Below are 248304 nucleotides of genomic sequence, written 5' to 3'. Positions count from 1 at the left end.
TTAATCATTGAGTCACATTCCCAGCCCTTTTTTGTATTTTATTAGAGACAAGCTCTTGCTGAGTTGCTAAGGACCTCCCTAAGTTGCTGAAGCTGGCTTTGGACTCATGATCCTCCTGCCTCAGCCTCCCCAGTCATTGGGATTACAGGCATGCACTACCTCACCTGGCTCAGCCCTTGTTTTTAAAATTTCATTAGGAGACAGGGTTTGCTAAGTTGCTCAGGTTGGCCTTAAACTTCAGATGTTCCTGCCTCCCTAGTAGCCAGGATCACAGGCAGGTACCACCATACCAAGATTAGCACAAAATTATTAAAGAATTATTAAAGTATTGAATTTGAATTATAGGGCTTTGGGAAAAAATAAGAATCTTCAACCATACAATAAGCTGATAGATAAAGAAAGAAACAAATAAATAAATGGAGAAGACAGGAAGATTCTTTCAGTATGGGTTGAAAGTTGAGTGGTACATATGGAAAGAGTGCTGGAATTGAAACTCATCATTTGGTAATCATCATAATAAAGATTAGTTAGGAAAGAATCATCAACACCAAATTCTAGATCAGGTGGTGTCGGGATTTTGATGAGAAGCATATTTGTATGGCTTTAAAATGTCTCCCACAGATTGCTCTTTAGTGACTAGGGAAGATGCAGTATCTATGCAGAGGAGAAATTGGCTAACACCTTAACTAAGTTACACAATTCAATACCACAGTGAGGGGCAGAAGGATGTCATGTGCCTGTAGCTGGTCTACATAAGATTACATAGTGGTCTACATAAGATTACAATGGGGATGTAGAACTGGACTCTAACCTGGAGGAAATTTCATCTCAGACACACAAAATGAAAAAAAAAAACAAAACAAAACTATCTTCTTCTAAAAAGTTCAGTGTGATACGTGACATAGAAAGAGTATGGAACTTGCTGAGTGTGGTGGAACATGCCCGTAATCCCAGCAGCTTGGGAGGCTGAGGCAGGAGGATTATGAGTTCAAAGCCAGCCTCAGCAACTTATTGAGACCCTAGGAAACTCAGCAAGACCCTGTTTCAAGATCAAAATTAAAAAGGGCTGGGTATGTGGCTTAGTGGTTAAGTGCTCTGGGGTTTAATCCCTGGTACCAAAAAAGAAAGAAAGATTGACAGACAGACAGACTGTGGTAATGTTCCAGATTGAAGGAGACAAAAGAGACAAAAAAAAAAAAAAAAAAAAATGAATGCAATACCTGGCCCTAGACTGGATCCTGTATTTAAAGAAAAAATGCTATAAAATAAATTATCCAAGCAATTGGGATATGAACACACCAAGTCAGATGTAAGTATTTCCTTGGTGTTACATTAATTGAGGTAGTTAACTGTAGTATGGTTACGTAAGAGAAAATCCTGATTCTTAGAATATAAATTAAGAAGACTATCAACTTGAAACAGGCCAACAGAAAACAAGAGGGCCACTGGTGCAGACCTGTAATCCCAACTACTCTGGAGGCTAAGGCAGGAGGATTGCAAGTTCAAGGCCAGCCTGGGCGACTTCGAGAATCCCTGTTGCAAAATAAAAAATAAAAAGGGCTGGAGTGTAGCTCAGAGGTGGAGTACTTGCCTAGCCTGTATGAGGCCTTGAGTTCAATTTGTAGCACACACACACACACACACACACACACAGGCGCGCGCACACACACATGCATATACACACAAAAGAAGAAGAGGAGGAAAGGGAAGTTCAATGAGAATTTAGGAATCATTTGCCCTGTGCCCCAATTCTTTCTGCATCACTTGCATACCCAGGAACTATTCCTCCCTAATTCTGAGCCCAGAACAGCCTTTATCCCAGGGTCCCTGTCCATCCTTAATAACCTGGGCCCTTTCCTGTATGCATTTATCTGAAACCTCTTGCAAAGGCTTTGACACTCAGGAGTGAGTGAGGTTCTAAACTTAAATGAGCAAAAAAAAGTCCAAATAGATGGTTAAAAATAGCTGGGCATGGTGGTGCACGCCTGTAATACCAGCAGCTCAGAGGCTGAGACAGGAGGATCTCAAGTTCAAAGCCAATATCAGCAAAAGTGAGGCACTAAGCAACTCAGTGAAATCTTGTCTCTAAATAAAATACAAAATAGGGCTAGGGATGTGACTCAGTGGTCAAGTGCCCCTGAGTTTATCCCCAGTACCAAAAAAAAAAAAAAAAAAAAAAAAAAAAACCACAACAACAACAAAAAACATTAAGGAGGCAAACACTTCACCCTAAAAAAGAGATGCTTAATTTTCAGCTCCAAACTCAAACATTTTTTTCTTTTACTCTGCACCACCTGGTAGGCCACAGTGAAACTTGCTCACAATATAAACATTTCAACCTCTCTTTCACTTCCTCTTCCTGTAGATTGCATGCTTCTGGAGAACACTGAACGAAACTGTCTGCTTGCTTGTAGAGCCAGTCTCAGCAAATAACTGTTTAATTAGTCATCTTATCGAACAGGAGGTGTCTAGGATAGGGCTGAGTCTCTCAGGTTTGCCCATCAGTAAAGCTGGGTTTTGTTCCTGTGTGACTGACTCACCAGGTGGCCTAGAGAAATCATGTTATCGTTCTTGCCACCTGTCTGCCCAGGAGAGGGGTGCGATTGAGATTAATTCTGAATGAGGTCATACTGGGAAAGGCAGACATCCCTTTCCCAAGAAGAAGATGGTTTAATCACTAGGTCTGTTCACTTTGAGCCAAATGAGTTTTCTTAGGTCAGGGTGTCATAAGTCATATATCTGAGTCTTTGAAAGTCTCATAGAAGAATTGTAAAGTGTGGGGCCAGAACTGCTGTTTTTCAGCAAAAACTGCCAACTTCAGTATCTATGGAATGGTTCAGCCAACCTCCTGGACCATCATAGGCTTTTCTAGCAGCCCTTAAAATTGATAAGCTTTGAAAAGTAAGAAGGAGGGGCTGGAGTTGTGGCTCAGGGGTAGAGCCCTTGCCTAGGATGTGTGAGGCACTGGGTTTGATCCTCAGAACCACATACAAATAAATAAGTAAATAAAGGTCCACCATCAACTAAAAAAATTTAAAAAAAAAAAGAAAGAAAAGTAAGAAGGACAGAATAGATTTTGTTTTCATTTGAGAGAACCATCCTGACATCATATATTTTTTTAAATGTCCTAGCTATTTCTGTAATGGCACTGTGCCCTGGACAAGTGTTTTCTAAGTACCACATGAAAAACAGTAGATGAAAGGAAATCCTCTCTCTCAGTTCTAAATAATGTATGAGCTTTATATGTATTATCTCGTCTTTTCGGAGAGCATGCGCAGTTCATCTAATGGTCTATTGTTGTTTCATTTGTTTTTTGGGTTTTTGTTTGTTCGTTTTGGCACCAGGGATGGAACACAAGGCCTCGTGCATGCTAGGCAAGTGCTCTACCACTGAGCAGCATCCCCAGCCCTAGTCCAGTTTATGCTACGTTCTATATGAGGAAGCATTTTAAGGAGTCAGGTAGTAGTAAAATAAAACACACAAATAAATATAAAATTGCTACCTGTGATAATGAGTCACATAAAAGAGATACTGTGTGAAATGAGAACTTAGAATAGGGACCTTGGCCTGACAGAGGGATTCCAAGTTTTCTCTTATATCATCTGGAAATAATATATCTAAATGCCAACACTGGGGAATTTTTTTAAAAAGAATAATAAAAGTATAGGAATGCCAAAGTATAATAATGTCAAACTCAGGAGAATTCAGATTCTCCAAACTACTAAAGCCTTCATGTCACAGATTTTTCTTTCTATTACCTAAGCTTAATGGTTCAGATGTTATATCCTTCTTTATTTTAAGGTACTCCTTTTGTCCTGAATATCACAAATGATATTTTTACCATAACTCTACACTCTTTTTATTAGCATTCATCTAGCATGTCTTTATTTACCCTCTTTATCTTTTTTAAAAATTTTTAAGTTGCTGGTGGACACAATACCTTTTTTTTTTTTTTTTTTTTTGCAGTACTGGGGATTGAACTCAGAACCTTATACTTACAAGGCAAGCACTCTACCAACTGAGCTATTTCCCTAGCCCCACAATACCTTTTTTAAAATTTACTTTTATGTGGTGCTAAGGATCAAACCTAGTGCCTCACACATTCTAGGCAAGTGCTTTCCCACTGAGATACTACCCCAGCACCCACCCCACTTTTATCTTGTAAGTCTTTTTGCTCTAAGGGATCTTATATTAAGCCGCTAGTGTGGCTCTATTTTATGACTCAAACTGAGAGCTTTAAAAAAAAAAATAGGAGAGTTTATCTCATTAACATTTATTGGCAGATTTTAATGGTGGCCATAGAAGTTCCTCACTCAGATCTGCTCTCAAGAGAGCTTTCTGTAGAAAGCACAGAACCCAGGTGCCATGGGCATGCCTCAGTAAGTTAAGGCAGGAGGATCATGGGTTGGAGGCCAGCCTGGGCAATTTAGCAAGACCTGTCTCAAAAACAATCTGTAGGGAGCACAGTTGAGTGGTCCCATGGCCTCCAGCTGCTCCACGGCATTAACGTGGAAGCCATGGTTCTCCCAGGCTCACCCAGCAGGGAACTGAGCACTGCAGGGTCACTAGAGCCAGGAATCCCCACATAGGATTCCTCTAACCTGTTACTTAGGCTCAGGGACCTCCCATCAGTCTGGCTGAAGTACACTCAGAACCATGTGCTGGGGTCTGAGGCTCTTTCTGTCCAGTCCTTGCTTTCCTCTCTTCTTTCCCAGCTGCCAGGCTGCAACATGGTGGGAAAGCTCTCTGCCCACTCCAGCACCCTCATCCTTTTTCCTCCAATAGCTCTCCTGCACATCCAATCCCATCTGGGTGTCTGCTTCTCAGAGGACCTGAACAGAGAAGTCAATTTACTACTGTAATGCTTTATTTGCTGGTTTTAACGCCTGCTAGGTTCACTACCATATGCTATAAAGAGTATCCTCTTTTTTTTTTTAAATGATTTTTTACTTGTCATTGAACTTTTTTTTTTTCTTATGCAATGCTGAGAATCGAACCCAGCGCCTCACACTTGTAGGCAAGTGCTCTACCACGGAGCCACAACTCAGCCCAAGAGTGTCCTCTTTGAGGTTTTTTTGTTTTTGTTTTTATTTGTTTTTTTATGTATTCTTTCTCACATTGTGAAGTTTATGCTCTGTTTTAATTCTTCTGGTATTTAATTTATAACTTTATATGAAATATTTAAAATTATATTTCATTAAGAGATATAAATGTATGGGCTATATGTCAGAAGTAACCATATACAGAATTGTTGCAATAGATATGTTTTTATTAAGACTGAATTATCCACCAATGTAATGCCTGGCAATATTTTTGAGTATCTGAAAACTATTTCAGCCAGGTGCAGTGGTACATACCTGTAATCCCAGCCACGCCAGAGGCTGAAGCAGGAGGATTTCAAATTTGAGGCTAGCCTCAGCAATTTAGTGAGACCCTGTCTCAAAATTAAAAACTAAGGGCTAGGGTTGTGGCTCGTCAAAGCGCACTCACCTAGCTTGCGTGAAACCCTGAGTTCGATCCTTGGCACCACCTAAAAATAAAGGTATTGTGCCCACCTACAACTAAAAAATATATATTAAAAAAATTAAAAAGAGAAAAGGGCTGGGGATGTAGCTCAGTGGTACAGCTCCCCTGGGTTCAATCCCCAGGACCAAAGAAACAAAATAATACAAAAAACTGTATTTCAGACTATCTTGGAGCATGTTTTGGCTTCTACCATGTGTTCTGCTGCTGATCTTTGCCAGAACAGTTCTTTCCTTTCTCTGCCCTTGTCCTTGTTGTATGTGGTAACTTGGGGCAGTATCTAGTGATCCTCTGTTATAAATGATGAGGACATTAATACACTTCATACTTCTCCCCACTAATTGAACTGCTATCTCCTGACTTTCATTAGTTATAAAATTATTTGTAATTCATCTGGCGACTCCTTTTGTAGCTTTAAAACAAATATTTAAGCATCTATGTATTGGTGCATCAATCACAGATAATTTCTGTTCTATTTACTGTAGCCGTTCTATCTACTCATTCTCTACCAGGAAACACGACAAAGTTAATACACTATTGCCTCTCATATCCTCCCTGACCTTTCAGAACATACACTTGCACAAACATACACCTCTTCCCCCATTATCAAAGCACAGTCAATCCTCATGATTTGCAGATTCCATATTTGTAAATCTATCTGGAATCCCTAAATCAACACTTGAGGTATTTTTTCAGTCCTTCGTGGACATGTGCATAGTGACAAACAATTTGAGCTACCTACTCGCAGCTGAGGTTGAACAAAGTAACACTCTTCCTTGTTTGCTTCAGATTTCCCATTCTAAATGAGTGTCCTTTACAATCACTTAGTGACGGTCATTAAAAAAACTAACATGTTTTTTTGCTTCCTGAACTACCCACAAATGTGTTAAGTCCTGGCAAGGATTTTCAGGCATCTTGGTTATTTTACTGCTTATAATGGCCCCCAAAGAGCTGAAGGGCCATCTAATTTTTTTTTTTTTTTTTTTTTTAGATAGGGTCTTGCTAAGTTGCTTAGGGCCTCACTAAATTGCTGAGGCTGGCCTTGAATTTTGATCCTCCTGCCTCAGCCTCCCAAGTTGCTGAGATCACAGGCATGTACCATCATGTCCAGCTCTAAATAAACAGTTTTGAAGGAATACATTGAATATATCTTACACTGGACCACATTACAAATTAGTTTAAGCTTCTTGCGGGGCAAGGATTGTGTTGTTTTTTTGTCCAACATTGTCTACCCAGTACCTTACACTAGAACTTGCCTTTTTATTGGACTCCAAATTCTCAGGAAATTTGGAAAACATGAAAGCACTTTATATTTAGTGAAAATAAATTTGTTTAATGGCTTTACCCACATAAATGGAGTTCTTTTCCATTTCAATTTATATTAGGGTTTTTTTGTTTGTTTGTTTTTGTTTTGTTTTTGGTACCAGGAATTGCACTTAGGAGCACTCAACCACTGAGCCAGGTTGCTTAGTACCTCACAAAGTTGCTGAGGCTGGCTTTGAACTCTTGATCCTCACACCTCAGCCTCCTGAGCTGATGGGATTACAGGCGTGGGCCACCACACCCAGTTTATGTTAGTATTTCTAAAATGATCAACTATATTTGTGACTTCCAAATGCAAATCTCTTTGGGGTGATTTTGTTGCTCAGAGGCACTCTTAGCAGAGTAGAACCAAAAGTAACTACAGAACATGTTAAACTGGTTTTTAAAACTTAACCTCTTCTACTAGAGTTTATTTCAAACAGGAAAAATTTTCTTCACCTGTCCTTTTCATACTATGCAATGCAGTTATTCTGAAATGCCATTTCCTTTTGACACCTGGAAGATTACAATTGGATGGGTGATGTCTACAACATCCTTTGATGAGGCATTCAGGTTCTTTGGAGCAGGCCTAATTATCGTTTTTTGCCTTCTCATTCTTAAATTAAAGGAAACATATCTAAGTAAGACATCAGAGCAATCTTCTATAACTTCTTTAGTAACAGCTTATTCGTAGGTTTTGTTGTAATCTAATGCATGATCACCCACAGACCAAAGCTGGCCAGACCCCTTTATATATTCTCCATGGCTGCCTTCCTCCTGTAACTGTGGAATTGAGTGGTTATGACGATTGGCCCATAAAGCTGGAACTATTTACCATCTGGCTCTTTACCAAATAAGTTTGCCAGCATGCATGAGGCCCTGATTTCAATGCCCAGCACCGCACAAAAAAAAAAAAAAAAAAAAAAAGAAGGAAAGAAAAAAGAAAGAAAGAAAAAGTGTGCCAACCCTGGGCCAGCATCTTAAACAAAAATACAACATGATTTTGGAAAGACATGTGTTTTGGAGTAAGACTTAGGTTTGAAGTCCAACTCCATTGCCAAATAACTATGTGAACCCTCATAATTAATTACCTAACATCTCTGGGCCTTAGTTTTCTATTTGTAAAATGATCAGGATAGTGCTAATCTGTCAGGCAATGCCATACAGAGCCACGCTGAACTTGAAGCAAAAGAGAAAACATCACCCCTACATATACTTATCAAAATATCCTCTCAAGGGGACGGGATGGGGCTCCGTGGTACAGCACTTGCCCAGCATGTGTGAAGCCCTCAGTTTGATACCCAGCACCACAAAAAAACAGATCCTCTTGTACTTTAAACCAAGTGGGAAGAGTTCTTAAAAGCTCTATAATAAAAATATATGACTGTACATAGAAAGTCCTGTGTTACTCCGTCTGTTCACACACCTGTGTCAACGCTCATAAACTGCCTAACAAGGAAATGAAGGTGGCCTGGGCCCAGGAACAAAGATGATTGGAAACACTTTTCCCATTGCACAGTAACACAGGGTTATAAAACAAACAAGCAAAAAATACTATTTTAAGCAAAATTTTGAAATTTTGTTCATCATGCATTTATTTGCATTGAATTTGATTTTTTTTTAATATTGTATTGAGCCAGGTGCTATGGTGTACAACTGTAATCCCAGCAGCTTGGGACGCTGAGACAGGAGAATTGAGAATTCAAAGCCAGCCTCAGCAACTCAGTGAGACCCTGTCTCTAAATAAAATCAAAACAGGGCTGAGGATGTGACTCAGTGGTTGAGTGCCCCTGAGTTCAATCCCTGGTACCAAAAAAGAAAAAAAAAAATACACACACACACACACACACACACACATATGCATGTATATAAAAATATGCATGTATATAAATTTATAGATATAAATATATATAAATATTGAAATATCACTTATCTAGATTGCTGAGTTTTGGCACTCTCCTCTCTTTAGAGTTTGTACCTGAGCCAGATGCAGTGGCACATGCCTGTAATCCCAACATCTAAGGAGGCTGAGGCAGGAGAATTCCAAGTATGAGACCCTAAGAATTTAGTGAGGCCCTGTTTCCAAAAAAGGCGAGGTGTCGAGGGCAGGTGGCACTGGGAATGTATCTCAGTGGTTAAGCAACCCTGGGTTAAATCCCCAGTACCAAAAAAAAAAAAAAAAAAAAAAAAAAAAGAAAAGAAAAGAAAAGAAAGAAAAAAGGAAAAAAGAAAGAGTTTGAATGCCTCTCAACTCCCAGCTCTTACCTACCTCACCCTGATCCTGGCCCTGCTGTCTGAATTGTTAAAAGAATTACATCTAATGTCCATGAGGCAGAGTACTAACTGGTACATGGTAGATGCTAAAAAATGAGCAATTGTTGATGATAAATTTCCTGAGAGGTCTCTTAAGAAAACTAAATGAACTCATGTAAGTAAATCTCACTGTACATGGTATTTGATATGTAACAGGTAATCAATAAATACTAATTATTTCCCTTCTGTCATTTTAGCTCTATGGGCCTGTGTACAGATGACAGTGCTTCTGCCTGGCCAGAGCACTAGACTAGGAATTTGAGACCTAGGTTTGGTACTTGCTCATGAACAAGGTTAAAAAGTTACCTAATGTTTCTCATGCTAAAATGAAAGATTGGTTCTTCATTCCCTCAAAATTTAACTAACTTCTAGCATTCCGTTTGGACACAAAATTCTGACTGACCAGCTAGCTGATTTAACGATGCAAGAGGACTCTATTTATTTATTGATTTTTTTTTTTTTTTTTTTTAGGTGCTGGGGAATTGAACCCCAGGCTAGGCAAGCACTTACCAACTGAGCTATATCCCCAGCCTGAGGACTCTATTTATTACTATTTATTAAAAAAAAAAAAAAAAAAAAGGACTTGCGTATGTAGCTCAGTGGTAGAGTACATGTTTGGCATGCATGAGATGCCAACTTTATTCCCAGCACCACCACCACTAATAACAAAAAAATTTCCAGAGTAAGCTTGGAACAGTGGCACACAACTGTAATCCCAGTGACTCAGGAGACTGAGGCAGGAGGATCTTGAGTTCAAAGCCAGCCTCAGCAAAAACAAGGTGCTAGGCAACTCAGTGAGACTCTATCTCTAAATAAAATACAAAATTGGACTGGGGATGTGGCTCAGTGGTCGAGTGCCCCTAAGTTCAATCCCCAGCACCTCCCTCCAAAATAAATAAATAAATAAATATAGCAATAAATTGAAATTTTTTAAAAATTTTAATTGAAAGACCTGAAATAACCATACTTAAATTCTTGTAATTAGAATGCTGATCAGATAAGGGTTGTGTCACCTTTATGCAAGCACTTTTGTTTTTTCTGCTAATTAAATATCCTCAAGTTAATAAACATGGTTCAACATGCTGCAACAAGGTTGAATCTCATTCCTAGCACCAAAAAGAAAACAATCCCCCCCCCAAACAGGATGAATCTTAAAACAATATGAGTGAAAGAAGTCGGTCATAAAAGACCACAGATTATGGGCTGGGATTGTGGCTTAATGGTAGAGCTCTTGCCTAGCATGTGTGAGCGACTGGGTTTGATTCTCAGCATCGCATATAAATAAAGTAAAAGTCCACTGACCACTAAAAAAATTTTTTTAAAAAGACCACATATTATGATTCCATTGCTATGAAACATCCAGAATAAGGAAATCTATAGAGACAGAAAGCAGATTAATGGTTGTTGAGGATTGAAGAGGGGGCTAGATGGGGTATGATAAATAACTAAAGGGCACTGACTGGGTTCCTTTCTGTAATCATGATTTTTTTTTTTTTTTTCCTTTAGTGCTGGACATTGAATCCAGGGCCTCATGCATGCTAGGCAAGTGCTCTACCACTGAGCTAAGTCCCCAGCCAGAACCGTATACTTTAAGTAGGTGAATCATATAGTATAGGAATATACTTCAATAAAGCTGTGAAGGGCTGGGCATATAATTCAGGGATAAAGTGCTTGCCTAGTGTGTATGAGGCCCGGGGTTCAATCCCTGGCATTGATGATGATGATAACAATAGTAATCATCATCATCATCATCATCACAACAAGAAGTTATTTAAAATGGTTTCTGGTCTATAAACATTTTTTAAAAATTAAAAAGGAAATAAAATAAAATAAAAATGGTTTCTGCCAGGTGTGGTGGCTCATGCATATAAACCCATTGACTTGGGAGGCGGAGGCAGGAAGATCACAAGTTCAAGGTCAGCCTTAGCAATTTAGCAAGGCCCTGAGCAACTTAGCAAGACTCTATCTCAAAATGAAAAATAAAAAAGGGCTGGGGATGTGGCTCAGTGGTTAAGTACCTCTGGGTTCAATACCCAGTACCTCCTCCCCCGAATACATACATATGTATGTATTTCCTAAACCTAACATGGTGGCTCAAGCCTGTAGTCCCAGATCCTTGGGAGGCTGAGGCAGCAAGATCACTTTAGCCCAGGAGTTCAAGGTCAGCCTAGGGAACACAGAGATCCCATCTCAAAAAAACAAAAATAGGGCTGGGGAGATAGCTCAGTTGGTAGAGTGCTTGCCTTGCAAGCACAAGGCCCTGGGTTTAATCCCCAGCACCACAAAAAAAAAAAAAAATATTTCCTATAATTTCATAATTTCATGGAAAGACCAAAATGGGTGGAAGTAACCCATTAAATTCTTTTTTCTGTCAAAACAGACCTCAGTTCTCAGTTTTCCAACACAGTTTTTCCCCTGCAGGCTGAGGTTGATAGATCTTCACTCTCTGTAGGTCCAATAAAGTCCCCAGTCTTGGTTGGGTGGATCCTAGTGAGATAGAAAACTGATTCCCTGAAACAGAACTGGTTGCTGACAACCCCTCCCTTTCCATGAAACTCCCAGGGTGTCCTCTGACTGTGCCTTCACAGGGTGCACTGCCCTGGAGCTAGATACAGCCGCCATGAGGCCTCAGCGTCATCACCCTCAGCCCTGGCTGTTTAACTCCTACCTATTTTTGGAAGAACTGATTTCATTCCCCACTTTTTTTTTTTTTTTTTTTGTGGTGCGTGGGTTTGAACCCAGGGCCTTGTGCACGCGAGTGCTACATCCCCAGCCCTCATTCCCCATTTTCAAGGGAGAATTTCTTTAGAGAGGAGAGCTACTTATTTATATCCAAAATAGTTCTGTGAAAAGAGAAGATGGAATTGAGGGAAAAAATAACCTCTTGAGCTGGCTGCCATGAGCAAGGGTAAAAGGAAAGCTCTGTGAGTCTCTGAGAGTCGGTAGGTGGGGTGGGCTCACCTCCAGCCTCTCAACATGGCTGAGTCAGCTTATTATTAAAAACAGAGGTATCGGGCTGGCTGCAGGGGTGCAGTCTGTAATCCTAGCAAATTAGGAGGCTGCGGCAAGAGGATCCTAAGTTCAAGGCCAGCCTCAATAATTTGGTGGGACCCTATCTCAAAATAGAAAATAAAAAGGGCTGTGAATGCAGCTCAGTAGTAGAGCACCCGTGGGAGTCAATCCCCAGTACCAAAAAAACAAAAACAAACAAACAAACAAAAAAGTGTCCCAAGCTAGATTGTGAAGGGTAACAGGGTCAAAGCTTATGGAATATTTTTTATTCCTCTTTTATTCTGGGCAGAGATGGGCAAGAAGCACATGGGCAGGATGCCCTCTTGATTGAAAGGATATCTTTTTTTAATAGCCAGCTGAATTGGGGGGTGGGGGATACAACCCAGAAAACAAACACAATGCCAGATTTTCTCATTCTGATCTCTCTCAGTATCCCACTACACCCGTGGTACTGGGGATTGAACCCAGGGACACTCTACCATTGATCTATATCCCCAACCCTTTGCAAAATTAAAAATTAAAAATTTATTTTGAGACAGGGTCCCACAAAATTGTGAGGCTGCCCTCCAGCTTTCTATCCTCCTACCTCAGCCTCCCAAGTAGCTGGGATTACAAGTTTGTGTCACTGCACCTGGTTCACTCTCATCTCTTAATCTTATGCATAAATGTACACATTCACACCCCCAACCTCACCTTTGCCTCCACGTAAGACAAAGATGAGTCACACACCAACACAGTTACAAGTCATTTGAGATTTCCGATATCTGAGAAAGTAATTCTCACTGTTGGGGGCACTACATGTAGTTTCCCCTTAGGGCTTTCCTGCAATCCCTGTTACTCAGGAGGCTGAGGCAAGGATGACCACAAGTTAGAGGCCAGCCTGAGAAATAGGGAGACTCCATCTCAAAAAGAAAAAAAGAAAAAGAAAAGTAAAAAGTAGTCTCCCCTCTTCCAGTTTCAGTTACCCATATACCATGGTCCCAAAATACAGTACAATATGGTAAGATATTTTGAGAGATTACATTCACAAACTTTTGTTACAGTATATTGTTATAATTGTTCTACTTTACAATGTCCTATTGTGCATAATTTATAAATTAAACTTTATCATAGGGTCGTATGCACAGAAAAAAGTTTAGTACTATCCGTGGCTTCAGGCATTCACTAAATGTTTTCAAACATTATCCTCCAAGGACAGGAGAGAACTATTATAAGCTGCTTTTTCTGGAAAAAAAAAAATATCTACCTAGTTTTACACAGTTACCATAGGCCAAAATATAATAGCAGGATACGTTTAAATATACTTATGACAGTCTTCATAAATTTATTTATTTATTTATTTGTTTATTTATTTATTTATTTATTTATTTATTTATTTATTTATTTATTTATTTATTTATTTATTTATTTTGGGTACCAGGGATTGAACTCAGGGCCATTTGACCACTGAGCCACATCCCCAGCCCTATTTTGTATTTTATTTAGAGACAAGATCTCACTGAGTTGCTTAGTATCTTGCTTTTGCTGAGGCTGGCTTTCAACTCGAGTTCCTCCTGCCTCAGCCTCCCGAGCCACTGGGATTACGAGTGTATGCCACTGTGCCAGGCAACAGCCTTAATTTAGAACAATATTTATCAATATGTGTTCCTTGAACTATCTGCAGCTGAAAACCTTGAGGGTATTTTAAGAATGCAGATTCTGGGGATCTTTCCCAGATCTACTGAGTCTGAACCTTTGGAGGCTGAGTATCTGTCCAGGTGATTCTAGTACACTTTAGAGTTTGCTAGCCATTGCTTTGTTCGCTGGTAAAATTATGGCAAACATTCTTAACGTAACTTCAAAAGAGATTAGAACAACAAAACAAAGATCTCTGAATGTGAATGATTTGTGTCCTTGGAATTTCTGACTCCCAGTTTAATGTTTGCTAGTTTTTCAACTGCAAGACAGAAGGGAGAAATCAAGTTGAAGTATTTGTGTCTAATAATTTCTATTGGATGCATGAATAACACTCTCCTCAAAAATCCAAATTCATGGTTTTAGCTTGAACTGAGAAATCTAGTTTTAGCTTACAGCTATAATTTTTTTTTTAGCTAGTTAATTGTTCTTTATCTTTGCTTAGATTCTATCATGCTGCATGAAAGCGTTTTAGAATCATTTAAGACTGTCTCTCCCTCTGGAGATAGCCCAGATTCTCCCTCTAATGCTTGAGATGGACCCCATTTCCCCTTGAATACTTATCTGCCTTCTTAAAATAAACTGTTGTATATGCCTTTGGAAAAAGAAAAGAAAGAATAATAGAATCATCTGAAACAAGACTTTATTTACTTAAGTAAAAAGATGGATCATAAACCAAGGGAGGTGGTGCAGCCTAATCCCAACATTTGGGAGGCTTAGGCAGGAGGGTCATAGTTCAAGGTCAGCTTTAGCAATTTAAGGAGAAACTGTCTCAAAATAAAAAATAAAAAGGGCTGGGGATATAGCTCAGTGGTAGAGCACCCCTGAGTTCAATCCCCAGTACTACCCAGCCAAAAAAAAAAAAAAAAAAAAAGACAGATTAAAATAATTAAGTTGTCATCATTCCAACTTTGCAACTAGAGATATGAAATAAGAAAGTACCCACAATACCAACACTACCAATTTTTGTGTTAGGATTAGCCTTCTCTCGCATAAGATATCCCCAAATTTGTGTTCAGTTTCTAAATTTAAAAAATGATAATATACACCTCAAAATGCTGACTTCTCAGTTAAAAATATCATCATTAGTATAATTTTAATTTACTAAAAATCTCAAAAGCACATATTAAGAAAAATTTATTTATATGCTGAAGTCCTAATGTATTTTAAATTATCCATTTCCCCTCTAAATAGTATTTACAGACATACCAACAAGTTTTTTTTAAATATTTTTAGTCGTAGATGGACACAATACCTTTATTTTATTTATTTATTTTCATGTGGTGCTGAGGATCGAACTCAGTGCCTCACACGTGCTAGGAAATCACTCTACCACCGAGTCACAACCCCACCCCTACCAGTTTTCAACATAGTTGTAATTATAGTTTACAAACTTGAGTTCTTTTTTCTGCTTTGTATTATTTTTAAAACATGTTTGCACATTTCCGCATAACTCTGGAATTATTTTATAGGTTACTTTTTAAAAATTAAATTGATACTTATGCTTTATCCATTCCTGTAAGTAGGAACATTTCTGTTCTATCTAGTTCCAAGTTACTATAAGTAACATAATTAGAATTATCTCTGTATATGAGGCATTTTTTTTCCCTCCTGGGGTCCAACCCAGGGTCTCCCAAATGCTAGATTAGCAATTTGCCACTGAGCTATATCCCTGTCTGCCTTTTTTTCTTGTAAAAGTTATTAGTTTAAAATAAATACCCAGCAATGGTTTTACAAGTTCAAAAGTCATGAACAGTTTTATGAATCTTAATATATAACACATTTCCCCCTTGTTATTCAAAAAGTATACCTATCTTCATTGCCACAAGCTATATTAAAAAGACTGACAGATATTAGATTTTTTTCATTTCAGCATTTCACTTTATCCTTTACCACATATTTGTGTTTTAATTTTTATTTCTTCATTATGATTAATACTTTTAAAGTCATCAATATGCCAGTTACCATTGTACAGACTTTATGTATATAAAATTATATTTTTAAGCAATTTAAATATTCCCTCAACACATGAAAGCATAAAAGCACATCCTGTACATAGTGGGTACCATAAAACAATTTTTTAAATTTCCAGAAATTAGTGGCTGGGAGTGTAGTTCAGTGGTAAAGTGCTTGCCCAGCATACTTCAAGGCATTGGGTTTTATTCCCAGCTCCTCAAAAACAAATACGTAAATAAATATCCAGATAATAAGAGATCTCATTTCAGAAAGGGAGAAAAGCACAGAAACTTTAGCTATGAAAGAAAAAATATCATCCTATATTTTCAGCATATTTAATGTTTGTATATAAGAAAAAGTTAATTTTAAACGTTTATCATTGAGAAAAAAAAATCGTCAGGATTAGAAAGTTCCTTTAACTTCCTTTGCAGGAAGTATCTTCCTTAAAAATGATCCTGTAGAACTTAAAAAGTTCACAGAAGGAAATGGCATGATAAATGCAAGATGACAATACTACTACTATTTTTTAAATACTTAAGAAAACCATTTGCTAAATGACCTACCTGATCTCACCAAGCACGTCAAACTGATAAGTAAGTATAACCTCAGCATATGGAAACTGCAGAGAGCCTGTGTCACATTCACAGAAGGATGATTTATTTCCAAGAGCCTTGGAGTTTTCACTTCGGGGGTTTTGCTCACGGCGAGCTCGGATATCTAATCCAGAGGTGTGGTGACAACAGGAAGTTCCCAAGGGACGAACTGCAGCCCTGTCTCAGCCCTTTCAGGATCTTTGACTCCTCCTCTTTTCAATAAGAGGTCAGGTACTTGACACAACTTTATGCATATCTTAATATTATAATTTGTATTTGCCGAATGACGAGTTCAAAATAGTTTCATTCTTTGTGGGCGGTTTATTAGCTGTTTGGCTTGGTGTGTTGAAATCAAATGTGTCTTGAAATTTTCCCCTGGCTAACTCCTTGTGAATGAAATGACAAATGCAGTTAGTATTCTGTTGGCCCGTGTGTACAAAACAATTTTTATGTTAATTTATGCACTCATTCCTCATAGGGCAGTCTTTAGAGTTTTATTAAGCGCATTTCATTAGGACCAATTACCTATCTGTATTTGCAAAATATATCTGTTCCAGATTAAAGGCAACTTTTTTAGACTGTATTGTATGTCTTCATTTTCTTTCTTTCTGTCCAGAGTTCCAATCTCTCTAAAGTTCTTCTCTTTTTAAAGGAAAAGTAAATGGAAAAAAAAAAAAAAAAACTTAAATACAGAATTATGCCAGAATCTATCCACATCAGTGTTAGAAGTAACTAACCTTGTTTGGTTCCTAGCACTGAAAACAAACAACAAAAACATAGCTACAAAAGGAATTTAATCTCCTTTCCAGTGAAACTGCTGGCAACACCTAAAAATCATATAGAAAGACAATTTTAGAATACATTTTCATCCAAAGCATCAGCCAAAAGCCACCAATCACTTAGCATTGCCTATCAGAGATACATATTTATGAAGTAATATCTCTCATAAATTGATCTGTTCCCTTTGTGTCTGCACCTCATTTAAATAGCAGGAGATTCCTTTGCAGGAAGTATCTTCTAGCAATGCTTTTCAAGCATTTTCAAGGAGTCAACACAATACAATCATCTAGAGAAATTTTAAAAGTACTATATATAGCTTTCTGTGTCATGCCTCAGACCTAATGAATGCCAGGACCACCTGGTGCTGGTCCACTAATAGGGGTTCAGACCCCATGTGTTTGTGGGGCCCTAAGGAAAACATTTCAGTTCTCCTAGTTTTCTCAAGCATAAAATGGAGATAGTAAGATCATCACAGATTGCACAGGGCTGCTGAGTGGATTAAGTGAGACAGTAGCTGAAGTCCTTAGCACTGTACCTACCATCAAGGTGAGCTTGGCACCACTTGGTAACTCCTGTTACCACTAGCTGGCCACACAACCTGCCCCCTCAGGAGGCAGATGGTACAGTGTGAGCAGAGGGCACCAGGTGGGAAAGTAGAAACGGAGGGCTCCTCAGAGTCATGATACTTCAAGCGGAAGACATCAATCAGCACTTCAGTCTGTTTGGTTTTTGTTTCCTGCTTGGAGAAATGAATTAAGGAAGCATAAGTAGGAAAATCAAATAGATGACCTGCCAGCTTTTCTATTTTTTTCCATTTGCTCTAAGCCTTACTGATTTAAAAACAACTGCCCTCTGGAACAAATGGAGAATTGTTTCCCCTTTCTCTTAGGAACCTGTTATGGAGCACACTTTTCCTTATTGGATCAGTGTACTTGCCTAATAAATATTTGTTGAGTTCTTATCAGTTTTAATTACCATGTCACATGCTTATCCAGACAGAGCCAATGGACTCTTTTTTTGGAAACTAGCCAATTATAGGAATAAGGATCATTCCTGTTGGGACATCTCTGTGTTACCTTTCATGGTTAGGGCACAGAAGTTTCCCTAGCTTCATAGTCCTGTGCTCCTTTCTTCCAACATTCAAAATAGCACATGAATCAAAGGGAGAACCTGTTCCTTCTTTTTTCTGTCAGTGAGAAACATCACATATAAGAAAAAAAAAAATCCCAAAGGCAGGGGAGTGGGGGCAGAGGAGAATGGGAATGACTGTAAAGGGGTAGCTTGAGGATTTTTTTCCCCCCAGTGGTGAGGATGCTAGGCAAGTACTCTCTCTACCACTGAGCTCTTCCCTGACACCTACAGGGACTTATAGTGATGGAATAGTTCTGTGCCTTGACTGTGGTGGTGGTTTCAGGAGTTCTGCACATGCAATAAGACTACATGGAATGACACGCACATACACACATATGCATGTTATGCTGATGAAAATCTAAATGATCTGTAATGTCAAATTTCTGGTTTTGATAATTATAAGATGTTATAATTAGGAGAAACTGAGTGGGGTACACAGGACCTCCTTGTACTATTTTGCAACTTCCTGTGAACAAATAATTATTTCAAAATAGAAGGTGTTTTTAAAATTCCCTCAAACGTGTCCACTCTTATAATCATTGGAAAGAACATTTATTATGGGACTTTTTTTTTTTTTTTTTTGGTGGTGCTGGGGATTTGAACCCAGGGCTTTGTACTTGCAAGGCATGCACTCTACCAACTGAGCTATATCCCCAGCCCCCAGAAAAGACATTTATTTAAAGGTATTCTGAAGAAAACCGTTTCTTTTATCTCTCACCAGCTCATCAAGATTATATCAATCTTATGACCTTGATAAATATCACAATTCCAGAATGCCACAATTTTCCTCATTTCCATCAACATATTTTGTATTGGCTTTTTTCTTCTTATTCTTATTTTTCTGTTTCTTTTTTCTTTCTTTTTAATCTAGAAATCACTTGCCATAGAAAGCAAAACAAAAAGGGGCAGGTAAGCTTCCAAAAGCACGGACAGGAAAAACAGGTATGGAAGTGTAATGGAGCTGAGGAGAGGTGGTTTTATAACTCTCATTGGTTTCAATAGCAAGAAAGGTGACCTATGTCCCCACCCACTCTGGTCTAGGGCTCCAAGGTGATGTATGACTCACTATAAAACCCTTTTGTTTCCCCATCTGCATCAGTGATGTTGCTATCTCTCATTTGTAACTCAAGTTTAGAAAGATAAGTCTGTTTCGTCAATTCATATCCTACAAGGACATTAGGGTAACTTCGCCCAAAACCACACATTTGCTTCATTTCTTTGTTCTTTCATTGATAAAACATCTCTAGAGATGCCATTAAAATACATAAGAAGGAAAAAATAGGATACAGTTCCTTCTGTCAAGGAGGGAAATTAAAAATGGAGGCCTCCTCAGTCATGATACTTCAATAATAATCAATACTTCAATTATTATCAATAATAATAATGTTAATAATAATGCTAATAGAGAGACATGAATATAAATTCTATAGGAGAACAGAGGGGGAAGTAATAAGACCTTGGGAATCCCAGAGACAGGCAGCATTGGAAAAGCTTCACAGAGGAGGGGGTCCTTTGATTTGGGTTCCAAAGACCAGGTAGTCATTTGTGAAATGAAGAAGGTTGGGTAAGAGCATTCCAGGCAGAGGGAATAGTCTTGGAAGATGGAAAAAGTGTGGTTTGAGAGTTTGGTGTGTGAATAGGAAACTGATAGTGATTTAAAGATAGGCTATGAAGAACTTTGTATGCCATGTTTAGGATATTGGATTTTATCTTTAATGTGGTGTTAACAGAAATGGGATCTTTAGGCACAAAAACAATAGAAATGAGATCGAACTGAGTATTGTGAGCATTCACAAGCAAGACTTTAATTGGGGCTTCAGCTGAAGGGAGACAGTCCTGATGGACAGGGGACCAGACTGCTTCCCAAACAAAGGAAGTGGCCAGCTGTTTATGGAGTTACTGGGGTGGGGTAGGGTCTGGTGTTTCTCTTTAATAATGAGGGCAGTGTTTTTTCAACAAATCTTTTCCTTATGAAAGGTATGGATCAGGAGCTATTTACTTTATTCTTGGAGATATCATGGCACCAATATTCTGGCTTTTGTAATATTCCTGCCTTGTGATAAGATTTTTGAAAATATGGGAGAGAAGGAGAAAGAAAAGGAGAAAAAAAAATGCCAGTTTTAAAGAATGGTAGTTTAGGGGCATAATGCTGAGGGTATTTTCCTCATCCTTTCTGCATATTATTATTTTAATGGATGCATATGAGGGGCTAAAATTGGGATGGGGGGCCCTTCAAGGGTGTCTTCCATCCTTGTAGTGGTGCCTGTCTCAGTAGCGGGAACTTGACTTTGTTGTTGTTGTTAACTTATTTATGTCAATATATTGTTGTTATATGATACAAATAAGACTGGGGATGTTAGTTTAGTGGTAAAGTGCTTTCCTAGCATATACAAGGTCCTGGATTCAATCCCTAACACACACACACACACACACACACACACACACACACACACACACACAACACAAACATATAATATAAAAGGATATGTTTATAAATACATAATAGATATAAAGATAATATATTTATATGTTAATATTATTTATTATTATACAAGTAAAAACTTTTTTGGTAATTTATTACAAAACAAAAAGAGATACATCTGCATAATGTGTTTTTGACTTAGTATTTTTCACATCGGGCAGCTCAGTGGTTTGTGCCTGTAATCCTAGCTACTTGGGAGACTAAGACAGGAGGATTGCTTGAACCCAGGAGTTCCTGGCCATTCTAGGCAACATAGCAAGATCCTGTCTCAATTGAAGAAAAAGAAACAGTATTTTTCATGGCATAGGTCTACCTCTTTTTAGAAACCAAGACTTCCTTACAATGTATCAAACAAAATCAATGTAGTTCAGCCCTTTCAGTACCTGTTTGTTTCCAGAGCACAGAAACTTCAAGGACTGTGGGAACAAGTCAAAACAGAGACAATTTGCATTTTCTTATGGAAAGTTCTAAAAACATAGCAGGGCACGTTGGCATGGGCCTGTACTCCCAGAAACTCAGGAAGCTAAGGCAGAAGGATTGCAAGTTCAAGGCCAACCTGGGCAATTTAGCAAGACCCTGTCTCAGAATAAAAATTTAGAAGACTGGAGATGTAATTCAGTGGTAAAGTACCCCTGGGTTCAATCCCCCGTACTGGGGGGAAAAAAAAGTTCTCAAGAAACAAACAACCAAAGGAATCAACAAAAATTTAAGGGGAATAATTGTTCACTGGTAATACATATTTTAGATTTACTTAGATCTTAATATTTGGATCTTAAGTTGTTATTTTAAAACGTTATTAGAGTCAGATTTCTGCTTCAATGTTTACTTAGCTACCATCTCAAGCGTGGGTCATGAGAATCTGGAAATTTAAATTTCATTAGACAATAATTGAATTCCCTGGAGCATGCACAGAGTCAGTGAGAAAAACAATTCTATGGATATGGATAAATTCTATGATTTGGCTTTTTTTTTTTTTTAATATGGTACTGGGGCCCGAACCTAGGCCTCCAAAACCTATAATTTGGAAAGTTAATCCTTAGAACTTCTGGCTTGGCTCCTCATTTGGAACCTCATGAGCCACTGCGGGGTTCACGCCGTCTCAGGGCATTTCCATCATGGCGGCACCTCTCTTCTGCCTGCCCCTCAGTTTTAGCTGCTCCTGGTAATACCTGTCTCTACTTTGCAGGGCTCTCCCCAGAGTCATTCACAGTTAATTTTAGAATTGCCCCAGGGCCTATATTTTAAGTCAGACCACTCTAAACAAGCCTCCCAAGTTTTGGTGAAAATCAATTCAATCATTTTGAGTGATTCAGTAATAGAAAAAGACAGAAACTTTATTTATAAGTTTACCTTTCTTAATAAATAGGAACAATAAGTCTGACATGGTGGTGCAACTCTGTAATCTCGGTGACTCGGGAGGCTGAGGCAGGAGGATTGCAGGTTAGAGGACAGCCTTGTCAATTTAGGGAGACCCTGTCTCAAAATAAAAACTAAAGAGGACTAGGGAGTTAGCTCAGTGGTAAAGCACCCCTGTGTTCAATTCCCAGAATAAAACAAAGAGTATTCTTGCTTTTATAATAAAACTTATAATAAGCTCAAGATTATTATTAGACAATTGATAAAATCAAAGTCTTGGAATTAGGATATGTTCTTCTTTAGTACCAGAAGAGTTCGTTCCAAGAGAGAAATTAATCTTCGGTGGTCAATTATGTTGAATTTTAGATACATTAGACTGTAAAGGATTTTTAAAGTTGTATTAGACCAAAACCAATAAAATCTCACTTATGGGCTGCTATTCCAATATTATTTACTTTCTATTTATATATTTATTTATTTTTATTTATGGTTTGCCCACTCGGGGTTGAACATAGGGCTTTGCCCATGCAAGAAAAGACCTATGTCACTGAGCTATATCCCATCCCTTCCTACACCAATCTTTGAACCTTCTGCGAATGCACCACAAGGAAATTTCCAAGACTAAAGAATGGACTGGAGGGTTGGGTCCTCACTGCTATGTGAAGGGGAAGTAGATTTTGAGGAGGATGAGAGTGAGGCTGTGGAAGGACTTGAAGATCTCAGTGAGGGTTCCCAGGAGGAGAAGGTTTTGGAGAAACTGGAACTTCAGTTTGGGACTTGCTGCAGAAGCTTAAACAATGAGGAAATGGTGATACAAGGTTTCAGGTTAGCCAAGTCAAGGGCAGAAATCTCCATATTCATGTTTCTCTCTGTGTCCTTGGGATGTCCCCTAATCCTTCAATAAAGATCTCCTGGGTCCAGGAATGTGGTGGGTTTGGGGTTAAGGATAAGTTTGCTTCTTGGTCAGTGGACAGGCAGTGGCGGCTGCTGCTCCTAGTGTGGATGGTAGGACATCAAAGGCAACAATTTGAGGACAAATCTCAGGCAGAAGCAATCATAAGAACAACTCTCCTTTTCTTCATTCAAAGGGCAACTAAAGACATGGAGGGCCATGTGGCTAGCAGGTTGGGGGTTTCCACACTTCCTTCCTGAGTTATTTGCTGATGACACTCTGGAATTCTGATTGAGGTCTATAAACCCAAAGCCTTGAAACTTTCATGATGGATAACCAATATTTCAATATTGTATTTATGCAGGTGCTATTAACAAAGCACAAAGAAAGAAAATAGTTTATTTATTTATTTTGCAGTGCTGGGGATTGAACCCAGGGCCTTGTGCTTACAAGGCAAGCACTTTACCAACTGAGCTATCTCCCCAGCCCAAGAAAATAGCTTATGTTGTGATGTTCTACTAGAGTGCTATGTGACCTAAAACTTTGCAGCTTGATCTGGGATAGATTGCTATTCTGATTTTTTTTTTCCTGCAGTGCTGAGGATTGAAGCCAGGGCCTTGTGCTTGTGAGGCAAGCAATCTACCAACTGAGCTATCTCCCCAGCCCTCTGATTTGTTTGAATGAAAACTGCTCTTTTGTTTTAGAGAATCCCCTCTTCTTGGTTTGGCAACAGTAAAACCCAGTTTTCATACTGGGATTAATGGTTAAGATTAAGTAAACTGCTGTGCATAATAATGCCAACAGTTGTCTTCTTTTAAATGGGATCTGGTTCTTCATTAAGTATACGGGGGTCCACCCTAAAAGGGACAAAGATGGAATTGGAGGTAGAGGGGAGTTCCTTTGGGAGACAATGGACAAGGGGTTATAAATGCTGTATATCTAATAGCCACTTTCAAGTCTTCTCAGCTTTGTAATTCTTCTGTTATTCCAAATATTACCCCCAAAATATGCCACCCTGAAACTTATTTCTTTCTCTTTTTTTTGGGGGGGGTTACTGGAGATTGAATCCAGGGGGGGCATAAACCACTAAGACACATCCCCAGTCATTTTTTATATTTTATTTAAAGACAGAGTCTTGCTGAACTGCTGAGGACCTTGATAAATTGCTTAGGCTGACTTTGAACTAGCAATCCTCCTGCCTCAGCCTCCATAATTTAAGAGGGCTTTTTGGAGAAACTGCAGACAGGATTAACTCTGAAAGTTAGCCCTTTTGTAAAAGAAGTTTACAGTGATAAAGGAAATCTACATTGGTGAAGTCAACAGTAAATGGGTATAAACAGGTTTTTCTATTTGGTACATCCTTTTCTGCCCAGGAAAGATATTTTTGTGGCAAGAAGAGATTGAGGAGCTGAGAAAGTAGCTTTCATGGTAGGTCACTTGCCTGGCATTTGTGAAGCTCTGGGTTTGATTCCCAGCAAAACACACGTGTGCGCGCGCGCACACACACACACACACACACACACACACACACCGTGTGCACAGGTATCTGATATATGGCTATTACCTGGGAGACTATCTGCATAACAAAACAACTGAAAGAATGGACATTTTTTTAAGCTATTTTATCTCAACTTCCTAAGGTCTCCCTCCCAGTGATGGGAACAAAGCCCTTAAAGCTGTTCCAGGAAACAGCCCCAAACAGAGTAAAAGAGTAATTGGAGCAAAATAGTATTCAGGCAGTTAAGACACCAGAATCTACGCCCTGTTGTAAAACATTGTGAAACATGTTGTATGTTATCAGCAAACCCAGACCCCCTTTGAAATTTCCCGGCAGCTTTGTTCCCCTTTTCCCTTTCATGTGCGACCCCTCCCGATGTGTGGTCTCTGCCTTTATAAACCTACAAGATTTTTTGCTCGGGACTCGACTCCTCGACTCCTGCGTGAGTCATGAGTTGGGTCCCAGCGTGCTGGAATAAACACCTCTTGCGGTTTGCATCAAGTGACGCCTCCTGTGGTTGATTGAGGTTGCCATGGATCCATGGGACAGAGTTGGGGTTTCCTTTTTGGGGGCCTTACACAACCCTTGCTTTCTGTGCTAGGCTTCCCTCAAACTTCTTTAGCCAGTGGCCACCCACCTCCCTTTCATCTGGACACTAAGCCCCTTTCTTTTCATTTAGCTCTCTTTAAACTTCAATTCTCTATTCCTTCTTGAGTCTCCTATTTTGTGTATGGCTCTCATGTTTTTACATATCAGTTGTTTTCTTTTTTCCTGTTAATCTGTCTATTGGTGGTTTATTACATAGACTAACATTATCAAGGCTTTAGAGGGAAGAGAATAAATTTAAAACTTTCCTTTTCTAACTTTCAGTAATTACTTGGTGTTAGCTATGGATAGGGAAATTACGGGAAGTGTCTGTGCCCACATCAGAATTGGCTTCTACTCTTTAAGACCTACCTTTCACCCCTTAAATTCAATAGTCTGGAAATCTTGTCTTAACTGAATCACAGGCCAAGAAAAAGTAGTCAGTGAAGTATTTGTGGAGCATGAAAACCTTTGAAGATTCCCAGTATTGTTTACAGGAGAACAGTGGATTTTCCTATCATTAAATAGGGTGGAATTTGTTCATAGTTGATAATCAGAAATGTGACCTTTAGATAGGTTTATTTACTTATGTATTTAGCAATAACTGGGATTGAACCCAATGTATCACAGTTATAAAGGAAATCTACATTGGTGAACTCAATAGCAAATAGCAAATTGCAAATGGGTATAAACAGGTTTTTGTATTTGGTAGCCCCTTTTCTGCCTAGTAAAGATACATCCTCAACTCTTTTTTTTTTTTTTTTTTTTTTTTAGACAGGCTCTCCCTAAATTGCTCAGATTGGCCTCTTTGGAAATCTGCTTCAGCCACCAGAGTGGTTGTTGGGATTATAGGCCAGCGCTACCATGCTACCACGCATAGTTTGACCTCTAGATTCTACAGGGAGAATAGTAAGAATTACTCCCTCCCAGCTCAGGGAAGGAGACAAAGTGTATTAAAGGCCACAGGTATCTTTTCATCCTTGTTTCTATGAAGCCTGCTAGGAGTTCCGCCCTTTCCCTCTCTCCCCCAGCATGTGGTTTTCGTTTCTCTAGCTCCACTGCACTTTGCACACGCCTTTATCATAGCAGTCAATTATCTTGCAATTTGTAATTATCTTTGTACAAGTCTCTTCTCAGTGGTGTGACTCCCAGAGTGTGGAACTGGTGCTAAAACTCAGACCCCGGTTCAAATTCCAACATTACTTGTACCAGCTTTGTGATTTGAGGTAAATTATTTAATTTCTGTATGCCTCATTTTCCTTATTTATAAAACGGGCATAAGACTCCCTATCGCAATCGGTTGCTAGGAAGCATGGTGACAATGCACGTAAAAGATGAGGCACAGGTATATGCAAAATAAAGGGCACCTAGTACGGTAAACAACAAGTTGTTCTGATCTACTTTTACTGAGCTCACTCAACATTCATTCACTGGGTTCCAACTGCGCTCACGACTCTTCAAGGTTTCCTCCTGAGCCTGGTCTCGCGGGCGGATTCGGGATTGGCTCCGCCCAAGAGAAAGCCCGCCCACAGCTCCTCCCATCTCGTCAGCGATTGGGCCCGGGCCGTCCCGCAGGCTTTCTTGTTGCTAGGCTCGAGGGTAGAAGGCGGTGCTATCTTGCGCGTGCGTAGAGTGAAGATGAGGCTTTCCGGTCGGGCGGGAGGGGGCGGCGTCAAGAGTCGTAGCGGGTGGGGGCCTCCCTTAGCCCGGAGAACGTTGTATCTATGGGCCCACGGATCGCGTCACAAGCCAGCGACTGATCCTTGGTGGTGGTGGCCAAGGCGGCAGCGGCGGCGACAGCTCTGGGGTTTGCGTCTCGGGGTGTGTCGGCCGCCGCTGCTGCTCAGGCCTGGTATGTACAAATGGCTGGTTAGGATTCTCGGCACCATTTTCCGTTTCTGCGACCGGTCGGTGCCCCCTGCCCGGGCCCTCCTGAAGAGGCGGCGCTCGAACAGGTGAGAAGAGAAGGGGCCGAGTGCCGGCCTGGCTGTTTGCCCTCCCCCACCGCGGCTCCTCGGCCGAGGTACTGTCCATCCAGCCCGGCAGGCCATGTTCCCCCTAAACCGGCCGCTGGGCTGAGGCCCTGGAGCTGCGGGTCGCTGGTATCCTGGTGACGTAGTTGCTCCCGCCACGCTGTGTGGACGCGGCTCCTGATGAGGAAGGAGCTAGTTGTCTTTGGAATGGTCGTTGATGGTAGGATCTTTAATGTTCTCGTCAGAGTCAAAGTTGCTTGCTGACAACAAATGAGGCTTTCTTCTATTTTTACTGCTCTTAGGTTAAACACTAAAAATTAAAGGAATACTGTCTTTATTGTGGCTCCCTGTTTACAAAGCACACTCCCAAGTGTCATCTGTGAACAGTAAGCGCAGTTAAGAGAAGTGAGATTGGTAGCTTGCCCCAAGTCGTTTTGACTGCAAGTACTGTTCTCCTGCACCAAGAAACAGCAGCTGTCTTGTTCTAAAACAGCTGTCAAACACTGTGTGTGTTTGGGGCAGGAAGAGGGAGGGAGGTGTTTATGTCCTTTAGAATTAGTGTACGAGGGGAAAAAAAGTACCGGCCTCCTTTTAAATAAGATCACTAGTGTGAACTCTAAAATTCAGTTAAAAGTGAAACTACAGGTTGTTCTTACTTAATATCTACTCCCTTCTCATTTTATAGTATCTATTGCCTTGCCTAAGAATTAATCTAGAAAATGAAACCAATTCTGTACACCACCTAATTTTGGATGATTGAGTGGTAATTATTTTCCTTTTTTTTTTTTTTTTTTTTTGTTGTTGTTGTTTTTGTTTGTTTTCCTTCTGTGCTGGGGATTGAATTGAACCCAGGGGCAGTTTACCAGCCTTTTAAATTTTTTATTCTGAGGCAGGGTCTTGCTAAATTGCAGAGATCGGCCTCAAACTTAAGATCCTCCTGCCTCAGCCTCCTAGGTAACTGGGATTACAGGCAGGCGCCACCCTGCCTGGCCTAGAGTGTATATACCATTGAGCTATATCCCCAACCCTTTTTGTTTTGAGACAGAGTCTCCCTAAGTTACTGAGGCTGGCCTCCAATTTGAGATCCTCCTGTCTCAGCCTCCCTGGCAGCAGGACTTACAGTGTGGGCACCACCATGCCTACCCTAATTTCACGTTTAAATTAAGCCTAAAAGTCAAGGGAAGTAGACAAAGGGTTGATTTGGGAGGAGCTTGAGAGAGCAAAATGATTGATGCATGAGTTTGGGAATGTAGGTCACTGATAAATTGGTTATTGACTAAATTATAGCATTTCAGATACACATGGTTTCAACTCATTCTTCCTTTCTACCTTCGGGTAGGATTGATGTTAGGATCATTTGATAACACAAGTGCCTAAACAGATGGTCAGCGTATGGAGGGGTTGTATTTGTTTATTCTACTCTGAGGGCCTTGTACAGAGTGGAGCATGGTAAGCATTTGTTACATATTTATTTGATAAGGGTCTGTTAATTCTCTTACCCTTATTCTGTCTTTTTAATGTAAATTCCTGTAAATTAGGGGAACAAGGGTTGGGAGATCAAACCCCTATTCTTTATTACAGTTGAGGTGCTTCTGTCTTTCACCTAAAATGACACTTCTTAGGGGCCTGGGTATAGCTCAGCAAAAGAACACTTTGCCTAGCATTTGTGAGGTCCTGGGCTAGATCCCCAACATGGCAAAAGAAAAACAAACAAACCCTTCTTCATGGAAACCAATTTTCAGTCAAAATGAAAGTTGACTGGGCTGTTTAAGGTTATAATCCCTTCTGAGATCTCATTCAGTTCCTCTCGGTAAATATGATTAAGCTTAAGGATTCAGAAAGATGATTACTATACCATAAGCCTTTAATACTCTTGACATATAGGGCTAGAAACTTCCCTGAATTTCCAAATTATTACCACTGTAATATAATTCCCATTATAAAAATTCTATTAAATGTAATACCTTTTCCTAGCTAAGACCTGTCATTTTTTTCCCCCCTTGTGTTGGGATTGAATGCAGAGGTACAGCTACCACTGCACTATATCTCCAGCCTCTTTTTTATGTCTGTCTGTCTGTCTATTTTTTGAGACAGATTCTCACTAAATTGCTGAGGCTGTCCTCTAACTTATGATCTGCCTGCCTCAGCTTCCCAAGTAACTGGAATTACAGGCTTGTACCACCATACCTGGCTAGGAAATATCTTTTAAGACTGCTTATGTTGTCAACTGAAATAAGTGAATTTCTTTGGGGATCATCTTTCAAAAAGAAATTATTTATTGTTTGAATTTTGGCCAAATTACCCATTATTATGTGATAAAGAATTTTGGGTTTCTCAAATAGTTGAAACCATAATGTTAAACCCTCTTCCTTTAAAACTTCAGTTGGATTTCATCTTGACAAAGTGAATGAAAGGGAGATGTTTGGTATGATATGAACAGTAATATTTTTGTTTTGCTGTTGAGTTTTGTTGTTTTTTTTTTTTTTTTTTCTGTTGAGTTTTGATCCCCAGTGCCTTGTGCATGCTAAACTGCTTTACGACTGAGTTACACCCCAGCCTTGACTAGTTAAGTTTATTTATAGAAATGGATTTTATATATATTTTCTCTTTCCTTTCAGCACTCTGTTTTCTACAGTGGACACTGATGAAATACCTGCTAAAAGACCAAGATTAGGTACTAAACATAATTTTTAAAAATTATTTTTTTAGTGGGAAAACATGCATGGAACAAAATTCAAAAGATAAAAAGTGTATGCAATGAAAAGTAAGTCTCTTTTCTGTCCCTTCCCTACTCAGTTCTTTTCCAGAGGTAACCACTGTTGACTAAATGAAGTGATCTAATTTGTTGTCACAAATCTTATTTCTATATATCTTCAGGGTTAGAAGAGAATAAAACTAGGTTTAAGGGGAAAGGCTCAGTAGAAAACTACATTCTACTCTCTCTCAACATTAATGTGAATTTGGGTCTATTCCAGATGTGATAGTTGAGTGTGGACCTGTCAATGTTAATATTTAGATGTTTGATTCAGTGAATATTTAATGAGAATGTCTTGATGCTAAGCAATGTATTAGGTTCTTTTTTTTCTTTTTTCTTTTTTTTGTACTGGGGATTTTGAACACAGGGCCTCGAGCATGCTAGGCACTCTACCTCTGAGGTACCTCTGAGGGTTCTTCAGCCCTGTGATGCGTTAGGTTCTAAAGGAAATACAAAAATTAGTAAAACAGGTTCTCTATTTTTCAGGGGCCTTACATGATTACATGGTAAGGGGTATAAGATAAAGCAATCAGTAATACTGATGTCAGTGAGGACATGATAAATGACATAAGAAAGACAGCAAAATTGGATCCAATTTTCAACTGGTTGAGTCTCATAATTTTTGAGGAAGGATGTAGAATGTGAGATGGGTAGATAGGATATCAAAGAGATCAATAGGAAGGAAAAACAATCTAGGCATAGGAAACAGCATGGGAAAATTGTACAAATTTAGGAAATAGTTATTAGAGCTCAGGGGAGAAATTGAAAGCAGGTCAAATTACAGGAGATTTTTAATAAAGGAATTTATACATTACATTATGTCCCAAAGCATAGGATAGATACCAATTTAGGAAATGATTTTAGAGGATATAACATTTGTAACATGTTACATTCGAATCATTATTATATAAGAAAGTTGTGTTCTTTTCAGTTATTTTTGATTTCCTAATTATTTCAAAGAAAATCTTGGCTTAGGGCTAGTATGTCTTCAATGCTTATCTAACACATGCTAATCTCCCATTTTTTAACAGGCCCAGCCAGAACTTAATGTTTTCATTTCTTTATAAGACATGATGGTTTTATATTTACATTGGTAGTTTAAAAGTATCAGAAGTACATTTATTTAAGCAAAAAAAGTGAGTCAATTTTAAAGAAAAGCATAAATAAACATTAGTTTGTATTTGAATGTAGTTAAAAAAAACTTTGGTGGTATTACAGAAGGTTCCTGAATTATTTGTGGTAATCATCTATTTTATGACCTTCTGTGTTAAGATCACCCATTCTGTCATCCGTTAAATAAGTATTAGGACTTTCTTTTTTTTTCTTTTTGTACTGAGGATTGAACCTAAGGGTGCTTTACCACTAAGCTACTACATCCCCAGTTCTTTTTATTTTTTTTGAGACAAGTCTTACTTAGTTGCTCAGGCTATTCTTGAACTTGTGATCCTCCTGCCTCAGCCTCCCAAGTCATTATTGTATTATGATTTTCTGAGTGGCAGACTATAAAAGGGAATCTAAGCCAAGGATGAAGTGGTAGTTAACAGAGGCAGTACTTATTAGAGTTATTAAATGTCTCTAAAGTGCTAGGACTTCTATAATGATGGTTCTTGAACACTTGAAATGGCTAATCTGACTCAGTAACTGAATTTTTTTTTCCAGTACTGATGATTGAACCCAGAGCCTTAAACAAACTAGGCAAATGCTCTATCACTGGGCTACATCTCCAGCCCTTTTTCAAATTTTATTTTGAGTCAGAGTCTTGCTAAGTTATCCAGACTGAACTTGACCTTATAATCCTCCTGCCTTATCCTCCCAAGTAGCTGAGATTATAGATGTATGCCACCATATCTGACTAGTAACTGAATTTTTAATTTTAATTAAATTACTAGGTAACACATCTATCTGCCTGCCTGCTACTGTATTGAAGAATACAATTTTTGGTTGCTTTTGAGAGAGAAAAAAAAAAAAAGCAAGGATAAAAGAGAGAATCTCACAATCACTGACTCATGATTTTATAGTTGAAAGGGATTGTCAGAGATGAATTTAGTCTAATCTCAGGAAAACATGGTAGTCTTATTACTATGTTACAGATGAGGCAGGTCTGCCTTCGTTCCTTTTTTTAAAAATCAGTGAAATCTTTTGACATAATCTTGAGTCATACTCAGTTTTTGACAAAATTTGTAGAAAAATATTAAATACTTTTTAGTGGCTACTATTTACTGTTATCAAGGGTACCTCTTATTATCTGGGGTCTGATGATAGTCTGTGTGTTAAGCATCAATCCCTAACATGATTTTTCTCTCACCTACATTCATAGCAGAATATAAGTTGTATTCTTCATCACTATTATAGGAATAACCTTGAATGCCCACAATGAGAAACAACTCATTTGCAAACTTTGGTATTTTTAACTATTTTCATATAACAAATTACTTCAAGTTGGATTCTACTTTCTTGGCCATCACATCCTCCCATTTGCTTAGTTGTTTTATTATCTTTCTTTAAAGTATTTTATATTTACATATCTGGAGCTCTACTTGCTTAAAGCCACCTTTGTAGTCTCTGAAGCAGAAACTGGTGCTTAGAATACCCTTAATTAGGACATAGAAACATACTTGTGTAGGAATTGAGAAAAAGGTAGTATTTTAAAAGGGGAAAGTATTGAAATTTGCCCCCCTTCTTATTTATTTACTTATTAATTTTGTGGTCTTTATTTTTGCAGGAAGAGGTGAGTCAACACATCTTTCAACACATCTAATCCAGAACAGAGAGGGATAGCTTATTTCATCGTAGATGCTTAAAAGTTGTGTATTTTATACTTTTCCTAGCCAAGATAGAATAGGGTGCTTAGTAAGTTATTGTTGAGAACAAATATTGTTACCTGCCTGGGACGTAGAGACAAATCAAGGAATAAATGACAGTGCTCCCTGTAGAATTCTGTCTTACCTAGTGGTTATATGATCCTTGTTTAGTTATACCCTCACCTCTCTGGTAAAAATTCACTTTATATATTCTGGAGAAGTTGCTGCTTAAAAGCTGCCATTTCAGCAACTTTCTTTGTGAATCTGAGATTTGCTGATGTGATGGTTCCATGTTTTGGTAGCATCTTGGATATTTGTTTTAAAAAATTACAATATTGGAATTCCAGTTATCAGTTAGAGAAAAATATTTTTATACATACCTTTTTATTTTAGTGCTTAGAAGAGGGACTTCTAACAAAATTGAGAGAGGTTCTTTCCAAGATATAACTTTTCTTTTTTCTGGTAGTTTATTACTCTGTATTGATAGTTTGTTGACATCTTCTAGATTGCTTTATTCACCAAGTGAAAAACAGTCTCTACAATGCTGCCAGCTTATTTGGATTCCCATTCCAGCTGACCACAAAGCCCATGGTGACTTCTGCTTGTAATGGAACACGGAATGTGGCCCCTTCAGAAGAGGTCAGTGGGAATAGGGCTCCACTGGGGGTACTGATCTTTTTTGTTTTGTTTTGTTTTTTTGGTGTTGGGATTGAACCCTGGTCCTCATCCATGCTAAGGATGTGCTCTACCACTGAGTTACACCCACAACCCCAAGGGCTGCTGATCTTTGTATTTAATCATTAAAGTTTAATTTTAGAAATATTCCTTTTTTTTAAATTAATGTGAATGACATCTTCCCAGAAATGTTCTTGTCTTTATTAGTTGTGATCCAATGATCAAGAAATTAAAGATTAAAAACTTAAACATTTAAAAAATATTTATAAATAATAGAATTGCTTTTGTTTTTCTTAATGTAAGGATGATGAAGAACCTGCTATTGTCATTTTTACATCCTTTTGTATATCTTGACAAATTAAACCTTTGATCTTGGTAATATTGCTTCTTTGAGGCAGCTAAGAAAATAATCACCAATAGTGTGATCTTTTCATATTAGAAACTTACATAAATTGCAAAATTTAGATGCTACAGAGGTGATTCTGTTTGATTTTAAGGTATTTTCGAACTCTTCATCTTGTGAACTGACAGGTTCTGGATCCTGGAACAACATGCTGAAACTGGGTGAGGTGGTCAAAAATATTTTTGCTTCCCTGTACTTCCTTCTGCCCATTTTTCCCTAAATTTTGAGAATATGAAAGGAAAACACCGATTTGGATTGGGATGAGAATAAAGACATATTCTCTCTACCATACTAAAAAGCAAATACAGGTTGAGTAAGTATCTTTATGTGAAATACTTGGGACCAGACATTTTTCAGGTTTTGGAGTTTTTCAGATTTTGGAGTATTTGCATGAACTTAATCAGTTGAGCATCCATGATCCAAAAATCCCAAATCTGAAGCTATAAATTTTTTGAGCATCAGCTCTCAGATTTTTGGATAAGGACTGTTCAACCTGAAACTTTCCTTTGGAATTGTTGTCATTGAATTTACTGTTGTGTTTTCTGTTTGTATTATCAGTATCCTTAGAGTGATTTAGATTAAGAGTTGTTCATTAGAATAAAAATTTCCTGAGAGCTTACTTTGTGCCAGGCATTGTGCTAAGTTATTATCACAAATAATAGAATAATAAAACCTTGTTCTTGCCCTCAAGGAATTCATCCTCTATTTGGTGTGCAGTTTTGTAGTTTTATGGATTAGGGGCTTCCATATCATCATTAAACCCTGAAATAGAATTGTAATTATTTTCTGTACTATACAAAATAATATGGGGAAAAGTGGGAGGAATACAGAGTTCTAAGAAATAGTTGTGATGTCTGCATGCTGGTAAGATTGTAAAGTTTGAGAACAAGGTAAGGAAGTAGGGAAAATGAGCAGTAGAGAAGTTGTGTGTTCAGAAATCAAAAATGGAAGAAGCTGAAATGATAAATACCTTAGCATTGTGCCTCTCAAATTTTTATGGCAAAGTGCCTCTGGTGGCAAAGAAGAGCAAGGGTAAATGGATACTCCTGTGGCTGAGAATCTAGTTCCAAAGGACTTGGAACAAAGATGTTTCTTTTCTTTCATTTTTTTTTTTGAGTTGCTGGAAAGTGAACTTAGGGCCTCAGGCATGGCTAGGCAAGCACTGTATCACTAGATACATCTCTAGCCCAAGTTGTTAATTCTTTGAAATCTTTTATATCATTTAGAAAAGTTAATGTAAATTGATTTTTGGTCTGTTCATAATGTTTGAGTATTAAGTAATTTGTTGTTATTATTTCTTTTGTGATGCTGGGGTGTTATTATTTCTTTTGTGATGCTGGGGGATCAAACCCAGGGCCTCATGCATTGCTAGCCAAAGTGCTCTACCACTGAGCTACATCCCCAGCCTCTCCTATTGATTTGCTTTAACTTTTTACGTTTATGCTGGATTCCTGTGCTGTCTATTAATAGAATTTGGAAAAACAAGTTATTTAGTTAAGTGTAAAGTAACTCACAAATTTCTGTCCTAATGCTATGTTGGTCACAAAGTTTTCTTTTTCTTTCACAATACAAATACGTTCTTCAAATAGGTAATAAATCTCCTAATGGAATAAGTGACTATCCTAAGATCAGAGTGACAGTAACCCGAGATCAACCACGTAGAGTCCTGCCTTCCTTTGGGTAAGTGTTAAATTCTGCCTTTATGCAAATGGAAATTTAACAATTATTAAGTGTTCACTCTTGCAAAGCATTTTCACTTTTGTACTATGTAACATAAAGAAGTATTCTTAGAGTAGTAACTTGCTGAATATCATACAACTAGTAAAGAGACTTGAACTGAGTTGTATTACTTTTCTATCTGTATTATATGCCCATATCCTGATCTGATCTGATTTTTAAAACCTTTTATGTGTGTGTTGGTGGGGTGGGAGTTGCTGGGGGCTTACACAGGTTAGGTAAGTGTCTATTACTGAGGCATATCAGCAACCCTTCTTAAATTACTTACTTACTTATTTATTTATTTTTTTTATTAGTATTGGGGACGGATTGGGGGGGGCTTTACCACTTTTGCCCAGCCCTTTTATTTTTTATTTTGAGACAGGGTCTTGCTAAGTTACTGAGACTAGTATTGAACCTACAATCCTTCTGCCTCAGCCTCTTGAGTTACTGGGATTATAGGTTTATACTACTATGCCTGGCTTTTATTTTTTTATTTTGAGATACGGTCTCTCTAAGTTGCCCAGCCTGTCCTTGAACTTGGGGTTCTCTGACCTTAACTACCCAAGAGGCTGGAATTACAGGCATATGCCACCAAGCTTGACTTGATTTTCTCTTTTCAAAACTGATTTTTTTTTAAAGCTGTCATAGTTTTTAAGTTGAAAGAGTCCTCCTCTCCCTACCCATTTCATGTTTTTTTCCTTTGCCAAGTATCTTGTTTTTATTATAAAGATGTAAAATATCTTTTCTTATCTCAATATTGTTTTAAAATTTCTTGTCGCTGCTTTGTCTTTTTCTTTTGAGTTGCCCTCTCCTTAGTTTATTTTGAGCTTATCTTTCAAGTTAAGAGTCTTTATTCAAATACCTGATAATCCTTGACTATCCACTTATATTTAAGAGTGAGACACTAACTAAAATCCAGGGCCCTTTGGGGATGGATGAATGACTAGGGCCAGGAGGGAAAATACAAAGTGAGACTGGAATATCTTGTGCTGAAAAGAAAGGAGGGCTCCAAAATTATGGTGTAGCTAACCAACCTAAGAGGAAACTTACAGGAAACTTAGCTGGCCAAACTGGGGACAATTTAAACATCAAAATGAATGAAGACAGGAATACAGATATTAGTAAGTAAATCTATATTATGGAGAGAGAAAGATCTTTTTTGTAATAGAATGCCAACTATAAGTGCAGAAAGAATGATAAAATTAAGAAATTCACCATTTTGTGATTATCAGTAATGATTGATATGAATGGGAATCTTAAGCTGAAACTAGTAAGTAAAAGTTTGATGGGGTATGGGATTATTTATATAAACTCAAAATATCTCCTAACAGATTATTTATTAATTATTTATAAAGGGAAACATATTAGAGAAAACTGTCTGATACCTCTTAACCAAAGGATCAAAGTTAAGTCACCAAAAGACCAACTGACACAGCCTCCAGATATATTGCACTGCGAAAGACATCATCATTTAATGTAGTATTTCTGTAAAAACCAATAATCTGAATCTACCTATGAGAAAATGAGTTAATCTGAAATTAAACTTCATTCTACCAACAATAGGTCTATGTATTTAAAAGATGAAGAATTTTCAGATTAAAGGAGAACAAAGATGTGGGACAACAAAATACAACACAAGATCTTGGATTAGATCCTAGAATTCTGTGAAGGATATTTTTAATGACTTCAGAGAAGTTTAAATATGTGTTACATGTTACATTATTGTATATCATTCCTAACATTCCTGAATTTGATGATTGTATTGTTAGGTAAGAAATGTTCTTTTTCTTGGGTGATAGATATTTAGAGGTGAACTTATTTCTCTAAGCATTTTAATGCTGTCATTTTCTCTATAAACACTGCTTTAGCTGCATCTTCCAAATTTTTAAGTGTTGATTTTCATTCTTATTTGGTTTAAAAGATTTTCTAATCTCTGTTTTATTTCTTCTTTGGTCTATGATTATTTAGAAGTATATTGTTTAATTTCCAAATATTTGGGACATTCCAGATATTATAATGTTACTGATTTCTAGTTTAATTCTTTTATGGTCAGAGACTATGTTTTATATAATTTCAATTCTTTTAAATTTGTTGATGTTTGTTTTTTGGTGTAGAGTAAGGTCTATTTGGATGATATTCGATGTGCACTTGAAAACAATATTATATTCTGCTGTCGTTGGATAGGGTGTTCTGTAAATGTCACTTAGGTCAAGTCAGCTGATAAGGTTTTATGGATTTTACTTATTTTTCTGTCTACTGCTTGATGAGTCAAGAGTGACTATTAAAGTTTTCTCCTATAATTTGGATTTGTCAATTTCTCCTTCCATGTATGTCACATATTTTGAAACTATTAGACAAATAACTTTGTCTTTAAATTCAGAGTTCTTGAGTTTGTTTCTTAAGAGTGAGAATTTTGATTTACATAATCATAGGTTATGAAAATCAGAAAATTTAACATTGATATAATGTTATCATATAATCTATATAGGTCATATTTAAATTTCTTCTTTATGGCTTTTCCCCCTACCCTGAACCAAGATCCAGTGCTAGATCATGTCTTGCATTTGTTTTTCATGTCTTTTTGGGGTATTTTAATTTGGAACACTTCCTTTGTGTGTCTTTGTCTTTAGTGGTATTAATATTTTAATTTTAATTTTTAGTACTGGGGATTGAACTCAGGGGTGTTTTACCACTGAGCTATATATCCCTGGTCCTTTTTTTTTTTTTTTTTTCCTTGATGAATTCCTGAGGGTCTTCTTGTAATCCTTCTGCCTCAGCCTCCTGAGTTGCTGGGATTATAGGCATGTGCCATTGCTTCTGCCTAATATTTTGTCTGCTGTTTACTCATGATTTGCTTCAGATTGTGCAATGTTTTTATAGTAATGCTACATACGTGGCTTTGTTTTCTTTTCAAAATATCATATTGAGGGGTATGATAATCAGTTTATTCCATTATTGGTAATGGCAGAAGAAGCAGATATTTGTCACTAGCTGCAATGACTCAAAAGGGGTTCTGTGACTTCAATTTCTTTAGCATTTATTAATTTACTTTTCGTGGGGGTGGGGCACGGACAGGGTGTTGCTTGGGTTGGCCTTGGACTCCTGGACTGAAACAATCCTCCTCCCTTTGCCTCCCAAGTAGCTGGGACTCCCAGTGCACACCATCTGTGCCCAGCCTAGCATTTATTAATTTATCATTCAGGGGCTGGGGATGTAGCTCAGTTGGTAGAGTGTTTGCCTCACATGCACAAGGCCCTGGTTCAATCCCTATCACCACAAAAAAAGAAAATAAAAAATAAAAAAATTTATCATTCAGCAGATGTTACTTGAGTGACTCTTGGCTTAGGTCCTGTACTTAGATATAATGATAAAAAGATAGAATCTCTATTTTTATAGATCTTATGATATAGCATGGTATATAGACTTTAAATAATCACAACAATAATTAATTTTTGTGGTGCCGAGTGACTAAAGGAAAAGTGTAATATGGACATTGTGGGGATGTGTGCAGTAGGGGAGCTAAATCTGGGTTTGGTGTTGGATGATTGGTCATGAGGAAGAGAGCTTTCATGTGATAGCCCTCATGACTGTAAGTACATATTCTCTAGTGGAATTCTGGGGTACCTGTATCTAGGGATAGATCTAACTTATACAAATGGTGGTTGTCTGACAAATAATAAGCCTAAGCTAGGGCAGCATAATCACAGGCTGGAATAGGATCTTGAGTTCTAGCACTTTAAGCAGTCTAGTGATACATTCTTTTTCTTATTTTTTTCTGTCAGTTTTACTCTAAACTCAGAAGGCTATAATAGAAGACCAGGTGGCCGTCGCCATAGCAAAAGCAATCCAGAGAGTTCCTTAACGTGGAAACCTCAGGAACAGGCTGTAACAGAGATGATTTCTGAAGAGGGTGGCAAGGGTCTGAGGCGTCCCCATTGTACTGTGGAGGAGGTAAGCCCTTTTAGCCTTGTTTCTTTAAAAAAAAAATTAATAAATATTTTGGGTAATAAATGATATATGTACTATACTAATGGTACAAAAGTGGGTAGAGTGTATGTTTCCAGTGTGCCTTCCATATCTGGCTTCCACCACCCAGTTTGACTCTTAGCAAGCAATGAATGTTACTGTATATGTTCTTCTAGAGATAATTTGGAATGTACATAATTGAGTCAATTTTCACATGTAGTTTTTCCTTATAAAGAAGGAAAAGGAGTCATATTAGGAAGATTCTGAGTGTCTGAATTATTCTGTTTCTTTTATATGCTGAGAACTGTGACTATGTGAGAGTCAATGATGTGCTTCTCTGCTTTTTCCTCCCCTTTCAGAGCACTTAGCATGATGAAGAGATACTTTCCATTTCATTTCTCTCTTGAGGTCTTTACTCATTCTAGGAAAATTTAGAATTGTTTCTGTATTTGGCATTTCAGGACCATCAGCTATTTTAGTTTTCTAGATGGTTTTCTGAGTGAGTTGTTTAGTTCATCAGAAAAGTATTTATTTAGGTCCAGATACTGTGATAGTTATGAGAAATTCAAACTTGAATAAAATGTGATCTTTGCCCTCTAAGAGTTTTTAGATAAATTGTAATTCAGCAAACTGTTAGGCAGAGAGGAAAAATGAACCACAGTCCCTGAAGGGAATTTTAAGAAGAGATGTTAAAGACTTCAGTCTCTTAGGTGAAAAACCAGAGAAGGATTAGTAAGTAAATGACTGTGGGGTAGACAGAGAAGATATATTCTAGAAAGAGTGGTAGGTAACATTAAAAAGGACTTTTTTTTTTTTTAATTGATTAAGTGTGTTATAATAGAGGGAAGAGCCTGAGTTCCAGATGTCAGTCTTGGGTAAATACGTGCCACTGACCAAGATACCCTATGTGTTTAGGGGGAAGATGATGACTTCAGTTTTGGACATTGTTTAAAGTGCCTGTGCAACACACAAGAAGACCTCTCCTGTAGACTCTTGGATATAGGGGTTGGGAGTTTTGAGAAGAAGGCAGGGTTAGAGACACATTTTGAATTTTCTGCATATTGATGTTACTCAAATCAAGGGAGCTGATGAGATTATTCAGGGAAAGAATGTAGTGTGAGAAGCAATATGTGTAAAACCATCAGCATTTATGGCAGGCAGAAGGAGGAATAACCTTCAGTGGAGACTCAGAAAAAAAGAAGAATCAGAAGAGTTTAATACCCAGGAAGGCAAGGCAAGGTCAGCTGGTGGTGAGATGCTGAGGGGAGAGCTTTATAAAGTAAAGGCTTAAAAAGTACATTGAATGTGACCAGTACAAGGCCACTGGTGATTTTGGAGAGACCAGTTAGATTTTGGAGGCTACAGAGTTTGATTATGCAAATGGATTATTTCCACTGATCTTTTTTTGCAGTTAACCCAATTTTGTTCAACATAATTCGGTCAAAAACTCAGATGTCATTAAGATTTAGCAGATAAGGTAAATGAGTGAAATGGGATGGAGAGCAAATGGCCCATCTAAAGGGGATAGTGCTATGTCCAGATTGTTGGATCTAATTTTTCAAAAGAGGCCATATTTTTGGACTTTAAAAAAAAATTTATAAGGTTGATGGTTAATTTTAAGAAACTTTCAAAACATTGTGCTGGCAAATAAAATACATCCGTGGGCTGCGTTTAACCTCTTAGTCTCTGATTATGATTTACTTTTAAATTTAATGTGTTAGTACTTATCTACCCTGCTTTTATTTATTCAGGGTGTTCAAAAAGAGGAAAGAGAGAAGTACCGAAGGTTATTGGAGCGACTTAAAGAAGGTGGTCATGGAAACTCTGTCCCACCTGTGACTTCACATCATCACAGGTAAAAATGAAATAAAAAGACAAATGCTTTGCTTGACAATTTTTACTTTGTTTTTGGAGAGAGATTGATGGGATGGTCTCATCAGGAAAAAAAAAAAAAAGGTTAACACTGAAAGAATCAACCCTGCAATTTGCCTGGACACTATAGCTAATGATGCGTTGTATCGGGGTGTTTTTTACAAAATTAGTTTTCTGTTAGCTTTAGAATGCTTTGTCTAAGTGAACTCTTACTTGAAATTCTAATGTGGAAAAGTGGATCACTGGTTGAAGTCAGTTTCCAGTGGCAGTTTTCCAACTTTCCCAACACATACACTTTCCATAATCTCTGTCTCTTTCTCCCTCTTTTTTCCCTGCTACTTCTCTCTTGCCCTTCCTTCCATTTCTCTTTTCTTCTTCCTTTCTCCTTCACTTCCTCACCACAGTCTCTTGTTTTTTCTTTTCTTCTTCCCCATCCTCACCCCTATCTGTAACATACACACACACAACACACACACACACTCTCTCCCTCTCTCTTCCTGAGGCATCCCAGTGATTGCTTAGCATTCTTGGAAACCCTCTACTTTAGAGATAAGATTAAAGTCACCCAGATCATAAGAATTTTCCTTATAAGATTGCTTGTTATTGAAATAACTAATAATATGAGTAAATAAATTAGAGTGGCAGGAGATGTCTGGCCTGTGATAAGAGGACAAAAATGTGTGAGCTCAGATTTGAGGTTCACTTGCTAATTCTAACAAGTGATGTGAAAATACAGATTCCACAAATTATGTAACAGCAAATTTAAGGTCAAAGAGTCACAAGACTCTTGAACTTGTTGAAGGCAGAAATAATAAATTCATTAAGAATTTTAACTTTGTGAACTATGTTTTGTTTTATTGTTTTTTAATTCTCTTAAGAATGTTAGTATGTTCTCCATTTGATTAGCTACTGTTGGAAGCAGCAGTATGCTTGATGAACTATTGGCTTTGTTATTTTGGCAAAACCCTCAGAACTGGCTTTTTTAGGTTCCTGCTTTTGACATATTGCTTTAGAGTTCATTTAAATGTGTAGTTTAAATCATTTCATTATTTATTTATTTATTTAGTGGATCTGGGAATTGAAACCAGAGCCTCATGTATGCTATGCTCTACCACTGCACTGCAGCCTACAGCCCTTTTTTTATCTTTTAATCTGAGTTAGCAGATAGATTTTTCTTTCAGTCAAGGTGGCACTAGGAGTAGAGAACATCTAGCAGTTTTTTTGGTGGTGATACTGAATCCAGGGGCACTCTACCATTGAATAACTCCCATCCTTTTCTATTTTTTATTTTGAAACAGGATCTTACTGAGTTGTGAGGCTAGCCTAGAACTTTCAATCTTCCTACCTCAGCCTCCATAGTGGCTGGGATTAAGGTGTGCACCACTGTGCAGAGCAGAGAACATCTAGTTTTACAAATACAGGAAGTAGAGGTTAGATAACTTAGAATCAGGGTTAGATTGCTCTTATCCTAGTCCCAGATGCTACTGTGTTGCTTCTTCATTGTTGTTTGATGTTAAAAGGTAATCAGTAACCCTGTGTGGAGAAGCTTGTCAGATAGAGGTAATTAACATTTAAGGTAGCTTTCCTTTTTGTATCTGATCTTCCTTGTTTTTTGTGTTTCTAAGCTCTCAAAGAAGTCATATAGACACATTAAAGACCAAAGCCTGGGGGGAAGAGCAGAATCATGGAGTCAGAGCAACTCAGTTTGTTCCAAAACAATGTGAGTTCCCAGATCTAACTTCATCTTAATGTATGGACCTTAGTTCATGTAAGAGTGGGCCTATGAGGTTGAAAATTGACATACAAGTGGAAGATGGTGTCCCAAACCTTTAAACACTGGTAAACCTCACAACATTGACTGGTATTTACATAGTACCAGGAATTTCATTTGAAAAAAAAAACTGTTTCAAGATAAAATTGTTTCATAGAATACCTTTTGGTTATTATTCTTAGGTTCTATAGTAGCATATTTTATGACTATAAAATTAATTTACTTATAATTCTTATTTTAACTGCCTATATTTCTCCACCAGTTGTCTACTGAATGATACTAAATTATAATTTATCAAATGAACTTATCACTCAGCCTGTGCTAAAGATATTTGAAGAACAGATTTATGCAATTTTAGGCTACTTAGTTTGTAAGGAAGGCTTGTATCTTTAGAGTTCACTTCAGTGTTTCAGGGTAAATGAATGTTCTGATACTTTAAAAATGGTAAGTTGAAATTCTAGCCTGTGATTGATTAGTAAAGGAAACATTTAATCCTTTCTTTACCATCCTCACAGATAGAGTTGCTGAAACAAGGGGACCTCTATGTCCAATGAGAAGTGAAAAGAGGTACATTGTTCAGTTAATTCTTAAGTTTTGTTATGTATTTTCTCACTTTATAAGTTATGAGCAACTAGTTTTGATGAAATTGTCAAGTATCTTTAACTCTGGTAGCTGGGCAAGCATATATGTACGTGTGTATAAATAGCTTTTGTGTGTGCTTGTGTGTGTGTGTGTGTGATATTGGAGATTGAACCCAGGACTTTGTGATGTTAGGCAAATGCTCCATCACTGAACTAAAACCCCCCAGCCCTTTTTAATTTTTTGGTGGTCAGGGTCTTGCTAAGTTATCAGGTCTGGCCCCAAATGTGCAATCCTCTTGCCTCACCCTCCCAAGTAGCTAGGATTATAGGTAAGCACCACCATGCTCCATAAGTAGCTCTTAAATCATATTCCTTGGGAGTGTGCCCTTAACCTCCTAGGCGTCAGTACTTGGAGAAGTAGCTGCTTCTTAGGAGTGTGGGCAAGGTGGCATCTCTGGGAATGAGTATCTCTAATATAAGACCAGTGAAGGTAGTTCTACATGTTTTAGGATTTTAGATATAGTTTCTTTGTATCAGAGTTTGTGGACTGTGGCCAGTTCTGGCCCACCTATTTTTTTTTTTTTTATAAATAAAGTTTTATTGGAACATGATCATGCTCATTCATTTATATCCTTTCTGTTCCTGTTTTTAAACTCTAATAGTAGAGTTGAGAAGATGTGACTGAGGTATGAAATCTGCCATACCTGAAGTGTTTACTATCTGGTCCTTTTCAGAAAGATTTGCCTACCATTGGTGTAGAGGATTATGTAAACTCCAGACAATTTTTGTTTATAAATTAATCATTTCTAAAAATAGTCTAATATGGATCAGGTTAAAATCATCTGGCACAAGTCTGTAGTCTCTTAATTTTTTTTCCTCAGGTGTTCCAAAGGGAAAATTTCTGATACAGAGAAGATGGTAGGAATCAGACTTGAAAATGAAGGTGTAAGTAGAAACCCTAGTTAAAATTTTTATGTCTGTTCATTCACTGGATTTATGTTTTGATGCCCTTCAAAAATAAGATAGCAGGTGTATATTACTTTGATTTCTAATTCCATTACTTTTTTTCAAAAAGCAATAAGCTTTGAAGATATATAACTTTTTGTGTCCTTGAGTTGCTGATTTTTATATTTTCAGTAGTTACCTTTCTTTATAAGAGACCAGCATGACTCCATACCAACCCTTATTGTATTGTATTCCACCTTTTGGTGAACTTTTTTTTTTTGGTGCTGGGGATTGAACCCAGGGCCTTGCGCTTACAAGGCAAGCACTGTACCGACTGAGCTATCTCCCCAGCCCCAGTGAACTTTTAAAAACATAAGTCTCTAAGAAAGATATGTTCAGGTGTTTGTTTTCAGAGTCAGGGTTTCAGATTTACTTGAAAATATTAGCAATCTAATGCTTAGTTTGATTTTGTATTTCTACATAAGAATAAAAAGTGTTTCAGTGATCTCCATAGCAATACTAGCATTTTTAATAATGGCAAAGTATTTTGATAAACATTCAATGTCCAGAAGAAATACATTCCTAAATTAGATCCAAACTTGAAGTTTTAGGTCATTTCATAATATAGATACATAAAATTATAAAAGCCGAGGTGATTGCTTTGTGTTAACTCACAGTTTGGTCAAATTTGTGTTCCCTAAGAATTAGAATTCAAAAGGCTAAGTCATGGTCTTATGTCATAAATCTTAGAACTTTCCCTTTTCTGAGTTCCCCATTTTCAGTGACTCAGAGTAGAGTCTTTCGTGTTTGTCAATTTACACCTGTTTGTCTTTCTGACAAAAGAAGGAAGAGAGAGAACGGAGTAGAGGTATTTGAAACCTAAGAAATATATCCTTCTTCTATCTTTGCTGAACCAGGGGGAAGGACTAGTATACCTGACAGCTGAAGTGAAGAATACTGGCGAGGGGAGTTAGGACTAGTGGTTCTAATCCAGAGTTCCATTTCTAATAAATTTCCTATTTTAAGAATAGTTCTCCTACTAGATGACTTAAAGGTAATATTAAGGTTTACATAGTGTTGTAATAGGGAAGGGGCTTGTCATTGTTTCTGGGGTACTGGCAGAATTCTTTTTAACTTGAATGGTGGTTATTAATTAAAGTGCTGCATTACTGATTTGTATATTTTTCTCTTTTTTACCCCATGTTTACTCATTTTTAATAGACAACATTACAAAGAATACAGATGAACTACCAGATGAAAGAGATGTGTGGATGTAGAACTTCCACCCTCCAAACTTTTGCATGTGTTTAACCATCCAGAAGCTGCCTGACCCCAATCTTTGGGCTTTTATGGGGGCTTCATTGTATAGGCATGGTTGATTACATTATTGGCCATCGTTGGTCAGCTTAACCTTCCTGTTTTATGCATTTTTCTGTCATATATAATTACTTTTTTAAAAAAATATTTTTTAGTTGTAGATGGACACAATACCTTTATCTATGTGGTGCTGAGGATCGAACTCAGTGCCTCACATGTGCTAGGCAAGCGCTGTTCCACTGAGCTACAACTCCAGCCCCTATAATTACTTTTTAAAAGATGAAATAGAGCAAGTTTACTTAGTATAAGTGTAGCAGTGATGGGATTTTAGGTCACATTTTAAAAACTCTTTAAAAAAACTAAAAAAAAAAAATTATGTTATTTTAACTAGAATATAAAAATCAAAACTACTTTTCTTACTACTTTAAGGGAAAGTGGTGAGTGTTCTCTTTCATGGTTTGTAATTGAAGCGTCTCTGAACCTTAACTCTGGAGCTTCTTTGTTCTGCCTTGCCAGGACAGACACTGTGCTAACTCTACTTTATTCATTTGGGGAATTTGCTAATTCTCTTCTTTTATGATAATGGCAATGTTTTATATTTCATGTGAAATATATGTAATGTGTGCAAATATCAAGCAGAACAATAAAATATAGAAACTTTTTGATCAGCGGAGGGGACACCGGCTGGAGCCTGATCTATCTGAAGAAGTGTCAGCTCGACTCCGCCTGGGCAGTGGAAGCAATGGATTACTCAGGAGGAAAATGTCAATACTTGAGGCAAAGGAAAAGAATTTCTCAGGCAAAGAAAGGGATAGAAGAACAGATGATCTCCTTGAACTTACAGAGGTATTATTCCTTGTGCTGATTAGAATAAGGAACACATTTAAAAAATAACCTCAGTTACTCTAAACTTGAATGAGTATTTTGTTTTAAGGAGTTTTTACAGGCCCTTGAATGTTTGAAAAAATTAGGGTCAGGTTTTCTCACTTTGGCTACCTTGATCATTGATGCTCTGTGAAGTTTGTCTAGTGGATCAATATAATGGATTCTTTGCAGGTTCTTTTTGTACCCTTCAAACATAAATTGTGCCATATAATATGGGGTTAGCATTAAGTATAATCAGAAAAATGAGAGATTACACTTCATTTATGTATGATCTATCAAAATGTATAAATGCATTCTATTGTCATGTACAACTAATTAGAACAACAACAACAAAAAAGAATGAATGCTTTGCTGGGCTTGGTGGCACATGCCCATTATCCCAAACTCTCAGGAATCTGAGGCAGGAGAATTTCAAGTTTCAGGTGAGCCTGGGCAATTTAGTGAGACCCTGTTTCAAAATAAAATTTAAAAAAAAGCCTGGGGCCAGGTGTATTGGCACACTCCTCTAATCCCAGCACCTTGAGAAGAAGCTGAGGCAGGAGGATCCCAAGCTAAAGGCCAGCCTCAGCAACTTAGCAAGACCCTGTCTTAGAGTAAGAAACAAAAAGAGCTGGGCATATGGCTCAGTGGTATAGTGCCCCTGGGTTTAATCCCCAGTACAGCAAAAGAAAAGATTTTTTAAAGTAATGATTATGGTTTACTGAAACATCCCTTTCATTGATTATTATATTTGAAAATAGTAAAGACTTACAGAAAATAAGGAGATGAAAGTAGTTAAAATTCCTATTTTAAAGGTAAACCCATAGTCCCACCCCCCCATGTCATCTTGTTAGGTAGTGTCCTATTCGGTGTATATTCTCAAGCATTAACTATATATATTGGACACGGAGGTGGAAAGAGAGAGAGCTATAAAGTAACCAAATTGTGTGCAATGGGGAGAAGCAACAGAAAAATCATTTGGATGAAAATAACTTTGATCGAATTTACAAATTCCATTTTGTAGCTTAAATATGCATTTGTCTACACAGTCCTTTAAAATAATGAAGCCATCTAGTCAACAAGGATATAACCTTTAGTAAGATTCTAAGTCTGAATTTTTTTTTTCTTTTTTAACATGGACAGCATGGCTTTATTTTATTTGTTTAGTATTGTTTTTCTTTTTTTTTTAATTTCTATGGTGACACCCCCACCCTTTTATTTTATTTTATTTTATTTTTTAATTTATTTTTATTGTAAACAAATGGGATACATATTGTTTCTGTTTGTACATGGAGTAACAGCATACCATTTGCATATTCATAAATTTATATAGAGTAATGATGTTTGATTCATTCCATTATTTTTTTCCTCCCCCCCCACCCCTCCCACCTCTTTTCCCTCTATACAGTCCCTCCTTCCTCCATTCTTGTCCCACTCCCACCCCCCATTAAGTGTCATCATCCGCTTATCAGTGAGATCATTCCTCTTTTGGATTTTTGAGATTGGCTTATCTCACTTAACATGATATTCTCCAATTTCATCCATTTGCCTGCAAATGCCATAATTTTATTATTCTTTATAGCTGAGTAATATTCCATTGTATATATATACCACAGTTTCTTTTTTTTTTTTTTCTCTTTTTTGCGGTGCTGGGGATCAAACCCAGAGCCTTGTGCTTGCAAGGCAAGCACTCTACCGACTGAGCTATCTCTCCAGCCCTACCACAGTTTCTTTATCCGTTCATCAATTGAAGGGCATCTAGGTTGGTTCCATAGTCTGGCTATTGTGAATTGAGCCGCTATGAACATTGATGTGGCTGTATCTCTGTAGTATGCTGACTTTAAGTCCTTTGGATATAGGCCGAGGAATGGGATAACTGGGTCAAATGGTAGGTCCATTCCAAATTTTCTAAGGAATCTCCATACTGCTTTCCAGAGTGGCTGCACTAATTTGCAGCCCCACCAGCAATGTACGAGTGTACCTTTCTCCCCACAGCCTCTCCAACACCTATTGGTGCTTGTGTTCTTGATAATCGCCATTCTAATTGGGGTGAGATGGAATCTTAGTGTAGTTTTGATTTGCATTTCTCTTATTATTAAAGATGTTGAACATTTTTTCATATATCTGTTGATTGCTTGTACATCTTCTGTGAAGTGTCTGTTCATTTCCTTAGCCCGTTTGTTGATTGGGTTATTTGTATTCTTAGTGTAGAGTTTTTTGAGTTCTTTATATATTCTGGAAATTGGTGCTCTATCTGAAGTATGAGAGGCAAAGATATTCTCCCACTCTGTAGGCTCTCTCTTCGCATTGCTGATAGTTTCCTTTGCTGAGAGAAAGCTATTTAGTTTGAATCTATCCCAGTTATTGATTCTTGCTTTTATTTCTTGTGCTATGGGGGTCCTGTTAAGGAAGTCAGATCCTAAGCCAACAAGGTGAAGATTTGGACCTACTTTTTCTTCTATAAGATGCAGGGTCTCTGGTCTGATTTCAAGGTCCTTGATCCATTGTGAGTTGAGTTTTGTGTAGGGTGAGAGATAGGGGTTTAGTTTCATTCTGTTGCATATGGATTTCCAGTTTTCCCAGCACCGTTTGTTGAAGAGGCTATCTTTTCTCCATTGCATATTTTTGGCACCTTTGTCTAGTATGAGAAAATTGTATTTATTTGGGTTTGTGTCCCTGTCCTCTATTCTGTACCATTGATCTACCTGTCTATTTTGGTGCCAATACCATGCTGTTTTTGTTACTATTGCTTTGTAGTATAGTTGAAGTTCTGGTATTTCGATACCCCGTTTCATTCTTCCTGCTAAGGATTGCTTTTGCTATTCTGGGTTTCTTATTCTTCCAGATGAATTTCATGATTGCTTGCTCTATTTCTGTGAGGTACATCATTGGGATTTTAATTGGAATTGCATTGAATCTAAGTCTGAATTTTTTTAAAAAAATTATTTTTGATGTATTGCAAACTGAATCCAGGGCCTCAAGCATGCTAGGCAAGCTACCACTGAGCCATGCCCCCAGCTCAGTTTGAATATTTTCTTTTTTGGGGGGTGGGGCTAGAGATTGAATTTAGAAGCACTCAACCACTGAGCCACATCCCTAGCCCTATTGTGTATTTTATTTAGAGACAGGGTCTGAATTGCTTAGTGTCTCACAGTTGCTGAGGCTGGCTTTGAACTCGTGATCCTTCTTTCTAGCCTCCCGAACCACAGGGATTACAGGCCTGTGCTACCACGCCCAGCTCAGTTTGAATATTTTCCAAGTTTGAATTTTCTAAATCTTTGACAATGTTTTTTCTCAAGTGTCATGTGTTGCTGAGACGAAAGTCTTTTTTAGCCTGACTTTGCCGAATATCTGTTAGTGGTTCTATGCTAAAATAGCAGCCTTTGTACTTCCTAATTTAGGACATGGAAAAGGAAATCAGTAATGCCCTAGGCCACGGCCCACAGGATGAGATCCTAAGTAGCGCTTTCAAATTGCGGATTACTCGAGGAGATATCCAGACCTTAAAGAACTATCACTGGCTCAATGATGAGGTAAGTTCATTCTTTTTTTCTTCCCACTTTGACTATCATCATGTTTAACCATTTGTTATCTATAATCAAAGTGATTTGTACCTAATTATAAGGGGTTGGTAAAACAAGTTTTAGGTTTTTTGTTTTGTTTTTTAAACAAAAACATCCCAAACCTTACAAAGATAGTTACTTTTGCCACAGTATTTCTCTTGTGCATCTGTCCTTATCCACCATGTCATTTATTAGTCTTTAATGACATTTTTATGAATCCTGATTGTCCCTAATAAATGGAAAGTATTTTACTTGTGTGATGTGATGTCTCTTCCTAATGCTATAACTAAACACCTCAGACTACAGAGGTAATCTACCAATGGTAGAAATTTATTGTTTTTAGTTCTTTAGGCTGAAAAGTCCCAGATCAGGGCACCAGCTGATTCATTTCTGGTAAGGGCCTGTTCCCTTGTTTCTAAGATGATGAGAAGAAGGAACATTGAATCCTTACACATGGCAGGGGTCAAAAGGAACTAGGCTGTCTGCATTCAGCCTCTTTTATGAAAGCACTAATCCCACCCACAAGGTTGAAACTGTTATGCCTTAATCACTTCCCCAAAGTCCCACCTCTTATTATCCTATTGGTATGAGTTTTGGAGGGATACACAGATTCAAACCGTTGCAAGTGATAACTCCAAAGAGTTGCCTAATTATTGTCTTGAACACCTATATATTTAGCAAAAGATAGCTCTTAGTTCTTGGCAGGTTTCTAGTTATTCCTTTCCTCTGTCGTTTAGTCCCTGCATTGCTTCCCGTTGCCTTCCTTTCCACTCCCCATGCCTAGTTGCCTATAAACATTCTCCTCTCCTCTCCTTTCGTCTGCTCAGGAACATTCTTCATCTGAGTTACATCCCCAGTCCTTTTACTAACTATGTTTGAGACAAGCTATACCTAAGTTGCCAAGGCTGTCCTGGAACTTGTGATCCTCCTACCTTGGTAAACATTCTGGTAAAACTAGAATGTTTTGTTTTACATTATAAATGTAATGTGTTTTTTTTTTTTCTTATTTTGAAATACAGGAAAAGTAAATTATTTTTCAAATTACTATAGATACTTTGGCAACTCTTTCCAGTTAATATTTTTTAAATTGAGGTATAATTTTTATATTGTAAAATATGCTTGTAGTTAATTTTTCTGCATATCTTGTGTGATAGAGTTGCATTCACCTTTTCATTATTGCCCAGACTTCTTGGTTCTTATAAGTGTTACTCATATGTCTTAAAAAATACAATTTTCTTTTTGGCATTCTGGGGATTGAACCCAGCACCTTGTGCATGTTAGGCAAGTTCTCTACTACTGAGCTACATTCTAGCCCTTCATTCCCTCTTAATCTTTCCCATTTTCAATGATCAGTTTCTTGCTGTCTTCTTCCATAGACAGTCCTTTTATCTCCTTTTATCCCCTTTAGGACCTTCCCTAAGCACCTCACTTTCTAATTCATACTAACGCAAGTAGAAACTTAGTTTCAGGAATATACTTACCTTGTTCCAACTTCTACTTTGTTGGTATTTTGCAGGTCATTAATTTTTACATGAATCTTCTAGTAGAAAGAAATAAAAAGCAAGGCTATCCAGCACTTCATGTATTCAGTACTTTCTTTTATCCTAAATTAAAGTCTGGGGGTTACCAAGCAGTGAAAAGATGGACCAAAGGGGTAAATCTCTTTGAACAAGAACTTGTTCTGGTGCCTATTCATCGGAAGGTACATTGGAGCCTTGTGGTGAGTTAAGAGGGTTAATTGTTGGCATTTAAGGAAACAAACTATTTTCTTAAATGATGAAAGTTATTCTTTGTTCAGTGAAAGACCAATAGTATGTATGAAGGGCATACACTAAAGAATCTTTTCTCAATTATTATTATTTTTTTTCCTGGCAGTACTAGGGACTGAACCCAGGTCCTTGAACCTGATAGGCATACACTTTACCACCAAACCACATCTCCAGCCCTTTTCTATTTTTTATTTTTATTTTGAGACAGGGTCACACTAAGTTGCTGAGGCTGACCCCAAACTTGCAATTCTTCTGGCTTGGTCTTGAGTTGCTGGGGTTATAGGCATGCTCTACTGTGCCCAGCTCCCTACTTATTTCATCCGTTCACTTGTTATTATACTGAAGGCTGAATCCAGGGGCTCTTTACCACTGAGCCACATTCCCAGCCCTTTTTAGTTTTATTTTGAGACAGGGTCTTTCCTAGGTTAAGGCTGGCTTTGAACTTGAGGTTTCCTGCCTCAGCCTCTTGAATTGCTGAAATAGTGGGCATGTACCACTGCACCCAGTTTCCCAATCAGTTCTTAAGTTGGACAACTTAGAAAGCTAGAAGAGTGATTCCTGCACTTGAGGAGCTTTCATTTCTAAGAGAAGAGTTTTGTAATTTTATTTATGTATTTAGTTTCATTAATAAGATTGGTAAGATGGTATAGGTTTATTGAAGAAAGGTGAAGGTAAAGGAGAAACAAACAAAAAAAGCTTCTATTTCTTTATCTAGAAATAGAAATATATAATATTAAACTCATCTGTGCTATTTTGTAACTTTGTAACTTTTTTAAAGCTAAAACTGGGCCTAAATTAATCTGTTTATACATTTGTTGATTTTTTTTAAAGATGCTTTTGTTTAGAGATATATTTTGTGTGTCTGTTAATGTTTAAGATATTTCAGTTTCCCCATGTTGCTGTCCTTCCCATTATAGGTGATGGACCTAAGAAAAAAGTGTCTTAAATACCTGGATTCTATGGGACAAAAGGGCCACAGGATCTGTGAGATTCTCCTGTAAGTAAAGGCTGGAAAACTTCACTGTAGTTTCATTGTGCCCTCTTTGATTATGTCTCTTTTATTTAATTCTAATAAGCAGCTCTGGGTGGCATTCTCTCTTTTCTTTTCCTTTCCTTTCCTTTCTTCTTTCCTTTTCCCTTTTCTTTCCTTTCCCCTTTCCTTTCCTTCTTTTTTCCTTTTTCTCTTTTTGGTAGCAGGGATTGAATCCAGAGGTGCTTAACATTGAACCACATCCTCAGCACCCCACTCCCCTCCTTTTTAAAAAATATCTTATTTAGAGATAGGGTCTCAGTAAGTTGCTTAGGGCCTCACTGAGTTGCTGAGGCTGGCTTTGAAGTTGTAATCCTCCTGCCTCAGCCTCCTGAGGCACTGAGATTACAGGTGTGCACCACCGTGCCCAGCCTGGATGGCAGTCTTTCTTTTCTTTTCTTTTCTTTTTTACAGACTGCATTTTGATTCATTGTACACAAATGTTGTACAACTTTTTGTTTCTATGGTTGTATACAATGTAGATTCACACCATTCATGTAATCATACATGTACATAGGGTAATAATGTCTGTCTCAGTCCACTATCTTTCCTTCCCCCACCCCTGTTTATGTATCATCATCCACTTAGAGAAAATATTTGGCCTTTGGTGTTTTGGGATTGGCTTATTTCACTTAGCATGATATTCTCCAACTCCACTGGATGGCAGTCTTAATGTATAGTTAAGACTGTCTTCCCAGTGGCTCAGGGCTTAATTTGAATCTGTCTTTTTGTTTAAAAATAATCTAATACCTGATTTAACCTGAGAAATCCTATTTAATAGCATCATTGAAAACAAGTTTGCCTTGTGTTATAATGTAAAATATATCTTAATGTAGTCCTGTGATTTAAATTAGATTTTTTGGGATTAATACATTATTCTGAATGTTTAAAGAATTATTAGTTGGAGCCGGGTTTGGTGGCGCACTGCTGTGATCCCAGCGGGGTCTGCGATCCCAGCGGGGTCTGTTCAAAGCCAGCCTCAGCAATTTAGCGAGGCCCTAAGGAACTCAGTGAGACCTTCTCTCTAAGTAAAATACAAAAAAGGGCTGGGATTTGCCTAAGTGATTGAGTGACCCTGAGTTCAATCCCCAGTACCCCCCAAAAAGAAGAATTATTAGTTGGGGAGTATTGGTCCTGTAAATTCTGAAATCCACTTATGTCTCTGTGCTTTCCATGGTAGTTGGGTTCATCTCAGAACCCAAGGGCAGTTTTTAAATTAAAATGTATGGCTTATGGCAACTATTCCAAATACAATAAGTAGTTCCCCCTTTATCTGTTAGTATATATTCTAAGTGGATGCCTGAAAGCACTGACAGTATTGAACCCTACAGATATTATGTTTTTTCCTATGTACCCTGCAGCATTACCACATAGTACCAGAGTTAATCTGTCCTTCCATATTTCTTGTCATGGAGCTTCTTTTGCATCATTATTCTTTCTCTTTGGAACCATTATTAAGTAAAATAGTGTTACTTGAATACAGGCACTGTAATACCAATATAGTCAATCTCATAACCAAAACTGCTGTTAAATGCAGGTGGGTAGTATATACATTATGGATATGCTAAGCGAAGGGAAGATTTATGTAACCAGATGGGCTGGAGGAGATGATGTAAGATGTCTTCATGCTACTTGGAACAGTATACAATTTAAAATTTATGAATTGTTTATTTTTAGAATTTTCTATTTAATACCTTTGGATAATGGATAACTAAAACTGTGGAAAGTAAATCACAGATAAGAGGGTACTCCTGTAGCAATTGCTATAAACCTGCCTTTAAAGCATAATTATTATCTGTGACATGAGTTGGTGACATAGATTTAAAAGTGAAGTAGCATATCAGGAAGATAGGCCCCTCTCCCCATCATACTTTTTTTGTTTTTGTGGTACTGGGGAATAAACCCAGGGGTTCACCCATGCTGCACCTAGCAAGATAAGACCCTTTTGAACCTCCTCTGCTCACTGGAAGCAAATGCGGGCTCCTTTTTTTTTTTTTAAGTTGTAGATGGACACGATACATTTATTTTATTTATTTTTGTGTGGTGCTGAGGAGCAAACCCAGAGCCTCACGTGTGCTAGACAAGTGCTCTACTGCTGAGCTACAGCCCCAGCCTGTAGGCTCCTTCTTTTACCTTTAGTAAGAATGAATGGACATGTTAAATGAATCTTATAAAGAAAAGCTGTGGGTTTTCTAGAATATATTTTTTTTAGTTGTTGATGGACCTTTATTTTATTTATTTTTATGTGGTGCTGAGGATGGAACCCAGTGCCTCACACATGCTAGGCAAGCTTGCTACCTCTTAGCTAAAACCCCAACCCAGAAACGTTGTTCTTAACAATAATTAGTTCATTTATCTCTACCCCACCCCAATTTGTTTTATTGTAAAAGATCTTTTCAACTGGGTGCAGTGTTGCACACCTGTAATTCCAGTGACTTGGGAGATTCAGGTAGAAGGATCACAAGTTTGAGGCTAACCACAACAACTTACTAAGACCCTATTTAAAACTTAAAAAAAAGACTGGGGATGTAGCTCAGTGGTAGAGCACTTGCCTAGCACACATGAGGTCCTGAATTCAATCCCCAGTTTAAAAAAAAAAAAAAACTTATATTTATGGTCGTTTATCTTGAATGAAAAAGAAATTTTTAAAAATCATAAAATATACCAAATTATATATATCCTTCTAGTCTTTCCTATGTAGGATATAAAATGTGTATATGTACTTGTGAATGCATATACACATATATTAATATATCATTGCATGCATAGACACTGCTAATTTCTATTTATTGAACTCATACAGTATGATTTTGTTTGCTGTTTATAATCAGATATCAAAAAAAAAGTACATACTTTTTTACAGTCATACTCATTCTTTCTCTTCCTTTCATTTGAAAGGATCATTTCCTGTGGGCATCCGAGTTTTGTTCTTTTCTGATGCACCTAGTTCAGTTTTTTCTCAACCGTTTTTTCATTATTCTCCCCACTCTAGGAGAAAATTTTAATTTAATTTTTCCATAATAAGAAAAAATACCACTAGTGAGTATGTCTTAGCTAGTTGAGCTTTGGAAATACCTATGATTTTTATCCTCTAAAAACCATATTTTACCCTGTTGGGGACAGTACCACCCCCATTGAAAGTGTATGTCCTGGTCTAATGCATGCTAACCTTATATACACCTTAGAATTAGAACTGATTTCTGGGTTATTGAGTTTGATAACCTGGAGAAGTGGATAAAATTAATCACTCTAGTACTTAAATATATATCTCCTAAGAATAAATAAATTCTCCTCTATAACCACAATGCTATTATCACACTTACAAAAATCAGTAATATGTAATATATGGTCCATATTCTGATACCTCCAGCTATCTTTTATTTTCCCCCACCAGTCCAAGAACCAGTCAGGGTTCAGACATGTTTTTAATGTCTTTTTAGTCTCTCCTTTAATTCAGAACAGTCTTCTTGCCTATTTAATTTTTCAAGAGTTCAGGACATATATCTTATGTCATAGTTATTTTAAATTGAGAAAAAGCAAGTTGTTAAATGAGAGGTTTTTTTTTTTTTTTTTTTTTTTTTTTAATGGTACCTAGGATTGAGCTCTAGAGGTGCTTTACCACTGAGCTACATCCCCAGTCCTTTTTATGTTTTATTTTGAGACAGGGTCCTGCTAAATTGAAGAGAGTCTTGCTAAGTTGCTGAGGCTGGTCTCCCAACTTGATCCTCCTGCCTCAGCCTCCCAAGTTGCTGGAATTATAGGTATTAATTATAGAATAAAATGTATGTTTTAAAATTGTGTGTATAGCCAAGCACAGTGGGGCATCCCTATAATCCCAGTGACTTGGGAGGCTGAGACAAGAGGATCCCAAGTTTAAGTTCACCCTGGGTACCTTATTGCAAGACACTGTTTAAAAAATATAAAGGGCCAGGGATGTAGCTTAGTAGTAGAACACCCCTAGGTCAATCTCCAGTACCAAAATAAGCAAACAAAAAGGTGTGTATGAAGGTGTATTACAACAATTTGGTAATAGTAATTATTTCTGGAGTGGTTATTATAGTGGTTAGTGATCTTTTGTGTGTACAATTTTTGCTAGAAAAAGAGAATTCAAAATGAAATTTAAAAACCAAAAAGCAGTCACATTTTTGAAAAGCTAATGTAACTCGGATTGAGAATAGCATATCTGTTAAACATCACAAATTCCTTTGTCATAATGGTCAATTTCCTAGGGATTCATTGATCTATTCATTCTTTGCTGTTTTTGTTTTCTTTAGTCAGTATTTACAGGATGAAAGTAAGACCAAAAGAAATATTGATCTAAATCTTTTAGAGTGGACCCACTACAGCATGAAGCCACATGTAAGTGATATTCATCTACATTTGAACTACTTTGTTTCATTTACTGACTGTATATTGTTCAGTCTTGGCTTCCTTTCTACCCTCACTTCACTCACTGCTTTAAGCATGCATGGCATGCATTCTCCTAAAGTATATATATATATATATATTTTTTTTTTTTTTTTTTTTTTCTTTTTGGTGCTGGGATTGAACTCAGGGTCTCATGAATACTAAGTGCATACTCTACACTGAGCTACACACCCCCAGTCCTAAAGTAGACATCTTTTTTTTTTTTAATAACTTTATTTTTTCTTTTTATGTGGTGCTGAGGATCGAACCCAGTGCCTCAAACAGACTAGGCAAGCAGTCTACCACTGAGCCACAACCCCAGCCCCTGAAGTAGACATCTTAAGAATGACCTACTTCCAAATCTGCAGCCATTAATTTAACCAGAATAGTTCCTTCTTAGTCTTTAACTTCTTGTTCCAAATCTGTTAATTCTATTAAAGCTGGTTTTTGGAAAGATCCAGTTCCAATATATGAGAACCAGTCCCAACGTGCCATGAGATCCAAGAAAGAGGTAGACAGATCCAGGATTGCAGAGTGCAAGTAATTGGAGACTTAATAAAGTAGTCGGGATTTAGGTGACTTCATTCAAGCCAGGATTATCTGGTTTATCTCAAGTGAATATGAAAGACTTAGACACATTGCTTTCACTTACTTTGCCGGGTCTGGTTGTAAAGCTCCACTTATCACTGTACTGTTTTGTCTATTCGAAATATGCTGGGAGACAGTGAGGAAAACTGATGAGAGTTACTCAGGGGAAGTTCCTGGCACTCATGACCCAAGGTGGCTGCAGTCATGTCAAATTGAAATATATATATGTATACACACACACACACACACACAAGCACATTTCAGAGAATTGAAAAAAAATAATAATAATAAAGTTAAGTCAGTTACTTTTCTTAGTGCTAACGAAAGTTTAAAAGTTCTTGCCCAAAATTTATCTGGGGATTTGTTTATTTAGGTTTTAGGGTCCCATGCCATAGGTTTTCAAGAGTCAAGCATGCTGAATCTCCTCCCAATTCAAGATTTAAAAATGTATCCCTCTTTGAATCCTAATGACTATGCTTTAAAGTTAGCCACATGAATTCCGTTTTAGCTCTAACCTGTATATGATGGCTCCACAATCTTCATGCAAAAACATTTCCATTTCTAAATTCAATCATTTGAAAGTTGAGCCTTGAAATTTACTGAGGAGAGGATAGGTGTAAGAGTCAATTAGGATCAATACTGTGTTCTGGTGTGGAAAATGTAATAAAAAAAACAAATACTCTTCCTTTGTAGATTGGAGTCTGTAGTTCTGTGTCCTCTGAGAGATGCCAGCCCAGGGAGAAAAGTATGAGGCACCTAGCATATGTATGGGTCATGTGCATGTTCTGTCTTTTCTTTTCTACAGCAATCAACTGTATTTCTGTGAATAAAAATGGAGCTTTTGTCATTGAGTGTGTTTTCCAGCAGTGAAATCAGTTTCTTACTATCTTGTACTCTTTATGACTAACAGCCCAAGTGTGTAAAGGGTTGGCCAAGATTAGGATAAGATAGGCCTTGGGCTATGTAAGTTTACCTCCTGTGGGTTTGAAATCTGCCACCTTTGGCTTATGATGCCCTTCCCCCCACCCCACCCCCAGTACTGGAGATTGAACCGAGGGGCATTTTACCATTGAACTATATCCTTATATCCTCAACCCCTCTTCCTGTTTGTTTTTTTGTTGTTGTTTTCTTTTTTGAGACAGGGTTTTGCTAAGTTGCCAAGGCTGGCCTTGAGTTTGTCTCAAATCCTTCTGCCTTAGGCTCTCTAGTGGCTGAAATTACAGGCGTGCACTACCCTGTCAGGCATTATATGCTCTGCATTATGATGCTGCTTGCAGCAAGTTCTGTTTCTGCTCAGGGACAGATTGTAATTGGTTTTAACCTATCAGAGGCTTTTAAGCCTGTCAGAGGCTTTTTTATTTGTCCCTCTTTCTCCCTGCCCCTAACCCCATATTTTTTATTGGTACATTGTGTCTGTTCCTCTTGATAGGGGTCCAAAGCAGTAGGCCTGTTTTCCTGGCTAGGATCAGAAGATAAACTGCAGTTTCCAAGTATAGGTTAGTTGCATTTTAAGTGTATCTTTGATTAACCTACACGTAACCCTTTTTAAAGTTATAACTTTCTGAAATAATTCTGACTAGCATTCCTGTTCCTAGTAATACACCTTCCAGTTTGGTTTCATTTCTTTTCTTTTCCTAAGTGCTGGGGATGGAACCAGGGCCTCATGTATTTAGGCACGTGCTCTCTCATATCTCTAGGCTGCAACCCCAGCCCTCAGTTTAGTTTCTTTGAGTGAGAGCGAAGAGATGGAAATCTTACTTTGCTTTTCTCCTTTCTCATAAAAAACATTTTCCATGGAGTTTCATACTTTAATGTTACTTTTATGATTTTCATACTTTTATGATTAGGATTTTTATGAGTAAAGCTAATTATGTTAGTGTGTGTGTCTGTGTGTTTGTGCAATAATAGATTTAACATTTACCTTTATAATACTGTTTTTCCACAGTATTTAGATATTTAGAAAAAAAAAAATCTAAGGAAGTTGTATTTGGCAATACTTTACCACCTCCTCCTTTTATTTTTGTAATTTTAGGAGATTCCTCAACAGTTGAATGGGAGTGATTGTGGAATGTTTACTTGTAAATATGCAGATTATATTTCTAGGGACAAACCTATCACATTTACTCAGGTGAGTAAAGATCCTTCCTTATCCACTTGCTTTTTACTATACAAGGTAGAACACTTTACCAGTCAGTTCCTGGCACACATTAAGGCCTCAATTATAGGAGTTGCTGAACTACAGCGTTGTTATTGCAGTAGCCCTTGGGCATAGCTCTGCTCTTGCCATAATCAAAGTTTGTCACGTCATCTGCTCTCAGGTTTATCCTGGTCTTTGGTGACGAATGGAATAATTTGCATGCCTCTGAACTCCATTGTTCACTGTTATTTTTAGCTAAAGAGGGGAACATGTGAGTATACATAATAGCAAGGAAAAATTAGGCCTTGTGAAAACACAAGCTACAGGTCTAAGATATCCCTGTGAATACTGCTATTCTTTTCTGTTCTGGTTAGTTTGGGTTCCCCATGGCTCTGCATTTGAGTGAAAACTCAAGTATATTGGGAACTCTTGAGAATTTCTGTTAAAACTAAGGACAACCCCAATTAAAATAATTTCTCTTCAGCAGATCTTTTCAATTTGATAGATGTTTGCCAAACAAAGCTTTGGAGCAGCATGAAGTAACTAGGGGTCCCCTGCTGAATTCATACAATTGCAGTCTAAAGTAAAGGCACAGTTTGACTAAGAATGAACGTATAGTTTTTTACTCTTATGTTTTAACTATTTAAAATAATATAAGAATCAACCATAGCCAGGCACAGTGGCACGTGCCTGTAATCCCAGCTGCTTAGAAGGTTGAGACGGGGCATTGCAAGTTCAAAGCCAGCCTCAGCAACTTAGTGAAACTCTGAGCAACTTAGCAAGACCCTATCTCAAAATAAAAAAACAAAAAAGGGCTGGGGATGTGGCTCAGTGACTAAGTGGCCTCTAGGTTCAATTCCTGGTACAAAAAAAAAAAAAAAAGAATCCTGTGTTGACTCCCCACCCCATTCCAGGAACTCACTAATAAAGTCATATACCCTAACTATTTATAATAGTATATTAAGGGTGTGAACTTTGATTCATCAGAAGGTAGGGGGTAGGCAGTTGAATTATAGGTCATTTTGATATTTTGTTTTGCTTCTTTAACAATTGGCCTATGCATTTATTGTCAATTAAGGCAATATCATTAAGCAAAACATATTCTCATTATCTCATTATATTCTCTCTCTCTTTCTCTCTCTCTCTCTCTCTCTCTCTCTCTCTCTCGTTCTCTGCTAGGGATTGAACCCAGGACACTCTACCACTGAGCTACTCCCTTTCTTATTTTTGAGATAGGTTCTCAGTAAGTTGCTATGGCTGGGATTATAGGTGTGCCCCACCACACCCAACTACATTTCATCCTTTGCTGCTAAATTTAGCAAGGAATTGATTATTCTCCGAACTTGAGATTTCAAGGGAATAAACCGTTTTTTTAACAGAATTGACAGTGTATAACACTAGTAAAACAAATTTGTAGATCAAATTCTTTTCTTTATATAAATAAAGTCCACTTTTTTCATATAAAAGCAAATAATATTCATCATAGAATGTTTTGAAAGTACATTTAAGTAGAAAAGTTGCCCGTTGTGCCATCTCTTGCACTTCTGGTTTTGATACTCATGTATTTTTTCCCCCAGTGCTGGGGTCCAAACCTGTAATTATGAACATGATACATTATAAAATGTCAAGGTGGACATAACTTAAAGGACATGAACATCCACTTCATTTACATGGTGACACCTACAGGTTTTGATGCTGCGCTCCTCAGTGTGTAACTGGTGCGTTGTTCGTGGGATTTTTTGCAGCACCAGATGCCTCTCTTCCGGAAGAAGATGGTGTGGGAAATCCTTCATCAGCAGTTGCTGTGAGAACGCCCCCGCCTGCTCCCTCTCGCTGCTGGTGGTTCTTTCACGGACATATCCATATACCTCATGCATTGTGGGTTAAAAAGTCCCTGCATCATTTCTGTTCTCTCACAGGTACTGAGCTGTCAAAAGTGCATGGAGGCCCCTCTCTGCACTACAGTCCTGACTTGGGGTGTGGAGGGGCTGCTTGCAACCCTGTCTGTAAGGCTGTGCCTGCTCAGAGCCCTTGACTGTTCAACCCACACAAGAACAAATGCTAATTATTATGTTTTTTGTTTTTAAGAGTTCTTTCCCTATGAATGTGGGAAATGCAGGATTTATTCTATGAATTGTTTTTTTCCGTGTGTTTGTTCACGTGTATTCATTTGCTCACTCATTTGCAAACCTTGGGTGGTGGCCATTTTCCACTGCTCTTTTACAGTTAACTCTAAATTACTTGTTTGAACTATTTATTTCTGAAAGGAATGTTAATCAAACTGCTACTCCCTGCTGAAGATCAGGAGGGACCTCAGTGGGGAGAGGAAGGAAGTGTTAATTAACTTTCCTAATGCTGGAGCAGTAACTGCCAACTTGAAGTAAGGGGTCTCCTCTTTTTTGAGGCTGGAAAATGCCAGGAGAAACAAAAATGCTGTGTTGTCGGGGGCCGATTGCCTTTCAGAAGAAGTCTGACACTCCAGCATTGGCACAGTGTTGTGGAAAAGCAGCAGTGTGGCCAAGGAGCTCTGGCCATCCATGTGTCTTCAGAAGAGTATCATGGTCATCGTAAAGACACTTCCCTTTCTGGAATTGAGGTGACTTGACTGACTCCTGAAACTGGATTCAAAGTAACCATAGACCCTAAATCTTCATTTTTACCCTAGATGTGATTGATTATAAACCTCAGTAAGGGCTGGCCAGAGCTGTCCATTTCACAGGATAGTATTCAGTTCAAAGCTGTTTTTCCTCAGTTTTTTTTTCTTTTTATTAAGCTCAATTCAGTTTTGTGCTCATTAAGATTAACATCCCCCCACTCCACCCCTATTCAAATCTGTGGAAGAAGACTTAGCACTTGGTTCTGAGGTTATATAATAATCTATTTTGCATATGAAAGTTTGTATTTAACTTTTTTGTTCATTAAAAATCTTACAGATGTGGTTATGCATTTTTAATTTCAGAAAGTTTAGAGTTTGTCAGAACATATTTTGCAAGATCTAGTGCCTAGTGTTGCTTTTATGATGTAATAAAAGGTTGTCTGGCAGAACCTGGAAAGTATATGCTGAAATGATTTCTCACCCTTTCCTTGCTTTAGCCTTCCAAACTCATTCTGGTACATAAAAGTGAGAGGAAAAACTGGGTGTAAGCTATTCATGTAAGTGTCTGCGACCTGGAGGGCCCAGGCTGCTGGTCACAGAGGCATATTGGAACCATTTTTCCTGTGCCCTGTATGCGACATGGGGTCTGCCATGTGAAGTAACGCTGCTGTGTCCTACTTGGTGACCAGATCAGAGGCTGTGTGGTCAGGTGAGAACTAAAGGCCTAGCCGGTTGTACTAACTCTCTCTCAGGCTGGGGCTGCACAGAGAACCCTTCCTGCAGCGTGATCCTTTCCCCGGGGCTGGGCCAGTGAGTATTGAGAGCAAGCAGCCGGCACAGCCCAAAAAGCTCCGGGGCTTACTGGGTCTGTGCTGTTCTGGAACCTGGTTTCCACTGGGCACCAAGTCTGGTTCACGTAGGAATTTAGAACCTTAGTTAAACTGTGTTCCATGGTGGGTTAGGGTTTGGAATAGAAGTTTATATTCTGCCCAGATGAATGGTACGGGAGGTTCATGTGCTATTCGAGGGGCCTTTTAAGAGCAGTTTTCACCGACCTTTCCATTAAAGTTTACTCTTCAGAAAAACTCTAAATATCTTCCAGGACATAATGAAATTGATAGGAGCAGAGTGTTAAGCTAGAGAGGAGGATTCTCCTTTACCCTGAGTTCCTGTATTTAAGGTGAAATGCCACAGACCAGCATTCCCTGGGCACTGACATGTCTTCCTTGATGCAAAGCAGCATGTTGGTAATAAAACCTATGTCTGAACAGTTTATGAGAAAAATGATTAGGTGATAAAAGTAGCTATTGATTATATCAGTAGTAAGTTAGCATAAAACCAGTGATTTTTCTTTTCAAATTGCAGTAGTTTGGGGCCCAAAAAAAGGTGCAGTGAACCATGGTTCTTTTGTGTACACACACACACACGCACGCGTGCGCGCGCATACAAACACAAGCACAAGCACAAGTTTTCCTTTCTCATTGCACTACTGGGGATTGAACGAAAGGCCTTCACATGCTAGGCAAGTACTCTACCACTGAACTACATCCCCAGCCCCCATTGTTCCTTTTTAGTAGGTAGTCTCTTAAAAATCAATAAAGATAAAAACACAAACTATTGGTGAGTAAGCTAGCTTTCTCATGCTTGACCTTGTGCCGAGCTGAGGTGGAAGAGAAATAGACCTGGGGCATCTGGACGATGTTCCTGGGAGCTCCATATTCTACCTCAGTTATAGCTATGGAACCTATGATCTTGTCCTTCTCTGAAGTCCTAAGCACAACTTGGGGACTGCCAAGGGGAATGGTGGGTGTTTATCTGTGCTGGGAGGATATGCTCAGTGCTGGGACCCAGGTGTGGGTATGGGGAGAATTGTTTCCTTCAAGATCCAGTGAGCCTCAGACGAATAAACAGGCAATATAGAAAAAGTCAAGTTTGTGATAACCTTAGTACTATAGTTACTAAGCTCCACTGTTTAAATTGGCTTTTGTGAACTGACTGGGGACCTACTCTCTTTATAACAGTTTCTTTGAGAAAAACTCCAAGCACCTAATATTCAAACTTTGGTACTTAACTCATTTGTAAGTTGAAGATGTAGCTAACTGTATTGCTTTGATGATTTTCTTCTTTTAATTTAATTAAAAGGTAGATTTTGGGTGTGTTGGTATAGGTGTTAATTTTATCTATTTACCAATAAATTCATCTCTTTAATTCAGTGGCTTTCAAATTTTTTATTGCAACTCATAGTAATAAATATATTTTATGTTTTGACCAGCACACACACCAACATATTATGAAATTATAAGTGCACATACAAAATTTTCACAAGCAGTACCTAGCCTTACTATGTAGTAAGAGTTCCGTTATAGAAACAGGGAGGGTTGAGATCACCACGTTGATTTCTCAGCCCACTGATGAATGGAGAAACAGGTTTATTTGGTGGTGGTGGTGATTTGGGTTTGCTGTTGTTTCGTTTTGTTTTGTTTGATTTTTCCCTTTTCGCATTGTTGGTGTGTGCATGCAAAGCAAGTGCCCTAGCACCGAGCTATGACCCGAGCCCTAGGCTTTCAGTTTGGAAACACCTATGAATGACCTTGACAGCAAAATGCAAGTTTTTTAAAACTATAAAACTTGAGAACAAAAAAAGAGAAATGTGAAGCTGTCATAAGATGATCCATCTAAAAATCTAGGAAAACTGTCCCTCAGACCCTGGACAGAAATATGTGGTGTAAATATTCTTCAGGTAAACATTAGCATTCCTAAAGGGTGTTAAGTAGAAGTCCTGTTACTTCTTTTTACAGGTTGCAAAACAAGGGGTCTGTGGCTTAGTAGTATGTGTCCCATGTCCTTTCCTCCTGAGACTGGTAGCAAACATTGTTTTGTACTACTTACAGCTTAACCTAACATTTCTCAAAACAAGGACATTGAACCTTTTCTTTGTGTCACCTGTGGGACTGTTGATGGAACAGAACACACTTGGCAAAGTTTCAGAAGCAGCAACATATAGTTGCTGAAAGCATGCACTTTCAAATACACCTACCACCTCCATCCTCAAACACTGCCTTCCCTAAGGACATATAGGGGTAAATCTGTGTTCCCAAGGTGCCGCCCTGCCCCCTCTTATAATTTTCCTAAATATCAGTAATAGAAATCCACAGTAGAAAAATGAAATACTGGTAGAAGGCAAGAAGTAACAGTTCTACAAATTCACTACCCAAAGTTAGTATTTCATACATCTTGCCCTTCCCCCATCCCTGTGCATGCTTGTGTTTTTCTTGTTAATAAATATAGAAGTGTGTGCGTATGCATGTGTGTGTGTAGTTATTCCTTTCCACTTCATTTATTTTGAACTTTTTTGGGGGGTAGGTACTAGGGACTGAACCCAGAGGCCCTCTACCACTGACTACGTTCCCATCTCTTTATTTTATCTTGAAATAGGTCCAGCATTGAATATATTTTCATGTCAATGAATATGTCATTTTAACTGCTGTGTAGTATTCCTGTGTATGGCCTTTTTTTTTTTTTTTTTTTGTCATTTAGTTTTTATTCATAATCCATAAACTTAACTCTGCAATCCAGCTAGACTTGGGAGGGAAATAAGGAAAATATGGAACCCAAAGAACTGCAGTGAGAGCACAAAGATTATGGGATATTGCGAGCAGATGGGGTGGAGGGGTGCTCTCCTGAGCTACAGAGGATTGGTTTGGTGGTTAAGATAAACACAAGTCAAATGTATTAGAGTTGTCCACAGTTGGTAAAGGTGATCTTCTTGCTGGTCTTGCCATTCCTGGACCCAAAGCGCTCCATGGCTTCCATGATGTTCATGCCCTCTTTCACCTTCCCAAAGACCACATGCTTGCCATCCAACCACTCAGTCTTGGCAGTGCAGATGAAAAACTGAGAACCGTTTGTGTTTGGCCCAGCATTTGCCATAGAAAAGATGCCAGGACCTGTATGCTTCAGGATGAAGTTCTCATCATCAAACTTCTCCCCATAGATGGACTTGCGGCCAGTGCCATTATGGCGTGTGAAGTCACCACCCTGGCACATAAATCCTGGAATAATTCTGTGAAAGCAGGAACCCTTATAACCAAATCCTTTCTCTCCAGTATTCAGAGCACGAAAATTTTCTGCTGTCTTTGGAACTTTGTCTGCAAACAGCTCGAAGGAGACGCGGCCCAAGGGCTCGCCTTCGACGGCAATGTCGAAGAACACGGTAGGGTTGACCATGGCTGACAAAGAACGACCACAGGCGACAGCGGCGTCTTGAAAGCGCTGTGTGTGGCCTTAAACACATATTCCAGCAATAGTATCTTATATAAAGTTTGTCTTATTCTTTTAGGACAAATCCCTAGAATTGAAATTTCTGGGTTAAAAATTATAAGGGCTGAGGTTGTGACTCAGTGGTAGAGCACTTGCCTATTTTATATATGAGGCACTGAGTTCAATTCTCAGCACCACATATAAAGGTCCATCGACAATTTTTTTTCCACCCATAATTTAAAAATATTTTTTAAAAATTAGAGTAAGAGGGCTGGGATATAGCTCAGTGGGTAGAGTGCTTGCTTTGCATGCACAAGGCCCTGGGTTCAATCCCCAGCCCCACAAAAAAAAAAAAAAAAAAAAAAAAAAATCAGGAAAAAATTACCCATCTCCCAACCCCTTTTTTCTTGGCACAGAACTGGGGATTAAACCCAAAGGCACTCTACCACTAAGCTACCTCCCCAGTCCTTTTATTATTTTGAGACAAGTCTTGCTAAAGTAAGTGGGATCACAGATATACAGCATCATGCCTGGCACCCATCAGTATTTTGACTTTTCTAGCACAGGTAACAGTTTGTCCTTTTTTTTCTTTTGGAGGGCAGAGGAACTAGAGGTTGAACCTCAGGGTGCTTTACCACTGAGCTACATCCCCACTCTATTTTTTTATTTTGAGGTAGGGTCTCACCAAATTGCTGAGGCTGGCCTCAAACTTGCCATCCTCCTGCTTAAATCTCCTGAGTCCCTAGGATTACAGGTGTGTGCCACCATGCCCAGCTTCAAAGGTTTGGGTCTTGATGGACTTAGTTTCACAGTATTTTTCATGAGCAGGTCTTTAGTTCACTCTTATGTATTTAATGTCTCATTTTAGTGGATGACTTTATCTTTTTTCAACTACTTTACAAAAGAAACCCTGTATTATGGGAATTTCAAGACACAAAAAAGTAGAGAAAGCATAATAAACCTGCCCCATGCCCTCTTTGACCACTTAATAGACATTTGGCCTATTATCAGAATCAGCTGTGAAGTTTAAGGGAGATAAATATCTTCTGGATAGCCTGTTTACTAGGATGAGTCAGAAATTCTTTTATCAGTACTTTTGGTGCCAGAATAGTGTTTTATAGAATTTTCAGTATCTTTACCTTTCCCCACTCCCACCCCACTTCTCCTTTTCAGTACCAGGGATTGAACCCGGGGACACTTAGCCACTGAGCCACATCCCCAGCCCCTTTTATGTCTTATTCTGAGCAGGGTCTCACTAAGTTCCTGAGGCTGGCTTTGAACTGGTGATTCTCCTGCCCCAGCCTCCCAAATCACTGGGGTGATAGGCGTGTACTGCCATGCCCGACCCCTTTCAGCAGTTAAGAAAATGTGGCTAAATCTTGGTTCACCTATTTATGCTTTTCATGGGGGATGGTCTGATGTGGAGGGCTTGGGGTTTTTGTTTGTTTTTGGTGATGGTGGGGCTGGAAACAAGGGCCTTGCACAGGCAAAGCCCGCACTGTGCTGCTGCGCTGCATCCCAGCCCAGGTTTGCAGTAATTTAAAACAAAATCTGATATCACAGCATCATGTGATTCTACCTAAATACTTCAGAATGTCTCCTTCACTATTAACTAAAAAAAAGAGAAAAGAAACCCCTGTCATTTCACACCTAACAATTAGAATTTGCTAAAATCACCTGATGCTCAGTTCATATTCTTATCTTCCTGTTTGTTTCGAGGTGTTTTAGGGGCTGAGGGATAGTTCAGTGGTAGAGTACTTGCCTATCGTGTGAGGCCCTGGCTTGGATCACAGCACTGGAAAGGAATGTTTTATTCTTGTAATTAAGAATACACTGTGGGCTGAACGGTGGCCACCATAAGACAAGTCCACCTTCTAATCCCTAGAACCTGTGAATAGTATATTATGTGGTAAAGGGAATATTAAATATTACCTTCTGTGACAAAAGATATCATTTGAAATTTTGAGAAAAGCATTTTTCTAGGACTATTTGAGAGGGCCTGCACATGATCCCATGTTTTATAAGAAAGCAGGTTTCTATTGTTGAGGTTCTAGGGCTCAAACCCAGGACCTGGTGCAATGCTAGGTAAATATCTGCCACTGAGCTACACCCCTGCTTCTGCAGCAGAGAAAGAGCTAGAATTTGGAGTGAGGTTTCCCACAAGCCAGAGAAGCCTGGAGACATCAGAGGTGGAAGAGGCAAGAAATGAATTCTCCCCAGAGCCTTCAGAGAGAACACCTTGATTTCAGATTTCCGCTGCCAGAATTATGAGAGAATAAACTGAAGTCATTAAATTTGTACTAATTTGTTAACAGTAGTCTCAGGAAGTTAACACAGGAGTCAAATTTGTACATTGCCTATGGCAACTATGTCTATTTTTTTTTTTTTTTTTTAAGACAGTGTCTTGCTGTGTTGCCAGGCTGGCCTCCAACTCCTGAACCCAAGTGAGTCTCCTGCCTCAGCCTCCTGAGTAGCTGGGATACAGGAGTGGGCCACTTCACCCAGCTTTGTATGTCTTTAATCTCTTCTATTCAGTAACAATTTCCTTCTTCATACTATTTTTTGAGAAACTGCTTTCCCGTAGAACATCCCACATTACAGATTTGACTTACAGCTCTGGTGGTGGTTGATTCTTTTGTCCCCTGTATTTCATGGAAACTGGTAAGTTCTCATTTAAAGCCTTGAGATTCAGATGGTTGTGATTTGGAGCTTAAAAGTCCCTATTGTAATGTACAAAGCTGCTCTCCCCCTTTTCTGTTGCAGCCATTTTCCCGCCTCCCAACCACTTGTCAATCTGTGAACATCCTAGCTAGCTATTGGTTCATCAGTCAGCTTGCAAGTATCCTTCTCCGTATTGGTCCCCTGTTAGCCCGGGGGAACTCAACTGTTTTACTGTAGCTTCCCCGCCGTCTTTTCCCGTCCTTCTGTCTGTTCTCCTGTCTGTCCTCCTCACTTTTCTCTATCCTCCTGGCTTTCCACTCTCTCTAGCGCATGCCCTTTCTCTTTCCCTTTCTTTTCCTCTCAGTTTCTCTCTTACCCTGCAGGGAGACACTGTTTGCTTAACAAACTCCCTTTGTGATTTCCCGAGTCCGGCGTGCTTCCATGGGATTTCCCTTACACCTCACAGGCTCATAAGCTAAAGGCTTGGTCCCTAGTGCTACTGGGGAGTGGTGGAACCTTAAGGAGTGGGTCTAGGATAAGGAAGTTAGGTCACTTGAAGGGAATATTGGAGTGTCCCCCCCCCCCCCAACTTCCTCTTTCTCTCTCTGCTTCTCCATGATGAGGTAAGCAGTTTTGGAGAGTGTGAAGCCACACGCTCCCCACCAGGTTGCTCTGCCTCACTGTTGGACCAAGACAACGGAGGGAACTGACCGTGGACAGAATCCTGTGAAACCAGAGCCAAAATAAACTTGTCCTTTTGATACCACCGTTTACCGGTGACGAGTTCTGCTCCCTCTAATGTTGAAGTCTGAACACTAGAGAAGCACGCCAAGGCAAGCATATTAAGCAGGTTTTATTTAAAGGTAATAATACAGACTTCTCCCAGGAGGAAGAAGGGGGCCATGGCTGATGTTCTACAGTCCCAAGAAGTGAGCGCACGCTACATCTTTTATAGGTTAAAGTCTCTTTTGTTCTCCAGTTCTCTCCCCGCTTATCTCTCCTTCCTGCCTAGTGACTAGGTCTGGTTTTGCATTAAGTGAGAAGCCCTGGGCAGGGGGAGGGCCAAGGTGATTCAGGCAGGTAAGGGCCCAGGGGGCATTAATTAGCAGCTCCATGCTTGCAGTCCTTGATAAAGGCAGGTAAATTTGATAATCAATGGGCTCCGGAGATCCTTGACATTCCATTCTTCCAGGGGCAGTCTCCAACTTCCAGAGGCAGATGGCTTCATGGCTTCATTTCCTCGATTTGACCCGATTCCCTATTTCTACACTAACTGCCTGTCCTTAATTCTGGCTTAACTTCTTTAAAATTGATTTTCTCAGGTGCTTTGTCCTAGCCTCAGAAAGCTGACTAACACACAGTTTTAATTTATTCATCGAGGGAAATTAGTGATCTTGTTCGACTGCATCATGAGCATACCTCGGACTCTTCCATTTAGTGGTGCTAAGACTAATCAGTGGTTCAGGCTGTGTTGGCCTGAACTCCCCATTTTGTTTCCTATAAATCTTTCTCCTTATGGTTTTAAATTTATTTGATGATCTTTTACTTCGTTCAGAGGTACAAAATGGTGATTGTCTAATTCTATCATCCTGTTATGAGGTGTCCCCCAAAGCTTATGTGTAAGACAATGCAAGAAACTTTAGAGCTGAAATGGTTGGGTTATGAGAGCCTTAATCTAATCAGTGTGTCAGTCCACCTGCATGAATGGTTAACTGGGTGGTGACTGTGGGCTGGTAAGGTGTGGTTGGAGGAGAAAGATCCTTGGGGGGCGTGCCTTTGGGTTATATGTTTTATCTTCTGTGAGCTGAGCTGTTTCCTGATTGGCATATTCTGAGCTGCTTTCCTCTGCCACACTCTTCTGCCGTGATCTTCTGCCTCACCTGGGACCCAGAGCTATGGAGTCAGTCACCTGTGGACTGAGACCTCTGAAACTATAAGCCCCAAATAAACCTTTTCTCTTCTAAAATTTTTTTCTCAGGTCTTTTGGCCACAGCAATGAAAAAGCTGATGAAAAAACATCCTTCTGTGTTCATTAGCTTGAACTGTTCTATAAAGAATTTTTTTTTTTTTTGTACCAGGGATTGAACCCAGAGGTGCTTGGCCACTGAGCCACATCCCCAGCCCTTTTATATTTTATTTAGAGATGGGGTCTCACTGAGTTGCTCAGAGTCTCACTAAGTTGCTGGAGGCTGGCTCTGAACTCACGATCCTCCTGCCTCAGTCTCCCTAGCTGCTGCGATATAGGTATGGGCCACCATGCCCTGTTTATAAAGAAAAATGGGTTATCTGGTTACCTTGAAATATAAATCATACAGGGAGGGATATAGGCTGTTTTGATTCAATTTTTTTTTTTTGCACTGGGGATTAAACCCAGGGCTTCTTCACCTGCCATGTAAGCACTCTACCACTGAGCTATATTCTCAGCCTGTAATTATTCTATTTAATTATTGATTAGTACAGTAAAAGCTTATCTTACACATTTCCTGGCCATTTCTTGTTGGTGTCCTGATTTCTTTTAGTGAGAAATTCTAGAATTAAGACACTATTAATGTTAATTTCTCCCAGGTTATTTGTTCTCCCAAGTCTTTGCAACAGACTAGGAAATGATTTTCTTGGAATGAAAAAAGAATAGTTTTAATGTCTTCAATTTCAAATATAAGATCTAAGGTTTTTCTTTTTCATTCCTCCTCCTTTTTTTTTTTTTTTTTTTTGTACTGAGAATTGATCCCAGGGGTGATTAACTGCATCTCCAGCCCTTTTTATTTTTCATTTTGTGACAGGATCTTGCTAAATTGCTGAGGCTGGCCTCAAACTTTTGATACTCCTGCCTCAGCTTCCTAAACTGCTGGGATTACATGCATGTGCCATCAGACCTGGTTTCCAAGATTTTTCTTGATCTTATACTGTAACACTGAAAAAATCTTGGTCACTAACCATATCAATGTAATTATTTCTCCCAAGGTATACCTAGTTTATTCCAAAAAAAAATCAATACCAGCGAGCATATTGACGCCTTTTCTGAGAGCAGATTGCTCACTGTCAGGCGTCTATCATCCGCCATTTGCCTACCTCTCGCCTGTCCATCACTTGCCTTACCCCTATCCATCACTCAACGCTCGAGGTTCACCTCCCAATCATCCGACAGCTGCCAGCAGACTGACCGCAGACCGCCAGTGGAGAACCAGCTGCCTGCTACTGCCTGGAAGTTCACCGTTACAGTTCCTGCAGGTTTGATTACACGTGGCTGCCGCCATTTTGAGACAACAGCCAGGCCCTGTAGGACCCCTGGTTGGACTGACCGAGTCCCGTCTCCAGGATCCCTCAGCCCAACCGATTACTCCCTGCCTCTGGGGCCCTCACATCAACTGACTGCTCCCTGCCGCCAGGACCTCCAGACCAACTGACTGCGCCCTATCACCAGGAACCCAGACCAACTGATGGCACCCGGCCTCCTGGATCCCACAACCACACCAAACACACCCGACCTCCAGACCACTGCCAGACCAACTGCAACCTGTCTCCAGGACCTCCAGCTGACCACGTCCACCCCTGAGCTGCAGCTCCCTATTTGCCAACACATTTGGAAGCCAGAGCAGCCATCTTGGATAATCCTGGAAGCCGTAGCTCCGATCTTTGGGTGGGGCAAATCCCATCCTGAGACACCTGCTGGAGGCTTGAAGCTCATTGTCAGGTACCTCTTATACATCAGGCTACTGAACACTGGGAGGTTTCATTAGTATATGACTATTATACAGTAGATTTTCTTTTTTCTCCTTTTTAAAAAAAAAATTAAGTTTTTATTTCTTTACATTTCTTGCTTTCTTTTCCTTCTGTTTACCTGTTCCCTCAGAGTTGCTTTCTCCCTTATTTACATGATGTTATTGTCCCCATAGGGGCTATTTAGTCTAGGATTGCATAGTGTCTGATTTGGGCACTGCTAATATTGATCTCCCCTTAAAGAAAGGGTTTTGGACACCTATAGGGCCACTATAAGCCTACAGGGGGAAATCTGCAATACCCCAGATCTGCAGCACTAGAGGGGAAGATACATGAACAACATGAAAAAACAAGGGAAGAAAATAATCCAAACAAATCTAGATTCTATAGTAATAGAATCCAATGACAGTATGTTAGAAGAAATGTCAGAAAAGGACTTCAGATTATACATGATTAAGACGATTTGCAAAGCAAAGGATGAGATAAGAGAGCAAATGCAGGCAATGAATGATAATACCAATAAGCTGAAAGAGCACCTGCAGGAAGCAAAAGATCATTTCAAAAAAGAGATAGAGATTCTCAAAAAAAAAAAAAAAAAAAAACAAACGGAAATCCTTGAAATGAAGGAGACAATAAACCAAATGAAAAACTCAATGGAAAGCATCACCAACAGACTAGACCACTTGGAAGACAGAACCTCAGACAATGAAGACAAAATATTTAATCTTGAAAATAAAGTCGCCCAAACAGAGAAGATGGTAAGAAATCATGAACAGAATCTCCAAGAACTATGGGAATCATGAAAAGACCAAATTTAAGAATTATTGGGATTGAGGAAGGCACAGAGATAGAAACCAAAGGAATGAACAACCTATTCAATGAAATAATATCAGAAAATTTCCCAAACCTGAAGAATGAAATGGAAAATCAAATACAAGAGGCTTACAGAACACCACATGCACAGAATCACAACAGATCCACACCAAGGCACATTATAATAAAATGCCTAACATTCAAAATAAAGATAGGATTTTGAAAGCCGCGAGAGAAAAGCATCAGATTACATATAGGGGGAGACCAATACAGATAGCAGCCGACTTCTCAACCCAGACTCTAAAAGATAGAAGGGCCTGGACCAACATATTTCAAGCTCTGAAAGAACATGGTTGCCAACCAAGAATCCTATACCCAGCAAAACTAACCTTCAGATTTGAAGATGAAATAAAATCCTTCCATGATAAACAACAGTTAAAAGAATTTACAAATAGAAAGCCTGCACTACAGAATGTTCTCAACAAAATATTCCATGAGGAGGAAATGAAAAACAACAATGGAGGTCAGCAAAGGGAGGAACTACCTTAGAGAAAAACCACTCAAAGGAGAAACCAAGCCAACTTAAAAACCAAAAATAAGCCAAATGACTGGGAATACAAATCATTTCTCAATAATAACCCTGAACGTTAATGGCCTAAACTCATCAATCAAAAGACATAGACTGGCAGAATGGATTAAAAAGAAAGACCCAAAAATATGCTGCCTGCAAGAGATTCATCTCATAGAAAAAGACATCCACAGACTAAAGGTGAAAGGATGGGAAAAAACCTACCACGCACATGGACTCAGTAAAAAAGCGGGGTTTCCATCCTTATATCAGATAAAGTGGACTTCAAGCCAAAGTTAGTCAGAAGGGATAAAGAAGGACATTTCATACTGCTTAAGGGAACCATAAATCAGGAAGACATAACGATGGTAAATATTTATGCCCCAAACAATGGTGCATCCCTGTACATCAAACAAATCCTTCTCAATTTCAAGAATCACATAGACCACAACACAATAATTCTGGGCGACTTTAACGCACCTCTGTCACCACTAGATAGATCTTCCAAACAAAATCCAACCAAAGAAACCATAGAACTCAATAACACAATCAATAACCTAGACTTAATAGACATATATAGAATATTCCATCCATCAACGAGCGGATACACTTTCTTCTCAGCAGCACATGGAACCTTTTCGAAAATAGACCATATGTTATGCCACAAAGCAGCCCTCAGGAAATGCAAAAAAATAGAGATACTGCCTTGTGTTCTATCAGATCATAATGGACTGAGAGTAGAAATCAATGACAAAGTAAAAAAAGGAAATTACTCCAACACTTGGAGACTAAATAATATGCTATTGAATGAAACATGGATAACAAAAAACATCAGGGAGGAGATTAAAAAATTCTTAGAGGTCAATGAGAATGATGATACAACATATCAAAATCTCTGGGACACTATGAAAGTGGTACTAAGAGGAAAATTCATTGCATGGAGCGCATTCCAGAAAAGAATGAAAAGTCAACAATGAAATGACCTAACATTACAGCTCAAAGCCCTAGAAAAAGAACAGAATAACAGCAAAAGTAGTAGAAGACAGGAAATAATTAAAATCAGAGCTGAAATCAATGAAATTGAAACAAAAGAAACTATTCAAAAAATTGACAAAACAAAAAGTTGGTTCTTTGAGAAAGTAAACAAAATAGATAAACCCTTCGCCACACTAACAAAGAGAAGGAGAGAGAAGACTCAAATTACTAAAATACATGATGCAAAAGGAAATATCACAACAGACACCACTGAGATACAGAATATAACGAGAAGCTACTTTGAAAATCTGTATTCCAACAAAATAGAAACTACCGAAGACATTGACAAATTTCTAGAGACATATGCGCCTCACACACTGAACCAGGAGGACATACATGATTTAAACAGATCAATATCAAGCAATGAAATAGAAGAAGCCATTAAAAATCTACCATCCAAGAAAAGCCCAGGACCAGACAGATTCTCAGCTGAGTTCTACAAGACCTTCAAAGAAGAACTCATTCCAATACTTCTCAAAGTATTCCAGGAAATAGAAAAGGAGGGTACCCTACCGAACTCATTCTATGAAGCTAATATCACCCTCATACCCAAACCAGGAAAAGACACATCAAGGAAAGAAAATTTTAGACCAATATCCTTGATGAATATAGATGCTAAGATCCTTAACAAAATATTGGCAAACTGTATCCAAAAACATATTAAGAAAATTGTGCACCACGATCAAGTGGGGTTCATTCCTGGAATGCAAGGATGGTTTAACATCCGTAAATCAATAAACGTAATCCATCATGTCAATAGACTTAAGGATAAGAATCATATGGTTATTTCAATTGACACAGAAAAAGCATTTGACAATATACAACACCCCTTCATGCTGAAAACACTAGAAAAAATAGGGATAGTAGGAACATACCTGAACATTGTAAAGGCTATTTATGCTAAGCCCATGGCCAACATCATTCTTAATGGAGAAAAACTGAAACCATTCCCTTTAAAAACGGGAACAAGACAGGGATGTCCTCTTTCACCACTTCTATTCAACATTGTCCTCGAAACTCTAGCCAGAGCAATTAGGCAGACTAAAGAAATTAAAGGAATACGAATAGGAAAAGAGGAACTTAAGCTGTCACTATTTGTGGATGGCATGATTCTATATTTAGAGGATCCAAAAACCTCCTCCAGAAAACTTCTAGACTTCATCAATGAATTCAGCCAAATAGCAGGCTATAAAATCAACACGCATAAATCTACAGCATTTTTATACGCAAGCGACGAAACAGCTGAAAGGGAAATGAGGAAAACAACTCCATTTGCAATAGCCTCAAAAAAAATAAAATACTTGGGAATCAATCTAACCAAAGAGGTAAAAGATCTCTACAATGAAAACTACAAAACACTGAAGAAAGAAATTAAGGAAGACCTTAGAAGATGGAAAGATCTCCCATGTTCTTGGATAGGCAGAATTAATATTGCCAAAATGGCCATACTACCAAAAGTGCTATACAGATTCAATGCAATTCCAATTAAAATCCCAATGACGTACCTCACAGAAATAGAGCAAGCAATCATGAAATTCATCTGGAAGAATAAGAAACCCAGAATAGCTAAAGCAATCCTTAGCAGGAAGAATGAAACAGGGGTTATTGCAATACCAGAACTTCAACTATACTACAAAGCAACAGTAACAAAAACAGCATGGTATTGGCACCAAAATAGACAGGTAGATCAATGGTACAGAATAGAGGACAGGGACACAAACCCAAATAAGTACAATTTTCTCATACTAGACAAAGGTGCCAAAAATATGCAATGGAGAAAAGATAGCCTCTTCAACAAATGGTGCTGGGAAAACTGGAAATCCATATGCAACAGAATGAAACTAAACCCCTATCTCTCACCCTGCACAAAACTCAACTCAAAATGGATCAAGGACCTTGAAATCAGACCAGAGACCCTGCATCTTATAGAAGAAAAAGTAGGTCCAAATCTTCACCTTGTTGGCTTAGGATCAGACTTCCTTAGCAGGACCCCCATAGCACAAGAAATAAAAGCAAGAATCAATAACTGGGATAGATTCAAACTAAATAGCTTTCTCTCAGCAAAGGAAACTATCAGCAATGCGAAGAGAGAGCCTACAAAGTGGGAGAAAATTTTTGCCACTCATACTTCAGATAGAGCACTAATTTCCAGAATATATAAAGAACTCAAAAAACTCTACATCAAGAATACAAATAACCCAATCAACAAATGTGCTTAGGAAATGAACAGACACTTCGCAGAAGATGTACAAGCAATCAACAGATATATGAAAAAATGTTCAACATCTTTAGTAATAAGAGAAATGCAAATCAAAACTACACTAAGATTCCATCTCACCCCAATTAGAATGGCGATTTTCAAGAACACAAGCACCAATAGGTGTTGGAGAGGATGTGGGGAAAAAGGTACACTCGTACATTGCTGGTGGGACTGCAAATTAGTGCAGCCACTCTGGAAAGCAGTATGGAGATTCCTTAGAAAACTTGGAATGGACCTACCATTTGACCCAGCTATCCCACTCCTTGGCCTATACCCAAAGGACTTAAAATCAGCACACTACAGAGATACAGCCACATCAATGTTCATAACAGCTCAATTCACAATAGCCAGACTATGGAACCAACCTCGATGCCCTTCAATTGATGAATGGATAAAGAAACTGTGGTATATATATATATACAATGGAATATTACTCAGCTATAAAGAATAATACAATTATGGCATTTGCAGGCAAATGGATGAAATTGGAGAATATCATGTTAAATGAGATAAACCAATCTCAAAAATCCAAAAGAGGAATGATCTCACTGATAAGCGGATGATGACACTTAATGGGGGGTGGGAGTGGGACAAGAATGGAGGAAGGAGGGACTGTATAGAGGGAAAAGAGAGGTGGGAGGGGTGGGGGGGAAGGAAAAAATAATGGAATGAATCAAACATCATTACTCTATGTAAATTTATGAATATGCAAATGGTATGCTGTTACTCCATGTACAAACAGAAACAACATGTATCCCATTTGTTTACAATAAAATTAAATAAAAAAAAAAAAACCAATACCAGTATAACTACTAACAAGGCCACTAAATGGAGTTGACGATTTTTTGCAATGCTTTTTATTTTTAGACCATCTCTAAAGATTTGCAGTGAGAATAGTTTTATTTGTTTGATTTGTACTAATGGGGATTGAAACCAGAGGTTCTCTACTACTGAGCTAATCCCCAGTCCTTTCTATTTTTTTATTTTGAGACAGTCTCATTAAATTGCTGAGGTTGGCCTGACACGTCTGATTCTCTTGCCTCAGCCTCCCAGGTCTCTAGGATTACAGGCCTATGCCACCACACATGCCACCCCCTTTTGCACAACACTGGCCCCTTGTACATTTTGTATGTCTTGTGGTCCTTATTTACATAGTGTTTTTGAACTTTATTATTACTAGTATATTTTGCTTCCTCTCAAAGGATAATTTTTGATAGTTAAATTAAGTTGTACATTTAGTTATGATCAGCCCTAATTTTAGATTTGCAATAACTTAAACATTTCTAGTTTAATTAGTTTCAATGCTTTAAGTTTTTTTTTTTTTTTAAGTGAAACTTCTTTGGCTTTTTCAGTTAGTAGAAAATATTTTCACATAATTTTCTTTAAGAAAGGCATTTAAATTATCTGAATCCTTGCAAATGAGAATTTTTCTGGAGCTTTCTTTCACACATGAAAGACAATTTGCCTGAGTATAAAAATTCATGAATCACAATCTTCTCAAAACTTGTTTTCTGGCACTTGTAGTAGAACAGAGATATCTGAAACTAGCTTGCTTTTTGCTTTTTTATTTTTAAAAACTTTTTTTTTTCCCTGTAAGCCTATTAGAATTTGTATTCTATCCAAAAAATATGCCAGAATCTGAATAATTTTTTCGGGTTGCATTTTGATGCTGGTTTGTTGCTATAACAAAAACCCTAATAATGGTGGCTTAAACAAGATGCAATGTTCTCTCTCCACTACCAAATTGAGCCTGGGCAGCGCAGCACTGAAGCAGCTTCACAGCGTCAGGAGCTGTCCTGACACCCGGCTTCTATTTGGTGTGTGAAGGCTGCTGCACTCTGAGATGGCTCCCACCTCCACCTCCACCTCCCTTCCTGTGGGAAGTGGGAAAGCGTAAGCACCTCCCTTTCCTTCATCCTTTAATGGGAGGGGTGCGTTTCTGTTACACTGGCACTGAAGGGTTCTTTTTCCCCTTGTGCTTAATTTCTAACTTCTGCCAATTTCTCCTGCTTTTCAGTGTTTGTTTTTTGGTACCAGGGATTGAACTCAGGGGCACTCGACCACTGAGCCACATCCCCAGTCCTATTTCATATTTTATTTAGAGACAGGGTCTCACTGAGTTGCTTAGTGCCTCACTTTTGTTGAGGCTGGCTTTGAACGCCTGATCCTCCTGCCTCAGCCTCAAGCTTTCATCTTTTTTTTTTCTCATATTTTCTTGATATTGAGAAATGTGGAAAGGAACATTGCTAACCGGAGCCATTGTTGATTTACAGGTTCCTTCTATTGAAATCAGATCAAAGACTATCGCGCTCCAACATTTTACAGAAGAGAATGGTCTCTAAGAGGCTGTGGTGTGCACAAGGTCAGACCATCGATGTAGAGGCAAGGAGAGGAGAAAACTTCCAGGCCTGGGCTTTCTGTCGTGTTCCTGATGAGACAGGGAAGCTGCCAGAGGGGGATCTGTCAGGCCCAGGTGCCCAGCTGAAGCCTGCAGCGTGGAGCTCTGGCCAGTACCTTCTCCTTCCACAGCCCTCACTGTTCTTGGGGCGAGCTCCCCCAGGCATGACCCATCTCCCAACCACGGCTTTGGAAGGCCTAGGGTGCAGGGGCGGAGGCCCTGTTGCACAGTAGAACTGAAGCAAGTCCTAGAGCAGAGGGAGGATGGGAGGAACTGAGAGCAGAGGAGGTCACAGGCGTGTGCAAACTGGAGGAGAGCTTTCTAGGAATGGTGATCCAGATGCTGCGTTAGTGGCAGTGGGAACAGCAGATTTCAGATCGGTGGAAGGAAGAACTAAGGATGGGCTGGGCCAAGGCAGAGCTGCTGACCTGGGGCTGGGCTCTCTTCTTGGGCGGAATGGTCAGTTGGGGAGATGCTGGAGGCCTTTATGCCCTATTAGGAAAGTGGGCTGAATGGCCTCTAAGGTTCTCGTACTGTTCAGGGAATCCCGAGTCGAGAATAGGATTTACTGAGTTCATCGAGGGTCCTGCAGGTACTCTTATGACTATGGGGAATTCATATTGGAAGTCGTTGAAATTACAGATAAATTGAGGTAAGGACTGGATTGAATTTAGTTTTTCAATCAGTTTGCCTCGATCACTAGAGGTTATTTGATGCAAACAGGAATATTCTTCATTGTTTATTGTGAGCCACATCTGAGAGAGTACTGAGGCAGTGTCCCAAAATTTACTAGTGGGAACAAATCCAGTGCCTTCAATCCATGACCTAATTGCTCTTTTATAACAGAATACAGGAGCCATTGAGGTCATTAGAATATGATTTTGTCTAAGGCTCTTCCCGGCGCCAGCTCTGAGAAAGCAAGAGCTGTTAAGAATGACTCAATCATGACTTCTAGAAATACAGTGACCTTACGTGGCTGGTGTGAGCTGGCGTAGAAAACCAACCTGCATGGGATACATCCTACATTTCTATTCATCAGCATGTAAGGGGTGAAGAGGAAATGAAGGGCCGCAACAATTGACAGGAAGCATCATGGGAACAACCTTATTATTCAACCTTAGCTGTAGGCCACAGAACCTTGGAGTGGACTTTATGATACTAGGAATCTGGATGGATGTGATGTAGGTTAGTCTCCAGATAGCTACGGCTGTGGGCTCCTCTCATAATACCACACACGGGGAGACCTCTGTCACCCACATCCTTCCTAAGGATGTAGGGATAAGTGTGGGCAAATCCCTTCACACTCTCCAAGTCCTTATTCCTTCTCAGTCTGCTCATTGAATCATCCCGATATCAACTGATGCCAGGCCGTGAGTTTTCCGCTTGCCCTGGGAAGTTCAGTGTTTCTCCCACCCTTGCCTCCTGTCCCTGTCACATTATCCTTTTCCTGTCTAGGGCTAAACTTTTCCTTTGATTCTTTGGTGACACCTGCCCCCCATGCACATGCAATTTTAACTATCAATTCTCATATTTTTGAAGTTCTCCCTCTGTGCTGGGATCATTTTCTGATCTGTAACCAAATTGTGCTATCATTCCTTCCCATGCCATGTTCAGAGACAAGAATGGCACGGGGCGGAGCTGAGGGGGAAATGACAGGGCAAAAGGGATGCCAGTACCGGTTGCCACGCCTGGTGAGATATCAGCAGGCTAGACTGCTGTGGGTCATGGATTTTCAAGGGGTTCAATCCAACAGCAGGGAGAGGGACTGAGTGGTGTAAGCTAATGAATAAATGCTTTCATTAGTGTAGGTTAATGAGCCTACTCTCCATTTAACAGCTATCATTTTATTTTTGTTTAGTGTAAAATCATGTGTAATTAGAACTTTCTGGAATGTTAGGCAGTCTCGTCAAGACAGAAAGAGTTGGAGACTGACAGATGAAGTTAATGCAAAGTCTGTAATGGTCTAGGTGCATGTGTGGTGAACAGCTCTTTTTCACAGTGAGATGGAACTGGATGCACTTGGGTAGATGGCCTCATACTGGCACTGCCTTTGGGAAGCTCGAGGGCACCTAGCCCAGGCGCCAAATAATCAAGCATTTGCATTCTCTGAAAATGGGTCATGAAGAGGAAGTCCTTGCCAAGGGACAAACAAGGCCAGCTGGTCTCGTTCCTCCTGTCTTCTGTCTCTCCACATGGTCTCCCCTTCATTTCTGCAACCCTAGGACAATTTGAGTGCTTTGTACCAGGGCGAGCCAAGCCTCATCTTGGCACCGCCTTCCTTTTCCCACATAGGTTCATAGACAAATATTTTGGAAATGGGTACTTGAGGAGCTAAACTTGAAATTTTGCCATCGGGAATAAGGGCCAAGGAATGAAACCTGAGGGGCAGAGACGAGAGGGTCCTTTTTTTGAGGCTCCTGTCACTTTTTCCCCTCCCTGATGTCTCATCTTGAGAGTCATTACCAAGGTCTTTGACCCCTACCTCAAACCTTTCTTTACAGAGGTGCTGCTTTTCCTTGTTCATCTGATGTGACACCTCAACCCAGGGAATGGCTTTCAGTAATAACCTTGGTTGCCAGGAACCCCACGATTTCTCTTCGGCCGTCTGTCCACCAGGGTTTGTTTCCACCAGAGAGGACAGTTGGGCTGGAATCCTAAATAGAGGAGGGGTACATGAAGCCATAGGTGCAGGGGTTTGTAATGGCCACAGAAGGGACTATCTGGTCCTGTCCACGTTCATGCCACAGAAGTGAGAGAAAGAGTGTGGGGAGCAGTTGGGAATCTACATGCCATAAAACTTAAAAAGTGAAATCGGCATCACTGAGATTGGAAATGATGAGAAAATCAGGAGTGGGGATGGGGCATCAAGCTGAACACATTTTAAGTGATTTAGGAGGCATGTGGCTACTCTGGAATCCCATGAGTTCACCATCTGCCTCTGCTGTACTATGAATGATCACCCCAAAAAGTCTAATTGACCATTTCTGGCAGTCAAGTATTAGGTGTTTTGTTGAGATGGGGTCTTGGTGGGTTACCCAGGCTGACCTTGAACCCCTGGACCCATGGGACCCTCTGACTTCAAAGTAGCTAGTACTGCAGATGCACACCAGAGCACTTAAGTATTAGGTCTTTATTCCCAAGATGACTTTTAAGCAGCTGTGAGAGACCCTACAGGTCTATGAACATAGAAGCTTATGAATGGAGCAGGATCATTCCGGTCTCATCAGTAGGTGTGCCAAGTACAGCTCCCACCCTTCAGTCCAAGGCTGCTCCTATCCTTCTCTGAGCTCCCCACACACTTAAATGAGTTGCCCACGGAGGGTGAAGTACTTGTTCCCTTGAATGGTTGGACATGTAAAAATAAACCTTCCCAGGTCAGGCTTGAAGTTCCTTAATGACACAGACCTTCTTGCCTAGTTCAACACGCAGCCAACCCATCCCTCTAGTTCTGTGGCTCTCCAACAGTGCACACGGGAACCGCCTGGAGGGCATGCTGCGGCAGATACTGGGCCTCACCCTGACAAGTTCTGATCCGAGGTAGACCTGGAGAATCTGAGTGTTTGGTTTTTGCAGTGCTGGGGATGGAACCCAGGTCCTCGCACACACTAGGCAAGCGCTCTATCACAGATCATCTATTTCTAACAAGTTTCTCGGTGATACTGAGGCTGCTGGTCTGGGACCACTGACCTAGTTCAGCTTCTCCAAGGCTTTTGTGGACAAAGCTTGCTCAGAGTAGCTTCTCAGAGCTCCACTTCCCAGACTACCCTGTTTCCCCAAGTTCCTCAGAATTGGGACTGGGCTGACTGTAATGCGACAATGCTTAGTGAAATAAAACACCAAGACACCAGGATCTTGTTAGCTGGATATATTTCTTTTTTTCTTTTTTTCCTTTTTTTTTCTTTTTTTTTTTCTTTTTTTTGTCACAGAACACTGTTTGCAGTAGAGGAAACTGGCATTGCAGTCTGGTGGTATAATGGCTTGTTCACATAAACCAGTACATGTTCATCCTTTAGCGCAAAAAGCCCTAATGGCGCGTACCCTATTGAAATTCAGGACATCTCCAATATTTTCTCTCTCTGTTTTTCTTTGTCATTTTTTTTTTTTTAAATAAACACTTTCAAGGTTTGTCCAAAAGAAGGCCATATAGGTTCTTGGCTAGCGGAAGACAATTCAGAACAGCTGTTGCACACTTGGACTGTCACCTTCTCCAGGCTGGCAGTTGATATCTTATTTTTTTTCCAACTCATTTTTATTAAAAAAATAAAAAAATGCTCCAACTATCAGTTTTACAAAATCTCTAAGGGAAACACAAGAGCAAGGTGCTGAGGTAAAAAACACCTGAGGTAGCTTTTTTTTGTGTGTTTTTCTTGTTAAAAAAATCTGTAAATTTAACGCCCTGGGCCAACAACCTTGTGTAAATTGCTGTTTTCCTCCACTATTTTTTTTTTTTAAAAGAAAGAAATCATTTCGCTGAATGTTGATGGCTTATACACCAAAATGTAAAAAGACAAAATACATTCTTTCTTTATGGAATTTTTGTTTGGTTGACTGGTTTGGTGGGTTCCTGTTTTCCTCTTCCAAAATGCTAGGACAAGTACCATTGACTCTTGTTCTTTTGAGTAACCAAGTGTAAGTTGAGGCTGGTTTGTGTGTTTCACGTTTGTTCCTTTTGTGTGATGTGATACTCAGAGCACTGCTTTGCCTGGGGGGTGCGTAGATACAGGGGATCAGACAGTGGGATGAGGGAATTCGAAAGAGTGGGGATGGAGAAGGGGAGGGAGGGAAGGAAGGGGAGAGATAAACAGAGAGAGACAGAGAATTATATAGCAGTATGCAAAAAACCAGTTTAAAACCTGTGAAGCAGAGAGAAATGGGTGTGTGAGCTAGACAGGGATGAAGTGGGACAGAGTCCCCTCTTGAGACGGTATCCCTTCTGTTGACAGACACAGGTGATCCAGAACTGCCATGAGTGTCCTTCGACGGGATTTCTCTCCAGGTGAATTTTGTGTGGGTGGCCTCAAAGTTCCCTTCTATACCATTAGACCTCCCAAAGACTTTAAAGTCTAGAAAAGCCTGCTTTCTTTAAAAAAAAAGAAAACAAAATTATTAATTGAGTAAAAATTGGAGTTAGTTGAGTTATTTGATATATTATTTCTAAAATATATTAATGCTGCAGGCACCCTGCGTAACCCACAGGCCACATATCTTAACATCTTTCCCCTTCTAATATGTACACACATGTACAGAGACGATTTTCCACAAAAAAGTAACGGGTGTGAATTTTGCTTTGCTTTGAACACGTTCACCTATGTTAGTTCAACTAAAAGGGATAGCGTCGTGGGAGTGAGGGAGAGATCCGAGTGAGGGGAGGTGAATGGCTGGGAAGCCTGCAGAAGCTGGGGGAGGCAGGTGGGTGGCCAGCCGGTGGTTCTGGGGAAGCCAGCCTTCCCTGGGTCCCTCCTCAGCCCCAGATGCGCAGGGCCTCTGCAGGCCCTGGCTGCCTCCGCAGACTTCTCATTCCTCAGGATGGTCTTTGGTTTGCTCCCGATCTCTGGCTGTGTTTGGTCTCGTCTGTCAGGTGTTGGGAGGGCTACATTCATCCGTTGTTTGCTGGTGCCTGCGGGAGCCTCACTTGCTGCGCTGTGAGGCGACTCCCTGAGGGTATTTCTGCTCCTGCTGCTTCACCTGTTGTACAATTTCCCTGATCTTGCGCTGTGCAGTCTGCAGCAAGGGAAAGGAGGGGACAAGGGAAGAAAGGAACCCAGTTCTGAGGATGCACAGGAGGGGGAGGGTCTGGGACTTGGGGAAGGGTGGGATGCTCAGGTGTCACCTCCCTCAGACCCCTTATTCCAGGGCCTTTTCTCCCTGGAAGTGAATGGCAGAGACCCCCTACTTTCCACTCCAGGTCGCTGGGTGAAAGGTAGATGGGTGGAGCCCCAGCAGCTTCCAGTTGATGACCGTGGGCCAGGACACAGCATTAAGGAGCCAGTGATGGGGTCTCACGGAGGCCAGACAGCATCTGGATCCTACTGCATTCACCTAAGCTCTACTGGGGACCCACCCACCTTTCCTTGATACTACCCTGAGTCGCTGGAGCACTGAACACGAGCCCCAGTCTGACCCTCACCCACAGGGAGATGCCTGCAGAATGCACCACAGGAGCCTGGCTGTGCAGATGATGCATCCTGGTGTGCCGAGGGCCCAGGTGGGTACGGCCAGGGTTCTGACTACCGGAGACCCAGGCAGAAATCTGAGTGCACCAGGCAGGCTGCAGGGAGCACAGGCTGCTCGTCTCTGCTGGCTTAGGACAAGAACCAGGACTACTCTCTCCCAAAACCCAACCAGCAAAAGCATCTAGGAAAACTGGGCCACGTTTTGCTGCAGCACTGGCCTCTGCATATGAAAGGAAACCAGATGTGTGGAGGGCATGTGGGGATGAGGTGAGGAAGGAGAGAGCAGAAGGGACCCAAGAGCCCGGCATGGTAAGGATTTAACCTTTCACAGTGAGGCTCTGGCACCTGGCGGGGAGGGGGTTGCCTGGTATGCACCTCCTTGCAGACCAAGGCTGTGACTGAGGCCTGGGTGGGGAGGTGAGGCTGCCGAGACCCTGAGTCCGAGCCTCTTGGACTTGCTTCAACAGTTTCTGCCTGGGGACGGCAACAGTGAGAAGGTGTGGTACGAGGTCCCCGCCCCACCCTGCCCTGCCAGCATGACAGTCCCTGAAGACCAGGAGAAGCAGGAAGAGATTCCACTGTGTGTGTGTGTCTGGGGTGGGGTGGGGAGTGTCCCAGCCACCTGACAGGCCGCTTCTTAGGCAGAAAACTGGAGAGAGAGACTGGGCCCTCACAGCACAGGTACCTGGCTAGCAAAAAAATGCCCGATAATTCTGACGATCACTTCCTCGTTTTCATCTGGCGTTTGGTCTCGAGGCACGATGACTTCTGCGCTGGTTAGGTTCTGCAGTTCGTTCACCTGTGAAGGGAGACAAAGCAGTGGGCTGGGCAGCTCTCATCTCCCATCAAGGCCAACACTGAGGTCAGGAGGGAGAGGGAGGGGGCAGGGCAGGGCAAGGAGGCTGGAGATACCTCTCCTTCAGCCTAGGATACTCAGCTTCCCTGCCTGGCCACCTGAGGTCTGTGGATTTGGGCCCTTGGAGGCTCAGTGACAGAGAGGGAGTCTAACCCTGAGCCCATGGGCTGCTTGCAGGGCTGAATTCTCTATTTCTGGAATTCCCATCGGTGCAGCTCTGCACGCACAGTGAGCTGGCTATCCAGTTCTCCAGGTAAGGCCACTCTTCCGGGAACGCCCTCCTGGGTGCCCACCGAGCAGAGCAGTGACACCTCCTCTTGTCTGACTCGCTGAGGTAAACTCTTCATTCTCATCAGCTCCCACTCTGCACATGCCTCTCCATTTTCACTCCAGCTCCCAGGTCTGACTTTTGCTGCTCTGGGCCTTGGGCTGCTGCTTCTCCTTGCCAGCACTGACATCCCCTATCCCAGCCCCATCCCTGCATCTGGCTGCTGCTCCTGTGCCTCCCTGGTGCTGCTTTCCAAAGACACTGGTCACTTCCTGAGGAGCCATGCCCCTCCTCTGGCCCTTAGCATGATTCTGAACTCAGGCAGGTTAAATAAGTCTCAGTGGACAGTGTCTGGGGACACAAAGAATTCAGTGATTGGTTTTTACAAAAACCAAATAGGACATCCCAGGGCTTAGGATTCTACTTCCTGCTGGATTTGTTTTCTTGTCTCTTACATTCCAATTCTGCCTAGGCTCACTGTGTACACCCTGGGATGCTGACTGCATTCCTGGACACAGGAAGTGATGTGCAGACCATCCATGTAACTGGATTCTTTTGCATAAAGGTGACACTCAGTGTACCTAGAACTTGGTTTTGAATCCTCTGTAGGAATTTCTACATAAAGAACTTTGTAAAAACAGCAAACATACATTGGGCTGTAGACGCCTCCTCCCTAAGTCCTGCCACCAACACAGCCTCTTGTCAGCATGCACCCGGCTCTACTCTAAACTTCTCAGGGGCCATCTCCACACAGACAGATAAGACACATTCCAGAACATATGTGTGTCCAACAAACCACTGTGTTCATTCCTGCGAGCTTCAGAGTTAATGCTTTGGCACCTTCTTTCTTTTTCCTCCCCTCCCTTCCCCTCCCTTCCCTTCCCTGTGGTGCTGGGGAGGGAACCCAGGGCCTTCTACATATGAAGCACATGTGCAACCACCAAGCTACATCCCCAGCTCTTGCACTTTTCAAATTACTTTGTTATTGCCACCTTCAGACTGAAAATGTAGATACTTTTTTAAAAAAACGATTTCCTTCTTGTCCTCCTCGCTGTAGCTGAGCTAGCTCTGCTGTAGCAGATGGCTGTGTCTGGGAATCAGCCAGAAGATGGGAACCACAGGAGGGAGGCTGCACAACAGCAGACCCTGCAGGCCACTGGCCTGGAGTCCCAGCTGGTGATTTGCCAAGTAGGCTGGCAGACAGTCTGGGTGGAGCACTACCCCCTTTACTGCCTGCTATGTGTGGGTAAAAAGATAGCTTCCCTGTCTTTGGGGATGGAGCTGGGATGGTGGTACTGGGCATAGGAACCTGCTATTTCTGGTGCTAGGCTCTGCACTGTGGAATTAGGTCCCAAGTTCTGGACGAATACTGAGATTCTCATGTGCGAAGTGGCTCAGATGCCAGGAGACCCTTAGTTTGTATCCTGGGACCTGTCCATATATTGAGAGGGAGTGGCCATGGGGATCTGAGGGACTTGGACAGGGCCAGGGCAGATAGTTCAACCAGGTGATGGAGTGAACCAAAGCAGACTTACGGTCTTGCCACCTTTGCCAATCACACGGCCAGCTGTAGAAGAGGGCACTCTGATGTGGGCTTCCAGCTTCACCTCTTCTTTGGGGTTAAAGAAATTTTCTTCTTTCAGTTTCCCAAAGATTCGTCCCTGGGCCTGAGAGCAAAATGTGACTGGTGACTGAGTCAGCAGATGTTCAAGCTGCTCTATCCTTGCTGCTGTGGGAACTGCAGAATCCAGTGACAGGACATGCTGTCACTGCCCCCACTCTGGCCAGACATGCGTGGCTCAGCCCTCACAGGCTGTTTCCTGTGCCTTCTATGCTGGCCACCGTGCTGTGAAGTCTGTGCCCCAGCACGCTCTTGTCTTTGTGGTTGCAGGTGACCCCCTCCTCTAGAAGTGCCGTGTGTGTCTGAGCTGGAGGTACTGGCGAGGGGCCAGAACTGTGTCTCATTTCCATATTCTTAGCACCTAATTATTAGTTGGTTGATTGAATCTGTCAGTGCATTCTTCTTTCTTCTTGGTTGGACTGGGGAGTATATAACTCAGGGTATTCTTAACTCCCTCCTGCCATGTGCCATGCTATGTGCAATTATTATGGAATGGAGGCGGATGAGGTGAAGGTGGTGGAGAGTCCATGAGCCTGAGGTTGCCTTGTTTTTGGCAGGGGAGGGTGCTGGGTATAGAACCCAGAGCCTCATGCAGGTTAGGCAAGCACTCTACCACCGGGCTACCACATCCTGCATCCCCAGCTCTTTAATTTTTTTTTTTTTTTTAATGTTGAGTCAGGGTCCCCCTACATTGCTGAGGCTGGCCTTGAAGCTGCAATTCCCTGCCTCAGCCTCCTGAGTAGCTGGATTGCAGGTGTGTGCCACCATACTTGGTTTGCGTTGCTTTTTGATATCTCACTCCAAAGTCAATGTAGCCAAGAGAGAGGTCAGTATTTTTTTTTTTTAACTTAAAAAAATTTGAGATCTAATTCACATAATCTAAAACTCATCATTTCAAAGTGTACATTTCAGTGGTCACTCTGTTGTGTGAACACCACCACAATCTATCCAGAAAATTTCTAACCCATTTCCAAGTTAAAACCCCATACTTACTAGCAGTTGGTTCTGATTCCTTCCTACCCCTATTTGCTGACAACCATTAATTTACTTTGTCTCTGAATTTGTTTACTCTGTGCATTTCATATAAATGGAACCCTATCCTATGTGCCCTCATTTCTGCCTTCTTTCACTCAGCAAACTGTTTCTAGGTTCAACCCAGTTCCTGGCATGCTTGGTTGAATAATATTCTATTGTATGGACATATCACATTCTGTCTACTTGCAAGTCAAAGGGCTGTTGTTTTGAATGGTTCTCACCTGTTAACTTTATCCTCTCAAATTTTATGTATATTAAAATTATAGTAGGGTTGTACTTTTATAAATTAAGATGTGTTTCGGACTTTTAGAAAACCCATTTTCCTAGAGGAAAAAAAAAGGCCAAACGAAAATAACACCATGCACCTCACCAAAGAGCTTCCATATACCACACTTTTTCCCTAGCTCCCATGTTAATGTCCAGGGTTTGAAGGTGGGTAAAGACCAAATGAGCTGAGACAGCCATCCTCAAAACCATGGCTGAGGAATCAGACATGCTGGAGGAGTTGCCCTGGATGGGGCTCGGCTTGATGACCTACTTTTCCATGGAGAGAAGGGAAGGAGGTCTTCCCAGCAAAGGGAAAGGTGCAACAGAGGGAACAGCTGATAAGTGTCAAAGGGTGAGCCTGAGGCCCAGGAGACCCATGGCAGTCAAACAGATGGGGAGTCTCCAAAGAACCCTGTGCCCACAGTCTGCAGGACACTGACCTTAAACTGCGCTTCTGGTGGTCCGGTGATGATGACCATCCTTTCACTGACGTCTGGGCCTTCTGCTGGGGCAATCTGCAGGTCATAAGGAAAGAAGACAATACTAATGTCAAGCCCCTCCTACTTGTCCAAGTGGGAGGCCTGCACACTACATTATGAAGATGGCAGGGCTTCTGCCTTTGCACCTGCTACCTTGACACCATGCTGCCTCCACCCAGGATCTTAGAAAGTTATGGCCATAATGCTCAGTATCAAGTTTGGGTATGTGGTGACCAAGCGAGAGCCTGAAGCAGGTGAACAGTCTCTGCCTTTCTTTGTCCTAAGCCCCAAAAGTGACTGGCCTCCTTTCACAAAGCCATGTCCTAGGAAATAACTGGAAAGTCAATAGCTTTAGGAATGGAGGTCTGTCAACCCTCGCAGGGTCTAGAGAGAAGGGTGAGTTCACTGAGGCATTAAATTGAAACCCAGTTTGTAGGAACAGTCATCCCGGTTCTAATTCCCAGCTCCATACGCAGTTAGCTCTAAGTGAACTGAGTTAGAGCAGGTATGGCAGGTAGTGCCTCCTTCTGGCAAATCAATCATAAGTATGACGGCACCAGAGCAGGGACGAGGACACCGTGGTTCCAGTCCTGGATCTGCAAACTCCTCCCCTTCCTCACCTGTGGAAGGTGGACATAAGCTCAGACCTCCAAACTCCCAAGACTTTTTGTGAGTCTGAGCGCTTCTGTCATACAAACAACGGACCCAGAATGCTTTTTTTGTTAGAAGACTATCACATATTTTTTCCCCCCTGCACATTATGCCTTATTCCAAAAAACTTTAAAGTAGTTTAAAAAAATACAAAATTCAGCCAGGTGCAGTGGGTAGCACCTGTAGTTCCAGTTACTCAGGAAGCTGAGGTAGAAGGATCACCTCAGCCCAGGAGTTTCAGAGCCACCTGAGCAATAAAGCAAGATGCTGTCTCCAAAACAAAACAAACACAAAATTAAAACTCAGTTAGCAAATTATAGTAAATTTTTTTTTTCCCTGAAATAATTATTTTATTAAATTAGAAAAGTGGGCATATTTTTGCTATTAAATTCGTCAATCTCTTTTTTAAAATTTTTAGTTGTAGATGGACACAATGCCTTTATTTTATTTATTTATTTATTTATATGTGGTGTTGAGGATTAAACCCAGTGCCTCACACATGCCAGGCAAGTGCTCTCTACCACTGAGCTACAGCCCCAGCCCCAACAATCTCTTTAAATGAATCATCCCACTTATCTAGTGTTCATATGGAGTAACCACATGCTAGTGACCAACTTCTCTTGACTTTTCAGTACAATCCAGAAATTCTTTATCATTTAACTTTATTTTTTTTTTCTTTTTTTTTTTATTGTAAACAAATGGGATACATGTTGTTTCTCTGTTTGTACATGGCGTAAAGGCATACCATTTGTGTAATCATAAATTTACATAGAGCAATGTTGTTTGATTCATTCTGTTATTTTTTCCCTTCCCCCCACCCCTCCCACCCCTCTTTACCCTCTATACAGTAGTTCCTTGCCCCCCTCCCTAACCCTAACTCTAACCCTTCCCTCCCCCCTATAGTAAAATTAATTACAAAGGAAACACGGTCAGTTACAGGGTTGCAGTATAAAGCAAAACCAGTGGCTCGGGGGAGGTGCCATTTCTAAGACTGAGCCATGAGACACCTCTGCTTGGAAAGGAATGGGTTCACCATCAGAGCTGGGTTCCGCATGCACCAGCTCTGGACCACTGAGTCTGTCTTAGCCTCTCCAGGAAGACCTCCACCTCCACAGCTGATTTTGTTTCTCTTGATAAACATGCTGAGCCAGGTGCCTCCCGTGGGCCTCAGGGTGGAGTGCGCCCTCCCAGCTTCCTTCTGAACCCATATTCAAGGCATGCTCTGATCCCACCCTGCTCTGGGAGGAGGGACACCCTTCAAATCTCTGGCATGGATTACTTTGTGCCATGAGGATGAATGTGACACACAGGTGACCAACACTGAGCTTCTTGGGGTTTTAACTCTTGATAGCCACTTCTTGGCAGTGGCCTCAGCATGTACCCCAGTCAGTCCTAGGGGTAAGGCCACACACCTACACTAGCCCTGCGACCCTTGGCAGGAAGCCCTGCCTCTACTTTGAGATCCACAGCTGGCATTAAACCTGGGTTTTATCTCAATGGATAAATTAGAGACCAGATCACAGTCACATTGATTCCCACCTTCTACCAACCCAAACCAAAAAGGGCTGAAGGCTGATTCATGATTCATGCTGACCCGTCTGTTCTGTGGTCACAGTCTACTTCTTAGTGACTCGTGGCTGCTTTGCTCAGGTTCTGAAACTCCTGATGGCCCTACTGCCCAGTATTCACCAGCCCAGAACAGATATCTAGAAGCTACCCATGTTCTCTAGCAGTTTCAGAATGGTATTCCGCAGGCTCACTCCCTCTGGAGGGCAAGAAAGACTCTGTCTTATGGCTGAAGGAAACAGAACCTAGAGATGCAATGGGACTGCCAAGATCATCGAGTGAGCAGGGGCTGGTACAAGGATCAGTAATCAGTGTCCTTGGCTAACACTGTCACCCACATTTTTGTGACATTCAAAAGCTGACCAGATGCTTTGCAGGAAAGGCAGGTGAAGGGAGCTGAACCAGAGTGTCTCCCAGACTCAGCTTGGACCCCTCCCCTCCCAGCATTCTGCTCCCATGCACGAGTGCAGAGTCCTATACCTGCCCCAGCAATGTCAAAAGGGCCCCCACTTACAGCCTCTGAAGGCTGCCAAAGCAGAAACTAGGGGACCTGTGGAGTTAGTGAGACCATCTATCTTACTCAGGAGCCAAATGCATTCAGAGACCTTTCAAGATAAAGGGAGTCTAGTAAAAACCAGACTGATTTTTAAATTTCACAAATGCTTGGTTTTCTTCCCTTCTTTTTAATGTTATAGAGAGAGGCAGGTGTGGGAAGGAAAAGGTTGTTGTCCCCGCATGAAAAATTGTCCCCTAATAGCCAGGCACAGTTGTACCTGCCTGTAATCCCACAGACTAGGGAGGCTGAGGCAGAAAGATCAGAAGTCAGCAACTTACTGAGACCCTGTCTCAAAATAAAAAGGGATGGGGATGTAGCTCAGGGGCAGAGGACCTCTGGTTTTAATTCCCGTACAACACTCCCCTCCAAAAAAAACACAAACAAACAAACAAAAATACTATTGCCTGTCCTAACCTCCTGATGCAGCCCTGCTGTCTTCAGCACGGAGGCCATGGGCAAAGTCACAAGTCACCATTCAACTTTGCTTGGACATAGAACTAGAAAAATGCTGTAGGGTAAAATCCAAAGAACTGATCCCCCCACCCTCTCATTTCCCTAGAGGTCCTGCTGGGAACAATTCTGAAAGAGCAGTAAGGTTGCTGTGTGGGGCAAGCACTGGACCAGGTATAGGATAACTAGAGCAAATCACATCCTTTACCTCTGTGGCCTTAGACAAGTCAGTGGAACTCTGGGCCCCATTCCTCACGGGCAACAGTAAATGCAGAGGTCCTGCTGTGGTGGACCCCAGTAGGCACTCTATATTCTAGAGGTCAGTGGGATTTGTATCTAAGCACCAGTCCTGCCACTTACGTGCCTTGACCAAGTCACTCTACTCTGCATCTCTTTTCTCATCTGAATAAAGGGGGGAGTTGATGAGATGTCCTTCAAGTCCCTTTAGTTGAAACTCATTCCAACCTCTGCATGGCGCCTCAGACCAGGCACTGAACACTAGGAAAGGCCCTCAGGGTGCGGCCAGCCACTCCGTTCTCTTCTATATTTTCCCCATCCCACCCACAGGTGACCAGCATCTGCCTGTCAGCACCTGGGTGAGGATCTCTCTTGTGGCAAGCCACTGGAGACAGAGGCCCTGTGTACCTCACCTCTCTTTACATCTCAGGGGTCTCATTCAGTCTGGATATGGGTTTGTAACTACAGGTGAGGTAAATGAGGCTTGAGAGGGGAACCAGTTAACTAAGATAAAATTCCTGGTCTCACTGCAAGCCTTATTCCGCACTACCCAGAACGTTTGTTTTTGTTTTCTCTCCAGCACACTTGCTGTGGGAGAAAATCCAGCTCTTCTTGGGGAGAAAGTGTAAGCATTCTTTCTCTCCAAGTCATGAGACTTCTTGTTCGGAATTCCGGGTTGTCTCATGGTAGCAAATTATTTTCCGTAACAACGGAAACTCTGTTTCCCAAAGTGTTTTCATGAGGCTTGGGACACGCTCAGCATTCTGCCCGTGAGTCAGAGCTGATAGCTGGGCTTGGAGCAGGACCAGGGTCGAATAATCCTTCCCTTTCAGCTTCTCTGACCACTCGGGCAGGCAGGATGTGGGTCTATAACTGCAGCCATGGCTGCACTCACAACCATTTCCAGTAAGGAACTAAGGGGCTCTCTGCTCAGTTCCAGCTTCATATCAGGTCATGTCATCAGCTTTTGTTTATCTATGATTTCATCATTGCTTTTTAGAGTTTTTTTCATTCAAATTATTTTCTCATAACTTAAAGGTCTTTGAAGTGCAGACTAATAAAAGTACCAAGGCACTGACAGATCCTAAATACTTATGTGTGCCTTTGAGTCTATTCCCTTAGCCTGGGAACAACCTTCAACCTTTATCTTCTTGAGAGGACAATGAAAATCCAAAGAGGATCGAGCTGGTTTGTACTAATACATATATATTTTTTTCTAATTTGATTGTTAGTTTAGTTGAAGAGGAAAGATGAGAGCAGATGGGAATAGTCTTTGAAGCAAAATTTCCAAATCTTGGCATTCTGTCTCTGGATGGTATAAGAGTTGCCTGGAACTGGCGACAGGAAGGAGGGACATGGGGACAAGCAGCCTTACCTTAATGGAAGCTCCAGCAAATCGAGCCAGCTGTTTGATGTGTGCCCCTTTCTTCCCAATGATGGCACCCACAGCCTGGGTTGGGATGAAGAGATTCACAATCTCCTGCTCTGGATACTGAAAAGGCAAGATAAGACAGCAGACATTCCAACAGGGCTCTCCCTCAGGCACTCAATAGTTACCAAGCACCTTCTATGAGCCCCAATGTGTGAAAAGGCCCCCGCTACTCAAGGAAAAGGCCAAAATGGCACACTGGGATCCTTCTGTGGCCTGGGGCTCTGCAGTTGAGAAGCCCGAGGACTGAACAGAACCCAGGCAGGATGAATTGCAGTCGATGTGCAAGCTGCTCCTGAGCATCTGAATTGGTTGGATGTGAACGGCTGTCTGTTCACAGGTTTTCTGTCCCATGTGAACCTGATAGGTATTTCTTCTTTGTCTTCATCCAGGAAATCAAAACAGTTATTAAAGGACAGAGCCCTGGGGCACTCTGGTAGGGGGAACTGAAAACTGCCTAGCCTGTTGTACAGCCAGGAGCAATTTCACAAAGCAACTAAACCTTCCCTGACCAGGCTGCATGGTGATTGCTAGGGAAATAGGGAAGTCACCCCTCTGGGAACCCTGTGGTATAGAGAAGGCTCTTAGGCAGGGCTGCCGGGGGTCCCTGATATAGGGATATGTGGGATTGACAATTGCATTTGCTAGACTTTAGTCAAAGATCTTTGAAGCTCTTCATTAACCCAACACTGCCTCCTGATCGACCTCTGGACTGCTTATTGGTGGTAGGGTGTAAAGGCACCAGTAGGAGCCAGGCAGCTTTGTATGCTTATGTTGTGACATATGGTACTCCCAGATGGCCTAGAACCACAGCAGACAGCATTCACACTGTGAACATCCACTGGCCAGTCAATCAGGGGCTGTATGGGTCAGCTCTAGGCACAGGAAGGGTGGCAGCTGGGCAGAACTGAGGGGCACTTACAGAATGATGATGTGGGAACGGGCTGAACTGGTGATGGGGGTACAGGCTGGAGAAGTATCCGGAGTGTGTCTGCAGCAGGAAGGAAATAGTCATTCAGTGAGAGGGTCCCCCAGAGACAGCCATGTTACTCATGTATGCAGGATCTGTCCCATGCAACCCAGGCTGTACACCATCAGTCAACCCCACTGCCATGTCTGCACACCTGTCCCTTTGTGTCTCTCCTCCAATTTCCCTCCTTGGACCATGCAATGCTTGGCAAGATACTTCCTGGTCAGAGTAGCCCTCTGGGCTAAATGTTTATCATTTTAAACCAAGTCATGCTTCAGGTTTGGTAGGAGGTTAGCATGGGAGCATTCTCTCTCTCTCTCTTTCATGAGCGCACGCGCGCACGCGCGCACACACACACACACACACACACACACACACACACACACACACAACACCTGCCTTTGGGTAGACAGACAAGGCCAGTGGCTTCTATTTTCTGGGGAATTATGAGTTGTGGATTGCGAGGAACAGAGAGTACTGGGACAATATCCAAGAGTCATTCAAACCAAGCAAATGTGCTCCTGGGAAGACAGATCAGTTAGCTCCATCAGAGGATTTCAGAAGGAACTGAGAGATCGAGAGAAGAGAGAGTGTAAAAAGGGAGGAAGAAAATGGATGAGTAAACATATTGTGTGTGAATGTGGGAAGAGGGAAGCAGGGAACAGGAGGGAAGATGTGGACAGAAGAAAATAGAGCTATTAGGAAAACCAACATTTAAAAGTAGTTGCTTTTTGATTGAAAACCTACTATATATCAGGTACTACCATAGATATTTTATATCTACTTATAAGCCCTCAATCTCCACAATAGTTCTGCAAGACAAGAACATCTCTGATTTTACATATTCTTTGGGCAGGGCATTGACCAGAGTCATCAAAGTCTAGTTAACTGTGCTTTATATAAGGCCAAGTAAACACTGGTATTACTAATACAGCAAATGAGGTGATTAGCTCTGGGCACTATGGCCCACCTGCCCTGCATGATGCCCCCAGGAAAAAGGTTCCCGCAATGTCAGATATGGATGGAACCTGGGGTTAGGGAATCCAGCTTTCATTTGGGGGTCCCTGGGAAAATCTCATGGTGATGTGCATGGACTGACTCTCCTTAATTTCCAGCTGGACTCAGTTCTCAGTTCCAACTTTACCTCATGACCCCTTAGAGAAAATGAAACTTCCTCCTGGTCCTCCCACCTCAGCCACCTGAGTATCTGGAGTTACAGGTGTGTGCCACCTGTAATTAAAGGTGTCCTCCTTTTGAGCTCAGAGAGAAGGCCAAGATGTCAGCAACATGAGGTGCTGTTCCCAAGGTGCCAGCGGCACCTGTGACCTGGTGGCTGTCAATGCAAGCCTTGCTTTGACTTGAAAGAGGCTGCAGTGCTGCCTCCTGGCCACAAGAGAGTGCTACAAGATCAGCAGTCCAGGGCAGCCTCGCGCTCTGAAGGAAGGCAGGTGAAGAAGTCGGCCGCTTTCTTGAGGATTCCCTGGGAAACACACCAGTTCCAGACCCTTCTCTGTGTAGGTTCCTGTCCAGGGAAGGAGTTCCTTCAGCTTTCTTCCCAAAGCTCTATTTTGGGGAAAGGGTACTTCTATGCTCCTCTCACCTACAGTGTTGTTCCTTTAGCTCTCATAGCAGAAATAATTACTTTGAATTGTGATCTGCTTTTTCCTTTCAAAACCTGTGTGAGGCCAAGAATAGATAAGTGATAGTGTGGCTCCTATTCTGGGTTCAAATACTCCTAACAAAAACAACATCAAATTTAGATCTACCACTTGGGGGAAGGAAAGATTTTTTTTAGTGTTTTTTTAATTAGCTGTAAAAGAATAAGAAGGACAAATTCCCTTTTATTTATGAGTCACAGCTGCAAGATTGTCATAAGGAAAGAATCCTGAGCTCAGCAATCAGGCGCTCATTTCTAGCTGAGGCTGACATTGGCCCCTGTGTACACAAGATGGTTTTGAGTCAGAAGACCTGAGTCTGAATCACTAGTTCAGTTGGGATGATTTATTAAACTTATCTAAGGCTCATCCACAAATCAATTACATTTAATTTTATTTTTTCAGTTCTGGTGACTGAACCCAGGGTCTTGCACATGCTAGGCCAAGTGCTCTACCACTGAGCTACACCCTCGGTCCAATTAAAATAATATCTAGATCTCTGTATTATAGTGAGGGTTCATTCAATTGTTTATTCATTCACTCAAAAACGATCTGAGTACCTACTATGTGGGAGGCACTGTTCTAAGTGCTGTAGACACAGTTAAGACAGAAAAGGTTACTGCTACCTGGGGACTTCTGTTCTACTGGAGAGATAGACACAATCGGTACCTTCAGATGGACAGAACAAAGTGAGGACAGGCAGTTGGGGAGCTGAGGGGTAGAGTGGAAACTCCAGCTGTAGCAGTCTGAGAAAGTTAGCTCTTGGCTTTAGAGCTGCAGAGGAGAAGGAGCCCTGTGCAAAGTCCTCTGGGGATGGGGCCGGGGGCTTAGCATTTGAGAGGACCTGGGTGTGATGCCCAATGCATGCATCAAAAAGTCCTGGGGTGGGAACTTACTGAGCAGGGTTCTTAGAGGTCTAGAGCCAGGACAGGAGTTGGCCTGTTTGAAAATCAGGCCAGTAGGTGAAAACAAGAGAGTTCAGTAAGATGTGAGGGGGATGCAGGCAACATGACATCATGCAGGGCCTTGTGGACCTCATTTAGATATGGACTTGACCCCAAGTATACTAAATGTTCCCAAAGGGTGTTACATGACCTCCAAAGAGGTCATGGGAATGAAAGAATCAATCACCAGACATGCATGGGCTGCATTAATGAGTGTATTTATTTATAATGAAATGCATGTCTTCTCAGAGCCCACTTTCTATTTTCCATCTACCCAAGTTTGTAAAGAATCTAGCCTCAAATGAAAGGGGGCTTTCAAACTTGCTTCCTTATGATGATCAGAAAGTCACCTGCCAACAACTTGAAGAAAGCAGGTTGCAGTGCACTGCCCCAGTAGTAGGTCAGGAATCTGAGACAGGTGGACTCACTGTCTCAGTTATTATATGTGGGAGAAACTATATATATTTTTTGGTACCAGGGATTGAACTCAGGGGCACTCGGCCACTGAGCCACATCCCCAGTCCTTTTTATATTTTATTTAGAGATGGGATCTTGCTCAGTTGCTTAGGGCCTCACTTTTGCTGAGGCTGTCTTTGAACTCGAAATCCTCTTGCATCAGCCTCCCAAGCTGCTGGGATTATAGGCGTGACCCACTGCACCCAGTGAGTGTGTGCAGAGGAGGAAAAAGTGATGTTCTGGTGAAGGTGCCTATCCTGGTGTGTCTCACCCCTGCCAACCAAGGGGCAGTAGCAGGGGATCGATATGAACCACAGGCTTATTTCAGGCTCACTCTGCTTTTCCTCTGACTTTGACTATGTTGGAGGGTGGGTGGAGGGAAGAGCATATATCAAACAAATTTGTGAAACAAGGGAGTTATCACCAACTGGGCCTCCTCTCCTGGCAGAACTGCAGGGTCCAAGTTACACATCAGACCAGCTGATAGATGATACAGGTGATCCGCTGAAGCATGAGGAAATGAGGGGCAGGAAGAGTGAAGAGTGGGAAGGGGCAGTGCAGAGGGCAAGGGCTTCTGCAAAGATGAGAGGGGCTCCTCCTGGGAACCAGGGACCGAGGCCTGGAGAAGAGCAAGGACATGGCTACAGGGGTTGGCGTGGACACAACTTTCCAAGATCAGGAGGGTGAACTTTCTATCCCCTACTGTCAGAGTGCTGTTCATGGCAGCTTTTATCCACCTCTGTGTGTTCTCTTAAGATAACCTCAGAAACTGGTGGGATAGCCAGAGTGTGGAAGCAAGATCTGAACACAGATCTCTGTGTCTGACTGTGGTCTAAGATCTCAACCATTATACCTGACACTGTGCATGTCTAGAACATTCTGAACTCATTGGTTTAGGTGGAGCTGGGGAAGCATGTTATGAAAGAGCTCCCCTAAGCATTCATGAATAAGCTCTATGCAAGTTTATTTAAACATAAGAATGGGGAGAACATTTTTTAAAAAATTCTGATTTGATTTCCTCGTGAGGTTCAAGAGGCTAGCACTTTGGTAAAACATGGGAACACTGCCATGAGAAAAAGAGTGATGGTTGGTTAAGTCAAAGCTCAAGAGAGGACAGACACATAGTAAAGTGGGTGCTGCTGCAAGCCCACGAGTGCTTCAGAAACTTAACTCGGGCAAAACAAAACCAGACAGAGGGATTGGATGGCCAAGGAGAGGGAGGTTCACTATCTATGAGGTGGGAACTCCGGGAGGAGAAAACAGGGATGGAGAAGAAGCAAGTCTAAAATTAATTACTGTAGAGAAGGAAAAGATTTTCCTGAGCCAAAGAAAAACTTGAATCTTCAGATCAGAGTGATCACATTCAGGTTTCTGAATTCCAAAGGGAAAAGCAAAGTACTATAGAAGGCCAGAAACTTACAAGGGAAAAAATTACCTACAAAAGAATCAGGCTGGGCTGGGGAGATAGCTCAATTGGTAAAGAGCTCGCCTTGCGAGCACAAAGCCCTGGGTTCGATCCCCAGCACCGCAAAAAAAAAAAAATCAGGCTGCAGCACATTTATCTGAAAAACTTAATGCTAATAGCCACGTTTGCAGAGTTCTAAAGGAATGAGCACCCCAGCATTTCTATACACTTTCATTCATGTTGAAGGAAAAAGAAAATCATTTTCAGATATAGAAAGGCTAGAACATTCTACTACTTTAATACTATTTCCAAAAACTAAAGTTGTTTGATGGAAGTGTACCAGCCAAACAACAACAAAATCCAAATAACTCAAAAACTGGAAGAATATAGGATATAAGAAACTGTCCACGGTGAGCAAAGAAATGAATAAAAGTTAATTCTAAATAACTGTATGTATATTAAGAGAGCAAGCTTAATAATTTGGACTAAAATATCAGATTATTTCTAGAATAATATGAACAAAACACATTTAAAAATCTGTTAAATATCAAGAATCTGACTTTAAATCTGTTAAATATCAAGAATCTGACTTTAAAATGATAAGAACTGTAAGCTGCTCTCAAAATTTAATAAATCACATAGATAAAAATTATACAGGAGATGAGTCACCTATTACAAACCCGATTTTATGGCTGTTAACATAGCTTTGAGCCCATTAGAGAACATGCTTTCCAGAGGGCTCATCAGTCCCCCAAGTTGTTCATGCACTGAGCAAGGCCACCAAGATCAAAATGCTACATTATTTGAGTACAAAAGAACACAGGAGGCCTGCGGAGTGGGAGGACTGGATGCATCTTCTAGAGGAGGGGCTGCCCACCATCATCCCATCTTGGTGGTTTCGCCAGGTGTCCTGCCATCCCACTGCCTGGCTTCCCCTCCTGCTCCTGCAGCAGTGTCCATCCTAAACCTCCTGCTCTTTCCTGTCTTGGGACAACTGTGGTCATGGCTCAGAAAATGCTGACACCCACCCAGATGGGCTAGGGAGATCTCTACTATAGGTACCCTGAGCTTCTGCCCATTTCTCAGGGTGTTAAGCAGAAAATCAACAATCCTGGGAGTGTATGACTGGGGGGTGTCCTACTCTGTCCTTGAATTCTGGGGGGCTGGAGACCTATTTCATGACACAGTCTTCAACTACCACTGCAAGATGATGCTCAGTTGGCTGATGAAGGCCTGGTGCCAGCACTGGGAATTCTTCCTGCCCTTTGAGGCCACTGAACTGCCCTTCTGTATCTGGACCACCACGGAGGAAGGTATCCAGCTGGTGCACGAGCTGGGTAAACGGGATGGGATCTACTGCAAGCCATTCTCACCACCCTCGCCTCCTGTACCCAAGTAAGCAGCGCTAGCAGAACCAGCCAAGGGCATGACGGTGCTAGAGGCCATGATGGAAATCCAGACCACCACTGATGAGGGCATGCTCTGGCACCAGAGCCAGCCAAGCAGGGCCAAGCTCATGTAGGGACCCAACCCTACACATAAGGGCCTCATGGGCTTGCTGGCTGCTCAGCCATGGGGTGCTCAGGGCAAGGTCCTCCTGGAGCTGTACATCCAAGGGGCCAAGCGCAGCTGTAGCCAACCAGTCTATGGGCTGGGAGAGAAGCACCCAACTCCTACTCTGGAGGGAGGAGCTGCTCGTGGGCAACGACTAGCCCCCGGTGTTTCTGGTACGTGGGGTGGGAGGCCGACTCCAGTAGAGCTGCTTTTAGCCTAGAGTTCAGGGGAGGTGAACAGGAGCCTGGGACACTGTAGGGGAGACAGAACCCTTGGTCTGTGCCTTCCCCATGTATCTCAAGCACTCTTATATCATGTTCAGCGACCCAAGGAGAAAGGAGTGTCCTCGTCCCCAGTCACTCCTGTGGGCAACACTGACCGAGCTGTGAAGGGAGCGAGGCACAAAGGCAGCCACTTGCTCAAGTGGGCCCTGGAGTGGGTTGTGGCACTGGTCAACCTCAGCCTGGCAGCAAGGCGGCTGGGCACAGTGGTGCACTCACCCCTCTGCCACTTGGGCCCCAAAGCACTAGGTCAAGTGGGAAACCCCATGGCCCACAACCATACAACTTCAGTTTTTTGCTTTATTTTTTTTAAGGTTTTTCAGATGTAATATTTTTACTTAATATTTTATCTTAAGCACAAGTGACACTTTGGTTTTAGTGAAGGTCATTACCCTTGGTAATGGTTCCCTCGCAAGGTCCTGTTTTTCTTTAACTTTCTCATAATGCTTCCCTTTTAAGGTGTGCTTTGCTGAGTGACCCCCCAGGGAGAGGCTAGCAGCCCTTCCAGGTGGGCCTGATTTCTCTTCTTCTGTACATGAGGCCTTGGGTCAGTGTTAGAGGTTGGGTTTGGGGGGATCTGAACCAGAATCACAGCTTTGGGGACAATCTGGTGGTTCTGTTTTCACAGGCACCCATTAAATGGCAGATTAAAAAAAAAAAAAAAAAAAGAACATAGGAAATGATTACAAGATAATAAAAAGGAGACTGTTACACTTAGTTACTTATAAATTTAAAAAATAGAAAAATTCCTAGTAAATCTTAAGAAAAAAATACAAATCGTGGTATTAAGAACTGGTTTCAGGTCTGGGGTTGTGGCTCATGGGTAGAGTGCTTGCCTAGCACGTGTGAGGCACTGGTTTGGATCCTCAGCACCACATAAAAAATAAATTAAAAAGAAGTGAAATTATGATGTCTATCTACAACTTAAAAAAAAAACAAAGAATTGGCTTCACACCTGCTAGACATGTGCTCTACCACTAAGCTCACCCTGAGCCCTGAGATCTTTTATAAGAAGAGTTCATAAAACCCAGCAAAACTTGTAAGAAACTGAAAAGGTTACTATTTCTTCAAACAAAAGTTGGTAGGCCCAGACATTTTATGGATGGGTTTTATCAAATCTTCAAGTACTAGAAAATTCCTACATAGTCTTTCTTTTTCTCAAAGAGTAAAAGTTGGCCACCTTTCCAATTCATTCTGAGGAAAAAACAAGCTTACTGTTGAAACTGTCAAAGATGGTGTAGAACTATAGTAACTGCTGGGCAAAGAGTTGAATGAAGTGGGATGCAGTCCCAAAACATGAGTCTGGCCCTTCAGGTGGAATGATAGGATGGTAGATTACTCAATAAATGACTCTGGGGGAAATTAGCTCTCCATCTGGAAAAAAATTAGTTTGACCTCTGTCTCAAAGTATAAGTCAAGATAAATTCCCTAAGAATTACAGATAGAAAAAACCATCCTCCTAACCCAACAACTAACAATTACCATAAGGAAACTGAATAATTTTATAGTCCATAGACATCAAAGGCCAGAAGCCCACAAAGGAAAACATCACAGATTTAGCCATCTTAACTTAAAAATTTCTCCATGAATTCTGTTGAAAAATCTTAGAGACTTTACTTTCAAATATAATCACACACTTGTGCAGAGACTTATGTATGCATAAGGATATTACTTTTTTTTTTTTTTTTCTGGTGCTGGGGATTGAACCCAGGGCCTTGTGCTTGTGAGGCCAGACTCTACCAACTGAGCTATTTCCCCAGCCCAGGATATTACTTTTGACATTACTAGTAATAGCAAAAACATGGAATCAGCTCAAATGTCTAAAAATAGTGTGGTGTTTAGAAAAGTTATAATAAATTCATACAATGGAATATTATATAGCCATTAAAGAAAATAAGGTCTTATGGAAAGATGCCCATAAATAAAAACAAAACAAAATGACTTTGTTGTTCATGGTGTGTGGCATGATTCCATTTGCATTTTTAAATATGACTGTATACATGCTGAGAAATTTTTTTTTAAAATGTGTAAACATAACAGTATACTTCTGGGGAGTGGGTATAGGTGAAATTTGGGTAAAGGAAGGAAGGCCACTTGCATTCTTATAACTCCAGCAACTCAGGAGGCTGAGGGAGGAGGATCACAAATTTGAGGTCAGTTTCAGCAACTTTTTGTGATTCTATCTCAAAAGAAAAAATAAAAAAGGCTGGGGATAATAGCTGAATGGTAAAAGCACCCTTGGGTTCAATTTCCAGTACAAAGAAAAAAGCCAAAGGGAAACTCTACATTTTACTTCATATAATAGTTTGTTCACAATATATACTTAATAAATATTTTAAAATTATATGGCACAAAAACATAAAGAAATGACAAACTGGTAGAAAACAGTTATGACAGTGGCTTAACAGCTTTAATATGTAATGAGTTGTTATAAGTCATTAAGATGAAAAAAAAGATGCCAGTCGCAGTAGTGCATGCCTGTAAGCCCAGAGACTCAGGAGGCTGATGCAGGAGAATGAAGGCCAGCCTCTGCAACTTAGCAGGAGTCTAAGCAACTTAGTAAGAGACTGTCTCAAAATAAAAAGTGCTGGGGATGTGGCTCAGTGGTTAAGCACCCTTGGGTTCAATCCCTGATACCACCCCCTGCAAAAAACAAAAACAAAAACAAAAACCCTATATCATCATGTATCAAAATTAATATAATATATATCAACACATAAAGTTTAGGCATTCTTTGACTCAACAATTCTATCTTTACAAACTTATTCTGAGGAAATGATTGAACAAAACAGCCAAGATGTATATGCAAGGATTTCTAATATAGAGAGAAAATCTGAAATATGACTAATATATATATTCATATTATACATGTACACATATACATGGAAACACTGATATCTCTAGATTAAGAAAAACTTGTTCTTGTATTTCTGTATTGCTTCTTAAATACTATGCATGGGTCACTTTTATAACCAAAATAGTAAAAAATAATGAAGTTTTTATTACATACACATATTCATGAAAAACTCCAGAGTTTAGAGACCAATGCATATGTGTTTGAGCCAGCTGTAAGGAGGTGCACAGACTTCCTGACTTTTGAATGTTAAGAGCAAAAGGTCTAGATTTGTGCTGTAGGTCAGCAACCAAAAAGAATCATTTTTGGAAATCTGAATGCCTATGTGACAGGAAAGCAACACTCTAAGTATATAAAGTACTCCTGCCACCCTCCCCTTCCCTGTCCTTCTCAGGAGGTCTGGGCCCTCAGGACAGCTCAGAGGCCAGCAGGGTGAACTCTCCAGGCGTGGCTCTGAGGGACTGTCCTAGGTCCTGCCGAGGTGCTTTCACATGCCAGCCCCGCGATCTGCAGTGGCATGGGGGTGATGTCTGTAGGAGTCATGGTGTCTCAGAGCTGGGGTGACCATGCACTCTACATGAGAATGTTCTTGATCCACAGAATCACGGTCAGAAGTACACGGCTTTTAACTTAAAAAGGAAATCTTACTTAAAACTTATCTTTTTTTTTTTTTTTTTTTGGTGGTGCTGGGGATTAAACCCAGGGCCTTGTGTTTGCAAGGCAAGCACGCTACCAACTGAGCTATATCCCCAGCCCCCAAACTTATCTTATGAATAACAGGAACTACGTATATTAGCAAAATGGTTAATTGCTATTTTAGTAAAATTTTCAGATGTAGAGGAAGCTCTTGGGCTGGAAAAACGTATTTTAGAGTTTAGAAAACATTTTGCTATCACATGAAAACTTTTCTTGTTTTAGTTCAGGGGTCCACAAACTTGTAAAGAGTCAAACAATAAAAATTTAAGGCTTTGCAGCGTGTGGTCTCCAGTGCAGGTACTCAACTCTGCCACGACAGTGTGGAAGCAGTAATAGTATTATGTAAATAAGTGTCCATGGCTGTGTTCCCTAACATTTTTATCTATGAAAATAAATGATGGTACTCAGGAGGCTGAGGCAGAAGCATTGCAAGTTCAAGGCCAGAGTGGGAAACTTAGCGAGACCTTATCTCAAAAATAAAGAAAAAAAAAAACAAAAGAGATGAGGCTATATATGGTTCATGGGTAGAGTACTTGACTAGCATGTGTGAGGCCCTGGGTTCAATTTCCAGTACTGTGCCAAAAAACCACAATCTCAAACAACAACAATAAAAAGCAATGTACAAAAATAAATGATGTAGCCCAGTGGTAGAGTGTTTGCCTAGCAGGGGTGGGGCACTGGGTTCGACACTCAGCACTACATAAAAAATAAATAATAAAAATAAATTAAGGTTAAATTCTTAAAAAAAAAAAAAAAAGGAATGATGGACCAGATACGGTCCTCAGGCTATAGAATGCAGACTCCCATTTTAGATTACCGATTTGAGAATGGTTTCTTTTATTATGCTTCCTCTCCACTCTTTGAAAGTGGAGGTTATGAAAGTGGCCTGACTTTTTAGGTGATTGTCTATGGGGCCCTATGTTCAGCCTCCTTCCCAAGAAATGAGATGTGTCTTGATACCTTTTAACTGTGCTGAGCTGGGTCATTCCCAAATCTGACAGCAAAGGTACCTGGACACATTCCCCTTACACCCTCTCACTCCTTGGAGCAGACAAGTGAGTAGCTACCTGACTTGAAAGCCGCCATAGCCCCTCCCTCCACATCTTCAGACTTTTCTTTTACCAAACATACACACAAAACCTGAGTGTCAGGTTCCTTCCTTTAGTGTCAGGGAGTACAGACAAACTAAAGGGATGGTATGGACCAACCCAGAAATACGTCAGAAGTGCTTCAATGACAAGACTGCGGAAGATTTATGTGCACGTGACAGAGGATGTGGGTGCCAGCTCACATCTGCATTTTGTTGGCCCATCAACAGGTGGGTTCACCCTACATCTCTACAGAGGAGCCCAACATCTACGGGAACTCATATAATGCGATGCCTATGCCAGAAGCCACCTCTGGAAAGAAAGCAATGGCCTAAGGTAATGCTCACTCACCTCCCTGATTCTTCTCATTTAAATAGCATACACATTGGGGGGAAGAATACTTGCTTTTAAAAATAAGCAATAAGCATAGAGGAGAGAAATTAGAAGTGAAAGAAAGCGCTGTCAAGTGTCTGAAATTCCAATTGGATAGTGTACGGATCTTGAATAATGCTTGTGAATGACAGCAACATAGAGAAATACACCTTTCACACTTTTTCTTTTGTTATAAATTATGACTCAAACAATAAATATTTATGGAGAACATACTAAATACCAGGCATTTTTCTGTTTGGACACAAACACTATTTTCTTTTAAAAACTGCCTATTAATATGTAATGCATCTCTATTATAGACATAGATTGGGAAATCAATCTCTCTCTCTCTAACAAATCATCCAGGTATCCTCATACTGTAATAAATGAATAATACAAATGTTCTTATTTGATCTAACAAATCTTTTTTAAACAATAAGTAGGCTTCTAGTTAATCAATATGCTAGTATTGTGTCTTTTGTAGATATATACTATTTAAGAGCACATGTTTAGAGGATGGTCTAATATCAATTTTCCCCTTAGGAAGAAATACTAAGAAATACTGGATTCGCCCACTCATGAGGATGGCCTCCAAATGAAAGCTTTAGCTCTGACTCAACATAGCAGAGTAATGCTGCTGCCTGGCAGTGCCCAGAGCATGCGCAAACCTCTGAATGCTGAGCTACTTACAGCGAAGGGGTGGTAGGGGGCAGCGGGGGGAGCTCCGCGGGGCCCTGTTGGTGGAGGCAGCACGGACAGTCCTGTTGAAAAGATGCCAAGTGCGCTGAGGTTCAACCCTGGGATCAGATTGGCTTGTTGCTGGGAACAGAAATGGAGAAAAAAGATGAGGGGAGGAGACCAGAGAGGTCCAGCTTGCCTGGGTCAACCTCCATTTCTTGTGCGAAAGGCACCAGCATTTCCCATCAGCTCTGCCCTGGCTCACAGACCTCTTCACCTTGCACTGGGGGTGGATGCCAATCCTCAACCTGACTGTGGCATTCCTCCAAATCTTCTCTGCCACCTTTGGGGATGTTGTTACATGGCAACTGAGGTCTACTGAGGACTCAGGCCACCTTCCAGCCTGCTCAATCCTGCTCCTTTAAATACCCCACCCTCTCTCTCTCCTGGAAGGAAGTGCTTCTCTCCCTCCTCACTTGAACTCAGCATCCCCTCATGCATGCAGCTTTCTCTGACCCCAAAGGTCTGAGCTCAAATGCCCTATCTGGGTTCTCCTAGCATTCCTGTTTCCTTAAAATCACACTCAGCATATGGTGTTTGAATCACCTGTTCAATTAACTCTTGCTCTTTTAGACCATAATTTCTTAGAAAGAATGTTTTACTTAGTGTTGTGTATAGTGCCTGGTACATAGTTAAGTACTCAATAAATACTTGTTGAATGGTTTCACTGAAAACATATTGGATCAACAGGTTTCTCTAACTTTATCCAGAGACAGACCAGACCCTTCACTAGGAGACTACATATGTAAATTCCACGATCCGGGTTTGGGATAGCTTATAACTTGTCTCTGCATCATTTAGTTGCCAGCTTCATGATCATCTTGCCTGCTTATTTCATGTTTTAAACCTGGGGATACTCACATGGGCTGGAAATTTTAACTCTCTCAGCCCTTCAGAGGCAGAGGAAGGCAGTCATCCCATAACTTGACTTCCCTTAGAATGTCTGGAACAGTAGCACTGGGATCTTCACCTCTACCTCATTTGATAGGTAAGACCTAGTGATTTTGTGATTCATTATCACAAAATAGATGGCTTTGGTATAGACATGATGAGTCTAAGTGACAGGTTCAGCTGACATATGTTTGGAGCACCCAGACCCTTTTGAGTGTTTCCAGGTGTTCACAGAAAGAGGTGTTTATCATAAGATGTCAAGAAGAAAACGAGACGTTCAGATGGTCCTTCCAGACACAAACACTTGGGGAGGAGGTCGCGTGGCAGTCTCTTTCTCTACCTCTCCCCATCCTGTCCCACGGTCACCACGTGCCATGGTCTGCTGGGGGGGGGGGGGGGGGGACCAGGTGGTGTGGGGGCCGAGTGTGGACCTGAGTAAAGGCCAGTGTGAAAAGTGCTGCAGAGAGGGTGCTGGGGTTTAGTCCACAGAGCTATTTGTTCACATTTATTCCTTTGTGAAATGTTATCAGTTCTGAACTTGCTTCAAGGTCATCCAACAGGGATGGGAAATGGATGAGAGTTAAGATGAAACCAAACAGGCCACGAGATCACAACCTGTTGAAGCTGGATTATGGGCATAGGAGGGCTTATCAGAGCATCTTTTCCCCTTTTGTATATGTTAGAAAATTATAATAAAATGTCTTTACTCCCCTGAGTTGAGCTTGGACTTTGCTAATGGACAAATATTTTTAGGACTTTCCTGAGTGCAGACTAGTATCTCCCCATTATCAACTGAGAACTAAGAAGCTATAACAGGAAGGACAACCCCAAACCAGTCTAGCAGTATTAATGAGAGCTCAGGCGGAGGTCAGCAATTATTAAGCAATCTAAAAGTGCAGATCACTAGCAGGAGATAAAAACTGGAAGTTAATTTTAAAGTGTGTTTTCTCTCCTCTGTACCGGAGATTGAACGCAGGGATGCTTTACCATTGAGCTACATCCTCAGGCCTTTTTATTTTGAGACAGGATCTCACGAGGTTGCTGAGGATAACCTCAAACTTGTGATGCTCCTGCCTCAGCCTCCCTGAGTCACTGGGATTACAGATGTGTGCAATTGAACTTGACCAGAGTATTTTTTTTTTTTTTTTTTGGTACCAGCAATTGAACCCAGAGGCACTTAACCACTGAGCTACATCCTCAGCCTTTTTAATTTTGAGAGAGTGTCTTGCTAAGTTGCTTAGGGCCTCGATAAATTGCTGAGGCTGGCTTTGAACTTGAAATCCTTCTGCCTCAGCCTCCCAAGCCATGGGATTATAGGCGTGTGCCACCAGGCCCAGCTCAGAGTATGTATTTTTAAAACCCCCAAAGTAACAGGACAATATTACAGAAAGCTCTGAAAGTAGGAGTTAAAAAAAAAAAAAAAAAAAAATTCCACTTTTGTAACATACCAGATATTTTTAGTTTGGTATAGAGGCTTCCAGTAATTCTGATCCATATTATTTTACGTAATTGTACCCCTAGTTATAAATACTTCCGCCTATCTTTTCTTAATAAACATCATAAGCATTTTCTGATTTTACAATCTTATTATTAGTTATTATTTTTTTTTAATGATTTTGCATTGTTTTGTCCAGTTTTGCGTTTATCCCATTTTCTGATGTTCTAATGCCTTTTACCCTATAGAAGTCAGGAAAACTCCACATGCCTATCTAGATAAGGCACTTTCTCATTAGCTGAATGACAAGTATTCTTAGAGAGGCCTGGGTCCTGCCTGAAAGCACATGGGAAAAGGAAAACCAGCAGAGAAGGAAGCATCAGGCACTTACGTTTACAGCCAGCATATCGTTTTCAAAGGCCTCACGCAGCTTCTTCATGATCTCTATCTCGGCATTGGCACAGGCTTCCACTGTGCCCTTCACAGTGATGGTTCGTTCAGGGTTGTATATGCTCAAATCCTGCAAACTGGTCAGTGGGAAAAAGAGAGAAACTTCTTTTTCTGATAGAAAAAAATAACATTCTAGAACAATCACACACACGTCCTGGTAGAGGAGAAGACTGGAATCCTCATAACACACTCAGATCTTAGTGGCTTAGATTCCATCCACTGGAAAATGTCTGTTTGGTAACTATGCATTTGTTTTTGATGACTATGGAAATAATTACTTCACATATGAGTAAATTTCAATCTTAGGAAAAAGCAGATGAGTTGGGTGTATTGAAATGCTCAAGTGATTAATTATTGGACACAATGAATCCAAATGGGTTTCTTACGATGAGATTGTTATCTTGGTCCCTGTCTCATGTTCGATTTTCTTCAAATTTCTGCCTTCTTTGCCAATCAGTCTTCCAACCAAGCCATTGTGGGCCAAGATTTTCAGAGGAATCTCTTCAGCTCTAAAAGAGAAAAATGATGATTTGACCCTTAAGATGGACACAATGGCTCCTCTCAAGAGACATTACCCTGCTTTTTTCTTATGAATAGAAGACATTTTGTTCAGGTACCAAGTGGCCATGGGCTTTGGAGAGGGCCAGGTCCCTCCCAACCCCAGGCTCATGAATTTCAATTAACAAGTTAAACTACGATGATTTTACTCTCTTGTAGTAACTGGTTGGAAGAGAAAAGCGGGTCCACAAGGCAGATCTGGCCAATGAGATATGAATTAAACATGGAACTACCAGGGTAGCGATATAGCTCAGTAGTAGGTAAAGCACTTACCTAGCATGCACAAGGCCCTGAGTTCAATCCCCAGTACCAACAAAGGAAAAAAAAAAAGGGAGGGGGACTGAGAATATAGCTCAGTAATAGAGCTAAATTCAATCCCTAATACCGCAAAAGAAAAAAGAAAAATGAAAAAATAACTACCACATGAACAGCAAGTCCATCTCTGGGCACATATCCAAAAAAACTAAAGCAGGGTCTGCTCTATGCCACAACATGGATGAACCTTGAAGATTTATGCTAAGTGAAATAAACCCACTACTATGTGATCTCATGTAAATGAGTTATCTCAAGCTGTCAAATTCATAAAACATGACATAGAATGATGATTACCAGGGTTGAGGAAGAGGAAAAGGTAGAATTCTTTAGTGGGTTCAGAGTTTCAGATTTGCGAGATAAAAAAATTCTAAATATTGATTTCACAACAAATATAATATAATATAATAATATAATATATATAATAAATATAATATAATGTTAAATATATTTAACATTACTGAACTGTACATTTAAAATGATTTAAAATGATTAATATGGTAGATATTACTTAAAAATTATTATTATTAATTATTATTTTAGATGGGGTCTTGTGCTATGTTGCCCAGACTGGTCTCAAATTCCTGGACTTAAGGAATTCTCCTGCTTTACTCTCCCAGGGTGGGTGCCACCAAGCCCTGCTAACATGGTAAATATTATGTGGTTTTTTTTTTGTTTTTTTTTTTTTGTACTAGGGATTGAAATCAGGGATGCTTAATCACTGAGCTACATCCTTCCCTTTTATATTTTATTTAGAGACAGAGTCTCACTGAGTTAGGTGCCTCACTAAATTGCTGAGGCTGGCTTTGAAGTCACAATCCTCCTGTCTCAGCCTCCCGTCACTGGGATTACAGGTGTACACTACCACGCCTGGTTTAAGCCACTTGTGTTTTCTTTTACCTGAGACCAAAAACATCTAGTAGATACATTACTGCCTCAAAATAAACAGGATGCTTGAAGACCTCCACCAAATGAAACTTTTAGAGGGCAGGGCTTTTTGTCAGCTTTGTTCACTGCTGAGTTCCTGGCACACAGAACAGTGCCTGGCCCATAGTTGGTACTCAATAAATAGTTGGTAAAAGAATAAAGTATAGCAGCCCTTCTCTTACATCTTTTACCTTCTATTCACCCCCTCAGGGCTCTGTTACCTACAAGGGAGGACTTTTCTGAAACCCTCCAGTGCCTTCTTGTTCCCCAAAACCTTGACGAGGGCTTCTCATTCCGAGTAATCATCCAGTCCAGCATTTCTCTGCTGCAGCAGTTCTCATAGCTATGCAGAATTATTGGTATAATTGTTTAATGAGTATCTCTCCCACTGGACTTGATGCTCCTGATAAGCAAGGACTGGATCTTGCTCATGGTTATAGTTTTAGCATCAACAGTGCCTAGCATGGTACAGGTAATCAGAAAAAAATATTTCAAAGATATTCAAATTCTCTCTCTTGGCTCTACATGAAAACTTTAAAAACCAAATTTATAAAAATCAGTCTTGTGGGCCACTTAGAATTTTGTAAGTTGCACCTAGGTTAAAGAACTGAGGAGAGAGTTATTTATAAAATTCTAAAGTGTTAGGATGAGAAAACTTTCCTTAAATTAAGCTGTGGGATTTAGGAAATTTAAAAAGTCATAAACAACAAATAATTCACAAATGAAAGGTTGGGGTCTCTTACAAAATCTGAATACAGATTTGCAATGTTCCTCTTTTAAAAACTACTTTCATCTCCTTAGTTTTAGAACAGTTATATTTGATGTTATTTGCCAAATTACTGTTATATTCAATTCATGCTTCATTGCTCCTCTATAAAACTGCCACTAGTGCCCACAAATTTTGCCAAACTGACATTGTCTTTTTAAAAATTAAATTTTCTATTTTATTACCATTTATTAATTTATAATACAAAATCAACTCATTTAGTAAGAAATTGTGCTTGCCATTCAAATTGATACAATGCTCATTGTTATGGTTTGAATATGAAGGGTCCCCCGAAAGCTCATCTTAATGTAGGAATATTCAGAGGTAAAATGATTGGATCGTGAGAGTTATAACCTCATCCCCTCCATCCTAGTTTGAATGGGCTGAGTGGGAGCTGCAGGCAGGTGAGTCTTGGCAGGATGAGGTGGCTCACTGGGGGCATGCCCTGGAAGAGTACATCTTCTCTGCAGCCCCTTCCCCTTTCTCTCTCTGATTCCTGGTTATCATAAAGGGAGCAGCTCTCCTCCTCCATGCCATGAAATGTTTTCCTCTGTCATGCCCTCTGCTGTGAGGTTCCGTCTCACCTTGGGCCCCGAGCAAGGAGTCAGCATACCAGGGAGTAAACCTCTAAAACTGTGAGCCAATATAAATCTTCTCTCCTCTAAATTGTTCTTGTCAGGTATTTTTGTCACAGTTATGCACAGCTGACTAACATACTGTAGAAGCCTAAGAACTATTTCATAAAGGGAAGGAGGAGATAGAAGACAAAGAGGATGAAGAGTAATCACTTGGAAACCAGTTTCTACTAGATAAGGAAATATAATCCAATTTTAAGAGTGCAAATGGTATAGAAGCATGTTGGAAAAAAACCTTTTCCAGAACAGTAAAGTGGCTCTGGTGACAATGAACACTCTATGTGCACTGTCCAATATGACAGCCATCAGCCATATCCATGGCTATCCAAATTTGAATGAGTTGAAATAAAGTACTCATTTCTTCCACTACACTAGTCACATTTCCATTACTCAATGCCCGTCTGTGACTAGTGGTTATTTTACTGAACAGTGCAGCACAGAACATTTCCATCACTGCAAGTTGTACTGGACAGCACAAGTGTTCACATTCCTACCAATATTACTACCGAGGGGTGATGGTAGGATCAGGATCACCAAAACAGGAGCGAAGAAACAACCGTACTGTAAATGTAACAGATCTGTTTACTATGGTATTCTTCTTGGGATCAAATTTCTTAAACATAATCCCTCCCCTGTTCCCTTTACTGGGTTACAGACTTAAAAGCTTTTAGCATTTCTTCCTTTGCACCTGGGCATTGTGTGTAAACTTACAGTTTGGTCTCATCAGCCTCTTTCTGCATGATTTCAAGAATCATGCGGCAGGCTTCAGATGTCCCCTCTGGGGTGGCATGGATGGTAACAGGCTTTTCTGCTGCCCCCGAGTTCTCCTTTCTATGGATGTCTACCCTGTAAGAAAAGAATCGGGCACAGTAAGTACAACATCCTCTGGGACAGGACCCTAGTCCCAAGAAAGCCTGGCACCAGCCAAAGTACACCAAGGACACAGACAGACAAGAAATCGTCATCAGCACGTTTGCAATCAATGCCATTCTCCAAGAAGGTGGCAAGCAATGCAGGGGGTCTGTGCCAAGTTCTAAGCCTTGGCAGTGCCATTCAGACAGGGACCATTCTCACAGGAGTGCTGTGGGACAAAGGCACCAAGCCAGCTTGGTAACCAAGCCAGTTTGGTAGATGAAGTATTTTGTGCAGACTTTCAGATGACTGCAGAAGCAATGAGTAAAGTGAGAAGGATAATACTGCACATTGGCACTGTGCCATCTCTGAACTGATTGCAGCTTTTAAAACCCATATGTTAATCCAAACCCAAACACCAAATTCAAGCAAGCTTTATATGTTTGAGTGTGGATAAAAAACAGAGGCATGCCCTCTCTCTGCCTAAGTTTTTGGTTTCCTTTCCATTGGCAGCCTGCCTTCTTGAAGGCTCTTAAAACTAATGGCTCAAAAGCTTGATGACTTTATCAGACTTCCTTGGGTAGCTGTGGCCCTACTCATTTTGTTAACTTTCAAAATCAAATATTGATTGTATCCCTTTATACTTTGGCTATTATAAAACCCAGAGTCAAATCTTTAGCCTAATTCTTAAAAACAGGCACACAATTTGAGCACTAAATTCAGTTTTGATTAAACTTGCTGAACTTTTTTTAAAGCCACCTTAAACAATCTTTGGAATAAAAAGATATAAATAAAAATCACATTCTCAGTGAAGCAAACTTGATGGAAAAGAAAGGGTGGTATGTTTGTTTTTTTGTTTGTAAAAAGAATATACAAATTTTATTACATGCTTCAGGCATGGGAGTATGCTAACCCAAGGACTGATTTTTAAAAATAAAAGGAACACCAGATAGTAACTTATCTTCTCTATTTCACTTTTCCTCCTAATACTATGCACTCTGGGCCTCATCCATTTTAGTGTCTATACTTAAGACGCTGAGGAAATTAACTTTTTTTTTTTTTTTTTTTTTCAGATTACAAGACCTCTTTACAAACCTCAAACATTTCAGGTTAAAATGCATCAACACATATAGGTAACTAACATTTATCAGTAATTTAATATTTGTAATTTAAGTGCTTTCATGTCAATAATTTCTTTAAATCTGCCTGGTTGTGCTAATTCTCATAATAATCCTAGCAAAATAGTATTTTCCTTTTCGCAGAAGAAGCAATTGATACTCAGGTTAAATTTTTTTTTTCCCCTCAAGATCATATTGTCATTAAGTGGTAAAACTTGAACATGAGTCATTGTTTTCAAGTCTTGTGCTGAGGTCTTACAAACCTAACAAAAATCAAGGACTGCACAAGTCATTTTATCCTGACTCCTTCTATGGTTCAATTTCTTTAAACAGAGAGAAAACTAAACATAAGGCCAGTATTCTTTCTTTCTTGATGCATCAATGACTCACCACAGTCCATGTGAGACTACCTAGGTGGTCTCAAAGAATGGCTGCCTCCAGGGCTCTGACTCAGGGCGGGAGGTACAGCTAAGACAGAGGACTCTACAATCCCACAGAGCCCCACACCTAGGCTGTTTTAGAACTAGATGCATTCAGGGCATTAGTTAGCTTCTGGGAACAATCCTTGGCTATGAGGTCATTGGAGCCCTCTTTGCAAATCTTCAGTTTTTCAGGGTGTGTCTGTTATGCTGTTAGCACTATAGTTCATCATGGCCCCCAGCTTGGAGTTAGTCTGTTAGTAATCCTGTTTAAAGAAGCCACTGTCCCAGACGACTCTCCCCCACCCCACTGCTGATACAAGCAAGAGTGACCTGAAGGAGGCTGAGACGCACCAGCACGCAGGGGACCCCTGGGAAGGAAGCAAAGGTAGCCCGGGAGGCACGTACCGGGACTGGGTCTGCTTAGTGATGTTCTTTATGGTCAAGCCCTCCTTTCCGATGATGGCACCAACAAACTGGGTGGGGACCAGGATCCGCAGCGGGAAATCAATCTGTCTGGCCTGAGAAGAGCCCCCAGGGGCGTGGCCTTGCTCCCGGGAAGAGTGGTCCCCACGCTGGGCTCGCTGAGGGGGCGAAGGGGAGCTCACCTCTTCATCCGGGATGTAGGAAATCTTGAAGGAGTAGTTCTCAAACTGATGCCCACTTAGCTTCTCGATGGCTCTGGAATGCAGCAGGGGCGGGAAAGCCTTGTCAGAGAGCGACGTGGAGAAAGACTTTCCCGGACGGGTTCGTCCGCTGGTTTACCAGGCGCCAGGCAGCTGCATGCCAGGCACTGAGGTGCGGTGGTGGGCGAGACAGGCAGCTCTGCTCCCTCGGAGCTCCGGTTAACTATCAAACAAGCCACCACCGTGCAGAGGCTCTCTTTCACACCCTGGGCTCTATCCCCCTCGCCTAAAACTCTTTGTAGATATCAGTACAAAACTGTCATTTTTTTTTTCTTTTTAATCACAACATGCATTTATTATTGAAAATTCAGAAATATGTGAGTACCAATAAAGACTTCTAATCCATTCTATTTTTTTCCTATCCTCCTTAAATGCAAGTGTATGATAAAAATGGATTAAGATGGTACATATAATTTTCTGATCTTTAAAAAATTAATAATCAACATTTTTCCATGTCATTATATTTTAATATAATTTTTAATGGCTGTTTAACAGTCCATTCAATTTACCCAAGTTTTTGCAATCGACTCTACTGTAGATATGTGTCTAAGGTCCCATCTTTCACAATTACATACAGCATTACCACAGGCATCTTTACAACTACAACTCCACACACAGGACAAATTCCTAGACTTACAACAGTGTTCTCAAACTTACTGGTTTTTTTTTTTTTTTTTTTAATTATATTTTTAGTTGTAGATGGACATGTTACCTTTATTTTATTCACTTATTTATATGTGGTGCTGAGGATCCAACCCAGTGCCTCACACATGCCAGGCAAGTGCTCTACCACTGAGCCACAACCCCCGCCCCTCAGATTTCTTTTTTTTTTCTTTCTTTTCTTTTCTTTTTTTTTTTTTAAAGGGGGAAGGTACTGGATATTGAAAAGAGAAGTGCTTACCACTGAGCTATACTCCCAACCCTTTTTATTTTTATTTTTTATTTTAAGACAGGGTCTCACTTGCTGAGGCTGGCCTTGAACTTTCCATTTTCCTGGGTCGCTGGAATTACTAATGTGCACCACTACACCTGGCTCTAAGTTCATAGATTTCTAACATTATTCTTAATTAAGTACTTCCCACTGGCCCTCTGGAAAGGTTTCAATATTTCCTATCCCACAGCAGTTTAGGAGAGTGTTTATGTCCCTGATCCTCAAAAGCACAGAACACTGTTATGTAAATCACAATTATCACTGTGATAGGGGTAAAGGATAACCCAACTTTTGTACTTTAAAAATTATATGTGAGGCAGAACAAATTCTTCACATGGTTTTGGCAGCATTAATCCAATTCTACTAGGTTAATGTATAGGGTTTGTGAATTTATCACAAAGCATCACTGTCTGAATTCAAAAAGGTAAGAGAGTAACATACGGATGTTCAACCAAGTGGCAGCAGGATAAAAACGAGTATGGTGATTGCTGGTGGGACTGTAAATTGGTGCAGTCACTCTGGAAAGCAGTATGGAGATTTCTCAGAAAACATGGAATGGAACCACCATTTGATCCAGTTATCCTACTCCTCAGCATATACCCAGAGGACTTAAAATCAGCATACAATAGTGACATAGTCACAATATGTTTATAGCAGCTCAATTCACAATAGCTAAGCTATGGAACTAGCCTAGGTACCCTTCAACAGATGAAAGGATAAAGAAAATGTGGTACAGGTACACAATGGAATATTACTCAGACATAAAGAAGCATGAAATTATGGCATTTGCTGGTAAATGGATGGAACTGAGACTATTATGCTAAATGAAATAAGCCAATTCCAAAAAACTAAAGGCCAAATGTTTTCTCTGATATATGGTTGCTGACACACAGTAAGGGTCGGGGCATGGTAGAAAAGAATGTCATTGGATTAGACAAAGGGGAATGAAGGGAAGGGAGGGGGTAGGAATAGGAAAGACAGAATGACTCTGATAACTTTCCTCTGTTCATATATGAATACATGACCAGTGTAACTCCACGCCATGTACAACCACAAGAAAGGAAAGTCATATTCAATGCATGTATGATGTCAAAATATAATCTGTCATGTAGAACTAAAAAAAAGAAAAATTAAAAAAATCAAGAATGGTGAATTTTTAATGCATCTTCTGCTGACAAGTATGCAAAAGTTAATAGCAAATAAATATCTTTTTCAGTGCAAAATTAACTTTCTGAAAACTGTTGGTTTAAGAATGTGTCAAAATATTTTCATATGTGTTAAAAACTAGCAAAAGAAGTTAAGACTATAATCCTGGATGGATATGTTAGATAGGAATTCAGGGACACCAAGATGGCGGAGACAGGGTATTAAAAAGAAGCTGCTAGAGGAAAGGACAATAAATCCCATTACCATGACAACTCCTGACAAATTTTATTTTTTAATTTTTAATTTTTTAACTTATTTTTTTGTATTTATTATGAACTTTACAGTCAGTTCTGTATATGCCAACAATCGTGTAGTTTCAACACTTAGTGATGTGAAGCACACCTGCTTGGTTCTAAAAAGAGAACGTGATGCAGCCTTCATTTCAGAGGAGATGAAGTGACTGAATTACTGTCTGCTTTTTAATGTTTCGACTAACCATTCCATTGCCTCATCAAGGCCAGTGCCTTTGGTTGCTGATGTTTTGAATATCTGCCATTTTCGGTCCTTCAAGGCAGGTAACCCAAGTGAGTTTGCCATCTCTGAGGGAGTCATGGCCTGCTCCATGTCTTGCTTATTTGCAAACACCACTAAAATGGCTTTTCTCAGCTCTTCTTCCTCCAACATGGCAACCAACTCTGATTTAGAAATGCCAATTCGGTCTCGGTCACAACTGTCTACTACATAAATGACTGCATCTGTGTTTGAATAATAACATCTCCAGTATGGTCTGATACTTGTCTGTCCTCCTAAATTCCAAACTTGGAATTTAAGGTTTTTGTATGTCACCGTCTCTACATTAAAGGCAATAGTAGGAATAGTAGTAACAACTTCTCCAACCTGTAATCTGTACAAAATTGTGGTTTTTCCTGCACCATCTAATCCCAAAATTAAAATCCTCATTTCCCGGGTTCCAAAGAGACTGGAAAAAATATTCGAGAAAAAGCCACCCATGATGACCCGCCAGTCGGCCCTCGCCGGTCCTCGGAGGCAGGCCTCGACTCTGCAACGACTGCTATTCCAGCCTCGGCACCGCCACCTCCGCTAGCTTTGCCCTCCAGCCACGGCTCCAAGGCAGTCTCCTCTGACAAGTTTTAAAGTGACCAATGGAAGTGGCCAGAATTCTAATTAGGTTTTCCAAAGTAACTAATGTGGGGGAAAGGATTGGAAAACATTCTAATCAGGTATCATAAGATAACTCAATCAGAGAAAATGGGGTAAGGCCTTCAATTAAGGCTATATAGGGAAAAGAATTCCCCACAGTTTGGGATATAAGACCCTAATTTCTCTGTGGCCCTGAGCCTCTCTTTCTGGCTCAGCCCACTCTGTTCTACCTAACAGAGTGCTATCTTCCCCTTAAATAAATATGTTCTCCATCTGTTACTTCTGTGTGTCTCAGTTCTTTGTTCAGGACACCTAGCACCTGAACTTGGACTGGATGTTCCAACAGTAACAGATATATAACCAAGGTTACGCCACATGCATAAAGTAGGACCACATGTAGCCAGGGTTCTAGCTATGATGACCTAACCAGCACTTCAAGGACCTCCTACAAAAAGGAACTTGTTTTGTTATTACTGGTTTTTTTAAAAGAATTTAATCCCATGTTTGTTAATAGCTAAGCTTAAAATTAACACAGAAGCAATGTAAAATGGGGACTGGGAGGAGAACCGTGTAGAGATAAGAACCTAAGCCATGTCCCACTCCCAGACAATTTACCTGCTGCTGCTGGCACTGAAGTGTAGCCTCTTTTTGATAATACATAGAGGAAAATTTGATGTTTCAGTATCCATTCAATGAACATGAACAGAAACAGGTTGTGCATCTTCCTCATGGAACATGGAGGAAGCTCTAAGTACAAAGGACTCCAAGTGGTTGTCAAAACAGAGTCTAGGAGATACAGCATTGTGGATCTGGTGCCCTCTACTCCTGACCATGTCAGGACATAGCATCCGCCTTGGTTTCAATGCCAATTGCAACATTTTTCAAGACAGTTTCTGCACGATCACCAAACATCCTGGTATGAATGTCCTGGGACTCTACTGCATATTGAAGGTGGCTGGAATGTGCTAGAGCTAAACCAATATGTCAGCTACGGCTCGGATGCCACCGAGCTCCTTGGATGTGTCTAAGGGAGCACAGATTGACCGCCACCAATTTCTCAGAAAAGGTTTATAAACACAGGACTCAATGGAATTGCAAGACAAAATCAAAATAAGTTTGAAAGGAAATAAACCTGAATCCACTTACATTTTTGCTTCCTCTCTTGTTGCATAGGTAACGTTGACAACGGCAGTTTCTGTGTCTGTGTTGACTATGGAAGAAACGAAAACTATAATATCATTTTTAAAAAGTCTGTCACTCTTTGGCTCAAGGTAGACAGACTAACTTTAGAGAAACTGTACCAAATACCTCACATAATGCTGTAGGCATTTACATTGTTATGTTTATTCACATACATTCACAGTAACTTGTCAACTCACATAACACATTTGTAATAGATTGTATACACAACAGTTATATTTTTCACTTATTTTATAAACACTCTTGCATGAATATATGTATTTTTTTGTAGTTTTCATTTTTAACGTTTACATGAAATTGCAGTGAGCAAATGTGCCATGATTTGCCTAACCATAACCCATACATAATCTGTTGCTCCCAATATTTACTACTATAAATAGTGTTGCTAAAAATCACCTTTGTTGCAAACATCATTTGACTTTGTATTCTTCTGAATTACTTCTGTAGGCTAAAATAAATTGAAGAAGAAAATAATTGGGTAAAAGAACATGATACTTTTTTTTCTTTACAGTGCTGGGGATCAAACAGGGCCTTACTCATGCTAGGCAAGTACTCTACTACTACATCCATAGCCCTAATAAGAAGCTTTTTTTCTTTCTTTCTTTCTTTCTTCAGCACTGAAGATTGAATCCTAGGATGCTCTATCATTGAGCTAATCCCCAACCTTTTTATTTTTTGATATAGGGTCTTACTAAGTTGTCCAGGTTGGCCTCAAACTTGAGATCCTCCTGCCTCAGCCTCCAGAGTTACTGGGATTACAGGTAGGTACCATCATTCTGGGCCTCAAGATGATGCTTTTTATGCATATTTGGACTGCTCTCCTATAATTTTGGATCAATTTTATTGTACTACTACTAAGATACAAATTTTGATTATGATTTTCATTTAAAATAATTACAAATATAAAATCAGAAAATGATCTATATATTAAATTTAATTGACAAGTAAAAACTATATATTTACAGTATACAACATGTTTTGATAAATGTATATATTATGGAATGGCTTAATCAAGCTATAACAATGGGTACATTACCTCACACACTATTTTTTTGTGGTGAGAACACTTTAAATCTACTCTCAGGAATTTTCAACTATACAATATACTGTTATTTACTGGAGTCACCATGATGTACTTACTCTCTTGCATATTCTTCCCTTCTAAATGAAATTTGCATCCTTTGGTCAACATCTCCTCTACCTGGCAACCCTCAGCCTCTGCTAACCATTATTTTTTCAAAGTCCTTTAATTCTTCATTCATTAACAAAGTTGAACCATTACTACTTTTGTTTCCCCATGACTGAATTCCTTGACTGCTTGTGTGAGTTAAATCTAGTAACTGTGAACAATAAAGGAAACTGACAACTCTAAGTAACTTGAATAAAGGAGAGAACACATCAACTCTGAGACGGGCCAGTGAGGGCTCACTCTTGTTAACTGGCTTGTCTTGGTTCATAATTGCTCGTCTCTTCTTCTATAGTTAGAAATTCAAAAGTAAAAATATTTTCCAGATAAATTTTCTCCACTTAAACCAGTTTAAGATTAAGCTAAAAATATTTATTTTTCCAAAACAGACATGACTGAATCGAATCCTCCCTTTCAACAAGCTGTTGGAGGGGCTGAGAATGTAGCTCCGTGCCAGACTGCTTGCCTCACATGCTCAAGGCCCCAGGTTCCACCCCCTGCACTACAGCAAAACAAGCTGTTAGGGGATTTAGAGTTAACAACCACATTAAGTTAATTTAAGAAAATCATCATAAAGCTGCTTTACAAAGCGATAATAAAATCCAATAACTGTGCATCATGCTTGAGCGTCAGGAATTCTGTAACCCCCTCCGCCTGTCCAAAGTTTGTGGAAAGGCTACTTTTTCTGGTTTACAATTTCCATAAGATTCTCAAAGGGATTTGGGAGCTCAAAAGGGTTAAAGATTTTCAGGTTAAAAACATAGTTTGTCCAATAACTTGAAAGTAGCTTCAGCCTTTACGGGCTCAGGGGTGCACAGTCATCAGCAAGAACTACCACTGAGATCCATGGCATAAATGCAGAGCCCCGCCCTAGCCGTTGCACGGAAATGCTAATTTACACTTGCCCAGAAAAGTCCTCACAGTTCAAAACGGGACCTGTGCCCGTAACTGTCCTCTCAGTATGGAACAGAAAGCTGCAGAAGTTTCCTCCGGGCTCTTTTCTAGGGCTGCAGATGAGGCTGCAGAGGCAGACTCCCAGAAAGCACTGGGTGTGAGCCTCCTGAATACATCTGTCCACTAAGACTCAAATTCTCAGGTTCTCTTTCCGCTCCTTAGCCATATTCCCTGTTCTTCAAAAAGGTTTCTCTTCAGAAAACCAGGCAGATCTTTGATTCTGGAATGAGCTGAGAGCTTCATTCAAATCATGTATTTCACTGGATTTGAAAGCTATAATGTTTTCTAAAACTCTACCAAAAATATTTTCTTCCCTTTGAATTAGGAATAACTCACAAAAAAGGGTTAAACAAGAACCCGATAGTTCTGTCCTGTAGTTGTGAGGACACGGGAAATAATCAGTCTCTAGGGCACAGATGCCTCAGAGACTGTAAACTGCCCCAGGGACCCAGGATATTTCCTTTCTTTTCTTTTTTTGGTACCAGGGATTGAACCCAGGGGTGCTTAACCACATTCCCAACCCTTTAAAATTTTTTAAAAAATTTAAGACAGAGTCTAGATAAGTTGCTTAGGGCCTTGCTAAATTGCTGAGGCTGATTTTGAACTGTGATCCTCCTGCCTCAGCCTCCTGAGCCACTGGGATTACAGGGGCTATTTCTTCCTTGGATAGCACTACATGGAATTTATAACATGGTCTTAGCTAGTAACTTATAGGTTCATGTCTGTAAGGCTATCTTGCTAACCACATCCTATCATTAGAATGTCTTCTTGTTCATGTGGAAGAAAATAAGAACTGAGAAACAATTCTTGTAAATCATGTCTTCATTCTGAGCTCTTTCCATTAACCTTTGGGCATGGACAGGTAGGAGCATGAATGTGAATAATATTTTTAATATTCATGGAGTGGGGAACATCTTTACTGCTATAAAACTATTATATTGGGGCTGGAGAGATAGCTCAGTCAGTAGAGTGCTTGCTTGTAAGCACAAAACCCTGGGTTCAATCCCCAGCAATCAAAAAAAAAAAAAAAAATTCATATCAGGCATTTGATATGGCATTGATATCAGGGACAGTGGCATTCATATCAGGGACTGACTTTTGGAATGTACTTTTCTGGTTCTCTCTCTCTGTTTTTTTTTTTTTTTTTTTTTAATAGAGTTTTATAGTTAAACATAGTAGTTGGGTGCATCCTGACAAAATCTAAATGTACAGAATTTGATTTCAGTTCATGTTCCCCCACTTTTTCCTTCCTTCCTCCCTCCCTCTCATTCGCCTTCCTCCACTACTGATCTTCCTTATGCTCATCTATTTATTTATTTTTTTACTGGTTCTCTTTACTCATAAAGGTAAAATTCCCTGTGGTGTATTTATACATGCACATAGTATGAGTTTTTAAAATTCATTCCTCACTTTCTTCCCTTTCCTATCCCTCCTCTCTCCCTCTCAACCCCCTCCTTCTACTCTACTGACCTTTATGATCTTTATGATATCTAATCCTCCCCTCCTTTCCTTTATTTTGCTCTAGCTTCCACATATGAGAGAAAACATTCGACCCTTGACTTTCTGAGACTGGCTTATTTCACCTAGCTTGATGTCTCACTTTCTATCCACTTATTGGCAAATGCCATAATTTTATTATTTCTTTATGGATGAGTAAAACTATTGTGTATGTATATCACGATTTCTTAATACAGTCATCTATTGACAGGTTCTGAGTTAACTCCATAATTTGACTATTGTGAACTGTGCTGCTTAAACATTTTTCTGGGAGTTCTAATGAGTTACATAAGATACCAGCTTCAGCAGGTCTTCCCTCACTGTTTGTTTTTTTTATTTTCTTACTCTTTTTTTCTTTTTTTTTTTTTTTTTTTTGAGGTGCTGGGGATTGAACCCAGGGCCTTGTGCTTACAAGACAAGCACTCCACCAACTGAGCTATCTCCCCAGCTCATACTTTTTTTAAATTATAGAATTGCATGCTTTAGAAGATAAAAATGAGGATGGCAGAAATGAGGATGGGCCTTTGTAGTACTGTTTTAAAGACAGTGGTTCTTAGACTTGAGTGCACAAAAAAATCACTCAGTATACTTGGATTTCTGAGCTCTTGCCCCAAAGAGTCTTATTAGTGAAACCTTACAGTGGAAAGCTAGGAACTGCATTTTCATAAGCATGGCTAGAGATTTTTGGGATAGGGGTCCTACTCTATGGAAAACATTCAGTCCAGGACATTAGGGATGTGTTCCTTTTAGCTGATAAAAGGAAGGAACAGCAGTGTAAATCCAATGACTCCCAAGTGAATTCAGCTCACCCCTTCCGGACAGTGTTTGTCTAGTGCCTGAGCACACTGTACAGTAGAAGGAAAACAGGCTGAAGATCATATTTACTTGAAAAACAAAACTATATAGACATATACAAAGATACAGGTATCTCTCACACACAGTTATATAACCATACACCTTAGGAATCATGCTTCAAAGGAATATGAATTTACTATTTTTCTCTGGAGTTGACCCCAGCCTATAAGAAATAATAGGTATTTTCCCTTTCCAAAACTCAGGCTAATTTCCTCACTTATTACCTTGTTCCACATTCTCCACTGTTCCATACTGAGCCAAAAGTCCATCCAGTACCTGTAAAAGGAAGCTGCAGTGTCAGAACGGGAAGAAAATATCACACTCACACACACAAAAAATGATATAGTAATATTCCCCAGCAAGTGAATTAAAGCAAAACAAGGGTGGACACAGAAATGTTTAATTAAACTGCTTTCAGGCCTTCCAGAAAAACAGTTAGAACTGAACAAATACATGGGACTTTGATTTGCTTATTGTCTCCCAAGTAATCTGTTCACTATAGTGACACCACAGAATTTCAGAGCCTTGACAGCTGTTGACAATCATTCATTATGATGGCTGGACTTACTCACTGCTCTTGAAATGAGAAGCAGAATTAAGTGCAGGGCTCACTTTTCCTTCTTGGAAGATTTAACAATTCTTCCTTCAGTTTTCCTCCAGGGATCTCCTTATTTTTTAAAGCAGCAGGATGTGTATATTTAAAACTTTCCATAATAAAAAAATTTTTTTTAAAGAAATGAAAACATTAGACAAAAATTCTGTTTCCTTCAAGGCTATTTTGATTTCCTTTGGGTTGAGGAATAAAATGCGGGACAGTTTTTAAATAATGCAATAAAGCCACTCCCACTATTCTATCTTAATTTAATTTAAGATAGCAATCGTAGAAGTTTTATGGCTTTGAAAATATATCTTAACTGTTACTCATAGTAACTAATTGAAAACAAACAAAAAACCTGCTCAAACTAACAAAGAGCTTTCTATTTTTGTTGGTTTTCCATGGATTTTTTAAAATCATAATTTGGAAAGATAAGATCTTTTACAAAATTGTGAAATAAAAATCACAAATCTGGTAAGCAGTTTGGTTTCACAGCTTGTTTGCTGGAGTTTGGCAGTCTGGCTCTTGAGAAGACAGCATGAGAGATCAAAGTGCATTCCATATAGAGGCCAAATATATCCCCAGACCCATGGCCAACATATACTAGGGCACTGAGAAAAGACGCAGGACCTAGACTCTGCAGAGAAGTCTGAGGACCTCTAATTTCTAAATGTGAAAGGAAACTGAAAAAGGGAGAAAGTGTCTTGGTAATCCATGAAAAAGAAATATTAACCTACCTCCCACTGCAGGTGAGGAGGGATGTTTCGAATCTGAATTTTCCTGCTCCTGTAAAGATAAAATCACATTCTATAACACTTTCTTCAGGACACCAACTTCAGCAAATAACAAACACAGGCTTAAGACCATAATTGAGTTCACTTTATCACTGTATTTACCGAGGCAGCCACAAAAGATTCCTACTGTGAATCATAAGCATCATGTTTTCAGATTTTCATTTACTTTGGGGGAAAAAAATCTGAGAAATCCTAACAAACTAAAGAAACAACAATTTAAATACAGATCTGCCCTTCCAATTTCCTACCAAAGTAGTTAGAATTTAAATTGCCATATAGATTCTGTTTCTAAAATTTCCTTCGAAATTAATGGTCCTATAACTGACCTTCCCCCAAACGGTACTAGGTTTGAACATGCTACATAAAGTTCCACATATCATGGGCTTTAGAAAGGTTGGATTTACAACAAATGGGATGGAATAAAACTGAAAAGTTTCTTCACAGCAAAGAAATAAGAATATGAAGAGAGAGTCTACAAAATGAGAGAAAATCTTTGCCACCTGCCTCAGATAAAGCATTAATCTCCAGGACATACAAAGAACTCAAAAAACCTAATGTCAAAAGAGCAAATAACCCAATTACTAAATGGGCAAAAGAACTGAACAGGCACTTCACAGAAGAAGAAATATGATGAGTCAACAAATATATAAAAAAAAATTCACCATCTCTAGCAGTTAGAGAAATGCAAATTAAAACTACACTGAGATTTCATCTCACTCCAGTCAGAATGGCAATTATCAAGAATATAAGTAACAATATATGTTAGTGAGGATGTGGGGGAAAAGGTACATTGTTGGTGGGACTGCAAATTGATGTATCCTCTCAGGAAAGCAGTATGGAGATTCCTCAGAAAACCTGGAATGGAACCACTATTTGACCCAGTTATCCCACTCCTTGGCATCTACCCAAAGGACTTAAAATCAGCATATTATAGTGATACAACCATATCAATGTTTATAGCAGCTCAATTCACAATAACTAAACTATGGAACCAATCTAGGTGCCCTTCAACAGATGAATGGATAAAGAAAATGTGGTATATAAACACAGTGGAATGAATACCACTCAGCCATAAAGAGAAATGAAATTATGGCATTTGTTGGCAATTGGAGGGAACTAGAGACTCTCATTCTAAGTGAAATAAGCAAAAAAAACCAAAGGCCAAATGTTCTCTCTGATATGTGGATGCTAACTCACAATGGGGGTTGGGGGCAGTAGGGAAGACCAGAAGTACTTTTGGTTAGACAAAGGGGAATGAAGGGAAGGGAGGGGGTTAATGGTAGTAGGAAAGATAGAATGAATCAAACATTACTTTTCTATGTGCACATATGAATACAGGACCAATGTAATTCTACATCATTTACAACCAGAAGAATGAGAAGTTATGTTCCATATATGTATAATATGTCAAAATATATTCTACTGTCATGTGTAACTAATAAGAATAAAAAAAGAAAATTGAACAAAAGCAAAAAAAAAGGGTTAGATTTAATTGACTTCTTACTTAACAAATAAAATTTTATTTTCAGAACCATCTGAATTGGTAATACAGTATGGTTAAAAATTTAAGACACTGTAAAAAGGTAGGCTGTGAAAAGTCTTCCCCAGCCCCACCCAGAAATGCTTTTACTATTTCTTTGTGTTGCCTTCAGTTTCTTTGTGTAAATACAAACTTACTTTGCCCCCTTCTTACAGAAACATCTGCATATTCTACACACTGCATCTTGCTTTTTCCACATAACAGTAACATCCTGGAGATCTCTCTCTCTTGGTAGTAAGAGAATTTCCTCAGTCTATTTTATACCACAGAGATGTCCTTGCAAATATTTTGCCCATCCCCTACCCATGGACATTTGGATCTTTCCCTGCCTCTTTATGGCAATAGTTCACATAAAATTGCCGACAGCATCCCATACAGTGGCTACATGGAAATTCTCCATGAAAGATGTCACTAAGTCTATTTGTGGAAAAGGCACCAGAATTTAAGGAAACGGGATACTTCTAAAGAAAAATATTTTTATTATTCCCAAATATAAACACTGACTTCAATTGCTAATCAAAATTTATTGGTAGAAATTCCATAATAAGAAACACATGCATGAGTACTAAGAAATCTGAACAAAGACAGCTACTATAGCATTATTTATAACAAAGATTGGAAGCTAAATATCTATCAACTGAAAATCAATAAATAATTAAATAGCCATAATATGGAATATCATATAGCTGTAAGAATGAAGTAGATGTATATAGGTACAGTGTCATAGGAAATGCTGTTGCAAGAGAGTCCATTACAGATCAAGTTGATCCTATTTTTTTAAAAGCACTAACCAAAACTATACTATTAAATGTGTGCACATGTGTGCACAGAAAAAAAGTGGCTACAAGAATATCTCTTTGGTAAAAGGGTACTTTTAATTCTCATTTTTAAAAATAGAAATATATTCATGTCTTATGTTACTTGCTTTAAAAAATAAACAGTTAAAATTTCTAAAGTTGCTTTAAATATACAAGATTTTTTTTAAAAAAAGTATACTGGAGCCTGCTAACTAAAGGAGGAAGAAAAAGAAAAGGAGGCGATGACGGCAGCAAACACCTCCTTTTTTCCATGATTAGATTAGGCCTTCTTGCAATCTTAACAGAATATTAATTTATATGGCAATATCTTTGTTCAAAGTGCTCAGGGAAACTGCTCAGGGCAGATAATCCTGCATCCTCATTGAAACAGTGGTGTTTCCCTGGGATACTTCACATAAAGACTGGATATCAGACCGTCAGTTTAGTAACCAGAACTGATTAAGTTCTAGTGTTAAGCAGGACATTAGGAGCAACCATCTCTACAATAAGTGGTGGGGATAGGGAAGAACAGAATTACTTTACATTAGGTAGGGGGGAATGAAGGGAAGGGAAGGAATATGGGGGTAGGAAGGATAATAGAGTGAAACAGACTTTATTACCTCATGTACACATATGACTGCATGACTGATGTGATCCCACAATATGTCTGATCAGAAAAATGAAAAATTACACTCCATTGATGTATGATCTATCAAAATGTATAAATGCATTCTACTGTCATATACAACAAATTAGAATTAAAAAAAAATAGAACAAATAAAGAAAAGCTTGTCTGGTGTACCTCTAACCTCAGATCTAGATAAAGAAAGAAAAAAGAACTGAGAACTAAAAAAAAAAGAGGAGTGGAGATGACCAGAGCATAACCAATGACCTAGTGCCCAGTCGGTCACTGTGAGCCTCCTGAGAGACTGTCTTTCAGGTCAGGAGCTGGCTCCCACTACATCCTGTGGACACCAAACCTTCTCATCGGGATGTCGTCCCCTTCTTCTCTGGGAGGGACTTCTGAGTGTCCTTCAGTCCCACAGAGCTTTCCGGGATGGCTCCAGGAAGAACGGTTTCTTCTGCATCCTAGCTTTTCTCACAGCTCACACTTCGCTATGACCGTCTGTCTGTAGGTGCTGCCCCCTCCCTGGTGACTTCTTCAAGGGCAGATCTTTGTTTACTAGTTTACTGTCCAATACGGCATCGAGTGCACAGTAGAAAAGGAAACCACGAAACTCCAGGAGCTAGACACGCACCCCTATTGCTGGCGGTAGTCTGTTCATGCGGACCCTCCGGCCTCACCCAGGAAGAGAAATTGTCATTTCTCCTTTGCCAGGCAGCCTAAAGGAGAGGGAAGGTGTGGAGAGAAGGCTGTGCTCTGCTCTGAGTTATACCACGATGCACAACAGTCAGTCTTTAGGCTGTCCCTATTCCTGAATTATTTCATTTCGTAAAACAAGTAGTTTGCCATGAGTCACTCCATTGTGAATACCAATGCCAAGGTAGAATGGCTCTATGCCTTGTTCATACAAGTAAACAACCACATGCCCAGCATGACCCTAAAGCACAAGTTGATAAATAACTCATTTGTGCTAACATATCAAACTAAATAAGGAGCACCTGGATACATGGGCATTCCAAATCACATCAAAAACACTAGACAGGGCCAGCACAGAGGCCCACCCCTGTAATCCTAGCAGCTCTGGAGGCTGAGGCAAGAGGATCATGAGTTCAAAGTCAGCCTCAGCAATAGCGAGGTGCTAAGCAACTTAATGAGACCCTGTCTTTAAATAAAATATAAAATAGGGCTGGGGATGTGGCTCAGTGGTCACGTGCCCCTGAGTTCAATCCCAGTACCTCAAAAAACAAACAAAAGCACCACACCAGACAGAGGAGCTTATCAACCCTACCTGACATGACTCCTCATCTAAGACCCATCAAAAGAGAGCCCCTGTTCCCAAGACAGGACATAGCAGGATCCTGACTCCATCACCTGGTCACTCATTACAGCCTTGCCCAGGAAAATCGCCACAGTGATAACCTCCAATTCTGTTCAGCACCGTGCAGGTTCTTCTGCCTGTAGGAATGACACATGGCCCACTCCAACTCAGTACCTGAACACTGCTGGCCCCCCCCCCCCCCCGCATTTGGGAACTGTGTCCCTCCATTCAGGAACCTGCAGAACTGGTTCATTAAAACCCTTATCTGACCTCCTACAGTCGTTCTTAGCACTGGAATCTGCTTTCTGCCTTTGTTCTTGGCACAGCATCCTGTAAAGCTGAGCCTTAGTCCTTAGTCTTTCTGTAATTCATATATGTTGTGTGACATATGATCTGTGACTTGATTATAATAGAGATTAGAAATTAAGATTGGAATGTAATAAAAGAATTCATGATTGCCAGCCCATGACTACGAGGTGACCCACGAGCACTTGGTGGACAGCAAATGATGAAAGCAGTGTAGCTTGCAAATTTATTGTTACGTGGAAAGACACAAACAGGCTGAGTTTATGTTAAGGTTTAGTTTGCTCAGGACAGAAGAGCAAGCTCTTTTCCCTCTTTTAGCTTGGTCATAAATGAGAAGTGTGGATCTTATTCCTTTTGAAATTCATAAAGCATGCTCCTCTTTAAAAAAGGCAAATTCATATGATGACTTAAAAAATTAGAAAACAAATCTTAGAAAACAAATCTGTTCCTTGCCAAAAATAAATATATATATGTACATATATCTATTTCACAATTCCTTTGTCTTAAGAAAGAAATCAAGAGGCTGGGGGGTGTAGCTCAGTGGTGGAGCACTTGTCTAGCATGTGTGAGGCACTAGGTTTGATCCTCAGCACTGAATATAAATTAAAAAAAGTAAAGGTCCATCGCCAACTAAAAATATATCAAAGAAAAATAAATCAAGCTTCTCTAAGCACATGTAAATGGAATTTCTCATCCTCACTGCCATGGAATTATGACAGCAGTGTCCTAGCTGGTCTTCTGTCTTGGGCCTCCCTCTTCTGGCCTCCATTCCTCATCTGGCTGCCAGTGACTTCCTAAAACACAAGCATGCTGGTTCCTGGTTCTTCCTGCCTTCCTTGAATGGCTCCTGTCCCTTTATCCAAATTCCCCTTTTTGACCCTGTGCCTCTCCCCTTTCCCATCTCTCTTTGAGCACTCCTGTCACACCAAACTGGTATACCTGTAGTTTCTAAGGTACCAGGGTTGGGCTTTCATACGTGCAGTTCACCTCAAGAGGAAAGAGGTCAGTAGGGGTATGGCTGCGTTTTCCCCCCGTAGTACTAGGAATTGAACCCAATGGTCCTCCACCACTGAGCCATGTACCTCCCAGCCCTTTTTATTTTGAGACAGGGTCTTGCTAAGTTGCAAAGGCTGGTCTTGAACTCAAAAACCTCCTGCCTTAGCCTCCTGAGTAGCTGTGATTACAGATATGCATCACAGGGTCCAAATGCAATGTGTGCTTTCTTTTTGGTACCAGGGATTGAACAGAGAGGCACTTTACTACTGAGCCACATCCCCAGTCCTTTTTTATATTTAGACACAGGGCCTCACTAAGTGGCTGAGGCTGGCTTTGAATTTGCCATCCTCCTGCCTAACCCTCCTGAGCTGCTAGGATTATAGGCATGTGCCACCGGGCTGGGCAAAGGGTACTTTTTTTTTTTTAATATATTTTTAGTTGTAGATGGACACAAGACCTTTTTATAATTCATTTATTTATTTATATGGTGCTGAGGATCAAACCTGGTGCCTTACACGTGCTAGGCAAGCGCTCTACCACTGAGCCACAACCCCAGCCCATGGGTGCTCTTTAATATAAAATATACACAGACTCTTTCCCCTGGGCTTTGGGAACTCAAAACTTCCTGCTCTCATATTCAAGGAACTAAGGCAGGAAATCCAGCCTCCATGCATTAGGAGAAGGGAAATGCAGCCTGGCCTGGCTGGGAAGCTGGCTACTTTGATTCTATATTCTGGTTAGTTGGTGCTTATACATGTGTAGACCATCAATTGTAAAGAACTACAAAACAAAATATACTTAACTCCAATTAATCTAACAAATTTAGCTGATGGTTTCCAAGGCCTTTCAACATATAAATACCTCCATGTGTTCTGTGTGACTATGTTACTATCTATGCACTGTAGGTGTCCAGAGCTAATAGAAGGTTCCAACTGAGTGAATTTCAAATAAACTAGATGTCTGTTATGAATTTCAAGGGCTTGGCAGAACTTAATTTTGTCATGGTCAGATTTGTTGCTAAAATAAGTAGACAATCGGCCGGGGAGATAAAAATCACAATTATTGAGGAATCTCTGTGAAACTTAAGAACCATTTCTTCTGCATTCTCAGGGAGTGGGGGGAAGTAAAGCACCTTGCATGTGAGGATAACCTCTGGTTTTCAGGTATATTATTAAGCACAGGTGTGATCAGTCACCTTGGGAACTAACCCAAGCCTTGACCACACTGGGGGCTTGAGCAGAGAACAACGTTAAATGAATTGTGGGGACTTGGCTCATGGATATTCAGGGAACGTGTGGGCAAGGGGGGTCACAGAGGAAGCAAGGGAGCCCTGGGAGAGTCCTCTGGGGCTCAGTCAAGGATTCACCCCAGCTAGGGCCTGCCAGTTCCCACCGCAGCTCTGAGATCCATCAATGCCACCAAGCCCTCATCTTGGAGGGAAATTAGAGGGCCCCGGAGAGTGTGCTGTCTGTACACAGAGACAGGTGTACTGACCAACTCCAAGGACAGTGGCAGAAATGGGGCTGAGACCACCAAAGCCTCCCAGTCTCAGTCATAATGTGCTGTAGTCAAATTGTGCTGTGTGCTGCACACTCATGATGTTTGAGGGATTCTGTTTCCCAGTCCTCATCAGTATGAAAAGTTCCCCTTAAAACTTCTCAACATTCGGGAGGCATCCTAGGCTGAACTGAACTAGGACCTAGGCCTGCTCAGGGAAGCAAACAAATGGCTGGTGAAAGTCAAGTCCAATCCTTACCTGACAGTCGATTAAAGTTCTCCTTCCCCCTCCCTCCCTTGCTCGCTTATGCACTCTCTCTCTCCCCCCAACACAGGAATAGCAGCAGTGTCATGGCCAAATCATAAAATAATTACATCCAATATTATGGTGACCCCTTGCAAAGTGTCTGAGCCAGGAAAATTGCACTTAGGAATCCCATAACTTCCCTTGCTCTATAAACTCATGTCCATAAAACCATAAACCCCCAGAAACTCAAATAACTCATACTTCCTGAGGATCAGGGACAGAATTCATAAAAGTTCACTCATTTAATGGAACAGAAAGCAGTGAATATGGTAAGTGCCTTGGTCGATTTGGGCGACTACAACAAAATACCATAGACTGGGTGGCTTATAGACAACAAAAACTTATTTCTCAAGTGTAGGAGGCTGGGAAGGCCAAGATCAAGGTACCAGCATCTGGTGAGGGCCTTCATGCTGCAGCATCCCACGGTGGAGGGAAGAGTGTGAGAGGGAGGGAGACAAGGAGACAGGCAGAGACGGGGTGCCTCTTAAGGCTCTCACATCTTACTGTTCTTACCTATGAACTGGGCAGGATAGGGGGAACAAACTTTCTGATCACAGCAATATGCAATAGTCCAAGACCTTGTAATTTGTTTACCTTATCATTCCCTCTCAAAGAGCCCACCAGCTCATAAAAAGACCTTGACTCTTGAAGAGGTCACTAACAATACCAGGTTTCTGTTTTGAGGGAAACTTCTAGATCTTTCTCCTCCCCCCATTTAATTATAAATACTATGTATTAACTCCAGAGATTCTTAATTGTTTGCTGTTGAAAGAAGTACAAAGGGAAAGGAGAGAAGTCAGTGGGATAGCTAGACAATAACTATATATCTGTTAGGGGGCTGGGGTTGTAGCTCAGTGGTAGAGCACTTGCCTCGCATGTGTGAGGCAATGAGTTCGATTCTCAGCACCACATATAAATAAAGGTCCATTGACAACTAAAATAATAATAATAATAATAATAATAATAATAATAATAATAATAATATATGTTAGAAGACAGGTCAGATGGTCACTCCTGGACAAGACAGAGAAGGTATTCCCCTATCTGGTTGGGTATGATGAGTACGATCTGCACTAAATGACCAGTAAGCTTCATTCCAATGCTAGGATTCTAAAATCTTTTGGTAAGGGGTGTGAAAGCTATTTCCATCCCAAGGAACCCATATGCTTGTTTACATACTGGAACCATCCTACACTGTCCTAGTGACATATATCACCAGGTTCCTCAGAGATTCAACAGTTTATCTCTTTAAAAAGAAATTTAATATCTGACTTTTTAAAATTTTCTCATGAGCTGGCTTCTTTTACTAGAATAGTGATAAACAGTCTAACTATTTGAACCCAAACAAGACTAAACATCTAAATAATTATTCAAGGAAAGACAAATATTTTTCTTTGTCAGAGACCTCTTTAGGAAACTGAGGGGGAAAATCCCTGACACAGGAAAACTGACAGTCTTATGTAGGTCTGTGTATAATTCCCCACAGATAATATCGTCTCTCACACGTGCTACCTCCTCCTCAACTCGTTCTGTGACAATATAAAGAAACAGGGTTGGGTCTGGGGTTGTAGATCAGTGGTAAAGCGCTGGCCTAGCATGTGTGAGGCACTGGTTCAATTCTCAACACCGCCTGTAAATAAATAATATAAAAATCCATTGACAACTAAAAAATATTTAAAAAGGAAAAAAAAAAAAAAAAAAAAAAAAAAAAGAAGAAGAAGAAAAGAAACTGTTACCAGAACTTCTCCATGGGCTTCACTGAACCCTCTCTCTTCCCCATCCCTCAAGTTACTCTATGGGATGAAGTCTAATAAGGTTTCAAAGGTACACCCAAAACATTCTTCACAGTGCTCTTAGCGGGAAGGTCTCCCCAAACCACTACTCATCTCATGAATGCTGCTCATCTCGCTGAAGCCCTACCACTCCTCAGGATGCACACATTGCCACCTACACTTTTAAGGTAAATAAACTTGAGACGCTGATGAGTCCCTTATCTCACTCTAGCAGCTGGGATGTGATATTTTTTGACTTTTGTTATTTATATTTCAATCGATGCTCTAAAAAGGTCATTCTGGAATTGTCAATTTACCAATAAAAAAAAAAATCAATATTTGAAGTATGTATTTCATGCCAATGAATTTTGGACAAGATGGGGTCCCTTGGACAAGTCGTAGGAAAATGCATCTTAGGAATGCATGTCTAGTTATTCCTTTCAGCCTTAACTTCAACTGCAGACTCTGACCAAAAATATCTCCTCCAGGAAGGGTTATTTTGAAAATTTCACCAGAGGTGGTGAGTATGTGGAAAATCATCCACCTCAGTTTTGTTTATCACTGCCCACTGCACCCCAGGCTGAGGCCAAGCCTCACTGGGCAAAAATAAGTTTGAGAACTCTACCCCAAATATGGGTTATTATACAGGGAAGGATACAGAGAGCCAGACACAGTCCTCAGAAGGGCTAGGACATTCATGTGTACCCACGTACAAACGTGTATTTGGATTCAGGAAGGTGAGATTTTGAGTTGTATGACTGAGTCTTTGTGAGCCATAAATCTGCATGCCTGCCCCCATTTTTTCAAGAGCTAAACAAGAGTAAGAAATGAAAGCATTTCCTTTAATGTTTTTATTCTGAAGTTTCTAATTAAGATAAATTCAAACATATTTCTAGAGAAGTGATTAATTACTTTTATATAGCCCCTCTACTCATTATCTGTAGGACTAACTAGGGGGAAAAAAACACCAAATATTTACATATAGTAATTTGAGCCTGGATAAATAACATATATAAACACAATGCAATCCAAGTCATACTGTAAATATAGAAATGTCCTGTGTGACGCAGGGTAAACAGACAGGGCCAATCACAATGGGGTCATCCTTTCAGCATCCCATCTATTGGTGTGCAAAGAACATTTTTATCTTTAGTTCTTCAAACAGCACTTGAACCCTCCCCTTTCCTTCCTTCCCTCTACCTGTGTCTCTTTCATTTTTCTTCCTCTCAGCCCAAGAAGGAGCTGGAACACAGTACTCAACCATCAGCGATCCCCCGGGAGCACCACCACCAACGGCTGTCCTTATTTCCCTGGCCCATCCGTCCCACTCTCTGCCTTCCCAACAGAAGAGGAACTCGTGCTTACCGGAGACACTGACGGATCTTCAAACGCTTCAGTTTATTTTATTCTAGTATGAGTGATAGCCAACACTATTTTACTTCTGAAAAGTAGAAACTATTCCTACCAATTATACAAGACTTTGATCTTCTTCATTATAGTCCTGATGATGATTAAGGAAGGTTAAATCCATCTCTAATACAACCCTAAGCCCCAGGAAAGCAGAGAATGGCCGAGCAGATCAGTCAAACCATGTACTTCTCCCTCATAAAGGAGCTCCTCCCTTTTGCCAAGTAAATCAAACAGTATCTCCATCTCACCAAGAAATGATCACCTCACCTATGCTTAGGGTCACGAATGTCAAACCACCCATAACCCCAATTTTTTTCACTGGAAGTTAATGGACATTTTATTTGATTTTGGAGTCTAGGATGATTTCTACGACTAAATATAAGCTATTCCAAACTCATTTAACAATTGCTCACTAAACACCTATTATAGGCCAAGCACTCATTTTAGGTATCAGGCTATTGGATGGTGATCAAAAGTGACCAAAGCAAAAAGGCCCTCACATAGCTTACGTTTTAGGGAGTAGAAACCAGGACAATACTGACCTCAGTAATCCTCAGAACTTGCTACTTAATTTTAATAAGCAACATAATGTGTTTTATAGTTGGTTGTTTGGTCCAATTCCCTGCCTTTTTCTAGCTTATATTTTTAGATTTTTAAAAATATCTTTAAACAGCTCTTTCTACACAGCAGCCTAATCACATAATAGCAGCTAGTAAAGAGCAGGGTAGAATGTCTGTTTGCAAGCACCGTGGGGGTCAAAGCTCGGGTAGGACTGTGTGTGACAGAGTAGGACACCATCACTGCCCAGGGGCTTGTTGGGGGAGCTTTCCTTCACTCAGGATCTGTCCCTTTGGCACTTAGGTCCCTGTGTTTCCTCTGCTACACAAAGAGACACTGGAGGAAAGAAAGAAAAGCTAGGATGATTCTGTTCACTTGCTCCAGAAGGGAGCAAGGGAAGGAATTTTTTAAAATGCCACAGGAAAAGTTATTTACCAATATGTGGGAGGAATCAGAAAAATAATTTCTCACACAAAACCAAATTCTAAAAAAAGCATTTCACAGGATACAAAGAACAACATATCAATGAACATCTTTAGTGCCTCATAAGGTGCTACGTTTAGTGTCCACCGGGTCTAGTGTGATGAAAGGCTTGGTCTACAAGGTGGGTGGCCCTACTGGGAGATCCCAGAACCTTTGGGAGGTGGGGCCTAGTGGGAGGTCATTAGGTCACTGGGGCCTGGGATATTTCCTGTGTGACCCCTTTGGCGGGTCTCATGAGAAGATTATTAGAAGAGGAATAAGCCTGGCTCCATGCTTACTCCTATTCAAAATGTAATCACTTTCTTGGTCATGTGTGCTCTCCCTCCATGTCTATCCTCACCAGAACTGAGTTGATGCAGACACAATGCCCTTGAATTTCCAAAACTGAGTTAAACAAACCTTTTCTTATTATAAAATTAGTAGCCTCAGGTATTTCATCATAGCCATGAAAAGCTAATACATAAGGTGCTAATGAAAAGAAAATCATTAGCTCTTAGAGTTAATGTTACATGACTTGAATACAATGAAATTTACTTTCTTTTTTTGAAGTACTGAGGATCAAACTCAGGGCCTCACACATGGTAGGTAAGTGCTCTGTCACTAAACAATATTCCCAGACCCAAATTCAGTTTTTAAAGTCTTAAAAACATAAATAAGAGGCAGGAGGGGAAAGTGAAATATGAGACTAAAATTGATCAAATTATGTTATATGCATATAACAAACATGTAACAACGAAACCCACTCTTCTGTATAATCATTACACATCAATAAAAAAGATGAATTAAGGAGAGATAGCTTAAAATTATTCTTGTTTTTAAAAGGCTTTATCATCCTCACTGGGAATTTATCTTAAGATCCCTTTGAAACAAAATGAAGAAAATTAGTGGGGAGAAGAATTTAACAAATGGACTTGACTTAAAATCAATTTTGGAAGATTAGCTTGTACACAAAAAAAATTCTTCCAGTGATGCTGATAAAAACTCAAGGTTCCTGAACCCTGTCTCCTTCCTGAACAATGCACATCCTATTCCCATCCCTGCACATTCATGGCTTCTGGGCTGATGACGTGTACACAGCAGTTGCTGAGTAAATTTGATGCATGAATGAATACACATGACAGGGTTAACAACTCTGGCACTTAGACACAGAATTCCTTCCAGCTGCTGATTCACACTATCTGCTGAGTTCCTTGTCTTACAAAGACAGTAAACATAGCATCTGTCTCAGTTGGTTCCTGAGTTTTCATCGCTTCCTCTCAAGCCAGCAACATTAGCTAGGCAGGCTCCAGCAGGAACCACCAACAGGAAGTTGCACATCAGAGTCAAAACCTGACTTGAATAATAGGGAACAACTTACCTGGCTACCTGGGTAGCCTTTGGAGGTCCCTGCCGCAGCAGCTCTGAATTCCTTTTCCAACCTCTTTTTCCTTGCCTGGATGCATCCCAGGGCTCCCCCGCTCCTTTCAGGACCCTGCTGGTTTCCTTGCCTGGAGCCAGGTCCTGTGCAGCACGCCTGAGGCAGGGCAGCAGGTGCTGTCTCTCTGGGCTGTTCACAGGGTCCTTCTCGTGGCATTGTGATAAGCTCCTGCCCTCTCACCTGATTTTAATCAAACCTCTGGGAATTATGAGGAAGTACTCTACAGACTGTGTTGTACCCCACAAAGGTGGCTATCAGGGTTATTGCCGCTGAGGCACAATACCTCCAAACTCTCCTGGCCCCTCTCATTCCTAGTTTTAGACCTGGCTTGCCAGGGAAAGCATTTCCTGGTTTTCCTAGAAGTGTGAATAAATCTGACTTTACCTGATGAGTCACAATCAGGTAATGAACTGGAAGGCAATAGAATTAGAAGGCACTACAGAACCAGGAAAAAAAAAAGCTACTGAAGTAGCTGGGCATGGTGGTGTACACCCAGCAGCTTGGGAGGCTGAAACAGGAGGATTGTGAGTTCAAAGCCAGCCACAGCAACTTAGCGAGGCCCAGTTCCCAGTACCAAAGGACAAAAAAAAAAAAAAAAAAAGAACTGAAGATACACTATGACCTGTGGATTTGGGCTAAAGATGGGTTTTCTTGGCAGTTTCAGAAGCTGATGAGGACTATTGTCAAACTGATAGTTTATGTTTCTCTTTCATTTAAGAGCACTTTGGTTATTATTAAATGAGAGAGTACTTTGTTCTTGCTATGAAATTTTAAAAAATTCAAATATTCAATTTTGGATACCTGTGGAAATGAAACATTTTTATTTACTAATGTTTATAAAGAAAGCAAAAGACCTTGATTTTGATGGAGAAAGGATTTAAGAAAAAATAATAAGTGTACATATTCCCTGGATTTTTAAACTATTTCTCCCTACCCCTGAGTAAACATTTTATCATTACCAAAGACCATTACTATTTCAACACACCAGAGAAACAGAGTAGGATCTGTGCCAACTTTGCCAATCTGGGCACCACAGATCAAAGTTTGAATACCGACTCTATCACAGAAGTTGTTAGACAGTGTTAGGTTAGACAGGCAACTTTTCCAATGCCTCAGATGGGAGACAGGAAGACAACACGCCATGGAGACAGAATTCATTCCACATCTAATACTTACCTCATTCTGATAGCAAAACAAAACTATTGCAAAGAAAGGTTAGGAACAGGTAACCTTTCTGAACAGGTAACAGAAGAGGAATCCCACATGGATCTTAGGCTACAAATAGATAATGAATATAAAAAAAAATCTTGCACACTGTTTGGGGTACAATTTTTTAAAATTAATTTATTTTTACAGACTGCATTTTGATTCATTGTACATAAATGGGGTACATGATTTCGTTTCCATGGTTGTACATGATGTAGATTCATACCATTCATGTAATCATAAATGTACATAGGGTAATGTCTGTCTGAGGCACAATTTTTAATGATCCTGTAACTAAACAAAGTTCACAGTATTTTATGATCGATAGCCTACAATCCAAGCACAATGGGTTTGTGACCTGACTTGTCATTTGACAACCCAACAGCCTCAGTTTATCCCACACCCGACTGCAGAAAGCTTTAAGTTCACATTTTCTATTGCCAGTGCTACTCTTGTGTGATCTCTGGTGACTAGACTCAGAAGGTATAATGTTATTTCATTAAATTTACTACAAATAGAGAGTATTCACAGCTTAGGAAGAGCTTGTCCATTCCCTGTAGATATATACAGGTCTTGGTGCGGGACTGTGAATGAGAAGCCTGGAATTGCCCCCAAGGAATTTCACTGAAGTCATAAACCACCAGATCAAAGCTTACATTTCCACTACACAGAAACAGAACCCTGGCCCATAATTGAGATGTTGGTTAATTAGTATTGCAGTATACTTTCCTTGTTATTGGAACTTTGATCTCAACAGCTCTGTAAAGCCCACATTCACCGTTTTAAAGCAGTATGCTTTAGCAGCAGGTAAGAGAAACTTAAGGCAGGGCACATTTATTGGAAGCAACAGTGAGCAGCTTGATTTAATGGAAACACCACTAGATAGTTGTCTGGCCCTTCCCAGCTCCCACAGCCAGGGAATAGGTAAGGGAGTCTACAGCCACAGGGATGAGGGAGGAGGGTGCAGGGAGACACCAGGGTGAGGAGTACTCACAGCACACGGAGCTCTTTCTCGGCATTTTATACAGTGATTCCACAGATCTCAGCCAATCTGAACAATTACATCTACCACTCAACCAGGATCTTTCAAACAAACATCACATATTCTTTTCACAAAGTTCAAAAGCTTCCAAAGAATTGAATAGAAATCTGTCTCCTTCTGCACCTGTCCTTCAGCCGTCAAGGTCCCAGCACGAGCAAGCATTCTACCAGATAGCTGTGCATTTGTAATGTCAACACACAAATGCGATGTTGTTTCCCCACACATCTGAAAACACAATTATCATACTTTTTGATTTCTGCCCATCTATAGGTGAAAACTGCTATTTTACATGTATTTTAATTAATGAATTAAATCAAGAATTAAGAATGAGGTTGGTCATTCTTCCTATGTTGAGGAATCCACCCCATCGTACCATGGGAAACGTCACAAACTCCTTCTTTAGTTTTTTCCAGACAAGGGACAACTGGCTTTGTGACCTCCATTCACTTCATTTATTTCACAAATCCTTACTGAACATTTACCACATCAGATACTAGAAAGACGTGGACAAGCGGTTCCCAGCCACAGGACACTCACAGTCTGGCGGGGAAGGTGCTAAGCAGGCTGTGCACCTGGCAGGTGGCACTGCTCCAAGTCAGCTTGTGGGCTCAAGGACTCCTGAGCAGCAAGACAGCCCAGGGCAAACCTGGGCTCCAGGAGAGGCAATGCCTGCAGGGAGCCTGAGGATAGGAAGGAGAGAGGGCCAAAGGGAAGGGCAAGGGCACAGAGGAGTCAGAGAAGGCCGAGTACAGGGAATGGGGTAGACAAAGGCGTGGCAGCCAGGAAGTTGAGAAATTTCGAGTCCTCTGGTCTGAGAGGAGCAGAAAATGCTTCCAGGGGAGGGCAAGACAGCAGGCTGGATGGGTTCCCAGGAGTCACATCAGCAAAGCCTGTTTTCTGAGGTGAGCCATGGAGGTGACAAGCCTCTCTTAAGACCTAGCAACGAATCCTCACATCCCACACAGTCAGCAGGGACCAGGTGAAACCAACAGTCAACACAGCCATCAGTGCTAGCCGTCTGCTCTCAGGCTATTTTCCTCAAAGTCAGACCAGGAGCCCTGAAATTACAGATGCAAGTATAATTCTATTCTTCTCTGTGGCTGTGTGCTTCCGCCCATTGGGGAAGTCTGCGGCTGAGTCCTCACTTCTCTGACGTGTGGCTGCCAGGTACACCAGATCAACAAATTAAACGTCTCCTTATCTTGAAGTAAAAGCAGTCCTCCAACTACATTATCAAAATCTTCTGTCGCTAACAGGTATTTGTCACAGCTCTTGAGAGTGCAACAGATAACTCCATGAAATACATCACGAGTGTTCCAGGTCAGTAGGATGAAATAACATGATTGACTTTTTCAAACGAACACACCAGAACTCTTATTTTTAAAGTGAACACAGATAATGTCTTCAAAGTAATGCCCTTACAGAAGACTACTCAACGTACTCGAATAATGATTCCTCTAATGTTTATGGAATTCTTTTAAGGATTTTTTTTGTGTGCAGCATCTACCCAATAAACAGTGATTTAACTGATTTGCCTTTGGTCTGCAGTGATTTAACAAGTGTGCTCTGTGTTGAAACAATATCCCTGCTTTTCTTCCCTTTCCTCTTCCTATAGGAAGGAACAAAGCAAAACTCAGAGACCTCCTCTGACAGCAAAGAGAAAAGTTCTCTTGGGAGTGGGCTGCCTTATTCTGCAGCCCTCCGTGGATGTAGGACTGCTGGGGAGGTCATCATCCCCATGCCATCTGCTCATCCTCAGCAAAGGATCTGCCTCCTACTTTCCTTCAGGGGCTGGTGGGAGGAGCAGCACTGGAAAGGTACCACCCTTAGTTGTCTTGAGCTCCCTGGTCTGGTTAAGGAGATAGTATTTATTCAGGGCCATAAAGGTCAGTGTTGGTGTGTCATCGGAATGGACACAGGGCACACTATTTCCAGGCCACGTCTGGTTAACATCAGGTACTAGGATCAAAATTTCACCTTAATATAAATACATGACGCGTGTGATTCCACATCACGTACAACCACAAGAACGGGAAGTTATATTCCATGTATGTAAAATATGTTAAAATATACTCTACTGCCATGTATATCTAAAAAAGAATTAAAAAAAAAACAAACTTCACCTTAAGCTAGGCACAGTGGTGCACACCTATAATTCTGGCAATTCTGAAGGTTGAGGCAAAAAGATCGTAAGTTCAAAGTCAGCCTCAGCAACTAAGCAAGACCAGGTCTCAAAATAAAATATAAAATGTGTTAGGGATGTGGCTCAGTGGTAAAGCACCCCTGGGTTCAATCCTCAGTACCAAAAATAAACAAACAAATAAACCCTTCACCTTGCCTAAGGGGAGATGCACAATCTGGCAAGATCCCATACTTCCCCCATCAGCCTGTGTTGCTTGTGTTCATCACACCCTCCTGCTGTGACCCTCTGTGTACATCTCTGTTACCCTGCCAGATCCTGCCCCTGGGATTTGTTCATCCCATCTAGCACTTTACATGCTCAATGGGTGATTGTTAACAAATGAACAGATATCAGAAGTCTTCTCAGCTCATCTTTTCAGCTCAACCCACATTGGGTGAGTCCAGGTCACCTGCACATAAAGGGCTCACTCTATGCCTGACCAGACTCCCTGAGACCTTTGATGGCCATGGAGCTCTGAGAGAGAGACCATTCCTTGAGAGGTGGACACCCAGTCTACTGGGAGGCTATGGGCAGAGAATTAGATTAGGCATCAGGACTACTGGGCATGTGGCCACCACCCAGACATGTGACTCTGGCACATTATTCCACTTCTCCAGGGCCAGATGGCTTCTTGCTAAGATCCAGCTCAGTGTCGAGAGTTCTCCAGTGCCTCCTGCTGTCTTCCCCCAAGGACAGAACAGATGCCTCTTCCTCTTATAGAGATGGTGCAAGAACTGAGTTTTTCAAGCAAAATCACCTTTCTATGACTGGGTGGTTTAACCTAAGAAAAGGACTCAGAAGTCTTAGATATTATCAATTTGTGAGCCAAGAAAAACGGTTTGTAAAGGCAAGAAGAAAAGAATGCAAAGGCGAAGACTTGTAAAAACATCTATTCCAATCAAAAGTTCTCAGGGTCTAAAACTGAATCATTGCAGGATCCCAGGAGGTGAAGAGTGAGCTCTGAAACATACCGAATAAACTGGCAAAAGGGCAAGTGATACGGAATGCAACCACGGGAGGCGACACACATGCTCCCAGAGTCCACAGGGGGCAAGCAGACACATCTCCTCAAGGACTCTGCTTGGGTAGAGCCTACCATACTGGTGTTTTTTGGACAGGAAGTAGGGACCACCAAAATTCACTAGGATTCATAATGTCCCAAACCATGCTCTTGGGCTGCACAGTGGGGAAGGAAGTGAGAATGAATAGGAATGACATCTTCCTTCGCTAACAGCCTGCAAGGGCTAAGCCAGCTCAGAGGAGCCATGCAGATGGAAGCCCATCAGCACAGTCCAACTTCCAGGAACTCAGTCCTTGAAAAAAGGAAGTTAAGACACCAAAACCACCACCCAAGTTATTGTCAATGATAAAATCCATGTAGACTTTGCCCATTACAAAGCACTTTACACACATGAGCTCATTTAATTCTCACAATGGTCAGAAGGACAGAGAGAATTTAAGTAACTTGCCCAGGACCTCTTGGCTGTCATGCAGCAGGACTGCTAGATATTTTATGTGTACTACTGTAAGACTGTTAAGAGACACTGAATTTGCAGGGGTTCCAAGGACAACAGCTTATGCAAATGAGTACCCATGCTAGGGACAGGTGTGGTGTTGAATGCTTTATGAACACCAGCCCCAGGACCTGAAAGAGCCCCTCACTGGCATTGGGCCTGGCCCAGAATGAATTGATACCTGGCTCCTTCCTATTTGCTGCATGAATAAAAGTGGTTTGTGAAGAGCTTCTACTCTGCAGCTGGAGAATCTAAAGTGAACTCAAGAATCTGAATACAGGTCTATCTGACACCAAGGTCATTAGTCCTGTCATTTTGGTAGTGGTTTTAGGTGGCACATGAGACAGCAGATCATATTTTATTATCTAATGTTTCTTTTTATATCAGGAAAAGTATCAGTTTGGGACTGGTCAGTGTAACATCTCTCCAATACTAATCCTGTTTCCTCTTTTCCCCCTTTTGTCCTTTCTTAGTGCTGGGGATCGAACCAGGGCCTCAGATGAGCTCCATCACTTGCCTAAGCTCCAAGCCTCCCCTTGAAAAATGAGCGGGCTGGGCTGGGTATGGCTCAATGGTACAGCACTTATTGATCGTATGCAAGAACCTGGTTGATCCCCAACACCACCACCAAAAAAATGGAAAAGAAAAATAGAAGGGGTTAAGCTCAAAACCTCCCAGCAAGCAAGACTAACTAGAATTTAATAATGCTCTATTTTCAGTATATTTTATTTTTATGGTTACTTGCAATTTATGGCAAGCAGCTCTGATTTTCCATTTACATAAATGATATATTTCTTTTTAAAAGTAAAAGTAGCTTTAAAAATTACAGGGGATTTTTAAAAGATAATATTAAGTAATCATGTGTTGCTTAAGAACAGGGATACACCCTGAGAAACGTATTGTTCAGCAATTTTGCCATTCTGTGAACAACATCAAGAGCATGCACACAAATTACAATGATTATAAAGTCACTAGATAATCTCCCCCACAACCTCGTGGTGCTGGGATTAAACCCAGGTCCTCACACGGCTAGGCAAGTGCTCTACCACTTGGTTACAACACTTTATATTTTGAGACAGGATCTTGCAAAGTTACCCAGGCTGGCCTCAAACTTGCCATCCTCCTGCCTCAGCCTCCCAAGTAGCCAGCATTACAGCACACATGTATACCACTAGGCCACGTTACTAGGCAATATAATCTTATGGGACCACCAACATATATGTCGTGCATGATTGGTTGAAACACTGTTATGTGACACATGGCAGTAGTTAATAGTGCAAGTGCTAGAGATACTGTGGAAAAAAATGAAGCTAATACACAAGTGGCTGACGTTCAGGAAATGTTGTGGGTCATACTGTCCCTCAGAACAAAAGTGCTTCTGTCCAGTTTTGAATCCATGCTCCTTTGCTGTAGGGCAAATGTGACAAGTAATATTCTTCAGAACCCTCACCTGAGGCTGCAGGTTTCCAGCTGGGGATGTCCCAGACAGCTCCTACAGGGCTACACTATTGCATATCACATGCTCAGGTTGGTAGGCAGGTACATGAACAGGTGTCAGAAGTGGAGAATGAGAAGTATCTGACTAGGACAGGGATCAGTACTATGACCCCTGCCCTACATTCAGCCTTAAAAAAAATGGGCTGATCCTTTGATGGGGGTGAGGGCAGACACTGCAATTGAGCAGATCAGGGTCAAGGGAGTCATATCTGGGAAGTCAAAGGGCCAGAGAAGCAACTGTACCAGAAAGTAAGTAGGAAACTCCCTCCTGGAACTGCAGATGGGTGGGATGAAATGTGAAGGAAAAACTGAAGGAGAAAGAGGGAAAGAGTAATGCCATGATCAAAATCCAGGAAATAGTTACTGGGCGTGGTGGCCAATGCCTGGTGACCCAGCACTAGGGAGGCTGAGGCAGGAGGATCCCTTGAGCCCAGAGGTTCAAGACCAGCCTGGGCAACATAGAGAGACCTCATCTCAAAACAAAACAACAAAACAAAACTTGAGCCACAGAGAAGACGAACAAGCAGTAGGAGTAATCCCAGAGATAATGATCTCACATCTTTAAAATTAAGAACTACTACTAGGATTCTGGGCTTCTCAGACCTTACCAAGAAGCTGCACCTTCAAAGAAGCCATGACTTCAGAAAACCAGAGACCCCAGTCAGGTGGTGATGAGGACCATGGTCAGACTGTGATGGTCAGAGGTGAGCTTGTGTGGGGAGACGAAGCAGAGAAAGTAACAGACTGTGTTTGAACAAGAGCAAATAGGACACATGCAGCGGGGATTCAGATGATATGAAGTGGGGACAACTGCAGAGGCCTTATTTAATGAAGTGGGGAGTTTGCACTAATAGAAGAGGCTACTGAAGATCGATGTGGGAATGTAAGCAGGCAGTCTTTTGTGTTTTCAGATATCTGTAGGACAAAGACAGTGGCATGACAGCTCTACAAAACTATAAGATGCTACAAACCTTTAATAACAACAGTGTAAAAGACACAAAAGACTGGGTTTGCTAAATAAAAGTGTTAACAAGGTGGCTGTCAACCGTGTGGGAATCTGTTGCAACCAAAAGCTCAACAACACCTATACCAACCGAGCTGCTCTTCCATGCGCTTCATCTCACTGGCATGAACATTTCTATGAGTTAAGCAGGAAAAAAAAAAAAAAAAAAAAGCCCAAATACACAAACAAACAAATAAAAAAAAACCAGTGATGATGAGCTTGAAGTGACAAGGAATGTTGATTTGGGAGTGAAAGTCAGAGTACAAAGAAGTGAGCCTTTACAGGAACAAACTCAACAAGAAAAAGCAAGCTGGATCCAAGCACCACTAACGCATGCTGAAACCCGGATGGGACAGCATCTGCAGGTAGGTATTCCAGCTGTCCCTTCTAAAGTGAAACCCCCTGGAAGGTGGAATGACGCTATTCCTCGGGTAATCTTTCATCCATGAGGGGCTTGTGGACACTGAGCATCAAGCAGGGCAGTGGGCCTGTGTCTCTGGCTGTGGACTACCACAGAGGTATTTGCTGTGGAGGCAAAAGCACTGGTCTCAGAGGTAAATTTAGTGGGGTGCTGGTAAATATTAATAAATGGCTCTGCGGCGGGGGAGGGCAATTTGTAGTTCTGTCAATTTCTGTGGTACAAATATTCTCACCGCAGCCTGTTTAAAACACTAAGGCGGTATCACCAAAGAGGCTGGAAAGAGATGTTCACGGCTGGCTCTAGTGAGCCGCTCGAGCCTCCTCTAGCGCTCCACTGGAAATCTGGCTTGTGGCTCATAGCAGTTCTTCACTGGATGCTGATCTGCTGTGATGTGAGAGGACATGACAGGTCACTGAGAAGTCACGCTGCTGATGTGCCACCCCCACCCTGCAGCCCTTCAGTAAGAGATCTTACAGCCGACCTTCAACAGTTTTTGAAGAGCCTGTTTCAGACTTATGAACTTCATTTGCAGATTAGGTAACGGAGGAACTGAGTTGTAGACAGGCTCACCTTGGGCTACGCGACAGAGCTAGGATTATTATACTCTGCATCATCAGAAGCAAATTCAAAGAGTGGGTAGCTGCAGAGAGAGAAGGCAGCCCCCCAGGAGTCAAGCCACATCAAGTGCAGCTGATGCAGGGCTGGTAAACGTACTTCCAGGGAAGTCTGGTCCAAGGAAAGAAAGAAAGGACCCCCGTAACACTCCGAAGTTTTGGGTGTGTGCACACGCATGTATGTGTATGCACGTGCCCTCTCACGAGTGGGTAGATGTCATGAAGCACTCGATGGCTGTTCTTTGTGTTCTGTGGATAAAGCAGCCCCGGGCATCTCATTTGAAATAAAATATTGGTTTGTGAATTTTAGCCAACAAATACCGAACACGAGAAGAGAAGCTCATACTCTCTTCTTCTGTTTTTCTTTTTCTCTCCATTCATTTTATTTTCATGGTTAAAACTTTTAATTTTCCTCCTTGCACACCTCAGCAAGTATATTATGAAGTTCATTGGAAAATCAATTCTTTTTCTAAAAGCTCTACTCTCACACGGGTTTCCTCCAGACTAATAGCATGCCATCAATCTAAACCTCAGATCGGGCTCTCCTGTATCCGTCGTCCTCATCCCTTTCTATCCACTGCCCCCTCATTCTCATCTGAAAAGTCATCAGCACCCACCTGGAGCATCCCCTCTGTCACCAGGGCCAAGAGTCACTGGGAAAAACTCAGCCACACAGGCTTTCTCCAAGGTTCTTTCTGCTTGCAAAGAAGCCTCCTGTAGCAAGTCAGGGCCTGCTTGTGGGGCACTTTACTTCTGGGTGGCAGACAGGTCTTCTGTTTACTAACCACTCACTCACCTATACCACCCTTCTTGGCAGCCCTTAGAAACTTCCCAGTAGTTAAGTGCTTATTTATCCCCATTTTGTAGGGAGTAAAACTGAGGGACCAGATGAGGAAATCTCTCTAAGGACATGCCACAGGAAGTAGATCCAAAGTAAGAGTGACTCAGTTTTGTGAGTTATTTTCAAAAACTAAGGAAGTGATTCGAGATCTGAATCACTGCTTGACAAAGCATCGCCTTCTTCCTCCACCAGCCAACTGAGAGATGAACCTCTAGGAGGGGCAAATGTTGGTGGGCTCCTCAGTTTTGCACCATTTTGTGCTTTCTGGAGGGAGTACAGTGTGCTTGGAAAAAGGTGATAATGACAGGAAGGTGGAGACAGGGAAGGTAAATCATGAAGAGTGTCTGAGCCAACCTGGGAGAAGCAACCTAAGAAAAATTAATCTGGTGAGGGCTGTACAGAGACCAGGAAATGACACCCCAACTCCGCTCGCAGCTCATCACAAAAATGTAGGAATGGCCTCTTCACTTCAGGGCTGGTGGGTGGAGAACTTTGGCCTGATGCTATCTAATTACGTAAACATATACATATATACACTTATATATGAATACAGCTGTACATATGCACACAAGTAGTGATACATAATTAGGTAATTATAACTGAGTTGTAAGAACCCCCTACAATAGGGTGTTCTCAAGACCAAACTTCAGTGTAACAGAGCAAACTGTCAACCATAAAAACACTGTTTTGCCTTGTTCCCAAAGGGATACATCATTTTTTCCTGCCTTTGTTGATAAGAATTGAAAATTGTTGAAATGTTTCTTATTGACTGAAGTGGCGAGAAGGCAGTAAAATTCAATGGAGGCTTTTAAGAATTAAGATCTGAATTAAGATCAGAATTAAGATCAGAATTTGAATTTAGGTGGGAAGGGGGAAAGCCAGTGAGCTATGAACATGTGTTTGATTTTATCAAATGTGGTCAGCCTCACACCAGGGGCATATTCAAAATTATGCAAACAACAAAGTTTCTATTCCCTGGAAATCAGTATACTGGGTCATATTTTCAATACTCAGAACTCACTGCTTAGTTCCATGGCAGCCTATGGTTCAAAGCTTATAAGATAAAGCCACCTTCCCATCAAGACTGGGAAGGCTCTTAGGGCAACCCATCATTTCACACATAATGAGACTGCACCTAAGAGAAGGGATTTGTTCCACAGAAAAGAATTATATTTGGGATGAGAAGCCACATCTAGTCTCAAGATCTTTGACTCTCCAGCCCACCCAACGTCTCGCGGTATCCACCCAGCGAACCCACTGACAGATATGCATGAGCACCAGTCACCGTGTCAGTCAAGGCACTGAGGGCTTCAGGATGAGTGACACGCAGTTTCTTCCCTGTTGGAGCTTCTAGTGAAAACCCAATGAACTGAACACGAGTCCAGATGGGGGTGAAAATCACTCTAGAAAAATGTACAGGACACCATGGGAGTGCAGTGGACAGCCACTACCGTCCTTACAGGACACTGAGTAGGAACCTGTTCTGAAGGGAGAGTAGACATTAACCCAGTAGGAAAGGGGACAAAGGACATTCATGCTTCAGAGAAAACAGCATGAGCAAGGCTGGGAGGGAACCTCAGGAGGGTAAGCAGGCAGCCCCAGGGAAGCCAGAAGAGTCAAATCCAGGGAGAATCCAAACTGCAAAGAAGTCACTATAACCCTAAATAGGGCTGTGATGAGCACAAGGGCAAAGCAAACACATGCTGTGGCCAAGTAGTCCTAAGTGAGCACCAGGATCAAGGCAGGAAGGAACACATCAGCAGAAAACCAGAGGAAGAAGAGAGCCTCCCAGTGAGCTCATGTGTAAAACAGGCCAGCTGAGGACTGCAGAGGAAGCACACAGTCACTGAAACCAGTCCAAGGGCTTTTCTTGTCTACCAGGTCACATGTGGTCAAAGATAAAGCTGGCCATCAGCCATCAGCCAACAAGAGTCTCCAACAAGAGTCTGTTTCCTTTGAGTTGTGAGCCCTCCTGGACTGCAAATGGACAACGGGCAGGTCAGAGCCCGAACTAAAGCTAATTCCTAACACGTTTTTGTAACTGTGATTCCCTTTTTTCCTCTCTACCTGCACCTGGGCTTTCTGTTCTAATGCAGGTGTAGACAGTATAGCCTGGAGGTTGAAACTGAGTCAGAAGTTCCAAGTTCAAAGCCCACCCGGTTGTTTACTAACTGGGTGACCCTTGGCAGAGTTGCTTTAACCTTCCAGATTCGACTCCCTCATCTAAACTCTCAGAATTGTCAGATTAGATGAGAACACATACAAAACACTTTTACCACATGATAGTCTTCTATGAGTGCTGGGTGTTCTAGTGTTCTATGTAAAAGGCAAGCTGGGTCAGCTTTCAGAGAAGTCTCACATTGACCTGGGTTTTGTGGTGGGTTGTATTTTTCCAATATGATTGCATCTAAATCTCTCACCCACAGTTCTTCTTATGACTTTAACATCTCTCCCACTGAGAGATGGGTTTTGTGTTCCCTTCGCTGAAATCCAGTCAGGTTTATGTCCACAGTAAAAATGAAAGCCCATAACTTCCGAAGAGAGATCACAGCCTGCCTCTCTTAGGAATGTTTGCTCTTGGAACCTAGCCACCATGCTGGGAGGAAGCTCAAGCAGCCACATGGAGAGGCCATGGTTCCAGCCAACAGCCCCAGCCGAGGTGCCAGCTGACAGCCAGCCTCAAATTGCCAAAGATGTGAATGAGTGAGCCTTCAGATGCCAAATCACCCCAGCCATCAAATCTTCCCAGCAGAGGCCCCAGATATCACAGAGTACAAACAAACCGTTCCACTGTGCCCTTTCCAAATTCCTGACCCACAGAAACTGTGAGTCTGATAAAATGGTGTTCTTTTAATGCCATGTAGTCTGGGTTTTCTAGGTAGCAAGAGATAATTTATACAACTGTTTTAAGGCAATAGTGGGTTTGAGAAACATTTGGGAGTGCTGTAAAAGCAAGATAAAGTTTCCAGAAGGTTAGCCTGAGTATGGAAAGCTAAGACTGGTGGCAGGGAGACTCACAAGAGACCACGGACACTATGTGTGTGGGGTGGGGGTGGCAGTTACAGGGCACAGATTAGATGTGTGGGTTGAGGAAAAAAAGAGAAGTTTAAATGACTCTGAAGTCTGAACTAATAGTGGAATCCCTGAGAGATTAGGTTCATCTAGAAGGGAAGTCCCATCCCCCTGGGAGACAAAGGGAGTAGAGCAAAGAAAGTAAATTCGATCCTAAATATGTTGATTCTGCATGATGGATGGATAATCTGAGGAGTGTCTAGCGAGAAGTTAAAATTCAGGACTAGAAACTGAACACTGCTTTTGGTTAAAACCTTAAAAATGGCCGTGACAGCCTCTGCTGATTGTGCTGAGAAAAGGTCTTAACCTCAAAGAGCGCCTACGTTTAGGGGAACAACAGGTGAGAGGAGTGAGGGCTGGTCAGTCACAAAGGCAGAATTTTGAGAATATAATGTCATGACCAGCGTTTGGGAGGGTGTGGTCTTCATTAGTGTCAAACACTGCAGAGAGGTAAAGAGAAAAGATTGACAAAAGGGACTTGAGTCAAAAAAGGAGACCAGAAAGGGACCAGGATCCCAGGAAGCTCCCTCCACCTTTGACCCAAAGTGGAATCCAACAAACTAAATGAATGAATGATGTGACTTAAAAGCCTGCTCAGTGCCTGGGTGTGTCTTCAGACTCCCTTCAGGTAGAGTTTCCCGTGAGTCTGGACAGGTAGAGTAGGTAGGAATAGTTAAAATGAGATGATGACATGCACATGTCTGGGGGAAAGTGGGCACAGGAACACCTGCCACTTAGTTATCTCACATAGATAAAGCACAGATTAGGTTGCTATAAAGTGCTTTGAATTCTCTGGCATCACCGTAGATCTGATTCCTATCTTTCAGTCTCTAAGGGGAACAGTACTTAGCATTTGTTGAACTCCACAACATTTCTGGGAGGTAGATATTATCACTGGATGAGGAAACAAAGGCCACACAGCAAGTCAAAAGCCAAGGCAAGATTAGAATGGGGTCTGCCTTCTGTGGGGAAGTCCAGTTGGCTGGATTCCTTTTGTGTCAGTAGTAAGTGCTTTGATCTGAAACATGGAAGAGGCTTGTTTTTGGGGAGGTTGTAAAAAGAGGTTCATTAATGACCATAAGGTTCTCTGAAACTCACTGAAAAGGATACAGGGGGGAAAAATGCAGCCACCCAGATTGTAGAAATAATAAAAGAAATCCCAGGAACAATGGGCATTCTACAAATAGCAAGGGGGATCTGGCACTGGGGAAGAGTGGTAACCAGGAGGGAGCAGGCCTGGGTCTGCTTTTTTTTTTGGGGGGGGGGGGCACTTGGAGAGGTGGCTGGGTGCCAGCTGTTCCATGCCCGGCCCTCTCTTGCCTCTTCACTTTGGGCAGACACAGCATGACATGGCTGGGTTGTACTGGACTCTTGGACCAAAGACAGAGCAGTAATGGATTACTCAGGCTGAGTTTGTGAACAAAACTACGGATCAAAGCACCTCAGAGGTCCCCAGAAACAGTAAAAGGAGAGGTTACAGTCCTCTGACTTTACTAGAAATCCATGGAAAAAATAATGGCATATCAAGTCTTCTGGTATTTTTCCCCTAAATACTCAAAATTTTTTTTTTTTTTTGTACTGAAGATTAAACCCAGGGTACTTAACCACTCAGCCATATCCCCAGCCCTTCTCTGTATTTTATTTAGAGGCAGGGTCTCATCGAGTTAAGAGCCTTGCTAAGTTGCTGAGGCTTGCTTTGAACGCGATCCTCCTGCCTCAGCCTCCCCAGCCGCTGGGATTACAGGTGTGCGCCACTGCACCCGGCCTCAATTTCTTAATGAAAGTAAAAAAGCAATGATGGAGTGTTTGAATAGTAGTCAGGACCTTACTATGAATTAAGAGATGGAGTTTAAGACAAGTGAAGCTGGCACAGGAAAGGTAACGGGCACTTGCTGAGGGCCTGCCACCTGCCGTCTCACTTCATATTTATAATCCCCTCATGAGATACTGGCAGTCCCGTTCTTCTAAGACTAGGCAAAGGCTCAGAAAGGCTCCTTTACCCTGGTCCTACAGCTCGTCTACGATGGAGTCATGACCTGAGTCCTGCTGTGCCTGATCCCAGCGCCCATGGTCTTTCTGAACATTGCACTGCCTACTTCTCAACAGAGAATCGTGAGATCAACAGTAGTCAGGTCTGACATTTATTTTAACACCCCAGCAGTGACTGCCTCCTGAACTGGAGAATACGTAGAGAGGAACATCCATTATGCATGTCTACCATATATCTGATTCATACAAGATGAACAAGTGATCAAGACCGACCCCAGGACAGGAGGGGCAAGATCATTGTGTCCTCTCCTGTCTCCAGAGGGCCCTAGCTCAGCACTCCCACGGTACACACGAGCTGACCAACACATCCTCACTGCCCTAAGTAACCCCTTGCTGTCCTTTCACGAAGCATTTCCCTCTTCCCAGTCCCTTCACAGCCTTGGTTTGGGTAGCAAGAATTTTTAAGTCAACCAGACAAACCAACTGCTAAGTTGGTATATCATACCTTCTAAGACATGAGTTTTTAACTCCGTTAACGTGCACTTTACCACCATATTGGTATAAAGAATGACAACAGTGGATGTCTTAGGCACCTTAGACAGGTGGATGTCTTGAAAGAGACAGCTTCAGGGCAAGCAGTCTTCAGGCACTTGCCTAGCCAATCAACCTACCAATCATGCAATCAATAAACTAGAAATTGAGTCCTTCCCTTACCTTTATTTAAAAAAAATTTTTTTTTAGACTGTATTTTGATTCATTGCACACAAATGGGGTACAACTTTTCATTTCTATGGTTGTGCACAATGTATATTCACGCCATTCATGTAATCATACATGTACATAGGGTAATACTGTCTGAATCAGTCAACTATCTTTCCTTCCCCCACTCCCTCCTGCCCCATTTTTCTCTACACCGTGCAAAGTTCCTCCATTCTTCTCTTTCCCCACTGCCACCCCTCCTCCCCTGTTACGTATCATCATCTACTTATCAGAGAAAACATTCGGTCTGGTTTTTCGGGCTTGGCATATTTCACTTAGCGTGGTATTTTCCACCTCCATCCATTTACTAGCAAGTGTCATAATTTTATTCTTCTTTATGGCTGAGTAATATTCCATTGTGTATATATACCACAGTTTCTTTATCCATTCAACAACTGAAGGGTATCTAGGTTGGTTCCACAATCTAGCTATTGTGAATTGAGCAGCTATGAACACTGATGTGGCTACATCGCTGTAATATGCTGATCTTAATTAAATCTTTTGCTACCTATGCCTTTTTAAGAGAAAACAATATTGATTTGTATTTCTGCTTCTGCATTCAATCTGACATATAATTATTGTTTTGGTTGAAAATTCTGAAGAATATCTGAGCACATTCAGCTATGTAGTTGGGGAAAAAAAGAATCATAGCCTTTTTTGGATAATTATGGATATTCTTTTTTTTTTTTTTTAGAAAAAGGTTTATTGCTTTGCTAGCAAAGGAGAAACACAGGGACTCCTGTCCCAGAGACTGTGATTCTGCCCTTCAGTAGGAACAGTAGGCTTTTATAGAGGTGATTCAGAGAAAATGAGATCAGGGAGGAGAGGCAGGAAAGAGGAGGTCAAGGAAAAGATCAGGGAGAAGTTCAGGGAAAAGAAGACCAAGGAGGAGAAGATCAGGGAAAAGAACATCAGGGAAAAGGTTGGGAAAAAGAAATACCATGTAAAGTCTCAAAGCGACCAGGGATATAGTAAAAGCATCCTGGATATTCTTCTTTGATATTACACCAAAATTTGACAAGTAGGGTTAACTGACAGATAGAGTTAAAATAGATTCTATTAATACACCCATTTTGCAGTGAGGAAATAGGTTCAATAACTTCCCAAAGTCAACTAAGTAGCAGGAGCCGTATTCAAATCCATGAATAATCCAGACACTGGGTCATGCCCTCAACCATAATCCAGGCAGTTCTCAAAAGTGGGATCCACAGACCCTTGGAATCCCAAAGACCCTTTTGGGGGTCCATGAGGCCAAAACTGTTTTTCTAATTACAACAGGATGTTATGCACCTTTTTCACCGTGCTGCCATTTGCACAGATGGTGCAAAAGTGGTAGATCAAACTGCTGACCCTTCAGTGCCCAAATCAAGGCACTGGCATTAAACTGTGCTAAAAGTTCCATGATACATTATTAATAAAGGGGGGGGGCACTTTCACTTACAATTGTCCTTGATGAAGCATTAAAAATTATTAATTTCTAAATATCTTGACCCTGGAGTCTGAATCTTTTAAAATATCATGTGCCAAAATGGAAAGTATGCATAAAACAATTCTGTTGTACATGAAGTAGAGGTCTTCCAGAAAAGATAACTGGATAATAGAACTCTAAGCTGAAGAGGCTACTAGCACCATGGAAAACAATGTTGCTGACTGACAGCTATGGCTATTCAGAATTGGTACTTGATAGACACTTTCTTGAAAATGAACAAAGCAAGCCTGTTTAAAAAAAAAAAAAAGACACCAGTATTTGTTTCCAGTGGTAAAGTTTGACCTCTTAAGCAAAAATCACTATTATGGAAAACTTGTATTTACCTTTGTGAGCTTACCATTTCCCAACCTTTGAAGACTTTGTGGGATGAGACTGGCTGTGACAGCGACGAATGTGATTTTTCAATATTGACAACATGTTAATATTTGAAAGATATGAATAATCCAGAGAACCAATATTTTGCAAATGACTAATGTATGATGCTACAAAATCCTACATTAGGAAAAGATTTTAATGTATTAGAACATTAAAGTTTCTTCACATGGTTTCAGATACTACATGGCAATAACCTCTAAGAAACTATTCTTGCCCAGTGTGGTGACACAGGCCTGTGATCCCAGCAGCTCAGGAGGCTGAGGCATGAGGATCACCAGTTCAAAGCCAGCTTCAGCAAAAAGTGAGGTGCTAAGCAACTCAGTGTGACCCTGTCTCTAAACAAAATACAAAATAGGGCAGGAGATGTGTTTCAGTAGTCGGGTGTCCCTAAGTTCAATCCCTGGTACCTACTATCCCTTATCGAGTTTTGGTGTAGGAATCCAGAAGTCTTTAAATCACTGCCATACAGCATGGAATCTAGAAGAGAAGGCAAAAGAAGAGGTTCTGCAGCTGCTGCATTCGCTAGCCGGGGTGCCAGGCCTAGTCACCAAGAACTTCATGAACTTCTCAGCAAGTAAGAGTCAAAGATCCAATTTCTCAACAGGCTTAATGGTCTCAGGACAATGATCAGTAAAAATCCTTCTGGCCTCCAACAGTTCTCAGAGTTACTCGGCCCCTACCCTCTGTTCTCCTGGGCCCTCTCTGTTTTCTTTGTCCATCTACTCTCCATTAAGACCTGTACAGCTTACCTATCCTCCAGCCAGCGACCTGTATTCTGCTTCTCTACAGCACTAAGCACCTGGCTCCTCTGATACTGGTTTACCTGGTGTGTGTCTCTGTCTCTGTCTGTTTCTCTCTCTCGAATGTGAGGCCCTCCAAAAAAAAAAAACTGGTTTAATCCCAATACCTTGCTCAACGTGGCACACAGAGTGAAACTCAAGACCTGCTGAACTAATGAAAGCTACTGATCCCCTAATAGGCACCAAGTGATCTTCCAATAGCTACCTGTCTCCTCCAGAGAAAGATTAAGTGGACCAGCTAAGAGAAATAGGGTATATTTTTATTTCTCGGTATATTATTTAATTAACATTCTAACTCATTATCAAGTGAAATCTACTGAATCCTAAAACCATAAAGCTGAGACCCAAACCTGGAGAATTCAAAATCCTTCAAGTCAAGCCTTGCTCCCTACAAAGGGGCCCTTCCCATGCAGCCAATGGCCTGCCTTGGGATCCTGTGTCATAAGTTCTCTAAAACCAAACGCTTCTTCTTAAGTGTTTTTTTTTAAATTTGTTCTTTTTAGATATACATGACAATAGAGTGTATTTGGACATTATATACACATGGAGTATAACTTTCCATTCTTGTGGTCGTACACGATGCGGAGTCACACTCATTGTGTGTTCACATACGAACAGAGGAGAGTCATGTCCCATTCATTCCACTGTCTTTCCTTTTCCCACCCTCCCTTCTTTCATTCCCCTTTGTCTAACCCAATGAACTTCTCTTCTTCTCTCCCTGACCCTTATCGTGTGTTTGCATTCACATAGCGGAGAGAACATTTGGGTTTTGGTTTTTTGGGACTGACTTATTTCCCTTAGCCTGACGGTCTCCAGTTCCATTCATTTACCAGCAAACGTCATAATTTCATTCTTCTTCATGGCTGAGTATTATTCCATTGTGTATATATTCCACATTTTCTTTATCCATTCATCTGTTGAAGGGCACCCAGGTTGGTTCCACAGTTTAGTTATTATGAATTAAACTGCTATAAATGTTGATGCAGCTGCATTACTATAATATGCTAAATTTTAAGTCCTCTCTGCATATATACTGACGAGTGGGTTAACTGAGTCAAATGATGGTTCTATTCCAAGTTTTCTGAGGGATCTTCATACTGCTTTCTAGAGTGGCTACACCAATTTGCAGTCCCACCAGCAATGTATGAGTGTAGCTTTTCCCCACATCCTCACCAACATTTATCCAAATGCTCCTAAGCAGCCAGGTTTGAAAAACAAACACTCAATAAGATGAAAAGTTTATTAAGCCAACTATAATATCATTACTGTAACTTGAATTACTACAACGGGGACTTCATAACTCATCAAGAGGAAAACATTTTCTTCCCAAATTCAATGTGAGCAACGTGGGGGATGAAGGATGCTGAGTCGGGTCATTCCCGTGTGCATCACAGATAACGCGATGCGTGTAAGTCATAGAAAATGCTCAGACACCTCAGGAGGTTACAGCTTCTTTCTGGAATGCTCCCTCACGACAATACCTTCTAATCCTGTTGTTCCTCCTGCCTTTCCCTTCCTTCCTCTGCCTTGCTTTGCTGCTTTCTCTCCATCTGCCAGGAACTCGAGGAGGATACAATAAAGCTGACAGGCACAAGACATTCCATAGCCTTCTCAGGCTCTCCCACCGCCTGCAATCTTATTTCCTGATCCCTACAGAGTAAGCACTTTGGAAATCACCCATGCTCATCCTGACCCTTATTTCACTAGAGAGGAAACAGAAAATGGTAAGTGACCATATTTCAGTTCATTTCTGTACATTTCAGGAAAACTGATGCCAAGTTAAAGGGGGTGCCTAAGGTCAAAGGGGGAAAGAAACTGAAGAATGGTTAAAAATACCACCCACCCCTTACTGAGCATCTATTTTAGGCTGAGTGCCAGAGGTTTGTAATTTTTTCCTTCAGATTAAGTAACTATTAAAATTTGGAAAAAAAAACAGGATGTTAAAATTAACAGATTACAAAGGACAGCAAAAATTTGAAGTAAATGCAAAGAATGCATATGACACACACATAACCAAAACCCAAATAAATCCAGTGATCTAGGAAAATAAAAAGCCTAGCAAGGCTGCCTATGACTGGAATGAGAAAGAAATGGAGGGAAATAAAGAATTTATTCACATTACAGTTTAAACTTACTGGGAAAGGATTCCTGGTAGCCAAAAAATAAAAAGAATCCAGTGATAACATTTAAGTATTTTTCAAAAGATGCCCTTAACCCCATGGCTTCACCACAAGAGGGTGCACATTTCCTTATTAATACAGTGACCAAGGGAAACCCTTAAGTTCCTCCAGACAGCTGCTCACCTCTGCTAGGGCATCTCTTTCCTGACCTGGGAGTGTAAGGCAGTACTGCTGTTTGGTAGGTTGAACCCATTTTCCACACATTACTCATTTAATTTTACAATACTCTGTGAAGGTGAGGGGGGCAAAAAAGTATCAACACAGTCGGGTGTTGAATCAACCGCAGAAACCAGTCTAGCATGTGCCAGACCCTGGCGTCAATTCCCAACACGGGATGGGGGAATCAACTTCATCTGAAGAAAGAAACACTTAGAGAAGCGACTTGCTGAAGGTCAGAAATATTATAATGTTAGAGCCCAAATCGAATGAATGTCTTCTGAGTCCCAAATCCTACATACATTTCCCTACGGGAACATGACCAAAACCCACACCTTTATCCATCCATTCTACTTTCTCTGAGCAAAGACTCCTACACATTGGGCAGACCAGAGACGGCTTACCTTTGCCGTGTTAAAAATGTTTTTTTGAAAAGTGTGTGTTAACACCTGGCAATTATTTTTATAGGTTTCCAATGAAGTGAGAAGTGTGCTGACATTTGCCTATAGCATTCTAAAGTAGCAGTAACATGGATTAGAATAATATTAAGTGTTGCTTACAGCAGGAAAATTAACTTTAGGCTCAGATTTCTTTGGATAGATCCCCTGAGAGTCAGGGTAAGAACCTAACTTCAAGAGCCTTTTCTTGTGGATAAGAGAACAGAGGTCAAAGATGTAGATTTGCACCTGGACTGCCTAAATTCAAATCCAGATTTTGCCACTTACTAGGTGGCCTTGGCCAGTTACTCAGCTTCAGTGTGCCTCAGCCTCCCCCATGCAAGATGGAGACAGGAGCAATAGCTAGGATAGCAGTTATCATACGGAAGAGCTCATACTACCAAGACAGTCCTCACTCCAAAGGAGCAAACAAACTCATTCATTCCACTGATTATTAAAGAAAATACATCAATTTTATGTACTTTATGTCAGCTGTGCATTAGATTTAAATCCTTTTATAACTTAAAGGACTTAGAGCACAAATATAAATTGCTAAGGAGTATGTAGTTCTCATATCTTTGCTTTTATAACATTATTTGTCCTAGCTATAGTATGCTTGATGCCAAGTTCTGGGTCAGGAAAGAAAGGCTAAATCACAGAGTTCTTCTAGGAGGTGATAATAAGCTCTGAGCAGCAGCGGGGAAGGCTCCCCACCGAGAAACCTGAGGATCCTGAAGTCACTAAACAGCATCCCCCACTTCCACAGCTCCTAAGTCTCTCTAAAAGTGCATCTGTTCATCTCCATTCCCACCATCACAGTGTGAAATCATACCCTCCTCATCATGGACTCCTAACTGGCCACAGAAATGAGGCTCATGATGTCTGCTGAATGAGTGAATAAGTGGGATAGGAAGAGCAGTGCTCGAAGACCACAAAAAAAGGGGAGAAAAGATCACTTTACGCACTGTATGCACACACTTTAATAAACATCCCAACTCAGCTCCGCAGAATGATGGGCCACTCTAGAAAGGTCCATCTGAAAGCATCCTCCCTCTCAGGACTTTTTCTTAATGGTGGTGCCACAGGCTCCCTGGGAACGCTCAGATCACCTTTTTCAGTCCTGTTCAGTTTGTTGGATCAAATTCACCAGACTGCGAAGGCTGGCTATCAAAGCCACTTTGATACCTCTAAGTCTGAGACGGCACTGGCTCTAGCACATGGACTGAAGTGGGGGCCCACTCCTGTGCAGTGTGCACACCCTCCAGCTCTTTCCAAGATTCCCAATGGACTTCTGATCCCTCCCATTCCAAACATTAAGACTGCCCTCTAAATTCTTGTTGAGTTTGAAGGGCATCCTTCACATTCTTTCTTGCCTGATTCTTATGGAACAGAGAGATTTCCAGGATTATCTCTCAAAGAAAGAACACTTTTTACAGCTTTGACCTAAGATTTTATCTGATGTCCCCACTGGCTCTAGTGCCCCTCCCGGGATGTGGCTTCACACACAATATACATATGCTAGATCCTTTCCCACCCATGCAATGGCAACTCACAGGCTGGCAAACTACATTCTCCCTCTTAGGAACATGCCCACTCACTAAATGAGGCTTCTGAATAGACAGTAAAGAGGGGCCTGTGCATCTTGCTCACAGCCTGAGACCCTCAGGAAGGGGCACCACGGAAGGATGAATCTGAGGGCAGAGTTAATCAGCTAAATTCTTAGAGTCAATTTAGGCTTAATAGTCAGTCTGCAGCATCGGACTTCGTGATGCCGGGGACATGACTTGAGTTTGGCTTCCACAAGACTGTAACAAGACTCTTCCTTTTGACCCTGATATGCAAAACTGTGCAATCAGAACTGGGTGGCAAATCCATGCTAGGAAGGTGCATGACTTCAGCCATCAAAATTAGAACTGGAAAAGCCCTCCCCAAACGTAGGCAGAGCAGCTCAGTCCTAAGTGTTTCTCATACAGGTCTTCTGATACTTCTCCTGGAACTCCAATTTACAAGCTAACGAGTCTCACCATAAAAACACAGCTTTTCTTGATGTTTAACATTAATTTTTATTTCTTGCTGTATACTGCTTTGATCAGTTCTAAGTACGTTTTCTCTTTCCATGATGTTTACATCCTTCACATTCTTAGGGACTGTTATCATAACCCCTTTAATCATCCTTTGGCCAAGCTATACATATTTAGCTCCTTTCATCTCTCCCATGTCCTTCCTTCCAGCAGTGTTGGCTCCTCTTTAAATTCCTTCCAATCTGTCAACATCTTTCTGGAACTGATGCACGCCCTCCCTTAATAAACATTCTAGGTACTTCTGTTTCCTAAGAGTTCTTCAAAGACTCCTATAGTGAAAAGAAATTGGACTAGAAGTCGAAAGTGGCAGTTCTAGTCCTGGATCTGTCCCCATTCTCAGTAGACCCTTCCATAAAATCGGAATGATACCTTTTCTGATTTGATCAAAAAAGAATAATAAACAAACCACTTTGTAGATCAGAGTATTGTGCATGAAAAATGTGTGCATACATCACTTCCATAATTTTAAAAATATTTTTTAGTTGTAGATGGACATAATGCCTTTATTTTTTTTAATTTATTTTTATGTGGTACTGAGGATCGAACCCAGGGCCTCACACATGCTAGGCAAGTGCATTACCACTGAGCCATGATACCAGTCCTCATAATTTAAAAATATGAAAAAATAAGATTGGAAACAAGTATGTCAAATAACAACTGTTGTTAAATCTGATGGTGGCATCAGGTATAATGGTTACATCATTCTAAGGATTTAGTGCTTTTTATTTTTTTATTTTTTGCGGTACTAGGGATCAAACCCAAGGCCTTGTGCTTGCAAGGCAAGCACTCTACCAACTGAGCTATCTTCCCAACCTGATTTGGTGCTTTTTGTTTCAACTTTAAGGACATATTTACCCATTCACCTAAAGTATTTATTGTATCTGTTACTATAAGCAAGACAAGCTAGACGATGTGGGTGAACATAAAACAAGGACCTCAAGAAGTTATAATTATCACCCCCACTTCTTAGGAACTTATTACTTGGTTTAAATCACATAACATCAGAAAGCTATTGCTGCAACCTCTTATATCATGCTTTATAACAACAAAGTGATTTCTTATTATTTCTTTGGAATAGATTCTAAACCACAGAGTCACGAGGTCAAAAGGTGTGCCCATGTTGAGGCCTCAAGTTTCCAAATAGTTTCCCAGAAAGGATATGCGCCAAGATACACCCTCATCACCAATGTATAGGAAGGTTTCTTACCACACCATTTTCAACATTGGTTACTATCTTTTTTTTTTTTTTCCCATCTAATTAACTGCTTTGCAAAACCAAACATAAAATCATGAAAAAAAATCTAAAATAAGTTCATTTCTCCCAATATAAAATGCCCTACCTGGTACCTATTTTGGTATCACCTTGTGGTAGTTAAATCCTTTGTCTTTCAAAAGACATTAACTGAGAGCTTAATATTTTCAGGCAATAAACTGAGGGTTAGACCACAAAGATGAAATAGTCTCAGACCTTGCCCTCGAAGGCTATACTCCAGTACAAAAGGTAAACAGTAATAATTATCAACACTGCAAGCAGTGCTTCTTCCTTCAGAAGCAAGTGAAAAGTACAAAAGCAACAAAGATTAAGCCAGAAAAGCTTAGGGTAATCAGGGGAGGCTTCAAGGAGGTGGTGATATCTGAATTGGGTTTTGAAAAAGGGGATCTTGACCAGGGAAGGGAGAACAAAAAGATTAAGAGAAGTCAGATGTTAGCCTCTGCAGCCACTATCATCTTCTCCCAGAAAATGTCTAATACAATATAAAGTTTTAGCAATTCAGGGCTAAGCCTCATGAACAGTTTGTTGTTTTCATCTTTATCATTTACAGGTGCATTTCTGTCCATGAAAAAAAAAGCAATTTGCAAATGTTCCTGCTACTTCATCCAACAAAGATAGCAGGAATACTGCCGTTCCTTCAAAGATATTGTTTTACAAAACATAGGTAGGAGGGCTGGTGATAAGAGCACTTGCCTAGTATGCATAAGGCCCTGGATTCAATCCCTAGGACTGGAAAAAAAAAAAAAAGATGGTGAACAATTTTGAGAATACAAACTTCAAAAATTCAAGTTGTTGAGCTCTGCTTTCTCAGGTAAGGTGTACATAAGTGAGAGGAATGGCCGCTTTCAACTGCTACAAAAATGAATCAATTGGATCTACATAAAAATGTCACAAATTAGTTATGAATAGCATAAGAATTTGTTAATAGCATCAGTTAATATTTGAATAATAAAAATATCCTGGGCTGAGGTTGTGCCTCAGTGGTAGAGCACTTGCCCAGCAAGTGTAAGGCACTGAGTTCGATCCTCAGCACCACATAAAACAAAATAAATGTACTGTACCCATCTACAACTAAATATTTTTTTTAAATCCCTAAAAGCTACTTTTTTAATATTCCCACTATACCTGTCTAGGCTGCAGCAGTTTTCTAAAGAATGCATTCTTAGGAACATGGCTGTCAGCAGCCAACTATAGCCTCTAACAGATCCCAAAATTTTGGAGTCCAATTGCTTCTCTAGGTCACTAAACCACGTGTGTTTAAATCATAGAGCATTTAAACAAAATTGGCAGAAAATCACATACAAAAGGGCCTCATGTTTTTTTTTTTTTTATTGTAAACAAATGGGATACATGTTGTTTCTCTGTTTGTACATGGAGTAAAGGCATACCATTTGTGTAATCATACATTTACATAGGGTAATGTTGTTTGATTCATTCTGTTATTTTTTCCCTTCCCCCCACCCCTCCCACCCCTCTTTTCCTTCTATACAGAGCTTCCTTCCTCCATACTTGCCCCCCTCCCTAACCCTAACTCTAACCCTAACACTAACCCTTCCCTCCCCCCATTATGAGTCATCATCCACTTATTAGCGATATCATTCGTCCTTTGGCTTTTTGAGATTGGCTTATCTCACTTAGCATGATAATTCTCCAATTTCATCCAATTGCCTGCAAATGCCATAATTTTATCATTCTTTATGGCTGAGTAATATTCCATTGTATATATACCACAGTTTCTTTATCCATTCATCAATTGAAGGACATCTAGGTTGGTTCCACAGTCTGGCTATTGTGAATTGAGCAGCTATGAACATTGATGTGGTCATGTTTTTTTGTAAATTATTAAGAGGTGACTTTTTAATTACTTTGCCAATTGTTATTATTTTTAAAATTTAAGTCCTTTGAATTGTGCCCTATCCCAAATGTTTTATTACTGAAGGACAAATAGCCTGGGTTTCTCCTGGCTCTCATGGTCACCTCCACTGGAACGCAGCTGCACAGGGCCAGGGCAGACGCTCAGCACTGATGCTGCTCCCACGATGGAGACCGGTTCTCCTGACCAGGAAGCATAAGAGGAGGCTGTGACCTGGACGCCTAGACAGGAACTGAATGGAGCATCAGTTTCTGTCCTGCTAAACAACACATCACAGATCCCACCTGAGGTTCCAGGGCCATCTGCCACTGTACCCAGGCCTGACAGGTTGGCCTGTGTTCAGATATGGAAAGTTATAATTTATCTCCATCTTTATTGAAAATAAAGATACTTCCAAACTTTGTGTTTTTTTTCCCCTTTTGCTCTTTATTGTCAAAAAAGCAAATGGACACAAAACAAACTTTTGACCAGCTTGCAAAATTTTTGTTGTATGGATTGACTCCCTTCTATGTCAAACATCAAACTAACTCATTTTCTGTATATCATTAAGTACACTCCTTTGAGCTAGCTACTGTTATCACCCTATTTTCAAAGGTGAGGAAACCAATTTCGGCATCTTACGTGACTTGCCCACAGTCATACCTGGTAAGGATTATAGCAAAGGGTGTAAACCTGGGTTCTACACAATAGGACTTATGCTCTTAATTACCAAGCTTTGTGGCTGCCACCAACTCAAGAGACTCCCCAAATTCCTTTCAAATGGAGGGGATGTTTGGATATTTTCTTCTTGAGGAATTGCTCGATCAAAGGCAAGTGGGTAAATACTCCAGAAGCATGCAAAATCCTCTCAGAGGTAAGTTCAGAAAGTTTTGCAAGCATCTTACCAGCCCACCAATAATTTTATAAGTTCAACAGTATCATCTATGGAGAATACCTCACTGCCAGAAGTACGACCTTAAAGTTACTAGTTATAAATTTTGATTTTTATTAAACTTCCTGAATCTTGACTTCTCAGGTTCAGCTTTGTTTCTTTATGGGATGTGTGGACTAATTTTTTGAACTGATAAATAGATATGAAAAAATGAATTGGATAATCAATAGTGAGCTGCACCTTGTCCCATGAACAACAGAAAATCTGGACTTCACCATGAATGGAGAAAAACTCTGGGCTCCATGAGTTACAGATAAGGAGAACTCATAACTTAGCCTAGGAAGCCACAGAAAGGGTGACAAGAGGAACTGCTCATTAGGATTACACAAATAATGACGACAAGGATGTGTGATCCATATAGTCACACAGGACTCCAAGGTCAGATGGGCCCCAAACTTGGTTTAATGCTCTGTTGTCACCAAGCAAAAATTATTATTATTTTTTTTGGTAGTGCTGAAGATCAAACTCAGGTCTTTGAACATGTTAGGTGAAGCAATGAGTTACACTGACAGCCTCCAAGCAGAAACTCATATAATTCATCTTTGAACTTGTATGTAGTTAAATGAAGTCCAATGGCCCATGGAGCACACGTATGAGTAGCGGAGATGCATGCAACATGCACATGACTACTCCTTCTTACTCCATTTGCACATAGCACTGGTGATGCCCTTTGAGTGCAGGATTCTAGTGGACCTACCAGGTGGGTTCAGCAAAACCTGGAGCAAGTTCAAGGTAAGCATGTTATGTCTATGACTAAGGAAAGGTGCAACCCTAAGAAGTCATACTCTTCTCTCCACTAGAACCAGAACTTGTTTTGAACATAGGAAGAAGACAGTAGTATCTACAGAGAACTATATGGCATTCTTTCTTACTCATGTTGCTTAACCCCTTACACTAAAAATGACGATGGATTATTAACAGGGAAAGAAGATAGGGCAGCCTGCAGTTCTCTCTCTGTTAGTCCTTACTCATCAGTAAGCTGGAGGTAGGGAGTGTCACATAGTAAGAAGTGAAATAAAAACAGCTGAGTTAGTTTGGTGCAACATTTCCACTATTTGGGTAAGAATAATGTATGAGCTATAAAATATGAACTGGATAATTTTGGTGACTCAGCATATTAGCTAAATGCTCTCAGATTTGCATTTTAAACTGAATTGCATGGTATAAAGGTAAAAAATAAAAGTTATATTAATACTTACATTTTTCTTCACCATGACAGATAAAGAGAGAGACCACTGAAGAAAGGAAAAAGGTTTATATTTTATTACCCTTAGCAACATTTTCCCACTAGTTTTTGAATAAAGAACAGCACATCTTCATTCTGTACTTGTCCTTACAAACCATGTAGCTGGCCTTAGCAACAGTAATAGATAAAAGTATTAAATTATGATTCATTGCCTCTTTCCAATTAACTTCAAACCAAGAGCTGAAAGACTAGATAATTCAATAATAAAGAAACTGTGAGTGTGTGTGTGTGGACTGCTTCTTGGAATTCTGACTTGGGTGAAGTCAGTTAATCAACACACACACACACAACTTCCTTCCACCATATGCAACAACCTAAGGATCACAGAAAACCAAAGATATTCAGCCTGAAATGGAGGAAAAAAACCTTAATTATCAAGTAAGTCCTAATGGTTTTCCCAGCATCCAACACTGTGCATAAAGGGGTTCTCTGGGAGGGGAAAATGTGCAAATAGGGCAAGAGGTATAATCAACAACATTTTTCAGTGTAAATCTCTGTATGATACAGGCGGCCTCAGACATTCTCAATGACTTATTGCTTGTGTGCCCCTGTCATCTTTGGCACTTTATTAATTAATTTTTGTGGTATTGGGGGTTGAATCCAGGGTCTTGCATATACATAAGCAAACACTCTACCACTTAACTACATCCTGGCCCTTTTTAAAATTTTGTTTTGAGCCAGGTGTGGTGGCTCAAATCCCATCAATTTAGGAGGCTGAGGTAGGAGGACTGCAAGTTTAAGGTTGGCCTCAGCAATTTAGTGAGACCCTGTCTTAAAAAATAAAAAGATAAAGAACCCTGAGTTAAATTCCAGTATGGTTAGTAAGTAAATAAAGCAAAACAAAAAATAAATAAAAATTTGAGACAGGGTAGACAGGCTGGCCTCAAACTTGTGATCCTCTACCTCAGCCTCCTGAGTTGCTGGAATTATAGACACACACCTGGCCATCTTTGGCACTTTAGAGGTAAGATATAAGTCCTAATATTTGATGGATGTTTTAAGGTTTAGTAAGCACAAACACTAGCATATACAGTCTTATTTTATTACCACCGTAGCCATGTAAGGGACTTAGGAAAAGTATTTTTAAGATGACTTTTGGGGGCTGGGGAGATAGCTCAGTTGGTAGAGTGCTTGCCTTGTAAGCACAAGGCTCTGGGTTCGATCCCCAGCACCAAAAAAAAAAAAAAAAAAGACTTTTGTTGTTAGTATTCCAATGAGCAAAGTAATATTACTTTTAATGTTCTTGATCTGAGCAGTGGTTACATGGGCATTCACCTTATATTCATTCATTAAACTATATGTGTTTTATGAACTTTTGTGTATAGTACAGTCTGCAAAAAAGAAAAAAAAAAAACAAAAAACCAAAAGGTAGTGAATGTTCATTGTGGAAAATTAGAGAAGATTAACATTTCACATAATCCCATCAGAGGAAATTGCTATTAATGACTTGATACTCTCCTGTCTTTGTTTTTATAAAATTGAACTACATTTGTCAGGATAGTGAATAACTAGGCGGTTTGAATAGTAAATGACTGTTATCCCATAGATTTTTTTTAAAATTTTTATTTTTTATTTCTTCATTTTTTCTCACTTTATTTTCCTCTTATTTACCTGTTCCCTCAGAGTCTCTTTCTCCCTTTTCTCATGCTAACAACCAGCTTCTTTTGATTCCACTCTCATTCTTCCCATGATCTAGTACCTCTATATACTCACTTCTTATCCTATTAACAGTTACATCCCATATCACTCCTCATCCTCTTTGTTCACCATTAGAAATTGTAGAGCTCATTGCAAGCCTACTGGTTATATTGTAAATAATAATCAAACTCATCCTGTTTATTACAATACTGTTAACATCTTTATATGGGCTATTTGGTTTAGGGTTGCATATTGTTTGTACTGGGTGTTGCTAGTATTAATCTCCCCCTCAAAGAAGGGGTACTGGAAACCTGCAGGGTCACAATAAGCCTACAGGGGGAAACTGCAATACCCCAGATCCTCACTGTTAGAGGGGAAGATACAGGAACAACATGAAAAAACAAGGGAAGACATTATTTCTAAAAAACCAAGATGCCATTTTAATAGAATCCAAAGACAGGATGGCAGTAGAAATGTCAGAAAGGGAATTTAGAATGTGCATAGTTAAAATGATCCGTGAAGCAAAGGATGAGATAAGAGCAAATGCAGGCAATGCATGATCACTCAAATAAACAGTTAAAAGAGCAAATGCAGGAAGCAAAAGAGCATTTCAATAAAGAGGTAGATATTTTGGGAAAAAAAAAAGAAATCCTTGAAATGAAGAAAACAATAAACCAAATTAAAAACTCAATAGAAAGCATAATGAACAGACTAGATCACTTGGAAGACAGAAACTCAGACAATGAAGACAGATATTTAATCCTGAAAACAAAGTTGACCAAAAGGGATGGTAAGAAATCATGAATAGAACTTTTAAGAATTATGGGACGTCATGAAAAGACCAAATTTAAGAATTATTGGGATTGAGGAAGGTACAGAGATACAAACCAAAGGACTGAACAAGTTGTTCAATGAAATAATATCAGAAAATTTCCCAAAGCCCGAAGAATGAAGTGGATAATCAAATACAAGAGGCTTTCAGAACACCAAATGTACAAAATTACAACAGATCCACACCAAGGCACATTATAATGAAAATGCACAGCATCCAAAATATAGATAGAATTTTAAAGGCTACGGGAGAAAAGTGTCATATTACATATAAGGGAAAACCAATATGGACATCAGCAGACTTCTTAGTTCAGACCCTAAAAGTTAGAAGGGCCTGGAATAATATATTTCCAGTTCTGAAAGAACATGGATGACTACCAAGAATTTTATACCCAGAAAAACTAACCTTCAAATTTTATGATGAAATAAAATCTTTCCAAGATAAACAAAAGCTAAAAGAATTTACAAGTAGAAAGCCTGCACTACAAAACATTCACAGTAAAATATTCCATGAGGAGGAAGTGAAAAACAACAATGCAAGTCAGCAAAAGGAGGAACTACCCTAAAAGAAAAGCCAATCAAAGGAGAAACCAAGTCAAGTTAATAACCAAAAATAAGCCAAAATGATCAGCAATACAAATCATATCTAAATAATAACTCTGAATGTTAAAGGCCTAAACTCATCAATCAAAAGACACAGACTGGCAGACTGGATTAAAAAGAAAGACCCAATAATATGCTGCCTCCAAGAGACTCATCTCAAAGAAAAAGACATCCACAAACTAAAAATGAAAGGATGGGGAAAAACAAACCATACACACAGACTCAGTAAAAAAGCAGGGGTCTCCATCCTCATATCAGATAAAGTGGACTTCAAGCCTAAATTAGTCAGAAGGGATAAAGAAGGGCATTTCATACTGCTTAAGGGAACCATAAGTCAGGAAGACATAATGACTGTAAATATTTATGCCCCAAACAACGGTGCATCCATGTACGTCAAACAAATCCTTCTCAATTCTAGGGGACAAACAGACCACAACACAATAATACCGGGTGACTCTAACAACCTCTCTCATCACTGAATAGAACCTCCAAATAAAACCTGAAAAAAGAAACTACAGAATTAAATGATATCATCAATGATGTAGACTTAATGGACATATATAGAGTATTTCATTCATCATTGAGTGAATACACTTTCTTCTCAGCAGCTCATGGAATCTTCTCTAAAACAGACCATATGCTATGCCACAAAAAAGCCCTTAGTAAATACAAAAATAAAAAAGAAAGATACTACCTTGTATTCTATCAGATCATAATGGAATGAAATTAGAAATCAAAGATAAAATAAAAAACAAACTACTCCAACACCTGGAGACTAAATAATATGCTATTGAATGATGCAATGATAACAGAAGACATCAGGGAGGAGATTAAAAAATCTTAGAGGTAAATGAGAATAATGATACAACATATCAAAATCTCTGGGACATTATGAAAGCAGTTCTAAGAAGAAAGTTCATTGCATGGAATTCACACATTAAAAGAATAAAAAGTCAAAATGGATTAAGGACCTCGGAATCAGACCAGAAACCCTGCAGATTACAGAAGAAAAAGTAAGTCCAAATCTTCACCATGTCGGCTTAGGACCAGACTTCCTCAACAGGACTCCCATAGCACAAGAAATAAAAGCAAGAATCAATAACTGGGATAGATTCAAACTAAAAAGCTTTCTCTCAGCAAAGGAAACTGTCAGCAATGCGAAGAAAGAGCCTACAGAGTGGGAGAAAATCTTTGCCACACATACTTCAGATAGAGCACTAATCTCCAGAATCTATAAAGAACTCAAAAAACTCTACACCAAGAATGCAAATAATCCAATCGACAAATGGGCTAAGGAAATGAATAGACACTTCACAGAAGAAGATGTACAAGCAATCAACAAACATATGGAAAAATGTTCAACATCTCTAGTAATAAGAGAAATGCAAATCAAAACTACCCTAAGATTCCATCTCACCCCAATTAGAATGGCGATTATCAAGAATACGAGCAACAACAGGTGTTGGTGAGGATATGGGGAGAAAGGTACACTCAAACATTGCTGGTGGGGCTGCAAATTAGTGCAGCCACTCTGGAAAGCAGTGTGGAGATTCCTTAGAAAATTTGGAATGGAACCACCATTTGACCCAGCTATCCCACTCCTTGGCCTATACCCAAAGGACTTAAAATCAGCATACTACAGAGATACAGCCACATCAATGTTCATAGCTGCTCAATTCACAATAGCCAGATTGTGGAACCAACCTAGATGTCCTTCAATTGATGAATGGATAAAGAAACTGGTATATATACACAATGGAATATTACTCAGCCATAAAGAATGATAAAATTATGGCATTTGCAGGCAAATGGATGAAATTGGAGAATATCATGCTAAGTGAGATAAGCCAATCTCAAAAAACCAAAGGACGAATGATCTCGCTGATAAGTGGATGATGATACATAATGGGGGGTGGGAGGGGTTAATGTTAGGGTTAGAGTTAGGGTTAGGGAGGGGGGCAAGAATGGAGGAAGGAAGGACTGTACAGAGGGAAAAGAAGGGTGCGAGGGGTGGGGGGGAAGGGAAAAAATAACAGAATGAATCAAACAATATTACCTTATATAAATTTATGATTACACAAATGGTATATCTTTACGTCATGTACAGAGAAACAACATGTATCCCATTTGTTTACAATAAAAAAAAAAGAATAAAAAGTCAACAACTAAATGACCTGACATAACATCTCAAAGTCCTAGAAAAAGAACAAATCAACACCAAAAGTAAAAGAAGACAGGAGATAATTAAAATCAGAGCTGAAATCAATGAAATTGAAACAAAAGAATTCAAAAAATTGACAAAACAAAAAGTTGGTTCTTTGAAAAAATAAACAATATAGATAAACCCTTTGCCACACTAACAAAGAGAGAGAAAACTCAAATTACTAGAATGTGTGATGAAAAAGGAAAGATCGTGACAGACACCACTGAAACACACAACCTAATTAGAAGCTACTTTGAAAATGTATACTCTCAAAAAATAGAAAATATCAAAGACACTGACAAATTTTTAGATATATGATCCTCCCAAATTGAATTAGGAGGACATACACAATTTAAACAAATTAATTTCAAGCAATGAAATAGAAGAAACCATCAAAAGCCTACCAACCAAGAAAAGCTCAGGACCAGAAAGATTCTCAGCCGAGTTCTATAGGACCTTCAAAGAAGAACTAATACCAATATTCCTCAAAGTATTCCATGAAATAGAAAAAGGAGGGAACCCTTCCAAATTCATTCTATGAAGCTAGTATCACCTTGATACCAAAACCAGACAAAGACACATCAAGGAAAGAAAACTTCAGACCAATAACCCTGATGAACATAGATGCAAAAATCCTTAACAAAATTCTGGCAAATTGCATACAAAAAACATATTAAAAAGATAGTGCACCACGATCAAGTGAGGTTTATCCCAGGATGCAAGATTGTTTCAACATCCAAAAATCAATAAATGTAATTCATCACATCAATACACATAAGAATCGTGTGATTATGTCAATAGATGCAGAGAAAGCGTTTGATAAAATACAGCATCCTTAATGCTCAAAACACTATAAAAAATAGGGATAGTAGGAACATACCTCAACATTGTAAAGGCTATCTATGCTAAGCCCATAGCCAACATCATTCTTAATGGAGAAAAACTGAAAGCATTACCTCTAAAAACTGGAACAAGGCAGAGATGCCCTCTTTCACCACTTCTATTCAACATCATCCTCGAAACACTAGCCAGAGCAATAAGATAGACCAAAGGAATTAGAGATATATGAATAGGAAAAGAAGAACTCAAGCTGTCACTATTTGCCAATGACATGATTCTATATTTAGAAGATCCAAAAAACTCCACCAGAAAGCTTATAGAATAAATGAATTCAGCAAATAGCAGGATATAAAACCAGTATGTATAAATCTAATGCATTTCTATTCATAAGTGATGAATCCTCTGAAAGAGAAATTAGGAAAACTACTCCATTCACAATTGCCTCAAAAAGAAAAAAAAAAAAATTTGGGAATTCATCTAACAAAAGAGGTGAAAGACCTCTACAATAAAAACTACAGAACACTATAGAAAGAAATTAATGAAAACCTTAGAAGATGGAAAGATCTCCCATGTTCTTGGATAGGAAGAATTAATATTGTCAAAATGGCCACACTACCAAAGGCGGTATACAGATTCAATGCAATTCCAATTAAAATCCCAATGACGTTCCTCATAGAAATAGAGAAAGCAATCATGAAATTCATCTGGAATAAGAGACCTCAAATAGCCAAAGCAATCCTGAGCAGGAAGAGTGAAGCAGGAGTTATCACAATACCAGACCTTAAACTATACTATAGAGCAATAGTAACAAAAATGGCATGGTATTGGCACCAAAATAGACAGGTAGACCAATGGTACAGAATAAAAGACCCAGAGACAAACCTAAATAAATACATTTATTTCATACTAGACAAAGGAGTCAAAACATACAATGGAGAAAATATAGCCTCTTCAACAAATGGTTCTGGGAAAACTGGAGATCCATATGTAGTAAAATAAATTAAACTCCTATCTCTCGCCCTGCACAAAACTCAATTCAAAATGGATCAAGGATCTAGGAATTAGACCTGAAACCCTTTACCAAATAGAAGAAAAAGTAGGACCTAATCTTCATCATGATGGCTTAGGACCAGACTTCCTTAACAAGACTCCTAAAGTGCAAGAAATGAAAGCAAGGATCAATAAATGGGATGGATTCAAACTAAAAAGCTTTTTCTCAGCAAAGAATATAATCAATAATGTGAAAAGAGAGCCTACAGAGAGGGAGAAAAGCTTTTCCACATGCACTTCAGACAGAACACTAGTCTCCAAAATTTCTAAAGAACTTACAAAACTTTACACCAAAAATACAAAGAACCCAATCAATAAATAGGCTAAGGAACTGGACACTTTACAGAAGGTATACAGGCAATTAACAAATATATAAAGTGTTCAACATCTCTAGTAATTAGAGAAATGCAAATTAAAACCACCATAAGATTTCATCTTACTCCAATTAGAATGGCTATTATAAAAAACACAGGCAATAATAGGTGTTGGCGTGGATGTGGGGGAAAAGGCACACTTGTACATTGCTGGTGGAGTCGCAAATTGGTGTAGCCACTCTGGAAAGCAGTGTGGAGAATCCCCAGAAAACTTGGAATGGACCCGCCTTTTGACCCAGTTATCCCACTCCTCAGTTTATACCCAAAGGACTTAAAATCAGCATACTACAGTAATGCAGCCATATAATGTTTACAGCAGCTCAATTCACAACAGCTAGATGCCCTTCAACAGATGAATGGATAAAGAAACTGTGGTATATATAGACAATGGAATATTATTCAGTCATAAAGAAGAATAAAACTATGGCATTTGCAAGTAAATGGATGCAATTGGAGAATATCATGCTAAGTGAAATAAGCCAATCCCAAAAAACCAAAGGCCAAATGATTTCTCTGATAAGTGGATGATGATACATAATGGGGGAGGGGGGTTAAGAGAAAAATGGAGGAACTTGGATTACATAAAGGGAAATGAGAGGGGGGGAGGGAGCGGGGCATGAAAGATGGTGGACTGAGACAGACATCATATACCTTATGTACGTGTATGATTAACCAAATGGTGTGAATCTACATTGTGCACAACCATAGAAACAAAAAAGTTTTTCCCCATTTGTGTACAATGAATCAAAATACAGTGTGTAAAAATAAAAAAGTTGCCTGGGCTGGGCTGAAACCTGCAATTCCCCTGCCTCAGCCTCTTGAGTTGCTGGGATTACAGGTGTACACCCCACATCCTGCTTGTATTTTTTTCTTTTTCTTTCTTTCTTTTTTTTTGGTGCTGGGGATCAAACCCAGGGCCTTGTGCTTGCAAGGCAAGCACTCTACCGACTGAGCTATCTCCCCAGCCCTATTTTTTTCTTAAATTCAACATATTATATTATTATCCAGTATTAAAAAAAAATCAACATTGTATTTCTTAATACAGATAAGCCCTAGTTTATTTAACCTATTTTATTTGGGGATAGTTATGTTGTTTCTAATTCATTCTCAGAATTACAGAGGTCACTTACCTCTATTCCACAGAACAGGCACAACAGCCCAGAGGTCTGTGACCCCACTGGTGGTGCTGCAGAGGTTTCAGGGTCCCCCATACACTGCACTGCACCTCCTCTGATCATAGGGTTTCACTTGACAAATTAAAAGGGAAAATACTAAAAGATTATCCACCCCCACCCCTTCCCATGAACTTACTTCCCCCACTAAACTGGGGCATGATGGACCAAGTTCAGGGTTAAAATCATAAGCATGAGCTTCTACAGACTTGGCTTACAGATGAGGGGCACCAAGACTGTCCCTCTCGGGTGCACTGGCAGGCCCAAATAGTTACTGAGGAGCCCATGGGAGGAGAAAAAACTTCTCAAAGGCACGAGGTTACAGGGTTCGAGGTTAGGAGGGAGGTTCTATAAATATTCACTGAACAAAACTGTGTCTGTTAACTGGTAGACACAGAGCAAGGTGTGGTTTTCCTTCCCACCCCCAGAAGCGGCTGGGGAAGCTAGTCTGACAGAACAGTGGGCAATGCTGCCCAGCAGGGTCTAAGAGATGGCATGAACCCCCAGGATGATTCAGAAGTGAGTCCGACCGTCTTCTGACTGCCCTCTTCCCTCCGCCCCCGCAACGCCCACTTCCATTCACTGAAGCAGGAAACTAGAAAGGAAACACTGGCCACACAAACAAGGGCAGGGGGAGCTGGCCAAACAGTGCTGGTCACAGTCCACTATCCCGCTGCTTCCCAACAGGTTGAAACATCCCACTGAATACTCTGAATGCCCCTGGGTGGCAATGAAAATCATGAGCTGTGGGAGGCTATGCACAGAGGGAGAAAGGGACCCAACCTCCCTCTGGTTGGATGGGTGGTCTGAAAGCTCTCTTTTAGGCAGGACCATGTCCTTTTTTTTTTTTAAATACTCCTTGCCAACTCAAGGAGCCAAGAAGCTAGGTTTGGGAAGACGACTCTCCCTCAGGTAGAACCACAACTGAAATACTCTGGACCTAAGAGCATCTAGCCTGCTGTAAAGACTCCAAAGACAATAATGATTCCAAAACCTACGGAAAAACACAAAAATGTGTTGCTACCATTTAAGGAGACCCCTCTACCCTCATACATACATGAAAGTTCAACTCTAATCCCCGATTCTAAAAAAATAAACCCTTGCCCATATAACTGAAAATATCATTGGCAAGGCCTGACACATTTTACTTGGGGGCATCCTGAGTGGGTGCAGAGCATTCGGAGAGTGAGGGAGGCATCTTCCAGCACAGCCGACAAACGGATGAGCCACCTGACTGTGTGCGGCACCCAGCTGTGGACATAAAACCATCTAGTTCCGAACATCAGCACTCTCAGGGGCAGGTGCTCCCAATGGCAGCACGATCCACAAGGGCAACACCGTGTCCTCCCAGTCAAAGTGGAGACTGCATGACTTAAAGATCATTATTTTCCTCAGCTACAGCCGGGAGGCCCGCCAGGGACTCATCATTCAGGACTCGCCTTTCTCACACTGGAACACGACTTCAAACTGAATGTCTCTCCCATCTGGATCAAAAGAGCCAAGCCTCACAATAACTTGGGTATGGGGCACAGTTTGATTTATAAACTTTGTGGGTCTTTAATGAAGATTGTATATGGAGGTGAAGAAGAAGTGGAGATAAAGACAATAGGAAACATATTATGTAAGCAAGAGACCTATTTATAACTATTTAAATTTTCACTTACATGATAGATTCTTGAGTCAGGCATTTCTGTAGAAGTTATCTGAATTATTACACAGTAGAAGAGAAAATGCTTTTATGTTTAGAAGCAGGTCCAGAAAAGGATCTCTTTACTGCTTTAAGTACAGTTGTAAACATAGGTCTGTAAAGATGTAGATGTCCAAGTGTAGCCAAGCTAAATTTGAGTGTAGGCTATTTTTCAGCTTTGGCCCGTCTTCTTCTGGAAGTGTGATTAAGTAAAAATCAAAACAAAAAACAAACACAAGCAAAAACCACGCAAAAAAGAAAAATAAGTCAGAGACCTAGACAACTCCAAAATGAAATTTCTAAATCACTACAAGGTAAGCTTAGCTAAGCTAAGGATAATTATCCTACTAAATATCCATGGAATTACATGTATTAACTTTCTAGGATTTTCATTGTTTCAAAATTAATCATTCAATTACAGTTTCTAACGTGTAATTTATAAACAGGTACTCTTTTACTGCTTTAAGAAATTTAGCTCTTAAAGAGATCATTAAAAAAAAAAAAAAAAAGAAAAAAAATGGGGCTGGACCCAGGGCCTGGAGCATGCTAGACAAGCACTCCGCCACTAAGCTGCACATCCCCAGCCCACCATGTCGCATATTTGAAAGTTCTGAAAACTGGTAATACTCTTGATTTCTCACCTCCCACTATTCTTATGGTACTATGTCCAACCCTGGGTTTGAAGATTTTGGTTATTTAGGGTCTTAGATGCACTATTATTATAGGTTTAAAAAATACATATGAATGATGACTAGTTTAGTTTCTTAATAGACTGGGAGTGGGCCAAATATGATGATAAAAGTTTCCTTTTTTCATTTTCTTTTAAAAAGAGACCCTCTATTTGCCCTGCCCTCAAGTAAGAGCAAAAAAGGCAAAGGCAGGAGTAACAGGTTGGCATATGAGACACAGCATTAGGTAAATGATGTCCTGCCTCCTGTGCTTAGTGTGTTCCTAAACAAGCAGTATTGCACCTTCACACCAGAAGCAGCAACTGGCAAATAGAAAAATATGCCACAGAGCCTGCTGTTGTTACTATTGTGGGAAGTTAACAGCAACCTTTCAAATATCAAATTTTCTTTCCACCCAATAACAGGTTATATAAAAGCTCTCTTCCAAGGTATGTAACTAGCTTATTTCTAAAAATTTCCAGCCAGCAGGTTCTAGATGGGCAGAACTCTAGATGGACATAACAAGTAACAATCATGAGAGGTCAGAGTCCTCAGCTCTTGATATAGACTATGCCTCTGCCTCTTCACCTTCTTATACCACCCTATGTGGTGTTCCAGAAAGACTGGCTATCCCCGTGGAAGTCCAAGGTCAGCCTACATTCCATTTTGTGAAAACTGTTTCCCAAGTTCTTGACACAAAGAGCTCCAATGTCATTGACAGTCTTAGAAATTCCACGAGGTCCTCTCACCAGATATTAAAACTATTTAAAAACAGATATGGCAATCTAAGAACTTCTTCCCTTTTCCAACTTGATTTTTTTTTTTTTTTTATTCAGAAGAGTACCAATAGTTTAACCTAAATGTTGATATACTCAGGTTATGTTGTACAGGGCAATTACCTATTAGTTTATTTATCAGACTCTTAGCCTTAAAATTAACTATCAGGAAGAGGAAAAACTGAGAAGCTGAGGTTAACACTTGAAAATTCAAGTCCGTTAGAGAAATTAAAATGCATAGTCAATTACTGATTAGACGCTAATGATGATAATGAATTCTGGAGTCTGCAGTTCAAACAAGCAATTACGGTTGATACAAGAAGGGTAAACCACTAATGAATAGGCCCAGGCCACTCTGAATAGAAACTGAGTCCTCAGACTGTATCCTCAAATTTCTATGGTAACTAGTGAGCACTTCCTCCCAGGTGCAGGAGTAGTCAGGCAGGGTTATCTGTTGGAGACACCACTTCTTCCACTGAGTAATTCTGAAGAAGAAAAAAACGAAAACAAAAACAAAAACAAAAATTACCCCAACAACTTCAAGTTGTTTTTCTACCCAATGTGAAATGTAAAATGGAACCTACAACAGGACTTGAAATTAACCAGGGTATGCTCTCTCATTAAACGGCAAAGGCGCTGTTACAATTAACAAAGTTACAGTGTGTTAAAAAGGTCCCTGATATCAAGCCAAGAACATGAATTAGCCTGGTTCAGAGAGAAAAGAGTCTGTTCCTGAGATAAATCAGGCAAGCACACACAGCTAACAAAAAATTAAAAGTACACCAAAAACACAATAGCATCTTGGCTTTTATCCCCCTTGCTGATTTAACATGTGACTAAAAACTGCAGAGGTAAGGACTATTTCCTGGCTCAGTTGTTTCAAACTTCAGCGTGCATCAGAACCTCCTAGAAGATTGGTTTAACACACACTTTGCAGGACCCCCTGCCCCCAAGAGTTTCTGGAGTGGATCTGGGGTGGTGTTCAATATTTTGGATTTCTAACAAGTTCCCAGTTGGTGGTAAGGGAAACATACTTTGAGAATCACCATCTTTGCTTTCCAACCCCTTGGGGTGTGCAACAGTGAGAGGATGCCGACTTTCCTGTGAGGAACATCCCCTCCACAGTACAGGAAAGCTGCAAAGTGACATGTTCCAGGAAAGGCCCACAGTTTGTGTTTGCTGTTGGGAAATATCTGTTGATTTTTTCCCTCCTTTGGTACTGTGGATTGAACCCAAAGGTACTTTACCACTGAGTCACATCCCCAGTTCTTTTTTATTTTGAAACAGGTTCCTACTAAGTTGCTAAGTCTTGCTTAGTTGCTGAGGTTGACCTTGAACTTGTAATCCTCCTGCTTCAGCCTCCTGAGTCACTAGGATTAAACCTCTCTGGATGTTGAGCTCTTTCAAAGAAGACTTTCCCAGTCTGTTTCTTTATCTATAAAGTGGGGTTAGGAATAATACCTACACCTCATAATGTGATTATGAGGATTCAATGAAATGATAACATATCGAAAGCTCACAGCCCAAAGTTTAACTCATAGTAAACTCAGCAACTGCCAATACTATTATGTCCTTGCTAAAGAGTTTTAGAATTCTCTACCCAGATCACTTGTAATCCAGGAATTCTTCTATCAGTGACAACTCCCAGGTACTTAGATTTTTCAAAATACTCAGACCTCCCCGCACCACCAAAAAAAAAAAAAAAAAAAAAAAAATCTCCCAGGGGAAAGATCATTCACAGTCCTCTTGGATTTCTTGAGTGCCCTGCCATCCAAGTTGGTGCTCCAACACAGACTGTATTTGCTGTCATATTCCTTTCACCTAAAGTCCCCCAGACATCCTCAATATTCATGTCACTGTTCAAAAACAGTCTTTCTAAACATGGAGAAGAAAGGTGCCAGCCATCACTAAACCAGCCAGCCAACCGAAGATAAGTAAACCTGTTACATCCCCTGAATATATTCATTTTCTTTGAAATTTATTTAAGTCAGTCAATATATATGCTCTCCTTTTTGAAAATCTCCTTCACTTTCATGATTTATTATAAAATTAGTGCTCACAGAAATTAAAATTACCACTGGGTGTGATGGTACATGCCTGAGGCAGGAGGATCCCAAGTTTGAGGCCAGCCTCGGCAACTCAGTGAGACCCTAATCAACTTAGTAAGACCCTGTCTCAAAACATTAATAATAACAAGGGGTTGGGGATATGGCTTAGTGATTAAGCACCTCTTGGTTCAATCCCTGGTACCAAAAACAAAATAAAACAAAACATTAAGACTACTAGAGATCGCACCACCTACTGGTAATAATTTGATGAATGTTATTAGAGTCATGTGCAATTTTTACAAAAATGGGACCATATGACTGGTTACTATACCACAATCTTTTTCACTTACTACACTGCACAAATCTTTAAATGTTACTCTACAACATTAACTTTAATGGCTATAAAGGGTTTTGTGGTAGAGTTGGGCAACAATTTACTTAGTTCTTTAGACTCTCTCCTTTCTCACACATTATGTACATTTAGGACATAACAGAATGAACACATGTATTAACAATCTCTGTTCTCTATCACTAACATATGCAGGGGCTCAATTTTAGGGTGGTAAAGGGATTATTGCCACTTATTAAAATTTACAGACTGACTTCCTTAATCAGTGAAAAATATTTACATTAATTAAAATACATTTCTATTGATCTGCACATTCTATTGGAGAACAGGTGATCTGCAAAGACCTTCCCTTTTGTACTCCAATGTGGCTAAAACATTTCCCCCCTACTTTCTTAAAATGAGAAATTTAATTCTGTCAGTGAAATTAAACAAAATCAGAATATATATGCATCCCCAGGGTCTGAAGATAGTAAGAGTATTTTTTACATGTTTTAATAAGACGAGGGATTGACATAAAAACTATGCTTTAATTTCTAATTCACTATGGGAGGGTTGAGAGTAGAGAGGGTCAGACAAATCTAAATGTCACACTGCACACTTTCGTTAGTTCACATGGTTAAAGAGTCGAAGGTCAGGCTGAGGTTGTGGCTCAGTGGTAGAGCTCTTGCCTCACACGTGTGAGGCACTGTGTTTAATTCTTAGCATCACATTAAAAATAAATAAATAAGTAAAATAAAGGTATTGTGTCCACCTACTACTAAAAAGAAATTTTTTCTTTTAAAGAAAATAAAGAGTCAAAGGCCTTGTGTGAGGTGAAGTGCAACCCTTTCTGTTTATGCTGTGTCTCTCAAAGGGTTCTTGTAAAACTGACAACTGTCAATATAGGAATTACCTTTCCAACACCAAGCCTTCATGTCTAGGAACAGATCCAGCCATGACCTCCATGTCCAGCATAGCTTTCCCTGGTGATGGAGATGACTAACAGTACTTTTGAGGATAGCTGAGTACCGGCAAGCGTGCTCTCTGCCCCTCTCAATCTCGCCCTCCAAGTGTATCCCCTGCTTCTCAGTTCTTACTGTCTCAAAAGCATGTGCTCTACCTTCTCATGTTGGTAAGCACCAACAGTACTAGGAAAGACATAGGGAAAAAAGGGATACATATTATCTAGGAAAAAAGTCACCTGATATATCCCTTGTGAAAAATTATCACCTCCTGTAACGAGTCACACCTGGGAGGTCCACTCTGCCATTGTGTCTATGAAGATAAGGTAAGTGCTCAACCCAAAGAGCAGAGCTCGCCTGCTGCTAAATGAACATTTCTTTTGATATCCCAGTGCCTCAAATTTAAAATCTTATCTCCTCAAACCCACCTCCCACTCCTGCTTTCCATATTGTGCCTAGTAAAACAGCAGTTCTATTGTCCCCAGTTCAGGACCACTGGACCATCTTTGATCAATCCTCTTCTTTATTGTGCCAGACATGATGTCCATTCACTAACTTATGAAGTCCTGTTTCTTCTCTCTCCACTATTCTCTCTCCCATCTGCTTCTTCCCTTCGGCTTCCTCTGTCCAAATCCTAGTACAGTCCTTTTTACCCAACATCTAACCATATCCATAGTCTCTTTCCTGGCCTCCCTCACTATCATTTCATCCATCTATGACTACCTGTTTAATATCTCTCTGCTGATCAGAAACTCAGGAGGCCACAGAACAAAATCTGAATTTCTTTGTCCAGAACTCAAAATACTCTGCCATTTCCAGCCATATCTCTGGTCTAGCAAAGCCAATCTACTCTGCTCTTAGGGCACATTATGCACATTTATGTTTACAGACTACTCTTGATGCTTTATCCTCTGTATTTGGAAGGTCTTTCCCACCTCCCAACTTCTTTTCTTCCTTCAATTCTACTTACACTCGGTGGTCCAGCTCAAATCCCAACCTCTTCTATGAAATATCAGAAAAGATACTAAGTTCTAATCTCTGCATTCTCTTTCATTCAGAAAATATTTATTGGGTTCCTATGATGTGCCAGGAACCAATCTAAATACTACAAATGAGGCAACGAGGAAGGAGGAGGAAATATAATTAAAAACACAGAAGTTTTAAGACTACTACTCTCCATGAGTCTTATTCTGCATCAATTAGTTCTAAACCTTTGAGGAGCTGGTATATCACACAATTTTTTCCAGAGATACTAGCATGGTGTCAATGTCAGGCACATGGCAAATGCTCATTAACTGTTTGCTGATTTTGCGGGGGGGGGGGGGGGGGGGGGGGGGTGCCGTTACTAGGGATTTAACCCAGTGGTGCTCTACCACTGAACTATATTCCCAATACTTTTAAAGTTTTATTTTGAGACAGGGTCTTACTGAGTTGCCCAGGCTAGTCTTGAATTTGTGATCCTCCTGCCTCAGCATCCTGAGTTACTGGGATTGCAGGTAAGGTGCACTGCACCTAGCTGCTTACTGATTTTTGATTGGTGGTTATGGATCCAATTTATTCACACATCTACACAAAACCTTGCCTATGACAGCAGCTATATATCCAAGCAAACTAGCTCATATCTGAAGAGACAATGTTATTGCTAAATTATTAACAATATGTTCCAAAACCAATTGGGTTCATTGACCACCTAAACAGGAACAATAATTGTCCTTTCTACAGAAAATGTGAGCAGTCCATCTTTAGGCACTGAGAGCACTCTGTGAAACCCTTATTTACAAAAGCAAAAGGAATGCTCCTGAATGGCAACAGAAGACACCAGGGTCTTCCTTCACACGTCTGGGCAATATAACATGGGTTTGGTCAAGAATTCCACCCAATTAGTACCTTTGATTTCATCTCATAGACTTATAAGGTATGCAAAAGATCTTTCAAGCATCCAAAGTGTGCATCAATTCTGCAAATATTTACAGATAACACATAAGGAAAGGCATGGGTTTTGGAACCAAGAAAACCTGGGTCTGATTTCTAATTTACCACTAACTAGTTGTGTGGAAAGACATTTGCCCTTGCTGGGTTTTGGTTTTCTTTTCTGTAAGACAAGGACAGGGCCACCTACCTCACAGGGTTTTCTTTGAGGATTAAGTGAGATAATGCATGTAAAGTGTCTGGCACAGATGTTTAGGAAGTGGTGAAGCTATTGCTATGGTTACAAGAGAAGATTAATAGGCAATGGTTGTATCTGTAGGGTTTGGCATTGTAAGCATTGCTGCATATTCAACAAGAAAATTTCAAAGGAGGCCATGAGTCAGTGAGAGAAGTAAGATGACTATAAATAAAACCACCTTATGCCTTGGAACTCTAAGTCGATCATTAAAGTCCAGGTAATGTGGAAACTAAGATGTTTCACTAACATCACAAGCAATATTATCCTAAAGCATTTATTAAGTAAAATACTCATCTCCACACATCATCCTCACATCATGGTCACTTGATGTTTTCAAAAATCCAAACTGCTTTGGGATATATACATCAATGGCAGAACATTTAACAGCACTTTAAAGTACTTTTTTTTTTTTTTTCCCAAAGTACTTTTACCTTTTTTACCTTGGGATAAATCAGCAGTAAACTCCTAGGAGGCCACTACTGTTCCCCAAAACAGCGTTGGTTTTTTAATGAAGGTAATGCCAGGGATTAAAAAAAAACAACAGTGGAAGAAATCAGCATCAAGCAAGCCACTGTGAAGAGGACATACCTGGTTTATAGTGGACACACAAACAAAAGAACGAGTTCCAGTTGTCAGTGGAGCTATATATCAGTGTAATGTAACACCTGGTATATCAACATAATAAATATTACAAGGACTAAGAGCTCCAGCTTTCAGAATCAGGGAAGGAAGTGGGGCAAATATAAATGCCTAGCTTCAACCTCTCCTGAGACAAAGAATAACCAGTAAAAGTACTGAAACTGAAGCTGGCATCCATTCTCAGACATGGGCCGTTGTCAACTTCACCCCTGCTCCTCCATCTCAGGAGTACCTGTGCGTACTTTAGTTGAGGGGGTTTCAAGTTTATAGGAAGTCAAGGATAAGTGCCATTCTTCAGCATCTTGCTAAAAAATTTAGTTCCACTCCCAAGAAAACATTCAATTTAAGAACTTTAGCACTCAAATCCCCCTGAAGAGCAGGGAAAATCGGGAAACAAAACCTGTAAAGGACCAACCCTACTCCACCCTCTTAAGAGATTAAGAGTCAGGCATTCTCCTCCTGTTTCTGTAGAGCTGTGACCATTCCTTCCACAACCTCATGCAGCAGCATCTGAGGGCACGGGGAAAGCTGAAAAGCTGTGGATGACCTTACTAGAATTTCATGCTTACTTATACATGTGACTTGGAGCCCGTACCCAGGCTTCAAATCTCTCAGAAGCCACCCATAAATCAGCAAATGAGACAAGTGCTGCAAATAGCATAATTTCTCATGAGCAAAAACCCCAGCTATGCTGCTAGATTTTTTTTGTAGTGAAAACAGAGAATGATAAAATCTGTCTTAACATTTTGTCATGAAAATTTTTGAACTTACACAAAAGTAGAGAGATGGTGTAATTACTCCAGCTTTAACAGTTCTCACATATAGCCAATCTTGTTTCATCCATACCCCAACCCACTGGATTACTTTAAAGAAAAGCCCAGATATTATAACATTTCATTCATAAATACATCAATATGCATTACCAAAAGATGAGAATTTTTTTAAAAAATTAACAAAGCACTATCATCCATTAACCATGAGAAATAATACCTTTATATGAGCAAGTATATCCTCAGTGCTCAAAATTCCCAATTTTCTCATAATTTTATCATCTTTTTCACCATTGGTCAAAAACTGAATGTTCATAATCAAAGAAATTCAGTTCAATTTCTATTCAATAGAACCCACACCCCCAGGAAGCAGTACCTCAGCCAAGACACTTCCCCTGAGAAGTGTGCATCTTTCAGAAGACATGAATCTTATACTCATCGATTGTTTCTTTTTCCCCACTAGTATGTTATTTTACCAACTTTTATAACTAAATTTTTTAATTAAAATGAAAGCTCTAGATATAATTCATATGCCATAAAATCCACCATTTAAAATGTTCAACTCAAGACTTTTCAGTATACTGCAAAAGGCTGTGCAATTATCATCACTAACTTCAGAACATTCTTCCCATAAGGAAACCTGTACCCACCAGCAGTCACCCACCACCCACTCACCCTGGAAGCTCCTAGTTGGTTTCTCTTTCTGTGGATTTTGCTTTTGCTGGACATTCATACTCATACTGTTTAAATTTGTTTGGAGGTCTGCACACTCCCCACTACCCTGCATCCCAACAAGGCAGGAGCGCTCTCTGGAGGGAAACACCATTTCCGAGCAGGTGGGAGAGGATTTTGTTTCTTTTTGCTTGAGCCATTATCTGAGAGTTGAATTTGCAACAAACCTTTTACAACAGTGAAGCCTATTATATACATTTCTTCTGACCAAAACGTCCCTCTGTTCTTACTTCAATATTCTACTTTCATTTGCATTTTTCTTATATCTCGAAGGTTTTTCTGTTGTTGTTTTGGTTTGGTTTGATTTTTTGCGGTATTGAGGGTTGAAACCAGGAGCACTTTGCCTCTGAGCTATATCCCCTGCCCTTTTAGGATCTCCCTATGTTGCCCAGGCTAACCTTGAATTTCTAATCCTCCTGCCTCTGCCTCCTGCATCACTGAGATTACAGGTGTGCAACACAGTGCCCAGCTATATTCCAAGTATTGTTGTACTTTATCTCAAATACTTGTTTTGGAACCAGGAAAGATTAAAAAGCACAACATTTTCTCCTATCTGGTACTGTCCTACATGTCTGAAAGCCAAGGAGAATGTCACATTTGGGTGTGATTATTTTCTTTTTGATGATATGTTTAGGCTGGTATTCTCAAAAGTGTGGTCCTAGGGCTCCTATTAAAGGGTGCAGAAGAGAAGAAATGCATTAAAGGTGACTTGAATGAGGATGTGTGAAATTTATTCCTGTACACACAAAAAAAGAGATGTGTGTGGGGCAGGTCTGTGAAGAACAAATTGGCAATTCAATGGTTTAGAGAACTAAGCCTAACAGAGTTGACAGTCAGGAAATGAAGAGGAAAAAAAGAAGAGAAACATAGCAGACATCGATCTGGGATTCTAGTTGATGCCCCAATAACAAATTGCCACATTTATTGTGAAGCGTATACATGTGGCAACTTCAGAGAACAAGAACTACAACTTTACTCTTAGAAGTGTGAAGAATTTATTCCCAAATGCTGATTATCGAGCACATTTTATTTGGTGGTATTGGTTGCTCTGCTCTTGTCAAAAGAAAAAAATATCCTGTACCAAGTAACATTAAAACTCAGGCTTTCCCAAGGTAGGACCTCACAGACAAAGGACACTAATTCCTCCTTTGATAGAGTTCAACAAAATTCTTCCTGTACCCAGGAAATCAATGCTTAATCAACTAATTTGGATCTACATTTTGTTTATATGTTACAATCCTAAGCATTCATTGACATATTTCCATTGCAACAAAAACACAGGTTTGGATTTAAAAACTACTGGATGACAACATGCAAGTGTGTTTCTGAATATGAAAGCACAATTTAGCAAAATAACATTTCTTGCATTCAATCCAAGAGAGCACAAATTGACGAATGTGTTATTCCAGGGTGCGTGGCTACTTGACAGCTAGAGCAGGACACTGGGATTCTCTTTTCCATGTGATGAACTGCAGTGGATACTCTGCTTTGGGTTACTAAAAAAGTTTGCATGAAGAAAGATCTGTGTTTGTTTTGTTGGGGTTGGAGTGCATGTGTGTATATTAGATTGAAGCACAAATGTGGGAAATATCATACCAGAGATAAAATATGTTTTGACAGTATTTGAATATGGGTCAAATCCCCCGAGAAGTTAAATATAATAGAATGAGTATAATAACTCCTACTGGCTGCTTCTACTTCAGCTACTGCCCCAAGAGAAAGCAGCCTTTGAGATGGGGGAATGTCTGGGCAGTTTAAGAGGCACAAGGGCTACTTTCTTAACAACTAACAAATGAATTTCATCTAGTGCTTTAAAGTACATAACACACAGAACAATCTTTGCCAGCTATTCTCAGCCCTACAAAAGCCTCCCATCCTCAGGAGAAACCAATCCCCTGGTTTCTCCAACAATGTTATAGCAAAACATTTACTTTTAGCCAGGTGTAGTGGCACATGCCTGTAATCCCAGCAGCTCTGGAGGCTGGGGCAGGAGGATCATGAGTTCAAGCCAGCCTCGGCACAAGTGAGGTGCTAAGCAACTCAGTGGGACCCTATCTCTAAATAAAAAAAATAAAAATAAAAAAAATACAAAATAGGGCTGGGTATGTGGCTCAGTGGTTGAGTGCCTCTGAGTTCAATCCCTGGTACCAAAAAAAAAAAAAAAACAAAACAAACAAACAGAAAAAAACATTTACTTTTGTTATTGTTGTTGGTTTAAGAAAATTTCTCTACTTACATTATGGTTCTAAAGCCTGGATGCACATTAGAAAAAACACCTGAATAGCTCCCCCTCACTTTTTAAATAGCTAAGCCTACCCCAGAGAGTCTAGTTTAACTGGTCTGGGATTGACCCCAGGCATTCTTATTTTTTTAAAAGACCCCCAGTGATTCAAACACAAGCCAGGGTTGAAAATCAATGGTCCTGTACAGATATTTCTCCCTTTTACACCTAGCCATATCAGTCTTTCCTGTCCTTTCCTCCTTCCTTCCAAAGGCTGAATCTCTTCCATGTGACATATCAAAATTGCCTTACCAAGGTAGGTCCCTCATCATTTGACCATTCCAGAAGCACTTGTACTATTAAAGCTTTTGTATTCTCCTGTGACTCCGTCTTCATGGTTACACTCAGCATTGCATTCATAATGTAATCATCATTTTTTTGTTTGTTACTAGCTATGATTTGTGCCTAAGTGACATGCTTGTCTTACTTCCCTTCTTTGATTTAACAGGTAACTCTGGACTACTTATTATGTGAACATAATATGTTCAAAGCCTGTGGCTGCTCAAAGATGAAAAGTCACCCTCACAGTTGTACCTGCAGAAAAGAAACTCAAATTTCAGAATGGAAATAAGACAAGAACGAGTAATAACATCATACAGACTACAGAATATAACAGACACCTGAGATAACTGGACCACTCCCAGCTACAGAACTGAGGTAAATAAAAAATTCAACAGCAGTTATCCATAGGAAGTAGGACTGAGGATTCTGTTTTCTATTTATTTTTTGCATGTGTGCTTGTGTACGTGTGTACACGTACATAGTTATGTATTTCCAAGTCTTTTTATAAGAAGTTTGTGATGAGAATAACTCTCTAGAGAAGGTGAAGTCAGTTTGAAAAATGAAAAACTGATAGGGGAAAGAAGGGGCATATGCAGGCAAAGCAGCAACTGTACTGACAACAGAAACACAGGACAGAGAGAGAAACCAAGGTCAGAGAGACCGGAGCAATATTACAAAGACCTTGGATGTCAGAGGGAGGCCAGGCACAGTGGTGTGTGTCTGTAGTCCCAGCTACCCTGGAGGCTTAGGCAGGAGGATCCCTTGAGACCAGGAGTTCAAGAACCAGCTTGGACAGTATAACAAGACCCCATCCCCCAAAAATAAAAACAAACAACAACAACAAAAAAGACACACAGAGAATGTCAGAGGGAGGTATTTATTATAATCAGCAACTGGGAGTCGCTGAAGGTTTTTTAACAATACTTTTCATAATAAATTAACACCTTTCTTAAAAATTGTATGTTCACTGTATAACTGAGAAAGACTTAACCAAGTAAATAAGGTATCACTAGGGAGCTCATCATTTTTAAGAAACTGCTGCTCTTATCTCAGCACATTTCCTTCAGTCTCTCATTTTGAGCAGGAATGTGATATCATCAGGGGGATGCTTTAGGAAGGCAGGGATACAAAGTATCCCAAATATGAAGCGGACTTTCTGGATATGGAAGTGGCCAGATGAGGTTTCTTTACACATATTCACAATTTCTGGTACTGTTCCTGCACCTACATCAATCAGAAAAGAGCCTAGCTATTTTGTGCAGACCCACGAATAGGTCCAGTGGGACAAGTGGAACTGAGGAGGAAGTTCAAGGTTGCAGCCTGGGGAAAACACTCTTGCTATTTAGCAAAGGGGGAAAATCCTGAGGGAGATGAAGGGAATGACCTACAAAGCACCAGCAGGTTGTCAGGAAGGAATTCTATCCTGGAAAGGGAGCTTGTTTCATAGGACTGGAGAGAGTTTTCTGGAGACCATTTTCGCCATGATTCTCAGAAGGAATATTCCTAAAAATAGACGATGACTGCATCTTGTACGTGATAATTATATTACGATAAAACAGCTCATAGTACGACAGCTCCTGCCTATTAGTCAGAAGCCATGTTGACTCAGATCACAGCCTCAAGAGGCTGACCTGTGTCAAAATTCACCAACAGGCTCTACTTGCCAAGTTCTCACAGCACATATCCTTGCCCCCGACTCTGAGACAATGGTGTTCTGTCAAGGAGCAGAGGCCCCAAAACCGGAAGGATATTTCCATGCCTCTTCTACATCCATGAGGTATTATCTTCCTTCCAAATGGGCTGAATCCAGTACTTTATTTTCTCTTCCTCCTTTCCGACCAATTTTAACCCAATTCCAAATTAATATTTTTCAAGAGATAGCTTAATTCCCAGCCCCTCCCACCCCTGTTTATGACTTAGGAATGAACGTAAGCACAAAACATCTTGTGATGGCCTCAAAATAGAAAGCAAGTTTAAAGTTTTATTTTTCTGTCCCAAAGCTGCCAAAGCACTGGCGAGTTTTAACTTCTGCTCTGCACAGTTTCCCCCTTCCTCCCTCCCACCCAGCTATATTTAGTAAAGCCCAAATAAAAGGGATACATGCAAAGCAAAATTAAATATAGTTTCTTTGAATCAATAAGCCCCAGAGTTGGTCTACACAGCAGCAGCTAAGCAGGTAAAGCTCCTACGAATATACATATACTAATGAGAAGCCCTGTCTCCTCCAGAGACAGCAGTCCGCTTCACCTGTTTCAGGGAGTAGCAGGTGCGCCTAGGAAGGCAAATCCTCCACCTCCCCTCCTCTGTCTGGGACCACTCCTTTTCCATGCACCTCCATGTGGCCCCCTTTCATTGCCACCCTGTCTCTCTGTTCTCTACCAGATGGCAATGGTAACTATTTACACACTATTCCATTGGCATCTAGAAGGGGAAAGGAGGACACATTTAGAAGACAGAATGCATGGTGCCAGAGGACCACGGGATTCTAAACCATGCACATCACCGTAGCTGCTTCACACCACACACTATTACTTTCACCAATTTATTTTAAACTTTATCTTAGACTTTTGTTGACTGAAGGAAACCCTACAGGACTTGGGGACAAGAAAAACACTCTGGCTCTGGTTTTCTAATAGGCATGATGAGATCACAACAGCAAAAAGTTCTCTGGGGAAAAACAAAATTTTTGTCCATAAGGCAACAAAATTGTAAGCCTTAATAAAGTATAGAGTTGGGGGTATAGCTCAGTGGCAGAGCATTTGTACAAGGCCCTGGGTTCAATCTCCAGCACCAAAAAAATTTAAAAAATTAAAGTGCCCACTTAAATACAGAATAATCCAAAGAAGGAAATGGAGTGGTTTTAAGGAGCAGGGGTTGTGGGCATGGATATGGGAATGGTACCAAATGAGACTTTGGTATTTCCCATAAAAGTACCCAATTGCCCCATCCCTTTCCCAAAACCAAAAACAAAGAAGATGACAGGGAGAAATCATGGCAGTTCGAAGAAGGTAAGGGTTATGTATTGAGCTCATCCTTCACAAAGTGCTCTCACCTAAGTGGAGACCATGTTTTCACAGATGACAACCAAGTAAATTTAATTCCACCACCAAAGAGGAAGCTACAATGAAGGACAATCCAAACTGCAATAAAGACTGTTCATTCTTCATTTAGACATATCATCAGATAACATTATCAACTTATGTGCTACTACATTAAGGTAAAAAAAAAATCCTCTGCATTTTAAAATATTTTAAGTTTAATGATGCAGAACATGGGTCAACAAACCATAGCTGATAGGGTGAATCCAGGCATCCAGCGAATTTGTTTTTATACGGTCCACAATCTGAGTATGTTTTTCACTTTTTAAAAAATGGTTTGAAAAATCATAAAAATAACATTCCATGATGTGAAAATTATATGAAACTCAAATTTCAATGCTCATAAAGTTTTATTGGAACGCAGTCCTGCTCATTCATTCACATATTTTCTATGGCTGCTTTTGCAGAGTTGAGTAGGTATGCAGATCATATGGCCTACAAAGTCAAAAAATATTTACTATCTGGCCCTTTACAGAAAAAATTTGCCAACCCCTGGTCTAGACACAAACCTAAGATGTGGAAAATACCTTCTACTTATTCCATTCAATACTTTATGGTTTTTCCAGGTACATTACACCTATTACTTGGACTTATCTTTACTCCAAGTCTGTGAACTAGGTCAAAAGGAATTCTTTATTATGTCCTCTTTAGAGATGGGCACACAGAACTTTGAAAATGAATTTGCCCAAGGTCATGTTTCTGTTAAGCAGCAAGGGTCAGGGCTATACCCCAGTTTTCTGACCTACATCCTGAGGCATTCACATTACACAATTCTGTCTTCTTGAATGTCTGCCAAGTATGGCTTCCCAAAGTCTTTTAAACATTCTCTCCATATTTGATAGTTCACCATAGTGTAAATCCATCCGTCCTAAAATAGGATTGAAAACAAACTCCCAGCCCCACTTCCTGTAGTGTAGAGACACACGATTGTGGACTCAGTGGTTTCCCATCTTGGCAGAGCAGTTCTGGCAGAAGCTTCTAGATGATGCAGCTCCCCTGGCCCATCAGTTTTGTGGAAGTCCTAGAAGTTCCACCAGGGGTCTGTTTCTTCAGCCTACCCAACCATTCTGTGATCTATCTATGTACTTCCATATGCTCAGTTTGCTACCATGGATTCTATTCTCTACATCTAAGATTACAGACCAACACAACTTATTTTCAGAAGAAATCCTTACAATAGTAGAGCATTTCCTAAAAACCCACCACTACCCCACCATTAAAATCACCATCTTCCAAAGCACAATACCATTTCCATAAATTATCATCAGATGTTACTCTTAAAAAGGATTCTTTAATTAAGCAAATAAAATTATGATACATCAAGTTAAACAAATTATGCCATACTTAGTCTTGCAATGCATACAATGCTTCATAAATTTTCAAAAACGGGACAAGCATATACACTTGAAAATTTTATCTGACTGCTAAATCTTTTTTTATTTTTATTTTTTTTAATTTTTGAGACAGGGTCTCACTATGTTTCTCAGACTGGGACTACAGATATGTGCCACCAAGCCCAGTGAACCATTTCTTAATATACCTCACTATGATAGCAAGCGTGTTTGGGGAAATATTATTGATCAACATATTCTCTACTTTAAAAACAATAGAAATGAAAAGCTGTACCCCATTTGTGTACAATGAATCAAAATGTGTCTGTAAAAATAAAAAATATTTTTAAAAAAAAGTTGCAGTTGGGATATAGCTCAGTAGTAGAGTGTCTGGCTAGCACGCATGAGACCATAGGTTTGATCCACAGTACTATTAAAAAAATTGTAATCATAAAATGTTTTTAAGGGGCTGGGGAGATAGCTCAGTTGGTAGAGTGCTTGCCTCACAAGCACAAGGCCCTGGGTTCAATCCCCAGCACTGGAAAAAAAAAAAAAAAAAACAAGCTTTAAAAAATAAGGCTGTTGGAATGACGAACATAATTCTGGAGTATGTTAGAGTGAAAAATACTTACATACTTTCCTACATTGTTGGTGGATATATATTAGTACAACCTTTTTGGAAAGCAATTAGGTAGTAATTAGCAAGTGCCTTAATATATTATTCTTTGACTCAGTAAATTTCACTTCTAGGAATTCATACTTTAAAAAAATCAGAAATGTACAGCTGGGTGCAGTGGTGCATGCCTATAATTTCAGCAACTTGGGAGACTGAGGCAGAAAGATCACAAGTTTAAGGTCAGCCTGGGTAACTCATCAAAACTCTGTCTCAAAATACGGGGAAAAAATATCAAAGGGGTTGGGGATGTAGCTCAGTGGCAGAGCACCCCTCAGTTCAACCATGGTACTGCAAAAATAAATAAATAAATAAATAAATAAATAAAATCAGGAATGTGAATACATATCAGATTCCCATACCTTACATACACCTTTGTGACTTGGTGCATGCCCCCCCCAAAAAAAGTTTCTCCCTTGAGAAAAACACAAAAGGGGCTGCTTTATCTCTCTACTCAGGCAATAGAAAAGGAACGTCTTTATGACCAGATGCAAAGAGACAAAAGGGGCTTTATATTCTTAGAGGCATTGTGACAGTATATAAACATTTATTTAGCTCTTTACCTTCTACATAAAAAGGAAGAAGGAAAGTTGAATACTTTCCCAAAAGTATCTCCACTGTTAATGATGCTGAGCTAACCTGAAGGCTGATGACAAAACACAAACCTTTGGGCTAAAATTTTACTCCAGGATTCAGATTAACTTGGTAGAAAGTAAGATAAGGTTGGGGGGGGGGTGCGGGATTGTGTTAAACCATTCTTTTTAAAAGTTAATTTGAATTTTTTTTTTTTTTTTTTTTTTGTGCTGGGAATCAAACCCTCGGTCTTGTGCTTGCAAGGCAAGCAACTTTACCCACTGAGCTATCTCCCCAGTCCTAATTTGAATATTTTAAAGAGGTCACACCTGTAATCCCACCTATTTGGGAGGCTGAGGAAGGAAGGCTACAAGTTCCAGGACAGACTGGGTAACAGTGAGACCCTGATTTAAAATGAAAAAGGAAGTAAAAAGGGCTGGAGATGCTGCTTTTGCACAGATACCATGTGTTCAATCCCCAGTACAGCAAATAAATAAATGAATAATTTTTTAAAGAGTATGAATTTTAAATATGAGTCAGTGTAGTATTGAGGAAGCTTCGATTAAGCAATTTGTAGGTTCAGATCATGTGACCAAGGCAGCGATGCCCTCTAGTGGTGGAGTACCACACTTTAACTTGGAGGCTTTGGATAGATTAATAAAAGTTTGAATTCAGGGCTAGGGTTGTGTGGCTCAGTGGTAGAGCGCTTGCCTAGCAGGTGTGAGGCCTTGGGTTCGATCCTCAGCACCACATAAAAAGATAAATAAACAATGTAAATGTATTATGTCCATCTACAACAAAAATTATTTTTAAAAAAGTATGAATTCAGAAAAAGTAAGTTATTAAGAGGCAGCAAAGATGTTTAAGACCCTTTAGCTCTTAAGTGGTGGAGGTCAAATGACCAAAGGAGTGCATTTAGTTCAAAGGCTTTTCCTTGCTTTGCTCTCAAGTCCATTTTATAGACAGATAAACCATGGTCTCAAAAGATTAGAAATAATGTCCAAAAAATCACATGAACCAAGAAGCCTGTCTCTCTATCATGCTTACTGCCAATTAGGCATTAACCACAAACTGAGACTGACTGAACTACCTTTTCATAATTTATCTCTAACAAAGTGCCAACTGTCTACAGTGGCCGCCACTACTTTCTTCTTTTCAAAATTCAGTTTCCGTGGACTAGAGGCCCATACAAACCATGTGAGGTCCAGGTACCTCTGGAAGAGAAATGACCCCTGAGAGTCTCCCTCTTATGTTCATTCATCAACAATCCACAACTCATAAGGCGGGATGTGGTGGCAGGAAACAACACACCTCAGGAACTGAAGTGCAGACCCTTGCTCTTCCACCGCACACCACCTAGTAAGGATTTGGGATTGGTCAAATAGGATCAGCCAACCCCAGGGTGCACATCTAGTGATATACAAGAAACACTAATTCTCTCATGGAGAAATAGGACAAGGTAAAAGAGGTAAAATCAAAGAGGAGAGACCAGACCCATAAGGCTGGTGTGGGACTATTAGTGGGTTAAATTTGTGGAAATTTTTTTTTTCAGAATATTTTATATATTGCAAGTTGTTTTCAAAACATCTCATTTCCTCTTTGAGTTATAACCCTGTGGGCCTTTATTCCATGGTAACAAATGGAGAAGACTGAGAGGTTAACTGGCTTGTCCATGTGTCCTAGCATGTTAGTTGCAGACTCAAGACTCACCCTCTCCTCTTCTGTGTTTCCACAGCACCTGTGACAGCAACACAGGTGACTTAATAACCAGCAAACATAAATTATGAGAGGAGGACCCCTCTAGGCAGTTAGCACTCCAGAAAGAGACTAACAGATGACACTGGGAAGGCTTTTAAAACATTTAAGGAATAGTTACTAAAAAGACAAAAAGTGAAGAAGTCTAAAGCTACTTAATACTGGGACAAACAGGTCTTCAAAACTTTAGAATAGCCTAAGGTAAACACTGTATTACAATTAAAACATCTTCATTTGTCTGTGTTTAAGAAGCAGGAAATCAAGGATTTCATTTTAGAAGGACTGTTAACCTAAGCTAAAACGTTGGCTTTCCACTTTCCAAAAACCTTCTAGATAATCAAGGGTTTCCTACTAACACCTCTTCTCAACATCAATCAATTAGCTCATTTCTTTCTTATACCTATGCTCTCATTTTCCCCTCTATTTACTTTGTTGGAATAAGTAATATTGCACTGTGAAGCGCACCTGTAAACCCAGCAACTAGACTCAGGAGGCTGAGGCAAGAGGATCACAAGTTAGAGGCCAGCCTGGGCAAAACAGCAAGATCTTGTCTCAAAAAATAATGGGACAATGCTTAGTGGTAGGGAGCTCCTAAGTTCAGTCCCCAAGTAACAAAGGAAAAAGAAAACAACGGAACTGGAACTATGCTGGGCTAATAGTAGACATAGTCTGTGACTCTATGCAGCTCACACTGCCTGTGCAGCCCCAGGGGTGGGCTCTGGGAGGTCTGCTCATATCCTGTAACTCTGTCCCTGTGGCCATCTCTGACGGGATCAGGAGCCACTCAGAAACTTCCTCAAAGCCCACTCCTTTTCCTTATTTCTGTTTTTATTGCTTAGAACCCAAAGCCTCTAAATGATTTATTTTTTATTTTCTCCTTGTCTGCACTAAATTGTTTTGCTCTATAAAGGCAAGATTTTTTTTTTTTAATCTATTTTGTTCACTGTTAAAGCCTAAATGCCTAGAATAATGCCTGGGCCATAAGCGATAATAAAAAATATTTGCTGAATAATAGATATTATAAAACTTTCTTTTTTTTTTTTTTTTTTTTTTTTTGCAGTGCTGGGGATTGAACTCAGGGCCTTGTACTTGCAAGGCAAGCACTCTACCAACTGAGCTATCTCCCCAGCCCCATAAAACTTTCTTTAAAAAGTGTTCCCCAGATCAAGTTATTCAGTATGAATCTCCAATGTACAGAAGAGAAAAGGTTCAGTCTGGCAGTCTGATCTTTACCATACTTTCACACAGTCCCTGAAAGATTTTCAGAGTTACCCATTCTCAATTATCTTCTCATGCTCTGTGTCTGATTCCCATCTCCCCTTTTTTTACCCATCAGCACCTCATACACTGCATTATCATCATTTTAATGGGACAATCCCTACATTTCCCTTCCTCCCTTTCCTCTTGTGCCCTTCCAAATGTCAGCTCTTAATAAAAACCACAGGCTGGATCATCTATTGAAGGGGCAGAAAAATTCATTCCTACTTCCTGTTTCTAGGATGTGAACAATGCCCACAAGGGCATCAAGAGATGTTAAGGAGGCCTGAAGACTTTATTATGGTACCAATCAGGTTCCCAAAAGCAGCAAAACATGTGCTGCTACCCAGGAGGCCAAGCACCACCAATACTCCTCCAGAACCCCACTCTAAGCACAAGAAAGCATACAAACTGCCAAAGAACACTGGCCACATCTCTAGACCTCTTACACACTGCCCTAACTCCTGTAACCAAGTCATTTACCTGTTCTGTGTGCTGATTAGTAAAATAGGTCACTGCTATGAGGAAAAATCATTATTAGAACACCAACACTATTCTGAGTTTTTGGCTAAAGTGATCTATCAGATCAATTTATCAGGCAGAAGTACTGAATAAATATAAATTGCTCCTATACAAAGTTCAAGTCCGTATTACATGCTCAAATGGAGAAATACACAAAAAAATTAGATAATTTTTAGAAGTAGAAAATCTCAAATGTATGGCTTTAAAATTGTCTTTAAAATCACTTAGTTCAAAACAGACTTGGGGGGAGCTTAAATGTTTAAATTCCCAACATTAAAACAAAGAGAGACCACAAAGGAATTTATAAATGCAAAAGAACCATCATCAGAAATAGATAAATGTGCAACTGGCCTACCCCTGCAGTTTCTTACAATTTCTTTTTTTTGTGTCATCTTATGCCACTTTCTTTTTCTTGCTGCAATTTCTTGATGCACCTACTTGGGCTTAAATTCTTAACTTCTTTTCTTTTTTACATTATGGGCACTCGTTAGCTCACTTTTACTTTCTCTCAGGCTAAGTACTCTAAAAACAAGTGCTCCAAAAGTCCTTGTGCCATACTTTAAAAGTGTTGAGCACATTCATGCCAGTGATCTGACAAAAGCAGATACTTTTTCAGCTCTATTCACCAGGAATTCTTCTCTCTTCAGGACCTCCCTCCTGGGAGTCCCAGCTTTCCTGATTAAGGAGAGAACAGGGCCTTTTGATCCACTGGAGTGAGAGCTGCCTGCTGCTCTGCACCTCTCTTGAATGCAGCGCTGAACACGATTTCCTGGAGGAACTCCAAAACGTGTGTCTTCAAAAGGGTAAAGAATCCTTGCATTATCCTTAGTCCAGTCCATACAACCAAGGAGAGCGTGGAGTGTCCAGGGAGGGAAGCAGGAGACTAAAACAGTGCTTACATGATTTTGATGACATACTCTATGTTTCAGATGTCCTCTTGGTTTTCTCCATTATTGTAAAAATCTCAGACTAAGAAAGTAAAAGCAACTTCAAGTGTCTGGGCACAGTGGTGCATGCCTGTAATCCCAGCGGCTCAGGTGGCTGAGGCAGGAGGATGGTGAGTTCAAAGCCAGCTTCAGCAAAAGTGAGGTACTAAGCAACTAACTAGGTGAGATCCTGTCTCTAAGTAAAATACAAAATAGGGTTGGGGATGTGGCTTAGTGGTTAAGTGCCCCTGAGTTCAATTCTGGGTACCCCCCCAAAAAAAGGAAAGAAATAACAACAGGACCAAGTCTTGCCTTCCTATAGATATAAATAAGTCTCAGACATAGTATATGTAGTATACATAGGGCTGGATCCAAATCTTATTCTATTACTGTCTGGATAACTCTAGCAAGTTAGTTAAGCTTTGGGCTTCGTTTTCTCCATCTGTACACTAAAGAAAAGGATAATAACAAGACTGACCTCAAAAGATTGTATAGAATTCATGAGATAAACACATAAAGCATATAGAAGAGCTTGATAAATGATATAGGAACAGCTATTAATGCGATTACTCATGTTTTCTAAATGAGTTCCAAGCATTATGATACCTTCTTTCAGCAAACATTTTAAGGAACACTTACAGTATGTGTGGAGCTCAACACTGGTGATATGGAGTCAGAAGTCATACTCTGGACCCTCCAAACAGCATCCAATCAGGTGGGAGCCTATCTCTTAGATAGTATATCAGAATGATAAGAACTGTGATAGAGATGTGCGTAGAATCAACAACAAGAAGCCTGGAGAGGCCCAAAGAAGGAGAATGAGCTAAGTCTTAAAAGGCAGGCTGGAGTACCCCAGGAAGAGGAGAAAGGAGGTCATTCTGGGCAAGGTTGGGGAATGGCAATTACTCAGCAAAAACAAATGTAGTGGATGAACTAAGTAATGTGAACTTTATCTTGAAGGTAGATGGGAATGCCCAGCTTTAGGAAAAGGGATGGGTTGGGAGGGGAAAAGAAAAGGGAAGGAGACTGAATAGAAACTACTATGCATAAAATTACTACTAATAAAAGACCCTTCAGAAAGGATGGAGTACAGAGAATAGACTAAAAAATATTTATAATTTAAGGTGATGGGTCTCAGATGATGAAATATGAAGGATTAGAAAATGAAAAAAATAAACAATGAAACCAAGTTATTACCTAGAACAAAGAGGTTGATGGTAACACAACTGGGATCCTGACCGAGGAGGTTTTGGGGTAAGGATGCTGAGTTTAGTTTTTAACATATTCAACTGAGGTACCTTTGGAACATTCAGATGCAGCTATACAGTAAGAGGGAAGTCAGAAATATGGATCTGCATCTGTGATGCTGGCTGAGGTTGGAGAAAGAGAGATCACTGCTCAAGTCACTGGAAGGGTTCAGGGTACCAATGGTGACCAAGATGGATGGATCAGGGAGACAGGAGAACCAGGAAGGGAAAAAAGAGCAGATGTCACAGCCACCAGTACTTCTCAGAACTACAACCCTATTTTCATCCTTGTCAGTCTCGTCAACAACTTTCTCGAACATTCCAATGTTCCTTATTTATATGCCATCTGTTTCACAAATATTTGAGGCAGCTATGGTAAAGACATACAATAAAACAGTAAAATAAAAATGAAATGAATAAATCAGAGCAAGAATATATGGAATTCGATTAGGAGGACAATACAGAGGCAGGGTAGGTAAAAGAGCAGGATTAGAATACAATCATGCAGGGTTGGGGCTGTAGTTCAATGGCAGAGTGCTTGCCTAGCATGAGGCACTGCGTTTGATCCTCAGCACCACATAAATATAAATAAATAAAATAAAGTCATTCTGTTCATCTACAACTACAAAAAAAATTAAAAAAAAAAATACAGTTATGCAGGTCAAAGAGGACTACAGAATTGCTGCAGTAAAGATACAAACTTGGCTCTGAGCTTCCCAGTGGCTAAAGTAAGAGAGCTAGTCAGATGCCTCCAAAAGACGAAAGCATACTCTTCCTCAGGATTAACAGATTTGTCCAAGATCACCCAGTTAAAAGATGAATGCTTCCTTTCACTCTACCAAGTTGCTTCGACATGCAAATGTTTGAGAGTTAGATTCCTGTCGTCATCAGAATAGAAGGGTAGAAAGGGAACTGGATTAAGAATTAGGACACCTGGTTTGAATACTAGTATTCACATTAATCACAAACCTAACCAAGGCGGATCATTTAAATTCTTTGTGTCCTGTTTGCTCAAATAGAAAATACGTGTTTACAGTGAGCCAGGGTCAATCCATACCTAGTAATTGTGATATAATTCTCCAGTCCAGCACACCTTGACATAAACTGCTGTAACCAAAGAACTCTCTTCCCATACCCCTGCTGGGAAGACCTCAAAATCCTGCTTAGGAGTGTTCCGGGTAATCACCGGCCTGGGCATTCTTGCCCTGGAGGTTCTATAAAGTGTCTCCAGGGTTAACACACCACCATGCTGTGATTATGATACATGTCATACTTTACGGCGTCCTCTCTTGAATGAGCAAGGCTGAGGGGGATTTGACTGCAGTTGCTAAGGTAGGCAGATATGGAACAAAGCTCTTTTTTGCAGTTATTTTTAAACTTCTAAAAATACTTTTGATATGTTAAAATTAAAATTCACATGAGTCAAAATATACAACTGATTAAAATAAAACACTTTAAAACTATATACTAGAGGAAATCTAGAAAAGGCATAGCAGCATGTATCAAGCTGAAAATCTTCATGGACAATTGACTTCAAACTGCCTTTTATTTTCAAATATGTACCAAGAGCATTTCCACAAAAGTACATGTAAGTCGGGATATACAGCAAGCCTACGTGCACTCATTACCTGGTTTCAACAACAATGGTCCCATTTTCACATCCCTGTTTGCAGTATCTAATGCTAAAGGTCAAGCATTCTGGGTCAAGAGTTTAAAAACTGGTAAAAAACAAAAAACATAGCTTCTTAAGGAAACAAGCTCATATCCATGATTTAATGTACATGCACATATGCCTATAAATAGTAGCTTCCAGACAATATCCAGAAGCATGCTGGAGCAAGATGTAATCTCTAGATTCTTCTACTCAAAGTGTGGTCCCTGATCCACAGCATCTGTATCACCTGGGAGTTTGCTAGAAATGCAGAATCTCAGGTCTACTCTAGCTCACTCTGTCCTCTGTAAAGCTTTTCCTATGTGGCTCAGAAAAGTCAGGCAAGAAACTGAGGAGAAAAAAATGTGTCTATTTTACCTGGGAGAATAATTTGCCATTAATCAGTATAATTTATGACCTAGCAATTCCACTTTTCAATACCTACCCTAGAACAATAGGCATATCTACTTAAACAGGATGAAATTACAAAGATGTTTATTTGCAACATTGTTTAGAATCAGAAGTAACCTAATTGTCCACCAACAGGTAAACAGTAAAACAAACCAGTACTGAGAAATTAACATGCTAAAGTAAATGGGCCAGATCATCTAAAGTTCTCTTAGACTTGTAAAGTGAAAAAAGAAGCACAATGTTTCACTTAGTATGGCAACATCTCTTTAAAACAAAATATATAAAAACAGCTGCTTCATTATGTATTTATTCTCCCTGGAGGCATACATTCACATGAAGAGAAAAGGTCTGAAGGTCTGGGAAGACAGTTACCAAAGGAAATGGTGGTTCCATTTGGGAAGAGATGAAGGGGACCAAGATGAAGGGTAGGAGATTAAAGAAGGGTTATAAAGCTCAATTTGTTTACTTATTGAAAGGAGAATTCATCATGTACCACTTGTGGGACAAATATGTTTAAGTAGCTATAAAGTTTCTTATCCCCAACTCATTCATGTGAGAAACCATGGTCAAGATAAGGTGCAGAGAGATGGACAGAAAGTTTAAAGACCTTTGGTGAACTGTAGGTTTTGGAAAATTTAGGTATGCTATCACGAATCTCTATGATGAACCATTTTTTCCTCATGGTTGTCTCCAACACATACATTTAGCTGGTACGAGGCATATTTTGCACTATTAAAAAATGTCTTCAAAAGTGTAATGTTCACTTTTTTGTGTGAATATTTGTATTCTTTCCAATTGTGAACGAGCTACTTGAAAACAAGCTATATGTGACTGTTTCTATGGATGCACATTCCCAAGTCCTAGCTTAACAGATAATGACGCATACTATCGAAACGAATAACTCACCACGCTATGAATAACAACAATAGTTAAAAGGATTCCTAAGAAGTTGGCAGAGCATGTACTGTCCTCATTTTATAGCTGAAGAAACCAGCTCAGGAAAAATAGGTGAGGTACTCAAGGACTACTGAGTTAGTAAGTGGCAAAGTATCATTCAACATCCTCTTTCCTTTCAACTATACTGTATTTTTCATACTTCCACATTTAAAAAGATACTAATTCACATTTAAAGGCAATTTTTAGATAGCTTCAAATTGGAAATTCTCAGGAGAAACATTAGAATTCATGCTCAGTTTGGTGGCACAGGCCTGTAATTCCAGCAACTCAGGAGGCTGAGGCAGGAGGATTGTAAGTTCCAGGCCAGCCTCAGCAATTTAATGAGGCCCCAAGTAACTTAGTGAGACCCTGTTTCAAAATAAAAAATAAAAAGGGCTGGGGATGTAGCACAGATGTAAAGTGTCCCTGCATTTAATCCCCATTACCAAGAAAAAAAAAAAAAAATCAAAATTCAAATAAAATGTATGCTTTTAGGATCCCAAATCAAACCATTTTTTTGAGTCTTTTTAATTTTCCAATACCTTTCATGAACAGCCCAAGAGTTGAGAGTGAAAAAAAGCCAAAAACCCTCAATCCAAAGAGATTTTTTTCCTAAGAGAAAAAAAAATGATAAATTCCAGTTTCTAAAAATTATGAAAAAAATTAAACTAATGTAAAGTAGGCAGATACTATGGACCCATTTCCCAGCTTGAATAATTCTCACAGCCCATTAGAAAAATTCTCATGACAATGTAAACAGTGTTTGGGGAGTTGGTACTAAAGGGGGAATCTGATTGAGTGTCCTTAATAATAGGCTGAAAAATTCCATCTCTAAAGGAAAGTGATATAACTAGAAACTTTTCATGTGAAATAGTCTCAATCTGATATGTTTTATGAAATAAAACCCTTTTTTTTTTTTTCTTCTTTTAAGTTCAGAGTTAAAAAGGTCATGCTGGACTTCAGATAGGAAGGTAATACGACAGACTTCTTGAAGGAATCCTCTTCAGCACTGTGACCACAGAAGAGCAACTCTGGACACATCCAAACGCCTCTATTTATAACTGCAAACACCAAGTCTTATGGGAAAAGTTTCCTGATTATTGAAAAAGCAAACTATTTTAAGTACTTCACAACTTTCTAAGAATTTTGTTTGTTTTCACATTGTTCCCAAGAGTGGGGTCATAAGCTGTGTGTGTGTGTGTGTGTGTGTGTGTGTGTGTGTGCATGCACGCACGCACACGCGCATATGCTCACACACACTCACTTTTGGGAAATGTGCAAAATTAGGTCAATGGATTTGACACATTAAAAGCTCTATGAGGAGCTCTAACTTGGGGTACGCTGATAGGATAAGGTCCTGGGAGTTCATAGGACAACCAGGAAATGAATTAATTTTTTTTTAGTAGAATTGGGCAGAATATATATGTATTTTTTTAAATATATGAATCAAGTATAGCTTATTTCAAATGGGAATTAGAGACATATTTCCCATAACCGTTTAAAACATACGTACTGGCTCTGAGACCTAGCTAAATTTAAACCCTGACTCAGTCGAGTAAGACAAGCCCTTCCTTCTTTTGGGGAGGGAAGACTGTCCCATTGGAGAGTACCGCGAAAAACACCCTCTAGGTGCCAGGAACTACTTAATAAAGTAGACCATTACCAGCCCCCACCCACCTTCCCTCGCATGAGAAGGCAACCAGTTGCAGACACTTAAATCTACTTTGAATCACTCAGCTAATTTCCAGCACTGGTCTGTGTGACCAAAATCTGTCCTTTTTCTGTCACAATGAAACCCAATCAAGCCCAAGACACCGTGTGTTTGCTTCAGAAGGTCCTGAAGTAAGTCTTTCTGACCATCTCTGCTTCCAATAACCTTTTGATGATGGTTTTTTCTAATGTGCCACGTTCAGGACACTCACATTCATTTATATGGGAAGTTATACTACTACCCACTAATTCTGAGAAGCCTTGAAAAAGGATTTCCACTACACCATAGCACATACAAGGTGGTCATCAAAAAGTGGTTATTCCTAGTAATTTCATTCCAACACCAGGAGTTCAGAATGTAAATTAATGGGCACAGCTACCTTGATTTGTCTGAAAATAGCTGCATGACTAATGGCATCCACAGAGTGAACAGAACGTGTCAAGCACAAGACTTGAAGGGTGCAGGACCTTCACAGAGGAGAGCCTCCATGAAGGTAGACTAGGGGTTTGGATGTAGCTCAGCAGTAGAGCTCTTGCCTAGCACACATGAGGCCCTGAGTTCAATACCCAGCACTGGGGGGAGGAGAAAGGTATACCAGGACCCTCAGATTGAGCGACGACAGGTAGAAGTCACTGGTTTTCCAGCTTGGTCACCAAATAGCAACCACTTGGGATTTTTCCCCAAAGTCTTAGAGTGGTTGCTTAAAACCCTATTTTAAGGAACACATATGATGAGGTTATGTAGTAGGGATTAACTATTTGTCAGCTGTGGCTCCTTGTGTTATCAAGTTACAGGCTTGACTCAGTAGTTGTAATTAATGACATAAATTGGTCCAAGTTTAATTCCATTAGGCTGTCACCATGAAACTAGGTCATTTATGAAGGCTTTTTTTGGATAAAAATTATAAGATTAAAAGTATCATGTCTTACTCAGACTAGAGACAAATGAGTTACATGCACACCAAGAGTGGTCTCTCCTGTTCCATGAACAGCAAGGAAAGTAAATGGGCTCCTCAACTTCACAGGTTTCTGAACATTTGGACTCTTACTAAAAACAGATGGTGCCTCTGCTCTGACAAGGCCATGGGAAGGCTGATTCAACCCTAGCCCTCAGCAAGGGCCTCTCTAGGGCTGCAGGGAGTAGGGCAAAAGTTGAGAAGGACTTAAGGAGTAGGAAGCCCAGGACCACTGTGACTGCCAAGGTCAGCAAAGTTCTCACCCTGGAGGGCAGACAAAGGGCCCCCAGAGATGCCAACCCAGCAGTTACAAACTCAGGGACTAAAGCAGAGAGAGGCTGAGGGCTATCACTATCACTCTACCTACAGGCGACTGCTTCTTCTGTGCCTAGTTCTTTTGTCTTTATCACTTTATGTGAAAACGTACCTCCACTTCCAAGAGCTGATTGGCCCAAGAGGCTAATACCTGTCTGTGTATAATCAATAGTTCAACTATGCTTCTCCACTGATGATGTTAATCTTCAGGAATTCAGCATGGTGGGCTGAGGATATAGCATGAATGTAGTTCATTTTGGGGGGTATCAATTCCATGTATAATTTTAAAATATTTTAAATATTTTTTACATTAAAGCAAACACACATGGTGGAGTGCATTGCTAAAACACATAAAGGTAAGTGTTTAAAAAAAAATACACAATTTTAGCTGGGTGTGGTGGCACATACCTTAATTCTAGCAACTTGGGAGGTTAAGGTAGGAGGATTCCAAGATTGAGGCCAGCCTGGCCAATTTAGACAAGACCGTGTCTCAAAAAAAAAAAAAAAGGGGGGGGGGTGGAACAAGAGGGGCTGGAAATGTAGCTCAGTGGCAGAGCACCCCTGGGTTTAATCCCAGTACTGCAATCATCAATCTAATAAAAACTGCGTGTGTGTGTGTGAGTGTATGCATGCTAAGGATCAACCCAGAACCTTATGCATGCTAAGCACACACTCTACCACTGAGCTACGCCCCCAACCACAAGAAGACAAGTTTTATTTTCACAGAGATCACTTACTGGGGCACCTCCTGAATTCCTGGAGGCATTCCTATTCCAAAGAGAATTTGGTTAGAGATACCTAAGAACACTGACCTGCTGGATCTCTGTGGTTCCCTCAGAGCTACAAATGGAAATGGATATTTCTCCCCAAATACCACCACAAGCTTCTAGCCCAGTGGGAGGCACTAAATCCTTGGCCTTGCTATTCAGGGACCATAGGGCTAGGCACCTAATACATCGGCACTGGTCATGTTGTTTGGCCATGAATGCTATTTGATCAATCCTTTGTTATCTATCATCATCAACAGCATAACAGTGACAAAAAGAACAACTGATACTGAGGGGAGCTGTATCTACAGAAATGGGTCTGTGATGGAGAACAAGCTGGGGCAAAGAAAAACTGCTAGTAGTAAGAACTCCAGGGCATAACATGACATGTGCAGAAGTATCATCAGCACAGCTGGTCCCAGAAGCACATTCACTAGCCATCTACTCCACCAGGCTCTGGGGATATAGAGATACATAAAACACAGTCCTTGCCTGGGAGGCAAGACCAGGATGACCTGATATTTCAGAGGCCTGCTAACAAAAGTTGTGTATTCTAAATCAGACTTTACGATATACCTGTGTTTGCTTTTCACTTTAGAGTTGGCATGACTGTAAAGGGAGCTAGAGATCTTTACACCCTAGCACTGATACTCATTTTACTGTATCAATAACAAATGCAAGAAAGACAGAATGAATCAGACATGACTTTCCTATGTTCATATGTGAATACACGACCAGTGTAACTCCGTATCATGTACAACCACAAGAATAGGAAGTTACACTTCATGTATGTATGATGTCAAAATACATTGTACTCTCATATATAACAAAAAGAACAAATTTAAAAATTACCAAAAAAAAATCCAAATGTAAGAAAATAATAAGATTTTTAGTCTAATAAGCAAAAAGTATCTATCTGATACATTAGAGAGACTAATCATTTGACAAACTTCTAAAAGGTTAAAAAGAAGTGTTTTTTTTTTTTGTTTTGTTTTGTTTTTTTCAATTTCTGGTGTCATATTGTTTGCCTGGAAGCAATTTATAGAATCAGTGAGTCAATGAACAAGACCGAAGCTTTCATTTATTTAACCAGAAGGTTGCAAAAATAACAGACTGATGAAATGAATATACCTGCTTAGCATAAGTATATTCAGAGGTTAATAAGCTTGCCTTCTGGAATTCAGACTTGGGCAGTGTTTCTTAAATGTTTATTCATTATTACTCCCATAATAAGCTTAATTAGACATTTTTTCCCACTGCCTCCCCCAAGAAATATTAATATGAGAGATCTCTGTTTAGGTACTATTGCCCATTGGGAGGTTATAAACATTATAAAAACTAAGATCTCATTCCCCAGTAAGAATCAATTTTCACTCCTTTTGAGGCAACAAGGCCCAATTGAGAAATCATGGTACAGGGAAAATGTTTATATAATCCTCTTACAACATGCAGGTCAGGTGCAGTTGTGCACACCTGGCATCCTAGCCACTAAGAAGGCTGAGGCAGAATCACAAGTTCAAGGCTAGCCTCAGCAACTTAGCAAGATCCTGTCTCAAAAAATAAAAAGGACTGGGGATATAGCTCAGTACTAGAACAACCCTGGATTCAATCCCAACTGTATCTGTCTGCCTCTCATACAAACACCTATATGCACATGCGTGACCTGTGGAAGGAGCCAAGCACAGTGGTACACACCTGTCTGCAATCCCAACTACTTGGGAGACTAAGGCAGATCTCAATTCTGAGGTCAGCCTGAGCAACTGGGTGAGACCCTGTCTTGAAAGAAAAAAAATTAAAAGGGCTAGGGATATAACTTAGTTGGTAGAGCCTTGCCTAGCATACACAAGGTCCTGGGTTCAATCCCCAATACCACCAAAACCAAAAAAGGTATGAGGAAGGGGATAGAGACGTATGTGCACATATACATATGTGCATTTTTAAAATCAAATTCTTGAAGGATTCCAACACAAATACACACATGCACACACACACACACATACATTTTTTAAAAAACAAGATTAGACCTAGAACAAGGGTAGAAATTTTGTTCTGTAAAAGACTAGACAGTAAATATTTTAGGTACTGTGGGTTACATACTGCCTCTGAGGCATATTCTTATATTTTGTTTTGTTTTGATTTTACAACGCTTTAGAAATGTAAAAAACCATTCTGAATTCAAGGACCCTACCAAAACAGGCTGCTGACCAAATCTGGCCTGTGGGCTGGAGTTTGCTGACTCCTGATCTAGAGGGATAATAGCTAACATTTTTGGAGATCTTAATATTTATGTATCTTTTTTTTTTTTTTAAAGTAGCTGTAGAATGGTGGTTGCAAGGGGTTAGAGAGGGGGGAATGGGGAATTATCCTATAATGGATATAGTGTTTCCATTTTGCAAGATGTAGAGTGTTCTGGAGATGAGCGGTGGTGATGGCTGTACAACCATATGAATGTACTTAAACCAGTGAACTGTGCACTTAAAACTGGTTTTGATGGTAAATTTTATGTTATGTGTATTTTACCACAATTAACCAATGTTATTGCAAATGTAACTAACACTTTTACAACAATACAACAAAAACTCATACAAAGTAGATGTCTTCATTTCATAGCTGAAGAATGTGAAGCTAAAAGAGCTCTCTGATAACCTGACCAAATTACAAAAGTAGGCAAATGGAGTAAGAAGAATGGAACCCTGGGCAGTTTAAAGATTAAGCTCTTAGTCATGAGAGGATACTGTCTTTCCAGCATTTTTACCATGTGGAATTCCTTTATTTTCTCAACAGATGCTATATTTAAAAAATCTTTTACTGCTAAACAAACATGACTTACAAATAATTTATTTTGTTTCTTAAATGAAGATACATATTGACAATGAGAATTTCAGACCAGATTTAAAAACAAAAACAAAGAAATCTAGCAATTCTAGTTAACTGATCAAGATTTCCTAAAGGAAACTGTAAGCTCCATGAAGCCAAGGGCCGACCTTTCTTATCTGTTTCATTCCAGTATCTTCAGTGCCCAGTATCAGGTTTGTGTTTTAGAAATGCAGGGGACGGGGGGAATGCTCACCCTCTTTTACTGCTGGGATCCTTAGTGTTTGAGAGACCCCCTACAATATATTTAGCCAGACACAGTAGTGCCCAACTGTAATTCCAGTTAATCAGGAGGCTGAAGCAGGAGGATCACACATTCAAGGTCAGCCTTCATAATTTAGCAAAGCCCTCAGCAACTTAGACTCTGTATCACAATTTAAAAAAAAGAGGAGGAGGAGCTGGGGTGCTCACTGGTAAAGAGCCCAAGTGGATTCAATCCCCAGTACAAAAAAAAGGAACTAAAGTTTAGTTAAGTTCATAAATAGACAAAACATCAACAAAAGACTTTTAAGGATTTTCAATTAATTAGGAAAAGAATCTTAACTAGTTACCACATGGCACTACAGAAACAGGGACAGGGGCAGGGAGCTACATCTATCTGTTTATAACAATCTCAGGGAAATGTCATTATGACCTCCCTGGCATGTGACTAAAGCTGAGCCTACAAAGTACCTCAGTCCTGTGGCTGTGGCCACTGGGCATATGACCTAGGCCAGACCAATCAGAATTCTTCCCTGAGACCTTTCAAATTTAAGCTAGGGGAAAGAAACCTGTTTTTTCTTAGATCATGGTTGCAACAATGTCTGTATATTGGCCATGCCTTATACTACATAGAGGAAACCCAACTGCATGAAGTAAAAAATGAAGCCAATGCTAAGACAAAATGAGGAGAGAGGGGAGGGGGCCACATACAGCTGTGTTTCAAGTCCCCAGTTCTGAACCCCATTAAAACCCACTTCATTCCAGCTCATCCTGCAGTTTGGTTAAGCAAGCAATACACACACACACACACACACACACACACACACACACACACACACAACTTACTTAAACTAGATTATGAGTTTCTCTTACTGGCAACCAAGAATCTTAATGCATGGGCAGGACGTTGCCGACCTGGAAGGATAAAGTGCGTCAATCCTAGAGAAAGTAGGCCAAAGGTAACTGGCTCCTGGCTCACCCTGGGCTTATTCCTGGCCCTTCCTCCCCTCTAGTTCTCTTGAGAAACTAGGTTAAACCTCTGCTACCAGGTATGCTCCAATAGAACAGGCAGAGCTGACATTACATTGTTTTATCACAGAAGTGATCACCTCAAAGTCCCCCAATACTTTTTATCTTGAAAGCACATTTTATAGAGCAACTACCAATGTGAAGTCTGGGATACAGCTATACATAACAAAGAGCTTGGAGGCACCCATTAAGAATATAATCTCTTCAACTAGCCCATGTATATTATATTTATCTATGGAAGGAAACCTTACATCACAAAAAAAAAAAAAAAAAAAAATCAAGAAAAAATTTCTTCGAACCCCAGACACAAGCCAATCACTGTCTTGCTGATTTTGTGTTCTTTTCTTACCTTTCCTTCTTATGATTGTTTTCTTCCACGTGAAACCAGATGAAGCTATTCATGTTAAATTTGCTCAATTTTACCTAAGCTATGACTAGAAACAGAAGGCAACTGAATTAGTCACTAGTCACAAGGAACTTGTTGTTTGCCTTAATAGAAAACTCAAAAAATTAATAAGTAGCAGTACTTTAAAAAGGTTACCTTTTTAAAAATTTTTCAGGTTACTATGTAACAACTGTATTTGAAAAGAAGGGAAATAAGAACTACTCTCTAATCAAAAACTATGTAAAGACAAACTGCCCACATCACCATTTATTGTTAAGGAAATTTTTGAATAATTTAAAAAGTCAGTTTCATCACTGACATTTAAGGAAACAAAAAGATTGCTGCCATCAGAAACATGAGCTAGTTCAAGGCCCATCTACGCATTTCTAAAGCAGTAACAGTTCCTAGAACTGTGCATTCCAGGCCCAACTAATGTCCTCCCAAAGGTGATTATTTTACCACCCCGCTAAAAGCTCCTAAGGACAGGCAATCAGTCCATGTGCTTTTGGTGCCTGGCATTGTAGGTATCAATAAGTAAATAAGTAGAAGCATCAAGAAATAAATCCAATTACTTGTTCTACTTCCAGCTTTAATAAAGAGTCCCTTATGAAGCTGCCAAGGACGAAAATGGAGAAGGCAAGTTTCTCTTCCTTCAACAAGTATCTTTGGGCATGTTCTGTGCAACAGGAATGGTAGTCTCTGTGAACACACAGATAAAGATACACAGCCTCTGCCCCAAGGTGGGCATCTCAGTGAGCTGATGTCACCTGGAGACTTATCTTTCCCAGGTCCTATCTGCTCACTAGATTATAAAGAAAGAACAGAGGAATACCATGTAATACTTCAGAAAATCATCATTTTAAATGCTCTTAAGTATCCTAATTAGCCATTAAAAGCTTAGAGTATCATCTAATCTATTATTGCCATGTCATTGTTTCTATAGAAAAACATTATAACAGCTATACTTTAGTTCCAGGGACATGTCCCACAATCCTAATTTCTCTTTTCTTCTCCCATGAGAACTTGGCCCAGTCAGGGATGGAGAGAAGAAGGAATAAAGACTTAGCTAGCATGTGAAAACGTGGGAAGAAGAAATGAGGAGTGTAATATTCCTAAACATGATATGGATCATTTGAAGAATGAAGGGTTTGCATCTTTATCTCTGAAACTCATTAAATCCAGATGCATTTCTCATACTGAATTGTCTTACTAAAGATATTACTGCCATCTGCTTAAATGTATGATCATAGACAAATCACTCATCAAATTAGAGCAAATCCTATTTAAAAGCAGATCATTTACTTAATGGGGTTCAGATACTATCAAATTAAGAACCCTCCAAACACACTAGCTATATAGGAAAAAAAAGTAATTTTGGGATTTTTGCCTTTTTCCCCAATGGCTTAAGATTTTTTTTAAGTGATAGCAAACAGGTTTATTTAGCACAGATATTATCAATGATATAGATAATGATTCAAAGATAATGATTCTCTAAAATTGGCAAGCTCTTTCATCTATCCATCCATCCATGGACCACCAATTATGTATTGGATATTCCATTAGTCTTAAGAAAAAGTGAGATACACACTCCATTAGCAATTTCAAGTAGCATTCTTTTTGCTCCTTATTTTGACTTGTTAAAAATGTTACTGAATGATGACTAGAGCAAAAAGGTAAGATGGACTCTAAGACCTACCCCACAACAGAGTTAGAGTAGAAGTTAAAAATAGGCTAAGAGCCACTATTACTTAGAAATACACAGGTGCAGACAAAATGAGGAGTATCTGGTCAGGCTATCTACATTCCTAAGACACCATAAATAGACCTACAAAGAACTAGTAGAATTAGTCTTCCACTATAGTTCCCAAACCATAAGACCCTCTCAGAAGCAACCAGAGCTACTCCTCTATCTCAGCTAGAAGATTCTACTTGCACAAAGGAGTACAGAGAAATTCACTCAACATTTTGGTCATGGTGATCAAACACAGTTCAACAGTCTTAGAACTATTCAGATCTCAGCATTACACAGAGGGGTGGGAGACTATAAGCAGGGCCTCCTAGTAATTCTGTTACAGATTTTTTTGGAGATAAACTTTCTGTTCTAAATTATTCAACTGCACAATTATGTGCCTTCCTATATTAAGAAGTGGAGTACAGCAGAAAGAATCTGAGAAAAGTCTGATCTAAGGTTTAGCACCTTACTTGTCTTGAGAGACTAGCAATCTCTCTGAACTACAGTCTTTTCTTCTAAGAAATAAGGCTACCACCACAGAACTGTTAGGAGATCAGCAATGAACCATGTAAAGCAACTAGCACAGTAAATGCCAGGCTGCCTATACATATACAACTGCTGATTACATATGGGACTCAGTGTTCAAGGTAAGTTCCAGGCTGTCCATCAGTCTGTGTGTATTTAATAATGGCAAAGTTCTGCTAACACAAGCCTGTATGAAACCTAAAGGAAAGGATTAACTTGGTACCCAATTATATGTCCCAAAGTAAGAAAGAAACAACTTTTATATAATTGACACATCAGTCCGATAAGAGAGAATCTTTTCCATGGTTATTAAAAATAGGAACAACTTTGAAAAACAGCTGCATCTTTGAGGTAGTGGTACAGAAACTGATTTCTTCCCATGATACATCTGGTCGATGAAAAGCATGGACAGAAACAGTCCTATTTCTGGGCCTGGTGTGAAAGGAGGCACAGAAGCCCTGGACCCAAAGTCCTATGAAGTTCTGTTTCTGCCTAGAGAGCAATGAGGCAGGATGGACAGCAGATTAAAGATACTTACTCTGTTTTCAAACATGCCCCAAACAAGGGATGGTTGGGACAAATTCTGGAGACCTGGGCTGTCCTCATATCACAGGTACACCCAGTTTTTTATCCTCACACAGTCAGTTGTTTCTCAACAAGTATTTCTTTGCTATGAACTTGTTACAGGCTGACAGAATTCTAGAGCAGGCAGGAAGGCTGGACACCAACCCATCTATACACATTCTCTAGTGAAGAGAAAACTAATGGTCAGATGGGTGGATCACAGAGCTGGTTAATGACAGTACCAGAATCAGAGCTCAGACCAGCGTGCCTTCCATGAGAATTTACTATCTCATTTAAGTATCAGTGAACGGAATCCCCTTCCCATTAGTACTTTTGTTTTGGCTGGGCTTTCAAAGTCCTGCTTCATGTGGAGGTCACCTTTTTTATTGTTGTTCAACTTATTTTTCGTTATAATTAAAATTTACCATTTTAACAATTTTTAGTTGCACAGTTCAGTGGTGTTAAGTATATTCACACTGTTGTACAGCCATCGCCACCACCCCGAACTCTTTTCATGGTCCCACATGGAATCTGTTCCCATCGATGGGAACTCCCCACTGATTCCTTCCTCCAGTTTCTGGGAGCTCCACTTCACTGTCTCCATGCATTTGACTACTCCAGGCACCCAGGGTATGTGGAATCACATAGTATCTGCCCTTTTGTGACTGGCTTATTTCACTTAGCAAAATGTCTTTAAGGTTTATCTGTGATGTAGCATGTGTCAGAATTTCCTGTCTTCTTAATGCTGAATATCCCTGTGTGTGTGTGGCATTTTGTTTATCCACTCAACTCCTCTGTTGATGGACATGTATTTACTTCCACATTTTGACTACTGTAAACAATGTTGCTATGAACATGAATGTACAAGTATCTGTTAAAGTTCTTTCTATCCATTCTTTTGGTTATATATCCAGAAGTGGAATTGCTGGATCAAATGATGCTGTGTCAGTGCTATTTTGAAATGTGTATCAAAAGAGATAATGAGGGACTAAATCATCTTGGTTGGTGAAATCTTCCAGAAAATGAAAACTACTGTTTTGTTCTTGAATTTAGCTTTACTTAAAAACAACAAATTATATGAGAAGTCTTTTAGAGGTTTGGTGTGAGGCAGAGGAAAAAGCATATTGATGAGGGAGATGACTTTGTATCAATGTCTAATGTAACACTGAATATGCTTTTTGACCTCCCTGTATATGAATTTCAACAGGCAGGAGAGAGTAGTATAGATAATTCCAAAGGTCTATAGATTCTGTGGGTTCTATGATTCTACAGATTAAGTTACTTAGAGGATTACTATGTTCTTTACTCACTCCCCCCCTTTAATTCTGTTTAATTACCAGAGTTTAAAGGACTGTTTCTAGTTAAAGAATTTAGCATACTCTAGAAAAAGAACTCCAGGACAATAAGAATTCCTGAGTTGGAAAAACACCATTGAGACTTTATTTAATAAAACAAGCAATAATTTTCCTTAGTAGTACACTTATTTGATAATTGCCTTAGAATTTCTGCAGCATAGTACCTGCATAATCTGAGTCACATCTTAATCTGAGTCACTGTGAATTTGTGGTTACTTTGTAGCAGTTGGTATAAAACTATCAATGCATACCGGGCTCTGTATCAACAGGGCATACCTGCCAAGAATAGTATGCTACAATAGTTTGGTCCAAATAGTACTCTGGTTACTGAGCAACATACTCTTGCCATCAAGATCCCTGACTGACAGTGCATTCTGGGTCAAAATGCAGATTGGGTTCCAGGTAAAACCAACAACATGCTCCAAATGCCATCTACTCTCTGGTTTTTTCTAGCAAACCAGACTGCAGATATTACTCTCTCTTCCCGGGAAGGATTTTCAGAGTGAGAGATATATACCTCTACCCTTTTCCTCAGCTCCCTTGGAACTCTTTCTGTTTAGGTATCTGCTTTCTATTCTCAGAACAAGAAGAGCAGATAGGATTCCCCATGTTTGCCTCATAGATCAATATTCCAACTAACAGTAATTTTATGGAGTACTTCCTATGCTGGGTTCATTGATATACAGTAACCTCCTCAGTCCCTACAATCCTTTCAGCAAATTGTGTTTCTGCTCACATTGCAGGAAAGGAGGTAGAAACTCAGAGAAGTGTCCTGTCCAGGGCCACATGAGTTGTAAGGCACTGTCTTCTGGCCTAAGCTCAGTGCTCTTTGCACCACAACACCTGCCTGCACTTTCCCAAGCCTGTGCCAACTTGCCGCCCCAAAGAGAACATCTGAGGTCCTCTCTTAAGAGCAGCCTAAAACTTCAACAAGAGCACCAATGTTTTCAATTCTCATTTTTACTGCAGCTGATAGCAGAACTTCAGAGAACCAAAGCCAGGAAGAGAAATCGAGGATCAGTCCCTTCATTTACAAAGGTTTTTCAGAAATTCAAACATGCTTGTTCTTATCACCTCCAACAATGGAAGGTACTGACTGAGTCCCAGTGATTTTACCAGCCTCCAGCCTTACTCCCGGGAGGTTTACTGAGGGAAAAGGCATCCACCCAAGACTTCCTGGGACATTTTTAGAGACTTAAGTTCTCAAAATCTTTCCTGTCTAAATTCTCAGAGCACAAATAGTTTTAATGGATATTTATTTCATAATAGATTCAGGAAACTGTCCCTAGGACTGCATGCATTTTTCTTCAACACTGAGACCTTTGGGGATAATCCTAAGGTGTACACTACATTCATGGCAATTTTATTGAACTTGGAGCACAACTTTTATTTTAAATGACCACAGAGGTTTATAATTATTTTATCACTGATTTTATGATATATTATTCACCCATCTATGATTTATTTGATGCCAAGGCCTTGATCAGGAAGTAAACACCCAAATATGACATTGTTCCTGTGGGAAAATACCACTGGCTTTAGAGAACCTGCTTTCAAGTGGGTAAGTTTTAATTAATCCAGCATCATGAAAGCAGGGACTGCCAGTTCACTAAAGCCCTGATCAAATGAAATATAAGTAAGTTTTTCTTCATTCAATTTTACAGAGGAAGAAGTTACAGAGGATAAAGTCCTCTGTTCTACCCCCACATCAGTGGTTTTCAGCTCTGGCTACATATCACCATCATATGGGGGCATTTAAAAAATAGCTATGGTGAGCCCCACCCCAGACCAATGGAATCAGAACTTCTGGGAGAGAGCTCAGTACTCCATTTTTTAAAAAGCTCCCCAAGTAACTGTGATGTGCAACCAGGGTTGAGAATGACTGTCCTATACTGAGAGCTTTCAGATCTGAGTGTGCATTAAAATACTTAAAGCCCTTGTTAAAATATAGATTGCTAGCCCCATCTGGGTATTTCTGATTCAGTAGGTCTAGGGTGGGGTGTTGAGATTTCTAACAAGTTCCCAGGTGATGTTGCTGCTGGTGGTCCATGTACCACATGGAGAAACACTGCTCCAACATCTTCTCCAGTTAAGCAACATTAGCAGTTTTCTAAATTAATTTATTTTTTAAAATAATTAGACCACTCCTTGTTTCAGAGTGCTGATTTCAGAAAGGTTTTCGACAGCACAGAACAAAGCTGAACCATCAATTAAAACAGTTAACTTTATCAGAATGCACCATTCCCTGAGAATTTTAAGTACTAAAGTTAAACCAGTATAAGATTAGACAACTCAATTCGACCCTTAGCAAACACCTACCATGCGATGGCTTGTGCAAGGCATCAGCGGGCATGTGCCGTGAGCAAGTCATTCTTTCCTTCCTAGATGAGTGAATAGACTCTGAGAAGCAACTCCATGCACAAAAACAACTGCACACTCAGATGGTGACCAGGGAAATAACAGACCTGGAGAAGCAATTCAAAAGGATCTGGGGGAGGCTTCACTCAGGCTAAGATCTTTCAGCTGAGTTTTCAAAGTGTCTCGCCAGCTGCCAGTTTTCTACTGTCTACAACAATTTTACAATATCAGTGCAGCTGACTGGTGCTCCACAAGGGTGCTTCTGGAGCTTATCACCAGCCATTACAGGAGTGATCAGGAACTGTAGGCTAATGTGACTTCTAGGTTAAAGGCAGTCTCTACAGTTTATCTGCTTTTGTGTTTTTATAACAATTAGTCCAATGCTTCACAATACAGTTGAATACTTGAACAATGAAAAGATGTGATGTGGAAGGTAAACCGAGTGCATCCCAGGGGTGCAAACAGGGAGAGAAGGGAGGTCAGGTTCTGACCCCCAGTCTTTTTCTATGTAAGTAGCATCTCCATTCCAAACTTAACATATCACAGGCAGTTAAGAAGTGTTTTGTGACAAACTTGAATTATGGTAATCACATTAAGCTAGTGTTGGAATGGTAAGGGTGGGAAGCAGCAGTGTTCCCATTGTTTGTTTTTGTAAATTTGCAAATACTAAGAGAAGACCCTCAGAGACTAGCTCATTCCCTAGCAGGGACAGAGGGCTGAATTCCGTATCCCACTCTGAGTCCTACCCTGGCTAAATAAGTAATAGGTGCTCAATTCCTGCTCTTCCAGGTTGAAATAACTTGTTCAATGCATTACTGAGTCTCAAGAATTTGTTCAAATTGTTTGGACAAGATTTGATATTCAACAATTAATCCAGCTGAGGGAACTGAGAGCTGGCAGGCAGTCAGTTTCAAAACCTATGTGCAACACCACCAACTAGGTGCAGAATCCCTCTTATACCCACCAACCTGACTGAACACCATCAACAGAACACCATCAACTGAACACCATTCAAAGTCCCCTGGCAGAGAAAAATATCCAGAAGTAAAAAAGCTTGCTTTTTTTTTTTCTTTTTCTTTTTTGAGATGAGAACACCCACAAACACTAATTTGTTCTTAGAAGGACTTAAATAAATGTAATCTTAAAGGCTGAAAAGTATCCTGTGGAGTGCTAATTGTAGTCAAGGTTTTAAAGGGCAGGCTCTGTACCACCCACCAGAACAGGCTCCTAGGCAGTCTCTTCTACCTAATAGCTGGAGATAGAGGTTACCATCCTACTTCTGATAAATGTAGTTTGCTAGACAGTCTCAGGTTATCCACAGTACTTCTTTCCAACTAAAATCAATTTAAATTTCACCTTTTAAGGGTGGTACAGGATCAAATGTCAAACAACCCCAAACCAAAATTAAAGTACTACTGGTTACTGGATCCTTCTTGGTGGATATTTCCCAAGTAAAACTAAAGGGAAAAGGAAGTTTATTAAACTGTGAATATTTTGATCAAAGTTATTGCTTTCATTTTCTGTCAATTAAGTAATACTGTATCACCATGATTTAAACTGAACTCTCTTTTGAGTTAAAGTATTAAAGCATCATCCTAATTTTTTCCAAGATAGGACGCTAACCAAGTACTAACTGCAATTCAAAGCTATTAGAAATGTAAAACGAATCCAGACTGGTTCACTGAATAGTGAAACATGATTACTTCTACTTGTAATAGGACAGAACTGGGATTTACTCTGCTGTTCCTTTCAAAAGAGAAGAATGGTGCTTATTCAACAAAGGAATCAATATAAACAAGAGCATAGGAGGAAAATTCAAACTAATCAAGAGAATAAGTTATTTAAACACATTGGAGGAGCATTTATATAAAATCCATATGCAGAATTCAAATAATTTTCTGTATTCAATGAGAAGGTCTGTTAGAACTGCTTTTTTAGCAACATTTTGCTAATTTTCTCAGGTTACAATATTTAACCAAAAGCAATATTAAAATATATAATATGCCCAAACATCCTACTAATTATCACTGGTTTCCTCTTATCCCCACCAGTTTCAATCAATGAAGCCTCCATGTATTTAATTCTATCTATAACCTCATGTCAGGAATTGAACAACAGCCCCCAAATTCAGAGAAATTGATATTGCTTTTGTTTTCAGAGAGGAGGTTGATGTATTTGATGATGGATGCCCAACCATTTGAACCCTTTGTGTGGCTCAACTCCCAGACAAACAATGTCTGAGGCTCAAATATTGGTTGCACTAGCTCAGAAGCATTTCTGAAAGTTCAAAAAACATGAATGTTTCCAAAGGTTGACAACAACACACAACAGCTACCCCACATGGGCCGTTCATAAGAGGGGTACAGATTAGAGCGCTGTGGAAAGCAGGTTTTATAGGTAGGGACACCTGCGTGGCTCTGTCAGGAAGCCTGGGAAACGGGGCTCCACCTGGCTGCCAAATAGGAATGTTCTCTTCTACCCCCAAAACTGTTTTTCTTGACTCAAAGAACAAATTGAGGGGCAAATTAAGGAGGAGAAAGAGAGACTGTCTGAAGGGTGAGCAGGTCACTGGAGGCAGCTAGACTTCCAGATGGTTTCTGATTTTCCCTGCTCTGACTTCCCCCAAGCTGGGATTATGCAGAGAGGAAAAGTCAGTGAAGAAAAAAAAAAAGAGGAAAAATACATTAATTTGGGTGCATATCCACAGGCAGTCAAAATATTAAAAACCAACAATAAAAAATATGGGTGTAGAAGTATATATCACATTTGGTCCTCAAAGCTCACTAGATTTCTTCTTCCTGTTCACCTTTAAACTTCTAACTGGGGAAAATTATAAAAATCTGAAATAAATCTTAAATTCAATCTCTCTGCTGAGGGTATTTGGGGAGCTTTTAGTTAACACTCTACAGCAGAAAACAATTAAATATAATCACGGGACTGTATAGTGAAAAAACACATCAAGATTTTAAACTACAGAGGGGTCAAGAAGCCACTCAGCATGCAAAAAGGGAAAGGAGGGTGACAGATCATTCAGGATAGACTCTGGTTGACCAGACCATATCCACTGTGCAGAAAATTTGATATTATACTTATCCCTAGTGGGGTTTTTTCCCCCAACAATAAGAAAGTATTTATTTTTCCTAAAGAGCACGCATTTATGTTACACGTTTATGTTACGTATGTTGAGTCCCTAACATTCTCAAAGCCTCAGTCTATACCTGCTCAAAAGGAAAACAACCAAAATAACTTTTCATTTCATATAACTCAATTTATCAGGATCTTTAAGGGGAAAAAAAAAGTTAAACAGGTTTTGGGAACATGTAATGCAAATAAAGCAAGCACTGAAATTCAGTAAAAATTTTAAAACATAGCTACTAACATACTGCATTTGACCAAAGTCAAAGTAATTTAGAACATTCCATAGGCAAGCTGAGAGTTTTTCAGGACTTTGGTAAAATGCTAATACAAAATGATCATTCAACATTGATGTGGACATGCTTGACATCAAAAACAATATAAAAACATGATCAAATTTCTTCAGGGACATCCTGAGTCATCAGAAATGTTCGCAGTATTTTTCCTCACGTATAATAGAGGTAGATAACCAAAGATCTGAGCACTTGGTGCCTTGGATTTTCAGTAGAGGAGAGAACTGGCCGTGTCTCATATCAAAGTGACCACTATATTTTGCTTGAGACTTACTCATATTTGGTATAGTAAATGGCATATTTCTTAGAAAACCAATGATTTTAAAGAAGAGTAAATATATTTTCCTCTTGCAGACCATGGCTAACCACAGTATGGCACAATTCTGGAGAAATCAGACCTCACCCAGTTACAAAAATAGCAAAAAGGATTCTTGCTGCTGGCAGAAAAGTGACAAACATCTTTATTGATACTAGACAAGTAATGTTAAAATTTTCAATTAGGAATTTAAAAATAGTTCTTTCATGTAAGACAGGAATAATTATCAGTTTTTATAAAAGTTGAAATAACTCTTCAGGAGAAAGAACAGAAAGAGGTGAAAAAGAAAAAATTTAAAAACAGACTGAAAGCTAAAATACCTACATTACTCTGATCTGAACAATCTGGACCTTCAAAAAGGACTTACTATAAATATTAATGTAAAGGGATTATTATTTGTCAGTATTAGCCCCAAATGAAGCAAGTATCTATTTGCCGATCTTTCCTGATTGACATAAACACCAACATGGCTCCCAAGGATCCCCACCTTCTGATATTCACCTTCTTGAGTAATTCCTTCCCAAGAGTGTGAGCTGGACTTCATGTCTCATGTTTAACAAAGAAAATGAAGCTAAGAGATGAAGTGCTGCCCAGTGACTAGTCATAAAAGGCAGTGTGGAGTCAGTCACTCTCCTCTGCTCTCTTGAATTACTCACTCCAGGGGAAGTCTGCTGTGAGCAGATCGAAGAAGTAGCTCACGTTGTGAAGAGCTGAACCCATAAAAGTAAGCCTGGGGGAAGATCTCCTAGCCTCAGTTGAGCCTTCAGATGACTGCAGCCCCAGCTGGCAGCTTGACTACACTTTCCTGAAAGATGCTGAGCCAGAACCACCCAGCAAAACTGCTGCCATATTCTTCATCCTCAAAAACATGTGAGATAATAAATGTTTGTTGTTTTAAATTGCTAATTTGGGAGGTAATTTGTATGCAGCAATAGATTACAAATACAAAGCATCTGACAGCATCTTGCTTGCAATGAACATTTAACATCAGCTAATTCTTTGGTTATAAATTGCCTTATCCAGTGGTAAATGGCATTGTACACCTGTCTGGGTTTTTGTTTATTTGTCTGTCTTAAACAGGAACTTCAGATGCTGTCCACTTAATCTACTATTAGCATCCCTAATTCAAAAATCAGAAATCTGAAATGCTCCAAAATCTGAAACTTTTTGGGTGCCAACATGATACCACAAATGGAAAATTCCACATCACTGTTTCATGTACAAAATTATTTATAAAATACTGTATAAAATTACTTAAGTAATGTGTATAAGGAGCATATGAAACATAAATGAATTTTGTGCTTAGACTTGGGTCCCATCCCCAAGATATCTCACTTAAAATACATATACATAAACATATATGATATATATTCAAATATAAAATCTGAAAAAATAAAAAATCTGAAACACTTCTAGTCCCCAACATTTCAAATAAGGTATCTCAACATGTTTAAACAAACATTCCTTACATTTGACTCTTGTATTCAACTACTGTGATAAGAGGATAGCTGTTTTGTTTTCAAATAGGTTTTTCTCCTGTGCTTCCCAGATTTTTAAGAAAGACAAGGGTAACATTATTTTCATGTAATCCTACTGAATTTTATAATTCTAAGAATTAACCTATCCTTGTGTGTGTGTGTTTTTTTTTTTAAAGACTGATTTGCAAAACCTATTCTGATTCCAACAAATCTAAAACTCTGCCTTCTAATGCTCACTCTACAGCCCTGTGCAATGGCCTGTGCAGCCCACCTTGTGTTTTGTTATTTTGGCGGTGCTAGGAATTGAACCCATGGCCTCTATAAGTTACAGAGAAAAAAGATACATTAAAAATGCTAATTCCAGCTGTCAGAGTAGTTTTTAATTTTGTTTCTTAAAAAGTCTCTTAGGTCACTGGCAGTTTTCTTTAGTTTGGCCTTAATGAGTATTTACTGCACCCAGTGCCCAGAAGCAAAATCCATATGGCCTTCAATTTCCTCAACTAAAATATAAGAAAGTACAACAGTGACCAAACATGTCTCAAACATATTCAAAAGTACCATTTTTCTCCACTGCATTTTCCTACCCGTATGCTCTGCTTTTAAAACCACTTGTCTTACATTAGACGTTTAAGAGACAGAATAACTCAAGTTCTTATTTTAAAAAGTGTTTGCCAAACATATGAGAATCATACTTTATTAAGAAATGGCTTAAAACATCTATCGTTGGTTTAGTGTTTAATTGGAAAGGGTGTGATTTAGATCAACGCAGAAACACTCCTCCAATTATATGAAAACACAGGCTTATTTTTTCTCATGAATACGTCTTGTGAAACACTATACACCCAAACTTATATTACTGTCACACATTCAGCATATGTACAGGCTATATTTATAAAAGAATTTTTGATGGTTTCATATAACAGAAACATCATCATAAGATTATTACATAAAGATAAAAATATAGGGTACTTTATAATGGAGAAAATAAAATAATTATTCTACAAAACCAAATGGAGGATGGCTGCTGTGACTGAGAACTAATTCAATTTTGAGCTTTCCAACAGCTATCATTAGATAAGAGACATACTAGTTCTTCCAGTTTTTCAAGAGAAGGACTTTTCCCTCACACTCTTAGACAAACCTAAGTATAAGAAATATTAAATACACTGGACAGTGTCTTCAACAACATTTTGGAGATACTATAGATTTCCGTGTGGCCGAGACTACAAACTGGCAACCTATGGGCCAGATTTAATCTGTAGCTGTCTTTTGAAAGTCCTCAAGGTCTATAATTTTTTAAATTGTTGCCGATATTTAAAATTTTTTAAATTTGGAGATTTAAGATAAGACCTTTTATTTATTTTTCTTTGAAGTGCTGGGGGTTGAACTCAAAGCTTCATGCATGGTAGACAAGCACTTTACCACTGAGCTATAACCCTAGCCCTCTGGCTTCTCTTGAAAATTTAGATTTGGGAACATTAGTCAGACATTTCCAAATAGCAACAGTTAGCTGGAGCTAATATCTGTCTACCCTGCACACCCCAAATACCTCCTTACCACCACTTATTCATGTCATCCACATGCACTAGCCCTGCAAGCACGTGAGTACAGTCCCTTATAAATATATGGCAATCTCTGATATAAATCTTACTACAGAAACTGAAGTATACGAAATGAAATCATTGCTCTTAGAAGACTGGTGTGCAGGAAGCTAGAGAGATGGAGTACAGATTCAGAGTGGGCTCCTCTCTGGCTCTGCTTCATCTGGGGGCTCTTTAAACAATGAAGCCAAATTCCAAGGACTTTCAGGGATCCCCAAGAATTCTCTGCCATGGGTAAGAAGTCATGAAGAGAACAGTGTTTTTTAAATTTTTTAAAGTAATACCTTTTGAACAAAACTCACGTATGCAGGACTGACACTGAGGAAGAGCATGTAAGGTGAGAGGGTTCATGTGTGGTCTGATTGGTTGAGCATCCACTCTAACCAGTTTTAAATGTTTTGAAGATTACCCATGTGTTCACAGAACCCAGACAAAACAGATAAAAGAAGAGCTGCTTTGCCTGAAGAAGAGGTAGGAAGGCCAAGAGCTGCTCTGCTAAAAGAAAAAACTTGTTTTCCATGAATCAGTGGGTCCCTTGTCACTATACCCACCACTCTTCAAAGTCAGTTGACTCCAATGGCTCTGCCAAGAGCTGAAGTGTAATCACTGGCCAAGAAGCTCTCTGGAAAGTTCCTGAGGGGCATACATTCTGTTGTTGGTTATAGAAACATCCATAGATGTAGCAGTCTGGCTTGCAGTTGGCAGAGCAAACATTTGTTTCTAAAGTGAAAGTGACAGGAGATGGAAGGCCATTCCACAGGAAGTAGATGCAGATGTAACAAAGGCAGGGTCTACACTTCCCTCAAGAAAGCCTGGATCTGCCAGGGGGCCTAATCCAGACACAGACAAACACACCTTAGGATGGAACCTCATAAACTGGCTTTTAAAGTAGCACTCCTTTTTCTAAACCAAATTCTAGACTGACTTCCAATACATAAAAGAGCAATGAATGTAGCTATCTTCAGATTGCAAGGTGGTTCAATGCCAAGATTCCCCGTGTACATATATCTTCTCCTTCCCATACATTTGGCATCTCTTCAGAATCCTAAGGCCCTGAGGAACACAGTGTTAAAAACACCACCATGGGAATAAAAGATATCACTTTGGCCTGGAAATTTTTAACGCAGGTATCAACACCTTGACCATAATCATTATGTGTAAACTACAGTCACACATCAATTATATCTAAATTATTATTTTGAAATCATTACTGAAATAGACATATACATCAAACCACTGATATAAAAATCAATGAACTAAAGGGCTAACTCTTCCCTGGAAAAATTCTTACAATGTAGAAAAAAATGATACTAGAACCAGCCACCTGTTCTCAGTTCTCTATAACTCTTAAAATGCCTTTTAATGGGCATTGTGAAGAGGGCACTTCATAAACCTAAATCTGTCTCATTTCAAATAATTGAGCAAGCAAAACCTCTGTCATCTCAACTATTTTGTGATTAAATGTGTGATATTAACAAGCAGCTAAAATTTTTAAATATTAAGCAACTAGTATTTTGTTCTTCACTCCTTAAAAGGGAGAACAGAGCCTACATTTTGAAATATCTGAGCCTAAAATTTGATTTCTAAAGAACCTTGATTTCATCATCTTCAGTGGTGGCACAATGCAGGGAGTTTTAAAAGGCCTAGTTTACAAATTCAGTGTCCCTGACTTGAAGACATCATTATCAGTTTGAAGAGAAAGGGAAAAAGAGGCCAGCTGGATCCAGGAGAGAGGTCAGATGATTTACCCATCCACAGAATTTTTTTTTTCAATCCTTCAATGGATTTAAAAAATATAATAATAAAGATGTTTTCCCTTTACAAAGGATAAAAAAAAAAAAAAAAATTGCACTTCAGGAGGAGAAAACATAACCTAAACTTTCAGCACCAGGAAATTCCTTCCTAGATTTTCAACCACTTACAAAAGTCTACAATGTGTGACCCCCACACCCATTGAAGCTCGTGTGTCCGCTGCACATTCCGAGGAAGCATGTGCCACAGAACCCATACATTCCAACACATTGAGCAAGCACACACACGCCTCCCCGGCTGCCCCAAACCTCAGTCAAAGAGGGGGCAATGGGGCTGCAGGCAGGCCTACACAACAGGCTCTGCACCCCAGTCCTTCCCAGTCATCACCTCATCTTGCGAAGGGGAAGAAGAATAAGGGAGAGGAAGTAGTCAGCACAGGCCCTTAGAGAAAGAAATGCAAAACCTTTTTTGGGGCAGGCCAGCCACATACTCTTTAGAGTTTTTAAATGTCAAAGGAAAAAACAAGTTGCAGGAGACTCTCAGTCCTGCTGTCACAATGGAATCACTTACGGTTTCCACACGCTATCACCCAGGACCAGTCTTTCCCACGTGCTCTGGAATTATAGGGAACGCACACAAGCTGCACCACATGGGTTGTCACCCAGTCACCTCCGCTTCTGTGGCCTTTCCCTCCTCCCTTCCATCCTCTCCCACTCCCCTCCCTCCCTCTTTTCTTTCTTAATAATTGAAGAGGCTAAACTGCACGTTTTCAGTGTTAATCTGTTTTCATCATCTACATCTGACTCAACAGACGCAAAACATTTTATTTCAAAACGTTATACATATAATGATGAAGAAAAACACCTACTTCTCAAAGTATGCATTGTTAAAATCACAAAGATCAGGAAGGACTAAAGTAAAAGGTCTCTGTGTAATATAAAAGAACTATCCGGCCTGTACTCAAGAACATTTTTAAAATATCTTCTCCTTCATGAATTGGTAGGTTAACCTGGCCACAGAACTGCCAATATTTTTGCTTCACTTTTCAAAGAGAAAGGATAAAGAGAATATATAAGATAGAAATAAGAATATATTTTCTGATAATATTTTCATCTCTTTTAGAGGTTCTTGACTAAGAAAATACAGGAAATTTCATAAAATTATATTCTGATCAAAAAAGCATCATCTTTCTCTATAGAAGCAAATCTCTTACATATATATATATATATATATATATATCATTTCACTGGTAATATAGCCCTATTTTTAGTTCTCCTTTGCTAAATTTAAAATCACAAATGTACAAGATGCTTAAGGACTGCCTTACAAAGAACATACAAATCCGTTTTCACTAGCTTTTTTGTATGTGAGTTAAAATTTTCTAATGTTATTAAGATGAACATTTTATAAAATGTAATTTCGAGAGTCTTTATTTCCTTTCTCCAAACTACAGACATTTAAAACAATATTAGGTAAAATGAAAGCATGCCAAACTTTGTGTAACATTTCAGATCCTAAACAAAAAACCAAAACAAAACAAAACCCTCAGGGTTTTTTGTGGGTTTGTTTGTTTCAGGATGTGTATGTGTGTGTGTGTGTTTGTGTGTGTGTGTGTGTGTGTGTGTGTGTGTACCAAAGGTATGGAATACCTCCTGCATTAGACATGTGCATGTTTTTTTGCACATTATAGCCATGACATTTGTTTAAACATTTTTCCCTTTATATAATTTATAAATGCCTCTACTAGAGATCTACTTCAAGAAAATTCCTTCAAATTATGACTAACACTTTCAATTATTTTTCAATTATACTAAAAAAAAAAAAAACCTGAACTTCAGCCCCTTATCCTTCTCACTATATCTGCTGTATACATGTAAATTTTCTCTTATCCAGAGTTAGGAGTAATATACAAAGTTACTCTACAACCTATGTACAAGTTAGCACCATTTCTTACTTAACTGCTAAAGTGTCATTACTGTATTTCAAGTAGCTGGATGGCAACGATAATATGGCCACTGCTTCTCTGAAGCAGTTTTGATCCAATGGACAGAGTTGTTTTAGGAGTCTGAGGCCTCACAGCCCTATCTGTAAAAGGAATTAAATACAGATCTCTCCAGGCTGATCAGGGGATAAAATAAAAGGTCTATAAGGCCTAGTCCAGTGCCTAGGACATAGCAAATACTCAGTATTACTTACTATTCTTTCTCTTCTCCATTTGCGGAGTTAGAATTCCATGGAAATCACCAAACCCTGCTCTAAACTGTACTAACTTGAAGCAATACATGAGGAGTTAGAAATAACACTTTCACCTAATTTTTTCCTTAATAATTCTTCCCTCCCTCCCACTACTACCACCAGTATGATAGCCCATGAAAGTTAAAGGAAACAAGAGTATAAATGCGGGGGGTGGGGGGAATGAACTATACTTCACATGCTTAGTTAATTAGTAAGTGTTTTAGAGTGATTACAACATTAAGGTTGCTCTCCCTATTCATACTCAAACCATCCTCACAGGAGAGGTAAAAGGCCTTGCTCTTGTACAGAAAGTGAAACAGAGAGAAACACCACCTCTGGGGAAAATCTGGGGAAAGATCTAGCAGTTCCTATCAAGGAAACACAAACCAAACACAGTGCTGACCTCTCCGGATGGACTGGCTGCAACCTGTGACAAACCCAGCCAGGTTAGTCCCTGAACTGGACTTTCACTCACCTCATGGCACAGAGTCTTCATCAGGGCTACACTCATGTGGTTCAGGTGTTAAGTGAAACACCTGTGTTGGCAATGTTCTATTTCATAACACAAAGAATGCATCCATTGAAAAAATCAATATATAAACAACAATAAAAAATACAACTTACTTGGGTATACCCCACTTTCCTCAATTGGCAAGCAAAGGGACAGTAGGAGGTAATGCTGCTTTTTAAATTACCACATTTTGTTTCTAATTATTTTTTCCAGAAACAAAACAAAACTATAACAAAGTACAGATCATTTGGACTGAAGTAGGAATAAGACAGTTGCGAAGGGTCAGTTCACAAATCTATTTTCATGTAATTTCATCACTCTTGAACAGCACCTTTGGACAGCCTTAGAACTCTCTCAGCGGCTTCTTTAAAAGTCAAATGTAAGTGAAATACACTGAAGTGAGAATCAGAAGACCTGGGTTCTAGCTCTTCTATTTAATTTACTTAATTTGCTTGAGATTAAGTTTCCTCATCTGGGAAAAGGGATACCAATTTTATTCTCTTTTTCACAAAATTATTATTTGGAATAAATGAAATGGTATGTGTAGTAGGCTTGAACAGCCTTAGTACTATATGAATATAAGATGCAGGCACATAAAAATACATTCCCCTACAATAATGCTGCTAGTATTGCTTACATGTCAACCCAGGGAATCATGAAACCACCTTTCCTATCACATTTAAAACAAAAATTTAAAAATTCAAGTTTCCCCCCTAAGGCAAATTCTCATTTGGGGATGTGCTATATGACGATTAAAAAACCTGCAAATAACATCCTCATTGCCATAGTCCCATACAAAATTTTCTGGTAACCAGGTGCAACACATCTTATGTTAAAGGTAAATATTACAAAGTTTGAAAGATGTATCAGAACTCTAAGTTTTCATTTATAGGACTTATTACAAGACCTACTTTAACAGAATGAGAAAATCCTAATGAAAGCATTCATATTTTAAGAAATAAAGTGTCAAGCATAAATAAGTAGAAAAACCAGGAATAAACAAAACACATCCCAAGAATGCAAACTTAGCTAGTGAAAACAATCAGCTTGGGGAAGAGATGTATAATTATTAAATGATAAACACAGAGAGGATTTTTGGACTTGATTGCCTATCATTAATGCAAAAGCATCCATTTTTACTGATCTACTTATTCTACCTCAATATATCATCAAACTGAACCAAATTTTAAAAACATTCACTGTATTCCCTGTCCTCTTTGGCAGTCAAAGCAAGAAAATTTAAAGTTTTCTGTAAAAGAAAATTATTTTTCTTCACTTTTTCAAACTAAAATTCATGATCAAAACAGGAAAAGTAAAACCTTAAAAATGATGCTCTGAGCACTCTGCAATTTTGCTGCCCAAAATAGAACCCATATAGTCCATGCCACCAAATGAAAATTATAAGTTTGTATGCATGAAGTCAAATTATAAAGTAAACGATTTTAAATGTTTTAATGGTAATAAATGGGAGGAAAAGCTGTTATCTGTACTGGTAGGTGCTTGTTTATTTGCCATTCTCTGTTTGATGACATTGTTTAGAAAGACTACCCAAACTAATTTGAACTTGAAGTTGAGTAGAGGAAGAATAAAACTTCACTAATAAATTATTTAGGTATATTTTGCTAAACAGAACTCTCCCATTCCTCAAATTAAGTGGCCATCGCTTTTGAGAGATTATGTTTTTGATTAAAAGTTTTAGAGTATAAAATTTTTAAAAATTGGTTTAGCCAAGCCCTACCAGTCTCAAAGACTGAAAAGGATACTGAAGACACTTTGGTGATATTTAAGTTTAATTTCAAATAACAAAATTTGAAATTTATAATTCGAACTCAACAGCTTAAAAAATAACATTTCAATGTTACACTGTTTCTAATGAAATTGATTCAGTTTGTGCTACACAAAATAATGGATTACCTTCCAAACTATACCATTTCTACATGAAAAATGTACCTTCAAAGTTAAAATTTTCTAACACTTAAAAATGGCTTTTATATCATTGAAACCTTCACAGAATAACACTCATGAGAGGATAAATTCAAGCTAAAAGGAAAGAAGGCAGAGTTTGCATTGAGCAGAGTCTCCGCAGCAAGCTCACTAAAAAAAAAAAAAAAAAAAAAAAAAAAAAAAAAAAAAAAAAAAACCATGGCAGGTGCCTGTGACTTGACTTCCACATCCAGGTTAACTACCTAAAGTGCAAGGCACATTCAAGGCAAATACCATTTCATCTGATCCCCTTTACAAGTTTTAATCACCTAATGATTTTCATTAGCCCGATCAGGACTGAAATCCAGATCAACTGTTGTTCAATTAAAGATCTCCTCTTCCCTCTTGACACCATCTGTCTGAAACCACTGGCCCCACAAATCACACACATACACACCCCACTGAATCACAGAGATGACACATTTAGCTTGGTAATATCCTCTAACTACTCTGACCAATTGCTCATCTTCTTTTGAGGGTTTCATTAGCAGACTTGGAAGAGTGATTCAGTTGTACACGGCCAATATTTAGAAAGTTTAAAAGTATCAAACACGTACAAATGGTTTCTATAAAAATCTCTTTTCTACGGATATGCTGACTTTTAATAAATGTGCCCATTTTTACGCTCAATTCACCATCATTTACATTCTTCCCCAACCTACCAAAAAAAAACCTGGGGCAAACTCCATTAAAAAAAATTGTTTACTCAAAATAGTAGTAAAATGATAGTTTTATAAGTAATTAGTTCAAAATCCTCTAATCTCTTTAAAGGATATCCTAAAGTTGAAAGCATTTCTTAAAGAAAATATACTTTGAAACATTATGTATAAAAGATTTTGTACAAATGTTACTAATCTTCCCTCATCTATTAAATGATAATCTCAGTTCAACACAGTAAACACAAAACTCTTACACCATTTCTAACTAGCCATCTTACTAGCTATAACAAGGAAACATTATTATTATTGAAAATCACAATTTACCAAATGTATTACATATTACCAATTGCCTTTTAGAATAAGGGTTCAGGTGGTCAGCTATTAAGTATTTCCATAAATTGAGACCCTTAAAAATCAATATATATTTGGTGAATTGGAAAATAAGACAATACATAAGATCTATTTTGATATGTAGATTTCATTGGTTTTTATTATTTAACAAAATAATGCTAAAAATCCAATGAATAGTCTTTTAAAAATATAAACTCAAATTTTAAACCTACATCATGAAATTATCAACTAATTTTTTTCTCCATTGTTTCGGTTTGAACTCTAATACTTATCTCTTATAGATCACAAAAATGAGTATTCTCTAGAACCATATGAAAACCTGACCTTTTTAAAATGGGAAATTAAATGTCCAACTCCAAAACCAAATAAAAAACAATCTTAAAGTTTGATATTATGTATTTTGTATTAGTGTATTATATCTACAACACATGGAATCTATATAATTAAATGCAAGCATTAATTTCTAATTCAACAAATTCTTGAAATAGACTACCATATGATTTTGACCTAATAAAGTCTTTTCTGTTTCTAGAAAATTAAAAATTGATGCAGCAAAAGCTTTTGTTGCAGAGAAGGCTTGAGGTTGGGTGGGTTTTTTTTTTTTTTTTTTTTTTGGTATTTAATTCAACTATACACAATGTAGTACATACAAGCAAAATACAATTGAGATACTGTTTTCTTTAACATTCCTATAGGAGACCAAATTCATTTGCATGGGAGAGAACACAATTACTGATTTTTAACTCATGAAAGACAAATTCATAGCTTTTTTCCTACACTAACTCATAGTATTCACACCATCTCAGTGGAAGCATGTCTAGCATTACTTAGTGACTTCCTAGAAGTGGGCAGAAATTGCATTTTTCAAAGTTTTGTTTCTCACAGGATCATTCAACTTTAGATACAAAAGCACATTCAAGTTAGCATATGTCTTAGTGCAAAACAATTTATGCAATATGTTTGTGTGTGTATATAACTTTTTTTTTTTAAAGTAAACTTTCATCAACGCCAAAAATGAAATTTCTATCAAGGAAGTTTCCACAACTGTGAACAGGATTTTGACAGTTACCAGTTTTTTCCTCTTTAATAAATCTTTAATCCATAATATTCTACCAAGAAATATGAATACAGAAAAAAAAGATCCAAAGATTTATTTAACTGAGACTGAAACCAACTTAGGAAATAAGAGAAATAGATGCCCTGTGTGTGGTTTACATTACAATAATTTGCACTTAAGAAGAATGAAACACATATGGTAAAAAAAAAAATTCTGAGTGACTCTGAGAGAAGAACAGTATCTAGTCTACTGTGTAACAGGACATGTAAAATGATGTTGGAAAGACATTTAACAAAAGACTCAACTGCTAAACAAATAACATACCAATAATTTCATAAATTAAGATAAACTCCTTCCAAATTATCATTAGTCATAAAAAATCTATTTAGGATGCAGATATTAAAATTTCTTCTTGAGAAATCAAAGAAATAACTACAATAGTCAGAAAATTAACAATTGTTGAATCATTTTTTAAGCAAGCAACTAGTGAGGATGAATTGTTTTCTTCACATTTTCACTTCAACTAACACAAAAACCACATATAGAACTGAACGAGCACTCACAAATTTACTTTTAACATGTTAATTTTCATTAAAATGCAACAAAAGAACACCAAAATAGTCACATATAACATAAAAACTTTGGTTTCATATGTCACAGTACCCTGGTTTTTGAAAGCCACCAGCGTGGTTGTGCCCAGTACTACTCGATAACATACAGCTGCCTCATCCCAGGAGTCTGAAGTCAGTACACACCACCAGTTAAAGCTCTCTCTCCTCAGCCTACTGCCCATGTAGCAAATTTCTACATTTTAAGCTAATAAAGGAAAATATATTTAAGCCATCCAATCAGAAATGAAGCAAACTCCTCTACAGCAGTAGCTTATGCATACATTTGTATGTTAAACATTTTCAAGTGTACTGAATCATATACAGCGCATTTTAATCTACCTCCTGGGTATTTCATATCACCAACATGCTCAGAGAAATCATGTACTAATAGGGCTGGATAAGTCCTAGAGTGTACTTTTCAATTTATGTAAAAAACTTGGAACATTTCTCTAAATTTGAACTCATACAAACAGAACAAAATTATTTAAATGACATTCCAACTAACAGTAGATAATCTATGAATTTCAAAGAGCTAAAAAGTAGTATGTGTGTTAAGTTTTAGATGTTAATGACTTTAGATAAACTAGTATTTCACTTATATTGCTAAATTTAATGACATACATTACAAGATGAAATGAGACACCAAATAACTGAAGTTAAAATTATAATGATTTTTACTAATTATAACCCCCAAAAGGATTCACAACAGCTAAGTGGCCAACAGTTAGGCATTTATAGAAACATAGTGCAGTGCTAACATCTTGGGAATTCTTTCAAACATTGTTCAATATATTCATCAAATTTTAAAGTGCTGTGGGATGAGTAATTAAAATTTACAATAAATACTTAGTATACCAAACAGCTTCTACTTGGAATTCTTCAGCAAAAGTAATATTAAAGAAAAATACAAAGTAAGAATATTTATTGAAAACCAATCAACTATACGTTACATTTTTTTCCAATATAAGAAAGAACTAGCTTAACATGACACATGAAACTAAGTCATAACTCTTAGCTCTTTTTAAATATATATATATATAATTTTTTTAATGTATTACAGAATCACTTGCAAACAAAAGATATTCTGTTACTAGTTAAAATGTAACTGGAAACTAGACACAACTTTTTAAAATCCCTTCAACAATAGATCCAAGCATTTATAAAATAAAGGTAGTTTGTTTTAAAATCCATCAATCCTGGCAAAAATCAAGTGGCTACTACAATATCACAAATTGGAAAGTTGGTAAATCAAAAAGTCTCTAATTCAGTTACTTAATGAAGAAAGGTGAAGAACTATACGTGAATGGGATATCAGCTAATTTAGACAATACACAAGTTGAGAACGAGTCATAAAGGGCCCAAATTTAAAGTCCACAATATACTTCAAACAAAGATGTTCTCCCTCATTCTTCTCTCATAGATATTTCTCATGTTAGCAAACCACTGTGGAGAAATCCAAACCCCACAAAATTTGCTACTACTTCATTAACAATAGTGCAGTGAAATCTAACTATTGATTTCACTGAGATATTTGTTTGGCCTCAAACATTTCTTAAAACAACAACAACAAAATGCCCAAAAGCAAGACTCAGTTGTCTCAGTGACTTTTTCTTTTTTTTTTTTTTTTTTCCCAAGTCTGGCTTTTCACTACCACGCAATACAAACAACCTACTTCTGTAGAATGCTCTACAAAATACTGAACCCTACTAAATTATTTTATATTCAACATTACACTATCTAAAAAAGAAAAGTAATTAATCCCGTAGTTTAGTTAAGCAATTCAGTTGACACAGTAAATATTTACTCTTAACATCTCACAGGAAGTCTTGACAAGTATTTGTTGCCATTGTGCTGAGGATGGGGTGGGAGTGGGAAGTTGGGGGTGGGAGGCAACTTTTGATAAACAGTCCCAGCGAACTGAACCTACCTAACTTTAACCACCCCGACCCCCAATTAGGCACCAGTTATTTTGCAAGTACAGTAAACACCTTATATAATGAAAGTAAAAAATTGGAACTTTCTAAACTATCTATCTCCACTATTCAAACAAAAACCTCTTTTAAAAACTATAAGAACACAGTTTTTAAAGCTGAAGTTCATGTTGTTGTTGGTTTTTTTACTTATATGTAAACCCAATCGCAAAGAAAGAAAAAAAAAAAAAAAAAAACTAAGCAAATGTATTTACCTTAGCTTTTTAGAGACTGAGTAATCAACTTCCATGATTTTCCCATGCAATTCCACTTTACCTTTAAAACAAAAATTTAAAGCACTCAGAACCTTGCTGAGATCAAACCCGCTAGGGTCTAGGAGGGGCACGCACACAACTCCACGCTTGGGCTCCGCCTTCAGGCGCCCACCAGGGGTCTCTACCAAGCTCCAGCTGGGCTAAGTTGGTGCCCAGTATGAGGAAAGGTGGGCGCCCGGGGTCTCGTGACGAGGTGGGAAGGCTGCAAGCCCAGTTCCGACCCCAGGTATAGCTGTGGGTGGCATTACCGGAAAAACAAATTTAATAAAGAGCGGCGCCAATTTGAAAGGATGAGCTCATTTGAAACTCAAGCTGCAGGGCTGGCGCGGCCCCGTTTGTCTCCAGGCCCCCACCTCCCCACTCTGCTAACCCCAGACCCGAAGGCTCCGCTGCGCTCCCCCAGGCTCCCTACTCTCCTGGTGGCCCCGAGAAGACGCGCCGAACCCCCCCGGGTCGACTACTGCGAAAGCCTGGTCCCTGCCAGCTTCTGGGTGTCACCTTGGCCTCGCCGCCGCCCCGCCCCCACCCCACGCGCCCTTGAGGAAGGGGCTCCCGCCGGGCCCAGTGTCTGGGGGCTCAGGCTGGGGGCCTGGGGGCGAGCGCGGCTCCGAGCGGTGCGAGCGAGGGAGGGAGAGTTGGGGAGTGCGCGCGCGCGAGTGTGTGTGTGTGTCGCTCTCCGACTCCCGTCTGGGCTCCAGCGCGCTCGCGGGCCCCCCGGTCGCCTCTTTCCCGGTTCTCAGCCCGGGCCCCCACCGAGTTGAGACAGGGCACCTCGTAAAAAGGTGCTTCTGGCCAAGCGGGAGGCAGGGGGACGGGCGGCGGAAAGCCCCCAGCCCCGAGTTCTTCTCAATAAAATCGGACAAAAAATTCAGGGAAAAATAGGAGCGCTTGAGATCAGCAAGAGGGGACTGAGCTTCGGGAAAGGACTGAGGGAGATGTGCCGTCGTGCAGGGGCTGAGGTTTGGGGATCCCCTGGGCATCGGAAGGGGGTCATCAGGGAGGAGCCGAGGGGGTGCAGAAAGTGGGGGGCCGCGGGGCAAGGTGGGGAGGGGGGCTTGAAAAGAGTGCGGCTCGGGAACGCCAGAAAGCGAGAGGTCCTGGGCACGAGGCATGGGAAGGAGGAAGGTCCGGCCAGGGCAGAAGATGCTGGATTTGGGGGAGTCCCCTCACAAAGGGGGTGACAGGAAGATCAGGGAAGGAGGGGTACAGAGGACTCTGGAAGGGTGGGGGTAGAAGCTCTGGAGAGCAGTTCGGAGCACCAGAGGAACGAAGGGTGCCCCCAGAAAGCCAGCGAGCCTCGGGAACCCTCGGAGGGACGCCGGGGGCGCCCCTGGGCTGCGGCCCGGAGGGCTAGGGGTGAGCCCGGGGCTGTTGGGGGAGGGGAGCGGGCCGTCCCGGGAGCTGGCGGGCGGCGAGAGTTAAGGGTCTGGTGCGTGGAAGTGAGCTTGCGGGCGCCGGAGCCCCCGCCGGGCGCCGCCCGCAGGACTCGGCCTCCCAGCGGGAGCCGTCCCGACCCGAGCGGGGCGAGGCGGGGGGAGGGGGTAGCGCTGAGTGCTCACCCGAGAGGGTCTCGATGGCGCGGATGGCCCAGTTCTGGTCGGGGTAGTCCACGAAGGCGTAGCCAGACTTAAGCAGGACCTGTCCCGCCAGGGGCAGCTTCCTGTCCCCAAAGAGCTGCCGGAGGTCGTCGGCGGTGACGGCGGGGCTCAGGTTCCCGATGTAAAGCTTGTTCATCATCCGTCTCTTCCCCGAGAGCCCGCGGCTCCCCCGGCCCGGTACCCGGCGCTCCTCGCCTCCTCCGCTGCCCTCGTCTCTCCTCCTCCTCCTCCGCCCCCCCTCCCCGCCCTCCGCCCGCCCGCCACCCACCCCCACCCTCACCCTCAGCCTGGCTCCCCCCACCGCGGCCGGCCCGGCCCGCCCGGGGGCAGAGGCGGAGGCGGGGACTCGGCGCGGCTGCCTCCTCGGGGCAGAGTCCCGGGCCGGGCGGCGGCGCGCGGACAAAGCGCTCTCTCTGCCTCCCTCTCTCTCCCTCTCAAGGCGGTGGCGGGAGGAGGAGCAGCGGCGGGCGGCGGCAGCGCACCCCGCGTGTGTCTGTGTGAGAGTTTGTACGGGCGTGTGCGCAGCCGAGAGTGAGCGAGCGAGCGAGCGCCCCCTCCCCGCCCCGCGCCGCTGCGCCCCTCACCTCACGCCCCCAGCGCTCGGAGCGCTCGGCCGGGCTACCCCGGCTCCAACTCCGCGCCCGGCTGGCGGAAGCGGGTCGCGGCTCCGGGCTAGGGCTCGGAGCGCCGGAACCCCGGGCGGGCGCGGCGCAGAGGCCGGGCGAGCGACGCAAGGCTGGCGCGCCCGGAGCGCGGGTGGGAGCGCGCGAGGGGGCGCGGGGGAGCGGCTGGGAGCCGCTGGCGTGGGAGGGACAGGGGCTGCGAGTGAGCTTGGAGAGGGGTGTGCGCAAGGTGGACCGGATGTTGGTGCGCAGCTGCTAGGGCCAGCGGGAAGGTGTGTCTCGAAGGTGAGAGGCGAGGCCAGGCTGGGAGACAACTTTCGCAGAGAGTTGGCTGAGACAGGCTGCCTGCGCGTTCTCGGCTGAGCGCCCGCTCGGGGACCCGCACTCGGTCCGGCTCTAGGAGGCAACCGGGCGGCGCATGTGGTGAAAAGATCGTGGACTCGAGTCAGGACACCTGGGGGCCGGGGCCTCGCGGGCCCTCATTGTCTCCGCACCCGGGGAAGTTGCTCCCGGTTTCGGGCCTCAGTTTCCCGACTGGTGAAGTGAGGCGGAAGGCCAGAGCTACAGGAGTCGTGTCCTTTCCGCCCCGACTCTGCGCGCTCGGAACCCCACGGCGGACCGCAGCCTGACGTTGGCAGCTGCTCTCTGTTCTGGGAAGAACTGAGGGCTTCCCCCGCAGTCCCTACTCAACCAGGTGGCGGGTGGGGCAGCGATCCGGGAGGGAGAAGAGGCTGCAGCGGGTCCTGAGAGGTTGGGTCAGCTGCTGCGGGTGACGAACGCTCTCTGCAAGGCTGCGTAGCCAGGTTCAGTCCCAGAGCCAGCGTGGAGAGAGGCGAGGGTGGTTGGAAACCGAGGCGCGCAGTCTGTGTAGGAGTTCTGCGAGCATTAGGAAGGGCCAAGAAAAGAAAGAGGTCCTTCCAAGCAGAGGAAACAGCGCGACCGACGGTGGAGGCAGGGTTGGGATGAGAACAGTCCGAGCCGAGGGGCTCTGGAAGGAGCCAGACAGACTGAAGGCGAGCAGTAAGTTACGGGGTCTGGCGGGAAGCCTGGTGGTTAGAGCCTGGTCACGGTCAAAAAATTCTACAGGAAAGACAGAAATGACAGGATTCAGAGGCAAAGTGGCTGAAGGTTCCAACCTCCGGACTTTGGGGAACCGTAAAAGAGCTGATGATTTGATCGGGGAAGTGTTGTGGTTTGTGAGGGTTTTGGGGTGACTCTGGGTGGAGAAGCCACAAATGTAGGGATGGTACAGGTTTGGGTATCCTGGCTGGATCGTAAAGTATTCTTTCCCTAGTTCTCCTGTTTACGAGACGGGTGGAGAGAACGTGGCTTGTTGGATTTTGTATCTTCCGAAAGGTGATTCTTGTTAAGGAAATCAAACATCGTTATGGTGGAAGGTCTGTCTGCTGGAGAGTCAGACCTTCCTCCTCCCTCCCAGCCTCGTGACTTAGGAGGTCCCAGCATCCCTGAGCCCAAGTTTCAGCTATAAAAAGGGCTAAATGAAGGATAACTTAAGTAATGTATTGAGACACAGTGGACCCACGCTGAATGCTTGTTTCGTTTCTTTGCCCCAGGAACTTATGAGTTTTAAAATATTTTCTTTGGGGGAAAGAAGTCTTAAATAATTAATTGTCCAGAGAAAATTATGAATCCATTCTCACCTAGATATTTGCAGTTTTTAATTCAGGCTTTTGACTCAAATATTTCCTCATCTGTAGAAAAGTTGAATTTTACTGCTCTTGCCATTATTCCTCAAACTAATAAACTAGGTATGGATGCTTCCTTACTAGAATATGAAGGAGATTCACAGATGAAAATGACTTGTGTGTACATAAACCACAGCAGAGTGGGAGCCAACTATCTTCAGATTATTTACACAAATGCCCCTAATTGGCATGGTCACCTTTGCATGACAGAACAGTATGTTTATTTTATTTACAGTAATTCAAAGCTATGTTTTTATAAAAGAAACAAGAGTGTCAGGGGTAGTTGGTCTCATTCCTTTCTGAAAGGTTAGTAAAACTTTTGTAGTATATTTTCAGACATGTCAATTACTTGATACTACTGCAAAACCACAAATGTTTTAAATATGGGTATTCTAGTGGGCAGCAGATATCATCTAAAGATTCTTAACAGAGAGAGCTTCAGTGAACTCTTCATACCCTGTCACCAGTATTTCCAAACTTTTTTCTGAGAAATAACTGATTTTTGTTGTACTTGGTGTTTTCTGTCCTGTTTGCATTTTGTAAACAGTGGTAGTGCAGAAAAAGAGCTTGAACAGTAACTATAATGGTCATTTTTTTTCTCCACACCTGTGAGTTGCAGTACCCACGGTTCCTTATCTTGGGGTGTGAAATTGCTTTTTCATAGAATAGAGAAGAAATGGAAACTTTGAAGATAGGAGGGACAGCCTGTAAATGCAAAACCAGAAATCCAAAGGTTATTGCTTCTATCTGACAAACTTATTTTCTACTTGTTTCCCTTTGAGTTCCTTTGGAGTTTTCTTATGAGTTCCTACCTCATCCCTCCCCAGAGAGCTGAAATGGAGGTTTCTTAAAACTCTTGGATGATCTGGACTTGATTGAAGCCTGATAAGCCAATATTTTATGACATTTTTTGAGGTGTTTTTTTTTTTTTTTTTTTTTTTTTTTTTTTTGCTATGTTGCCCAAGCTGATCTCAAACTCACAAATTCAAGGGATTATCTACTTCAGCCTTCCTTGTACATGGGATTACAGGCATGTGCCACTATGCCCAGCTTGAATGCTTAACTGAGGTAAAAAATTTGAAGACATTCTTTTATAGTTGTGAAATGTGTTTTTTTGGTTGGTTGGTTGGTTTTTTATTATTTTTTTTTTTTTTTTTTCAGGGATGGGGGACTTGTTTTGTTTTTGTGGTACTGGAGATCAACTCAGACAGAGCCTTATGCATCAACTAGGCAAGCACTCTATCTCAGAGCTCTTTCTCCAGTCCTGGAGAAATTCTTATAGTAGGCATATTACTTTTAAAAATATGTGTTAACCTTTTCCTCAAGAGTTTCAAAGGCAGTACAGAACATCATGGTTTCCCAGAGATTGTTTTAGGCAGTTAAGGTGGTAGAACAAGATTCCTTTCCTTTCCTTTCCTTTCCTCTTTCCTTCTCTTTCTTTCTTTCTTCCTTTTTTGTTGTGGTTCTGGGGATTGAATCAAGGGGAACTCTACCACTGAGATGCATCCCCACCCCTTTTTGAGGCAGTGTCTTGCTAAGCATTTGTGAACTTTTGGGGAAGCTGTTGGGATATAAGTGTCAATCACACCATCAAATAAGAAGACATGGGATTTGGGAAATAAAGAACCCAACCCAGGAGACTATACATAGAAAATCCAGAATGCCAGCAATGTGGCCATCCAGAAAGCAACTAGCACAGACTGGAACAAGAGGATAGATAGCTCAACGAAAACTTCAAGGGACAAAAAAAAAAAAGAAGTAACTGCCAGGCTTGCTGGCCAGGGCCTGTAATCCCAGTGATTTGGGATACAGAAGGAAGAAGATTGCAAGTTCAAGGCCAGCCTGGGTGACTTCACATGACCCTGTCTCAAAAAGGGCTGGGAATGTAACTCAATGATAGAGTGCCCCTGGGTACAGTCCCCTTAACACACACACAGTAAACTCATTTGTATGAATGCATAATAATTATTTCTGATAGGATGATAGGCATAGGCCATTTAGAGGAAATCATAGTTATATGGAAAACCAGGCAAATGGAAACACAAGGAAATCATTAACTCTAGAAAAAAACACATAGTCATACAAGAAAAGAGCAATGGTCATAGGCTCAATAGTGAAAATATTTGTGCAGTCATAATATAAACACTGAGGTATTATTCAAACTACATAAGAACTTACAAGTCAACCAGAAAAAGATTATCACTAGAAAAATGAGCAAAGATAGCATTCTTTAGAGATACATGCATCCCCAAGTTTATTACAGTACAATTGACAACAGCCAGGTTATGGAATCAGCCTAGGTGTCTGTTCACACACACACTGAGATTTATTTAACCATAAAAAAAGATGAAATTATGCTGCTTGAAGGAAAATGGATGGAACTGAAGAGCATAGTGATAAGCAAAATAAGCCAGACTCAGAAAAACAAGTGTCAGGTTTTCTCTCACATGTGGAATCTAGAAAGAAACAAAGTGGTGTCTTAAAAGGAGGGAGAGCGTTGCTGTAGGGCAAAAGGATAAGCAAGAGAGAGGAGGAGAGGGTAAGGGGAGGTACTGGGAGTAAAACTGTTAAAATTGTTACATGCATGTATGAATATGCCACAATGATCCCACAATTCTGTATAATTACTATGTACTGATAAAAATTTTAGCAAAGGATAAAAAAAATGGACTAAGAATATGAACAAGCTACTTTACAGAAGACAAGATGCAAATAACTCATGGGTAATTGAGGAAAATAAAACTTCACAACCATCAAGTTAACAAAACTTTTTAAAACTCTGATGATATGGGAAAATGGCAAAGAAATAGTCATCCACTGCTGGTAAGAGTATACATTGGTTCAGTTGCTCTGAAGATTAATTTTTCAGTACCTAGTAAGGTTGAAGATACAGGCCTCTGCTGCCTGGCATTCATTCTTTTAGGGTGGTTATTTCTTATCTCTTCACACCTTCCATTGTGCTTCTACCTTAGGTCTCCCTGACACCCTGCTTTTTATTTCACTGAGAAAATAGAAACAATCAGAAGAGCACTTCAATATGTCTGCCCACCTACTTAAACTCTGCCTCTTCTATTACTACAATGACTGTGCATGATCTGGAAAATATAAAACATGCATGGGAACAACAGACCCAAATTTTGGATAATAATTATCTCTAGGAAGGGACAAAAGGGAATAGAAGATGGAAGTACAGAACTTTATCTGTGTGTGTGTGTGTGTGTGTGTGTGTGTTTTAAAGCTAGGTGGTAGGTACATGGGTGCTTATCTTTTTTCAATAATTTTTATTACACTATGAGGCAGAGGATGATTCTTCCACCAGATTATGTATCATATAATAAAGAACTTCAACAATACATACTCCCAAGACCTACTACTGGAACTCCTAAATCAAAAGTTTATTTTTAAAATATCCAAAAGGAGATACACATGTACATGTATACATATGAATATAGAGTATATACAAGTATGTATATACTACATATATATAATATGTCAGACCAACAGAAAGTTTGCAATGACAGTACAAGGAAGTCATGTATATTGTCAATCCAAATTCCCCAAATGTTTACATTTTGCCACATTTTATCCTTTTCTGTTACTCAATTGTTTGAATAAACTTCAGACAGAATGCTCCTTTCTATCTAAATATTTCAGTTTGTGTCTACTGCAAAAAGACCCCCCCCCCCAAAAAAAAAAAAAAGTATCTCTGATGCAATGATCAAACCCAGGAAACAAATATTGATACTATAATCTGTAGACATTCAGATTTCACCAATTGTGGCAATAACATTTGCTATAACAAAAGAAAATTCCAAATCATTTGTTGCATTTGGTTGTCTGTTTATTTTCCTTTAGTTTGCACAGTTCTTCAGATGTTTTTGGTTTTTCATAACATTGACATTCTTGATTAGTACAGACTGTTTGGTAGGATGCTCCTCAGTATGGGTTTGTCTGATGTTTCCTCATGATTAGATTTAGCTTATATATTTTCTTGCGATACCACAGAAGTGATACGGTATTCAGGTGTTATGGTGCATTATGTCAGGAAGTATTGATTTGTCCCATACTGGGGATACTGACTTTGCCTACCAGGTAGTATTTTCCAGTCTCTTTTGTTAAAGTTACTAAGTATCTCTTAAGGAGATATTTTGAAACCATTTTGATACTTTGTTACCCCACAAATTTTCAACTACCAGTTTTAGTATCTATTATTCTTGGATGAATTTTTTTTCTTCCCTCCCCCCAGTACTGGGGATTAAACTCAGGGACTTTACCACTGAGCTCAACCCCAGTCTTTTTTATTTTTTATTTTGAGTCAAGGTCTTGCTAAATTGCCCGGACTGGCCTCAAACTTGCAATCCTGAGTTGCTGGGATTACAAGTGTGCTCCATCAGGCATGGATTTTTATGGTTGTCAAGTGGTGATTCTAAT

General features: G+C 40.1%; 4 protein-coding genes across 10 annotated transcripts; 1 reads left to right on the top strand and 3 right to left on the bottom strand.

Moving 5' to 3' along the window:
* Positions 1–26755: 26755 nt before the first annotated feature.
* Positions 26756–63371, top strand: SENP2 (SUMO specific peptidase 2). 5 transcript variants are annotated; one of them, XR_013757279.1, is made up of 18 exons: positions 26756–27052; positions 29689–29744; positions 33132–33265; positions 33799–33865; positions 35294–35384; positions 39206–39374; positions 41141–41244; positions 42887–42981; positions 43548–43599; positions 44495–44558; positions 46545–46721; positions 50141–50272; positions 51819–52022; positions 52989–53068; positions 57376–57460; positions 59526–59592; positions 60129–60224; positions 61979–63371. XR_013757279.1 is itself a non-coding variant. In XM_079100614.1 (17 exons), exons 1-17 carry the CDS (start codon positions 26952–26954, stop codon positions 62039–62041), a joined length of 1770 nt encoding a protein of 589 aa, XP_078956740.1. In that variant the 5' UTR covers positions 26757–26951; the 3' UTR covers positions 62042–63371. The 5 variants fall into 5 exon arrangements, 3 of the variants coding, with proteins under 3 accessions (XP_078956740.1, XP_078956741.1, XP_078956742.1); XR_013757280.1 differs by lacking the exon at positions 59526–59592 and having other exon boundaries at positions 26757–27052; positions 61979–62152; positions 62638–63371; XM_079100614.1 differs by lacking the exon at positions 59526–59592 and having other exon boundaries at positions 26757–27052.
* A 2967-nt stretch (positions 63372–66338) lies between these two features.
* On the bottom strand, positions 66339–67099 carry LOC306637814 (peptidyl-prolyl cis-trans isomerase A-like). Its single transcript, XM_079100633.1, has one exon. The coding sequence runs from the start codon at positions 67054–67056 to the stop codon at positions 66562–66564; it is 495 nt and encodes a 164-aa protein (XP_078956759.1). The 5' UTR covers positions 67057–67099; the 3' UTR covers positions 66339–66561.
* A 17310-nt stretch (positions 67100–84409) lies between these two features.
* IGF2BP2 (insulin like growth factor 2 mRNA binding protein 2) lies at positions 84410–241770 on the bottom strand. 3 transcript variants are annotated; one of them, XM_079100617.1, is made up of 16 exons: positions 241506–241770; positions 239887–239947; positions 128454–128502; positions 127346–127397; positions 122576–122639; positions 117914–118186; positions 115828–115962; positions 112305–112427; positions 111860–111995; positions 109095–109223; positions 97052–97120; positions 96076–96192; positions 91202–91276; positions 89374–89505; positions 87400–87513; positions 84410–86262 (listed from the first exon to the last, which is right to left on the bottom strand). In XM_079100617.1, exons 1-16 carry the CDS (start codon positions 241681–241683, stop codon positions 86170–86172), a joined length of 1800 nt encoding a protein of 599 aa, XP_078956743.1. In that variant the 5' UTR covers positions 241684–241770; the 3' UTR covers positions 84410–86169. The 3 variants fall into 3 exon arrangements, with proteins under 3 accessions (XP_078956743.1, XP_078956744.1, XP_078956745.1); XM_079100618.1 differs by lacking the exon at positions 239887–239947 and adding an exon at positions 123026–123077; XM_079100619.1 differs by lacking the exon at positions 109095–109223.
* Positions 120585–121356, bottom strand: LOC306637813 (ADP-ribosylation factor-like protein 1). The gene has a single exon (XM_079100632.1). It carries the CDS (start codon positions 121277–121279, stop codon positions 120734–120736), a length of 546 nt encoding a protein of 181 aa, XP_078956758.1. The 5' UTR covers positions 121280–121356; the 3' UTR covers positions 120585–120733.
* Positions 241771–248304: the final 6534 nt, after the last annotated feature.

Source organism: Sciurus vulgaris (genome assembly GCF_902686455.1).
Source record: "Sciurus vulgaris genome assembly, chromosome: 10".
NCBI lineage: Eukaryota > Metazoa > Chordata > Mammalia > Rodentia > Sciuridae > Sciurus > Sciurus vulgaris.
The sequence above is the reverse complement of the archived record's forward strand: the minus strand, read 5'-3'. Positions and strand labels throughout refer to the sequence as shown.

Excerpts from the sequence above, each read along its gene's own strand:
- LOC306637814 (XM_079100633.1), bottom strand. The coding sequence starts at position 67,056 with ATGGTCAACCCTACCGTGTTCTTCGACATTGCCGTCGAAGGCGAGCCC.
- SENP2 (XM_079100614.1), top strand. The coding sequence starts at position 26,952 with ATGTACAAATGGCTGGTTAGGATTCTCGGCACCATTTTCCGTTTCTGC. Across the intron at positions 57,461-60,128 it reads ACTACAGCATGAAGCCACAT|GAGATTCCTCAACAGTTGAA; the intron begins GTAAGTGATATT and ends TTGTAATTTTAG. Across the intron at positions 60,225-61,978 it reads AACCTATCACATTTACTCAG|CACCAGATGCCTCTCTTCCG; the intron begins GTGAGTAAAGAT and ends GATTTTTTGCAG.
- IGF2BP2 (XM_079100617.1), bottom strand. The coding sequence starts at position 241,683 with ATGATGAACAAGCTTTACATCGGGAACCTGAGCCCCGCCGTCACCGCC. Across the intron at positions 118,187-122,575 it reads ACAAGAGAGGAAGCAAAAAT|AGCCATCGAGAAGCTAAGTG; the intron begins GTAAGTGGATTC and ends GCTGCATTCCAG. Across the intron at positions 115,963-117,913 it reads ACTAAGCAGACCCAGTCCCG|GGTAGACATCCATAGAAAGG; the intron begins GTACGTGCCTCC and ends CTTTTCTTACAG.
- LOC306637813 (XM_079100632.1), bottom strand. The coding sequence starts at position 121,279 with ATGGGTGGCTTTTTCTCGAATATTTTTTCCAGTCTCTTTGGAACCCGG.